General features: G+C 40.3%; 4 protein-coding genes and 1 long non-coding RNA gene across 7 annotated transcripts; 3 read left to right on the top strand and 2 right to left on the bottom strand.

The window, feature by feature from the left end:
- The first annotated feature begins 39,904 nt into the window (after nt 1–39,904).
- On the top strand, nt 39,905–44,609 carry avpr1aa (arginine vasopressin receptor 1Aa). The gene is made up of 2 exons (XM_047353529.1): nt 39,905–40,973; nt 42,530–44,609. Exons 1-2 carry the CDS (start codon nt 40,103–40,105, stop codon nt 42,811–42,813), a joined length of 1,155 nt encoding a protein of 384 aa, XP_047209485.1. The 5' UTR covers nt 39,905–40,102; the 3' UTR covers nt 42,814–44,609.
- A 22,881-nt stretch (nt 44,610–67,490) lies between these two features.
- On the top strand, nt 67,491–113,980 carry ppm1h (protein phosphatase, Mg2+/Mn2+ dependent, 1H). 2 transcript variants are annotated; one of them, XM_047392466.1, is made up of 10 exons: nt 67,491–67,904; nt 77,716–77,881; nt 83,098–83,454; nt 88,496–88,608; nt 88,731–88,815; nt 93,050–93,168; nt 101,194–101,257; nt 104,831–104,938; nt 111,086–111,345; nt 111,597–111,716. In XM_047392466.1, exons 1-9 carry the CDS (start codon nt 67,672–67,674, stop codon nt 111,296–111,298), a joined length of 1,458 nt encoding a protein of 485 aa, XP_047248422.1. In that variant the 5' UTR covers nt 67,491–67,671; the 3' UTR covers nt 111,299–111,345; nt 111,597–111,716. The 2 variants fall into 2 exon arrangements, with proteins under 2 accessions (XP_047248422.1, XP_047248415.1); XM_047392459.1 differs by having other exon boundaries at nt 67,497–67,904; nt 111,086–111,237; nt 111,597–113,980.
- A 9,081-nt stretch (nt 113,981–123,061) lies between these two features.
- mon2 (MON2 homolog, regulator of endosome-to-Golgi trafficking) lies at nt 123,062–176,389 on the bottom strand. Of its 2 annotated transcripts, XM_047386151.1 has the most exons (35): nt 175,891–176,389; nt 157,289–157,352; nt 154,992–155,119; nt 148,863–148,994; nt 146,301–146,430; nt 145,942–146,039; nt 145,513–145,638; nt 145,215–145,409; nt 144,684–144,808; nt 144,304–144,443; nt 143,929–144,082; nt 143,430–143,615; nt 143,007–143,123; nt 141,301–141,482; nt 140,820–140,932; nt 139,623–139,727; nt 139,332–139,412; nt 138,146–138,219; nt 137,760–137,850; nt 137,535–137,636; nt 135,646–135,756; nt 134,674–134,849; nt 134,428–134,590; nt 133,930–134,223; nt 130,499–130,697; nt 129,740–130,383; nt 129,054–129,197; nt 127,346–127,363; nt 126,711–126,839; nt 125,067–125,257; nt 124,924–124,984; nt 124,706–124,829; nt 124,323–124,530; nt 123,880–123,962; nt 123,062–123,786 (listed from the first exon to the last, which is right to left on the bottom strand). In XM_047386151.1, exons 1-35 carry the CDS (start codon nt 175,996–175,998, stop codon nt 123,623–123,625), a joined length of 5,160 nt encoding a protein of 1,719 aa, XP_047242107.1. In that variant the 5' UTR covers nt 175,999–176,389; the 3' UTR covers nt 123,062–123,622. The 2 variants fall into 2 exon arrangements, with proteins under 2 accessions (XP_047242107.1, XP_047242116.1); XM_047386160.1 differs by lacking the exon at nt 127,346–127,363.
- Nucleotides 176,390–178,926: 2,537 nt separating this feature from the next.
- On the bottom strand, nt 178,927–214,440 carry slc6a13 (solute carrier family 6 member 13). The gene is made up of 15 exons (XM_047346818.1): nt 214,274–214,440; nt 206,006–206,215; nt 201,566–201,700; nt 200,969–201,109; nt 199,240–199,321; nt 198,938–199,070; nt 198,705–198,839; nt 193,207–193,310; nt 192,841–192,965; nt 191,187–191,299; nt 190,953–191,090; nt 190,538–190,640; nt 190,349–190,449; nt 189,929–190,099; nt 178,927–181,669 (listed from the first exon to the last, which is right to left on the bottom strand). The coding sequence occupies exons 1-15, from the start codon at nt 214,278–214,280 to the stop codon at nt 181,505–181,507; spliced, it is 1,863 nt and encodes a 620-aa protein (XP_047202774.1). The 5' UTR covers nt 214,281–214,440; the 3' UTR covers nt 178,927–181,504.
- A 30,790-nt stretch (nt 214,441–245,230) lies between these two features.
- On the top strand, nt 245,231–253,740 carry LOC124858040. The gene is made up of 2 exons (XR_007035737.1): nt 245,231–245,634; nt 251,972–253,740. It is a non-coding gene; the product is annotated as an uncharacterized LOC124858040 (long non-coding RNA).
- Nucleotides 253,741–266,209: the final 12,469 nt, after the last annotated feature.

Consider the following 266,209-nt stretch of genomic DNA (forward strand, 5'->3'; position numbering starts at 1 on the left):
AGCAAAACAGCTAAACCCCAGACAGGCTAGGTGGGCTTTGTTTTTTGGTCGTTTTAATTTCTCCCTATCTTACAGGCCAGGGAGTAAAAATGGCAAACCTGATGCCCTATTCCGGATTCAAGAGCCTGAAGAATCTCAGTCTGCAGGTGAAGAGGAGTTTATCCTTCCTGAAACCGTCAGGTTGTCTGTGTCCCGAGTGGAGGTGGAAAGGGAGGTCCAGGAAGCCTTTAGAGATCTGCCTATCCCATCATCATGTCCACCTGACCGCTGTTTTGTCCCTGAATGTCTTGTGCCTAAGGTACTGGAGTCTTGTCATTGCTCTCGTTTAGTTTGTCATCCAGGAATCAGCAGAACCATTCAGACAGTTCGAACTGTCAAAGACTTTGTTGCTGAATGCACTCAATGTTGTGGAGCTAAGCCTTCTCATCGGCCCCCTGCGGGGTTGTTGCACCCTTTGCCAATTCCCCCTCGCCCATGGTCACATATTGCGATGGATTTTGTGACAGGTCTACCAGTTTCTAATGGTCACTCTGTACTACTAACCATAATTGTCAGATTTTCAAAGATGGTTCATCTGGTGCCGTTGGAGAAGCTTCCATCTGCTAAGGAGATGGGTGAGATATTGACCCGAGAAGTTTTCAGGCTCCATGGAATTCCAAATGACATTGTTTCCGATAGAGGACCCCAATTTGTGTCACGTTTCTGGAAGGAGTTTTGTTCTTTGTTGGGAATTTCTGTTAGTCTTTCCTCAGGGTTTCCTCCTCAGTCTGATGACCAAACCGAGAGAGCCAACCAAGAAGCTGAAACCAAACTTCGTATCTTATGTGAGTCTGACCCGACTAAGTGGTCACAAAATTTGCCCTGAGTTGAATACGCCATGAACTCTATGCAATCAAGTGCCACTGATTTGTCCCCTTTTCATGTTGTGTTCGGTTTCCAGCCACCCATGTTTTCAGTTCAGGAGAGAGAAGCTAATGTTCCGTCCGCCCAAGCGGCTGCCCTAAGGTGCCAAAGAATATGGAGAAAGGCCAGGAGATCAATGATCAGAATGTCACTGGTTCAGTCAAGAACGGCCAACCGGAGACGGATCCCTGCTCCTAAGTACCAGGTGGGGCAGAAAGTTTGGCTCTCCGCCAAGGACCTCCCATTAAGGGTAGAATCCCAGAAATTGGCACCCCGATTTGTTGGACCTTTCCCAATCTCCAAGATCATCAACCCTGTCGCTGTACGACTGAGATTACCCAACTCCATGAGGATTCACCCCACGTTTCACGTTTCTCAGATCAAGCCCTTCATGGAGCCCCAACTTGGTTCAATTAGCAGGGTAAGAGCACAGTTTTGCTCAAAATATTGAAATGCACACAACATTATGCGTGACATACCAGAGTTCAATGCTGGCGCATCTGTGACCAAGACAACATGTCTTTGTGATGTATCAAGAGCCACGGTATCCAGGGTAAGGTCAGCATACCACCAAGAAGGACGAACCACATCCAACAAGATTAACTGTGGACGCAAGAGAAAGCTGTCTGAAAGGGATGTTTGGGTGCTAACCCGGATTGTATCCAAAAAATATAAAACCACGGCTGCCCAAATCACGGCAGAATTAAATGTGCACCTCAACTCTCCTGTTTCCACCAGAACTGTCCGTCGGGAGCTCCACAGGGTCAATATACACGGCCGGGCTGCTATAGCCAAACCTTTGGTCACTCATGCCAATGCCAAACGTCGGTTTCAATGGTGCAAGGAATGCAAATCTTGGGCTTTGGACAATGTGAAATGTGTATTGTTCTCTGATGAGTCCACCTTTACTGTTTTCCCCACATCCGAGAGAGTTACGGTGTGGAGAAGCCCCAAAGAAGCGTACCACCCAGACTGTTGCATGCCAGAGTGAAGCATGGAAGTGGATCAATGATGGTTTGGGCTGCCATATCATGGCATTCCCTTGGCCCAATACTTGTGCTTGATGGGCGCGTCACTGCCAAGGACTACCGAACCATTCTTGAGGACCATGTGCATCCAATGTTTAAAACATTGTATCCTGAAGGCGGTGCCATGTATCAGGATGACAATGCACCAATTCACACAGCAAGACTGGTGAAAGATTGGTTTGATAAACATGAAAGTGAAGTTGAACATCTCCCATGGCCTGCTCAGTCACCAGATCTAAATATTATTGAGCCACTTTGGGGTGTTTTGGAGGAGCGAGTCAGGAAACGTTTTCCTCTACCAGTATCACGTATTGACCTGGCCACTATCCTGCAAGAAGAATGACTTAAAATCCCTCTGACCACTGTGCAGGACTTGTATATGTCATTCCCAAGACGAATTGATGCTCTATTGGCCGCAAAAGGAGGCCCTACACCATACTAATAAATTATTGTGGGCTAAAATCAGGTGTTTCAGTTTCATTGTCCAACCCCTGTAGATCATTAAGGGTTTAATTTTACAAATATGATATGATTTGTAGTGAATACTTTTTGCTCAAGCCATGCCAAGCCTGTCCATGTCTCGCTTCTGCCACGTCAAGCCTGGCTGTAAGTTTTCACTTTTTGTTTATTAAAACCCTTCTACTCACCTTCCTGCTTCCTGCCTGTCTGCATTCTGGGATCCGATCCAAATACCACATCTTGACCGTTTCTCAACCTTCATTATAAACAGATCCTGACAGTTTTTGTTACATAAATGAATGTAATTATTACAAATTTTAAGCAGAAAAATTGATTATGTTTAAAACCCAAACAGAGTGGAATTAAAACAATCACAGCCTTAGAGTTAGGCAGCTCATTGAGAAATGACAGGGCAATTTTTCACTAGAGATTGCTATTCATAATACCTGGAAGTGTTACCTCAGTTGCTTTAATATTATAGCGTCTTATTGAACTTGTTCAGATTAAATGTATTGCCTTTATGCCTGTTTGTAAAGAAAAGTGCTTTATGTGTTCAGACATAACATAAGGTTTAAGTAAAAATTGTATATAAAATTAGAGGGCTCCTTACACTTTACCATGAAGATTAGAGCATTTTGGGATTGCAGGCAAATTGTCATTTCATCTATTTGTAAAGCAAACTTAATTAAAGGGATTTGCTCATCAAAATCTGTTAAACACCTTTGAAAATTTCTAGAAATCAGATTTGCACCTTTGAACATGACATTTCCTAATCCCTGCAATAAGCTTTCAAGGTTCTTATTAATTTAATGTTTTCAGAACTATAGGAAAATGTTTCTAACTAGGACAGCCTGGGGATTATGACCATCTGAGGTATAAGACTGTAAGCTATTGGTCTTTTTTAAAATAATTTGTTAGTTGTTCCTTATCAGGAGCAAAGACCAGTTTGAGATGTGCGTGCTGCCATGGGCCATGAGAAAGATCAATATTTGCTGTACTTTATAGGACTCCTGTAACAGGATTCGGGATATGAAATGGAGACACTATTGTCCCGAGGAGGTCCGCTGTGACAAATCCTGACAAACAGCAGAGCAGCGCTGCTGTCACCCTCGCAGAGGTTGCATATTAGCAGGTTGATGCCTGGGTCACAGAGTACATATTAAATTGTCGGTATCCTTGATGAGAGATGGAGCAGCAGCTCCATTAGATCTCAAAATGGATTGATAAGCCACACATGGATAGGTACAAAAAGAAGCTGCCATAAACGTAAGTGTAATTTGGAAAGATAATTTCTCAGAAAAGATAATCTTAGGGAAATCAATATGCCTAACAATGAGTGGTATGTAGCATTGGTTCAGGTAACTCTGCTCCTGTCAAATCCAATATTGCAGTTTTTGCATTTAAACGACATGCATTAAGCACAGTGTGCATGTGAACTGGTACGTAAACAGGTCAGCTGCAATGAGCATATCACTTTCGAATAAATGTGAAGCAGAAATGTTTGCAGTCGTTCTCTTTTGTGCAAAATTACAAGTGAAATTATATTTTTAGGTTTGTTTTTTTTTTCTCCCCAAATTATACCTGTTATTGAAATTGGCTGCTCAGAATTTCCATCTTCCTCTTTCACAGAGAACAGAAGCAGTACTCACCTGGAAGTCAATTGGTCCACTTCGCCTCGGAGCTACAGATGAGTCACCGGTGTGCCCTTTCATGGGGGCTTTTAAATCCATTTCCTACAGCGCTGTGCTGGAACTTCTGTTCAGGAGCATGGTTGCCACAGTTGCAGACCAATTCAGCAAAGTCTGGGGACACAGTACTATCTTACACAAGTGTTTTTATTTTTTTTATTTAGCCATTTCCCTCATAAATCCTAAAAGGTTAGGGTCTGAGCAGCTTTTGCAGAGTTTATTTATTACTCTAAACTAAAGCCGATTTGAAAAACCTGTGACAGCCTACAGCAATAGAGTCACAGATTAGTTACCATGTTTATCATAACATAAAGTAGTGAGATGACAAGTTAACTGAACTGCAGAGGAGTGGATTTTTACTTGGATTTCAGCCAACCCACACAGCCCTTGACACATTCATAAATGAAACCATCTCATGCTGGAATGAAAATTGGGCACTTCTCATTAAAGTGCATAAAAAATAGATGACTTTACTGAGAAAAATGTTTGAGAAATGACTGCAACTAAACTGCTAAATAGACTGATATTTAATCAAGCATCTGTCTCACTGAATAAAGTTGGTCTGTTTATATAATGGATGCCATAAATCACTACTGAGAAAATTGTTTTTATGATTTGACAGTGCTGTGGGTTTTCTTTGACTTGCATCCCCTGGCCTCCACCCTGGCTGGGTTCATTGACTGCACTTGCAAAGGTATAAAAGTCATGCTCATTGTGTTTTGCAGAGAAAGACCACAACTCCTTCTGATGCTCAGCATGGGCCTGATATCCTCCTTTGTTCCCTCACTCGCCCATTTTCTGTACCCGCTTAGCCCTATTCCAGCTTGCTGCGGGGGCTGGAACCTATCCCAATAGTCAAGTACAATGTTACAAGTCCATCATCGGTTGTTTTGTTCAGCCTGTTATCATTCAGTGGGAGGTTTTATAATAAGGTTTTCATTAAGAGTTCAGTAACAACTTCAGAAAGTTTCTTGAACTTATTCTATGTTTTGTCCTAAGAAAATAAGTCTATCAAAAACCAAAGAATAACAGTGGTCAGAAAAACACTAGGAGGGAACACTAAAAGATTTACCAGCCTCCATTGTTAAGTGTGCTGTGTCATGTGCATGCATTTAGTCAAAAAATAATAATTTAAAAGAAGAATATGTCTCCCAGTGGTTGAGAGCAGATTCTCAGTGATTCAGCACATCCATCCATCCATTGTCTCTACCCACTTGTCACTGTAGGGTTGTGGGAGGTCTGGTGCTTAAACTTTAGCGGTAATTGGGCCAGAGGCTCGGTACACCATGTCCCATCTTGCACATGATAATCCCAATTACTTAAACAGAAAGCAGGGGAACTTGTTCCTTGAAGATGTTTAATCTCTCATCCAGGCTAAATTGCAGGCTAAGTCAGCAGCTTTATTGTTTGTTTTCCAGTCTCCACACAAGAAGCGAAAAAAGATAACCAGAACGCACCAACTGGCCAGAATTCACTGTCCAATTTCCACATTAAAACACAGCCCACCATGTGTCTGTGTAAGGGACCAGACTTAAACAAGGACAAAAGGTGTTCAAAAAATTGAAAAAACTTCAATTTAATACTATCAAAAATAATTAAAGGATCAAACGTCAACACAAAATAACTCAAATAATAAATAATATGGATTTGGGCCCAACTCAACTGAGTTCAACTGAAGAATAACTAAACTCAAACAAAACTGACCTGCAGACAAAGAACAAAGACTGCTTAAATAGGGGTGGAATAACCTAAACTCTCCAAATGAGGGAGGCACAACATATCAGAGGAATGAGAGGAACAAATAAATAAAAAATACATACAAAATTAACTAAAACATAAATGAAGCAAAATCATTTTTATCTTAGCACAAATAAGTGAATATTAAAGAGACAAAATAACTAACAACTTTAACAAGTTAAGTCCCCCCCCCCCTCAGTCTTTTGTAATAATGGTATGTTCCTGGCTTCCACTTCCAGCTGGTCTGCGTTTGCAGAACCTCAAAGAAAGGAGTTAGTGTAAGTTAACCATTCAGAGTATTAACTAAAGTGTGCACTCTTTAGAAAATATATGTCTTAATAAAATAACTTAAACTTATGTATAGTGTCATCTGGAACTAATAAATGTAAACTATGAAAAACAATACTAACACTTTGTAGTGGTGGTAGAAGCATCCACCACATTCTGCTTGGATCAGTGAAAACACAGACTTAGCAGAGGGTACCACATGGCCAGCAGCACTATTGTCCAGCCTTTGTCTTGAATAAGGAATACAAATCTGATCCAAAGTATATTTGAACTCGATTAGCATCCATATTCACATCCTGTTTGTGTGGTTGAGTTACTTTCTAAAAGATAATTTCTCTAAGTGGAATAGATACTACATTAAAGAGCATGCTTTGCTTTTTTCCATAAAATTAATAACTCAGGAGGAAAAACGACTTCAAATATTATAGCAAAAGATCAAAGAGCTGGTTAGATCAGAACATTGTGGTACAACACCAAAAACAGAAAAAATAAATCAGACAAGAGCATATCAGATTCACCTAAAACCTTCATAATCACCATAAGCCTGAAAGCAAGGTAGGTAAAATTACAATAAAAGCAGCTGGAGAAACTTTGTTCTTTCTGTTGGCTTAATGTCAAAGAACACAAGACCTGGCAGCTGCTTAAGAGGCCAATGGTGACCGAAGACATGGCAACATAATGTGATGCACAAGATTACGGTGCAACACACATGTAAGATTTGTAGTGATTCGCCAGAATCCTTCTGGTCAAAGTTAATTTAATTTTTAAATTATCATGTGCTACCTTACTACCATATGGAACGTAATTATTGGTATGACTAATCTGGCTCTAAAGCTAATTAGAATTTAAGCCATTGTTGAGCATTTAAAAAACAACAAACTGTTGGCCTTTATACCATCTTCCCATAGAAATGCAGATAGACTTAGCATGTTTTGCCTTTCTATTTCACATTGTTTGATACTGGAATGTCAAGACAAACATGATAAGGGCCCCCTAAGGAAACATGGGCCATGAGCTTAGACAAAAATAGGAGCCTTTTCAATCTGGCATTGTCTTGTTGAGTTGTTGGTGATGACATGACAAGCAGAGAGTGAGATTAGTGTCAGGAGTGATCATTTTCAAACTACTTGACTTTGGCATGCTGACACTGAACCCCTCAGCTATAAACCGTTTCTATATTTTAAAAGTTGTATTCCAAACCTGATGGGAAATAGCCTAGAGAAGGTAATAAATTAACTAAGTACATGCAGCTTCTAGGCTTCGCTTTAATTTATCCATGCCATGCCTATCAGGCTAGCATAACTCTTAAGTGACATACTATGCACACTGAGACACTTGAGTCAACAATGTGAGGTAAAGACATCACCATACATCAACCACTGTTTATCGGGTAAAGGTTTGGCCTCATACTGGCTCCCTGGGTACATGCAGACACTTTAAAGTACAAATAGCTTATCAGCAGACAGCCCTGCTGTGACATGGCTTACAAATAAAACCAAGGCTGAAAAGAGAAAGTGACATACACCAGTTCTAGATTCCACTCCAGACCCTTCGGTCAACATTGCAGAGCTGGTCTGTGCACTGATGAATGTATGCCACTGCAATGGCGTCACACTACAGTCCTCCTTGCAGTCGGTACCCCAGAAATATCTAAATTTAGTTGGAAAGATTAGACCCCATTCAGCACAAACCAGGCGCTCCAGCAAAAAAAGCTATAAAACTAGGATAGTGGGATGAACAATACCATTATAATGCAAAACAGACAAAACCCTGTCAGATTTAGGTTAAAATTAAACTTTTAATTTGACCAACAAGTTTTGGACTAGCCCAGCAAGAGTCCCAACTTGAATTTAATTGAGAATCTGTGGAGAGAGCTAAAGATTAGGGTGATGACAAGGAGGCACTTTCTCCTCACAGACTTGATTCTTACACTAAAGATAAATCATCAAAATATCAACATGCAAAAATCTGGTCAGCAATTATTAGAAAGGTTTGATGACTTTAATTCCAATAAAGAGTTTCAGAAGGCTGTAAATAATTTCCAATATGTCCCTTTTCTATTAATTGTATGTTTTTCAAAATTCATATTCATTTGAAATGCATTTATCTTTAAGAGATCTCGTTTCCTATCAGAAACAAACCTCTTGGTTCAATGAAAGCGATTTGGAATCTAAATCTCCGAAAGGTCTGAATACATTTGGGTTTAAAAGCAGAGGTCATGGCCAACATGTGGAAGAATTTGCTCTGGTCAAATGAGACAAAATTGCAAGTTTAATCCTACATGAAAAATGCTGCGTGTGGAGGCAAACAAACTAATCTCCACAATGAAACATGGTTGTGACAGAATCCTCTCCAGTGGGAAGCTTTCCTTCAGCAAGAACAGGAAAGCTGATTAGAGTTTAGGGGAACATGGAAAGAGCTAAATCTCATCACTCATTACTGAAATTCTAGATTAAAACCTGTTTAGAGGTTGCAAATTACCTTAGACTGGGATAGATGTGTATCTTCCAGCAAAAGCCCAAAACAGACAATTAGAGCTACAATAAAATGGTGTCAATCAAAGCATATTTACGTGTTAAAATGACCCAGTTAAACCCTTATCTAAATGGGGAAATACTTTATTCTCTAGGTGTAAAAAGCTGGTAAAGACATACCCCATCATGTTTTGAGGTTGCAGTGAACCCCAACACAGAAACGACAGGGGAAGGCACATGGTGGGGAAAATGATCTCATAATAAAAAATGAGAACCCAGCAGAATGTTCAATTCTTGTTCTAGAATTGCGCCGCTCAAGGTGGCAGCAAGTTGGAGTAGCTCTGTTACTTTTGATTCTGATTTATTCTTTTTTGGGAACTATTCCTCTTGTGGTGGATACAGTTGATTTTTTTTTGGATGACCGTCCACTCCAGTGTCGGATGCTCTGCAGCTTGGAGGATTTTTCTTAATACTTTCTATTTTTGGACATTTGTTATGATGCATTGCCATGGCAACGGGGTTGTTTCTTACAACCGGTAGCAGCTGATTAATATCTCAAAAGCTCAAATAATACTTCAGCTACAACCCCAAATCCCTGATGAGTTGAAAAGGAGACGCCGTGGATGCAGAGCAGGAGCTAAGAGAAGAGAGAGAAGGAGGAAGTTCAAACCATCTCTTCCGTCGATTTTGATGGGCAATGTGAGATCATTGGGAAACAAGTTGGATGAACTCCAAGCCCTACAAAGGACCCAGCCAGAGTACCGGGCATGCAGTATTATGTGTTTTACTGAGACATGGCAGCAGGATCATATCCCCGACTCCAGCGTCTCTCTGCCGGGCTTTTTAACCATACGAGCAGACAGAGATTTAAAGAGGAGCAGCAAATGTAAAGGAGGTGGACTGGCAGGACTTGTGAACAACAGATGGTGTAATCCAGGACATGTAACTGTGAAGTGTCATCTCTGCAGTCCAGATATTGAACTGTTGGCAGTAAGTTTTCGTCCATATTATTTACCCAGAGAGTTCACCAGTGTTATTTTGGCAACAGTTTACGTTCCACCTTCCGCTGTTGCTGACACTGCATGTGATGGCATCAGCTCAGTTGTTGCTAAGCTACAGACACAAAACCCCAATGCTTTTGTGGCAATTTCTGGTGATTTTAACCATGCTTCACTCTCTGCTACACTTCCAACGTTTCAACAATTTGTCAACTGCTCTACCAGAGAAAACAAAACATTGGATTTGTTTTATGCAAATGTCAAGGACTCATACATCTCTACAGCAAGACCTCCTCTAGGCAAATCAGATCACAATCTTGTTTTTCTCTGCTCGAAATATAAGCCCCTTGTTCAGAGGCAACCTGTAATAAAGAGGACTGTGAGAAAATGGCCACAGGAAGCTGAAGAAGCTCTGCAAGGTTGCTTTGAGGCTACAGACTGGGACGCACTGTGCCAGCCACATGGAGAGGACATCAATGCCATGACTGAGTGTGTAACCGACTATATAAACTTCTGTGTGGATAACATCATCCCCACCAGAACCGTGAGATGCTTCCCCAATAACAAACCTTGGATCACCAATGACCTGAAGGACCTGCTTAACAAGAAAAAAAGAGCCTTCAGAAAGGGAGACAGAGAATTATTGAGGATTATACAGAAGCAATTTAAAGTCAAGATAAGAGACAGCAAGGAGGTGTACAAGAAGAAGCTGGAGAGCAAGCTCCAGCAAAACAATATCAGAGATGTGTGGACAGGGATGAAGAAGATCACAGGCTTCAAGTAGAAGGATGATCAGACCGATGGAGGTCTGGACAGGCCAATGAACTGAACACATTCTTCAATAGGTTCAGTTCAGAAACAAGCTTCGCATCCTCCTCTCCTGCTCACAGCCAAACAGACATTCCATCTTCCTTTGACCCAGATAACCCACAGCTGTCCAGTAACACCTCACATTTTTTATCTTCCACCTCAGCCCTAGACCCTTCTGCTTCTACATGTTTGCCTTTAACCATATCAGAAGATGCTGATGCTTCCTTTGCTTCCCCCTTCCACCTGTGTGTCTCAAGAAGTCAGGTGAAGAGACAACTGGAGAGACTGAATAGGAATAAGGCTGCAGGTCCAGATCATGTTAGCCCTAGAGTCCTGAAGGCCCGTGCAGAGCAGCTCTGTGGGATTCTGCAGCACCTCTTCAACCTTAGCCTGGCCCAGAAGAAGGTTCCGGTGTTGTGGAAGACCTCCTGTCTTGTTCCGGTACCAAAGAAAACTCACCCATCAGTCCTCAATGACTATAGACCTGTTGCCCTGACATCTCACATCATGAAGGTCCTAGGGAGACTCCTGTTGGCCCACCTGAGTAAGCAAACAGTAAACCGTCAGGACCCCCTTCAGTTTGCTTATCGCTGTGGAGTTGGAGTTGAAGATACCATCATACATCTGCTTCAACAAACCCGCTGTCATCTGGACAAAGCCAGTAGCACTGTGAGGATCATGTTCTTTGATTTCTCCAGTGCATTTAATACAATCCAACCTGATTTGATTTGTCAGAAACTCCAGAAGACTCAGGTGGAGGCCTCAACAATCTCCTGGATCAAAGACTACCTGACAAACAGACCACAGTTTGTCAAACTGAAGAGTTGTGTGTCTAACCAGGTAGTCAGCAGCAAAGGAGCACCACAGGGGACTGTACTTTCACCATTCCTTTTCACTCTGTACACCTCAGACTTCTAGTGCAAGACAGACTCCTGTCATCTGCAGAAATACTCAGATGATTCTGCAGTCGTGGGGTGGATCAGAGATGGACAAGAAGCTGAGTACAGGAAGGTAGTGGACCGCTTTGTGGCATGGTGTGGAAACAATCATCTCATTTTGAACGTGACTAAAACAAAGGAGATGACTGTAGATTTTAAGAGAAACAGGAATAAGTCAAAAACTATTTCTATCATGGGAGAAGATGTGGAGGTGGTGGAGGAGTATAAATACCTTATTGTTCACCTGGACAACAGACTAGAGTGGAGATGCAACTGTGAAGCCATCTACAAGATGGGACAGAGCAGAATGTACCTCTTGAGGAAGCTTAGGTCCTTTGGTGTTTGCAGCAAGATGCTGCATATCTTCTATAAGTCTGTTGTGGAAAGTGTGATCTCTTCTGCAATCATCTGCTGGGGAAGCAGCATCAGAGCCAGGGACTTAAAAAAGCTCAACAAGCTGATAAAAAAGGCTGGCTCTGTTCTGGGAACTCCTCTGGAACCTCTGGAGATCATTGTGGAAAGACGGATTCTTCATAAAATGAAGAACATTATGGAGAACTCTGAGCATCCTCTTCATGAGACTGTCCTACAACAACAGAGTGTCTTCAGTCAGAGGCTTCTTCAGATCTGCTGTAAGATGGAGCGCTACAGGAGATCCTTCCTGCCCACAGCCATCAGCATCTACAACGGCTCTTTGAGAAAAACTTCATAATATGAGCTATAACAACATTTAATTTCCCTTTGGGATTAATAAAGTATTTTTGAATTGAATTGAATTGAATTGAATAGGCATGAGGCAAACAGCACGTGGAACCGGGGTGAAAGTGATGGAAGAATCCAGTAAGAAACAATGAAATCAGGGAGGTTATTGCTGTGGAGGTGTGATGGTGAGCCAGACAAGACTAAACAGGTGGATGCAGAAGAGCTGGGGGAGAATCAAAGCATGCAACTGAGAAAAGGTAACTAGCAAATAGAATGAAGAGGCTGAATAAAAACCCAAAAGAATCTACAAACCAAAGGAGGGAAAAGACGAACATTAAAATAACTGCCTATACAAATAATGTACAGAGATAAGAACACAAGAACCAAAAAAAAAACTCAACACAAAGGAATATGGAAAATCTTTAATAGTAATAATAAACAACCCAAAATACCAAATGAGAATCAAAACACATAAGGAATACCTTCCCACATTTCATATTTTCATTTTTAATAGATTTGCAAAAAAGTGCATAATTTTCATCTGGTTTAATGACATTAACCAAAATAAAAATCCAACCACATGCACACCTTTATACGACCATAATGCTGATAATGTAATGCTATCACAGATTAAGTATGTTTAGTCACATTTCATACAATTTCTTAATGAAAACTTAAAAAATGGAAAATATGCTTTCGATACATTTTTGTGTTAACTTACCAGCTCCTATTAAGAATCTATGGAAAGTCAAGATGAGCAGAGTAAATCCTAATGTGTCCCAGGGTTCGTGTAAAAGTTATTCTTTCAGTGGTTATCGGGCTTTTTGAAGTGCTATTTGAGAAAGTCTGAGAAGCTAACTCACATAAGTGGCACTTTCCTGGCAATGAGAAAGAAAAGCCACATAGGGAGATAAGGTCCTCTGGTAATTACGTATGATTTTCAAAATATTTATACAGTAATCAAAATTTCATTAGAGAATGTTTTCCCACTCATATCTTTTTGCTTCACGTCCTCTCCACCAAGATGTCTGTGCAGGGTCCCACTAAGCAGATGTGGCGTTACGTGCGTCTCTTTGACTTTTTACTAGCGTTTTATTAAGAGACCCAATCTCCACGAGAACTCTCAGACTTCATTTTACAGGAAACTTTGGCCAGTATTAAGAGTCTGACTTTAAACAAAGGTGTACAGCTACTCCAGCTCCACTCACAGTGAAAAATCAACCAGTATGAGACAAGCTGGTGCGTACCGACATGGCGGGCACAACAAATAAAGAACAAAATCGGTAATCCCTCATGAAACAGTGAGATTGCCCAGAGCGTGACACAGAAGAATTACAGCAAAGCCACCGAGCTGATGCGTGACAGCTCTCAAGACCTTTGTTAACTGGCAAACAGATTTTCCCTGAGTCAGAGAGCTAAAATCTGTTTTGTATTTCGCTGTTTCATTCCTTTGTTCACTCACACACTATTAATAACTCAAATAAGGTCACCTATGTGTGATATGGGGCCCTCCTTTTCCTCTGACTCTAGCTCTTATACATAGAGGAAATTAAAAACGTAAAACTAACATTATAGTTACTGATCTTCTTACACGATCTGATTTCCTTAAAATGTTAAAATATTAATGTTTTGTGATTCATATTCAGTTTCGTTTGACTAATAATGGACAGCATGCTCCACAATAATTCCCCCTGAACTTTTAGGCACATTCAAGTTTTTCATATAGTAGCATGATATTTTATTAACTGATTAAAGTTGAATACCCAGGAATTTACTTATCTTGGGCCTCCTAGTTCACTGGGTTATATATTTATTATATGACAAAGAGGGCATTTTCTTTTACACTCTTCAAAATGAGAAAGACAAGCAAAGTAGATGTGTAAATGGGCTAAAGCCTGCAAGTTGGTTCAGGCAGTCAGCTCGAGCAGTGCTTCTACTTCATACCTTATCTTCCTCACACTCTGCAGAATAAATCAAGCATACCCTAATGATTTTAAAGATCCATTTAAGTTGCCAAACCTCATGCTGCTCTCTACATCTCACCCACTGCCACTAACTGCCTGCCTGCTGCCAGGTCTGCTTGGTTCTCCTCAGTCCCTCCACCTCCCCATCCCCCCCTTGGGCTCTGAGGTCAGAGACCCTCTTTGTACTTCCTGCCATGTGGAGGGGATGTTCACGGGGTCAGAGATGCACTCCAAGTGTTTCTGCATAAAACAAAGGATGCATACAAAAAAATCTACTTTTATCCACTGTTGAGTATGGTGGATGATGTCATGCTGTGGGTCCTGTATCTCTTCCAAAATCCCTGGGAATGTTAGAGTCGTTAAGGTTGCGTTGCATTATGAACTCTTTAAAACACCAGGACATTTCAAATAGAAAACTTGACCTATAAACCCACAACAGGTCATCATTGGGTTTAGCAGCTTGGCCAAGTCAACAAAGAATGATTAGCCAGACTTAAATCCCATAGAAAGACTGTGAGATGTGCCAAAGACAAGAGAACATATAAAAGGATTCCGTCCTCTGGACAATCTAGAGAGATTTATCATTGATAAAAACTGAAAATAAGAATCTGAAAACAAGTTCAAAAAGCTGGAGAGTTTTATTATGGAAATAAGCTCATTTAATTTGCATATTAGTACATTATGTACTGTTAAACTCTGTACAGTGAATATATTACAGACAATAGATAGAACAGGGTATAATCTGACACAAAACTGATGAATGTATGAAAGACCAGGAAAATGTGCAGATTAATGAGCTGACTGGACTCAGTGTGGAAGACAAACAGCCAGGAGCCAGAAGTTATGGGTGAATACAGGAGCAATACACAATGTTAGAAAGAGAATTTTAATTAAAAACAGGCATAGAGCTGAACCCTCCTGGATTTGTCTTAGAATATGCAAAGATAAAATGTTATCAAACTCATTTGGAATGACTGCCTGGAATGACTCATCTGAAGGAAAGGGCTTTGGACGAAAAATGTATTGGAAATCAAAAGAATAAAAGATCAAAGACAAGATCCAACTCCTTTATGTCAAATGGTCCTGTTCCAACGTGGCTTTTACCCAATATTAAAGTTGGCCTTTTTGGAGAAGCAAAAAACTATGGAAAGAATAAGCTAAGTAAACACTTAAATAAGACTAATTTTTACAACTACCTGTTGGTCAACAGACCCCAGTTTGTATACTAATTAACCACTCTGTGTATACAGCCAAGTAAACACAAACTGACTGAGGTGCAGTCCTTGTAAGTTTAGCATTTACAAACTCAGAGTGAGAAGATTAAATGTTTGCAGGGTATTATTGTTTATTTACATTCAAAGAAACTAGAATTAATTCGCACGTTGGCCTGATACAAGATAGAGTACTGTACTGTACAGCCACATGTTTATTGAATTAATAACAGTAATTATTTTGGTTGATTTAGGGAAAAAACCCTGTTTAAAAATAGGTAAAGTTCAATTTGCTGGAACTTTAAATTTGTGCCAATGCCATGACTGAGTGTGTAACCGACTATATAAACTGCTGTGTTGATACCACCATCCCCACCAGAGATGCTTCCACAATAACAACCCCTGGATCACCAGTGACCTGGAGGACCTGCTTAACAAGAAAAAAAAAAAAAAGCCTTCAGAGAGGGAGACAGAGAATTATTGAGGAGTTTACAGAAGCAACTTAAAGTCAAGATAAGAGACAGCAAGGAGGTGTACAAGAAGAAGCTGGAGAGCAAGCTCCAGCAAAACAATTTCAGAGATGTGTGGTCAGGGATGAAGAAGATCACAGGCTTCAAGCAGAAGGATGATCAGACCCATGGATGTCTGGACAGAGCCAATGAAGTAAGCACATTCCTTAATAGGTTCAGTTCAGAAACAAGCTAAGCATCAACCTCTCCTGCTCACAGCCAAACAGACATCCCACCCTCCTTTGATCCACAGCTTTTCTGTCACACCTCAAATGTTTTATTTTCCACCTCAGCCATGGACCCTTCTGCTTCTACATGTTTGTCTTCAACCAAATCAGAAGACGCTGATGCTTCCTTTGCTTCCCCCTTCCACCTGTGTGTCTCAAGAAGTCAGGTGAAGATGCAACTGGAAAAACCGAACCGGAAAAAGGCTCCAGATCCAGATGGTGTCATCCCCAGAGTCCTGAAGGTCTGTGCAGAGCAGCTTTGTGGTATTCTGCAGCACCTCTTCAAATTTAGCCTGGCCCAGAAGAAGGTTCTAGTGTTGTGGAAGACCTCCTGTTTTGTTCCGGTACCAAAGAAAACTCACCCATCAGTCCTCAGTGACTATAGACCTGTTGCCCTGACATAACACATCATGAAGGTCCTGAGTAAACAAACAATAAACTATCAGGACTCCCTTCAGTTTGCTTATCGCGGTGGAGTTGGAGTTGAAGGTGCCATCATACACCTGCTTCAACACTGTCATCTGGACAAGGCCAGCAGCACTGTGAGGATCATGTACTTTGATTTCTCCAGTACATTTAATACAATCCAACCTGATTTGCTTTGTCAGATTTGCTTTTGTCCAGAAGACCCAGGTGGAGGCCTCAACAAGCTCTTAGATTGTTGCTATCTTGAAGACTACCTGACAAACAAACCACAGTTTGTGAGACTGAAGGGTTGTGTGTCTAACCAGTTAGTCAGCAGCACAGGAGCACCACAGGGGACGGTACTCTCACAATTCCTTTTTACTCTGTACACCTCAGACTTCCAGTACAAGACAGAGTCTGACAGAAATACTCGGATGATTCTGCAGACGTGGAAGCTGGTGGACCGCTTTGTGGCATGGTGTGGAAACAACCATCTCATTTTGAATGTGACTAAAACAAAGGAGATGATTGTAGATTTTAAGAGAAACAGGAATAAGTCACAAACTATTTCCATCATGGGAGAAGAAGTGGAGGTGGTGGAGGAGTATAAATCCCTCGGTGTTCACCTGGACAACAGACTAGAGTGGAGATGCAACTTTGAAGCCTACAAGAAGGAACAGAGCAGACTGTACTTCTTGAGGAACCTTAGGTCCTTCAGTGTTTGCAGCCAGATGCTGCATATCTTATATAAGTCTGTTGTGGAGAGTGTGATCTCTTCTGCCATCATCTGCTGGGGAAGCAGCATCAGAGCCAGGGACTTAAAAAAGCTCAACAAGCTGATAAAAAAGGCTGGTTCTGTTCTGGGGACTCCTCTAGAACCTCTGGAGATCATAATGCAAAGAAGGATTCTTCATAAAACTGAGCATCGTCTTCATGAGACTGTCCTACAACAACAGAGTGTCTTCAGTCAGAGGCTTCTTCAGATCTGCTGTAAGACAGGAGATCCTTCCTGCCCACAGCCATCACCATCTACAACCGCTCTTTGAAGAAACCTGCATAATATGAGCAACAACAACATTAAATTTCCCTTTGGGATTGACAAAGTATTTTTGAATTTGAATTGTAAAGATTTTAATGAAATATTCAATTCGCTTTTTTTGTATACCACCAACAACTGTCATTTTAAGGCACATTACAAGACACAGCATTCCAATTTATGTACAAAAATCAATAAATTCAGCCATATGCACAAATTCACATTCAATTACATACATGCAATTCAACCTCATTGTAAAACAATGAAGTTAAATTAAATTTACAATGCCAGTTAGGAAGACCTCATATAGGGAAGCCCAACTGATTGCGTAAAGTCACTTAAGGGTAGAACATAGTCGGGGTACTTGGCTCCGCAAGTACGTCCACAGAGTCACGTACGCCCGAATATGTTCTGCCCCTTACTCCTCCTCAGCAACCATTTGGCAACAGAAACAATTTATGATAGATCATTGTATGGACCTTACAGGGAAAGATTGTTTATTTTTGAAATGAGTTTTTATTCAGAGGTTATAAGCAGTTAATTCTTGTGTAATAGTACATAACTCCCATAGCACATTTATTTAGTATAAATCCAGATTAGCCGGTCATGGTGGTTGAAGCTAACGGCTAATCCCAGGGGGCCAATGCCAAAGTGGACTTCTACCATCTTATAGCAACTCTGATGTCAAAAACATCATAGCAGTTTATACAAACTCCCTTAAACATCATCACATTTGATTTGGGTGGTTATTTACACAGAATCTGATTATTATTTACACAGGAATCAGAGGTTGGAGGCTGTGGGTCAGCAATGAGCTTCCTGAATGAAACGTGTGCTAGAAACAGAACATGTAAAGTGTTCAAAGTCAGAGTAACCATCTAATTTAAGAGTGATGTAAAAAGTATAGTATAGCAGCTTGAGTGAACATTATTTTTATTGGTTTTCACACTGCCTTACTTTTTTATTTTGTAGTTACTCCAACCAAAAATACTTTACATGTTTTGTTACTCTTAGTGCATGTTTCATACAGGAACATCATTATTGATGCACCACCCCCAACCCTGAGTACCCATGTCGATAATCACTTATCACTTATCAGTGTACTGATATGACAATATTGAGTTTGCAGCTGTTTAAAGGCAGAATATGTTCCTTCACCATCCTGTATGTGAGTGTTGTGAACACTCAGTGGTGTCTGCTGTGAACTGTATCTTGGGCTCATCCTTGATGGAAGGCAGACCGCTAGGGCACATTTACTTTGACTAGCCAGACACCCTGCAATGAACATGTTTCCCACTGATACAATCCCTGTTAATTGGAAAGGATCTGTATGCAGATCATAAGAGTAATAAGACAACCGGTGGTGTGATTCTAAAAGTTTCTTCTCTCTAAATTGATCTTTGCTGTCATAGTTGTTATCAGAGAAGAAAATATTCAAAACACAACATGGTCAGCTTACGGTTACTGGGTGTACCTCTCACTTACGCTTCATATGCTCAACAGCTGTGTAAAGACAGAACATGGCCAACTCCCAGCATGTTGGGTCAATGTTGCTTGTTGAAGTTCCTTGTCTTCTTCTGTTGCATTAAAGAAAAAGAAAGAAGCAACATTTTTGATGCAGAAAAATCCAAATTCTGGCATGAAGGCAGGTATTTTTGCTAAGTTGGCCTCTCAACAGTAAAACTCACAAAAGACAAATCCACATACCAAAAACAAAAGCTTCAACACAATATTTGTAGGCAAAATAAAGTGCCTTGCAAATATATTCACAAACATGAAACGTCAATGAAAAAAAAGGCTAAATGGTTCATGTTTTTTCCCCAAATCAAAATCTTTAAAGCCATTTGTGAGTAATTTAATCTCAGTATAAATACAGCTGTTTCCTGAAGGCCCTGAAGGTTTATTAAACATTAGTAAACAAACAGAATAATCAAGACCATTTGGGGACCAAGTACTGCATAAGTTAAAGGCAGGGTTAGTTCATAAAACGATATTTTAAACTTTGGCAATCTCACTGAGCACTGCTCAATCAATTATCTGAAAACAAAAAGAGTATGGCACAAGGACACACCTGCCAGGACATGCAGGGAAGATGCCCATGGTAGCTCAGGAGTAATAGACTAGTAGTATTCTTCACAAATCTGGCCTTGAGTGTCATGATGAAGGTCACCGTTGAAAGAAAGCCAAATTAAATCCTGTTTGGAGGTTGCTGAAAGCTATAGAGGATACAGTAGCACAGGTGCTCCGGGTCAGTAAACACCAAACCAGACCTTTTTGGACAAAAACTAAAACTGTACACCTTAAACTCACCATCCTCTCAGTAAAACATGGTGGTGGTCATGCTTTTCTTCAGCAGGGTCAGGGAGACTGGGAAGATGGACGGAGCTAAATACAGAGCAATCTTGGAAATAGAACGTGTTAGACAGTAGAAAAGACTTGGGGATTGAGATGGGTTGGAGGTTCAGCTTCCAGCATAACACTGACCCTGAAAATAGAATGCTTTAGATCAAAACCAATTCCTCGGCCAGAATGGTCTAGTCAAAGTTCAGATCTAAATTTAATTCAGAATCTGTGGCAAGACTGGAATATTCACAGATGTTCCCTTTTCAGTCTGACTGAGCGTGAGCAATTTTGGAAAGAATTGGACAAAACAAAATCAGTTTTTAGACATGCAAAGCTTGGTAAAACCCTAAAGATATGTAGGTATAATTGCCGCAAAAGGTGGTTCCACTTGGGATCGACTCAAACAGAGTCAAAACAAATGCACATCACTCTTTTTAGATTTTTATTTTTCACAAACCTTTCTTTAGACCTGCTTGGTAAACTGAAGGAAGATGTGTAAATCATCAGCATTCTTCTGTGTGTGAATCAATCTATTTAGTTTTTAATGCGCTAGTAGTCCTCTTAAAAGCTTAGATTACAATTAGTCACATTGTTTAATGGCCTCCTAGATATAGAATCACAGAGTCGTATAATTAGAACACGCAGGTTTGCAGAACAAAAATGAAGCTGATAAATACATTTCTACGACATTGCTGACTGGCTTATGTCCCATGGATCGCAAACATACTGGACTCCAAGAAGCCCTTACAGAAATCTGACCCGAGGGGAACAGGCCATGGAACCAGCATGAGAGTAATGGAAGAATCCAGCAGTGAACAATGAAAATCAGGGAGGAAGTGTCATTGATGACATGGAATCCAGGTGAGAACAGTCAGGGGACTGCAGAGCATCTGAAGGGAGATGACTAGTACACAGAAATAAACACAGAGGAGACTAAACAGGACACAGAAGTTTCTTATTAACCAGAAGCTAAATAACAAAATGGACAGAGAACAAAACACAAGAAAGCACTAACAAAACTCAACATAAGTGAATGAACTAATATGAAAAAAAATCTTGGTGACAATAATAGGGCACTCTGAAACAATCTAAATACAAACACAAGTGAAAACCCATAAACATCTGCAGATCATGACAAAACATGGTAACTTACATACTGCACCTCTACTACCTACACCAAGCTTTTATTATAATATTGAGTATAACAGTGGTTAAAGCTAATTTTACATCAAAATGCATTCGCACTGCTCACACTCAGGAGGGAATCCAGTAAACAGTGCAGCAGCCATGTAACACAAAAGATTTCACATCCCTCTGCTTTCACAGCAGCAGACCAGAGCCGTGACACGCCTCGAAGCAATGTTTACATTTTTTATTAACTTTAAATAACATCTCCCCCAGTCTCAGCCATTTTACTGCTGACATGCACACAGAATGAAAAGGATTCAAGGACACATGCCAATCTGGAAAAAATACTCTCAGATAAAATCAGTTTTTTTTTGTGTGTGTATTTTCGCTCTCAGCCTCATGCAGTCCTGCATGTTTCTAAAGTTTCCAGCTATGTGTCTGTACTGTATATAGTTAAATAAAAAAGTATTTCCCCCTTACAAATTTATTCTGCTACATTTAAACATTACAGATAATCAAGCCACTTTTAACAGCTGATGAAGATAACCTGAGTTCACAAATGATGACTTCCTTCATTAAAGGAAAAAAAGTTTTCCAAACCAATTTGGCCCTGTATGAAAAAGTAAATGTCATTTTGTAATAACTGGTAATGAGCCTTTAACATCTCCACTGAGAGCATTTGACCCTCTCTGCTTGGCAGTCTTAGAGTCTTAGGAACCGTTGCAATCTTTTTCAGACTAATAGATGTCAAGGACTTTGTTTTTCTACTGTTTTTAGATGATGTGTTTCTTCTGCTGTCAGATAGGTTCTGGTAAAATTATTTATTACATCTGCAGTCAGGTAAATATCAGACCTGGGTTTTGCTCAGATTAAAATGTAGTTTTAACCACACTTAATTTATGATTCGACTATGGGGCCATTTATTTTTTTCCAGGGGGCCAGGTTAGTTGGATTTTCATTTTATAAATGAAAATCATCATTTGAAAACTGCTTTTTATATTTACTCAGGTTATTTTTGTCTTATATTAAAATTTGATGATCTGAAGCAAGCGTGACAAAAAAACAATAAATGAAGCAATCTGTAACAGGGCAAACACTTTTTAACAGTACTGTACGTGATGACTACATTGTTATAGTGAAGCAGCTTTGTTGTCTCAATCATCTTGCCCATATTGCAAAATGTTCTCAATGCCATTAATTGTTTATTAGAACAAGAGAACATGAGAGAGGGGGAGGATTATAATCAGGTAAAAGATCAAAACTAGAGTACATTAACAGCAAGGAGCCTCCAACTTGAGATTATTCTATTTGTGGTTGCCCTTCAGCTCACCCAAAAGGACATTACAGCATGTAGCATGCATGCTTGTGTACAATGTTCAGGCTTAATGTAAAGAAGTTTTTGCTCTTAGAAAAATCTCTCCTGTATATTAACAACAGTGATGCGATAGTGCTTGCTGAATGTAATCAATCCCACCTACTTGATGTATATAAATGTATATATAGATACAACATAATCCTTGTAAAAAGTACATCTGCTTTCCTTAATTATTAACAATCTATCATGACTATGTGGCGCATGTTCTGTGCTGCAATTCGGTTAGAGAATGGTGCAACCCTGATACCAACCCACAGTGGCACGTCTTACCCCGATGGTGGCTTTTTGAAAGGTCCATTGATGGTACACATTAGAATATTCTGTCAGCGCCATAAACAGTTACTCTTATAAAAAAAAAAAAAATACATCAAAAGACCTTATCTTAGGTAGTTACTAATCCAGTCCTCCAAATGCTACAATTAGCAGATCCTTTCTCTGTGGATTGGGTCCTTCATTTCAAGCAAAGCTTAACCATATAGTTGCTTCATTTGCTTTTTGCTGCTCTTGTTTATGGTCACCTCCATATATTGTGAGAGCATTTCATATATGTCAGTAACACTAAAAGGTTTTCCTGATGCAATGGGAAGAGTACATCTTGAACAGGTCACTAGTCTTTCACAACCATGCACTTGCACTCAGAACTATGACCAATTTACAGTAGCCCATCAGATAAGTGCATATTTCTGGACTATGGGATACATGTGGAGTTACCAAGAGAATGTGGAGTTACCGAGAGAACCCACACTGCAACGGAAAAACATACAAACTTCACGCTGAAACACCCCTACTAGGATTGAACCCAGAATCGTCTTGCTTCGAGGCATCAGTGCAAAACACATGCAAAAATAATAAAAAAATCGTAGTGACTTGACACATATGCAGTGTGAATAATCGCATAAGGGTAAAGAAGAAGATGGTCATTTTTAATTAAACCTTTCCTACAAATACAGGAGACAGAGATGTCTAGGACAAACAATGATCCAAACAAACAAACAAGATGGCAAATTACACAGAAACTGAAGAGGCACAGGTGGCAGCAATTTGAGCATAGCTGCCGAGATGGTGGGAGTGTGGGTGGATGTAAGGGAACTAGACAACCACATAGAAAGTGGGAAACAGAAATGTTGGAAATCAAACGTTTACTCCATATGAAATGTTTGGTGATTAACATGCAAAAATATTTATAAAGTCTTTCTAGGTTTATTTTGAAAGTAAAAGAAATACAAGCTATAAATATGGGCATATATGGCAATTATTTTATGGAATTACAAACTTTACTTTTTTCTGACTAAGCCAAATTTTCATTGATCTTTTTTGAGATGCTTGAGAAGTGTTGGCTTACCCCAAATGGAGTCAGAAGTTTATACATTTTAAATAATGGTTGGATGCGCAGGTTTGGCTGAAATGTGAATTTTCTGTTGTATTTGGTACTATTTGCACAACAAACACATCGGCAAGTTTTAGTATTTCTCTGACCACTCTAATGAGAAACAATAACCATCATTAAAATTTGTTGGTATTCTAGCATGGACCTAGGTTTTAAGCATTGCTGATACACTTTCAGCAGGGTAGATGACATGACCAACGCAGACAATAATTGTTCTGCTGAAACATGCCGTCTGGGAAAGGCACCCTTCAAACCTGAGACAACTGGAGCAGTTTGCTCATGAGGACTGGGCCAAAATACCTGCTGAGAGGTGCAGAAGACTCATTGACAGTTATAGGAATTGTTTGATTGCAGTGATTGCCTCAAAAGGTTGTGCAATAAAATATTAAGTTAAGGGCACCATCATTTTGGTCCAGGCCTGTTTCATGAGTTTATTTTTTTAAATAATTTTGTTGAAGCACGTTTGAAAAGCAATGTCTGACTTTCATTTGTTCATTTTGATAGAATATTTATTCATTATTACCTTTGCCAGATTCAAGTTATTTCTGTGACCATGGTGGTTTTCATTAACCAAGGGGGTACCAAAAATGTTTTCCCCATGTGTGTAAAGGCCTCTATCATTTCTTATAGGAGTGGTCAAATATCCAGCCATAATTATGATGTAGGCTTTTTTGATGGCTTTAAAAAGCAACTTAACCATTTAACCAAGTATTAGTAGAGGTGTATGTATATATTTGAGCCTGTAAATATTATTGTTTAGCAGATTTGTATGTGACGTCTGGTGAATTCCACTTACATGATATGGATACAGGATATGCATCAAAACCAGGACTAGTTTCTGCAGGAGCACATAATATACACAACCACCGCTGCTGGGTCCCTGCGTGTATCATAATTATGTGGGATGCATGGAGTCATGTGCATCCTGGAGATAGTGAATGTGAGAACACAAACCAGGCTTAAAAGTGGCATGATATAACATTAACTTAAAAGCAAACATCTCTCATTCTTTGCAAGATTTTCCAAAAATGTTGGCTTGGTCAGAGAAACTTAGAAAAGAAAAATAAAGAGGGAGGAGTGGGAGAGACATGAATCTTTAAATAGTTTTAATCAAACAAAGACTTTTTTTTAAGAACTGCTTGCATCTGTGCCAATTGAAAAGGAGGCCTCCCCCAGAGGGTCGGTGTTATTGCGTCATAGAGTATGGATAAAAAGGAATAGCGGTGAGAACATTGCTGTCTACTCTCCTGATAGATGATGAGTTGTGCCACAGACTGAATTTCCCATAAGCTGTAAGTACAGGATGCTTGGTTAAGCAGGAACAGCCAGATGCGCGTATGTCACACACGGACGCCTTTCCACTTAGCTCATCTGTCTTCGCATAAATAACTCAGCTGTGTCTCGTTGTTTATGTTAGAAGTTACTTTCTCAGCCGTCGTAAATGCATTTCCTTTTTAAGTACCTCACAAATGACTGCTCAGGGAAGAATTTCAATCAGCTAAAATAACAATAAGTGCAAAATAAATGAAAGCACAAAACAGCAATGAGAGAGCAGGCTTTGGTAAAAATAAATGACTCATTTTTACTTAGTGGTAAAGATCAAGATTCTATTTCTCTGTTTTTGGATGATCCAAGTGTTTCGTCCTTCCACAAAGGGGTTAGAGGGTTCCAACAGTGTGTTCTTTGTGTCAGTGCTTTCAAAACATCTCTCAAAAAGATGTTGAAGAAAAAGAGAACAATTTGATTAGAGCTCAGAAAAGATGTTCGCAAGGAAAACAAAAGTGTGCTAATAACTGTTCAGAGAAAGCTGTTGGCTGTATCAGCGGTGGCACAGAGGTCAAGTGAGATTTATCAGACAATCAATTTAAAATACAAAATATAGATTACTGATGTGTCTTTCTTATAACTGGAAATTAGTTTATGTACTTAATAGGTTTCCCATGTGGGTGGTATCCTTTTGAACTCTATTTGACATAAGCGGTACCTGCCAGTGATGAAACCCTTATAATTATTCATTCCTCATCTAATCAGTATCGTTTGTCATAATATTATTAATATCCAAACAAAACTATGCGGGAATCTGCAAATGCCAAATCTAGTTTTATTTATCAAACAGATAATTTCATTTCAGTTTTGTATTTAATTTAACAGAGTCTTACATAACGTATGTTCAGAGTTAATGACCTCCTTATTGTTATATAGTGTTACTGAGTTGGAAAGAAATAAAGGCAAACCAGTGGAAGAAACTGCTGAAACATGAAAATTGCAACAGCTGGATCTGTCAATAACTGAAATCAGGTCAGATGTGTAAAAGCAGAGGATGATGATCACGGGCACAAGTAACAGTCAGTCATTTCTTACCGCTTCTTCCATAATGTGTCGCGGAGAAGCTGGTGCCTATCTCCAGCAGTCTATGGGCGAGAGGCGGGGTACACCCTGGACAGGTCGCCAGTCCATCGCAGGGCAACACAGACAGGACAAACAACCAGGCACACACCCGTTCATACCTAAGGGTAATGTAGAGAGACCAATTAACCAAACAGTCAAATTTTTGGACTGCGGGAGGAAGCCAGAGTACCCGGAGAGAACCCACACATGCACGAGGAGAACGTGCAAACTTCATGCAGAAAGAGTCGAACCCAAGGCAACATTTCTACCAACTGCGCCACCGTGCAGTTTTGAGAGGTACTGAGAGCTTAAGGCAGCTCAGAAAAATAACAGAGCACAATCGACACAAAGAAACACCAAAATACATGGAACAATACCTAAACACACGTAAGCACAAGAGAAAAGAGAGCAAAGAACAGAATACATGAACAACTCAAAATAACAGGACAAAGCACCACATTTAACTTTTTTGTGTTTGTACAAAATAATATGTAGATGTTGGTAGTAAATATCAATTGTAAAGACATCATATTACCAGTTGGGAAAATTGTATTTCTTTATTCATTTATTTATCATTAAGTTGTTTTTAGGGGTGTCGGTGTAAAAAATACTTCATCCCCATGCATTATCAAGTGGGATGTAATGAATTTTCTTGTGAAGCAATACATTGCAGAAACATGCAAAGAAATGTGAAAGAGAAGTCTAAAAATATGAATCTATTGGCCAAGGGATGTTGCATAAGAGGGGCTCAGAATCCCAGGTTTGTGTGAGAGCAGAACCACAGGTCATTACACAGGACAACTCAGCATGGAGTCTCCACTGAGCCGGGGAAATGGTCTCAAACATCTCGATGACTAACTGAGAATGTAAAGAACGTTATGTACATTCTGATTGTTTGTGTTTGAACAAATAACCTGTGGCACAGTTGGGTATATTGCAAGGAGGAAAAGTGGCTGTTTGGCTTTTTCTCTGGGTAAAGGAGTGCTTTCATATCAAAACATCAAAACAACATTGCTATTCATGTGATAAGAATGGATGAAATGTTCCCCTTCCTTTGGTTGTTTTTTATGACAACTTAAGTTTGATGCCCAGGGCACTCTGACCAAATATGAAAACTTTTGTTTTCTCACTGTCCTGATAACACATAAAGATTTAGCAGATTTTACAGATTTACAACAAATTTTAAGAAGCGGTGTGAAAAATTATATGTGCCATCAGGTACTTCTATTGGGTTCACTATTACCATCCAGGATAGTACTTGGTAAGTTCTAACAATACTTCAGTAGAGGTGTGAAGAGTAGCTAAAAATGACACTCAAGTAAGAAATTGTATTTTGTTTTATAAACATAAGTCTCATAATAATATCTTATCTAGTTTTTCAAATTATGTAATCAAACAGGCCTAAATATAAAATAATCTCAAAATGTCAGGTATTTTCAAAAACCAACATAAAAAATTAGTAAAAATAATAACAAGAACCTTTAGAAAATGAATTAAGGCCCCTAAAACATAATTATTTAATCACACAAAGTTAAACCTTTTAATGCTAGTAGGTAACACGTTCTTACAGTGCAAACTACTTTCAGTGACAAAATACTGTCACTTGCCCTCCAAATGGCATTGTGGGCTCAGCAGAAAGAAATAACTTTAGAATAAGCAAACTCTTGCACACAAATGAAGTTTTACTTTACAGTAACCTGTGTTGGTGTGTGTCTGTGTCTGTGCAAGTTTGGTTTCTTGTTTTTCACTCCCTGAAGTGACAAGAGGTGAGTAAAGTAGCCAACAACTAAACTCAACTAAGAGTAGCACTACTTCAAAAGTAAAAGTAGAAAGCATGGTACAGTCAAAGTACTCTCTGAAGTAAATTTTTTAAAGTTACTCAAGTAAATGTAGCAGAGTAAATGATACTTGACTCTACCCACTCTTGCATTTCAGCTGATAAAAATATGTATCATGTGATGTTTAAAAGAAGGCTCCTTTTAAGGAAATGTGTGCTTCTTCATTATGTTTAAAAGACATGAAATACTTATGGGCATTGACACATTAAACATAATCACTTTGCTGAGCTTCATGTAATATTGCACTTTTATCTTTCTCATACTCATTAAATGTTTTCCAGTTGTTCATGACATCATGATTATGAGGCCTTTCATGCAGCAGGTTTGGCTAACAGGTCTTGCACAGAATAAGGCTTTACTGCAAGACATTTTTTAAAGGTTTCACGGGTTTCAAGTGCTACATTATCTATTTATTAATTTGGAATAAATAGGTTCCTGTTTGGATTGCTTCAGTCTCACATATCTTAGGAACAAGAGCACACCTTTTCATATTGCATAACTGACTTTGCACAGGACAGATTTTTATGACTGTGAACCTGAATGTCCTGTTTACTGAAGCTCTGATTTAGCTACAGTTCCGAGGCCAGGGGAGAACATGTTACTAAAAGCACACATGCAGTAAACCGGCAATATAACAGCCTCTGTTGAGATGCTGTTCATTGTCATATTTCAATGTTTTGTTTGACATGAAGCCTTTTGTTGCAGTAGCCTATGGGGAAAGCTGATTAGAGCTTTTACAAAGTTAACTGTGTAATTCAGAACTTTAGACTTTTGACCTTTAAAGTGTCCATTTTGTCTTGTTTGTTCTATCTTTGCACCTACGTCAGAGTCAGGCTGCAAATCTCGAAGGTTCAGTAGCACCTGATGGTGTTCTGTAATCCACGCATTGCTGAAGACATAAGCCAGACAATGCAGCAATCCAAGACTTTCGAGAGTAAAGATTCTTCAAATGAAATAACAGTTGTTAGTATAAACGTGTAGAGAAGAATAGAGTGTTGTTCTGCTAAGCATAGAAAGGTTTTCTGTTTTGGCAGGACGGAAAATATAGTCATGGACAGATTTATTGTTACCCTGAAAGCACATTGAAAAGTGATTAATTTAAGTTAGATTTTGTAATGTTTTTGGAATTTGATATAGAAAACAAATAAAATTGTGAAAACAAATCATTTGTTGTTTGTTTTACAGAGATATGCTAATCGAGTATGAAAATATTTATTAGTACCCCTAAAATGACAATTAATTACTGCATTGCAGTCATATTTCCAACTAAATTATCGACTATTTAGTTTATTAGGATCCGAGGTGTCTTCGACCATTCTGTCAGCCATTCAGCATATTTAAAGTGAATAAATATTTGCTGTATAGCTTGTTAAAGTGGTGTGTTCCACACTGAATATAGACCAGAAAAGACAAAAGTGAGCGCTTTGAGCAGTTCAGAACAAAGATTACAGATATCCATGTTAAAGATAAAAACTACAAGACAGTTTCGAAGCTGCATTATGTTCCTTTTGACCACAGCTGCTAAAAGTATTAGAAATATAAAAGGTCAGTGTGGTTACAGCCATCCTTTCAGGAAGCACACAAGACAAAATGCACGTGTATATTGGTGATGGTAGAAAAAGAGCCAAAGAAAACCATCCAAAACATGAGCTGCAAGGTCACTTCCTGTTTTGTGATCACACCGTTGGTCACTTGCACAGCCTCATGAAGGAAGACCAAAGAGGGTCCCAGGTTTCAAAGAAAATAACACCATACCTGTTGTAAAATATGGAAGGGGCTTGGATTTGTTTTTGTGGCTGCTTTGCTGCTTTTGCTGCTTGCCCTCAGAACTTTGAATGTGCAGAGTCCAATAAAGTTTCAAGACATCTTGGAGTGAAACATGTTGCTCATTATCAGGAAGATCAGCCTCGTTGGGGGACATGGATCCTTCAACAGGATAGTGACACAAAACACACAGCTTAAAGCACTGAAGAAATGCTGAGAATAAAAGCAGTAGACCACTCTGAAATGGCGCTCCACGAGCCCTGATATTAGTTGAACATCTATAGTAAGATAGGAAGATATTCTTTTTAATGCAATACAGTTTTTTATACTATCTGAACATTGAAGAAATCTAAGAAATGCAAGAACAAATTTCAAACTTCCTTCCAGATTAGCAGTTACATATTTAAAATTAAGCAGCAGCTACATATTTTAAATTAACATGGGTGTTGTATATATACATGCCAGTTTCTTTGTAGCGCTTGATGGTTTTTGTGACTGCACTTGGGGACACTTTCAAAGTTTTCCCAATTGTTCGCACTGACTGACCTTCATTTCTTAAAGTAATGATGGCCACTCGTTTTTCTTTACTTAGCTGCTTTTTTCTTGCCATAATACAAATTCTAACAGTCAGTAGGACTATCAGCTGTGTACTGTATCCACCTCCTGCACAACACAACTGATGGTCCCAACCCCATTTATAAGGCTTGAAATCCCACTTATTAAACCTGACAGGGCACACCTGTGAAGTGAAAACCATTTCAGATGACTACCTCTTGAAGCTCATCAACAGAATGCCAAGAGTGTGTGGAGCAGTAATCAAAGCAAAAAGTGGCTAATTTGAAGAACCTAGAATATAAGACATATTTTCAGTTGTTTCACACGTTTTTCTTCAGTATATAATTCCACATGTGTTAATTCATAGTTTTGATGCCTTCAGTGTGAAGCTACAATATTCATAGTCATGAAAATAAAGAAAACTCTTTGAATGAGAAGGTGTGTCCAAACGTTTGGGCTGTACTGTATATATATATATATATATATATATATATATATATATGCCCTGAATATATATGTATGTATCTATGATGCTGCCAACACCATGTTCCATGGTTGGGATGGTGTATTTGGGGGCCTTGGACCTTAATAGAACAGCTGTATTTATACTGAGTTTAACTTACACACTGGTGGACTGTGCTACAGTCCATCTCATAAAATCCAAATAAAATGTATTAGTGTTTAAGAAAGGCCCTTTTGTATAGCGCTGCATATTTAAAATTTCCCAATATACAGAAGACCTACCTACAACATTAACATGCATTGAAATGGTTTGAGTTTGTATATTGCTTTTTAGTCATATGAATCATTTAAAGAACTTTAAACTAGAGTCACATCTGCACAATCACCCACATTCATACAATAAACTGATCGGTAGGCAACTTGGGGTTAAACGCCTTGCCCTGGGGCAAATTGACACATGATGGGAGGAAACTGGAATCAAAACCACAACTTTCCAACTATACTGAACTCACAAACATTTTTTAAAGCAAAGTAAATTCCTTATTTTCTTAAATTCAATGAAACACATCAGCTCTCCATATGATTATGACTGACTCCCACAGTACCCTAAATGTGTGAGTGAAAATAAAGATAATTGCTGACTGCTCTGGCTGCTGCAGATCCAACCTAAATTCTTGTGATTCCTGTGTCCCCCAGATCACAACTAACTGTGGAGAATGGAGAGCTGAATCCTCATGTTCTAAAAAAAAGCCTGGAGCTGTAATAATAGCACAGAACATCTCCAGTGGACATGTAGAAAACAGGAGATAAGGGTAAATGTGGATCCTTCCAGTGTGACGGAAGACATCTGTTGTGTTGTCCTTGAACCCCCAGGATAAGACATGACTGTTCTGGAGTGCAACACGAGAAAGCTGGGTAACAGAAATCCGAGGAGGGCAGAAAATGTCTCTTGCTTCCACTCATTTTAGCAGTTAGAAGAGATTCACTAAGTTGATTACGAAAACGTTACCCTAAGCTAGATAAACTTAAGAGCAGGAAATTTTAGGTTGAGCGCTCGCTCACTGTGAGGGCCCTTTGGAAATAAAAGATTGCAGATATTAATGATGGATATAAGGCACACACGATAAAGATACCTGTCCTTGCTAACAGCACTCAGATCAGTTGAACAGAATTGCAGCCAGACACCCACAGCTGGTTGGCAATCATTTGCTTTAGAAATGGAAACTGTAATATGCAATTTATGTGATGCGTCACTTAGAAACTTAGGCAGTGTGGTTAAACATGCTAAAGCAAAGGACAGAAACAAGAAAAAGACACTGGACAGATTCTCATACAGTCACTGAACTATGGACATACTTGTAGGCAGTGTAACAGGCTATGCTGATAATGCTTTGTAAACATGTCCAATTACACTTTTTGCATCACCTTTTGCAACTGTTTTTCTGCTTTTATACCAGATACATTATGGAACATGCAGATCATAGATACCAATATTTTCTGACCAAGAGTGCTTTTAACTGAACATTTCGCATTATTTTTCTGCTGGTGTTGTATAGGCATACATATACCTCATAAGCACTGTTAGCTATTCTGCATTTTGTGCCCATACTTTCAATTGTTTTTTATTTTATTTATAAAGCTGATCATAACCTGATAAGCCTCAGAATTATCCTTTTTTGTCTGTTTTCACATTCTTGTCATCTGCAGTGCTGCTAAATCTGACTATAGACTGCTGAGAATAAAAAGGACTAGTGGGGTGCACAATGGACATTAAAATTTACCTAGTTTTAAAAATGCTGTTGCTGTTAACTTAGTAAAATGGTCTAAAAGCCACCATTGAAAGCAACAGGATCACTTTATGACTGTGCAAATTAACAAGCCTTTTTGGGATGAATTTATTCTTCCTGAGTAGAGTGGGGCCTGTGAGTCCTAGCAAACCACTCAATAAAACACAACTTTCATATTTTTGTGAAAAAAACCCAAAAACATATGATAATTAAATGTTTAATTTATTAACAATTAGTTTTCACACCAGTTGCTTGCAACAACCAAAGTAGCCCACACATTTGTAGAAATCGAGGCAAATTATCCCATAAATATAGTTATGTGTAATAAAGTGAAATTGTGCAGGGAAGGTATTGAGAGGTATCAAACACATGAAGAAAAGGATAAGAAAAAGGGCATAGAAAGCCAAAAAAAGCTGAAAACTACCAGTATTCTGCCACCATCCCTGCTGCTATGTGCAAATCAATGTCAATTGGTTCAATTTCTGCTGATAGCCAATAAAAAGGTTTCTCATTACCAAAATATTGTGGTACAAATGGTAAAAGCGAAGAGACCTTCACAAAAAGTCTTACTTTTGGAAAACATTCTAGTGGAAATGGTTCCAGCTGCATTTCTAAACTTCTTAATAATTCAGTGAAACTGGAAGGATTCATAATCTGAAAGTGGAAAGAATATAATTTCACCACAATCCAGCCATGGCCAGGTACTCCTCAGCAGATTTCTGACAGAGCTAAGAGTCAAGGCGCGTGCATAGAGAGCATCAGAAAGACCTGGAAAATAGCAGGTAAAGGTTTTCCCATGAAAGCAAAGAGTAATGCACTTAGTCACAATGGTCTATGCACACACACTGTGCAAGACTCCACAGCTGAAGAAAAGGAATGTTGAAACTTGTTTGAAGATTTGAAAAAGCTAGTAAAATACTAAGAAACAGTCTGGTTAGATGAGGCAAAGCTGAACTATTTGAAGGCCATATACAGAAGATGTATGGAGACAGAATTGTTCTCTTTTAAAGCCAGCAGATCCAACATCTATAAGGTACAAATGAGAAAGTAAATAATATGTTTTCCGCAAGGAAGAACCGCTCTTTAAGCTTAGGTGAGTAACGCACCGCTTTATTGGTGTCACTTGGTTGTGAAGTCCTGTTAAAGGCTTTTGCTGCTGCCTGTCAGCTGTCAAAGCAAAACACTGTTCTCCTGAATTGTTACTTGTTAATCTGCCCAGTAGTTTTGTGTATAACCTCAAGGTTAATCTGCATTGCAAATATTGTGTCCTGTAGATTTCTTTGATGTTGGGAGAAGTTAAATCTGGACGATCATTTGTCACTAGTAGAAAATCTTTCTTCACCAAAAATGTGACTTTTTAACAGCTTATGTCTGTTTGTGATAGAATATAATAAGGTTGTATTGTTGACCTAGAATGGCCATAGAACGCAATAAGTGCTTTTGAGCACAGAAACTCTGAGCTATGGGCAGTTTTTCTCTAAGAGTTCTTAACAGTACAGAAGGTGTATGTGGATGCTCAGGTTTAAAATCCATTTAATGCTTTTGTTTCTCATTAAATTATCTCAGGTGGTTGTTATATACAGTTAAATCCAAAGTCATTAATGTATTTGGCAAATTTAGAGTTAAAGCTACTTTCTTTTAACCAAAAAGGTTATTATCAGTAGACTATGTGTCACCATTGTGGTGTCTGTTTTTAATTTACATTATATAGGATAATCAGGTTTTTATAGTAACAATTCTGTTAGAAATAATGCACCAGAGGTCAAATATTTCCTAACTAATCTCTGCTACATTTAGAGTTTCTCCAATTTATTATTTGTGAATGTTTCAGAAAAATAATGCCCTTCATTTTGTGTATAATAACAATAGCTTTAGCTCTACATAATTTATTGATAAACCTATTTGTGACACAGCTCTGCTGTGATGTCTGTGGTTCATCAATAAAAACAGGGTAATTTATGCAGATGTCACGAACACCATAAACCAAATTCTGTTCATCTCCTCCTTTATGGACCAAATAAGAAGATAATACAGTCATGGGTGGAATTTTAGTTTCATTGTTAGGCGAGTACAATAAACAGAAACCCTTCTCCGGAACTAAAATGGAACGGAGGCTTTAAATGGGTTATCATCGTTTTTTTGCCCTTGTTGCTTCAAGTCCCCATATTTTCTCTGAAGTCTGTCTTTTAGCTTTTGCAGTACACAGTCTCTCTCTCTCTTAGCCTAGCTATGTTTTATGTGTTGATTTCTGACAATGACATCATCATGAAATCTTGTTATTGCAACATCACTGCTGTCTGAAGTCTTTCAAATTGTTTTTACTTTATAATTAAATGTTACACTTCATAAATTTATGAAATTATAAACAACAGTTTGCTATTTTTCTGCTAGACTATATGTAAAATCTGCAGTATTTTCAACCAAAACAAAAACTGGTCGCTGACAACCCAAAACTGAAGCTGAACCTAATAAGGAGAGAACTAAATGTGATGCAGTGTTGAACAGATTTACAAACAAACAAACAATTTAGCTCATTTGAACATCATTAAAACTAAGTACTGGCAGGCTGACGGGTCTGTTCTGTTTGAGGTTTAAGATACAATGCTGTTTTTGCTCCTTTGTAAAAACCCACTTAGGATAAACAGTTTTGAATTTGCACCAAGCGTACTTCTGCGGAGATGATCACAACAATAAACTTTTTCCATTGATAGTAGAGCACCCGGTATAACTGGGTTGATTAGAAAGCTACGGCACACTTAGATTAAGGATGGACACCCGCTACTGCACAATCTAACAGATAGACACCACAATGGTGACACATAGTCTACTGATAATCATCATGCATCTCCAATGCAAATATTCAAGAACATGGTTCGGACCAGGCTCTTTACCTGGAGAGCCAGATATTCAAAAGAGTCAAATTTGCCCAGAAATACTTTTTTACACTTTAGTAAATCTTTAAACAAAGTGACCACCCCTCCACCTTTTCTTTGCTGTCTGCTCTCACAAAGAAAATTGTAGTTCGGAGGCATTGCCTCTATCAGAATGGGAGCTTCATTAAATTCATGTAACCATGTTTCTGTTAAAAACATAACATCAAGATCGTGGTCAGTAATGAAGTCATTAATTAAAAATAATTTTCCTGACAGAGATCTAATGTTCAGTAAAGCCAGTTTATATGACTTAGTTGCTGATATTAAGTCTGTGTGTGGTTGTACCTGACAGTTTATGGCTTTTTTAAATTGTTTATTACTGTCTATTATCCTTTTGGCTTTGTTCTCTCTGTCACGTATAAGCACAGAGATTTTACAACTATCTCCTATTAGGGGCCCAGGTTTTTCCTGGACATGCTCATTTTTGATAGAGTTACCACTGGAGCCCAGACTGTATCACAGAGAAGTGATTTGAAGGTCCTGATCAGGAGGAGATAGATTAGGAGGTGGTGGAGGTCTGCGGCATTTGGAAGATGTTGGTTTAGTAGCAGGGCCTCAACCACGGGGGGTGTTGAATGGAGAAGATGCCAGAGCCATTTGGGTCCCGATTTTAAGAGCTCCTTTCATGTCATCAGAATCCAGTAAAGCAAAAAGCGGGCTCAGTGGGGAGATGGGAGAGTTCTGTGCGGTCTGGGTCGGGGTCTGGGGTGAGGGGGGTTTACCGGGGGTGTCGGTCTGGGTCCGGGTTTGGGGGGATGCAGGTATAATGGGGAGGTCCACTTCTCCTGTGGATTTCGACGGGAAGACCTTTTGTGATGACCTCTCTTTCTCAGCCAACTGGCTGATTGTTTCTGCTGGAGTTGTTGGAGGCAGCGTTATCATTGTTGTTGATACTCCATGTTCTCTGCTGGAGGTTGAAGCTGCTGGCGAATTATTTACTGAATAAAAGAGATTAAATGTGAGACGTCTGGCTCCTGGCTTGTTCAAACAGAAATCATCTTGCTTGAAGAGTTGTCTTTTTTCCCAAAAAATATTAAAGTTGTCAATGAAGTTCACAGGTGTGGTGGCACATGTTTTTTTCAACCACTTATTAATCATCAGAAGTCTGGAAAAAATCTCATCTCCACAGAAAATCGGTGCAAAGGGTCCGCTGAGAAACACCTTGATATTGAGACCTCCAACAATATTCAGAAGACAAGTGAAATCCTCCTTCAATCCTTCTGATTTTTTCTTAGCCACGTCATCCATGGCTCCACAGTGTATAATAAGGTTTTCTAGAGACTGTCGCTTTTCTGTGATTGCAAGAATATTCTCTGAGATATCAGAGACCACGTTACTGGTACCAATCATACCTTCTGTGTTTTTCTTGTTGCAGAAGTTTTTAATCCCATCCACAGCTGTGTTGCCCACTATTAGGGTTCTTGGTCTGGTGGGGTGCTTTTTCTCTGGCAATTTAGGAGAAGACTGTTTAGAATGAAAGTTGTTCTCAAACCTTTTATTGTTCTCAGAAGATGGATCATTTTCCTGGTTTTCATTCTGTAGTGGGGCAAATCTGTTCTGGAGGGGAACTCCATTATTTCCAGCTGTCTCACTCCTATCAGTTGTTGTGACAGCAGCTCGCTGTTGAAGTCTCCTTTACCCAGGGGAAACGGGGGCATTTCTCTGTAGTTCTGGCCATTCTAATTTATTTAATTGCTGAGATCTTCCAGTGAGTCGTCCACCTTGATTTTTTGGGCATGCCCCTAAAACATGCCAGGGGGGTCTGCCGGTAGGTTTATTCTCAGTGTTCTGATTGCCAGGTGAGTTGTTGAGCTGGCTGTCACTGTTTGGGATCACAGGCAGAGTTGAATCATCGTTGTACCCCATTATTCACATTCACTTCTAGTCGATGGATTTTCTTCTCCAAGACAGCCAATTTTTGTAAAGGTTTGTCAAAGTCCTCTGTGGTGAAGGGAGGCATTTTGTGCAGATTAGCTGGCATCAACTTGTCCTGCTTTCAAGTTTGATTATAAAAGCATTAAAGTCCTTTAAAAAAAATTATAAATAAAATAATAATAATAATCCTTGGGAGTAGCTGGTAAGAAGTTGTTTTAGTCCAATATTTCTATAATTATGGCTAAGAGATAAAAAGTTAGGAGTAAAAGAATGCAAGCAAGCAGGGAGCTTAGGAGAAAAGCATCTGAGCAGGCAGAGAGGGGGAAGTAAAGTGCCATTGGGTCCTTCTCAGTGAAGAGAAGCTACAGTGAGAAGCTAAAGAAAAGCTTCTCACGTGGAGATGCTTCTGCTCTTTCAAATGGTTTGAAAAACCTGACTGCCTACAGGGGACCTTCCCCCAACCCTGAGCAGAATCCTCGCCTGGCAAATCAGTTGAATGGGTTTTACTGCAGGTATGAAAAGCAACAATTCACACCTCAACCCAACTCGTCCACATTCCATTCAACACAAATTCCTGCCATACACCAAGCACCCATTACCTTCAGACCCCCAGCCTGCACTAAGGATTTTAGAGGAAGATGTAAATAAGTTCTATCAGCACCTGAAAAAAGATGGTTTCAGGACCTGATAGCTAGCACCCATCTTCACTGAGATCTTCAACAAGTCACTGGAGCTGTGTGAGGTTCCCTCCTGCTTCAAACGCTCCACCATCATCCCAGTATCCAAGAAACACACCATCACAGGATTAAATGACCACAGCCATGGCGCCCTGACATCTGTGGTCATAAAATCCTTTGAGTGACTGGTGATGAAGCACCTGAAGGATATCACCAGTCTCCTGCTGGACCGTCTGCAGTTTGCTTACAGGGTAAACAGGTCGGCAGATGATGCTGTCAACTTGGGACTACATTTCATCCTGCAACGCCTCGACCACCCAGGGATGTACGCCAGGATCCTGTTTGTGGACTTTAGCTTGTCCTTCAACACCATCAACCCAGATCCTCCAACAGAAGCTTACACAGCTAAAATTCCCTGCCTTCATCTGTCAGGTGATCACCAGATTCAGAGAACACCACCCCCACACACCCTCCTCACCATCCTCAACAACACTGTCTGTGGACCACTCCTGGTTCCTAGGAACCACCGTTTCTCGAGTCCAAAGATGGTCCTCACACATAGACAATGTTAGGAAGAAGGCCCAGCAGAGACTATACTTCCTGAGCCAACTCAAGATGTACAACCTTCCACAGGAGCTGCTGGTCATCTTCTACACTGCCATAATTTGGTCTGTCCTGTTTTTGTCCATCTCAGTGGGGTTTGGCTCATCCACAAAACAGCACAGGTCCAGACTGCAATGAACAATCAGGTCTACAGAGAGAATTATCACGGCAGACCTTCCATCAATCCAGGACTTATACAGGTCTAGGGTCAGGAAAAGGGCAGCTAAAATCTCTGCAGACCCAACACACCCTGCATATAAACTGTTTAGAGTTTTACCTTTAGATTGGCGCTACAGAGCACTGTTTACTAAAACCAGCCGCCACAGAGACAGTTTCTTCCCAGATGGTCCAGAACAACACCATGTATACTTGGACTGATCTCACATTATATTGTATTGTCATGTCACTTTTATATATATGTACATTTATTTAATATATTACAGATATTTTTTATTTCCATTGTTACATGAAAATAAAAATATTTACAGAGAGCAAAGTGTAATCAGTGCAGCTGATTCTGATTCTGGAGTGATGCATAACTGTGAAGTGGAAGAAAAATTATACATAGTACCAATTGCCAATTACCTTCAGAGCAAAGAGAGCATTGATCAGAGAAGCAGGTAAAAGGTACATGGTAACTCTGGAGCTGCAAATTTAATGTGGGACAATCTGTTGGCGTGACAACTATTAGCAGTGCACTCCACAAATATGGCCTTTATGGAAGAGTTGCAAGAAGAAAGTTGTTGTTGAAAGAAAGCCATAAGAATTCCTGGTAGAAACTTACCAATAGCCGTGTAGGGGACACAGCAAATATGTGGGAGTAGGTGCTGGTGTCAGATGAGATTAGAACTGAAATTTTGGGGCAATAGGCAGAACGCTAGTTGCTGGAGAATTAAAGCGCAGAATATCACCTCAGTGAAGCATGACGATGGCAGCGTCATGCTGTGGGGCTATTCTTCAGCAAGGACAGGGGGGTGTTGAAAACAAACACACACCCCATTTTCAGAGTTTTGGACTCAAAAAAACGTTTTAAATGGTCTCATTTTATTTTTATGTACTATTGCTGACTAAATCAGTGATTTCACAACTGTTTTGGGAACGTGTCGACATGATTGGAAAGAACTGCCGTTGTGCAGACTGCATAGAGCCAATGGGAGGATCCTACTCAGCACTACATTTCCACCAAATCGCATAAGTAATTTCATATGTATATGGAGAACTTTCAGTCATTTCAAATAAACCTCATTTTGCTTAGTCCAATATGCAATTATTGCAGTTGAAATAATAACTGTTTTGAGGACAGTTGGTATTTAACAGCTGCAACACCAAGTAGCGGATGCAGTGTTTTGCAGCGCATGCGTTTTTTTACGCAATGTAATTTGATTCGACTTTAAAAAGCCATCGCAGCAGCCAGCATTCACACAGCCCCGTGTTCCCGTGTGTGAGCAACAGGTAGCTCCATATACGGATTAGAGAGGCACTGCACAGCCCCTCTGGCACTGGATCTGCTGGGGCGCACAGAGGGGCAGTGCCATGCACACTCCATCCGGCGCGCCTCTCCTTAGTGGAGAGAACAGTCTCTGCTTTTCAGATTGACTGGTGTCCTGACGATGGAAGCCCCCTCAAACAGCTCCGTCCACCCGAACGGATCCGATCCGTTTGCCAGAAACGAGGACGTGGCCCAGATCGAGATCATGGTCCTAAGCATCACCTTTGTGGTGGCTGTGATCGGAAACGTGAGCGTCCTGCTGGCCATGTACAACACCAAGAAGAAGATGTCTCGGATGCATCTTTTTATTAAGCACCTCAGTCTGGCTGATCTGGTGGTCGCCTTCTTCCAGGTGCTGCCTCAGCTCTGCTGGGAGATCACCTTCCGCTTCTACGGGACGGACTTTCTCTGCAGGATAGTGAAGCACCTCCAGGTGATGGGCATGTACGCCTCCACCTACATGATGGTGATGATGACCCTGGACCGCTACATCGCCATCTGCCACCCGCTGAAGACCCTCCAGCAGCCCACCAAGCGCTCCTACATGATGATCATCTCCACGTGGATGTGCAGCCTTGTGCTGAGCACCCCGCAGTACTTCATCTTCTCCCTGAGCGAGATCAAGAACGGCTCCGAGGTCTACGACTGCTGGGCGCACTTCATCGAGCCGTGGGGCTCCAAGGCGTACATCACCTGGATGACGGTGGGCATCTTCCTGGTGCCGGTGGTCATCCTCATCCTGTGCTATGGGTTCATTTGCCATAGCATATGGAAAAATATTAAGTACAAGAAAAAGAAGACAGTGCCTGGAGCTGCGGGCAAGAACGGACTGATCGGCAAGTCTTCGGTCAGCAGCATTACCACGATTTCTAGAGCCAAACTCAGGACGGTCAAAATGACTTTTGTGATCGTTTTGGCGTACATCATCTGCTGGGCGCCGTTTTTCACAGTGCAGATGTGGTCCGTGTGGGACAAAAAATTTCAGTGGGATGGTGAGTAATGCATGAAAATGTAATGATTTACACATTTCTATTATAAAAAAGCCGAGTAAGGAATAAACATTTCTCAGTAAATGTAGTTATTAATCGGCAAATAAAAATCCGTTTGCGCACAGTTTTTACGCGCGGAAATACTTGGCAAACAAAGCAGCAATGTGCAAAAATAAACCCATGTGTATTTTTTATAAATTCTGACACGGCCATTGTGAACAAGCCACTTCATATTCAATATAAAAAATGTACATCGCTAAATCTTTCACAACAAAAACGTTCCTCAGTCTCAACCTTTATCTGTTGACTAACTCTATCATGGCCCTAATGTACCACAATTTATTTGAATACATGTATTAAATACATATGTTTAAATAAAAAAAATGTATATATAAATAATTAGTTAAATGTTTAAACAAATAAAAAAATGCCCAGGTAAATAATTACATGTGAAAACTCTTTGCTGCTATAGTATTTATTTATTTATATTATTTATTTATTTATAGTATTTATTATATGTCAAAGTCATACTTTATATAATTATTTTTCAAATAATTTTGTGGCACGCTATTACGGCCAGTGGCGCACCTATATATTTTTCACAATGGGGGCCAAATGGAGCCATTGATTTTGAAAAAGATTATCATAAACAATTTGTCTTTGTTTTGTTTTAACAAATATGTATTTCAGAATGACTAGAAATGAGCATTTACATTTTCACAGTTTTATTCTTTCAAATAACAGGATTCCGTTTCATTTTACAAAATAAAAAACATGACAAAATGATTGAAAATGTATGCACTAAAAATAACAATCTTTGTGTGCCATTTACGAAACACTGGAAATTTTCAGTTATATATTGAATTTTATTGCAGACTTTACTTGCAATAGTAAAAGTACTGCTACATAAACAAAAGTGCAACAGTTGGTTAAAGGGAAAGGCAGGTCCGTTCACTGACGCGTGGACAACTCAGCTTCAGTCACGACACCAACAAGTTAAATATTTGTAATAGTTTTTTTAACAGAAATATGTCAATTAGAAATTTAACATACATTTTTTTTTTTTTATACAGAAATATGTTTTTTCAAATTCTCATCAGGGATCACCTAGGGCTGGATGTAAGAAGTTGTGGGGCTCTGGGTTGAAGCCAGTTGTGGTGCCCTACCAAACATACGTGTATTTTACACACCAACTTCATGAATTTTGTCTTTGTATTTGTGATTTTTGAAGAAGTTCCTTCTAAACGTTGCATTGTTTATAGAAATGCACATAAAAAGGATCCAAAAGTAAGTATGCCAGGCCTGTAAGAGTCAGATTACCAATAAGGCTATCATCACTTTGAATAGATGAATATGGGTTATTTGCACACAAATACAACAAATGTAAACACTCTACAACCCCATGAGCCTTTAAGTTTACATTAGAAACTTTTAAAAGTTTTTAAAGTTTCTCATTGACCACTGAATCACATTCTTCTGCAACCTTGCGTATATCAGATGTTTTTTGGATTAATCATTCCTTCCTCCTTCCTCTCTCCCTCTCTTTATCTGTTCCACAGATTCTGAGAACACAGCAGTGACTCTGTCTGCGCTCCTTGCCAGTCTCAACAGCTGCTGCAACCCGTGGATATACATGATCTTCAGTGGCCACCTCCTCCAGGATTTCGTGCATTGCTTCTCCTGCTGGCACAAACTGAACGTCGACTATAAGAAGGAGGACTCGGACAGCAGCATCCGCAGGACCACGCTACTGACCAGAATCACCAATCGGAGCCCGACGGGCAGCACCGGCAACTGGAGGGAGCTGGACAACTCCCCAAAAACATCACCTCAGAGAGAGTAAACAGACAGTGGCACCAAGAAACACATTTAGAGATAAACTCATCTGTGGGTAGGCATGATTTTGACAAAATGTTTCACAAGCTAAAAAATTCTAAGGACAAGAAAGCGTTTTGCATGGAAGAAATTTGATAAATGCAAATAGAAAGAGATATAATTTGTAGCTCTTTGCTCAATCCCATGTTCGTACTAAATCTTGGTCATGCGAGCTCAAATATGAATACATCAGAAACAAATTGTTTTAAGGGACGGAAGGCAGTTCCCCCTTGACTTGAGTCAAAATTCTTAAAGAAAATCATGAAAGTCACAGCTTCAAACTACCAGTTAGCATTCTTAGACCCCCTCAAAAACATTCAGCTATCTTGATGTTGTCACTGGTGTCCGGGTCTCCCTGTCAAGCTGCCTAACTCAGTTTCCTTTCTGAGTGTTTACAGAGATAAAAGTTACTGCAGCCTGGAGGTGTGCGGGGGTAAAAAAACAGCCCTCCCAGACCTCTCATCTCTAAGTAACCCGAGGCAACCCCCTCATCCTTTGTGTGTGAATTTCCATTTTGTTTTTGTTTTTTTTTATGTTAAAATGTGATTGAAACCAATCCTTTGACCCAACATAAAAGCGTTAACAAGAAGAAAAGGAAAGAAAAAATAAAAATGCATGCAGATTTTAACATTCACTCATTTATCATTTGTCCAATGGGTTGTTTCATGTTCCAGCGGGCTTTTCTTCTCTTTGTGCGGATCTTGAAATAATGGCTTTCATTTCTGCTAAGAAGATGCAGCAGGCACATTGACAGTAGGTGAGCCTGACCCACCCTTTGCACGCCATTCCCATGCTTTTACAGAATGTTGAAGAGAAGCTCACACATTCCTCACAAAACACGTCAGTGCACTTCCCGAGTTTTTTCTGACATCCTGCACCATTGGGGGCTCTGTGTTTTTGGCTTTGTTTGCACTCGAGACAAAAACAATTTCCTGCACTTTAATATGATTTATGACATTATGACTGTCAGAACACAAAGAGAGAGACAAAAAACATGTCCATTCAATCCAAAATGTATATACAATACTTTATGTATGCACATCAATGTGTTCTGTGTATGTTGTTTTTTACAAAAGTGTAGCCTAATGTATATTTGTACATAAAAAGGCACTTGGATATCTGTAAATAGAATAATATATGTAAATCTGTCCGTAATTGCTTTTGCATATAACCTAAAATAACCTAAATATAATAGAGATTTATGTTGAAATACACACATCGATGTAATGAACACTAATGACTTTGTTGCCTGTTTTCATTGTCATAACACTGGAGATTTCACTGTTTGTTTTATGCAGTTGCTGCACAACCACAAAAAACTATGTCTGTTATTTGTGCTGGGAATAAGGCGCTTTTTGAATTTATATCTCAAGCCAATCTGAGGACTCAAATTGTGCCAAGATCTGGGATTATGCAACCTTTCCATTGAAAATAGTGTGAATAGGAAGTCCAGTTAAAACAGACCTCAGACTGGTGACAATAAAACCCTGCAAATACTCCATAATGATACATATGGAGTAGCTTTTTCGAATTATAAATCTCTCAATTAAGTTGCTGGTGGACTTTTTTTTGGTAGAAATGTAATTTATCATTATAGTACATAAAATGTTCAGATTTGGGTGTTAACATAGAAAATATGTTTTGCTTTTGGTTGCATGTTCTTGATTTAACTTACTAAAGCATCCCAGATCAGTGGAAGTGAACAAATTTGGCTCACTGAGTTTTTGACCAATAAATAAATAAATAATGTTACTGACAAATTCATTTTGAATTACTTTCTATTGCACAGAGAATTAAATACACATCTAAACCCTATGGCTCATGTTGGCCATGTTTAGAGAATATGCTTTTAATGCATCTGTCAGATGACTGGACTATTCACTATTTGACCTTTAACCTCACAAATCTTTATATTTTACTACATTATGCTTTTAAAACTAATTGTTAAGATGTCAAGTTGTACTTTACCAGTATTTTATGTGCTAAGCTGTGTTAACATTGAGCTAGCACTCTCTAGAGCAAGGGTGTCCAAAGTGCAGTTTGGTGGCCATTTACAGCCCTCCGAATGATTTTGTGCAGCGCTTGACCACATTTCTAGAATGGAGCAAATCTGGTCTGCAAGCACAGGTGGCTGATGCAGATGGACACCAGCAACTCTTACCCCACACTGATTAATACAGCAAGCGCTTCAGAAGGAAGATAGACCCATGTCCCATTCTCCCGAATGTAGACTAGAAAAAATTTCTAGCCCAAAACAGAAAGCAACCCAAACAATTAGGAAGCTGTATACCTGTCTTTCAATAACACAGTTATGTCAGACCGTTTTTATATTCTGGATCTACAATGATATAGAGATCCCTCTTCCACAAAACTCTTTTTTGCACGTTCTAGTTTAGGGCCACAAAAATGCAGATTAATGCAAGACAATTGGCCTAATCAAAGCCAGAGAAGTGAGACAAAAGGATGCTAGGCTTTTAATTTCCAGATTTGATGTTAATGTGCTTTGTTGAGACAAATGTGCAAAATAGCACCCAAAATAAAACACAGTTTACAGTAAAAACTTTTGCTAATGTTTAAATCTTCAAAAGGTCTTAAAAGATCATTTCTCCAAGATGACCTTTTCCTATTTTGAGTCAGAAATCACCAACTAGGTTAAGCACATTCTTGCTATATTCCTGAGATTTTCATAAAATAATGTTCTTTAAATTTAAGGAGCATTTTTCAGATTATGAAGAAAAAAATGCTTTACCACCCACATATTACACTGATACTATTCAAAACAATTTGCTGATATTAACTGTCTTCCCAACTTCTCTCAGAATAACTCAAACCTCATTTCACTCTTTATCTGTGGTGGTTCTCTTTATCTATCAACATCTGACCCTATAACACAAAGCTCTGAGAGTCATCTCTAATTTTTCTTACAGGAACATTCTCACATGGAGGTTTTATAAGTCCTTCAAATTCAGCACATTAAGACCAGACCTTCTTATATACCTTGTTGATTGCCTGCAATAAAATGGAGAATAAAACAAACATCAGGCAATACTACAGGAATCATCTGCGATCTGCTCTATTTACAGCAATACAGAAACCGAGAATTGCTTGAAAGTATGATAGACATCTCTCAAATTCCCAGTTTAGCATCACCACATGAAGAAGCATGTCTTTGAAATACAAATACTTGAGTAGCAGCTCAGATTCCAGAGCTGCAAGTTAGAAAACATATGGATCGTATCTTAAAATCATAAACCAGTAAGATGAACATTAAAGTTTGTCTTTTATCAAAAAATCCCTTTTTTTTTTAACTTAGTTACAACACTAACATTTCTATATGATTAAAAGAACACTAGCTCTTTTTTGGCAAACGGCTATCCCGTAGTTGCATCACTGTTCCGTTTGCGCTTAGTTATCTTAGAGCATAAAGGATAAGAAAATTAATTTCAACAGAAAGTCTCTTGATCCTTCAGTGTGCTCTGGTAAGTCCAGGAAGATTAATCTCTCAGCCTGAATTGGATCCAACAAGGCTCTGTGAAGCATAGCAGCAACAAAGAGCCTCCCATCATCTCTGTGGTGGTTTGCACATCAACACCTCAGGCAAAAGCAGGCGCAGAGGGATGTCAATGAAGGGTTCAGCATATGGGGGTGTTGAACCAATCTGCACAGAAATCTGAATGATACTTCATCACATTTTCCCATGTTAAAGTCAACGTTTTTTATTGGCACAGTATGTGACATACCAACACAAAGTTGAAGACAATTGTGATGTGGAAGTAAAATCCTACATGGCTTTCTTTTTTTATATATAAATAAAGCTCTGAAAAGTGTCATGCATATGTATTCAGCCCTTGATACCCCTAAGTAAAATCAAATGCATCTAGTTGTTTTGAGAAGTCGCCACATTAGTGAATAGATTCCATCATCTTGTAAAGTACTTTAAATCAGTGTTCGTTAAGGCCTCAGTAGTTTATTAGAGAATATTTGTCAGAGAGAAAGTTGTGGAGACCTTTAAAGCAGGGATACATTTTAAAACCATAACACTGGTTAATACACCATTGACTGCAATCCTACCAAGACATTACATTAATTAGAGAAGCAGCAAAGAAGACTGGTGACTCTAGAGGGGCTGCGCAGATCCAAAGCTCATGTGGGATAATGGGTTGCCAGGACAGGACACCTATTAGTCCTGCACTCACAGTGCTGGCCTTAATGGAATAATGGCAACAGTTTGCCACAAGCCATGTAACAAACACTGCAAACGTGCTTAGATGAGACCAAAATGTCATTTTTTGGTCCACATGCAACAAACTAACACTGCACATCTCCTTGAACAAACATAAGGGAAACATGGTAGTGGCAGGATCATGCTGTGGGAATGTTTGTCTTCAGCAAGGACAGGGAATCTGGTCAGGGTTGATGGGAAGATAGGTGGAACTAAATCCTGTGATAAATAAAACCTGCTAAAGAAGAAAGACTTAGGAGAGGTTCACCTTTTTGTTGGACAAGGACTCTAAATATAAAGCCAGACTGCAATAGATGTATTACTCTCCTGTGTATTTTTGGGCTTAAACACCATGATTTTGCATTAATTAGGACAGACACCAAGGAGCTCCACACTTCCTTTCTTTAATGAGTAAACAACCCCCTCCGTGTTTTCTCAAAGGAAACAAATCCGTTTTTTCTGTTGCCATCCGAACAAGTTGTAACCACAGCTGGCTTCCCTCTGCCTGGCATGCCAGCATGTCCTCACACATAAATGAAACTGAAGCTGACAGGTAGGTTGATATAAGCATTTGGAAAGGCAGGCAAGTGTTTACAAAGTTGGTATTCTAATAAAAATATTTATATTACAATACTTGAGATGCCCATGTCTTGTCTTTGTTCAGCTATGGTTGGTCGGTAGGTGACATGCGGCTCTCTTAGCGCGATCTTTACATGCAACCTCCATCTTCCTGCTCTATTGTTCTCCCCCCATCGCCTTTGAAAGTAACACATACTTTTATTTCCTATCGTGATGGCTAATCTGTCCCATGAGGTCACTCAGCTCATGCAAACAAGCCGATCTAAAAATACTATTATACAAAATCAGGAAGAAGATTGAAACAGAATGATGGTTGAAAGAAACACAGACTAACAAGCTTTTAACTGTATTTAGATGAAATCCAGCTGTAATAACTGTTTGACACAGACTCCAGAAAGATTTATCTTACAATAATACGTTACATTTTTTTGTTCTTAAAAAGAGTACAGCATCCTTATGGTAATTTCTTTCTAGTTTGCATCATAGCTGCCAGTGGCTTTCAGCAAAATTTCTACAGGTTTCTAAAGGGTTTTTCAAAGTTTTTCTTTGCACCTTGCACATTTTTCCTTAACATTTAAAAATAATGCTAGTTAATGCTGACCAAGGAATCTGGCATTAAAGGCTCTTAAACTCACACTATGAACTCGTTTTGCATTGAAACACAAACATCTCAGCAGCAATTCAGTTTTAAACTGTATCTTTGGACAAGCAACCTGCCACAAAGGCATACAGTTGAAGCTAGATAGACAGAACGTTTATTCTCTCAGGTTCTGTCTTGACTGTTTTAGTAATGATTAACAAAATTATTTCCATTTGATAAGTACCAGAATATATATTGTTTAACCTTTCTCAAAATTCAGAATCTAACATACATTTCCATAGGATTTGGTAGAATTACCTCTCAACTTTAAGCTTCTCATGATAGTTTACTGGAATTTTGGCCCATTCCTCCTGACAGAACTATCGTAACTGAGTCAGCTTTGTAGGCTTTCTTGCTTACACAAACCTTTTAAGATCTGCCAATACATTTTCAATGAAACTGAGATCAGGACTTTGTGACGGCCACACTTTAAACACTGACCTATCGTACTTAAGCAACTAATTTATAAGGATGCTTCGGGTCATTTTGTGCCGCAGGTTCAACCGTCTGGCAGATGTCGTGGGATGCTGCTTTACGGTTGTGTCTGCCTCACGGTTTTGGTCCATGAGGCAGACACACTGTCTACTTTTAAGGCTAGGCTTAAAACTTTCCTTTTTGATAAAGCTTATAGTTAGAGTGGCTTAGGTTATCAGGGATGGAGCCTTCCTCCCTCCCTGTTGGTTGGAGTAAGGGGGAGTCAGGTTTAGCCTAAACCGGCTCAGTTATGGTTGAGGTGCAACACACCCTCCATTTCTGCTACCTGTATGACCCCCTCTCTTTTCCAATGGTTATAATCAGTCTGACAGAGAGAGGTATCCCAATCCTTGTGGTTACAATGACCATCAGTGGGACCCTTTGTGGGGTGCCTTGAGACGACATTGTTGTAAATAAGCGCTGTTTAACTACATAATCTGAACTGAAACTATCTGTGTAGTTATGCTGCTATAGGCTTAGGCTGCTGGAGGACATAATCAGAATCAGAATCAGAATCAGAAAAGCTTTATTGCCAAGTACTTTTTTGGACATACAAGGAATTTGTTTTGGCATAGTCAGTGCAATACAATACAAATTAAAAAGTATAAACATATCTACAATATAATATAAATATATGTGCACAGTTTTAAGTGAGTGAGAGTAAATATAGAGCAGTATAAGATGCAAGAGCAATACAACAGTGCAGATGATCATTGTGCAAGTAAAGCAGGAGTCCAAGCTGAGCATTAATGTAACGCATAGAGTTACAGTTTACAAGTGTCCTGTCAGCAAAAAAAAAGGGGGGGGGGGGGGGTGTCAGTGTGGTTTCCGGGCTTTGTTAACAAGGCTGGTGGCAGATGGGAAAAAACTGTTCTTGTGGCGTGAGGTTTTGGTCCGGATGGACCGCAGCCTCCTGCCAGAGGGGAGAGTCTCAAAGAGTATGTGACCGGGGTGGGAGGGATCAGCCAGAATCTTCCCTGCCCGCTTCAGGGTCCTGGAGATGTACAGTTCCTGGAGCGACAGTAGACTGCAGCCATTCACCTTCTCAGCAGACCGAATGACACGCTGCAGCCTGCCCTTATCCTTGGCTGTAGCAGCGGCGTACCAGATGGTGATGGAGGAGGTGAGGATGGACTCAATGATGGCTGTGTAGAAGTGCACCATCATAGTCTTTGGCAGGTTGAATTTCTTCAGCTGCCGCAGGAAGAACATCCTCTGCTGGGCTTTCTTGATGAGGGAGCTGATGTTTGGCTCCCACTTGAGATCCTGGGAGATGATGGTTCCCAGGAAACGGAAAGATTCCACAGTGTCAATTGTGGAGTCATAGAGGGTGATGGGGGCAGGTGGGGCTGGGTTCTGCCTGAAGTCCACATCCATCTCCACTGTCTTTAGAGCGTTGAGCTCAAGGTTGTTCTGGCTGCACCAGTCCAACAGATGGTCCACCTCCCACCTGTACGCGGACTCGTCACCATCAGAGATGAGTCCGATCAGGGTGGTGTCGTCCGCAAACTTCAGAAGCTTGACAGACTGGTGACTGGAGGTGCAGCTGTTGGTGTACAGGGAGAAGAGCAGAGGAGAGAGAACACAGCCTTGGGGGGAACCAGTGCTGATGGTCAGGGAGTCAGAGACGTGCTTCCCCAGCCTCACGCGCTGCTTCCTGTCAGACAGGAAGTCAGTGATCCACCTGCAGGTGGAGTCGGGCACACTCAGCTGGGAGAGCTTCTCCTGTAGCAGAACTGGGACGATGGTGTTGAAGGCAGAGCTGAAATCCACAAACAGGATCCTGGCATAGGTTCCTGTGGAGTCCAGGTGCCGGAGGATGAAGTGAAGGGCTAGGTTGACTGCATCATCTACAGACCTGTTGGCTCTGTAGGCAAACTGCAGGGGGTCAAGGAGGGGGTCGGTGATGTCTTTTAGGTGTGAGAGCACAAGGCGCTCAAAGGACTTCATCACCACAGAGGTCAGGGCGACGGGTCTGAAGTCATTAAGCCCTGTGGTCCTTGGCTTCTTGGGAACAGGGACGATGGTGGAGGACTTGAAGCAGGCTGGCACATGACATGTCTCCAGTGAGGTGTTAAAAATGTCTGTGAAGACTGGAGACAGCTGATCAGTGCAGTGCTTCAGGCTGGCTGGTGAGACAGAATCCGGACCAGCAGCTTTCCGGGGGTTCTGTCTCCTGAAGAGTTTGTTTACGTCCCTCTCCTGGATGGAAAGAGCTGTCCTCGGCGTGGGTGGGAACTTCAGGGTGGGGGTTGGAGGTGCCCAGGCCCCTCTTGAGGTTGGAGAGATGGGGGTGGTGGATTGTGGCTGCAGCTGTTGGGGGGCGTCGTGGGGGATGGTTGCAGGACTGTCCCTTTGTCTTTCAAAGCGGCAGTAGAACTCGTTCAGGTTGTTGGCGAGGCGTCGGTCGTTGATGGAGTGGGGGACTTTCGGCTTGTAGTTGGTGATTTGCTTGAGCCCTTTCCAGACAGACGCAGAGTCGTTGGCTGAGAACTGGTTTTGGAGCTTCTCAGAGTACAGTCGTTTGGCCTCTTTCACTGCCTTGCCAAACTTGTACTTTGCCTCTCTGTATATGTCTTTGTCCCCACTCCTGAAGGCCTCTTCCTTATCCAGTCTTAACCTTCTGAGTTTAGCTGTGAACCAGGGTTTGTCGTTGTTGTAACTCACCCTGGTGCATGATGGTACACAGCTGTCCTCACAGAAGCTGATGTAGGAAGTCACAGCCTCTGTGTACTCGTCCAGACTGTTGGTAGTAGTCCTGAACACATCCCAGTCTGTACAGCCTAAACACGCCTGCAGATTTTCCACAGCTTCACTGCTCCACTTCCTTGTCGTCTATAGTTTATTCTAATGTAAAAACTGACAAAAATGATGAAATTATGAGAAAATACACCTTGACATTTATCTTGTTTAAAAAAATGAATCATAATATGTTTTGATATTTCGATTCTTCTCAGAGATTAATCAATTAAAAAACAATTTTTACAAAGTCTTTACGGTCTGAATTCATTCATTTAACATTCTTAATGTCAAGGATCAGTATTTTTGTTTGCCATGATTACCGCTGATGTACAAAAAATATTAACATTTGTAATATGCTCTTGGAGCCCCACCTGTTGGTTTGAGGGCCCTAAACAGCTGTTTAGTTTGCTTATGCTTCGGGCCACCTCAGTTTTATAGAACCCGCTGCAGAATATGCTGTCATAGAACAAGAAATGGACAATAAAAGAGCAAAAAAAGCTGTAAAATTCAATACCTAAAACCTGGTGGACCACTGATTCATGACCCCCTTAAATATTACAAGACTGTCAGACTTCTTGGAAGCAAATTATAAACTAATACCAGATAGTTAAAAACTTTTGCACAGTAACATATTCTATTACAATACTTGTTTGCATCCTGTTGTCAGCTTCAACTGTCAGAATATTTCCTATGTCAGCTCCAGGTCTGAGAGTTATTGTTTCCCTGCAGCAGGGGGTCTTATTCTGGAATTTGTTGCTAAGGTCATCAAAAGGCAGAGCAGTGGATTTTAAAACCTAATCTAGCTCATGACCCGGCCCAGAAAGCATAGTACACCTATACTTTACTGTTTCCCTTTGCTACTAGATCAGAGGAAAAACTGAATTACCTATGCGGTGAAGAAAGATTAAAAAGGGATGCAATGAAACATGAAGCTGTCCTTTGATGTGAGACACAAACAGGTCCGTGTAGCAGAAGGGCCTGAAATGAATGGTAATACCTCACCACATGTAATAATAGATGATGAATACTAAAAACAAAAAAATGACACACATCAGTTCAAAATTATTTGATCAGAACATTTATGTTTAAGCCCATTACTCTAATACCTATCAAAGATTTCCAGTGCAGCCGATCACTGAATTAGTAAATATAGAGTCCATCCGTGTGTAATCTATAAAAAAAAACGCTTCTCTGGGAAAGCCACAGAGGTTTGTCAATGTATAAATAAAAGAGCCATAAGAACTTTGTTTGAGTTCGGTTATGATTCAGGAAGGGGACATGACAAAAATGATAAATGGAATGAACTTATACAGCGCCCTTCCAGTCATACCAACCTCTCAAAGCACTTCACAGCAGAGCACACATTCACCCAACCCATCGCACTCAGAAACGCACACATATTCATACACTGACACATGGATCGGTAGGCATCTTGAGATTAAGTGTCTTGCCCAGAGGCACATCAACATTTAGCAGGAGGAAGTAAGAATCAAACCCACAACATTCAGATTGCAAGACTAGCTGAAAAGCTGAAAAGAAACACTGGCACATGACCGTGAACAAATTATCCCCAACATGAAAAAGGGTTGTGGCAGCATCATGCTGTGGGGATGCTTTTCTTCAGCAGAGACTGAAAAGTCGCTCATGGAAAGATGGATGGAGCTAAACTCTGGATAATCTTGAGAAAAAAAATCTTTTAGAGGCTGCAAAGACCAGAGCTGCAATGGATTGGTTTTAATTAAAGCATTTTCCTCTGCTAGAATGGTCCAGTCAAAGTCCACATCAAAATACAATTGAAATTCAATGGCAAGACTCAAAAACTGATGTTCACTGACCTTTTGCATTCAAGCTAAATTAGCTTGAGACAAATGAGACAAGATTTTATTCTGTCTGCTGCATAGAGGTGAGCTTGGCAAACTGAGTACAACCCTGTCAAGAGGTTCTACAGTCAACAAAGAGCTCAGGTGTTGTCAGAAAGGGATTTGGATGTGATGAAAATAAATGGATGCTTGTTGGTTTCAGGGACAAAAGCACTTCAGGAATGTGCATCATTTGGTTAAAGCTGTTTTTATTTAGAAAACATTTTGTCTACAAATGAGTGCAGAAGTAAACAGGAAGTACTTTGTTAAATATACCCCCATCCAAAGTCTAATACTCTTAATAGAAGTGGAGAAATGACAAGGCCCAGAAACCACATATATTATATAGAACTTTGCTTTTTAGCTTTTCTGACTTCAGCTTTTCATAAAATAAGCACCAAGTCTGTTTTAATTGCATACACATCCTTATACTCTCATCTTCCAAGGAAAAGGCAAGGTCACATCCTTATACAGTCCCAATCAAACATGTGCTTTGATCTGCTGCTGGATCACAGCATGACGTCACCTAAAGTCAGCATACAGATGAGAATCCTGTAACAGCACAAAACAGGTTTGAATCAAAAACAGAAACACGGAGGTGGGCTGAGAAGCTGCCAGACAGACTGACCTTTTCCTCCGTAAGTCATTATATGTATGCGTGTGCGCTTGGAACATTCAAAACAGGTGTGGAGGGAAACGTAGGTCATGTTTTTGGGCCTCACCGAGTCATTAAACAATGTACTTGAAAGAAATTTCAGCGAAAACATATGCTGGGTTGTTGACGAGAAAACAGACAGAACGTGCAGCTTAGAGTGACACATCGATGGCATTAGTTGTTGCCTAGAAACCAATACCAGGTCAAATTGTGTCTGTGATCAATGAAATGTCAGAGCAGTACATTTTGCTGCTCTCAAGCAATCAGGTAAAAGTAGTAGCTTTGTAAACAGTTGTTTAACAAGACAGGAATTTTAAGCAAACCAGCTTTCACAGAGGGATGGTACTATTTCAGACAAGGATTTTTTATAGGTCAAGAAAGAACTTTCTTTCTTAAAAACAGTCTCATGTTTACATTCTCTGTTGAATAATGTTGAGGAGATCCTGAACAGCATCCTCATGCAAAACTTAGAAAATGTCTTCCTCTTTAAAGGATGGGCAAAGCCTTTTCTTCTTTTTATCCTTTTTTACTTGTTTTTGTGACATGTCGCTCTCCTACCCTGTCAGTCAAACAAATCACATCGAAGTGAGAAGAAATGTGTTGCTGCCACGAGTTACTAATACACAGTGCCTGGCCAAAGTATTCATACCTCTTGAACCATTTTATGTTCAGTCCTAAGGTAAGATCTAGTAAACACCAACTGCTAAAAAGGTGACTTATTCAAACATTTTTTTAGCTTTATCAGTAACTTCTCATAGTACAAACCAATGTGGACAAAATGGAATACGAACCAGGTCTGAAAAGCTGTCAAATCTGCTAGCTAATGTTCTCATTGAGCTGGCTAACTACTATTAGCATTAAAAGTTAATGACAGTGTATTTCTCTGCTTTTTGTACTATCACACACTCTTGCAACATATTCGCTAAAAAGTGTTGTAAAGTAATGAGTGTGAAGGGTATTTGTGAGATACAAATCTTTAAAAGTTCAAATAAACTATTTCTGACTGCAGCTATCGCTGTCTTTTGGCAGCCATATTGGATTTTGAGGTCACCTCTGACTCCTGTTGAAATTCCAACATCACTGGAGCTTTCTGGTAATTCTTCCAAACTAAAAGCTGGAAATTTCTACCTTTGAGTGAAAATGTAAAGCTTAATTGGTTGTATCCCTCAATCAGTCATACAGTACCAATAAATCATAATGCTCTTTGTCTGTGATGTAACATAGCAAATTGTCCAAGTCCTGTTGTGCTACCCCTTTAAACCATCTGTCAGTGCCAAAAAAGATTTATCTATCACATAAAATCCAAATACGATATGTTGAAATTTGATGTTTTGTAACATGACATGATCTGAGAGTATGAATAAAGCCACTTCCTTTTTTTTGCTTGCTCTTGTTGGCAGGGAAGTGATGCACTCATTCATATAATGTGTTTGGTTTGCCTTTGTGTTACGAGGCCAAAATCACCCAATTTCTATTGTATTTTCAAAATGTTCTTCACAGACAAAAAGGCAGAAGCAAAAACAAAAACAGAGCTTTGTCTTACAAACACTGTCACAAAATGTCCAAAAATGAATTGTATTATGATCACAGAGTACTCCAGCACTCTGCAAAAACATGGTTACAACCTGAACAATAAGCCCTTTTTTTTTTTTTTTCTCCTTCCAGCAGACTCTGACCTCAGCTATGCTTAGGAAAACAATTGTTTACCACAAAGCAAGGAAAGAAGTAACAGAGACAAATGACCAGGGCAGGGGCTCCCTGTGGAGCATCTGACCACCATCTTAACCCTCTGATAGCACAAATGACTCCATAAGTTACACATAAATGACTTTGTTGCAGCAAATTTTCTTCTGACTATTTGGAGAACAGGTTTTCTTGTGGTTTTCTTTTTGCTTGTGGAAGTTTGGGCAATCTCTCAGGAAACCAGACTAACATTATGTTCAACAACAAAATGCACAACACAAGAACACAAGCAGATTATTGGGTTTCACAGATTCAGGCTAAAGGTCCTCCAAAATATTAATCAGATTAAGCATGACATCTGCTGGTCAAGGATCCAAACAACAGGGTTCGAATAAAAACGTTCATAGCCCCTTGCTAATTGTAGTTCCAATTTGATAAATTATGGACGTGAAAACTCAAAAAAAAAAATCTAAATCTCAAAAATACTTTAAGTATTGTGCATTGTTTGTATTGTATTACATACCATTTCCATTGATTGTGTTTCTGATCCCTGCTTGTTACAATAGAGTAAGTTATGACCCCTGATTAAATCTAAATATGTATTGACAACTTACTTTAACTTTGTTAAAGTGAAAAAGGCTGTAAAAAGAAGAAATCCGTAAAAGGAAAAAATGTCTCAGGGGTGAAATGGCTAACACACAGCATGCACTGATGTACCACTGTACCTGATGGTGGGCATTAAGTACTTTTCCTCATTTTAATCCATTAATGCCAAGAACTGTTTGTGTTTGTTTCAATTTTTATCTGCCGAACGAACACCGTTCCAGTTAAAGGTCAAGAAGAGTTTAACAATCTCCAAATGTTTATTTTTGTGATGTTAGGACAGAAAACATTTTTTTGGAACTATGTCATCCTGCTCTGTTTCGCCAAGTCCAAAGTCAGTGTAGCCATCTAAACAAAAACCTAGAGCACTTCATTAAGCCCACTGCTGACAAGTTTTATGTGGAGATGTTGATTTCATTTTCCAGCAGGACTCGCCACCTGCTCACACTGCCAAAGTTAAAATACCTGCTTTTTGACCACTTGATTGGCCAGCACACTGAATTCACCTAAACCCCTTAGGTTCTCTATGTGTTATTGTTAAGTATTAGATGAGAGACACCAGAGCCAACACTACAAATGAGCTGAAAGCTGCTATTAAAGCAACTTAATATTCCTTAACACACTAGCAGAGCTGCAGGCCTCTACGCAATGCTACATAGATGCAGTAATTCATGCAAAAAAGGCCAACCAAGTATTGAGCGCATATATTGTTCAGTACATGGACAACATTTTCAGTGTGCAACATTTCTTTAAAAATCCTTTTTTGACCACTAGGTATATAGAAGTATAGGAGTATAGGAGTTATCTTTTTGAACTGATGTGCTGAAATTAATACATTTTTGATGATACTCTACTTTATTCCTCATTTCTGTCAATACAATATAAAGACAATGGCATTGTTTTTTCTAAATCTGCTTGAAACATTAGATTTGATCTGCTGTAATGTTTGGTGCAGCAGGAGTTGTTTTTGTTGCCCAACTTATGAAAACATAGACTTTAGCTCCTCTAGTGGTAAAAGATCATACAAGATTTCACTCCAAATGATGCCCTGAAAATAAACACTGCAGTGACTCATAATCCCTGTTCATATTCAGCATCATAAACACACGAGACATGCATTTTACTTGCTGACATTAAGTCTGAATCACCTCACTGTCTCATACATTTATTGACGGACAGACTCAAACCTCTGTATTTACACCAGCTTGCCACCTCTAGGTTATCCTCCTCTGTAAGCGTGGGTGGGACCCATCCGTGTCTGCGTGAAGCAGTCATCGCTCAGACAGGCCGGCTTATTAAACCCACACACAGGCTGTACATGGCAAACAGATTTCTCAAGCCAGCTTGACCCTGTCATCACTGTCGTAATCTGGTGAAGAAAAAGACAGAGGCAGAGGTGAAGGGAGACGAAGCGCATGAAGTGGAGCAAAAATAGAAAATGACTGGATCCAGTGGAGTTAAATTAAATACAGTCATCGCTGACTAACACTGCAGCATTATGCAATGTGGCAGGGGCACAGAAATAGCTGTTGAATGTGATTTATACTTTATCTCATGTTTTCGTGTGCTTTGTTTTAAACAACAAGCAAAGACTTTTACTTTTTACCAAAATAAAAGATATGAAGAACATAAAATGAACCTTTTGACTGCAAAATTGTGTAGAATTGGTACATGTGGAAACTTCTATTTTTCACTTTAACATAAATTGAAGGAATTTTGCATTTAGTCGATCAGACAGCTGCAGTTGATCCAGAACGCTGCTGCCCACGTCCTCACTAGAACTAAGAAAGTGGTGCAAATCACCCCGGTTCTAATGTCCTTACACTGGCTCCCTGTAGCTCAGAGAATAGACTTTAAAATACTTCTGTTAGTCTATAAATCACTGAATGGCTTAGCACCAAAATACATTACAGACTTGTTGTCAGTGTATCAACCAGCCAGACCTCTCAGGTCATCTCGCTCAAATCTACTTTGCATACCCAAAACCAGAACCAAACATGGAGAAGCAGCTTTTAGTTCTTATGCTCCACTAATCTGGAATAAACTCCCAGAAAACTGTAAAAGTGCCGAAACCCTAAGTTGCTTTAAATCAAGATTAAAAACTTATTTGTTTAGAGTGGCCTTTGATTGTGCCATCTAGGCATGATTAGTTGCGTTTTCAGTCCAATTTTCCTTTCATTTTCTTGTCCATCATTCTATTCTCTTTATTTTATTTTACTTTTTTAAATTACCTCTGTTGTTTGATTTTATCATTTGATTTGTTTTTCTATGTCTGTGTTTATTTGCTTTGTGATTGTATTGTAATTGTATGTACAGCGCTTTGAGTGTCTCGTTGCTGAAAAGCGCTTTATAAATAAACTTACCTTACCTTACCTTTAGTCCTTTAGCAAAGGAGAATTGATTCTTAGATTTTTGCATTTATTTACAGATATTTTCAGGTATTTATAGTAGCATTTAAGCTTTTCACATTACACCAACAAATGTTACTCCTTATTTTATTAAGACTTTATGTGATGAACTAACAAAAATGTGTGCATAATTATGAAGTGAAATGAAAATCTTGTATGGTTTTTAAATTTTCTTAAATAGACTTAAATATACAGGTCCTTCTCAAAATATTAGCATATTGTGATAAAGTTCATTATTTTCCATAATGTCATGATGAAAATTTAACATTCATATATTTTAGATTCATTGCACACTAACTGAAATATTTCAGGTCTTTTATTGTCTTAATACGGATGATTTTGGCATACAGCTCATGAAAACCCAAAATTCCTATCTCACAAAATTAGCATATCATTAAAAGGGTCTCTAAACGAGCTATGAACCTAATCATCTGAATCAACGAGTTAACTCTAAACACCTGCAAAAGATTCCTGAGGCCTTTAAAACTCCCAGCCTGGTTCATCACTCAAAACCCCAATCATGGGTAAGACTGCCGACCTGACTGCTGTCCAGAAGGCCACTATTGACACCCTCAAGCAAGAGGGTAAGACACAGAAAGAAATTTCTGAACGAATAGGCTGTTCCCAGAGTGCTGTATCAAGGCACCTCAGTGGGAAGTCTGTGGGAAGGAAAAAGTGTGGCAGAAAACGCTACACAACGAGAAGAGGTGACCGGACCCTGAGGAAGATTGTGGAGAAGGGCCGATTCCAGACCTTGGGGGACCTGCGGAAGCAGTGGACTGAGTCTGGAGTAGAAACATCCAGAGCCACTGTGCACAGGCGTGTGCAGGAAATGGGCTACAGGTGCCGCATTCCCCAGGTCAAGCCACTTTTGAACCAGAAACAGCGGCAGAAGCGCCTGACCTGGGCTACAGAGAAGCAGCACTGGACTGCTGCTCAGTGGTCCAAAGTACTTTTTTTGGATGAAAGCAAATTCTGCATGTCATTCGGAAATCAAGGTGCCAGAGTCTGGAGGAAGACTGGGGAGAAGGAAATGCCAAAATGCCAGAAGTCCAGTGTCAAGTACCCACAGTCAGTGATGGTCTGGGGTGCCGTGTCAGCTGCTGGTGTTGGTCCACTGTGTTTTATCAAGGGCAGGGTCAATGCAGCTAGCTATCAGGAGATTTTGGAGCACTTCATGCTTCCATCTGCTGAAAAGCTTTATGGAGATGAAGATTTCATTTTTCAGCATGACCTGGCACCTGCTCACAGTGCCAAAACCACTGGTAAATGGTTTACTGACCATGGTATCACTGTGCTCAATTGGCCTGCCAACTCTCCTGACCTGAACCCCATAGAGAATCTGTGGGATATTGTGAAGAGAACGTTGAGAGACTCAAGACCCAACACTCTGGATGAGCTAAAGGCCGCTATCGAAGCATCCTGGGCCTCCATAAGACCTCAGCAGTGCCACAGGCTGATTGCCTCCATGCCACGCCGCATTGAAGCAGTCATTTCTGCAAAAGGATTCCCGTCCAAGTATTGAGTGCATAACTGTACATGATTATTTGACGGTTGACATTTTTTGTATTAAAAACACTTTTCTTTTATTGGTCGGATGAAATATGCTAATTTTGTGAGATAGGAATTTTGGGTTTTCATGAGCTGTATGCCACAATCATCCGTATTAAGACAATAAAAGACCTGAAATATTTCAGTTAGTGTGCAATGAATCTAAAATATATGAATGTTAAATTTTCATCATGACATTATGGAAAATAATTAACTTTATCACAATATGCTAATATTTTGAGAAGGACCTGTAAATGTGAAAAGTGGGGTCTGCATATGAAATTACCCTTTGATATAATACCCCTAAATAAAAGCCTGTTGCCATAATTAGGGTCCAGCTGTGTGTGATCTAATATCAGTATAAATCCATGCATTCTGTGAAGGCCTCAGACATTTTAGAACATTAGCGAATAAACGGCGTCATGAAAACCAGGGAACAGAGCAGACACGTCAGGCAGAAGGTATGGAGCAGTCTAAAGCAGAGTCAGGTTTAAAAAACAACGTTAAAAGCTTTGAAGATCTAACTGTGTCACGATCTACTGGTGTTTATGTTTTGCTGTCATTTCTGTTTTCATTTTGGTCATATCTTGCTAGGCCTTGCCTTATTTTGTTCACTTTTGTGTTATTGGTTAGAAGTTACTTTCTCATTTCTTGTACTTTATGCCTTGGTTTGTTCCATGTGTATTCTAGTTTATTTTCCCTTTAGTTGCATTTGTCCCTCCCTTCGCCCTCTCTCTGCCTTACCTGTTCCACATATCCTCTGATTGCTGCCTTCTCTCTGCCTCAGCTGCTACTCATTCTTCTGATTAGCTCCTCTGGTTTGCCTGTTTTTTCTCCACCCCTGCCTCAGAAGTTAAACCCTTCTCTTTCCATTGTCTCTATTCCCTGCCATGATCATGGTTTCTCTATTCCATTTCAGTCCTGTTCCTATGTTCTTTCTCTTATCTCTTTGAGCATGACCATTTTTGTTAGTTTTATTATTTTTTTCCTTTTTCATTAAAACACTGTTTTATCCATGTTTGCTCTGCAATTAAGTCCTTCAACTGAACCATGACACACTTATCACTGTTCAATCCATAATCTGACAACTAGTGATGGGAGACGAAGCCTTCTGAAGCTCTGAGGCTTTCCATCAAATTGCTCGACGCATCCACATGCTTCATTTGCTCTACTGTGCCATCAAGTGGACAATAAAAGTAAAACAGGGAGAGTCATTGTTATGACATGAATTTCTTGTGTAAAGCTTTAAATTGAATAAATAAATGAATGGTGTTTGTGATGCCAATAAATTCTAAACATGGTCTCAATATCAACTTTATTGTCTTTATGATACAATACCTGGATCAAAAGGAAAAGTGAAAACAAATATGGGAGAGTGTTGTGATGTGATGTGCTTATTAATTATGCTTATAATGCTTATAAGTTTTTTAAAGCCTCCTTGAGGTTAAAACTTTCTTTTCCAAGATAGACGTATAAAACTATAATCCCTAACTGGAATCTAACCCGCGCCGAATCTTAACCTCTAGATCACCAAGAAGTGATTTCGTTTGATTTAGAAAATACCCAGGGACATTCACGGGACACAGATGAAGCTGGTGAGATAGAGCAATTTTATACAAGTTGTGATGAACATTTTTCTGTGCGTTCCAATCCTCCCTCTTTCTTGCTGATTCAAAAGCAAAAAAAAGACCCTCTCAAGGATTGCTAACGCACACGCAATCCGATGCCAAGACAACTAAATGTGACTGGGAATCAGAAGCGTTGTGCTGTCCCTTAAAATTCAAATAACACGCAAACCTGGCAAACAAGTTACTTAATCAGTCATGTAGTACAGCCAGCTCTCGAGGCCTTGAACGTCACCACACATGTCATCAACACAAGCCTCGATATGCGCTTTACAAAAGAATCTGTCTGGATTACTTGACACACACTTCGAAGCATCGGCACACTGAACACATCACCACTGAAAACAGAAAAAGTATTGCACAACTACAAAACTACCAAGACATGGCCAACCATATAAACTGAGAGTACTACCAAAGAGAACAATAGAAAAGCAGCCAGGAGGCCAATGGTTACTCTGGAGAAGCTGCAGAGATCCACTGCTCAGGTGGGAGAATCCCTTTAAAGGAGAACTTTTAGCCATACCCTCCACAAATCTCCTTTTATAAAGAAATAACAAGAGACCAAAATTAGATTTTTTGGAAGACCTGAAAAACAAACACTGCACATCACCCTGGACACACCTTCGTCACCACAAAAAATGGTGGTGGTGGAATCATGCTGTAGGGATGCATTTCCTGAGCAAGAACAAGGAAGCTGGTTGGAGCTTATGACAAATTTGATGAAGCTAAATACATAGCAAACAAAGAGCCTGAGATTTGTCAGACATTAATCTTAAAGCAGAACAATGCCCCTGAACATTTGCTATGAGATAAAACTGACTATTTTACATCAAAGCATTTTCATGTGTTAAAATGGCCCAGTCAAAGTCATGAAAAAAATGCCCCCTTTCACATATATGTCGCTGGTTTATTGGCTATTTGTTTACTAGTCTGCAATCCTTTAGCTCTTAATGTTCATCCACCCTCAAGTACACTGCCATTTCATCATGCACCAGTTCTTAGAGCTTCCAAATGAGCTAGGCTGAATTCTGGGTGGGTTGAAGGCATGGATCGACTCCAGTTTCATAACAGCTATACATCTTAACTTCCACAATCTTTAAGTGAAAGGCTTTGTTTGGACAGTCACACATCTATTGAGTGAATCGGATGCAAATTAAACTCTCTTTCTTAAGGACAGTTCAAGATGTGAAGGGTAGGAGACTGAACCATTGATATTCTGACATGAATATGAATACCGTATAAATAGACCTAAGTAGAAATCTCCTCGTTTTCACCCTTTCTGCCCTGCTTTGTGTGATAACCTGTTATTGAAGTATCCCCAGATTTCTCTGTTCTTAATAAACAGACCACCATAACTAGAGACCAAGTGCATTGGTGACCAGCAAGTTAATATTTATTTATAACAAAAGGTTTCATTTTGTTGAAATACCAAGCTCTCTTGACCATTCACGTCTCATGAGTTTGAAGTATTTTTCATTGGTTATTTCCACCATGGACAGCACTGTTAAGCAGAGTTACTGTGCAACTCTTCATGGGGTCAATAATACCGATGTCCCTGCTTGTGCTGATCATGAAGCGGCAGGTTCATAGAATCAGGCCAAACTTCAGTAGTCAGACTAGACATCACAGGTCAAATACTCAAAGTCCATCAAACAGTTTAGGCTGAATCCTGTTAAAGACTGAATTGAGCAAATCAGGATCCAATGAGCTGAAAACCATTGCAGTTGCTCTGGCAGCTGAAACATTTAAGTGATCACCATTAGTGTCTGGCTCAGTTTTAAGCTCAGATAGATTTATTTATTATAAAGTAGCCTTCAGTGTTCTGCAACATGTTTATGAACTATGGTTCTGTGTTCTGTATTGCTGGCAGATATTCTAGTGTGTGTAATTAGGTCAGCAGAACTCTTTGCAGACAAACTCGTGAATTATTGATTAGCTATAGTCTGAAAGTAGTCCATCATCAGACCATTCACTGTCACTATAGAGACCCTGAGGCTGCTCTTAGATTTATTGGTTGTGCTAAAGACTGAAGATAATAGTTATTGAACGCTGAATCCAAAGAATGAGCTTGTCTTGCAATAGCTGCTAAGAGAACCATGGTGACTCTAGAGGAGCTGCAGAAATTTAAACCTCAGGTGGGAAAATCTATTGAAGGGATAATTACTAGTCATCCACATGACAAACCTGGCCTTTATGGAAGAGTGGCAGGAAGTAAGTCATTGTTCAAAAGAAAACTATAAGAAGTCAGTTTTAGTTGCTCTCAAGCAAAAATATTTTATCTCTATTTTTACTTGTTTTTGTTTCCTTGAGAAGATCAACTCTATTGATCCTCCTGCACATCTATCTGTGGTTTCATTAATAAATATCCATTTAAAAAGTGTCAAAAACAACATATTACTTTGACCAAACAATATGAATTTTACACTTGGAAGAAAGACCTTTTGTCATTTCCTAACACGTAACATTTTTTGAGATACAAGGTCCAACAGTGACGATTTGCCACAAGCCGATGTTGCCAATACACCAAATCTGGAAGAAATGTGCTCTGGTTAGATGAGACTAAAACTGAAATTTTTTTTGCCAAGATGCAAATTTCTATGTGGGGCCAAAAGTAATGCTGCACATCACCATGAAAACATTATCCCAAAAATACAACGCAGTGGTGGCAGCATATTGTTGTGGAATGCCTTGTTTCAAGGACAGGGAAGCTGGTCAGAGTCGATGGGAAGATGGATGTAGCTAAACACGGGTGAATCCTGGAAGAAAATCTGATAGAGGCTGCAGAAAACTTGAGATTGGGGCAGAGAATCCCCTTTCAGCTGGAGAAGGACCCCAAACATGCAGCTAGAGCAACATACTTTGATTAAAAAATATTCATATGTTTCTTATGGCTAATGAAAATGGCCACAGACAGTGAATTTAAAGCCCTTTCTGGTGTAGTGACCCCTCTATTATAGCTTCACTTTACTGTTGAGGTTTGTATCACACTTACAGATTCCGTTGTCCCAGTTAATAAAATCACTCTTGTGGTATTACTGGATTGTGGTGGTGAGTTTGTGCTCAACTAATGTCAGCATCAAAATGCTGTGAGGTAGCGCCAAACGGGTTAATCTGACCATGCCAAAAACCTAATTTCAGGCACACTAAATATTTTGAAGTAGCAAACCTATGAGGTGAATTTAAATCAACATGTTTCCAAGCCTGTAAGAAGGAGATTATCCACTATAACAAATCTTTTTTTTAAGTCATTCTGAAACAGGATCTTGCACTTCAACTCTCAACACTGCTAAATAAATAGAAAGATGCCTTTGGGCATGCTCTGTGGTTTGGTTCGTCTGCTGACTGTGCATTGTCAAGTCAAGTCAAGTTTATTTATATAGTGCTTTTCAGCAACAAGGCACTCAAAGCATTGTATAACAAATCAAGAGGCAATTCTCCAAAATCCAGCTCGAACTGGAAAAATGTGTTGCAAATATGAAACAATTGGAATACCAACAGCCATGTGGTTTGATTTGACTAAAATGTTGCCATAGTTCTGAAAATCACTGTGGCCAACATGCGTTGCATATTTGACCCTTGGAACTGCAATTTGTCAGCTTGCTTTCAGGAAGACATTGTGAGCCCGACACACTCATAAATAATTTGTAGGAAAATTCTGGGCTTTGCTTCTGTTGCTGTCATTGTTTTCTGGTTTATTACAAAGGATTCCTTTTTTATCAGGTCCAAAAAGAACGCAGATCAATCTAGCCCTGGAATTTAAAGGCGAATATTTGTTTTAGCTGGGTAAAAGGAATTCCATTTCTTTAAATCAGCCTTATAAATAACAGTAGATGAAGAGCAACTTTAGAGTTTTACAGTTGATTAATTCCTTCCATTATTCCTTAAGTTGCATTGGATCCATAAATGGGAAAAGTTTAAATCATTATTTTACAATTTTACATAAAATTTTTTACCAATCATCCAGCCATAGCTGTTGCTTTATAACTACAATAACTATTAAACACTGATTACACACTTATGTTTCTTTTGTTATCACCAGGCAAACTCATATCATTTATCTACAGCACAAACTGAAAGTGTATTTTAGTAAACATTTTATTTATTACAATAAAAAAATCAAATCAGCCCAGAAGTACAGGGAACTGATACCTTGACTGTCTAATCATAAGCATATATATATATTAAAGTAGAAGATGTGTAGACAGTGGAGAAGGCAATGGAAGGACACAAGGGTGAAGAGGATCGCTTGGAGCTTTTGGGACACTGCATCCAAACCTTAAACTGTGGTCTCTGGTCTTTGAGGTCAACTTTCTCTCTTAAAAACATATTAAAACGGACTTTATTGCAGCTGGTGGTGCAATGCCTCCATGCACACAACCCTGCCTCTTTAAATATCCTGAAGAAATATGGAAAGACCTACTCTAGACCAGGACGTTTTACCCATGACAGTAAAGCCCCGGGAGAGTGAATTTACCCTGGTAAATTTGAATTGAAACGCGCCCTGGGCTTTTCAAAAGCCTGGGCTTTCTACAAGCAAAAAAAGGGCTATAGAGTAAAATATTTCAATAATTTATTTCCTGTGATATTGATGACTATGGCTTACAGAAAACAAAACCCCCAAATTTAGTATCTTAGATTATTAGTATATTAGCTAAGATCAATAAAACAGGATATTTAAAACCGAAATGTCAGGCTTCAGACAGTATGTTCATTTCTATGCATTCAATACTTGGTCAGGGCTCCTTTTGCATGAATTAATGCATCCATGGTGTGGCATGGATGCAATCAACCTGTGGCACAGTTAAGCTGTAATGGAAGCCCAAGATTGCTTAGAAAGTGGCCTTCAGGTCATCTGCATTGTTGGATCCGGTTGGATAAACCATCATATGCAGAAAACAACAATAGGAGGTAAAGGGTAACGTGATCATGGCTTCGAGACTTTGAAGCTGATGTGAAGCATTTCCAAGAGGTGATGTCAGAGTGAGTTTTAAAAAATGATGAGCTGTACTGACAGAAATCTGTGGGTTTTTAGACTAAAGACTGGAACAGCCTGTGGTTTATTATCAATATGTTTCCAATGAAACACTTATTGCAAAACAGAATGTGCTAAGCACACTCAGCCTGAGCAACTGTCTGATGTAAAACTAATATTTTATAATGGCCAGGCATGCTTATCCAACACTGAGGAGAGGTTCACTTTTCAGCAGGACGATGACCCTGAACATGCAGCCAGAGCTATGATGGAATGGCTCAGATCCTTAAAAAGCATGAAAGTTGATATTGACAGACACTGACATGTGTCAGAAAAGACATACCCAAAGGAAAGTTTGTTCTACAAAGTATTGACTCAGGGGGGTGAATTGCATGGCACTGTAAATAAACACTACATCATATTTGTGGATCTTTCATGCACAACGAAGTCAAAATGTAGGAACCAGTATTTGCTGTGTGTTTTTGCTCTGTGCGTGCTTGTCAGATTTCTGGAGAAGCTACAGTGAACATTGCCCTGAGATGATCGTGACTACCGGATTAAACACCTTTGACCTCCAGAACTTCCAGCAGTAAGCGGCTCAGTTGGTACACAATCAGTGACCGGCTTGTCACATGACCACCAGTGAGAAGCCCAGTCTGCCTGTGTGTATATTGGAGGTTTATTTCCGCGTTCACTGACGGAGCTGAATGAGTCTCCAGCACTAGCGCCGCCGCAGCTCTGTGTCTGCCTGACTCAGAGAAACCGCGTCCCCGTGCGGGCATCATCACGCACCCGCATCGCCCCGCAGCAACCATGCTCACCCGGATGAAGACGGCGGTGGCCAGCCTAATGGGAGGCGTGATGCCCGGAGGCTCCAGCGGTGACCATCCCGGCGGCCCGGATCTGCCGCTCAAATTCCCGTACAGCAGACCGGAGTTCCTGGGACTGTCTACGGACGAGATCGAGTGCTCGGCGGATCACATTGCGAGACCGATCCTGATCCTGAAGGAGACCAAGCGACTGCCGTGGTCCACTGGCTATGCGGAGTGAGTAACCTGCAGGGCTGCGCGTCCATCTTTTCTTGCATCCTTTGGAAGTGAGATCACTCAGGCAGGCGTAAACAGAAACACCAGCAAGCTTTTACCACCGCTGCTATGGCCTGCTTTATGTTTGTGTTTGGTTCTGCAGACTAAGAACTGCAGCTCTTTCATAAGGGACCAAGATACAACGCAGAAATTAGTATGGTGAATAACAAGTGCAAGGTCATTGCAATAAAATTGCCTTCTTTTACATGCAGATTTAACATTTATTTCCATGTTTTAGTCTGTTCTTTGTCCTTTATTGTTTATAAGAACTTGACCTAATAACCTACTTATGTAATGCAATTCACTTGTTTCTGTAAGCAAAATTTGCATCCAGGCTTCATCATCCTTTTCTGTTACTTATATTTGATAAATTGGATCTTGGTGCCCTGCAGGGTAATTTATTATATGGTTACTTTTCATGTAGACAGCACAAAGTAAAGAAGAAATGTATTAAAAGACAGAGGAGCGAGGTGTTTATTTGCATGCTGCTGTGCCTCTCATCATTGTCAAAAATATGCAGTAAGCAAACTAACCAGTTTGTTCTTCACTGATGGAGTTGTACATTTTTAAATGAACATCCATCCATCTATCTTGGACTTTATTTATACTTGGAACTAAGATCTCATATTATTTGAATCTGGAGCAGAACTTTACCAGGAAAACTGTGCAAAATTCTTGTATTGTTGTCTGTTGCATCTATTGAGTCGCAGCTTCTTTGACTTTGGCCATTTTGTATCACGTAGCAGGGTCCTCATGTAGTTCACCTCATAACGGTAAATCAGTTCAGTGCTACAAGGTCAACAATGCTGCAATGTTCACCACAGAGGTGGAGTTTTAGGCTTCAGTGGCTCATGAAGAGGAGTGGAGCATTTGATCAACACTTTTCCCTTTCCCTGTGTTGTAATGTCAATGGACAACATCCTACATTACACCCAAGCATCTAACTTGTGAAATGAATACGATATAAGAACCAGCTCAGTACAACACTTGACCTATATTTTTCCCACCAGGTTCCTTTCGGAGCCCCGACCAGTGGCTAATTGGAAACTCAGAAATCATATTGATTTCCAGTTGGGAAAGTTGCCATACCTAAGCACTAACAGGCTGCACTAACAAGACTATTCAGTGTAAAAAGGGTTTTTAGTGAAGAAAACTCAAAGCGTATTTAAAATGAAGTCAAACGAAGCACAGGTGTAAGAAGCAATATTAAAGGAAACTGTGTTTTCATGTCATCACGTTCATTCAGGCTGCCACTTAAAGAGAGAGGTCGACTTTCAGCAGATAACAGGACGTTCAGCCGAGCTGCTTCGTTTTATCCTTTTGAGCTTTTGCCTTCTGGGTGTTAGAATACGGAACATGCCATTTTGAAAATGTTGGCAGCATTTTTGAAATGTACAAATTTAGGTAACTGTCTATGGGAAGACATCAGAAACTGAATTTGAATTTCTCAGACTGAATCTGTATTTGTGTAATTTGAATTTCTCAGACTGAATCTGTATTTGTGTAATTTGAAATTAAATGCATTGGCTTGAAAATGAATTTCACCTAATTGAAACTGAATTTATTGGTTTGAAACTGAATTAATTTGCTTTGAAAATTTATTTTGTTGAATTGAAAATTCAGTGTCACTACTTTTACTTTCAGTTCTAAAATTCAATTTCAGTCCTAAAATTAAGTTTTTTGTGTCACACATCCGGGTCCTTGAAGCCACAGATTAATCAAACAGATTCACCGATTCACGGATGTCATTCTCTATTGCTGTGTCCAAATTGAGGGACTGCATTCTTTGAAGGACGCATTTGTTGGCCGATTACGTCATTGTGAGGCAATGAAGTCTACAGCTTCGCAGGGTCCTCCAAATGGGGCTGATAAATGCGTCCTTCTTTTCCCCAGATATGAAGGATGGGTCCGGTGTATCCTTCGTGGGACACCCTATCCCATGATTCATTGCAGGTCAAAGTAGATTGTGCTAACAGAAGTAGCAAAGCCTGGAGGAGAGGGAAAAGCTGTGAACAAAGTTGGATATATTGCGCTTTCTGTGAAACAAAATGAACTTGTTTTTAGACTAGAATGTAGCTGTGTAAACCTGACATATCTGCTCGGTTTATCAAGATTTAGCTTAATTCCACACGTGCTCCGACGTGTTCGGAGACGACCCCTTCTGCTGCCCTGACACTGGGCAGCGCACAGCTGACCCGGGGGGTTGAGGTGCGATGAACCCTGAGAGAACAGCTGACTCCCGGCACGTTGTTTTCAAGTTCCTGCTGGGTTTCCCCAATGGATGGAAGTTAAACACAGATATAATTCAGTCAGATGATATCTAATGTTGATGTTTGGTTCTTTTATTTTTATGCTCTACAAATACACTGATTTAAACGTTGTTCCTAAAGTTAATATGTTAGTGTTTAAATTGTTAAATTTTTACAACTAGATTTACAACTAGATTTTTATATATATATTTTTATCTATGAACACAAAACTTACACAATTTAAATGGCTGAATAATGAACAAGATTATAAAACAAGAAAATAAGCCATTAGGGCTCCATTTGTTCGGCTTCACAGCTCTGTGCTTCACACTATCACTGTTGCTAGGCAACATAAGTTACGCTGAGGTAAAGGCAGGGGAAACGCAGACCGACATAACACATGACGCACCATGCTGATCTGGCATGTTTAGCTAATAACTACAGGTAGCATAAGTGTTGCTATTTGACCATCATTTGTTTACATGATTTCTTCTAGATGCTCATTTGACTTGGTGATGGACATCCGCTAAGCTCATGTATGGTGCACTGCTCCAGCTCAAAATGCCGTAAAGGAAGTTTAAGCTGATGTGAAACGTAAATCGATAAATCTGTGTTTGATTAATCTAAGGCCACCCTCAAGGACCCGGATGTGTGACACAAAAAACTGAATTTTAGAACTGAAAGTGAAAGTAGGCAAACTGAATTTTCAAAACAACGAAATACATTTTCAACGCAAATTAATTCAGTTTCAAACCATTAAATTCAGTTTCAAATCAATGCATTTAATTTCAAATTACACAAATACAGGTTCAGTCTGAGAAATTAAAATTACACAAATACAGATTCAGTCTGAGAAATTAAAATTACACAAATACAGATTCAGTGTGAGAAATTAAAATTACACAAATACAGATTCAGTGTGAGAAATTAAAATTACACAAATACAGATTCAGTGTGAGAAATTAAAATTACACAAATACAGATTCAGTGTGAGAAATTCAAATTCAGTTTCTGATGGCACAAGTCCACATTCTCCAGGAAATATACATAAACACAGATTTACAGTTCAACTGCTGACAGTGATAATTGCTAATGTGAGGTGCTAAAGATAGCGTCAGATGTCAACTCACTCAGTCTGTTTAAAAATGAAAATCTGGCACAGAAGCAGCTTTATTGGCCAAGTTTGTGCACAAAAACAAGGGATTGGACTTTGGTTCCACTTTCTTCTATTAGTGTACAGACATTTTAAACATAAATATGTAAATTAAGTAGGAAATACAAAAATGGTCTGTTAAAAGTAAATATCCATATATACATTGTTATTAAAAAAGCAGAAGATAAAGTTGAATTTGTGCAAGTATGCATAGTGTTGATTCCCAGCAGAGTAGCTGGGCACTCTGAGAGCCCTGTTTTAAGTGATTTCACACACAGCGTGGCATCGTCTCTGCTCCCTTTAAATAAAAATGATGCTTACGACAGTGGCTCTACTACAACACTACTTTAGAGCATATGAGATGTATTAGGGCCAGGAAGCAATGGATGACTGATGGGCCTGATGCAAGCTTGTGATAATGCAAATTGGTACAGATTACATCCAGTATTGTGGTGCTATGCAGGTATTAGGTTTAACATGTTTTAACATCGTGATTTAATAAGAAGGAAGAGAAGAATCTGACAAGAATCTTCCATACTTAAGTTATCATTGTTTGATATGAAACGTTTGCTTGGTGATCTGAAAAATTTAAGTCTGACAAAAACAAAGCAAGACATCTGTAATGGGACAAATAGTTTTTCATGGCACTATGCATAGAAACCAGTATTTGAAAGTACTTAACACAAATTTTCACAACCTTTACTACTGAATCAAAATTCTAGATCAAGTCAGCTATGTTTATGCCGGTCTTTATCCGTGAAAAGTAAAGTGATGGGCCCTACAGAGCGAGTTGATTTTGTTCTTCATGAGTCAGCCTGATCTATGAGGTCATTGTGCATTATTCCAACATCACTCCCAGGAGACACAGTTCTACTTTATGAGGAAGATTCTGATGCGCTGTTTCTGAGAGGGTGGATTGTCTGGACCAGTGAACAGGATCATTCAAATGGATCAGTGGTTATTGCTCACTCTTTTCTCAAGTGCACATATGAGCCCAACTTTTGCAGAGTTTATTTCTTCTGCATCTTCCCCCCCTGCAGTTTTTTACACAAGAAAAAAATTGACCACTGCTGGTTTTTGGTTCTTGTTTGCACAGCGGAGTGGGGAGTTGCGTTTATGCAAACAGAACAAGCAACACACCTGAAACATCATTATATTTGAACAGTAGAAGGCCCATTCTGGTTACACAAGTCAGCAGTACAACAGATCTATTAAACCAGTCAGTAAAGGCAACGAATAGATCAATATGGACAGTTGAAATCTCCACTTCAATGATTGCATCCCTGTTCTGAGCAGATGTACTGATGTGGCTCTGAGTAAACTCTTTGGTTGTGGACAAACAATGTTCAATTACAGAACCATTTAACACCTGGTTAACAGATTTACTAAAAATGTTGATCCTTCTGATAATTCTAACTGCATTTGTCTGTTTGACATTACACCTGGATCAAGGAAATACCTTTATTGCTCCCTGCAGAGATGATCATGAGTCATTTTTTCCAAGTCAAGTGTTTGTGGGTAAAGTCCAAGTCAAATCCCAAATGTCTTACAAGATAAACATGTTCTTATCAAATCCCTGACATCTAGGTCACCTCTAACTCTGCATCACATTGGTTAGGATTCCAAACCTGGATGTTTGTCCTTTGGCTTAAATTGTCACATGAACATTTCATATTTATCTTTCAGTCTTTTAATAGTAATCTTTTTATCATTTAACATTTATTTTACCATCCAGTCTGTGCCTCAAGCAGAGGAATTTAAGTTTCTAGGAATAGTTCATGGGTGACGGTAGGATGGAGCAGAGAATTGGGAGGGTGTGGAGTGTATTTTTTGTTTTAGGCCAAAAATTCATTCTTGATCTCACTTCCACATGTTTGCCGTGTCCCCTAGATTGTGGCAAAGTGCAAATGGGACTTCTAATGACGTTCTTTCAACAATTGCTTTCTTCTTGTCATCTTTAGATTTTTCCATCTGAGTTGTGGATCTCTGCAGCTCCTCCTGAGATATCATAGGCCTCTAGGCTATTTTTCTGACTGATGCTCTCCTTTCCACAGCCTGTCAGTCTAAGCGGATAGCCTTTTCTTGGCGGGTTCGCAGAATAAATAGTGCACCATGGATGTTTACATACCAAAACTTGTTGGTGTGACAAAATATGAAACTTCAGCCTCAAATGGGAATAGCAGTTTATTTTGACAGCTGAACGGGTCAATGGTTGTGATAACATTTGCAAGGCAATATTTAAAAATGAAGAACCTCAGACAGTTTGATAGTACTCCTTTCATCAATAGCTTGACCCCCACGTTCCTGTTATTGGCAGAGGAGAGAAGTATTATTGAAAGAACAAAGATCAGCTGTCACAAAGCTTTTCCCATAACTTGTATATTTGCTTCCTACAAAACCATTAATACACAACCTCAGCAGTTGTGTGATCAATACCTAATCAATAGGCTTATCTGTAGTATAAACACAAGGGCCATTGCTGCACAGTGCTCTGTCTGCAGGTCAGCATGCAACAGTTGAGCAAATAATCACACTCATCATTAAAACCTGGTAACAAAGGAGATTGTTTCAACATTTTTTAACATTTGCAGCACACCATCGTGACTTTGTCAGTTATTACTACATAATCCATCCACCTTGGCTGTTCACTCTCTGTCCTTGTACATTTTACTTGTACATTTTTTCATTCCCATCAAAAGAGGTAACAAAGTAGAAGGGCTAAGAGGAGGCACATGAACAGCCTCGGTCACAAGACTCAGCACATGCTCAGTGCCTACATGAGCATGGCACGTCGCTCTGAGGAGCCGGATTTTGTTTCAACCTGAACCAAAAATTTTAAAACATTGTAAAATGGTGGATGTTCAGCAAAGTTCAAGTAAAGGAGGGATGACTATTTAAAATCCATTAGAAGCAATTGGGCAACAGGGACATTGTAGAACTAACAAAAGGGTGTAATTATCTGTACTCGTAGCCTCCAGGCTATTTCCTCCCCCTTTATATCTTGGCATTACGTTTGTGTATGCTTTTTGTTGTGCAATACAGCAGTAGCAAAAAGTGATCCAGGATAGCCTGTAATTCATAACTTCAACCGCCGCTTGATCTGCCTGTGGTGTTTTTGAAGTTTATAGCTTGTCAAATTTCAAACAAAGCCCCCATATATCCCTGCAGGCTACGGGTTTTCTGAAGCAGCAGTGGAAAAGTTTAAGAAAATCAACCAGCCATGAAAACATAATGAACACAGCATTTAATACATTGTTTGAGAAATAGAATTAAATAAGTTACTGCATATCAAAGTTTTTATCTAGTTTCAGTTGCTCAACTCATTCCTTATTGTGTTCCATAGTTGGTGGTGTCCTTTTATATAGTGCTTTGCAAAAGTATTCACACCTCTTTTATGTATTCCCATTTTGTCACTTTACAACCACACACTTCAATGTATTTTACCGGGATTTTATGGGGTTCATCAGCACAAAGTAGTGCAAAACTGTGAAGTGGAACCAAAATGACAAAATTACAATTACAAATATTGTTTTACTACTTAACTCTGCTTTAAACTGTTCCACCACTTTATTTCTAACCTATTTAGTGTGTTGCTTGATCTTTATGATGCTTTTTAGATTTGATTTGATTTGTTAAAGAAAAATTGAAGTGATTAAAAGCTTTTATTTTCCCTTCAACTTGTGTGCTGCTTTCTTTCATGTTGTAGTTTTGCGAAATGTGAAAAACGTTTGAAAACTGCACTAAATAGACATGCCTGGAAGTAACTGCTTGTTGATGTTTGCACTTTGTATGAACCTGATCGAAGGACAAAACATTTGGAGATGAAATTTCCGCTGCAGGAGCACCAAAGATCAGAGCCCTGACAAAGTAATGAGGGTCACGCCAAAGCCTTAGACGTGAAGAAGTGGGGTAACCTAATACGACTGCCCGGCTCTCTCAGGCGCTGCATGTGCCTCGGGGCTGATGGTGAAATCGTCTTCTCATAGTGGAGATGAAAGGCCATTGCTGATCTTGTGATCTTCTGTGGTCAGATGAACATTGCTCCCCGCAGAGGTTCGCTCTTACACAACCACTAAATGTGTTGTAGACTCAGAGGGCCCTGGTGGGTTTATTGGTTATGACACAGATTTATGTTTTGTATTGTTTTAGAACTGCATGCTCCCAAGCAACTTAAAGAAACTGTTCAGAGTTTTTGCAGTGAGGTTCTTATAAAACGTTGAAAGGAATTAATCCTAATCTTTACCGTGCAGTTTTGAGGCTGCGGTAAAAATCCCAAATATTATTACAGAAAAGTGGGTCAGTATTAAAGAACCTAAAGTTGTGGAATATCAATACATTACGCCTCATGTTTTAAACATGAGCCACTTTGTAAACTGTTTTGGTTGTTATATTAGAGGAAAATGGTGCATAGGTGGTTATAACACTGACACTAGTAAAAATCAGTTTTACTGAGGTGGTGCAGTAATTATCCTGTCAAGTTTATGACCCCGAGTGTTTTCTCAGCTGCAGAGAGAGAATGTCTTATGACCACTAAGGATTGTAAATTAGATTTATACAAAGGAAAGTTGACATATCTGTGGCTCAGTAGGAAGAGTAGTCATCTTGCAATCAGAAGGTTGTGGGTTTGATTCCAGCTTCCTCCTGCCATATGTCGATGTGCCCCTGGGCAAGGCACTTAACCTGACTACCGATCTGCGTATCGGTGTATAAATGTGTGAGCGTTAGTGAGTGCAATTGGGTGAATGTGGCGCTAGTGTAAAGCGCTTTGAGCGGTCTGTATGACTGGAAAAGTGTTATATAAGTTCAGTCCATTTAACATATATTTTTCCACTACTTTTGAGGTTTTCTTTCTTTGACCAGATATCTACGGGGCTGCTATTTCACGTAATTATATGTACTGATACATATTTCGTCTTTCTAACAAAGACAGATTATCTGGAGGTAAACTAAATAAAAAAATAAGAACAGATATTGATTTGCAAAGTTTTGTTCTTTCACCTTTTAGTGCTCTAATTTTAAAAGGTGCTACAGCATATGAGCAGTTCTGACAGGGCCACAGAGTTAATGTGACCCAGTGCTTTTCCATGACTGCAGCACATCCCAGTTGAAATCAGCTGCAGCATCTGCCAGGTGTTGCAAACGGCTGCGTTTGAGTTTTCTGTTCCCTGCTCTACATGAGTGGGATTCGGGCTGTTTTGTAAGTAGAATTTCCTTTTTGCAGACTCATTGGTCTTAAGGATTGTGTCACTTCTTGTGTGCAAAGAACGATAATCAGGGGTCAGACTTGCTTTGAAAGAGTTTTGTGTTTTTAAGGACATGGGAAGGGCTCATCAGTTCTGCGTCTCTGTGTTAACATACACTGATTAATTATACAATAACATCCTGGGTTTATTTTTAATAATTAGAGAGCAGGAGATGCAAAATCACCTACAGTATGTTGTAAAACAAGGATTGGAACACAACTAGACATGGGCTGGTATGAGAATCTCATGATGTTATAAATTAGAGTTAAAATTCCAAGACAGTGAAGAAGTGTTTATATTGATAAAAGTGTAATATAAGCCAACTCCTTTCATTTACACCAACACTCCTACTGCTGCCTGTATAATGTAACATGGATGATTATAGCTGTATGTTATCTAAGACTGTATATATTATTTTCAGTTTCACACATGGCAAAATAAAAATAAACCACCAGTTACATTTTGTGGTGGTTTTCAAGTAAATCTGCTTGTTACAGAGAATATTATATGTTTATTTCTGTTCTGCTTTTTTAGCTGCCATTCTTCTGATTTTTATTTGTTTAAAGTGTCCTGCTCTGTTGGTGTGCCACATAAAATCCCCCAAAAATACATCGAAGCTTCCGTTTGTAATGGGAAATAATGTGGAAAAGCTTAAGGTTTATTTCTAAGTTTGTAAGACATAATTCAGCCAAATTAAGTCGCACTGTCAATGTAATTCTGAAGCAGCCTGAGATTATTTTCTATTTTTGTATTTGACGAAACTAGTATTTCAATCTAATCTTTGCCGAAATGGGCAAATAACATGGGCCTAATTATCTTGTTAAATTCTCAGATGTCATCTAAATTTATTCTATAAAATATAAAACAACACACATTTTTAGAATGAAATTTATAATTTTTTAATGTTTCGGCTTGTGGCATATATCTTTCTGGTAACACATGCAGTAAATGTCTTATGTGTGTAAGTGTGAGTTCCATTGCATACATTCTTATAAAGTTTTACATCCTCATTTCTGCTTTTTTGTTGATGTTTGTGTGTCACTTTCAATGTCATATTCTGCATTTTGTGTAATGATAATGTCCTAAAATGCTTTTTATGGTTGTTCCCCTCTTCTGTTTCTATCAAGGGTGATCAATGCCGGAAAGAGCACCTTAAATGAGGACCAGGCCTGCTGTGAGGTTCTGATGCTTAAGAGGAGACCTCCGGAGAGCTTCACAACAAACCGAACCCCCACGGCCCGCAGGAGGTCTTCCCTGCCCAACGGAGAAGGCCTCAGCCTTCAGGACAACAGTGTAAGGGAGACAGATAGAGATCTCTAATGTTCCCACCCTCATTCAGTATCATCAGATGGTTCTTAAAGCAGCTCTCACACAGTTTCAGACAGGATAATATTAGATTGAACTGAACAGAAGTCCCGCACGAACAGCAAGACACTTTATTTAAGAGCATTGGTATTCTCAGCATTAAAGTTGCATTAAACATACATTGTATTTATTGAATTATAAACTTAAAATAGAACTTGAAACATTATGAACATGGAAATTTTCAATGTAATAGTCTTTTTTTCTTTTAGAAATTCACTTATCTCTTCAAGACTACCAAAGTCTTTCATTCAGCCTCAGCAGAAGCAGGTTTCTTAGAATCAAGATGTGTCTTTTTGGGTTTGAAAATGAGTCCCGCAGTCCTACAAAGCCTCAAGCAGGCAGGGGTGTGTTGAGCTTCAGTGACAAATTGCACACTGCTAGGAAAGCTTTCAGGACATTCATGGGATCAGCAGGGCAGGTCAGGTAGGTGTGACATCCTTCAGTCTTCAGATGAGGAGGACTTCTTTTCCATCATCAAGCAGGGGAATCCTCAGGAAAACTCCAAGCACCTATACCACAGGTTGCTCCTTCAGATGGGTATCGATGAAGCCAAGTCCTATGGAAATGCATCACCTCAATGAAAGGTGACATTGCATCATTTCTCATTCAAAACAAGCTCACCTCTTCCTCGCTTTGCAAGAAGGACAGTGGTTTGGTGAGACACTCACTCATGCTCTTCAGAGAATGGGGGTTATATTCATAACCTTAGGTTCTCTTTCATTCGTTTTGTGTCTTACTATGGGGAGAAATAGTGACTCCCAGATTGCCAGACCTGCCTGTTTAAAGACAACTGTTCCCAGTGGCCAATAAGTAGGGGGCCTCACCATGAGAGCCTGCACTTAAGACCGAATGTGACAAAACAGGAGCAGTCACATCAAATTTGTAAAATCTAGCAATTGTATCTGAGGAAGCCCAGCTTGCAGCTGCACACACCTCCTGAATAGAGACCCCTTTAAAAAGGGCCCATGAGGATGTCAGCCCCCTGGTGGAATGTGCACAAAGATCAGGCAGGGGCTGGAGCCCCCTGCTAGGATATGCCAAAGTAAGTAGCTTCCACAGTCCAGTGCGAAAGATGCTGCTTCGACACAGGCTTTCCTAAATGTGGCTTAGCCTAGGACACAAATAACTGATAGGTTTTTCTAAAACCCTGCATTCTGATAAAACCACAGTGGACACAGATTATGTAGATAATATTGCTCCTCCAAAGCAAATGGGGGGCATAGAAGGCAGTCAGCTCCATCGGAGAGCATGAACCCGCCACTTTTGGAACAAAAGCTGGGTTAGGTTGCAGGATGACCTTTGAGTCACCAGGGAAAAAAATTATACAGGCTTGATGGACCGAAAGGGCATGTATTTCACCAACCTGAGCAAGCAGCAAAGATGTTCTGAGGCATAGAAACCTTAGCTCAGCTTCTTCCAAGGGTTCGAAAAGAGAACAAGAAAGGGCTTCTAAAACAGTGGGAAGGTCCCATGGTGGGGTCAAAGGCCTGGACGTTGGAAATTTGCAGCGTGCCCCTTTCATAAAGCAACACACCAATGAATCTGGCCCACTGTTTTTCCTGCAAATCCAACGTGACAGGCTGAAATAGCAGCCAAATATATCTTTATGGTTGAGAAGGCTTTGCCATTATCCATAAGGTTCTGTAAAAATGACAAGACCACTGCCACCTAGCACTGATAGGGGATGGTGTGAGAGTCTGAGCAAAGGCTTTCAAACAGTTTCCACTTCTGCTCATTCAGTGACCTGGTTGATGATGCTCTGGGACACTCACTGGTGTAAATAACACCAATAGGGAGTTCATCTGGATTTAAATTCAGCCACCTAGGCGCCAAGCCCAAAGGGCCAACCTTTCTGAATAAGGGTGACATATCTCCCTGTAAGCCTGGGATAGCAGATCCCCACAAAGTAGTAGTTGCCACAGTGAGCTGCACAAGAGTTGACAAATCTCTCCCAAGCAGTGCTTCCCTAGCCACTGTGGTGCTATCAAGATCATGGACAGACCCTCCTACCTCTTCCTGGCCAGAGTGGAAGAAATGAGAGCTACTGGCAGGAAAACAGAGCAGAGACCCTGGCAACCTGTGTGCCAGAGCATTCACTACCAGTGGAGCTCCATAGTCCTGCAGGTAGTAAAGTGGGCACTGAGCATTCTCTCGACGCAAACACATCTACCACTGCCTGACCGAACCTCATCCAGATCTGATTCACCAGCTCTGGGTGAAGTTTCCAATCTGCATAAAGCGGGTTGCTCCTGGATAAAAGGTCTGCACCATAATTCAAGGCTCCTGCTATATGAGTTGCTTTTAGAGACTGCAGGGCCAAACTGCTCCAGTTTGTGTGGCAGCATGTGCAAGCGGGGGGACCTCAGTCCCCCTTGTCTGTTGATGTTAGCCACTACTGTAGAATTGTCTGTTCTCACCAAAACATTCCTTACTCTGAGCCAGAGGAGAAAATGTTTTTGACCTATGTGAACAGCCTTCAGTTTATGTGAGTTGAGCGCATGCCAGATCCCCACTTTCCATTTGTTATTCTCCTGTCGTGAGTAGCTCCCAAGCCTCTCAGAGAGGCATCTGTGGTGACCACATTTCGGGCAGAGATGGTGCCCATACTGATGCTCTGAGTCAGGAAGCCTGGGCTCTTCCACTGAGATGAAACCCATGACTAGATCCCCCTTATATAGAGGCGACCGAGTGGTATTGCCACCAAAAAGGAGGCCATCAGGCTCATCAGCCTCTGACATTGTTTCAGGACACCCTGAAACCAAGCGTCACTCTCTGCTACACTTCCAACGTTTCAACAGTTTGTCTGCAGCTCTACTAGTGAAAACAAAAGAAGAAGCTGGAGAGCAAGCCCCTGCAAAACAATATCAGAAATGTGTGGTCAGAGATGAAGAAGATCACAGGCTTCAAGCAGAAGAAAGATCGGACCGATGGATGTCTGGACAGAGCCAATGAACTAAACACATTCTTCATTTCAATTCAAATTCAATTCAAAAATTCTTTATTAATCCCGAAGGGAAATTAAATGTTGTAGCTCATATTATGGAGGTTTCTTCAAAGAGCCGTTGTAGATGCATCTCCACTCCAGTCTGTTGTCCAGGTGAACACTGAAGCCTACAAGAAGGGACAGAGAAGACTGTACTTCTTGAGGAAGCTTAGGTCCTTCAGTGTTTGCAGCAAGATGCTGCATATCTTCTATAAGTCTGTTGCGGAGAGCGTGATCTCTTCTGTCATCATCTGCTGGGATAGCAGCATCAGAGCCAGGAACTTAAAAAAGCTCAACAAGCTGATAAAGAAGGCTGGTTCTGTTCTGGGACTCCTCTGGAACCTCTGGAGATCATTGTGCAACGAAGGATTCTTCATAGATTGAAGAACATTATGGAGAATCCTGAGCATCTTCCTCATAAGACTGTCATACAGCAACAGTGTTTGCAGTCAGTGGCTTTTTTAATTGAATTGAATGCAGACTGAGCATCCGCATAGTGTATCATGAGATTACGACATATTATTGGGTCATTACTTCAAAAAGTGGGTAGCAGTTACATACATACCATATGTGGGTTATCTGAGTTGTGACGCCAATGTCACAAAATCATTTGACATTCCCAAAAAAAATATGCAGCAATTTGACTTAGCTGGAGATTAAAGTACCAATCTAAAGTATCAGATGTGTAGCAAGTCGATTCTGGAGTGTTATCTACTTAAACCTACATATCCCTGAATGCTATTGCAATGTGAGTGTGATAGGGTTGAACTCTGCAGGAAAAAATGAATTGTAAATGCAAAAATGTTATAGTGAAAACCATCATTGGAAATGTATTTCATCTATTAAATGAGCTGAATGACATCTAGGTATCAGATTAAAACAAGTCCTCCTATGTCCACTGGACCCACTGTCCCCTCATTCTGTCCTATAGGCAGTTTATTGTAGAGTAGAGCAATCGTCCTTTCCACATCCCATGAACTGTCAGCAGCTCTCGCATGCAAATCTACCTTGAAGTCCTGTCTTTTTATTATCAGGGGTGCATTGTGAAAGGTGCACCAGGAAGGTGTTTGTCATTCTGAAATGGACAGTTGCCGCTGTTTTTTTCGTAGGGTAGTACTGACATGACTGGGTTGACTCTGTCTCTGTTTTTCTCTGGTTTGTGGTTACAAAAAAGTAACCCTGCATTAAATTTTCTCTTAGTCTGTCCGTACTTCACTTGAGCTCACTGGGAGCAAGCAGCAAATACATGCAAGTCCCTCTCATGACTTACATCTGCAGTGCCTCCAGGCCATTATGAGAACTGAAGAGCCTCTCTTCGCCTTATAGACTCATGCTGTAGAATCTGCCTGCACTTTATTTAGAAAACTACTTTTTAGTCTGTGCATCTATGTCTATCAGTAGACAACAATGCATTCATAGCAAGAGCACTCTGCAGTGCAATTTGGTAGTTTTTGTTTAACAAATGTGGTAGTTTTTATTTAACTATATGACCTGGCAGCTTATTTTTAGTGGCTGGTTTGTACCAGAACTGATGCAAAAACAGAACACTTCATGTCAGGAGAGCAACGGATCTTAGATTTACTGTTATCTGTGACGAAGGCAAGCTCAAAGGAGTAACATGAGTGAGCCAGATCACACAGGACACTCTGTTCATACCTTATGTGGGAGGTAGAGTCTTTGAAAATCAACAAAGAGGACAACATGCAGCTTTGGTACATGTCTTACATCATACTGGGCTTGTTAAATCCTGCAAACTGAAACACAAAAACTAAAGCCGAGAGCGACATGAGAGCATGCCAGGTTCATACAGTGATGGACAGACTGCATTGACTTTCTGTACAGAACATTGAACTAGCTGCTCCAGGCCTTCATGCACACTGATAAGCTGAGCTGTTACTCATTAAATCTAACCTAACTGGAACAGTATTTTCCAGCCGTCTTTCTGTTTTGTTGACATCTTCCGACACCAATGTTTTTGCCAGCTAGTCAGCAGTGCACACTGGCATGTGGGGGGGGGGTCAGTGTTGCATTATTCGACGCTCTATATTTTAAACATCCTAATGGCTTTTAAAAATGCAGAATTCAATTTTAATTAACATAGAAACATTTTAAAAACACTGATATGATGTCCTGGATGTATTTTGTTCTTCCTTACATCCAGGATGGCTCTGAGGACCTTACCTTTCACTACTGGGCGCTGTTTGATGGCCACGCCGGTTCCGGAGCTGCCGTCATGGCGTCCCGTCTTCTCCATCACCACATCGCATTGCACCTTCAAGAGGTGATGGAGATTCTGTGTACACCCAACCTGCTGCCGCCCACTTGCCTGGACGAGGAACCCGTCAATCACCTCCTCTCTGCGACATCCCACCGCGCCCTCTCCAGGGCCGCATCGCTACGAGGAGCCGCAGGTGCCCCAGGTTCCCCTAGCACCCCACCAACACGCTTCTTCACCGAGAAGAAAGTTTCACAAGAGAGCCTGGTTATCGGAGCCATAGAGAATGCCTTCAAAGACATGGTGAGTTCAGCGCTTGATTTAAAAAACCAATTGCGATACTGCTGGTGCAGTTTTTTTGCCTCATCATTAGTTGGATCTCAGGTATTTAATTTGTTAATTACTAAAAGAAACTAATGATTTACTAATCCGTGTGATCAAATTATTTTTCCCATCTGGTGATCCAGTTCTAATGTGCTTATAAAGTTAAGTGAGCACAAATGAAGTCAGATACAGTAAATGGCTTTTGAGATTAACTTCTGTGTAAAATCAAAAGCCTTTTGCCTGTTTCTAATCTTTTTTCATCTGATTTTACTATTGTAGTTATCTGTTACAGCTTAATATTGAGATTTCTTACTGTGGAAAAGATTCAGTGCAGCATTATTCATCTCTGTTGTCTGACTGCTTCCTGTATCCGCACTGGTTCTGTACTGTAAAAGAATCACTAAAAGGATGATGAGCAGCCACGGTGTTTGAGCTTAAAGAAATTTTATCATGTTACACCAAAGGTATTTATGAGGTGTAAGTCTAACATGTTGCTCTGCTGCATCCCAGAAAGATGACTGCAGGTTTTTAGCAGCTACTTGAAACCGTGACAATAAACTGTAAATGTCACGGAGATATTATTTTTCTAAAAGCTAAAAGGATTAATTAGAATGTCTTCCCATTTTTAAGTGCACCAATCCGAAATATAAATATTAAATTTCAATATTTTAGCTCAATCCACCCCCCCCCATCAGAAATGTGATGTTTCAGTGTCTTGACCACTAGGTGGCAATGCAGACCCAGTTTATACAAGCCTGATAGCTTATGATTGTTGTAGAAGATTAATTGCCACTCACTGTTTGCTCAAAAGTGAGAGCTAAGCAAAGGTAAATTAATTCATGCAAAACTGGATTGATAGTTTTGGGGGTTTTTTGTCATGTAATGACTTTGCTATAATTTGTTCCAGATATATTTATCTGTAGTATTGTTTTAATGGTCACAGTCATATTATAAACAAATAAAGTCACAGCAATAGACTGATATTAAAAACTTTAACTGGAATTGCATTACAGGACATTAAAAGTACTATTTGATTAGCATTTTACCATCTTTTGCAGTTTCGGTTGTTTTGTTTCTTGTCTTTTTGATGTCAGGGAATTTCACTGGACTTGTTGCCATTAGCCAACAGAGTTATTATCATTTAGATTGTGTTTGCGGTTAATTGTTCAGCTTTTTATTTATTTTTACAGATAGAGAAGACCTTCTGTCCTCGCCATTATCACCAATTACTCACTTTATCAACCTTACCTTTAAATTTCAGAAATAGTTCTTGTAGAAATCCACAAAGTGTCATTTAAACAGCACTCATTTTGTCTTGGAAAACACGTTCACTTCAGCTTTTGCTGAGCCTTGACCAAAGTGTCCGTTTTGACGTCGCCCCATAAATCTTACAAATTTTAATCAGGCAGATTTTTCTCTTTAAGGGAACCAGGTGTCAGGGAATCTCTCAAAAATGTTTGGCATTCTATGAGCTCTAGCAAAAAACCTTCTTGCAACAATTGTCAGAGTTGTAAATGTAGTTTGATTTGGTTCACGTAAGGCAAAAGAAAAATGACAGTCTTCGAACTTTTTTACAAATAAAAATGGGAAAATGTGGCATCCAGTTGTCAATACTTTTGTGGAGCAACATTTTGCTGCAGTTACAGCTGCTAGTTCTTTTGCTATGACTTTACCAGACTTGTGCCCCCTTCAGACTAAAATGTTTGCCTAGTTTTCTTAGCAGAATAGTTCAAGCTCAGTCATATTAAATGGAGAATGTATGTGAACAAGTCTTGCTACAGATTTTTAATCTGACGTTCCTATTACCTCTGACCAGAATCACACAGTTTCATGCTGCTACCACCATGTTTCACCATGGGGATGGGTGGTGTACAGTGTTCATGCACAACAAAAAAGTTCTCCTGATGTTGCTGTTTTTTTGTCCAGTTTCTTTATGTTAGAGGCTATGATTCTCAAATGAAAGAAGATGGATTGTTCCCTCTGGGGTCAGGGGGCAGTTTCAAGCGGAGGAATCTAGGTATCAAATACTTTTGTTCAAGGCTGATGGTATGATGGAGTGGAAGATAGACAGGTGGATTGGGTGTCTCTCCCGTCTGAGATTAAAAGCAGCCCTCTTGATTTACTGGTCTGTCATGGAATATGGGCTATGAGAAGAAGAACAAGATCCCAGGTACAAGCAGCTAAAATAAGCTTAATCTATAGGTTGGCTGGTCCTAGCCTTAGATATATAGTGTGGAGCTCAGTCTTCTTGGGGAAGCCAAAGTAGAGCTATTACGCCTCACTATCGAAAGATGTCACTTAAGGTGACTGGGTGATCAGATTAGTATGCTTTCTTGATGCCCCCATTTGGAGGTTTTCCAGGCACGCCCACTGGATGAAGACCTCAAGAAAAACTCTGAACATGCTGGAGAAAATTGTTTGTGCGGAGAAGAATGTCTTTTCCCTCCCCTTGCTATCCGACCCTGGCTAAGCGGAAGACAATGGATGGATGAATTTTATTTAGGGGTATTAAAGTTAAAGGGAAAGAATGTTTGGCACATTTTCCAGATTTTTATTTGTAAAAAAAAATTCCTGCACTGCTTTGTTTTTTCTATTACATACAATCCAAATCAAATAAATGTACATTTGTGTTTCTAACATGGCAAAATGTGAAAAGGTTCAATGTGTGTGAATACAAGTCAATGAATACTAGACAAAGTACAGCTCTTTATATGGAGTTTATATTGAGGTTGGATACGATCTGATCAGGGTGTTATTTTTGAAGTTTTCCACAAGACGTTGCTCAGGGCTGTCTCTCTTGCCTGTGTTATGTCTCAGCTTTGACTAATTAGTGAAAAATGATTAATTCACTTAATTACCTGCCACACTGTCTGTCGTCAGGGCTTTCCATCATTTAGCGAAAGCCTTCCCTGGCCTTGCTGTTCCATGACTTATTTATTTCCATTTCCTGCTTTTTTGGGCTCATAGCTTTTGGTTTTCCTGCAAAGTTACTGACAGAAAGTTTTGCAGACAGCAAAAGCTTTCAGGCTTGTGTAAACTGGTTTAAATAATGCTTGGTGGACACAAAATCCAACCTTCATGTTGAGTCAACTATGAAATATAAGATCAGCTCATGACTGAATTCTAATTTAAAATTTATTTTTAACATTAGAAACGCACCAATCAGGGTTCTGCTGGCTTATACCGATTTGAGGTATTATTTCAAGTCTGTCATGCAGATAAAACAACACAAATCATTTAATTAAATTTAACAGTTCAAACAGTCTAAAAACAAAATGCTACAAGATGTTTATATATCAAAGCATATGTCATTAACGCTTGTCCTATTTTTTACTAAGGTTAATCCAGAGAACTTGGTTTACCGCATTTAATGAACAAGAGAAAAAACTCATATTGTTCAGTATTTCAGTGGCTCAATGTGATGTGCAGTGTTAGTTTTTTCCGTCATTCACATCATTTTGCTTGATGGCCAGAAAGTAGAATTGTGGTCTCAGGAGCAGCTTCTTTCACATGTTTGCTGAGCCCACATGGCTTGTAGTAAACTGCAACATAAAGGGGTAAATATACTTTTTCCAGGTACTATATTTACTATTTCTGGTATAGTGCAGTTGAGAACAGCCTGTTTTGGGTCGTGTATTTTATCTTTATTGTATAGAATAAAAGTATAACTTTACTGTATAATAAATCATATTTTACCCAATTTATTTTCATAGTAACATACATTAGATTCCTTTGTCCTGGATAATTATTCTGTTTTCGGTAATTTACAGCAGTATTATGACTGATCTGTGACTCCTTTGTGGGATATGGCACATTTTTCCCTCAGAAATAATAAAGACACATAGCTATGTGTAAACAGTGGACTGGCAGCAGGGCATGTGCGTTTGAGATCTGCACATCTCTCTTTCGGTCATTGCCCTCTGGTTATTTATGGTCGTTGTCAGACTGGCTGAACCGGCGAGGACAAAAGTGTGGATGTTTGTGCAGGCATTTTCATTATTAAAGCCTCGCCTGCAGCAAGATCCACTGAGATACAGCAAAGATAAATATGTATGGCTCACTATGGATTCATAATTCATCCAGGCTGAAGGGCACATTTGTTCACCCCCTCCCTCCAATCCCCCACCACCTCCTTCCAACCTGTACCCCAAGCCGTAGTGTTTGTCAGGATGGAGAATGGACTGAAATACACTCAGGCACGCTCAGATTGCTTCCATACACACCGATCCGGAGAAACGTTCATGTACTGTAACACACATATTCACCTAGCTGTCTTTGGATGGAGGTTCAGAGGGCAAACTCTTTGGATGGGCTCAGCCTCTCTCATGGGAAAACACGTTAGAGACATCAGATGTGCTCCAGAGCATTGTTAGTCCCACTCAATCTGTTGATTGTGAAAGAGAGACGATACACAAACGCCTGGGCCCCAATTATATTCCTGAGACATCTTCCTGCCACTGTTCGGAAATTATTAAGGCGTCAGAGAAGACTGACATTGTATGAAAGGGTTAAAAAAACTAAAAAGGCTGGCTCCAGATTTATGTTGGGACTTTGATTAACTGTTATGCAATCATTCATCCAATTAATGGACTGATCGCTTGGTTTCTTTAAATTATTTTTGGGTTAATTAGCTCCATTTAATCTAGGGTAATTTACTGCTGGAATAACCAGCGGCCCCTGTAAACTTTCCCTTCAGTCTCTTTGGTTTCCCTTTATTCTGTTGCTCCTTAACTGTCAGTGCTACTGATGAATGAGCTCACTCTGCCGCTATTAACAAAGACATCATGGCAGGTTTGAAGCAAAAGCTGGGTTCCTATGCAGTCTGGAGATGTCCATCCATCCATCTGTCCAACCGAACCAACCAACCAAACAGAATGTTTTGCTGCGTGATTCTGCAGCTGAAATTCTTATTTCTATCTGTTATTAGAAACAAAATGTGAAAACTGTGCAGACAGTAATCATGTTGAAATGATGGTTTTGGACTGTTGGCTTACATCATGTATGTTTAATTATGTCCCAGGATATGCAGATCGAAAAGGAAAAGGCATCCTTCAACATCTCGGGCGGCTGCACCGCTCTAATGGTTGCCTGTTTGCAAGGGAAGCTCTATGTCGGGAACGCAGGGGACAGCAGGTGTGACTCATACGCTTGTACAAAGCAAAATGTGTTTGCTGCATGTGTTAATTGTTGGTTGCACTTCAACCAACCGTATCTGTGCTTAATTAAACAAAACTTTGTCTGCCACTCTCCCTCAGAGCTATCATTATACGAGCTGGGGAAGTCTATCCCATGTCAGCAGAGTTCACGCCAGAGTCAGAAAGACAGCGGCTGCAGTTTCTGGTATGACCGAAACAAGCTACTTTCTAGCAAGCACAGCACTCAAATATGAAGAGAGCTGATGCTCACCTCCAGTGGAGAGGTTTCTTACACAATTTCAATTCAATTCAGTTTATTTATGTAGCACCAGTTCACAACACGTTGTCTCAAGGCACTTCACAAACGGTGGCGCAGTTGGTAGCACTGTTGCCTTGCAGCAAGAAGGTCCTGGGTTCGATTCCCGGCTGGGGGTCTGTCTGCATGGAGTTTGCATGTTCTCTCCGTGCATGTGTGGGTTCTCACCGGGTACTCCGGCTTCCTCCCACAGTCCAAAGACATGCCTGTTAGGTTAATTGGTCACTCTAAATTTCCCTTAGGTGTATGAATGAGTGTGTGTGTTAGAAAATGACAAACTGACTTACTGCATACAATCTAAATGTATAAGGAAGAAACCTCCAGCAGAACCTGGTTTAGTGTGAGCGGCTATTTGCCACGATCGATTGGGGGTTTGAGAGAACACAGCGTACTCATGAAAAGAACACTGAAACACTGATCTACGACTACTTTCTATGTGAAAGACGAATAAAAACTTAATGGCAGTAGTAGCTCCTTTAGTGGCATCATCTAGAAGAGAAACACAGCTAAGCAGTTAAGCTCTGAGCCAGTTTTCAAATCTATGGGATGAAAGAAAGCACATATAGTTAGTTGCAGTAAAAGCTCAGTCAGTAGCACTCTCTAGGAGAGAGACAGGGTTAAACACTGAAAGACAGGATTAAGTGTATCATCTATAGAATGAGAACATTAAGTTGATGGCAGCAGTTGCCCCCCTCCAGGAAGGTGTCACAGTTAAACAGAATGCTAGGCCAGATGTAGCTTCTGCGAAGAGAACAAACATAGAGAACATAAAGTTAAAAGTTGAACTAATAGGTAGTAGGAGAAATGTAGCAGAGTGAGGAAAAGTGGTCATTATGTCCTCCAGCAGCCTAAGCCAATAGCAGCATAACTACAGAGATAGCTCTGGATAGCCTTAACCACTCTAACTACAAGCTTTATCAAAAAGGAAAGTTTTAAGCCTAGCCTTAAAAGTAGACAGGGTGTCTGCCTCACGGACCAAAACTGGGAGCTGGTTCCACAGGAGAGGAGCCTGATAACTAAAGGATCTGCCTCCCATTCTACTTCTAGAGACTCTAGGAACCACCAGTAAACCTGCAGTCTGAGAACGAAGTTCTCTGTTAGGAACATATGGAACAATCAGATCTCTGATGTATGATGGAGCTAGATCATTAAGGGCTTTATATGTGAGGAGGAGAATTTTAAATTCTATATTTATTCTAATAAAATAAAAATAAAATAAATAAATAAAATAAAATAATGAAGGGAAGGGAAGCTAAATTGTGATAATTATGATCTCTCTTTTGAATATTTATCAGAACTCTTCCTGCAGCGTTTTGGATCAGCTGAAGGCTTTTAAATACAATTTTGTGGACATCCTAAAAGTAAAGAATTACAATAGTCCAGCTTTGAGGTAACAAATACTTGGACTAGTTTATCATCTTGACTCCTGGGTAGAATATTTCTAATTCTGGCAATGTTCCAGAGGTGCAAAAACTAATCAAAAAATAAGTTAAAATTTCCCAAAATAAGCGTATTTGCCCTTAATTTGAGCAGGAAAATAAGATGATCTGCCAATGGAATGAGTATTTTTCCCTTAAAATAAGATAATTAGTTGTTTTTTTTCCCCTTAAGGTACTTAGTTGTTTTTTCTTATTTTAAACATAAATCATCTTATTCCATTGGGGAATTGCTGCTCAAATCCAGGGAAAATACACTTATTTTAAGAAATTAAAATTGAAAGAAAGGAAATCCTAGAAAGCTGTTTAATATGGGATTTAAATGACATGTCTTGGTCAAAAATAACACCAAGGCTTTTTACTTTACTACCGGAGGTCATTCTAATGCCATCCACATTAATTGATTGACTAAGCTATTTATTTTTCAAAGATTCTGGTCCAAAGACAACAACTTCTTGTCTGAATTTAGAAGCAGAAAACTTAAAGTCATCCAGGTTTTTATGTCTTCAGGACATGTTTGTAGTCTATCTAACTGGTTAGGCTCATCAGGATTTATGGATGAGTAAGGCTGAGTATCATCAGCATAACAGTGAAATGTATCCAATGCTACCTGATAATTTGACCTATTGGAAGCTTATATATAGTAAAGAGAATTGGCCCACGTACTGAACCCTGTGGTACTCCACAATTAATTCAATTCAATTCAGTTTATTTATATAGCCCCAATTCACAACACAATTCGTCTCAAGGCACTTCACAAAAGTCAGGTACATACATTCCAATTAATCCTAACCATTGAACAGTGCAGTCAGATTCAGTTATTTATTCAAATTGGATAAAAAGTTTTTCTGTCTAAGGAAACCCAGCAGATTGCATCCAGTCAGTGATTTGCAGCATTCCCTCCTCCCAGATGAGCATCTAGAGACAGTGGACAGTCACTGGCATTGACTTTGCAGCAATCCCTCATACTGAGCATGCATGTAGCGACAGTGGAGAGGAAAAACTCCCTTTTAACAGGAAGAAACCTCCAGCAGAACCAGGCTCAGTGTGAACGGCCATCTGCCACGACCGACTGGGGGTTTGAGAGAACAGAGCAGAGACACAAAAAGAATACAGGAGCACTGATCCAGGAGTACTTTCTATGGGAAGGAAAAGTAAATGTTAGTGGATGTAGCTCCTTTAGTCGTTTCATCTAGAAAGAAAGAACAGATAAACTTTGAGCCAGTTTTCAAGGTTAGAGCCTGAAAGACAGTACATAGAGTTTGTTACAGTAAAAGCTCAGTCAGTAGCTATGCCTAGGAGAGAGAAAGGGTTAAACACTGAAAGACAGGGCTATGTGGATCATCTGTAGAAGGTGAGCATTAAGTTGTTGCAAGCAGAAGCTTGCACGATGCCCCTCTCCAGAAAGATGTCACAGGTAGACACAGAGTCAGGCCAGGTGTAGCTTCTAGGAAGAGAAAAGAGAGAGAACATAAAGTTAAAAGCTGAAATAACAGCAAATAATGCAGAATTGGAGAGTAGTGTGAGAATGTAGCAAAGAGGGTGAAAGTGGTCATTATGTCCTCCAACAGCCTAAGCCTATAGCAGCATAACTACAGAGATAACTCAGGATAACCTAAGCCACTCTTAACTATAAGTTTTATCAAAAAGAAAAGTTTTAAACTTAGCCTTAAAAGTAGACAGTTTGTCCATCTAGAGCCCACTGATGGTCATTGTTATACTAAAAACCACAATGATTGGGATACCTCTCACTGTCAGATTGACCATAACCATTGGAAAAGAGATGGGGTCATACAGGTAGCAGAAATGGAGGGTGTGTTTGCACCTCAACCATAACTGAGACGGTTTAGGCTAAACCTGACTCCCCCTTACTCCAACCAACAGGGAGGGAAGAAGACGGAGGTAAAAAATAAGGAAGATAGCTCAGATAACCTAAGCCACTCTAACTATAAGCTTTATCAAAAAGGAAAGTTTTAAGCCTGGAGTTTAAAGATGATTTATCATTTACATGAACAAAATGGAATCTGTCAGACAGATAAGATTTAAACCAGCCTAGCGCTGTTCCCCTGATCCCTACAGAATATTCCAGCCTTTCTAAGAGAATATTGTGATCGACTGTATCAAATGCAGCACTGACATCTAAGAGGACAAGTACAGACACAAGTCCATTATCTGAGGCCATAAGAATATCATTAGTGACTTTCAGCAGAGCTGTTTCAGTGCTATGATGAGCTCTGAAACCTGACTGAAACTCTTCAAACAGGTCATTGCTGTGTAAATGCTCACACATTTGATTAGCAACTATTTTCTCAAGAATTTTAGATAAGAATGGAAGATTGGATATAGGTCTGTAATTTTTCAAGTCATCTCGATCCAGCAAAGATGCCTGAAGTAAAGGTTTGATTACAGCTACCTTAAAAGCCTGTGGTACATATCCATTTACTAAAGATAGATTAATCATATCTAAAATGGGGCTGGTAATCAGAGGGAACACTTCCTTAAATAATTTGGTTGGGATTGGACCTTCAATGCTGCTTCACTTACTAAAGGCCTAGTAATCATGTCCAGGAGGATGCCAGTGATTTTATGTTTAATAGAGTCAATTTAATAAACCATGGAATTGTTTTTTTCCTATCCCTGGGTCAAGTCTTCTACTCTTTAAACCTTTTTTTCCTCTCATTCTTAAGGCGTACATGCAGCCGCAGTTATTGGGGAACGAGTTTACACATCTGGAGTTCCCGAGGAGAGTGCAGAGGAAGGAGGTGGGGAAGAGGATGCTTTACCGTGACTTCACCATGTCAGGCTGGTGGGTTTGCTTGAAGACTTGTCAATTATTGATTGTTTCTTAGAAATCCTGCCAGTTCCAGTTCATATGTAGAGCATCCTCCACACTTATTCACACTTTGATGAGGATGTGTAAAAAGCCTTAAAATAATTTTTCAGCGCATTAACACAACCTCACACAGAGAAACATAGAAAAAGCCTCTACTTAATTTGAGTCCAGTTATTCAGTTCGAGAAAAAAAATCTCACATGAAGAAATAAATGTTTTTTTATAAAATAAATCTAACTGAATTATTTTTCATTCGTTTTTTTTTTTCTAGAGTGAGTTCCTTGTCTAGGAACCTTAAAGTTAGTAATCCACAACTTCCTGTTTCATTAGGATATCAATTTGAAGCGAGACAGGGGCCAAGTTTTCTAAGCCGAAGGACAAGAAAACATTCCCTTCAAACAAGATATATGGGAAAGAAAAAGTAAATGTTCTCATTTAATCTTGCACACATCTACAGACAGAGCAATAATTAAAAAGCTTAAAACGACAGGGCTGGACATGGACCCACGTTTATCTCGCCACCTTACAGTCAGGTAGATGGTAAGGGAGGTGGAAAAATCCCAGTTAGAGAACTGCAGCCATAGTAGCATCCTGCGGTCACTAAGTTTACATAATAGATATTAGATGCTATCTATATGCCATCAGTTTTTTTGGGAGAAAAAGTTGCTTTGATAACTGTGTGAACTCTACTTAATGCAGTCAGAAAAAGCATATTAATATGACTAGAATCCTTTTCCAGGTCTGGATAAGAATAAACAAATGTTTGTATTTCCAGACTTCATTGTCTGTTACATTGTCTATAATGTTTTATCCATCCACACTTTCTTCCTTCATTTCTACTCCACGTCCTTCCATCCATCCTTTTCCATTTGTACTTCTTCCATCATTTCATTTCTTTCTTCCTCCTTCCTTTCTTCTTGTCTTTCTTCCCTCTTTGTCTTTCCTTTCTTTTTCTCCTTCCTGTATTGACTTATCTTTCTCCTTTTCCTCATTTCTTTCTTTTGTCATTCCTTTGTTCTTTTCTGTTTTTCTTTTGACCCTATTTGTCCTTATGTCCTTCCATACTTCCTTTACTTCATTCTCTTTGGTCGTCCTTGCTTATTTTAATCTTTTTTTTTCCTCTGTTCTTTCCATTTTGTATTCCTTCTTTTCTGTCTTCCTTTCTTACGTTGAAGTCCCATTCATTCTCACCTTCTCTACTTTTTTCTTTCTTTTTCTTTGCTTTTTTTGTTCCTTCATTCTTTCTGTCTTTTGTCATTCCTTCTTCTTGTCCTTACTTCGTTATTTCTTTAAATTGTTCTTTTCTTCTTTGATTATTTCTTTTTGCCCTTCCTTCTCTTCCAGCTTGATGTCAATAGAAATATCTGCAGCTCATTCATATTGAACGTTTACCTTTTAAAAACAAGGGCCTAAAACTGAACCAGGTTCTTTGCTCATTGGTCTCTGGAAAAGGCAGGAATTTGGATATTAGAATGTGTTGATCTGTCTGTTTAGAACTTTAACTAGAAAACATTTGCTTTGTCAGATAAACCAATGATTGAACTTTTTAGCAGCAAACACTCAAGGTGAGTCTTGTGCAAAACTAAGGATGAATGTGTGGATAAGCACCTCATGCACACTGGTAGGTACAGTGGAGGACTTGTGATGCTGGGGGCCTGTTTCTTTTCCAATTGTAATTATTGCAAAACAGTTTCTCCAAAATAAGACTTTTTTCTACATGGGAATGGTTTGGTAAAAGGCAACTACAGTAAAAATAGCCTCATATCTGTCACAGTGGTTTACATCTTACATAATATACAGGTCCTTCTCAAAATATTAGCATATTGTGATAAAGTTCATTATTTTCCATAATGTAATGATGAAAATTTAACATTCATATATTTTAGATTCATTGCACACTAACTGAAATATTTCAGGTCTTTTATTGTCTTAATACGGATGATTTTGGCATACAGCTCATGAAAACCCAAAATTCCTATCTCACAAAATTAGCATATTTCATCCGACCAATAAAAGAAAAGTGATTTTAATACAAAAAACGTCAACCTTCAAATAATCATGTACAGTTATGCACTCAATATTTGGTCGGGAATCCTTTTGCAGAAATGACTGCTTCAATGCGGCGTGGCATGGAGGCAATCAGCCTGTGGCACTGCTGAGGTCTTATGGAGGCCCAGGATGCTTCGATAGCGGCCTTTAGCTCATCCAGAGTGTTGGGTCTTGAGTCTCTCAACGTTCTCTTCACAATATCCCACAGATTCTCTATGGGGTTCAGGTCAGGAGAGTTGGCAGGCCAATTGAGCACAGTGATACCATGGTCAGTAAACCATTTACCAGTGGTTTTGGCACTGTGAGCAGGTGCCAGGTCATGCTGAAAAATGAAATCTTCATCTCCATAAAGCTTTTCAGCAGATGGAAGCATGAAGTGCTCCAAAATCTCCTGATAGCTAGCTGCATTGACCCTGTCCTTGATAAAACACAGTGGACCAACACCAGCAGCTGACATGGCACCCCAGACCATCACTGACTGTGGGTACTTGACACTGGACTTCTGGACTTCTGGCATTTTGGCATTTCCTTCTCCCCAGTCTTCCTCCAGACTCTGGCACCTTGATTTCCGAATGACATGCAGAATTTGCTTTCATCCGAAAAAAGTACTTTGGACCACTGAGCAACAGTCCAGTGCTGCTTCTCTGTAGCCCAGGTCTGGGGAATGCGGCACCTGTAGCCCATTTCCTGCACACGCCTGTGCACGGTGGCTCTGGATGTTTCTACTCCAGACTCAGTCCACTGCTTCCGCAGGTCCCCCAAGGTCTGGAATCAGCCCTTCTCCACAATCTTCCTCAGGGTCCGGTCACCTCTTCTCGTTGTGCAGCGTTTTCTGCCACACTTTTTCCTTCCCACAGACTTCCCACTGAGGTGCCTTGATACAGCACTCTGGGAACAGCCTATTCGTTCAGAAATTTCTTTCTGTGTCTTACCCTCTTGCTTGAGGGTGTCAATAGTGGCCTTCTGGACAGCAGTCAGGTCGGCAGTCTTACCCATGATTGGGGTTTTGAGTGATGAACCAGGCTGGGAGTTTTAAAGGCCTCAGGAATCTTTTGCAGGTGTTTAGAGTTAACTCATTGATTCAGATGATTAGGTTCATAGCTCGTTTAGAGACCCTTTTAATGATATGCTAATTTTGTGAGATAGGAATTTTGGGTTTTCATGAGCTGTATGCCAAAATCATCTGTATTAAGAGAATAAAAGACCTGAAATATTTCAGTTAGTGTGCAATGAATCTAAAATATATGAATGTTAAATTTTTATCATTACATTATGGAAAATAATGAACTTTATCACAATATGCTAATATTTTGAGAAGGACCTGTACTTTATATCCAAGGCCTTCTCCTCGAGGTGAAAAGACCAGGAAGAATCCCTTTAATCTGTGAAAGAGTTTGTGAAGAAAACAGAGACCTTCAGTAGATTTTCTAGAGTGATTAAGGAACAGATGTAGGAAGATGGAGTGAAGATACTGTCTGTAAAAAGTGAGAAACAAATGTGAGAATGCAAAGAAAAAGATGGGAGGGAGTGCAGTGTGCTCCTGCAGAGGGTTATGTAGTGGGTGAGAGACAGTACTACTCTAAGGACAGAAGAGTGTGACAAGATGATGGGAGACGAACAGTATTATTTCTGACACCTTCTCTTATCACTTTTGTTTGGTGGCTCCACTTGCTTCAAGACATTTAGGTCAGTGTTGTTGGGCCCAGAACTCTCTGCCTGTTTGCTGTCTCTGTAGTGCAGACTGCTTGTGATGTATTTTTAATCAGGTTCTTCCCATAACCCAGTTCTGCTGCAGCTTCACCCAGACTCAGCCTGGGTTTTAACTTTAAATACGGTAAGCTAGCGCGGCTGATTGCTTTGATGTGCAACTGGTTTCACTTTTTATGCCCTGTATGCTCAGTTATTTTTAATGACTCTGAACTCTTTTGTCTTTGTATGCATATTTAAATGGGCAGCATGTGAGTGTGGGTGCACGCTGCTGTCCTTGTATCCTCTAACACCTCCGTGGACTAGTCTCCACTTTAATGAAACCTCACTGACCTGCAGACCATCACTCTGCCCTTCTCCTCCTCACTTTCTATACCTCCCCTAAACCCAGGTAGTTGAACCAGAGAAAATCTTGTGTTGGAGACTTTAATGGTTGCTGTTAGCAGGGAAGCCAGGCAGTTTGTTTGCACTGAGTGATGGACGTTGAACAGTTGGCGGTATTCAGGGGGGATCTGGGCGTCAGGTGGAACAAAATGTAAAGAGGGTAAGTAGGTTGAATTAGTCTGTAAAGATAGATAGACAGGAAGCAGTAGGCAAAATAATAATAATAATAATAATAACATAAATATATATATATATATATATATATATATATATATATATATATATATATATATGAATGGGCAGGCCAGGAAAAAAAAAACTAAAATGTTCTTTATTAATCTTCTACTGTATTTATACATAGTCTGTATATAATAATCTCTTTTTTCTGCATATTCTTTCTCTGTCTCCATCATTTTGTCTCTCTTTATCACATCTTTTATCTGTTTCTTTCTCTTTCCATCTTTCAATCTTCATCTATTGTCTTTCTTTATCTATCTATCTATCTGTCTGTCTGTCTGTCTGTCTGTCTGTCTGTCTGTCTATTTAGCTGCATTTCAAGGACAGGGCATGAAACACTTGGACTATTTTGTGTACCTATTCCGTCGCCATATGTACCAGGCGTAGGAGAGTTAGCCTTGCTGCTACTCGCAGGAGAGGAAGTCCTGCCATCAAAACGAAATTTGGTGCTTTTAAAAACTGCACATATCCTTACCTGTAGCAGCATGTTTTTCTGTGCGCTATCTGTCCACTGTCGGGAGCGTGTGTCCACCTGCGTGCGAGTGAATGTAACTCAGCATGTCAGCGTCGTTGACACAGAGTGTTTTTTTTCCAGCTTTTGTCAAGTTCGGCCATAGAAAGTAGATTAGTGACGACGTAGGGTCAGAAATCGCTCACGATGTGATCTAATAAAACGAGTGACATCAACTGTGAAAACGTAGTATTACTACTTTATTAACAGAGCGGGCCGCCCCCCTTGGATAATGGTGGGGAAACACTGGCCTCGGTCAAACTGAGCAAAAATAGAATGTACAACAAATAATTACTGCATGAAAATCATTTTATTTAATCGGTTTAACTTGAACATTTAGTTCTTAGGCATTTTCTTCTGTCCAAAAACAATTTAAACATAAGGATAACTGTTGGCGTGAAAGTGAATAAATAATCTAAATAAATACAAAATCAGCTTAAATAATAAACCTGCTTTTGTTATAAATAAACTGGAGCTATTCTGAATAAGTTTCAATAAACAGACATTTAAACCTAAAAAATCAGCAACAGAACACTTGACAAAAATAATGTTCGGGCTCATTATTTCAGTTTACTTTGTTGTGATCATTTAACTGAGCTTTAATGAGACACCTGAGTTTGCTTGTCCTGTAGTTGTTTTGTTTTTTGTTCTTTTGGTTGATAAAAGCTTGGTGTATTTTGCACCTGGGTCTAACAAAGCATCACACATCTGAGAATTATCCTTACTAACTGATTATATTTGTCTTGGAAGTAAAATATTAAATGTTTCCATGTACCCCTGCAATGTGCTCACATACCACTAGGGGTGGGAATCACTGCTACAGGACTGCTTGCTGCAAGAATTTTGTGACTCTGGGACTGATCTCTCTAGTAATATTATATACTGAATACACATAATAATGTGAAGACGTTTAACAAGTGTGTGAAGTAATTATAATAGAGCACAAACATTGCTTGTGTTCTTCACTTTAATAGTTCCTCTCTCTCGCTGGCCTAAAGTCACCCACTAAGGAGATGGTCAGACATCCTTCTGCCGCCATGTTTCAGCATCCCTGTATTCCTCTCCCTTTCCCCACCCATCCCACCACTGCGTTAGTCACGTACTGCCATGAATCAGACTTCCAAACAGCCGTTGAGTCTGAAAACGCTCAGTGTTGTGGTCATACACCACACCCCCTGAGTAACTTGTACTGCTGGTTTTGTACTCAGAGAAGAAAGAAAATGGCTTTCTTCTCATTCTGTCAGGTTTATCTAATAGGACCTGTGTGTCAAACAGGACACCTTCCTCAAAACTGACTCAAGGGAAGCAAGTGTCTCCTTGTTGTAGGAGTTTGTATCAAAGTGACACTTTGTGAAGGTGAAAAACGAGTCCTTTTAAATTTCTTGTCATTAAGTTTCAGTTTTAGTCTTTTTTTTTCACACTATAAACATTTAACTTTGCACTCCTCATTTCTCAGAGCAGTCTCAGTCTGCAGTTCTAGTCTGCTTTTGTGGGTTGTGTTTGCTGTGATAGCCTGTGCCCTGCACAGTTACAAAACTGCTGAGTACAGCATTTTTAGCGATCGCCTGAGGTGGAAACATATGGTCTCTCTGAGTGAAACCAGCAGTAATGTGAAAACCATCCTGGTCTTGTGCTTCAGAGCAGATAAAATGCATTCGGCATGGGGAAAGAGGGCAGGCTATGGCACAGTATATTTGACAAGAAATTACTCGGCAATTATAAATCTTTTTTATGATTTTGTCATGTTAAAAATTCTACTTGATCCAGGTTTAAACTCAAGATTATTATTAAATGCATCTGTAGGGAGGTGTGAATGCAGTGCTTTGCACTGGCAGTCCCGCCTAATTTTACTGTTATTTGGTCTCTTATTTCTGGTGTAAAATTGCACATCTGCTCCTCTGATCTTTAAATGTTGACTGGTGGCAAAAAAAAGGATTGGCGATTACAAACAATAGCACAAAATTGGCCTTGCAGTAATTTTCTGCAAAAAAAATGTTGGCTGAGTTTTGGAACTGCAGTTTTCACAACTTTTGGCTTCCTCCTGCTGTTCTGTGTTGTCCGAGTCTGATAATAATAAATTATTTATGAAGTGAGCAAGTTGCTCAGGGAAAATGTGGAAATGAATGTCAATTCTGCTGCACCCAGGTACAGATGTACTCAAAGACAACTGCTTAGAGAAACCCAGACACCCTCTTTACTTCTGGAGACCAGTGCAACCACTGCTGGGGTTGAATTTAAGCTAATTCAAGCATATTATGCTTTTACCTGACTTTAGCATAGCAGATGATGTTGGTTATTGACAGCAAACACACTGACATAAGCCAACATGCTAATGTTAGCATTTGATCTCATTTTAACTTTAGTGTTTCATGACTTGCTAGCATTAGGCAATATGTTGCTATTGGTGTGTTAGCTAAAATTAGTATTTTAGTTAATCATAGCTAATTATAACATTCAAGCTGCTGTTAACAAGGTTAGATGGAGGACACAAATGTTACTGTAGGCCAGTGTTAGCTTACAGTAACATTTGCATGTTAGTTAATATTTGTATTTTGGCTAATTTTAGCAAGAGATATGTTGTTATTAGCTTGTGTTGCTAATTATGTTTATGTTATTTGTGCATTTGGCATATGATTGTTATCCAAAGTGATTTACAAATTAGATTGTAACAATGCAGTTAAGGAAGACCACTCTCTAAAATCGGACGTTAGGTCATTCCCAGTCTCAAGCTCTGATTTCCGAAACAACCCGAATGCAGCATTGTGTAACATAGCTAACCTATTAGAGTTAGCCAACATACTTATCAGAGGTTTTGTACATTGTTAGAATAAGCAGATGGAGTGAGTTAATGCTAGCTAGTTGGTGTTACCTCACAATCCGGCGTTGGCATGTTAGCTAACATTATCATTTATTATAAGGAAGAAAAGATGGTTATGCAGCTACAGTTTATTTCCACCAAATCCTCCTTCCAGCCGTATTCTTCCCCACTGTGTTGTTCACCTTGGCAGAGGCAGGGCCTACATCCGGAATCAATGCATCTTCAGCTTATAAGCACAATGCCTGCCATAAACCAAAAGATACCCATTAACATGTCATATTTCCCTTGCTCAGGGCGTATAAAACCATAGAGGACGATGACCTGAAGTTTCCTCTGATCTACGGCGAGGGGAAGAAGGTAAGGGTTGCTTGGCAGCCACTCACTGACAGAGTTACTACTGCGGCCATGAAAGCCTCGTCTGTAATCAAACCTCTCAAAGCACCATAAGTCAGCCCCCTCCTGCCACTGGGGCAGCAGGACTTATTTTGTGGGCTTGTTTTTCAACAGGAATCGCCATACGACAGGACAGTGTTTATTTACCTGGAGAAAATGTAGCTCTGCAAGAACCAGAGTTGAATTAAAGGACTCCCATCTGTGCTATCTGTTACAGAGAAGAACAAATTAAATTTGAGAAATGTTACTCTCAGCCAGTGGCGTGCACAGACATTTTGAGCAGGTGCTCAAGGGGGAAAAAAGGGCACCTTGTGCGGCACATGGAGCTGTCGGTTGCCTTTGTAGTGTGAAATTTATTACAGGCACAGCATGAACATAATTTATATGTAATACTAAGCGCCCACAAAACAAACTATCCTGTGGGATGTAGGGAAATGACCACCCAGGAAAAAAAAAACTCAAAACAAGAATGCATTTGACAAAATTCTTAAGATTAATAAGGCAACAAAATTATCATAGACTGATTTAAAGTTAGATTACTAATTCACAACCTGAACTTCCTGAGTCAAATTTGAAACTTACATTATACTTCTTTTTTTTTTCTTTTTACACACTGAGCACAACGTGTTTGTCTTGACTATATCATTCTGTACTTTTATCACAAAATGTCTTCTGCACCAAATAACCTTATGTTGTAGCAAAGCAGGTTACACTGCCAAATTTACCAGGTAGGTCACACTAAATGAGTTATCTTCAGTAACAAGTGACTATTCTACAGTGTAAATCAACTATACCCATAAAATGAGTTATAAAATCTTTATAGTCAAAATGAAACCAACAGCAGAGAACATGATCATAAGAAGAATCATCTATACTTCTGCATGTGTGATATATGACAGAAATTATTTTTAGAGAATAAAAATTAATGAGATTACAAGTCCTGAGAACTGATAAGATGTCTGCTATTTAGAAAATAAAATATTCTGATTACATCATCATTTTTACACACACAGAAGTAGAAACATTTTTACACACACAGAAGTAGAAAATACAACTTAGCCTACATACCCCCCATTTACTGAACTTTATTAAAGGTATTTTAGTAGTGTATGAATTGTAATGTTAACCAGCTCATTTGGCCGTATTTGCAATAAAAAAAAAAAACATGAGTCAAACAGAAGTCATCATGGACCATAATAGCAAATGTAATACCGACCTCTATGAGATAGATTTGAATTGATTTTTTTCTTCTAATTTAATCTAAGAGTTAAATCGTAGACATTCTCCTGGCGCCTGGAGGCGGCCATAGAAGACATAGCATACCTATGCCATTCATAGGCGTGTTCTGTTTAGATAAAATGGTGGCAGGTGAAGTTTTAACTTTTTCATCTGAAGTTTAGGAAGCAAGTATATTCGTTTTGTTTGTTTCCTGGATGGTTATCCGGCCTATCGGCAGGGCTCTATCTGACGGCGGAGGGGAGGAGAGAAGAGGTAAGCTGGACCAGCGCAGGTCCAACTCTGCTCTGCACGCAGCTCGTCTCCGCTGAGAGACACACGAGGCGGGACACGTATGTGTGTTGGCGAAGGGGGGGGGGGGGATTTCAAAACGTGGAGCACTGGTATTATAGGCCTTTAAATTCAGAAAATTTACCTTGGGCCGCGCACTATACACTGTAAAAAAAAAAAAAAAAGAAAAAAGATTTCAGGAGGGCACTTTTTTTGTCCGTAGGATAAAAGGACAGGTGCTATAGCACCACCTAGCGTCTATCTGTGCACGTCCCTGCTCTCAGCTACTCATGTGCCTTCCATGTGCCTCTATGCATACCTCTTGAGCTTTTATTCATTTTAACGTTTCGTCAAATCCCAACCTTCAATAATGTTTTTAGGGATTTTAAATGATAGACCAACACTGATTAGCACACAATTTTAAAGTTTGAGGACATTTATTTTAACAAATAAAAATCTGAAATCTTGTATTCAGCCCTGCTGTGTTGATTATTTGAAAAAAAACCTGCTTTCACTGCAGTTGCAGCTGTTAGTCTTTCAGGTATGTCTGTAAGGCAATGTTAGTTTTACACCGCATCCAGGTAAAAGAGAAAATTTCATGGCTTTTTTGTGCATATGTGTTTCACTCTCTATACTTTGATACACCTAAATAAAATCCAGTACAACCACTTCCTAATGGGCCTAATTAGTTAATGGAGTCTGCCTGTGTGTAATTTCATCTTGGTATAAATGGAGCTGTTTTGTGAAGGCCTGAGAGATTTGTTAGGGAACATTAGTCAACAAACCTAAGCACACAGCCAGGGGTGTGATGGAATAGTTTAAGTGAAAGCATAATCATGTTACATGGGCCCAGTCAAAGTCCTGATCTAAGTTCAGTTGAGAAACTTTTAGGTTTGTGGTTGTAATATGACAAAAAGTTGGCAAAGAGATTAGAAGCAAAGGTCATGTGATCAGCACATTGTTCATTCATCGTAAATTTTCTCTTCCAGTTGTGATGTTATGAATACAGTGCAGCTTTATATTCATGATGCATTGAAAAGGTGAAAGACAGACATGACAGATGTGAATATGTTCCCAGCGTGGCCTTCTTATGTTTGACTGTTCCTGGGAGCAGATGTCGCCCTGCAGCGCCCTCGGCCTGCAACCGCATCCAGGTTTTCCACCCCTTGACAGCTCCCCCGTGCCCACGTCCTTGTCCTCCCCCCTTTGAAGTGGAACGTGGAGATGGATGGCCAGATAGAGTGAGGGGAGCTTTGTGTGAGGGAGAGAAACGCCAGAGCACTTCAAAGTCCCGGCGTGCTGCCTGCTGGGCCCCAGCGCTCGGCAAATAATCCCAGGATGTTTCCCCCTTCTCCGCTAGAAGAGTTTAGCCGCTGCTTTGAAAGGCTGCAACGTGTGCTGCATACTGATCCGAGCTCTTTGCAACCAGGCGTCGCTTACCCTCGGGTGCCCTTTCCCTGTACAGTATAGTCAATTAACTACACACCCCCAGTGGTGTGCATGCCACCTTTTTTTATAGGGAGGTGTTTGCAGACCATAGGATTCCAGTTTGATGCAGCTCACACTTGAGTTTGATTAAACTTAAGGCAAAGAAATGCAGAAAAAAGTAGACTTTTTGTATAGAATTTTTTATATAATTGATATTCTCGTAAGATTTATTTAATTGATCATGTTTTAAATGGTACATTCATAAGTAATAAATGAAGAATCATAACTTGTTTCCTAACTGTGTGGTCTGCCGGCTTCTCATGTTCTTTGGCTGAGAGAAATGCCATCATAATCCCAGATCTCTGTAATTTATCCTGTCCAACAAAAACTGGGGCCAAAGCTTTGAAAATCGGAGCCAAGTTATATAATAATTTCCCGGAAGGCTGTACCTTCTCCCTTGTGTCTTTCTGCACAGTAGAGATGGATGTCAGATATTTATTTCAAAAATGGGCCACAAAACGAGGAGATTCAGGAAAGTCTGAGTTCTGAAACAGCACTGAGTTTGATGTGGATCTGCTGAACGGACATCTGATCTTTTTGCAGGCTCGAGTGTTGGCCACCATCGGGGTAACGAGAGGTTTTGGGGACCACAGTCTAAGAGTGCACGATTCCAACATTTACATCAAGCCCTTCCTGTCCTGCTGCCCAGAGGTATGCCTTGGATGATTAGTTTCACATCACAAAGCTGTCTAATGTTACAAGATGCATTGCAGGTTCTTGCAGGTTTGTGTTTTAGCGACGTATCAACTTTAGTCAGTAAGTTTGCCTGTATACTTACGAACACTCAGTTTGCAACTGAGGTGTTTCAATAGTACTTTGACTTTGTATTATTAAAAAAAGACTAAAGTCTGCTGACTGCCTTATCTCTGAGGCAACCCAGCAATTAAAAATTATGACATTCCCACTGCTGTGCTTTGAAGGTGGTGTAAAGTTAGTCTTCGGAAGTCTCTTTTCTATGTCAAACATTAGAAAGTGTGTGAAAAAAGTTTCCGCCCACTCAGATTTAATCTGTTTGCTTTTTGCTTTTGCTTTTTTTGTCACACTTAAATGTTTCAGATCATCAACCAAATTTTATTATCAAATAAGAGATGTAGTTTTAAATTACAAAAATAATTTTTTGAGGAAAAAAGCTATCCAAACCAACCTGTTCAAGGTGAAAAAGTAATTGCACTCTAGACCTTATAACTGGTTCTGCCTCCCTTTTAGCAATACCTGCAATCAAATATTTGTCAGAGCTGGCAGTCTTTTACTCGCTGTGGAGGATCTGTGGTTTAAATTAAGCCACACCAGAGGGTCTTTTTTCTTTTGGCTTTTCACTATTTTCTGCATCTTCCTCTCTCACACCCACTTCCTTTAAGTCTGTCACTCCATCCATAAATCCCCTCTTTGGTCTTCCTCTAGGCCTCCTGCCTGGCAGCTCCAGCTTCAGCATCCTTCTACCAATGGACTCACTCTCTCGTTTCTGACTTTATCTCCAGCACACCTAACATGAGCTGTCCCTCTGATGTACTCATTCCCAAAGAGAACCTCAGCATCTTCATCTCTGTTACCTCCAGCTCTGCCTCCTGTCTCTTCCTCAGTGCCACAGTCTCTAAACCATACAACATCGCTGGTCTCATCACTGTCTTGTACGCCTTTCCTTTTCAGTCTCGCTGATACTCTGATACCTGCACCTTCTGTATGTCTGTTCCCAGTAATCCAACAGCTCCACTTGGGTCCCTCTTATTCTCACATATTTTGTCTTGCTCCGACTAACTTTCATTCCTCTCCTTTCCAAGACAAACTTCACTCTAGATTTTCCTCCACCTGTCCCCTGCTGTCCCCACAAATCACAGTGCCATCTGCAAACATCATAGTCCATTACTCTATAATACCAAAACTCCTCTTTTGGCACCCTGTCATGCTTTCTCTAGAACTACAAAAACACAATGCAGCTGCCCCTGACCTCTGTACTTCTCTATAAACATCTCATCAGCAAATATTGCATCTGTACATTTTCTTGGCATGAAACCAAACGGCTGCTCACAGATGCTCACTTCTGACCTCATTATAGCTTCCACTACTCTTTGGAGGATATTTGTGCATAAAGGTCACACTACAGCACCCTAATCGGATTTAAGTTCAAAACCTGACTAGAACACACAAAAACCTTCATTTAGATATTATTTAGCTATTGAGATTCGCTGGTGTTCTTTGGATCATTGTCCAGCTGCATAACTTTGGTGTGTGAAGCAGTAAAGCAGCCTCAGACCATCACACCATGTTTAACTTTTGGTGTGATGTTCTTTTTCTGAAATGCTGTGAATTTAATGCCAGGTGTAACAGAAGCACGCCTTCCAAAACGTTCCACTTTTGTCTCATCAGTCCATAGAATAATTTCCCAAAAGTGGTGTAGATCATCTAGATGTTAGGTGTTTATGTTCTTTTTGGTCAGCAGTGGTTTTGGTCCTTTTGATTTAGGTTTTGTGGTTAGTAAATTGAATTATAATTTTTTTATGCATGTTATTTTTTCATATTTTAAATATTGTTTAAGATTTGTGTGGGAAACAAGGTAAAGCAGAAAAAATCTGTAAGGGGAGAAATACTTTTCCACAGCAGCGTACACTGCTCATTTGTGAATAAAACCTCTGATTTCTCCCTTTGAAGCTAATTATTTACAAGAGGCTGGTGTTGATTTCTAGAGCATGCTCCCTTGGTCACTGCAGCATTATGTAAATGCTACCTGTGGACGCCCAAGGCTTAATTTGCTGGGTTTTTGGAAGAAATTGAAAATTCTTTCTTCATTTTATTCCTGAAATATGTTTTTTTTTTTTTTTTGAGATCTTTTCAAAACCCCTTAAAATCATGGGCTGGTACCACTTTCATTTCAAAATGCATCTATTGACAGTAACAGAAAATAAGAAGGAAAAAACACTGAACTTAAATGTGCCAAAAACAATCTTTGCTTTTGCAAATATGTTTAGAATCTCATATAATATAATGAAACTGCCATTTTATTTAGCTGTAGGTCATTCCTTGATCATTTTCTGATTTGAGTTGCACTGATCATAGCTTTGTGGTTTATTTCTGATCCCTGGTTTCTGAAGAACATGATGGGCATGAGCAGTCATGTGCTTTTATGGTACAAAAATGTGTGTGATACAACACTTGCCATAAAAGTGTTTTTAGTGTCAAATTGTTGTATTACTGATTAGCGCAGTCGCCGTTAGTAGCTGTGAACATCAGTCTACATTTGTATTCCCTAGAGTTTGCAGACCTCTACCCTAACTAAAGGGGTGCCTACATTTTTAAATCCAACATGTTCCATAACTGGCAGAGGTCGAAAGCTCAAAAGAATAAAACAGAAGAACTTTGGTGTAATAAATTGAGCCTTTCCGTTGTCTGCGAAGGACTTGCTCTCTCTTTAGGTGACAACATGAATGAGCAGCCAACATGTTCACTGATCTCAATAGCTAATTTTGTGTCTTCGCTTAGTGACAGCATCCGCACCAATGGGTGTTGTCATGTTAACTTGGTAGCGCTCAGGCAGAGTGTGTTCACTGACTGGAAGAAAATCAGTAAATGTGCAGTGCTGTTAGCAAGCTAGCACTGCAAAATCAGCTGAATGACGACTAGCTGGTTAGCATGCTGAGCTACACTACATCTCCCTCCACTTAACACACAGCAGCTCAGGTCGATGACTGCCTTCCTTGTCATTTACAAACACAAGTCACCCACACAGACCCCACTTTGACCATGTGACATTGAAAGGACTCAGAAATGTAAACTGCCCATTCAACGAGGCAACTCAACAACAACAACGTACCTCATGGCTGGTATAAAGTTTATCTCCTGCACAAACGTTAATTGTCCCCGCAAAAGTCTTTCTTTGGTTAACAATGAAATAAACTTTTTTTTGATTCGTCTCCCTGCAGCAAATTGTTTAGAAATCAGAAGACTGCTGTAATATTTGAATGTTGCCTGTTTGCATTTTTTTGCCTAAATTCACGGGGCATCTATCACAGAAATTTTCTGAGGGCCTATAAATAATGACAACACAAACACATTAAGAAATGATCAGAAAAACTATGTTCCAACTGTATTTGTTCAGGAGGTTTTCATCATAAACGTTAACTCTTTGACCACAGATTTAGAAAGTTTAGAATATTATGTGTAAAGTTGTTGGAGAAAGCATTAACTACGTAGGTGAATTATTTAAGACAATTACCTTTTTATATGTTTATGGTTAAAAGTAAAATGTTTGACTAAAAATCTAGCAAATGTCTTTAAACTGTTCTCAAGGGTAGAACTAAACGATAGGTTACATTCTGAGTCCTGCTGTGCACACATAAGCCACATTAACAATTAATAATATTAATACTGGTTGTCATCCTTGTTGCTTTAGCTGCTCTCTCAGAGTGTCTGCTACTATCAAGTTAAACACATTTCTCATAGGTTTTCGGTACACAAATGATTCTTCTTGCATAATGGATATAACTTGGAAAACTAAACTTCAAGCTTCACACAGACTGTTTTTCAGTACTACACTGTTTATCCAAAGGAGGTTTATGCATTCGGTAAAACAAAATATTGACGTGAACAATTACAAATGGCCTTTGCCCCTAAGAGTGCACTCTGTGAACTGTGTTCTTTCCCTCTTAGTAACATCCCCACATGATTGCATTAGTCATGAAAGCCGTGAACTCTCTTGATCCTTGATTCGCCGCCTCGGAGTTAGTCACAGTTCAACCTCCTTTTCAGAGCTTCCTCTGAGATGAGTCGAGTTGACTTTGATGTTGCTGGAGTCGTAGATGTCGTTCGGAAGAATTAGAGGTCTTGTTGGATTAGTAAGCTCTGAAATAAAGTCAGCATATACAGAGGGTGCTCTGTACATATGTGAAACCCTCCTGCAACCGGTAAAATTTGCTATACAGGTTACTCTGAAATGATTTTTTTTTTTAAATATGACTGTAAAATCTAGTCCGAGTTGTGTGTTTAGACCATCCTCCTCCTCCAGAGACATTTTGCTGCTGTATTAAGAAATCCAGTAATTTTTGGGTCACCCTTGTTCTTTTTGGTGAAACTTAAGTCACGGGGTTTACTGCTTAACCCAGATAGAGGTCCTTTAGCTTTTTTTATTTACCTTTGCCTTGGCCGTGTGCTGAGCCATTTCCACTGCAGCCTCAGCTGTAACATTGTCTCACCACTCTGGACAGCTGAATTTCCCACTGTAGCAGGAGAATAAAGGTGGGGGCATGTTACCTTGTACATTTAACCTCAACTTTTTCTTTTGTGGCTGAGCCCCAGATGGTAATGAATCAGCTAGCAAATTACCATTCAATCCTCAAAGAAAATGTCAGTAAGTGTTATCATAAATGACACTTTGAAATTCAAGGTAAGTGGACTTGTGTGTGTGTTTTTGTACCTTGTGTGCCAGTTTTCTGCAGTGCAGTGTATGACAGACTTGTTGTTAGGATGCCAACATTTTAGAAACATGAACTCTTTGACTGCTTCCATCAGTTTACCAGCTGCGCTGCATGCTAAACAGAGTGTTTACATGCGATGGGAACCCTAAAACTCTTTGTTTTAGCATTTTGAAATTGTAAAATATTAACATTATAAACCTCACACCAGGGTTGTCCAAAGTGTGGCCCAGGGGCCATTTGCGGCCCTTGGAATGATTTTGTGCGGCCTTCAGATGGAGATCTTTTCATTTTTTAGGAAGACAAATTAAAATCTTGAGATGGAAAATTATGAAATTAGTCTTTTAACTAGTTTTTTTTTGGTCTGGTGACTTTTTTACTCTGAAGCAGACATGGGCAAAATTTATCTTGGCTAAATCCGGCATGAGTTTTCAGTGACAGTCTGACCTATACCCCGTTACTGTTGTTGAGAATAGACTAGAACATTTTTCAAGAGCAAAATAGAAAACATTTGACCCAAAACAATAATGAAATAGTGTACTTCTTTAAATAAGGCAAATATGTGAGACCCTGTTTATGTCTCTAAGATGATTTACAGATCTATCTCCTACAATAAATCTCGCTAATTTTTTGTTTCATTCAAATATTGCATGTTTAGTTTGTTGTCTAGCAGGTAAAAATAAACAACCAGATACCTTCTTCAACAAAAGAGTCAAAGAAGACTTGTGCACCAAGTGCATTCTTTATAAAATGCTTTTTTTACCTCTTCACCTGAAATGATTGCGAGTGTGATTTATTCTTGACGGATAAACTGTAGATTTTTTCCAATCTTTATTGAGCAATCTCATACAAACATTTTAGAGTGAAAAATTAAGCCACAATAAAAAGAGGAATGTCTTTAAAATAGAATGAATATTCCAACTTTATGGGCAACAGTTAAAAAGAAAAAGATAACTCCTTTGTCTCAGATGAATGGATACAAATTTATACATTTCAAATGCTAATTAGCTAAATTAGACATAAATGGGCCATAACTCCAACCACTAGGTGGCATCAAAGTGTTCCCATTACCTTCCTTTGTATGTCTTAAATATGCATTAATAGGCATTAGAAGTATAACTGCCTTGGCTGTGTGGGGGTTTGAGCTAAATTGATCTGTTCCATGGGATCTGCCTCTTTCAGTAGCAACTTTCCACTACCAGACACAATATGGAAAGGAAATATGCTGTAACCATTTACAGCATGTCATTACTATGAGAAGAAACAACATAATGTTGAGCCTATTTACTGTATTTTAACAAACTGAAAGAAAAATGATCAGTTTATTTTGAAGCACTCCCATCCTACCTAGAAAATGCTTAGTCTCCACTCTTGCCTTTTCCCTGTCCACCTCCAGGTCAAAGTTTACCCCTTATCGCAATATGAGCACGGAGCAGATGACGTTCTGATTCTGGGAACTGACGGTCTGTGGGACGTCCTTTCTAACCAGGAAGTGGCTGAAGCGGTCACCGGTTTCCTGGCAAACTGCGACCCAGACGACCGACACAGGCATGTTCTCCCGTCCCGGCACGAGCACAGCTGCAGCCGGTCAGAGCTGAACTTCCGCTAACCCTTGTCTTGCTTGGAGCGGATGAACTAAGTTACTGGTTTGAACTGGTAGTTGAGATTATGCAAATGTTTCAAACTTTTAGATTCTGTGTTTCTCTGATGACAGCGAAAAAGCTTCCCAGACATTTGTCTGGCATCTTTCAGACAACTCCTCCAAGCAAAGTTTCGCCTTCCATCTGATTTAAATGGTCTTTAGATAAATAATGTGATTGTTTTTTTGTAAAACCTTAGCATTTATTTTGTTGAGTATCACCTTACGGTAAGCACACAGTACTCATTAATCACTTCTGCTTTGACAGGTACACAATGGCAGCTCAAGACCTTGTCATGAGAGCACGCGGGGAGCTGAAGGATCGCGGCTGGAGGATATCCAACGACAGATTAGGCTCTGGAGATGACATCTCCGTCTACATCATCCCCCTCATGTATGGAAACAAGCAGAACTAGGAGAGTTACAGATCTACAACCAGCAACCCTGGCTTGACCTCCTCAGTTTCCCTCATCCCTTTTCGGCTTTTTTTTTGTAAAGAAGTGCTTTTGTGCAGATTTCCTGAAGGATCCAAGCTGTTTCTGTTCCGAACTGGGATTTCTGTCCAGGTTTCCTGTGCATCGCCCTCATCAGGGTGGTCTATTTTGGTCTGTTCCTTTTATTCTAAAAAAGAAACCAAGAAACAAAACAATGAAAGGAACTTCTGATGACTTGAACTATTGTTTCTTTTTGTTTTATTCTTAAGGAAGCCATCTTTAACTTTGAACAGCGTGAGAACCTGGATTCTCGCGGACAGTGCGGTGACGTGCATCTCAGGATTGCTGTTACTCAATAATGCACAATATTTATTATTAATGTGAAACATGTAAATACCTGCACAGCATTTGATAAAAGTGGGATTCATGTATGATGTAAGAGGAAAAAGGTCTTAACACCTGATCTGGAGGCATATGTCTGAATACTCCAACTCTGTTCTACGTAGGTGTTCTGGTACCCAGGCCTCCATTAGTATTTTGGTTAACTAAATTTATCAGATGAACAGAAGAACTAGAATATCCAGGCAAGGTTTGACTTTAATTCACAATCATAATGAAAGAACAAAGGTTTCTTTCTGTTGCATTTTGCCAACGTTTCATCTTCCTCTTTCCTTTGACTAATAGGTGCCTCCAACATAAACTGACCAATTGTTTTTTTTTCTCCATTTGTCACAAAGTACTTCTAATTAACACCCATAAATGGTGACAATTAAGTGGACAATCACCTTAAATGTCTCTACAATCAATATTATTGTCGGATCCAGTGATTTTCCATGTTTTTGTTGAGGTTGATTCTTGTGATCACTGCTGTATTGGTCCCCATTGTGAGTGCCAAAGTATTCACACCCCTTGAAATTACAGTCACAAACTTCATTGTGTTTTTATTGGGATTTTATGTGCTACATCAACACAGAGTAGAGTATAACTGTGAAGCGTAATTGGAGAGGATCTGTGAACATTATTTTCCAATTCTTGCTATATATCCCCAATAAGATTTAGGTCTGGATTTTGATTGGGCCATTCTAGCGTGTAAATATGTAAACCATTCTACTGTAGCTCTGGCTATATGTTTAGTGTCGTCCTGGCGAAGTGAACCTCTGCCCCAGTCTAACAGCATTTCATCCAGGATTCCCTGTGGGAATTGTGTGATTAGGGTGATGCGTAGTGTTAGTTTTCTGCTACCTATAGTAGCAGAAAACTGTGGTTCAGTTTTGGACCAGAGCTCCTTCTTCTACATGCTTTGTTGTGTCCCCGACATGGCTTGTGGCCAACTGCAGGACTTCTTTAGGTTTTCTTACAATTGCTTTCTTCTTGCCATTATTGAGCACAATTTTGATAGGTTCTCCCTAGGCTGTGGATCTCTGGAGCTCCTCCAGAGTTACTATGGGCCTCTTGGCTGCTTCTCTGTTTAATGCTTTCCTTGCCTTGTTTACACATGGCAAGGCTGGTCTCTCGTTTTCCCCTGATGGATTGTCAACGATGTTCAAAGCTTGGCATATTGTTTTTAACCGAACTCTGCTTTAAACCTCTCCACAACTACCTCCCTGACCTGCCTGCTGTGTTCTTTGGTCTTCATGATGTCGTTTGTTCACTGATGTTCCCTTACAAACCACTGAGGCCTTCACAGAACAGCTGGATTTATCCTGAGAGTAAATTACACTCAGGGGGACTATTGAAGCTAGTTGGTGGCTGGTTGATTTTATTTTGGGGTATCAGAGTAGGGGGCCCCTAAACAATGTGAAAAACCGTGTATCATGTTCCTTCTGCTTCACATTTATGTGCTACATGGGTCTATCTCATGAAATACACAGAAGTTTGTGTTTGTAATGTGACAAAATGGGAAAAAGTTCAAGGGGTGTGAATAATACTGCATAGCACCTTGTTTCTCTACAATCATTATGATCGTCCGATCCAGTGGTTTTCCATATTTACATTTATTTAGATGTTATCTCGGTGGTGACTGCCTTATACATTGATGTAAAACACGCGATGTAGTCAGTTCATTTAAAAGTAAATAAACATTTCTGTGGACACTCCCCTAAGAGACAAAACATGCAATTTGTAACCTTTTTAAAATCAGAGAATAGTTACAAAAAAAAGGGTTCAATGCAGTTAGAAAACATACAACAATCAAAATAAAAAGAGAATGTCCTGGTTATTTGCTGTTTTTCATGGTAAAACCATTTTAACCTCATGGAAAATTATTACTCAACATTCAGAGTGCTTCCTGACTAACTGAGTCAGTCATAATTCTTGGTAAAAAGGGTATTTCACAGCTTAACTGCAACTTTGATGCGATTAAACAGAAATTTGATAGGAAAAACCAAGGAGTGCTGGGGCTCCAGGCTTGAGCCTTCCTTTGCTGCAGCAGATTTGAAATAAAGGAAACAAAAGACTGTAATTACTGACTGCCTGTTTCAGAGGCTGAATGAAAGGGATCAGTTCACAGAAGGCCCTAAAAAGGACGGTTAAAGGTTTCATGGCGAGGGGTGGAATCTGACACTTAATTACCTTGAAAAAACTAAAAAGGATGTGATACGGATAACAATGAGCCAAACAAAAAAGGTATTCCAGAAAGAGCAGAATTAGAAACCATTTTGTGAGTATAAACCAAAATGTAATAGAAAGTGCGCAATAATCTCTTCTGGTGGTTAGATTGTGAAGAGAAACAACTATATTTTATTTGACACAAGTATTCATACCACTTAAACTTTTCCAGATTTTGTGACTTTACAACCACAAACTATAATGTATTTTATTTGGATTTGAAGTGATAGACCAACACAGAGTGGTGCATATTTGTGAAGGGAAAGGAAAATTATTCTTGGTTTTCTGGAGGTTTTACAAAGGAAAAACCAAAAATAAATCCAGTTGCAACCGATGCTCCTCATCCCCAGACGCCACCTGTATGTCACTTATTCTCAGTATGACTACAGCCGTTCTGTAAAGGGCTTGCGAGATCTGTTTAATGGGGACCAGCTTTGCATCAATCTTCCCATTAACTATGACCAGCTTCACTGCCCCTGCTGAAGAAAAACATTCCCTCAGAATGAAGCTGCCACCACCATTTTCTTCCTGGGGTTGGTGCATTCAGTGCCATACATGGCACGGCTTGATCTCATCTGACCAGAGCTCCTTCTTCCACATTTGCTGTTTCCCCACATGGTTTGTGACAAACTGCAAATGAGACTTCTTATAGCCAGTCTTCCATTAAAGCCAGGTCTGTGGAGTGCATAACTAATAGTTGTCGTCAATCTTTATTTATGGAGCACTTATCAGACAAAATGAGAGCAACACAGATATTTACCGAACATAAAAACACAAGGCAATATGAAATCAACTACAAGCCAGCAGCATCTCTGACTAATGCCTTCCCTGCTGCCCTGTCAGCTTAGGTGGACGTCCACGTCTTGGTAGGTTTGCTGTATTTATCCTGTGATTCAGTTTCACACAAGTCGACTGTACTTAGTACTTTTGTGACTTCTGAAGGCAATTGGTTGCACTGCATTCTATTTAAAGGGGATGGAGAGAGGGGGTGTGGCGAAGCGGTAGTGAGCGACCTTTATATGGAGGCCTCAGTCCTCGACGCAGCCGTTCCGGATTCGAGTCCCAACCCCGGCGACCTGTGCTGCATGTCTTCCCCTCTCAAGCCCACTTCCTGTCTGTCTACTTAAAAAAAAAAAAGGCCACTAGTGCTAGTAGAGCTATCACTTTGTGATTGTTACTTGAGAAAATATAAAAAAGGGTGTGAATATTTCTACAGACCGCCACAACACTACGATGAAAATAGGAAAAGGACCTCTCCAAAATAAAGCGTGTCCTCTCTGTAGGTGGCAGGACTGAGGAGATGGCTGAGACAGTCCGAGCATGCCCAGATGGACAGGAGGAGGAGAGCAGCCTGGGAGGCTCTGGTGGATGTAACAACAATATTTAAAGAATAAGATCTAGCTGACTGGCTCAGGGGAATCTAGCACAATCATTGCAAGGGAGGAGTGTTGTGCACATGAATGACATCAGAAAGTGAGAATACCCCTTTAACAAATACAGCTCATTTCATGTAGGAGTTTCTTTTAGAAATGCAAGTGCAGTATGTTTTCATGTCCCTTCAACATTAATATCACCAAGTTCTTTGCTTTGATTTTTTGATTGAATTTACTCATTTATTTTACACACATGAATAGAGATTAAGAGCCTCCCTCACAGATATCTCCACAAATGCCTTAACTCACACATTCCTGGGTTCTCTGCAGGAGCTTGCCGGACCATCTGGTCTCTCAGAACCAGCGCCACATCCGCCTCCAGTCAGACCAGCACTGATCTGGCACTCTACTCCTACTCGCAACGCGCGTGTGTGTGTGTGTGTTTGTGTGTGTGGTCCAGATTGGATGACGGCAGTGATGACAGAGTCATGGCTGTGGGTGGCTTGTTTTTCCAAGGTCACAGCACTCCCACCCAACCCATGGACAGATCCGAAGGAGATGCTGAGTGGAAGCCTGGAGCAAGATGCTTATCAGTTTACACAGAAAAGTAAAGCATTACCTCACTGCGGCGCAGCCCAGGACGCCTCTGGCCATGACCTCAAAGCCGTTATATTAGAGAGGGAATGGCTGGAAGAGATTATTTTAAATGATATTGTCAGCAGTTTGGATCATGCCTTTTACACGGCGCTGCAACTAATCACTTGGTTTTTTTTTCTTCTTAAAAACAAAGAATAAAAATGATTTCCTGCCAATTTCCTAAAAACTAGAGCTGGTTTAGAGAAATTCAAAATAGCTCCACCGATCACTTCCAACTTATTTGTAGGACAAAATCAGAATATACTGAACTGATTCTATAGTTGGTGGAGTTTCTTTTTCCAGTCAGGAATTGCTCCTCCGTGTTTTCCCCCCTTTGAACATTCCATGGATTCAGATTTTCACACGTGGCTCCTCTTTCCTTCATGCATCGCCCACTCAAACAAAAGGGAACCTGCGGCCGCCTGTGCGAGGGTACCTGATGATAGAGAGGGCGTGGAAATATTAGGAGGGTGATGGTGGTCCTATCTGGTGAAAAGGTGCAACTCCTTCAGCAGGCAAACTTTCCACAAAGGGCTCTAATTTACGGTGCCTTGCAAAAAGTATTTACAACGCTTGGTTGTTCACACTGTCAGGGCACAACCACAAGCATCAATTTATTGTGATTTTATGTGCAGCAGGAAGAGCCTGCATTTGTATTCGAGTTGAGAGGAAGATGGATGTAAATACAGGGGATAAATACCTGTTAGAGGCTACTAAACTATTAGGACTAGAGCAGAACGACCCTCATCACCCGGTCAGAACTCCAATGGAACCGTTTAGATCAAGGCACGCAAATGTGTTAGAATGACCTATTCAAAGTCTAGATCTAAATCCAATTGAAAATCTGTAGCAATTCTAATGTATTGAGCGGTCTTCAGCCTACTACTGCACAGGCTTAATGTGAAACAGCATAAAATGTTATCATAGGCAAAAAGTAAGGATTACTAAAAAACAAATATTGACCCTAAAATATCCCCCTCTCGGTATCGGCCATGGAAAACCATGCATCGGCCAACCTTTACTCTAACAATTAGGTGACTTCTGAAGGGAAATGTTTGCACTAGATTTTATTTAGGAGAACCACAATAAAGGAGGCCTACTATAAAATGTACACCCATTATTTTTCTGAGTTTTATTTGGAAAAAATGCGAAATGAGAAATCTTTTATTTTCACTCGAGAACTACGTGCCACCTTGTGTTGGTCTACAGCATAAAATCTAAGAAAAACACATTAAAGTGTCTAGTATTAATGTGCCAAAACTTTAAAGGGATGTGTGTACTCTACAGCATGGCTCAGGTGCTGCTCACTGATCCAAGGGCTGGATCTCTTTGCAGCTGGAATATGATAAATGATGTTTGGTTTCATCCCCACATTCAGAGCGCCTGCATTGGAAGACTGATAACATCAAGACTTCCTTAAACTAAGCACCTTTAGCTAGAACCAGCATGGGCTCTTAACAGCGAGTAGCTGGACTAGGATATATTGTGCAATAGCGGCACAGATGCTGGTGGGCACAGAGCGAGCTGTGACCCCAAGATGAACAGAACCATCATATCAAATGCAAAATCATAAATGTTTCACCGTTACTCCGAGTGTAAGGACAAAGCAGGAATCAGCCTCCCTCTGAATGGGTGAATGTGAGGGTCTCTATTCAAGAAATCAGCCCCCTTACAGGATTCATCGACCCAGGCTTCCAGCCAATGAAAGCTCCTCACACGTTCTGCTCCCCAACCGTTGGCAAACCAATGAGCGCCTGGATGCTGCTGGGCAGCAAAGGGAGGGTCTCAGAGGTTAACTCAGAGCTGCTCCCTGCTGAACTGGGGGAATAGGTGGGGTCAGGTCACATAGGGGGGCACCATCGAGGCAAGAAGCATTCAGATTGGCCATGATGAGCAGCTTATTAGGGGATTGAAGTGAATTTAATGAATGAGTCCTGCGTAGCAGAGGCGTTGGAGGAGCACACCCTGCTCTGATGGTATGCAGCAGCACTGACAACAAAGGACACCCGTGGAGAGCAGCAGCGGGCAGATGTATTGTGGGACACCTCTGTGGGAAGGGCAGCCACGTCACTGCTCTCCACATAGCAACAGCACCGCTGACCTACATGCTTCATTCCCACACGGTCCAGCAGCCGGCGTGGGGCTGGAAACCAGAACAAATACCTCCAGGCTACAGATAAAGCTACGTCTAATACAAGACAAACTATTGCTTAGTGTTCTATCCTTGAATTTCAAACGTGGAAAAATAAAAACTACATACGAGCTTTTTTTTTCTTTTTTTTTTTTATTAAAACACGTGATGACAGACAGAAACACGACACAGTTCTGCAAATGTTTCATCATTAAATAAAAAAAACCCAAACTGTTAAATTCCCCATTCCAACAAAAGCCCTGTGAATTTCAGCGGTGTGTGTTACCTGGGACCGCCGCTAAACCGCGTTAAAAGAAGCGGGGACTTTCTCTCCGTGCGTCCGTCGGCTGAAGCGGAGGCACCAGCACTAGCAAGGCAGTAGCTTGCGCAGTCATCTCCATAGCGGGCAGTGTCTCAACCCAACCAACAGCACAAACTACTACCTCAGCCAGTAACGTGGCCTAAAGGCGGACAAAAAGCAGGGCGGCATAAGAAAGCAATGCGTAAAATAAATAGAAAGAAAAAAGCAAAGCCCTCTTTAATAGTTTTTAAAGGGGGAAAAAAAATCCCTTGCAGATGAAAATGTCCGTCCAGTCCTGCTTCTGTGCTCTTCTGAGCTGCATACTTGAACTAGGAGGGAAACCCCGCCCAAGAAGCCCTGCCCCCATCCTCCTCCTCCTCCTCCTCCTCCTCCCTTCTTCCTCCTGGTCCCCTCATGTGACCTATCAATAGAGGCTATGGCTCCCAGAGTCCAGGGGGAGCAGAGGAGCCCGTGAACGTGGTTTCATACAGAGAATGGGATATTTCTCCATGTTAGAACCATCACCAGCCCTATTGTACTGTACAGCATGTTAGACATTGAGCATTTCTGCATACTTTAGCTTTAGATTTAAACAAAAAAATCTAAAAAGATGAGTCCAATTTTATTTCTATGTGGCACACAAAACCTGAACCCTAAATGTTGTTAGGAATAATCTTGGTTACTTTTACTTAAAGATGAGCTGCTACACACAGACCAGAATCATAATGTAGAAATGCTAATGATTTCACTTTTGTTAGGGTAAGAATCCTCGTGACACACATTATAAGGAGAAATGACCTACAGTTTGTCATAAAGTTTGGTGCGTTGGGTTGATTATGTAACGCTCTGTAACCGGGTTGATTAGAATGCTTCAGCCTTACTTAGATTCAGGGTTGGACACCTGCTATTACACTCTATCAGATACACACCAGAATGGTGACACACAGTCTACTGATAAACACAGAGGGAGTGTACATCCTTTGAAGGGAGCACCAGACATAAAAACCATGTGTGACCTTCTTTCAGGGCTGTTTCGTTAAGGACGGGAGTCATCAGCGCTGATCTCTGCAAACATTCCTCTGCCTTATTTAGAAAAAAAGTGTCAGTTTGAGAGTCATTCCTTTTAAGAGAAAGTGACTGTAAGCAGAGATGACCCTTCTGGGATGATCCGGAGGAGCTACGAGGCGTCTAACCGCGAACAGGTATGTTCCCATAACCACACGCCTCGTTGATCACATGTACCATACTGAATGTAGCATTAATTTAAAAAAACGATAGTTGGCTCATTACAGATATCTTTATCTGATTAATATCAGACAAAGATAACCTGAGTAAATACAGAATGCATGATTCAAATGATGTTTTCTTTTGGGGGGAAAAAAAGCAATCAAACACATTCTGGCCCCATTTAAAAAAAGTATTTTGCCCAGAAAACCTACCTGGTTGGCCAACAGATATTTGCAATTCCTGGCAATGAGACTTTTACATTGCTTGAAAGAATTTTGACCCGCTCTTCTTTGCAGAACTGCTTTAACTCAGCCACATTGCAGGGTTTTCTAGCATGAACGGCTTGTTTAAAGTAATGCCACAGAATCTCAATGAGGTTTAAGCCCATTCTTTGACTAGAACCTTGCTGGTGCGCTTTAGATAATTGTCCTGCTGCGTGACCTTAGGGTCAGATGGCTAGACATTTGCTGGCCATCTGATCTTCTGGTAGAGCATAAAACATTGCTCCGTTAAATACTGCAAGTTACGCAGGGCCTGATGCAGCCCCAGATCATCACACTGCCACCACCATGCTTGTTGGTATGATGTTCGTTTTCTGAACGGCTGTGTTAATTTTATGCTAAATCTAACAGGATGGCTGTTCTTTGGTAAATGTGATGCAGGACGTTTAATTTTCGGTAGTTTTCGACATGCTATTTTGCGCAGTCTTTTTTTTATCTTGCTGGATCACTGACCTTAACTGAGGCCAGAAATTTGCAGTGCTCCAGATGTTATTCTGGGTTCTTAAATGACCTCCTGGAGGAGTCGGCCGCTGTGCTTTTGGATTCATGTTGGTAGGCTGGGCTCTCATGGCAATGTTCACCACTGTTCCAAGTTTTCTCCATTTGTAGATAATGACTCTCACTGCAGTGTCCCTTTGTAATGCTTTTCAGACCGGCAGTTTTTAGGTAATGTTTCTCATCTGTTCTTGAATACCTTTAGATTACAGCAAATGTTAGATTTTTTTTAAAAACATCTTTCAGTCTACTTCATGTTGTCATACAGGTCCTATTTAAGTGATTTCTTGATTCCGCAAATCTGTCAGTCAGGCTTGGGTATGGTAAGGGAAATTGATCACAAAAGACGTGATTAAATCAAGGCTAATTTAACAAGAAGACACTTATATTTTCACATAGAGCCAGATTGGATGCCTTTATTTCTTTAATAATGTAAATCACGATAAAATGCACCTTTCATGTGAACCTGCCTCTGGTGACATCAAATTAGGCACAAGGACAAAGATTAGGTTAATTTTGAGTATGTCTTTGCTTAGTTTTTTCTTCCTTTCCATGTTCTTTATCATTTACCTCAAGGTGTTTATTTGCATTCTATACAGCGGCAGCTAAATATTTGAGTCGTATTTGAACACTGCATGGATTTAAGGAAAATATGGCCACAGCAATACGCATGGAGGACGGTTGCAAAGAGGACCAGAGCAGTAGAGAAACAAAACTTGATGCTTCAGAATCTGCTGAAATCTATGAAAAGTCGATCGTCTGGCATACTAACGGCTGCCGATGAGCATAATTCTCACACTCATTGCAGCATCTTTGACCCAAATGAACACGTCGTAGAATAAGTGATTTGTTTATTTTTAGTTCTGTGAACTTTTTTTTTTTTAAATGCGGTATTTTGCAAACCTCATTAACCTTCTGGGTTATATTTTCTCAGTGAAAGAAATACAGCATCAGATCATACCTTACGAGTGTTAAATGACTGTAAATAACAATCTTAAATAAGGTGATTAACTTAACTGCTCAAATATGTAAAATGTTTCCTTAAATGAGGGATTCCGCCAAAGATTCAGGGTAATGGTATTATTTATTTAGTATTAACAGTTCGAATGTTTATTAAATGTTTGTCAGTAGCACCACATGCTTCCTACTCATTCTTTCTAGTTAATAGTCCATAGTTTTGGAGGAATAAATGGAACATCTTACTTTGGATTTATCTTTCCACAATGGCCAGGCTTTAATTTTGTAACCTGTCAAAACCACAGACTGTAGGCTGTATGCTCCTTATAGTGAAAGATCACTGACTGTGATAAAGATGTGACGGGAAATCGTGACTTTGTAAAACCTTGGTTGACCCTCACACTGCTAACAGGCCAAGACTTAGCCACAATAAGGTCTGGTCTTTTCTTCTGACATTTCTTTAATGAAAAGCAGAGATGGCACCAAGAAGGAAGCCACTAAAGGTGTGGGCGGGCAACTTCACTGAAACTACAATGCTCTGAAAAGGTATTTACCCCCTTACAGTCTTTTTTTATGTTTTTGTTTTTTTCTCCACACATAAATGCCCCAAATGAGGCTATTACTTGAGATCAGACAAAAACAAGAGTTGTAAATATGGAAATGCAGGTTTTAAATGTGAATTTCATATATTTTAGGAAAGCAGTTATTAAAACATACCTTGCCTGATGTGAAAAAAGTAATCTTCCCTTTAAATCATAAATTAACTCATTATCCGCTTTCTGGGAGGACCTGAATTCAATTTCACAAAACACACTTAAGCTGATTACTGACACATCTGTAGAATCCAGATCTCACTTCAACAGAACTTGTCTGTTAACATGAAGTAGGCAGAAATATCTGGAAAAAGCAGCACACACTGATTCTAGAATAAATGACAAACAAAGCTACCTGACTCAGGAGGCTATACTAAACCGCATGGTGGTGGAAGTATGATGGTCTGAGGTTGCTTTGTGGATTCAGAAACCATCAATTCTGCTCTCTACTCAATGCCATTTATTGAAAATACTGGATGCTTTTGCCATCAAGGGAGGCACAACTTATTAGTTTAAGGGGAAACAACCTTTTCACTTAAGGCCAGGTCGGCTTACATAGGGGGCAAATACTTTATCACGACACTGTGTAACCATCCTTTCAATGCACTCCAATGTAAAAAATAGGAGAAACAAATGTGCAACAAGCAAATGAAAAATGGTTTCCATTGAGCATGCCTTATAATCAAGCAGAGAGCTGATTGGAGAAATGTCCCATTTATTCTATACAGTCATGTACATCCTCTTTCAGATGACTGGCTCAAGATGACATGGAATGTTAAAAGATTTGTTCTTTTCTTGTTTTTGCATAAAATCTTGAAAGAACGTCACAGCTGGATATGGTGAAAAAGTCGAGGGCTATCTTTCTAAGATCAGTTTTTGCCTTTTTTTCCTTAATGGCATAATCAAAGCTACCTCCACACTCTGTGTATCAATATAGCCTCTTCAGAAGAATAAAACGACCAAAACCCAAGGGCAACACTGCTAGTTCTCTTTTATTTTTGTAGCTAACAGGCAACTGCAGCCAGTCTGTATGAGAATGGAGGCGGGGGTTAAGTGTCATCAGCTCATATGAAAAGCCCACAATGATGCATATTTAAGTCTGGGGGTCATCCATGTGGTATGAGCCGGCCGTCCTCTGGGCCACTTCGTGTCGTCGCTAATGGAGTTCATGTCCAAGCACTTGTGAAGTGTCCGGGATAAGAATCCAGATTTAAGATTTCTTCTTTATTATAAAAACAGGGAGTGTAGAGGAAGTCCGGTCAGGACTCTCCGTTCTGGACTTTGGAGACTGGTGGCTGCATAAAGTCTTTAAAGGGCCCCAGGGCCTCCTTCAGGGCGGTGCTTACCTCGGACGAAGAACAGGTAATGCACTCTACCAACGTGGGGTACAGAGCAATCACCTGAGCCCACGTGTTGCCATCCACTGAGGGCAGGAAGAAAAGCAGAGCAGGAGGAGAGAATATTAACAAGCAGAAAAAGGAGGGATTTCTTCAGGTATTGGTAGTTTGGTGCTTACCGTTTTCTGGCAGCGTCTTTTTAAGCGAGTCCATCAAAGTGCTTATAGCTTTTAAGACGAAGATAATCTCCGTCACTTGTTGCCTTAAATGGAAAATACATAAGAAATAGAAAACAATGAGCGAGACAACAAAATATTTTATGATTGTGCAAAACTGGTAGAGACAAACCCCAAAAGACTTAAAGTTATAACTAATTAGTAGATCTCTGAAGGCAACTGGTTGCATTAGATTTTACTGGAACCCAATAGGAGGCCACATTTTTCAGACTTTAGACATTTAAGATCAATGTATCCTTTTCCTTCTACTTCACCACTATGCACTACTTTGTGGGTATAGCAGATAAATCCCAATAAAATGCACAGATGTCTGTGGGTTCACTGCGACACAGTGTGAAACCGTTTAATGCGTATGCCAACTTTTGCACGCCACTGCACGTACGTACCTTGGTAACGGACAGCGCCCGCTCAGCCTCTCATCCTCCACGTATCGCCGGAGAACATCCTGGGCCCTCTTGAGGAGCACAGAGAGCGCCATTCGAGAGATGTAGCCCTCCTGAGGAGTGGACACCTTGTTGCTGAAGGAAAACTGGAGCAACGTCTCAAAGCACACCTTGGAAAAATCTTCCCGCATTCGCACATCTATCTCAGCCTCTGTGGAAAGAAAACCATATTAGTGTGTAGAGAGTTAAGCTGACTCTGCTATTCTAAAGTGAGTTACACACAGACTGGACCTTTACTACTTTCTAAACACATGACAACATAGTGGACAGCACTGATGAGCTGCAGGAAAGGCTTTTGCATCCCTTCATTGGTCACCACTTATTACCTGTGAACGAGGGAGCTTGGGAATGAATGGAGCCCTTATTGAGCATAGTCATAATCTGACCAACAAAGTCTTTGGGGATGAAATTGGCAAACGGTAAAATCTCAGTGCTGATCAACTGGACCACCTATGAGGAAGGAGACAAATCCAATGTAAGGTGGAAATAAAATAACAAAACCCTCTCCTCTACACATGACTGAATGCTTGAAACAGATATTTACCTCCACATCAACAGATTCATTCTGCTGAAACTCCTGAATAGACAGATTATCAGGGGGGGTGCTGTAGAACAGAAACAATTAGTACACCACAAGAACATCCTGAATCCTGCCCCCCTTGTCGAAGAGGTTTCAGGAAAACGTACCTTTTGGTGAAAAGAAAGTCTTCCAAGGCGTTGGCCAACTCGGGCCACATAGTGTCAAACTTCCCAGACGAGGCATGCTGGCGTGCAACAGGCAACCCGATAGACAGCACCTTCAGCAGAGACGAAACGGCGAGCTTCCAGGTGCTCTCTGATGGACAGGCGTACTTCAAACCCAAGGGCATTCTTAAAGTCTTGAAGAGGAAAAGATCCATAGCAGACCACGACTTAATGTTATAAAAAAAGATATTTAAAGGTTGATCAGAAGAAAATGAATAAATGGGGGTAGCTCCGAACACTTTCCTATGATGTATTCTACACAAAAATGGTATGTAAAGAGTTTTTGGTACCAGTTTCTGATTAGATGATAAAAAAAAAAAGAGATCATTTGGGCAGAGAAGAGAAGAGATGCCTAATAATGTTGCTTTCCCACTTTGGAGCTAAAACACAGGGTTAGGATGCTGTTTGGGTCCATCTAAAGTAAACTTCACAAAAAACTCCTTGATAAATTTAAACAACCTCCGTTTAAAGCTGTAAAACATGAGCGTCTGAAGGTCCTCAAATAACGAGAGTTTTCCCAGAGAATGTTTTAGGAAAGCAAAGTTGCATTTTCTCTTTGAAACATGTAGGGATTTGGGAGCTTGAAGTCAGAGAGAAGGCATGTAAAATATGTCCCAAAGCTGTTGAATAAACAAACCCTTAACAGTGTTGCAGCATGAGATCCTTCATTTATTCTTCGTTTATTTTGCATGTGGAACTAATGTATAGTGTTAAAATGTTGCACAATCAACAAAGAGGACGGTCTGAAGAGCAAGTAAAAGATAATGGAGGCAACGACTTTTTATCCTCTTAGCAAAGTGCTGCTACACTGCTTTCTTACATAAAACATCTGGTACAACAAGAAATTTGAGAAATTTTAAACAAATTTCAGACATTTTAAGGAAATGTGTAATTTTGCTTTTCTTTCTTTTATCTCTTTTACTAAAATCAACCTTTAGTGAAGGCAGAGGGTGCTGGGAAATGATGTTCTTCTCCTTTAGCCAGGCTGAAAAGCTGGTCTAAATAAACATTTGACTCATTCTCTGCTTTGCTGCAACAGAGCAGCCATTTCTGAAGTTAAAAATAGATTTTAGCCACTGCAGAACAAAACAGAGAAAACTGTTAACAGTTTTTCCAAATGTTAGATTCTAAAGTTCGATGTGTATTTCTATGTTAAAGTCCAGATTCGGCCAACAGACGTGTGGTACGTGTTTCATTAAATGTCTGCACAAACTGCTGAATTACTGTGATCCCAGAAAAAATACAAACACAAAGAAGAAGAAGGCTCAAATAAAGAGGGTTTGAGAGCATCAGGTTTGGTACAAAACTAAATATTCGTCTTTTTTGCAAATATTTTGCTCACTATAAAGCTGAACAGTAGCCTCTGGCATGGCTAAACATGAAGAAAATAGCTCTGCCATCATACTCTGTATAGAAGTCAAAACTTCTAAAACCCGTTAAATACTTTATGAATGCAACAACAAGGTGCAGTTTCCAGAAAGTCATAAATTCCTTTAATATTCTCCCTCATTTTTCAGCTCAGATCAGTTTCATTTATTTCCTTTTACGAGCATGAAAAACTGCAAAGCTCTGCCACAGCATAACTACCTTGATGATATTCTGCAGAACCTTCTCATTGATGACAGCTTTGTGGCATGCTGTTTTATGGTAAAGGTCCCCCACCACCTCCAAGGAGCGCTCAGCAAAGGGCACATAGTTTAAGGCAACCCATTCTGCCTGTGGAGACAAAAATATTTGACATTAATCTAAATGAATTAATAATAATCTAATCAGAAAAGAAAACATTTCCTCCTAAAATATGGCAAAGCAACACTGAAAGCATGACTTAAAGGCACACTTTAAGCAGGAAAGAACACACTTTAAAGCTGCTTAGACTATTATTAGTGTTCCCAAGATGTTAGAGTCAAACAGTTTGTCAAAGTGTGCCTTTAAGAAATAAAGAGAACCACACGAAAAATAAAAGAAGACCACCAAAAATCACAAAGTCAACTGAAAAATGAACTCCACAGAGGCGTGACCACCAGTTAGTGGCAGGCAGAGAGAGGGGGCAGTATGGGGTGAGTGTGAGATGCAGATGAGACACGAGAGCCCGCCATGCGGACTGATCTCTCATCTGCCGCAGAAGGGAGCTCATCACCAGTCAGCACAGCTTAGGACTCATGTAGATGAGAAGGTGGGGGTGGAGGGTGGGGGGTGGGGCTTACGGAGATAATGAAACTCACCGGTGCAAACAGCTGGATCTAAAATGGTTATCCGGTGAGTGGTTCCGAGAAACAGAATGAGAAGAGATTGAAATTAACCTGTTGCTTTAAAGCAGTGTGGACTTCCTAGCCAATCTGGCAATAGTGAAAGATCCAGAACTATTTCTCCTCACTTTGCACCATAACAGATAAAACCTTCAATGACAATCCAAGGTTATCGCCTTCTTTTGCACAAGTACATAGAGTAGGATTCTAAGTTACATTTAGGTCTGAACTTTGACTAGGCCATTCTACCACATGAATATGCTTTGATTGAAACCAGGGGTGTCAAACTCAAACACACACTGGGCCAAAAATATTAAACTCTTACAAAGTCACAGGCCACAGCCTGTATTTTCATTGAAAACCTTTTATCGAATGTCAACAAATGAAAAAGTTTTTCCTCCTCTTCAGAGAAAAGGACACAATTTCATATGGAAACAAACGTCTGCATTGATTCTGGAAAAAGCACAGCTTATAACTATGCACATGTAAAATCAGATATCAAATAAAAGACCCATCTGTGGCACCAGCTGAGCATTCTGGGATTTGTAGTATTAGCAGTGCTTCTACTGTCCAACGGCTGGTTCTGCATGTTTGTTTCCTGGGATGTCGAACTCCAGTCGTCTTTTAGACGTGTCCCTGCTTCAACAAACCTGAATCAAATGGCTGAATTACTTCCTCAGCATGCAGACAAGTTCTCCAGAGTCCAATTAATGACCTAATTTGATTCAGCTGTGTTGAAGCAGGGACACATCTAACAGCTGCAGGACACCGGCCCTTGAGGACTGGAGTTTGACACCTCTAGTTTGCAGCCATTGTCCTGCTGGAAGGTAAACCTCAGCACTAGTGTGAAGTCTTCAGCAGCCTCCTAACAGGCTTTCCTACATCCATCTGGGATCCATGTTCCCATCAACCACCTGACTAGCTTCCCTGAATCTGCTGAACAAAAGCTTCCCCGCAGCATGTTGCTGCCACCACCATGCTTCACAGTTGGGATGGCGTGTAGAGGGTGTTAGTTCTGCATGTTGGCCTAAAGGTTCAATTTTGACCTCATCAGACCAGAGCACCTTCTTCCATATGTTTACAGTGCTGACCACAAGACAAGTTCACACCACAGGTTTCACAGTTTTTTTTTTCTATGTAAAAAATGTTGAAAACCACTTTATGCACTATTTTGCTTTTTGTTACTTGATCCCATAAAATATTTGAAACACATTCAGTAGACAAAAACATTCGGTGTATGGCTGAGTCAGTGGATCACTTTCTGCAATGATTTGCAAAACATTTCGCAGCATAACCTGAGTGTTTCAGATCACAACGTCTTTTCTTCTGTCTGTGCAGAAAACGTCTGTAACTTCGCCCAGGTCAAACTTGTTGACTGAGGAAATCAGTCAACAAGTTGTCAGCGTGCGCAGGCGAGACGCAGAAGGACGTTGTAATTAGACATGATGTTTCAGAAATACTGTCACCTCTCTCACGAGAATTTGAAAAGTGGTGAATTTAGCTTGCATGTTGCAAGGGGGGGTTCGGTGAATGGCTTAAGGCTTCTAATAATACTCCATAAGCATCTGAGAACAGGTTTGATTGGATGGGAGGTTGTATTACATTTAGTCCTTTGATATAACAAAAAAAAAAAAACAACTGCACAGGGAAATAAGGCGGTCCCATGGTCAGTGCGAGGTCGTACCTGGTTGTATTTTGCATTGGCCACGTGTTTGGTTTCCACCCTGCCGTACTGAGGAGGCTTGCAGGAAAACTCCACGAAGAGTAGCAGCTGTTCAAAGATGGCCGGGTACATGATCTGCAGGTTCTCAGGGCCCACACAGATGGCCTACAGCGGGGAGGGAAGAGAGGAACAAACACCGCTGACATTCACCACAGGACTGCGTATTATATGATGCAAGCAAATGATCTGTCCTGTTACAATTTGAAAATCTTTACTGGCTTTTAGACTTTTATATTTTTTTGTTTTTATTATTAAGTTGACATATGAGGCCAAATGATGTAATCTGCATATTAGAGCTGCGCAATATAAAGAATAAATTGTTTCAATATCACTGTTTGCAAAATGGCAACCACAACGGCCTGCTTGGATGCAATATTTGGTAGGATACAGTATTTTAAAAGCCGTGTAAGAAAAATTCTGCATGCTAGTAAGATTTTTGGCCTGTTTGGAAACACTTTGACTGCCCTAGATCCCCAAACTGGATTTATATTTGTAGTGGCCGAGATGTTAAAGCTTAAAAAGAGTGGTGGGGACATTGTGAAGACGGAAAACAGTGAAGAAAGGTGGGCTAATAATTATTAATGCCATCATCTTAATACTCCACAGTGTCTCAATTACATGTTTTTTCTGATATGGTGCCGCCCTACCTTCTGCAACACATCCAGAGCAGTAAGTACAGCTTCCTGCAAGCTAGTGAGCGTGGCCTCTGTGTAGGAAGGCAGGATGAAAGGCGAGGCGTCGCTGCTGATTGGCACGGACACGGCCCCGTGGAGAATGACTCCAAGCTTTTTCAGATCGTCCATGCTGAAGTTAGCTTTGATGTGCTGGTAGAGTGCTGGGAAAATCTGGATTAATGCTGTGAGGAACGGCTGGCTTGGGATGAAGGCGAGCTTTTCCGCCGGGCCACAGGGGGGCCTCGTGCTTTCCGTTCCTGTTCGATACCATGTGTTCCATGCAGACCACCACAATGCCGAGTCCTCCAACGCCGACTCCTCCCCGGGTGGCGGCGCCTGCAACTCGGCCCCGTTGTACCTCGTCAGCCTTTCGACTAGTGAATCTGAGCGCACCAGGGGTCTGCCTGGACCGGAGGCAGAGAGCGGATCAATGAGGACGGGGGGGACGCCCATGGCGGCGAGCGCGTCCCCTGCTTTGTCTGAGTCTTTGACAGGTGTGACGATCTGCAGGATTTCTTGAAAGCTCTTTAGAGCAGCCAGAGAGACCTCATTGTTTTTGCTGAGAGCAGCTGACTGGATGTGGTTCAGCAGCACCTCCCAGGCCTCGAAGAAATCCCCTGCAGAAACAAAATGATCAGCACCAACCGGAAGTGGTTATGATTACTAGCGCTTTAATATGTAACCTTTATAGCCTGCTGGCTGAGTATCACATTACATCTGTCGCAGGCTCACCTAACTGCTGGAGGAGATACCGCCTCGTGTTGAAAATGCGAGCCACCCCAGCTAGCGTCAGCACCCACGTCTCCGCCCACTGCTTCTCAGCGGTGTCGCGAGAGTGGTGGATGAGAATGTTTCCTCCACCAGACTCAATCTTCTCCTTGTCTGCTGTCGTGGACGATGTCCTCACGCAGTCCAACAGCTGGAACAAAACCTGCAATACCCAGAAAAGTTAACAAGAGGGATGTAATAAAAGATCACTGGTTGAGAAAGACAATACACACACACACTGTCTTCCAAAATATCCAAACACAAACTTCAATTTGTTTTACTGAGATTGTACATAGTAGATCAACATAGAGTTGCGCATGATGGAGTAGAGCAAGAAAAGACACGTGGCTTTCAAAATATTTAAAAGTGTGGCCTGCATTTGTGTTTAACGGTCTTTACTCTGATACTCCCAAATAAAACCATTGCAACCAACTGCATTCAGAAGTTAGCCAAATAGTAAGTCGGGTGCACCTGTGTGTAGTTTAATTGAAGTATAAAAATAAATGTTCTTTCAAGGTTTGTTAGAAAGCAGCCTGATGAGGGTCTTGTACACAGAAGGCAGATAAAAGAAAAATCTGTATAGACAAAATCTCACAAATCATGTCCTACATGCGAAACATGAAGGCCTTGATCTTCAAAGATCCCAAAAAGGGGGCGCTACATTGGTTGTTCCAAAAAATAATTGCACGTGCAATAAGTGGACGTGTTGCGTGCGATTTTCAAAGATTGCGTGTGCAACAGATAACAGGTGCAAAAGAGGTGCAGACTGCCCTATTTAAATGATTAAATTAAGTGGCTGGCTGCTACTGCCCCCATTGGAACAAGAGCGAACAAAAGCTGGGTTACTTGATGACATGTAGAGGTTGTTGCGCTGCATCATTATAAATGATCCAGTTGTTGATTTTCTGTTCTGTTCTGTTCCGTTCTGCTTCTGCTTTCCTGGACTGTTACAGTTAATTAACTTTTCTCGTCGCTATTCACAGCAGCAGGTTTGTCATCTCAGCCTCTGCCCGGACGAGATCATTTCCCTCATCTGTTCATTTGCGCAGAGCACTTCTGAGTGCGTGATGGCGCATGCAGAAGGTTGACTTTGAAGTTGTTCTGTGAGCAGATGCTTTATGTTTGGGGTCCGGAGGGACCCACTGAGGCAAAGACTATATTCAGCTTTAACTTTAATAAAAATGTTGGATTACAGGCTACTGCGCAGGAGGGCAGAGCTGTGTCCAGAGTATCGCGCCCTCTCCCATTGGTGTGCACACAGGGAAGCTGGTCTAAGCAGACAGCACCATCGGAGCAGGCACACCTTTTTAACTGTGTTGCTGGATGTAACTCGCAACAAATCGGCCAATCAATATTAATATAAAAGACAAACATGTCTGTCAGTTAATTTATTAGAAGTTTGTCTCCCATGAACTTTTAATAATTTTTGGAGACTCGCCGTGTTCGTTATGTTTTCAGAGTATATGTTTGAAGAGTTTGGAGTTTATCATAAACAGCCACAATATTTAAGCCTAAAAGTTAATTTTAGCAACATAAATATAGTTTGTTGTAGGAGTTGGCTATCTGTATATTATAGCTTTGTTAATTTTAAAACATAACATCACTGTCCTGCAAAGACTTTAATTTGAACATTTATGTACATGAAAATAAATTATTGTCCAATGATTTTACTGAATTAGTTTGTTTTGCCAATATTTTAACAATATACATGTTTGATTGTTTAAATTGTTTTTGGTGACACAAAAATATTTTTCAATGTATAAACCAACCACTGGCATATGCAGACATTTAGAAAACAAACTGATCCAGCTCCAGCTGCTCTGCCATGACACAATGTTACTGTCAATAATTTGTTTTGTTTAGTGGTTATCTTTTTCACCACATGGAATAGGCCGCCTTCAAATGGTGATTTTTCACCTGCTAAAAAGTGATTTTAGCTTCCAGTTTGCAATGAAGGATTTAATCTGCCTTACAATGACTTTATTTAATTCCTGTTTATTATATTATCAACATCACAGCAGTGGGTCCTTTAGATGATGTGCAATTACAGTTATACTGGCTGTGCGCTTCGTCAGTTATGTGCGCGCTTCGCCATGATCAGGTTTGTGTTTCAGCAGCAGCAGATCTCACTGATAGCAAGGAGCGCCGAAATGATCCAAACACAAGAAGAAAGGGTTGCAAGGAGTTTTATCGTAGAAGATATATCATGGCTTCTGTTTGTGATTGGCTCCAAATCAAACCTTAGATAATGCTACATAGAATCCTCTATTCTCATCTATTTTTATTTTTGACAACTCAAATCTGTTGACACGTGTACAGAAGATTCTCTCTCTGTCGGTCCTTCAAACTATGCCTACAGCTGTCTAAAGTGACAGCAGACATCTTTGCATCCCAGTTAATATCGGCATTTCAAACATGCTAAATCTAGATGCAAAAACAGCACCACAATCCGTCTCCGGTTTGATAAATCACGTTGCGGGTGGTAAAGGATTATATTTGCATATACCCCTTCCCATATATTTGCACATTTCTGTCATTATCATATGTTCTGCATATTCAAGAAGGCAAATACGCTACAAACTTTGCACCTACTGTTCTGCTAATTTTACACACAATCGAATCAGCACCTGGGTTGTAAACAGGTTGCCGTGTGGTTTCTGTACACGTTATGAAGTTGTGGAAAACTAACATCCCAACCCCAAGGTGAAACATTGTGGTGACGTCATCATTCTGTGGGCATGCTTTACTACAGCAAGGACAGGAAAACTGGTCAGTTAGGAGGATGACGGAGGTGTCGAACTCCAGTCCTCGACGGCTGGTGTCCTGTAACCTTTACTTGCATCTTCAATTCCAACACACCTGAATCAAATGATAAGGTGATCAGCAGGTGTGCTGGAGCAGCGACACATCGATAAGATGCAGGACACTGGTCCTTAGGCACTGCAGTTTAAGACTGTGAAAGACTTGACACTGGGGCATGTGGTAAATATACAGGTGATGGTTTAAGTCAAAGTATATCCATGAGTTATCCATGAGAGGTCCAGTCAAAGTCCTGACCTAAATCCAGTCAAGAATTTGTGGCAAGACTGGAAATATGTCTTCCCAGATAATTTCTGCCCAATCTCACTGAGCTTGAACTATTATGAAAGGAAGGATGGGCGAGTCTTTTACTTAACTTCAAAATGATCCATGCCTGTGGGTCGGTCTATCATGTAAAATCCAATTAAAGTACAATAAAGCTTGTTGTTGTGACGTGACTACATGTAAACAAGTTCAATGAATACTTTTGCAGGGCACCATGTTCTGGATTTTACAGCAATACTTTTCAAAGCAGCAAATGTGGATGGCCTGAAGCGGTGAAATTCAAACGATCAAAACAAAACCTAGCATGCTACCTTCCAGACCACGATATGCCACGTTGGCTGCTGCAGCAGGGTCCCGTGTGCAGCGATGGTGGAGAACAGCGTCTGCCCTGCACTTTTGCGCACAGCAGGCCGCGGGTCGACGCACAGCTCGCCCAGCTTGGCGTACAGGCACAGCCAGAGGCAGTCGAAGGGAGGGGCGGGGTGGAATGGTCTGTTCAGGGTTTCTCCTTTCTCCTGAGCCTGCTTCTGTAGAGCTTCCTCCTCTCTCTCCAGCTCCTGGGTGATGGCCTCGCCTCTTTGGAAGAAGTAGTCGGAAATGTTCCACTGTGGGTGAAAATGAAGTAGGAAAAAAGCTAGTAGGGGTAAAAACTGGAAAGGAATGCATGTAAGGAACTTCAGGTGGTTGATCTCCTTTTTCATGTTCTCTTGACAGCTCATGACCCCCTCTGATACAAAATCTATAATCCATGATAAGCTGAAGTGGATCATTCACTGCCTGTGAGTGCAGGAAATGATGAGGAAGCTCACCAGCAGGCCGATGGAGGTAAGGCTAATGTTGAGCTCCTGGTTCTGAAGGCCAAAGCTGCCAGCTACATCCACCACAATCTGAAGGCAGGTGCAAGGCATCGTGGGGAGGAAGTCAGTCACCACCAACTGTAGGCACTGGAAGGCTGTTCGGATCAATGATTCCCTGAAAAAGAACAGGAATCAAAAGTTTGTTTGTGTACAACATCAGCAAACAATATCAAAAATGATTCTAATATGACCTCTTACCCTTGATCATTGCGAATGGCTCCAATAACGCCCAGCACGAGGGGCCAGCTGGGCCCCAGGCCGTCGCCCTGGCTCTGCAGGATCTGCAGGACACACTCCAGCTGTTTCTGCCGAATGTCGGCATGCAACACGTTGGACAACTCCTTCAGGGGGTTCAGCAGCAGCAGCTGCAGCCGCTTGGGGATGAGGAGGGGAAGCACATGACTGGTTTATTCTGAGAAATACTCCAAAACTGCTTTAGTTTTGTATATTCTGCAATTTAAGTCACAGAATTCAAGTTACTGCAAATTCATATGAAAAACTCATCTTCACAATATTTGTTACATGCAGAGGGGCAGGAGGGCATTAGACCAGGGCAAGAAAAGGGGATAACATGGGCACATACAAGTAACATACAGGATGGCCTTGTCAGACAGATTCATTTTATATACAACACTTCATAATTATTGGATTCACTGGTAAAGACGTGTAAAAGGGTTTTTGTGATCTACACGTCTTCTTTATGCCTCGCAATTATCTGGATGCTCCCGGCTCAGAACGGAGGCTTCCACCAACACTACCTTTGGTTTTTCAAAGGGGCGTGGCTTACAAATAGATAAGTTTCCGTTTTACAGATCTAATTTTTATTTTTGCAGCTCTGTTAACCTGCCCTGCTTCAGATGTGCTCTGTGGTATCACCTGTATCTGTCTCAGTAAGGGAGAGGTCACAAAGTGTGACTGCGGAGAACGACGGTGACATTTCTTATCTCATGTGCAGCAACTGGCAGACACATACCTGTCATGGTTACTATGTGACGGGAGATTTTCTAAATGTCAGCATCACAAACAGCCATTTTGAGGGACAAAAGCAGAAAATACAACTTGTTTTCCATTAAAAATGTGCAGTTGTGCAGCTTTGGAAATGGGGTGGTTTTGTTTCTCCACATTTTTTAGTATAAAAAGAGCGGCTTTTGAGTGTCTGAACAGACCTACCTGATTTTGTGCCAGTGGAGGGTCATGTTTATAGGTAAGCCCAGCTTTGATTAGTGCCGTCAGTGCCTCGGCTCCCCACTCTCTCATCCTGGAGTTTGGGTGCTGGCAGACCTACAAAAGACATGAAAACACCAGGCGCATGAGTAAAAAGACAACCTGTGACTGCAGATTATCTTGTTACAGACAGGCCAACATTGGGAGTATGGATACACATGGAGAGGCCTGGATAAGCAGAAGAGAAACATACATTGGTGATTTTAACCTTTGTAATTGGAAAAATGAACACAATGCTTTTAATGAGTTTAAATTCAGAATCCAGATGATCCATGTGTATCATTTTGTGTCCACATAAAGCATAAAACAGTTGGTTTGATAAATAAAACATAAAACATCTGAATCACATTCTGCATTTGGAAAACAACACGGTAACATGGTCAAAGTAGGAACTTTAACATAGTTTCTTAAAACTATGAAAGCACTGAATTTGAATAAGCGCGCAGGGAAAGATTTCACGGAGGAAGACTTTGAAGGTGCAGCTTTAGATTCGTGTTGTGTGATAAATCAGAGGTTAACAGAGCAAACACACTGTGGACACATTCTGCCATTCAGCGCTGACTCAGATCTAACATGTTTATGTCAGACAGACAGAGAGAGAGACATTGGCATGAGGAGAAAACAGATGAGAAAAAGAGGGTTTTTAGATTCTGAGCTTACCTTCTGCAAAACAAACACGTGTGCAAAAGAGAGGGGAGATAAGGAAAATGTAAAGAAACCCTTCAAACACTGATACAGATGTCCAAATGTAGAAATTTCTCATAAAAATGTTCAATATGGATACGTCTCATACAGTACCTGCCACAGCGTCAGACTAATTATTCACACCTCCTGAACTTTTGTATCTTTTGTCATCGTACTACCATAAACTTTAATGCAGTTTATTGGGACTTTATGTGACAGATCAACACACATTGTACTCATCCAGCCCGAGTCAATGCAATACTCCCTGAGAACAACCTACTCCCTCAGCTAAAGTTACCAGTCTTCTCGGGTGGGTCTATCGGCTGCATTTGCATTCAGCCTCCTGAGTCATACTTTAAAAAATCTGCTTTCGCTGCAGCTCCAAATCTTATGTGATCTACAAAACAGCTCAGACTCAGTCAGAATGGATGCAGACTGTTTTTTTAAGTCTTACCAAAGATTTTCATCTGGATTTAGGTCTGGACTTTGACTGGGCCATTTTGACACATAAATGAGCTTTGATCTAAACCTTTTCGTTGTATTTCCGACTCTACCAGCTGCTTTCTTGCTGGATGGTGAACCTTCCTGCCTTGTCTCAAGTGAAAAAAAAAAGTGAAAAAAAAAAGGTTTAAATTGAATGATTACCGATATGAAAATGTGGGCCGATATTGTATTCGATATTAATTAGTTCACATTGCTCTTATGGCCAATAACAAATATTTGCAGATATTATATATACTGTATACCCCTACCATTTCAACAGTGTGAAAAAAAAAAAGATGGAAATAAATATTATTTTTTTAATATCGGCCCAGTTTTACTTATCGGACCGATACGGATACATTAAGAAATGACCAACATCAGCCGATACCGATGTTGATGCTGATATATCGTGCGGACACTACACCTCATTTAAAATAAACAGTAACTCAGCTTTCTGCTCCTGCTGAAGCATCAGGTTTTTCTATCCATTTGTACAATTATTCCATAAAATAATTGCATTTTATCTGGCACATTTATTGGGCAAAAAAACATTTCAGCACAATACATCTATCGGATTTATTTTTTTTATATTTGTAAGAACTGCTTCCTACCATATCTCGACTTATATTGACTCTCAGCAGCAAGTGGGTTGTATCTGTAAAGGTTACCTCTAACAGGTGTCCTGTCAGGGGTCTCCACAGGATCTCAATGCGGTCCATGTTGACGAGGCCAGTTTCCAACAACTTTGCAACAGCGAACAGAGATGGTTCCTGAACAATGACCAGAAAACAAGATGTCATAAATCATAGACATAACCTGTACTTAGATGCAAGTTACTGCATTTTTAACCAATGCAAATCCAAGAAGAGAGAATACTGGTGAACATTTGTTACCTTGTTATTTCCATAAGCCATTTCCATGGCCTCCAAGGAGAGGGAACAAAGTGCATTGATCAAGTGATGCAAAGACACGTCATCCAGGTACCTAAAATCACACAAATGATAGAAATATTAGCATTACTTTACATTATGACATCGGCCACAGTTCCTAATAGAAAAAAACCTGCAATGAAGAGAAAATTAAGGGGACACCCCATATCTGATACAGGATGAGTGTGATCTTCTGAGCCTCTAGAGGCAATGAGGATTAAGAATAAAAGGAAAACTGTAACTAATGAAGAACAGGCTAAACAGCTAAAAAAAAAACACAATCAACACATCATAATATTAAGTTTGATTAAGTTAGCCTTGAACTTTCTATAAAAAAAAAAAATTCTTACTGGGAGCTTTCGAACAGTCTGGACAGGATGTTGGAGATGACGGGCAGATCTGTCATGACTGCTGTGGTCAGCACCTGTTTAGATTCATTCAGTTAGCACCTCATCGTTCACCAAAAAACTAGCAGAAAAGGTTACAACACATGCAAAGACGACCTCCATGGCCGGAACCAGAATAGTTTTCTAGGATCTATAGAGGCGTGTGTCCAGTATAAATGTTTTTCCACCAAAAGAACTCTCATTCTTGAACCGGTTCGTTCACGTGCCTTCGAATTTTGGTGCTAAACAAAGCACCATTTCCATCACTTCTGCAAAGCAAGCATAAGTCATCAACAGAGCAGCTGCAGCACGTCTGCTTAATTCAAACTTAAAATCAATGAATGACCAACAATCACATACATGAATAAAATGAGCTAATTTAGTGGAAAAAAAATCATAATTAAATACATAAAGTTTAAGGACTTTGGAGGATAGTAACATTGTCATCAAAGCAATTTTGGGGGATTTGTTGTGGATTCCATAACAGATTTTACTTCTTCTGACCCTAAAATGATTTTAACCCTGTTTCTGAGTGTAGCCTCTGTGAAATAATCGCAAGTAATGGCTGTAGAACATCAGATAGTAATCTCAACCGTAGTTTGCTCTCCACTGTGCTCACCTAACAAGAGTGAAAGAGATTTCTACATCAACATCTTTAAAACTGGTTACAGTTACATTTACAGTATAATCACTGTGACACAATCATAAATTCAAGCTTATTTGTTGGAAATCCAGCCTTTACCTCCCGTTCTTGTCTTTTCTCTTGAACACTCTGTCACTGAACAGGATGTCCTGATTGGCCCAATTCCTTTAAAACCATGACAGCAACATATTTCCGCAGTTTCAGATGACGCACCGAGACTTTAAACTGTAACTGCTATGAATCAATCTGAGACTAATGCTGTATTGGTCTGATTACCAAATTTAAACGCATTGCAAACAAGAGCAAATATTCCCGCCATGCAGTAGGAGGATGCTGTCAGAATCAATGAACAAAATGTACATAACAGCAAAGTTTTGTACACCACAGTGGAAGCACAACCATCTGTCGCCCAGGAAAAAGTAGGAGGAAACTAGAAAATAATTTCCTTGGAAAAATGTTTCAGACCACAGAACCGCAATGCTCCTCTAGGGGGGAAAAAACCCTCACCGTACTAGGTCCCTCCACTGCTCGTCCAGGTTTCAGGGCACCACCCACCGCTGGTTTTAGTCCCAGGATCCAAACTAAATGCTGGAAGAGAAAAAAAAAGACTGGACTTTGACCTGACAACATTGATCTGACACAAAGTATAACAAAACAGATTCATAGACTAAAACAGAGTGGTATGTAAGCTGTACAAACGTACAGACAAAAGTACTTAAAGCCCTAATCGAATTACACAGCGTGCTTATTTTTGTTTGTACTTCAAAATAAATGAGTGGTACAAGGCATCTGTAATACCTGGAGTGTAACCAGTACCAGCTGCCAGGACATCCCCAGGACAGCCCCGTGGCAGTGGGCTAGGTTCAGCAGTGTTCTCATGCACTGGATATTTTTGGCAGTCAGCTAAAAAAAAAGAAAGAAAACAAAGATAATTACATTATTTTGAGCTTTGTGTGGAGAGAGCTCCCTCTCTGCAGCGTCATGTATGTGTGTGTCTGTACCTTTAAATAAGCCAAGATTGGCTTCAGACAATGGCTGGCTGGCTCTGTCTGGACAAGAGACCAACCAGGGTCTGCCAGAAAATAAAAAAACTAAGATAATTTTTTTCCTTAAGCTGATCTATTCTATTTTGATGTTTTCTGTGAGGCACTAGTAGCCTTTATTTTCTCATTTTTTGACAGTGAGCCGACAAGAAAGGCGGAGGGTGGAAGACATGTAGCAAAAACGTGCCGATACTTGAACTCGTGACGACCTGTGTTGAGGACTAAGGCCTCCGAACATGGGTTTCGTGTTTTGTGTAGTTTTACTTTATCCCAATTTAATCATTTTACCAGTGAAGAGATTTCAAGTGATTAAAAGAATCAAATTCATCAAGAAAAAAAAAAAATCCTACACAAAACAGTTAAATACTATTTATCTTAAAAAGTTGCAGTCTCTATTATTACATTTTATGTGAAATAGAAATAACAGTTTAGTAAAAAAAAAAAAACACACATAACATAAAATTGCTTGATCAGAAGAAAAAGAATAATTGTTTAATCGCTAAATCAGTCGACTGATTAATGATAGAAACATTATCAGCAGTGGCAGCCGTATGTATGTCTGAACAGAAATGGTTCAACTATGTCAACAAATTGCAGGTATTTCCTTTTTCTTTTTGGGATGTCTTACATGGGGTTTGTAAACTCTGCTTCAAGTTACTTTGTGTTAGACATTGTAGACAAATGATTCTACCCTTTTTGAACCTTTCTTGAATTAGATCAGACTGCAGAATCCAGGACTTGAGCTGCTTGCTCATTAGTTTTGGAGAGATGCTATCCATTCTTGGAAACAGTAACAGCTGGTCTTTTTCTTTTGGGAAATTTGGTGCCCTTTCTGTTTGAGCACAGGTGGCAAACCTTTTCATTGATTAAGAAATGTTAACAAGCTTTGCCTGTGGAGAGCTTCGGCATATATTTGAAATATGAAATGTCAAACTTAAGAGCACGTCCTTACCACCACAGTGCCCTGTGGTTGAGCGGTGAGTGGCTGCCCAACAGCCACCACCTGCTGATGAGACTCACTCGAGGGGCTGATGATCTGCACGCTCTGGCCCTGGATAGAGTAAGCTGTGGAGAATACAAGCACATAGACAGCAGTTAAGTCTTTGTTGGTGCTGCGTAAAATAGACAAGCAGGCTTTGCAAGAAGCTGATGACATGCAAACAGAGAAAAGCTTCCTAAAGAAACTCCAATGTTCATTTGGAAAGCACTGGAAATCCAAGCTTAATTCACAAAATTGTATACAAATAGCAAAACTGTGAATAGCTGGCTTGAGATCATCTTTTCTATGTCACTCTGCGTCAAGGTTTGCAATTTTTACAGCAATAATTTCTCATTTTTAGCTGCTATTTCCACTTGTACAAATAATGATGTACAACAGAAAAGATCTGGCATCCCTCCCGACATGTACTTAATAGAAAACCACAAAGCCGTACCTTTACTAGAGAGGTTGGAGCTGTTGCTACTCAGAACAGTTAGAGCATAATGTGGCGGCAGAGAGGCCTTGCAGATGGCCGTGATGAAAGCGTCACGAGGCGTCACCAGGCCGACACGACCGCACAGTGACGCCATGGTCATTTCTGCTTTCAGGATGTTTTCTGTCGCGGCCTCGTCCGTGCTGGAAGTTTAGCACAGGGGAGCAGAGGAAAAAATAAAAACAAGTGTGAAGAATGGACATTTGCTATACTTGTTATTTATGGAAGAGTAATTAGAGCAAAGCAGTTTAGCTGCTTTGTTGAGAATTCATTAAATAACACTGATGTCAGATTTGCAATGTAATACTAAGGTAATAACAAGGTAATAAAGTCGAACTTTTCCACATTTTGTATTACAACCACTAACTTCAGTTCCTTTTATTGTTAATGTTTTGTGAAAGTAGTGCATAATTGTGAAGTATATAAGGATTTCAACATTATTTACAAAGCAAATCTGCTTGGCCTGCATTTCTTTTCAGCCCCCTGGAGTGAAAACTTTGTACAACCTTTTGAAGGTTGAAGGCTTTTTATCTCTACTGGTTTTCACCTATGCAGACAAAACCTTCTGCCCACTCTTTTTGCGGAGTAGATTCAGCTCAATTAGACTGGATAGAGCATGTTTGTCGCAGCTTTAGCTGGACACATTACACATGAATATAGTTTGGTCTAAAACGTTCTAGTGCAACTTTGGGTCTACATTTCTGTCCATCTTCCCACCAACTCTGACCAGTTTCCCCGTCCCTGCTGTAGAAAGGCCACCCTCATGATGCTGCTGCCACCATGTTTTACAGCAGGCATGATGTGTTCAGGGTCATGTGGAGTGTTATTTAGCTAAACATGGAACATTGTGTATAGGTCAAAAGGTTCCATTTTGGTTGAATCTGACCAGGGAACCTTCTTCCACATATTTGCCGTTTCCCCGTCTTGGCTTGTAACTAACAGCAAACAGGACTTCTTGTAGCTTTTCCTTGCTACTCTTTCATAGAGGTCAACACTGTGCAGTGCATGACTAATAGTTGTCCTGTTCAACAGATTCTCCCACTTGGGATCTGCACCACTGCAGCTCCTCCAGAGTTAACATGGTGGGCGGCCCTTTCATGGTAGGTTTGCAGCTAGGCCACAATTAATTTTCAGACGACGGATTGAAGGGTCCTCTGTGAGAGGTTCCACTTCAGACATTGTTCTGTAATCCAGCCCTGCTTTAAACTTCTCCAGAACTTTCTCCCTGACCTGTCTGCTGTGTTCCTTGGTCTTCCTGACGCTGCTGGATCATTTATTCTCACTGAGATCTCAGGCCTTCGCAGAACAGCTGGGTTTTATGGGTATCACAGTAAAGAATGTGGAAAACAAATGTAGGCCACACTTTTTAGATTTTTATTTGTAATATGTTTTTATAACGACGCCTCCGTTACTTTTCTCTTTAAAATTGTGGGCGACTTTGTGTCGATCAATTACATAAAATGCATTGATGTTTGTGGTCGTAATGTGACAAAACGTTTGCAAGGCAGCATGAAACATGCCCATTATAGCAAAAATGTCACTTACTATTTAGACCTGTTGCACACAGTCATGTAATATAAAGACATTTTCTGGGTACTTAGTGTGTGGGGATTATTTCCTGCTTAAATAACTAACAATACAAATGTTTTTTGGTTTTTTTTTTTTACCTGGCATCTAGCAGCAGAGAGAGGGCAGCCAGGAGACCACACCAGCAGGCGTTGACCATCTCCTCCCAAACCAAGTGGGACCCTGAGAAGCAAAGCTGCTTTTTAGACTTTTTATTGCTTTGGAAAATTTAAATATATCTATATTTTTGTATCAAATAATAACTGTCAAAGTCATACAAGTATATTACTGAACATCTTAAGGCATAGAAAAAAACAAAAAAAAAGAAAACCCAGAGAGCAAAGTGTACCAGTCAAATTCCTTGTTTGTATGTGCGAACTTGGCAATAAAGTTGATTCTGATTGTAGAAGTGCTGCCGACTTCAATCTTTAGTAATACCAGCCTTCCCCAGGCACATCCAAAGAAATTCGTTTGTTAAATGTTTTCAGACTAAAACTCTAGTCTGAAAACCACTCCCACCTGGCTCTGGTTTCCATTCTTGGTCAGGGTGAGTCTCTCTGAATTCTGCAGCTGCCTCCTCCTCCATGGTCAGCTCTCTTTCAATCATGGAGGTGATGCCCCTCACCAGGTCCAGTAAGGCGCTGAAGGCCACCGACATGGCGTAGCCCTCTGGGATGGACGGAGGTTCAACCTTGTCCAGCATCTCTAAGCTGGGAAAAAAAAATATCGAGACCAAATCAAATGTGAACATTCAGTTTTACTCCAAAATAAAGCAGATATTTCATCATTTTGATTTCTCAATAGCAAAGCAAAAGATATCTTGTAAAAAGATTGGTACAAAATCTTCAAATAAAAAATCCTTTACTGCTTTCTGATCCGTTGTGATTTATTAGCAACTAGAAGAGTAGTGGAGCTTACTACTATTATTCCTGATAATAATAACATTTTAATATCTGTGCCGCACAGTGCTATAGTTTTAAAACAGAATGAACATTTGGGGACACGTAAAAGAAAGCCACTTACTAGGTAGCCTTGGCGCTGCCCTGGACGCTAACAGTCATGAGGGGGATCCAGGTACCCCGGTATTCAAATGCAGCCTGTGTGGTCAAGGTGCCGCTGCCCCCTCCTGTGCCCGGACCGCCCTGAGCTGTGCCCTGAGCCCCTGAACCTGAGGCCCCTAGAGAGGAAGCGAGGAGAACATAAACAAACATAAGAAAATCAATTTTATTTAAAGCAGTTTACGGTTTCAGAAAGACGATGAACCTACATTTATTTTATAAGCTCAACTTTCAGAGGCCTTTGAACACATCAACCTTTACATGTATTTTCTACAGATTTACAGAGACTGATTTTCCTTTACTATTCAGTACCAACTGAACCATGAAGATGATGACTAACCAGCAGGTGCACTGACAGCAGCAGTGCTGCCGCCGTTCGGGACAATAAAGAGTGACTGAATGAAGGATCCCAGAGCGTTAACAATGTCTCTGAACACCTTTGTGGAGTGCTGCTTCATATCGTAAGACTGACAGAAAGAACTGGAAAAGGAAAAAAAACAACAACATTTTGTTAAAAACATAGAAAACAAGAAACCAGCCAAATGGATACTGGTCTCAAGTCTCAAGAAACTGAGCTCAAACTGGCAGCCTGGTTCAGTTGCATTGCTACTGCCAGTTAAAGAAAATATAATTGCAATAGTGTCAGAAAAACATTGTCCTCCGATAGGAAACGCAAGGAACAGGTTGCACCTAAATGACAAAAGTTCTGTGAACGTTTACCATAATAAATGTGGCTGCACACACAGCCTATGGACCGACTCTACAGCAACTGCTCTGAGCCACTGAGGTTTTTCCCCATCCAGAAACTTCACCAGCAGAGACAAGAAGATCTCACATTCAGTCACCTGTTAAACAAAAAGCAACATTTTACATGTCACCGGTGGCTTTATAGGAACTAAAACCGCAAAATAAAAACTTGAATTCATCTAAGATCATCAAGGTTCACTTTGAGCAACAAGGACATATGCTTCTGGTCAGAAGTTTACATTGAATCATCTGTATGAACGGGGAACTGTTCTTTTTGGAGTTGGACAGAAAATACAACCTACAAACTGAATGAACAAAGTGTTTGGATCAATGTGGATTCATGAAAACATGGAGACCCTATTAATCTGGTCCAAATTTAGACCTTTATAACAACTCAGATGAGATTCATTAAGTGCATAAGTACTGGGTTTACAAAAATCCTTTTTACATAAATAATCCATCAGGCAGCAGTTTTGGTAAACTAACTGGAGACTGAGCCCTTACCAGTAAGCTGTAGAAGTGTTTAATGAGGACTGAAACCACTCGCAGTAACCTCATGCAAATTGGGAAGTAGGGTTTCTCCACAGGTGCTGGTGGTGCGGTGGTGCTGGTGCCTTGCCTGAACTTTATGTTGGGTGAGAAGAGCTTGATGACGAGGGGACAAACCCGTTCTTTCAGCAGGAAGCTGAACTCCTGGTGCTGGGAGACAAACAAAGAGAAGATATTGAACAAAATGAAGCAGCACCAGGACAAACAAGCACAAAAATTACCATCTGTTTCACAAACTCAGGAGTGTGTGTACCTGTAAGAATACGCCTGGGAAATCATTTAGAACCGACTCCAGCAGCTCCAGGCCAAAGGTGCGGGTCATTTCTGTCATGCCCACTAGCCAGTAGGGGGCATCAGCATTCACCAGCTGGCACAGGTCCTGTGGGCAGAAGCATCCAGTACAATGGAGAGTTGTATCCAGTTTGGAGAAACAGTGCACTGACTAAGCTCCGCTGGGAGAATAAAGATCCTCACACAGAAGGGCAGAGTGGGTGAACAACAAGAGACAGGGGGGCTAAAAGACAAGGGGCTATTGAAGAACTTCTTTCAACAGTTAGAGTTTTAAAAGCCACATAACTAGGATGATAAAACTACACATTCTGACTTCTTGCTTCAGATTAGAAATAACCTCAGAAACTAATCAAGAAATGTGTAGTGGGCTACTGCCCCCTGGTGGACTAACCTGAAAGAGCATGTATGCATCCTTGGCGCTGGGTCTCAGGGTACTAACAGATCGCCGGTTAGTGTTTCCTTGGACAGGAGGAGGCTGCTCTACAATGCCTTTAAGTCCAGATACAAGTTTATATTGTTCAAGCAACAAAATGACAAAACAGCAACAAATAAAAGGCAGGTTTCTAGCAACATATTTTGCACTAGTATGTCCTACTATAGTCTATTAGACCAGACACTAGTTCAACTTTAAAATTCCCTGCACATCTCTTTAAACAGCAATAATATTGGCATATACCAACAATAAATCTGAAACTCCATCTTTGTATAGACTCCTTCTCTGTTCCGAACTGCATGTTTTATTATCCAGACCTTTAAATCGCTCATCTTCAGCAACCATCCTCTCAAAGACGACAGTGACGACTTGTCTGACGGTGGCGGCTGCTGTGTTGTTGGTGATGTTGTCCTTGGTGAAGTGGAGGCGAAAGCACAACACAATGGCCTGTGCAACAAGAATACAGAAAACTCCTAAAACACATGTGTCTGCTATGCATTAATCCACACATATGCTGGCGGCAACATTTATTGGTACTCCTGATAAATGAAAAAGTGTCAAAAGCCTAAAATATATGAATTTTTTATTGCAGCAGCATAATCACACGCTGACAAATTTACAGGGTATCTGCTGGTTTCAGCAAGACAGATTTCAGACTCTTTAGACTTTTTTAATGATCCTTTGAATAAAATATAAGACCCAAAACAAAACTGTAAATACGTGGAAAGGGATGGGAGATCCTCCTGTATTACAATGAAGTTTAGTTTTTATCTGTTTATTGAACATAAAGTGAAAAAAGTGCTCTCTGGTCACCATTTGTGAGTCAGGGAACATCAAATGAAACATCTCCTGTCCCCTCATTGGAGTTGTAAGACTGGTGCTTGACGACGGTGTTTAAAATCCACAAAACCTCCGACTTTGAGTCGAAACACATGCTGGTCTTAGATCAATGCTATTAGTAGCTGCGGCGACCGTTTTCTGAGGAGCTTTAGCCACGCCAGGGGAGCAAAACAGTGACATTTCTGGGGTCTCTTTTGCCCCTTTTCCACCGGCTTGATTTGGCCTGGCTCGACTCCACAGACGGCTGTTCACTGATTGGCCATGGGACCAGGAGAAATAAGAAGGTTTTCGCTGAGGTACTGCAGGGAAAACTTAATAAACCTCAAAGGCGTCTACAATAATATTAAGGACCACATTTGCCAGAGCGGGTCAAACCGAAATATAATTTTACAGTTTACAAATCATAAACCATGCCTGAAGCTTTCTGAATTACATGCAGGTGGAGCGCAGTACACCCTCAAACCAGCTGATCGCACATAAAATCAGCTGCTCAGACGCACAAACATATCCCCCCAAAACACACAGAACAATACCAGCCCGAAACAGCGTGTTTGGTTTGGAAACTTATTGACGGTCCTTTAGCAAACCACCGTCTGCAGGAGCAGAGAGCAGCTGCCCGTAATCAGACTGCCTGCATCAAGTCCTTGTCTTCGTTATTGCCAAGGCTCAGAGAAAAAGCTCAAAACTGTAACTTTTTTAGGCAAACCTTGGAGCTTCATCAGTCCAGACAGAGCTGGAGGTGAAGCTTTAGCCCGCCATAGCTCCAGCTGTCAGTGGGTCAGTGGAAACAACTAGTACCGTACAGAGTAGAGTGAAACCGAGTGGAGCAGAGCCGCACCGCCTAAAACGAGCCAGTGGAAAGTGGTAATAGTGGCCCTTCGAAACAGCTCTCTACAGCCTTAACCCCCATAATGCAAAGCTAACAAGGTTTTTGCACAAAATGCACCTAGCCCCGTATGGGTCGGCAACAGAAGTGAGCCAGTGGCTGGTGATAAATTTGCACCCATAATAGATGCAAAAAAAGCTTGCTAGCAAGGGTATATTAGCAGCTAGTAGCCTCAACCGCCTTGAGTCTCAGAACACATGATGTCTGCACGCAGTTTAAATTTCGTTTGACAGAAAAAAAACTACTTAAATAAACTATAAGAATACACCAGATTTAAATAGTCCGGCCACGACAAAAATTTAAGACCTGTGATTAACGTATTTAAGGCCAACTTAGATTTTTTTCCCTGAATTTAATTTGGATCGTTATACCATGTACTCTAACAAGACCTTTGGAAAAGAAACAGTCCCACATCATCACAGTTCCTCCACTATACCCAGCAGTGGGCATGAGATGCTTTTCCTGACATTCGTTTCTTGTTTCAGACCAAACCCACCAGGACTGCTTGTTGCTGAAAAGCCAAATTTGAGCCAAACCTGACCAACGGCCATTTGCTTTAACACTTCCAGTCAAAGTGGCCGTAGCATTTGTAAAACTGCATATGGATATGTTTGTAATGGTGGGACAGAAACGTGTTTCTTTTCTGGCATCACGGCCAAACAACTGGTTGGCGTGTCTAACGGATGTTGCTTGATAACCCCAACACGCTGCTTTTTGTCGTCGTTCTATGGAATGGAACGTATATTTGTGTGTCCAGGTATAACCCAGGGTTTAAAGTAAGACTAAAAATCTCAGTGTGGTATTAAGTTATTACAATAAGAGAAATTTATTTCAAAGATTTTTAGACATCTTTAGCAGGGTTTCTGATAAGTTTGGCCAGCTCTGTACATACATAAATAGATTTAAACGTTTTGCATACATCAGATTTAGAATCTAAATGAGATCAAGTTCTAACAGAAGGCGAAGACACCAAAAATTCAAAACGCAAAATATATTAAATTATTCATCACCATAATTATGACAACTGATAAGTTGGAAGGAAAAAGTGAGACGTCTTTGAGTCAGAAAAGTTTTAAAAGGTAAGAGTAGTGTTAAAGTAGGACATATTAAAAAGCTTGCAGCGTTAAGTTATGGATTGGGTTGGCCTTTTCACCTTTGAAAGTACTTCATCGTGAACAACCGTGTTGGTGGTTAGCAGGACCAGGACCGTCTGTAAGAGTTTCAGCTCCTCCAAACCGTTTTCCATCAGCTGCCACAACATGTTGATAATGTTCCCTGCTGCAGCCTGTTACATGCAAACAAGAAAAACAAGAAAACAGAGCGGACATTAAAGTCTGCTACAAACAGGTACGTGCATCCGGATTGAATTGTACGGTTTATGCCTTAGGGGCTCTGCCATGTCATCGGTCAGAAATCTGAGCAGAGACAATAGTGGGAGCAGCTGTTAGCAGCCTCCTAGGGGTAGCAACAAAACATCAAACACCAGATTTAGCCATCTGTAAAGGCTGATGCTGAGATGAAGTGACAGAAAATGTCCTGAGTTTCAATTAATCCTTCGACATCAAAACCCAAATGCCGAAACCAGTAATTAACAACTTGAAGCTAGATCTGCACCTTACATCATTTTATAAACACCTGTCTCTGTATTTGTAGTGAAAAGCTGCACGTTGTGAAATTTTGCAGCAGACTTGACCTTTTTTCCCAGGCTCAGCTTGCTTTGCCAAATCTGCAGCAAGCACAGAGCTCTCCAGGGGTTTGGATGGCGTGTTGTCGTTCAAACGGTGAAAGCCTTCTTTTCTGAAACATTTTACTCCCTGGATAAAACACGTCTGTAATCTGGAGGCTGATGTTTAGGTCTGACTATGATGGCAGTGCAGTGATGGTGCTGCTTCAGTCTTGTGCCAACAGATGCCTTATTATGTGCTGCCATTAGAAGTTTATTCGGAGCATTTGCTGCCCAATTATAGTTTGTTTTTGTTAAAATATGATATCTGACTGTGGTTCTTCTCCTAAGAATGTCACCATGTTGCCTCTAAAGGTCAGAGTAACAATACATCCTCCCTAGAGTGGCACCTTCAGATGTAGCTTGGCTTCATCCCATGTGGTCCTGAGCACTGAAACGCTCAAACTGAATGTATAAAGTTGGGAGCTTTGGAAAAACAGAAAACAGATGTTTTTGGAGACTATGTGGCATCTATTAGATGTTTCAGTTTGCTCACTGCTACGTTGTTAAAACACCCTCTTCAAGGTAACAGTCCAGAAGTCAAGTAGATGGTAGCTGGAGAGAGAAAGTAGGCAAAGTGCAGGCTTGAAGGACAACAGAGAAAACCCTTGACTTCTGTATGTCACAGCAAAAGGGATACGGTGGGTGTTGTTTCAGGGGGAGACATTACTGTGTGGAACAGATTACTCTACACTATTACTTGACAGTTAACTAATAAATAAACCATTTTAATCAATGGGTTAATTCCCAGAATACAACTTGAAACAGCAGCTTTCAGTTTAACAAATGCTGTGTTTTAACTCGTTTGTTTTGGTATATTTCCCTACTACAATACTATACTACTGTAATACTATATATATATTTCCCTACTACAATACTATACTACTGTAATACTATATATATATTTCCCTACTACAATACTATACTACTGTAATACTATATATATATTTCCCTACTACAATACTATACTACTGTAATACTATATATATATTTCCCTACTACAATACTATACTACTGTAATACTATATATATATTTCCCTACTACAATACTATACTACTGTAATACTATATATATATTTCCCTACTACAATACTATACTACTGTAATACTATATATATATTTCCCTACTACAATACTATACTACTGTAATACTATATATATATTTCCCTACTACAATACTATACTACTGTAATACTATATATATATTTCCCTACTACAATACTATACTACTGTAATACTATATATATATTTCCCTACTACAATACTATACTACTGTAATACTATATATATATTTCCCTACTACAATACTATACTACTGTAATACTATATATATTTCCCTACTACAATACTATACTACTGTAATACTATATATATATTTCCCTACTACAATACTATACTACTGTAATACTATATATATATTTCCCTACTACAATACTATACTACTGTAATACTATATATATATTTCCCTACTACAATACTATACTACTGTAATACTATATATATATTTCCCTACTACAATACTATACTACTGTAATACTATATATATATTTCCCTACTACAATACTATACTACTGTAATACTATATATATATTTCCCTACTACAATACTATACTACTGTAATACTATATATATATTTCCCTACTACAATACTATACTACTGTAATACTATATATATATTTCCCTACTACAATACTATACTACTGTAATACTATATATATATTTCCCTACTACAATACTATACTACTGTAATACTATATATATTTCCCTACTACAATACTATACTACTGTAATACTATATATATATTTCCCTACTACAATACTATACTACTGTAATACTATATATATATTTCCCTACTACAATACTATACTACTGTAATACTATATTACAAATGAAGATATTATACTCTCCACTGCCCTTCAACCATTCACATTTTGTCATGTTACAAATACCAGTTCTTTCATAGGGATCTCTGTGACAGACCAACAAAAAGTCGTGCATAATCATGAAGTGGAAGGAAAAGCACAGCAACATGTGACTCTTTAGGGCTCTCCAAAATAGTTCTGATCATTTTGAGCAGGACTGATATAGAACTGAGAAGCGTTAAATAAAGATAACATGAAGGATAATTAAAAGAAGCATTTTCATGCAATATGTAATTGACAACAGAATGACACTAATGGTACGGGGAGTTTTTATTGTATATATTTTGTTTTAATAGGTCAAAAACTACATGCTTTTTTCTCCCGATAACAACATATACTCATTCTCCCTTCTTAAAGTTGGATTTCTCTGTTCTAGTAGAGATGCTCTCCAAAACAACTGGCTGAGTTTGAGCAATTCTGCAAAGAACAGTGGGCCAAACATTCAGTCTGTAGCTGTGCTAAAGTAATCTTTTATTACCATTTTACAGCCCAGCCAGAGTCCCTACTTGAATCTGATAGAGAATGTATGAAAGAGCTAAAGATTAGGGTGATGGCAATGATGCGATTTGAACAGTGGAAACATCCAAAAAGCTGGCCAGCATATAAAAGCAGTATTTGACTGTCAATAAAGATGTTTCCTTTTTTTTTAATAAAATGTGAATAAAAGTTGATTGTCCTTTTACATTGATTTATTATATTTTGAGGGGTCGCTGGTTTTCCTTCAGTGAAATTTTTGAATGTAAATCTGTTGAGCAATGAAACATTTTGGGTTTAATTGGACCCCAACAGAACTGCAGTAAAACCTGCTTCCCCAAGATACTCAGGGCGGTTGAGAACAAACGCAAAACAAAGTTTGTGGCAGTAAAATGACAAAACCAGAAAAAAAGATCATGGGGCTTGAATGCGTTTACAGGGCACTGTATAACTTCACAAACTGTTTATGAATAAATATACAATTAAACTGTATTAGAAGATCTGTTTTTTGTGGGTTTTTTTGGAGTTAACATTCGTCTGTCTTAAACAGAGCCGTTGCAGACTACCGTATTTTCTGCACTATAAGGCGCACCTTCAATGAATGGCCTATTTTAGAACTTTTTTCATATATAAGGCGCACCGGATTATAAGGCGCATAGAATAGAAGCTACTGCAGTCAAACGTTTGACTGGAGTTGCGTTATGCATCCACTAGATGGAGCTGTGCTAAAGAGAATGTCAACAAAACAGTCAGATAAGTCAGTCAGTCAAACTTTATTGATACACTACAAACCAGCGTTCTGATAACTCCATTCACTCTCATGGTAAGGTCTCCTCTACATAGAAATCTATTGAATAGAGCCAACCGCACGTTAGGAATGCATTGGAGTCTATTAAGTTGAAGTTGAAATCAAACGTTAGTTAAAACGTGAAAGGGAACTTTTCCCCGATTCAGTAAACACGTAAAAGAAACAGTTTGATGCACTAAATCAAACGTGAGTACATTCACAATATAGTAGCGTTAACTGTTGAATTCTCTCGCTGCTGCTCTATTCCCATGTTCGACTGCGTAGCTGACAGCCTTGAGTTTGAACTCAGCATCGTAAGCGTGTCTCTTGAAAGGTGTAATTTTGGGGTCGTTATACACACACAAGTGGTGTTGGACTAGGAGTAAGCACAGTACAGGTGTTTACCGCTATTACTTCAGCGACGCCCCTGACTACGGTAGCCGTAATGCTGCAAGCGGTGCGGCTTTGTAGTTTACCAGTCGTACTGAAACATTTTGACAGAGCGCCGTGTACAACCAGTATGGATCAACCAATTAACCAATTGATCCATATATAAGGCGCTCCAGATTACAAAGCGCACTGTCATTTTTTGAGAAAATTAATGGTTTTTAAGTGCGCCTTATAGTGCGGAAAATACGGTAATTAAATCACTCAGTTCAGTTTAATTTAAAAAGTCATTAAAGCTAGACGTGGATCCTCAGGGTTTTTATCTGCGCCTGCACAGCCACACGGTGTAAAGCTGCTCATACAATCACACAGAGAATAAACCAGTGGTAAATTAAGAGCCGGCGTGCTGGTTACATGTAAGAAAACATGTTACATTGCTACTGATGAGATGCATCCATTTTAGCACTTGGCTCCTCCCTTCCTGTCCTGACAGCGTTGGTGCTAAAACCTCTTTGGGGATTAGTTTGAAGACAATTCAAACAGAGCAAAAAATGTAAAAACGTAAAAACAAATCTTACCCAGCTGTTTTGGTTTACAAATATCCATTCATTCACACAAAACCATTTTACTCCTTTTAGTATGGGTACTTATAACTTGTATTTACATGACAAATCAAAGCTAAATGGACAGAAAAGTTCAACAAAATGCAGGCTCAGAGATGCGGGGTAACTTGTAAGTCAACTGTAAAGCCAGATAGTTTGAAATTGTCAGCCTTTAAGACTTTTTTTTATTACTTTACTTTTGTCAAATAAAGTCCACGCACAGACTTTGAACATGTCGTTTCCTGTTTCACAAACGCATTTCGTTGACATTTTTAAGATCTATCGTTTCGTGTGGAATCTGGCGAAGCGATGAAAATAAAATTAAGAACTTTTTTTAAAACAAAGGAAGGAAAAGTTCCAACTTTGAAAAGGAGTTTTCAAATAATAAAATGATGGGAATCAAGTCATGGTAGGTTTGAAAATTCTGATAATGACTGAGATATGAACCTCCACTACCAGTCAAATGATCTAGATACCCTTTATCACTTCATGGGTCTCTTTATTTTCATGACTATTTACATTGTAGATTCTCACCAAAGGGAACAAAACTGAATGAACACACATGGAATTATATAGTAAACAAAAAGTGTGAAATAACTAAACATTTTTATATTTTAGATTCTTCAAAATAGCCACCCTTTGCTTTGATCTCTTAGCATTCTCTTTATCAGGTGGTCACCTGAAATTGTTTTCCAAAGAGTCTTGAAGGAACTTCCCAGAAGTTCATTGAAAGACGGTCAAAGGTTATCACAGCAAACGGTTGCTAAGGAATCTAAAATATAAAACAAAGTTCATCCACAATTGTTTGTTTGCTACATAATTCCATGTGTTCATTCACAGTTTTGATGCCTTCAGTGACGATCTACGCACAATATAACTAGTCAAGAACATAAAGAAACTGTGTCTATATGTCTTCCTATTTTTATTCTTTTCTATAACATAATAGTTGATATGAAGCCAAAGAGAGAGCACTTTGTGAGAAATGTTTTTTTGCATGCCACACCCACTGAACCATGACAACACAAAGCTCCTCTTCCACATAGCAAATCCAGCTTTAACCCCTAAGATACTGAGTGGAGAGAGTGGCAGACAGACTGAAATGTATCAATGTGTCCACTCGATGTTAATATAAAATACATAAAAAATATATTAAATACTGAAACTGAAATTAAACTTTGGTACATTGTGAAAACAGCGATGTAAAACACAGTCTTGATGATTTGTCTAGTGGAATTCACTGACTGAAAAATAACGAGATGCTCATGAACCAGGAGAAGACTTCATGAGATGCAATAAGAGGAATAAATAGTGTATTTATTTATGCCCTTAAACATTTAGTTGTTTACAACAGCAACTCAAATCCTTGTGAAAGCTCTCTGTCCTTACCTCAGACACTACCTCATGACACATGAGTCTCTGAATGGCAGCCAGACACAGCTGGGTGATCTTTGGCTCCTTGGTGCCGCAGCCCATCAGAAAAGGTTGCACAACCTCTGAGCTGTTCTCCTTCAGCGCTGCAGGAAGACACCAGAAACAGGCACACGGTGTGGAAATCAGAAATGTCAGGCTCAAACAGCAAGGTGCGGTTGTGTGATCTATTCTAATAAAATGTCTCAAAATCAATTAAAATACAAACATGAATTCATAGAAAAATTGATGATGAAACTTGAAATGTACAAAGAAACTGGAGATTTTCAACTTGATAGGTGGTTAAGCGGTCAGGAAGTCAGAAATCCCCTCCTTTTCCGATCAGTGAATACGCCCTCCCTAATCGCTATCAGGTCATCATTACAGCAACACTGTTCGGTGTGGAAGTGGCTAGTGAGTGAAGAAAACTCAGTTATCTATTTTCAGTATCTGTGAAGCACAGAGAAAGAGAAGCTAAAAAACAATATTTATGAGACTTGTCTGTGGTTCCTTCAGGCTGCGGGAGAGCGAGAGGGAACAAGACTTTAAGCAGATAACAGTAAGGCAGAAAAGAGAACATAAAATTAGCTTTTTTTAGCTAGTTTTGTGTTTTTAACGCTTGTATTAGGGTTGCACAATCTATTGGGAATATATGGTAATTCCAATATCATTGATACAATAATTATATCGCAAAGAACTGTTTAGAGTGCAATAATTGCTGGCTAATATATTCTAAGTGTTTTAAACTTACATTTTACATGCTAGTGTAATATGCAACCATTTGGAAAGCGTCTCACGACAGCAGATGTTCGCACCAGACACAAATGACATTCCCAAAATGCTAAAGGTCACAGAGTGATGGAAGCGCAGATGAAAGGGAGAGAGAACCCGGAAATTGGTAATTTTTTACCTGATTTCATCATCCCAATATTTTTCAATATTATCGCCGTTGCCAGATTTTCAAATATTGCATAGCCCTTGCATTAGCTAAAAACGAATACATGTCATATTTTGAATTACAAACAGCCATCTACTGAATTGTAATTCTGGGGTTGAAGGCATCCTTCTTCAAACAGATACCATTTCCAGAAACACAGACAATGAGACCGATTGCTCTATAATGTTGACTGCTTGTCATTTCAACTGGGCATAGGCACCAGGGGGCAGTGACTATCCACCTAAATGACTAAACATACATTTTGAGTGCAATAACCTATTAAAGCCCCAGCAATCCTTATGATACTAATAGTTTGTATATAAAGACCGTGATGTCCGTAAATTTCGCATCTCGTGCAGCTCCAAGAGTTAGAAATTCCATATAGTCTGCTGATTATAAATGATGGCTAATGCAGATCATGAAACTACTGGTTTGTTCAGTGGGCACAATGCATGGGGTCTGTTGGTTTCCCTATTATACTAAATAGCATAACATTTTTTTAGCCTAATAGATGCCTATTATGCTAAAACATTTCAAGTCTCTAAAACCAAAACCAGAAACAAAGTCTCTTCGCTTGTTTTATGTGAGCCAGTAAACAAGACCGAGTTAACTCTTATCAGTCTGTGATGCGTCACAAAAAATGTTTGTGGAAGTACAAAGAAGTTTCCAGAAAGTAAACCGTTTTTTCAACATTGGCATGTTGCCTGTTCATTCGGCTGCTAACTTTAAACAAGCAGCAAGACTTCAGCAGGTAACCGGAAGCTGAACGTGCAACAGCAATGTTGATTGTTTTAATCCTTTTGATGGGTCCAATTCTATCTGCCAGGGGAACTTGCTGGATTAGAAAATGTTGGCAATATTTTAGAAATCTCACAGTTGAAGTAATGGTCTACTACAAGCAATGTACACAGAGATTGATGATGACAAGTAGTATTGCCAACCTCACCAGTCATGCTAAAAAACTAAGGAGAGCTAAACTCTAATGATTTTGCCTTTGTTTTAAAACAAAAGTGAGTTTTGTTTAGGTGCAGAGCTGTGTAACACTGACTGCTCTCTCAAAAAGATGGTCTGATGTCGCCTCTGGCACAAATACAGTATAAATAATTAATGACAGATTACAGATAGGCAGCTACGGACTCCTTTATAGTTAACCATAAATGCATGAATGAAAGAAAGATGTAGCACGACAATAAATAAAAAGTTTTTATTTCAGTAACATCTATTTAATATATGTGTAGTACTGTTAACATAGTGATGACTTCTTAGCCCACAATAAAATGATTTTTCACATTAGAAAAGCAAGGTATCCCCTCCTCCCCTTTCATATAATACCACCTACCTGCCAGTATTTCTGTATTCCTGGCTGCAATTGTTTTAATCCTCACGATGCCAGACTCTGCAGCCTAGAAGAAAATAGAACGGACAGATAAATAAATATGCCTCAACTTCAGTGGGATGTGCTGCTGGGTACTGATTTCCCAAGTGAGATGTCTGTGAGATAGGAACAAAAAACAGGGGACATGAAAGCAGACGGACACAAGGAAAAGGTGAAATGGAGAGTAAAACTGGAGCTTCTGCAAGTAAACCAGATTGACAGCTTTAGTATAAAGATGTCCTTATCTTTCATCGGGGAGCCATGGAATCTACATTGGTATGGGTTTGTCCTGTAATCGGTGGGTTGCCGGTTCGAACCCAGGGTCTGTCAGTCTCAGTCGTTGTGTCCTTGGGCAAGTCACTTCAACCACCTTGCCTGCTGATGGTGATCAGAGGGCTCGGTGGCAGCTGTGTATGGCAGCCTTACTTCTGTCAGTGTTCCCCCAGGGCAGCTGTGGCTACATTGTAGCTCACCACTGTCATTGTGTGAATGTGTGGATGACTGATTGTAGTGTAAAGTGCTTTGGGGTCTCTGGGGACTTGATAAAGCACTATACAAGTGAACATCATTTACCGTCTACCTGTGTATCTTTTTTTTTTTTTGGAGCAGCTTAAACATTACTACTACCATCATTTTAAGGGAATTCATCTTTCACCAGTACATCCTAAAGTATTCATACCCTTGGACCGTTTTTCGCCTTTTGTCAGGTTACAAGCACAAACTGCATTGTATTTAATTAGGATTGTATGTGACAGACCAAAAGTAGTTCATAATGAAAAATAGGAAAATGCTACATTAATTTCAAAATTTTTTCAAATACAAAAAAGGTGTGTAATGCATTTTATTCAGTCCCCCTACGTAGGAACATCCTTAGAACCACCTTTAGCAGCAATCACAGCTGCAAGTCTTTTTATAAAACAGCTCAAGCGCCCTCTGTTTTGCCACTCTTACACACATAAATGCTTTGATCTAAACCAGGACTCCCCAACTAAAATAGCAGGAGGTCCACTACGTCCATCATCCAAACACTTTGGGGTCTGAACAAATCAACTGACAAAAATATTTTCTTTCATTTTTATTTAACATTTAATTAACACTAGAGTTTTTTTTTTTTTTTAACTACTAATCAATTCTTCATAGGCCCAAGAAATCATCTGCTTAACAAAAAAGTGCAATCCAATATTAAATGCACTTTGAATGGCACAGTTGAGCTGGGTCAGTACATCTTGGTAGAACAGTTCTGCTCTCCTTGTGCTTGTGGCAGGCATGGCTCTTTGCTTAACCTTTTCCTTAAGTTCTTGTCCTTCTTTTCCGTCTTTAAGTGTTTCTGCCACATCTTCCATGCACTCTTTGATCATTTCCCAGTCAGCGAAAGGCTTTTTGTGTTTTCCTAAAATCCACTGTACTGACAGTGACCACTTGTACGCTTGCTGTTGTGTTGTAAGAGATTGTGTTTGCCGTGTAGCTCACTCATACTGTCCCTTTAGTTCATTTATTCTCCTGGTCCTACTGTTAGACCCAGGCGGACAGCTGTGGTTGAAGTTCTTAAGTTTGGTTTCATAATGTCTCTTTAGATTTCCACTCTTTATTAGTCCAACTGATTCAGAACATAGAAGGCAGACTGGCCATACACCCAACAGATGTTAAAAGAAAAGCGTATGCATCTGTCCATTCATCTTTAAAAGTATGATTTTCATAGTCAGCTTTACGTATTTTTGACAAAGTCATCTTCTTTTATTCCCTCATCTGTGCACCACCAAGTCATGGTACAGTGAGCAAGCGTGAGCTCCCAAGCTAGTAACCTAGCAGCTATTAAGAGTAATGTTAATAGTGCCACAACACACTACACTGACGGCTGGAGTTGGAGCTTCAGCCGCCATAGCTCCAGCCGTCAGTGGGTCAGTGGAAACACAACTGGTACTGTTCAGAGTAGAGCGAAACCAAGTGGAGAGGAGCCTGTTCAAAAGTCAGACGTGGCAGCCGGCAGGAATAAAATGTCTATATCTATCTACATAGTAAATGAGAAAATGCTTTGTGGTCCAGACTAAACGCTTTCTGGTTCCAGATTTGGACCGGAGTCCAGGCTTTGGGGACCCCTGATCTAAACCGTTCATTAGTGGCTCTGGCTGTATGTTAGGATTTCTGTCCTACTAGAAGGTGTCTCTTTGCCTCAGTCTCAAACACTTTGTGTTCGTCTATCACGTTATATAGAAAGGTTTAAGGGGTATGAATACTTTTGCGAGGCAATCCAAATAACAACTTCCTAAGTTACATGCAGTTATGGAGATTTAAGAATAATGGTAAAAGAAAAACACACAAAGTGAACGAGGGCACTTTAAAGCTGCCCAGCTTCTATATTTTATCTCATATCTACGTTATCCTACATTTGACACAATGGCAGCAACATATCTGTATTATCTGACCATTACTATGCCATTCCCATGCCATGTAAACAACCAGAAGATCAAGTCACTGTGGAGAGCTGCGACTCATAATCTGCCAAACTGTATTTGTCACCAAGCAACACCAGTTTAGCAGCTTTGGGCTTTTTATTCAAACCGAGGCAGGCCTTACGCCCTACAGCTCCTTGAAAAATTAAACTCTGAAAAAATGCTGCACTCCTTCCTCTCCTTCCTTAACCAACTGAAACCTCCTCAGTACAGTGGTGTGGTGTTAAGGCAAGGGCTACAAGAGTGCAGGCCAGTATTGAACACAGGTTACAGCAGGCGGGTTTCAAAGAGGAATAAAAGCTGCTGCACTGATTACCCAACCGAGACGAAGAAATCCAGACAATTTGTCTTTGGTTGTGGGGGACCACTGGATGTTTTACAAATCTTACGCTATCTCATCGGTCTGAGAAAATAATGCTATATGTTCAGTTGTAGAGCATAGACTCCAAAGCTAAAGGCCAGGGAGTTGTGCCTATTTTTTTCATGAAGGTGCAAGTAGATTGGAATATCACTGAAAAGTTATATTCTTTAAGTAATTAAATTTAACAAAATCAAACTAATATACACACCCTTCTATTGATACATTGGAAGTGTTTATTTCCGTTTATTTGGATGACTATGGCTTATAGCCGAGGACAAAACAGTCTTTGTGTTCTCAGAAAACTAAAATATGACAACAGATCAATAAAAGAATAACTTTTTAATTTAGAAAGGCAGACCTACTGAAAACCATGTCCTTGCACTGTACAGTATGAGCACCCAATACTTGGTCTGGGCTCCTTTAGCATGTATTACTGCACCAATGTGGTGTAGCAAGGAGATGATCAGCCTCTGGGTCCTTCTGGTCTTCAGGTCATTTGTATTGTTGGTTATAGTGTCTCATCTTCCTCTTGATGATATTCCATAGATTCTTTATGGGGTTCAGTGTCAGGTGAGTTGGCTGCTAATGGTACCTTTGTCAAAGTGAGCAGACCTGCTAGAAAATGACATCAGCATGTCCTGAAAGCTATTCAGCAGAGACAGCCATGAAGAGCTCTAAAACGTCTCTGTAGACAGTTATCCTGACTTTGGACTTAATAAAATACAGTGTGACCAAGCACAGCAGATTCCATGGCTCCCCAACTTATCACGGTCTGTAGGAGCTTCTCACTGGACCTCAAGCAGCTCAGATTCTGTTCCTCTCCCTACTCTGGAACCTTGATTTGCAAATGAAATGCAAAACTTACCTTTATCTGAAAGCAGGAGTTTTCAGGACTAGTTTAACAGAGGGAATGTGACAGCTGCAGCCCATTTCCTCAATACATCTGTGTGTTTTGGCTCTTGAAGCACCAACACCAAGCAGAACCAATGCCTTATGAAACTCCCCCAAACTCTTGAATGGGTTTTGCGTTACAATCCTTCCAATGCTTAGTCAGCCCTGCTGCTTGTGCACCTTTTTTCACCGCACGTTTTCCTTTCACGTAACTTTCCAAAAACATGCCTCGATACAGCACTTTGACCAGTCAGCTTCTTTGTGACTCTTTGTTGTTTACTCTCATTGTGAAGGGTGTCAATGACTGACTTCTGGACATCTGCCATGGTTGTGGTCCTTAATTGGAAATGAAATCACATTTCTGAATTAAGAATCATTTTACTTATGACGGATGCTATTATGTAAAACTTTCATTTTCTGAGAAACTGCAGCTTGGGTTTTTTGGGGGAAATGCATCACTCTGTATTATAATAATCTGTATACGAGATTCCTTTGTCGTACTAAATAACTGAAAGAAACAAACTTTTCAATCATAGTCTAACTTTTAGAGACGTCCCTGTACTAAAAAGCTGTGGTAAATTATGTCTTCAGACATCTGAGTGCAATTTTGGAGTTAGGTTGTAAGGGCACACTGTGTGGGTGTGCCTCGTTTCTCGGGTTTTTGCAATTTAACATGTAAACAAGAAAATAAATAAATTTTCCTAACTGGAACCTCATGCTACGAGCACATTTTAAAGATTTTCTCATCTAGAATGAGGTTGATTATTGGCGGCTGTTAAAACGAACCAGCATCACAAAATGAAAGATGACATTTTTGTGTCCAATGAACTGATATTAATCAATATAATTATTCCTTCACATTTTGCCCGTCAAGTTGGGGATAGGTGAAGAGGTTGACAGGCATACACAACACAAAGTGAATTCTGGCTCTCAGTAGAAAAGAAACCAGGAAGCATCACTACTTTCACTTCTTCTAAGAAGCCTTTTTAGAGTGGAGAGCCTTAAAGCGGAACTGACCCACATCTGCAAACCAGATGTATTACAAAAGCAACAGAGGGACTCATCAGGGCATCCTCTGTAGAAATGTGTCCGCAGTGTCTGCAGAGCTCAGCGGTTTTCACGAGCTGACTTAGCTGGCTGTGATAAATGTGCTCGTTCGGTCAGACCTTCAGCGTCGCACTGTTAAATCCCAAAACTCTTATTTTGTCCTAAGTCATTTTATTCATTTATTCTTTAATACTGAAGCAAAAGCAATGGTTGCTTCACTTTGTGGTCCCAGATAGAATGCTATAATTTAAACAAAGAGAGAAAAAAATAATCTAAATGGTCTTTTTAGGGAACTCCAAACCACTGCCTGTGATGCAGTGTTATTGTAGGAGACAGATTGTGAAACCTGGAATAAATTAATAAAGACGGGTTGGAAATAAAATGATAGGAGAGCCAGAAGATTCTGTATTACACCGCCTTGCAAAAGTATTTCTACCCCTTGAACTTTTTCCCCACCAACTTTACAGGCACCATCTTTCTAACGTCTTGCCAAGGCTTTAGGGGATGGTTACAGAACATTAGTGAACAAACCTCATCATAGCGATCAAGGAACACACCGGGGACAGGTCAGGGGTAAAATTGTGGAGATATTTGGGTCAACGGGATACCTACTAAAACATGGCTGTCCACATCCACAAACCAGCTGGCTGGCCAAGAAGAGCATTGATCAGAAAGCAGCCAACAGTTCCAAAGTGACTCTGGTTAAGATGCAGAGTTCTGCCACTTATTTGGGAGAATCTGTAACTATGAGTCATGCACTCTATACATCTGGCATTATTAAAAGAAAGAGGTAATTGAAGAAAAAAGCCATCAGAAGTCTTGTTTGCCACAAGCACATGTAGGTGGTGCAGCAAAGAAAGCAAAATCATCTGGTTGGATGAGAAAAACGTAACTTCTTGGCCCACATGGAAAATTTCATATGTGGAGTAAAACTAACAATGCACATCACTCTGAATACCACATTCCCACCTAGAGACGGGTACAGAATTTGGTACTTTTAGAGGTACCGACCAAATTCATTCGGTCGGTACCTCCGAGTACTACCGAGTACCAACTCACGTAACATCAAACGGTACCATGTTTGGGTACCTAAACGCATCATAGTGACACTGAGGAAGAGGAAGAGTGGGTGATTTTCCATGCCAGACATGAACACAGCATTCAATGCACAAGACGTCAGCAGCCGCTGGTACAGTCAAAAAGCAAGCATGGCTGAGAAAAAGCAATCAAAAGTTTGGCTCCATTTTTCAAAGTGCGTGGCAAATTACACTCGCTGCAATATTTGCGACATGAAGTACAAGGCCATCACAGGGAATACGTCTAACTTGAGGAAGCACCTGGTTTAACATATGTATTTTATCAAAGCTAAAGAATGCACAATTTTCAAGAGCCTCAGATCTACGGCTGCAGCTTCTACATTCAGCTCTGTTAGCGCGCCTGCATCCACGAGCAACTCGTCTGCAGGCAACAGCGATGATGCAAGTGAGGCAGCAATATCAGCATCTTCATCTTCTCCTGGTAAGTAATCCTAGTGACATGACATTAGCAATAGCATGACATTTTAATTTGCATTAGTTATTATTATGAGCTTGGTACCTCGTATTTTGTAATGTTAGTTTCATTTGAAATTTATTACCACAAAAACACACACAAAATTACCAAAATTTGGTACTGTTCAGTACCGGTATCAATTTCCAGGTACCGAGTATCGGTAAAGTATCGGTTCAAAAGGTGAAAGGTACCCATCCCTATCCCCACCATGAAACATGGTAGTGGCACCATCACACTGTTGGGTTGTTTTTCTTTAGCAGGCACAGGAAAGCTGGTCAGATGGAAGGGAAGCCTGACGGAGCTAATAAAGGGCAAGCCTGGAAGAAAACATGCTACGAGCTGCATAGACTTGAGAGTAGGGGTGGAGGTTTCCTTTTCCAGCAAGAACACGACCCGAAACACACCACTCAAGCCACAATGAAACAGTTTAAGTTTTCAGAAATTGCACAGACAAAATTGGTGCCATTTTCTAAAAATCCTAATTTATTTGGTAAATAACATCCTGGTACATATGGAGGAGAAAAAGACAACCATAGGGGGCCAACACAGCATCACTGAAGAGCAACAGCCAATATTCTGCTTGTTGGTGTGTTGCACAGCAGGACCCAAGTAAATGAAAGAATGCTGTTCCAAACTGAGAAGTTTCAGTGATAATGTAAGCAAGCGCAGGTTTAGGGGAAAACCTGAGATGATCTCTGGAGGGCTGGCTTTCACACCTGGGGAAAGGATGATTGTATCGACCAGGAAACTTTCAGGGTGAGAAATCAATATTTGAGGCAGAAGCTTCATAATGACCCGACGCAAGGCTACGGAGCCAACAATAGATGTAAAATCAGCTGTTTGTTTATGATCCAGCTTGACTGCAGAAGCAGTCTTCATAATATATCAATCTAATGTTCAGGGTCTAGATATGCGAGAGGAACACAGGAGAACAGAAATGAATGTCTATCCTATCTCTTTTCCTCATTTGAATGCTATCTTCATCCAAGGTTAAGCAACCAGAAAAAAAAGCACACACACAGCTGAACTGAGCTGATACACAAACATTTCCATTTCAAGCTACTGCTTCTTTGGCCCTTCACAGAGTAACCTGTCTGGCCACAGACCCACACACATTAAACTGTGACCCAGTTGGACCTGGGAATTGCATGCATGGAAGAATCATCTGATTTTGATTCAATTAGCAAACCACTGTCTGACTGTACTCCAGTCAAAAGTAAAAACAACAGAATAGCGGATCTTGTCCGCAGAGTCGGAAAATATTCCTCCCTTTCCCAACAGTACATGTTTTGTGTATTATTAAACCTGTATTTATTGCTTAGAACAAAAGAAGGCCCAAAGTAGGGTCTGAACTCTGACCCAACAATATACACAGACGTAAGCAGATGGGGCGATTTAGATGTTTATTTTTCTGCTGTCGAATTCAGTCAAACTGCAACACAGGAACAAGTCTCAGCAGTCGCTGCCAGAGCAGAGAGTCCTTCCAAGGAATGGAGAAAAAACAACAAACCACTGGAATAAAATTACATTTAGACAAGTCTGGAAAACTAACTTGTGACATTTAATCCCAGACAGATTTAAACCGTCCACAACTAGGTATGGACTGATGTAGTCTCTCAGTATGCTAGGAGGCTATAGTCCTCGATGCGGCTGTCCCGGGTTCGAGTCCCAGACCCAGCGACCTTTGCCGAATATCTCCCCACTCTCTTTGCCCACTTTCCTGTCTACCCACTGTTGAAAAATAAAAGGCGTCTAGTGCCGAAAAACAAATAAAACAAATCATATTTTTTTTATTTAAAACATATAGTCCTAATACTTCCAAAACAAACTCATTATAATAGTTAAAAATAACATCACAGTAAACAAAAATATACAAAAAACACTTCAAAATTTAACAAGTTTGCATTACGTGGTTAAAATGTTGGGCTATCTGCAGGTGTAGCTGTGCAGATACTGTAAAATAATTGGAAAACATCCCTTTACCTGTAGCAGAAACCATTTATACTGCAGTGAGTTTGTAGAGAAGTTAATAAATCTGGCCCCCTGTTTTAGTTGCTTTTAGTAACTTAAAACAACTCAAACGGTAACTTTCTACACCCATGGGATCCGTTGCTATATTAGTGGATAATAACCACCAACACTTTCAAGAGAGATAATTAAGTTTGACAGCCCGATGCGAGCTGACAGCTTCAGGAAACATAATTTTGCATCGTAACGTAGATGTGGTCCGGCTGAAAAAAACAGCAGCAAACCTGACAACCATCTCTTGTGAAACTGTATATGATTATGATTCACTAATATGGTGATTTTCATAATGGATATGAGGCTGTTGGACCTTTTTACATTTTTCCACAAACTCATGGGAATCATTCTAAGTTAAGGGACAACTGATAATTTCACAAAAAAATATCCCTTTAGATTTAAAAGGAATAAATCTTACAAACGTAAGAACATCAAACATTCATCTCAACGTTACAACATACACAGGCATGACATTTCCACTGTAGTTTTAAGAACAACCTTCAGCATCTTCGTATGGATGAAGACATTTTCAGAAACTACACTCAACAGCAGCTTTTTATGAATAACAAACAACAATTTTGTCTGGACATGGCCTAAAATGAGGGTAAATGCTTGCAGAAGTGGAGAGGAGTCACTTTGAATTATGGAGGAACTATTAGAGCAAAATGGCAAAGACATGCATACTTTGCTCTCCCTGTTGAATCTGAGCTGTTTATTAAACCTGCTCAATATCTTGAACCACAGTCGTGCAATGTTGTTGTGTGCAATATTGCTATTGCAAAAAAGAATGCATGGATACTTAGGATGGGAACCGACTTCGGTACTGTTATAGGTACCAACCGAAGTCCATCTGCACTACCCAGTACTTATTCACGTAAAATAAACGATACCATGTTTCGGTACCTAAACACATCATCGTGACACTAAAGGAGAGGAAGAGTGGGTTTTTATGTCGGACAAGAACACAGCATTGCACGCACAAGTGCATAAGGACGTCAGTAGCCACTGGTACCATCAACAAGTCATGGCTGATAGAAAGCTCTCAAAAGTTTGGCTCCACTTTTCAAAATGGGGTGCTGATTATGCTCGCTGCAATATTTGTGACGCAAAGTACAAGGCTAGCTGCGGGAATGCTTCCAATCTGAGGAAACACCTGATTAAACACAAGATTTTTCTCAAGGCTGAAGAGTGCACAACTTTTGTCAGCCTCAGATCTACAGCTACAACTCCTGCATTCAGCACTGTTAACATGCCTGCCTCCGTTAGCGACTTGCCATCTGCAGCCAGAAACATGGAAGAGAAAACGTTTGAACCAACTGTGATGTTACAATACAAACAGTTGCATGTTGTTCTGATACATTCGATAGATTTGATACATAAACACACACAAGGTTACGAAAACTGGTACCGTTGAGTATCGATACCGTTTCCCAGGTACCAGGCATCGGTACCTTATCGGTTCAAATGTGAAAGGTACCCATTCCTAATGGATACAATATCTTGTAAGCTATAAGAGCGTGATGCATTCACGCTCTGCATATCTAGAACATATTTGGCAAGTTAAACGGACGCTATTTTTCTTTAACACCTGCACCAGGTCCTTAGTGGCTCATTAGGGAATGGTGGGGGACATCAGTATCTCACAGAAGTGAGTACACCCTTCACATTTTTGTAAATATTCTATTGTATCATTCCATGGGTCAACAATGAAGATATGATGCATTGATACAATGTAAAGTAGTCAGTGTACAGCCGCTGGCAACAAGAGTGAGTACAGCCCTAAGGAAAAATGTCAAAGTCATAGCCAAGGTGTCAATATTTTGTGTGGCCAACCTTATTTTCCAGGGCTGCTTTAACTCTCTTTGTCATAGAGTTCACTAGAGCTTCACAGGTTGCTATTTCCACTTCTCATATACCTGGTGGAAGTTGAGGACCTTGTGCTCTTCCATCTTACATTTGAGGGTGACCCACAGTTGCTCAATTGGGTTTAGATCTGGAGACTTGCTTTGCCAGTCCAGCACCTTTACCCTCAGTGTCTTAGCAGCCCAGCACTCATGCAGCCCCAAACAATGACACGCCCACCACCTTTCTTGTCTGTAGACAAGGCATGCCTGTCTTGGTCAACACCCTGAGACTGCAGCTCAGTTTCAGGTTGCTGGCAATCTTCCTATTGCCTCGGCCATCTTCACGTAGAACAACTATTCCTTTTTTTCAGACTCAGAGAGTTATTTGCCATGAGGTGCCATGTTGAACTTCCAGTGACCAGTATGAGGGAGTGTGAGTGATAACACCAAATTTAACACACCTGCTCCCCATTCACCTTGCAGACCTTGTAACACTAACAAGTCACATGACACTGGGGAGGGAATATGGCTAATTGGGCACAATCTGGAGATTTACACTTAAGGGGTGTACTCACTTTTGTTACCATAGACATTAATGGCTGTGTATGGAGTTATTTTAAGAGGACAGCAAATTTACACTGTTATACAAGCTGTATGCTGACTACTTTACATTGTATCAAAGTATCACATCTACAGTGTTGTCCCATAAGAAGATATAATAAAACATTACAAAAATATTAGGGGTGTATGTTTGAGAACTTCATCGACATCGTTATGTTCGCTGTTGTTAAAATGAACCTATTCTGCACTTCATCCAGAATGTACCAATAAGAAAGGATTGATGAGGCCAACTCTGAACTTGTTGCAAAAATGTTCCACTTATGCACACAAGCAAAACTTTCTAACCATTGTTGTTCAGACCGTTTTCCTGTGTCAGGACTGAGACACCATGAGGTCACTGAGGAAATTATTACTACTATGAAGTCTTCCTGAGCCATAGGAGAGGCTGGGTGAGGTAACAGCAATCCAGGCCCTAATTAACAGTGTTTGTACAAATACTTCACCAGTTTAAATAATGTTTAAGAGGTACACAATGTTTTCTGTGAAAACTCTTGAGGAGACTACTGAGATGGAGCCAATTATACCCAATTAACAAAGCACGGAGCTCATCGTCTGAAGCTATGTTTCTCAAACCACCAATGGTATTTTGGCTATAGTGGTACTAGAATTTTGACACAAACTGAAAGATAAACATAAAGCAAATTAATCCTTTTAAACTGAACTGAACTCAGCTGAAACGGTTTGCTACTGCTGAAACATTTATGTTTTACACATGTGTCAGCCATACAGGATTTTGAGGTCAGGAATGGTGTAAAATGACCAACTTTGCTACTTCAAAAATCAGACTTTAGAATCAGAATCAACTTTACTGGCCAAGTTTTTGCACACAACAAGGAATTTGATTTTGGTTTCCCTCACTCACAATGTAGATCAACATCTGTCCAAACAACAACCACAGTGTGCAATAACAAATAAATATGGACAAAGAACGGTATTACAAGTGTTTGTGTGTCTTGAAGGGGTCCTTCCTGTTTACTTTTCCAACTTGGAACTCAGAAAAGCAGACTCTGGAGTACAATTTGGACACAAATAAACCACATTCCCTTTTTTATGAGAAAACGCCACAAACTGGAATACCTAAACTCCTGTAGTACTGCTCTTTTAAAAATGTTTGCCAGTACGGTGGTACTCAGAAAGCTTAATGTTTGCTGAGGTGGTACTCTTCAGTACCACATTTTTGGGCCAATTTCCTTCAGGGATTGCCACAGCTTGTGGTTGGATGAAAAGAACATGTTAGATCGTGGAGAATCAGAACATGTTGACACCAAAGCAGAGAAATTGGATATAATCTATATGGCTATTCTACCTATAGCTGTTCTACACTCCTATTTGATTCTCTTATCCTTTTTACTCAAAATACATGTAATTTGGATAAAAGCTCAAAACATTTTTCAAACTTCTCACTGAAAACAGAGATGTTTCCTTTGTTCTCTTTAATTCAGTTCCTTTCTGCTCTGTCCCAGTAGACCCCTCAGACTTTCCTTGTGTGAATCAGGAAACCAGACCTTACAAAAATACAAAATCTACTTAAAAATGGTTAAAAAGACATCTTGAAATAATAACCCCAAACTATTCAGATGCTGTGACGTGATCTAGAAGAGGAGCAAGAGTTAGCTGAGTCAGGTTAATGAGTCGCTCAATGAATGAAATCCAGTTTGAAAAATGGAAAAGTGTGAACAGCTCCACATCATTTAGTGTTAGCTAACGGGATCACCTTGTACAGTATTAACCAAAACCGGTCTAAAACAAACGAGGCAATAAAGTTGTCCTCATGCACATCAGAAAATAGATGTGGTCATCATCTCTTTGTTGTATAGCTAATGAAAGCATTAGTGGTTTTGTTATTTGCAATTGGACAAAAAAACGTAAAAAAGACGTTTCTCATTTGTGCCAAAAGAGTTTTCTTTTGCTTACTTGCATGTTGAGTCAATGGGGAGTGGGTGAACAATGGTATGGAGTTAAATTTGTCTCAATATTATTCAATCAAACAAAAAGCTAATCTCAATCAAAAAATATTAAGTTGTGATCAAAACTTTCAGAGTTGTAACAATTTTTTTTTTTTTTAAATGGAATATTTTATTTTGGGCAGAAAAAAAATCTTTTGATAAAACTTTTTTTGATTAAAATGACTCATTTTTTCTCACGAAGAGAAAAAAGTTATTTGCAAAACATAAATTTTTATTTGCGCATGTCAAAAATCTTTGGTTACGAGTCTCGCTTTTTTGGTTTTGACGCTCTCTGTTTTTGGTTGAACTCAACGAATTTTGAGTTTTGGGAACATGAACATCCTGGGCGGGGCCTAAAGACGAACGATGTAAGACGTTTCCCTATTGGTTAGCGCTGACTAAAGCAGCAGACTCTGATCCCCCGCATCTCTGAACTTCTGCTCGAACTGCTGGGCTTGCAGCTTCGCTTCAGTGAGGAGACATCAACTGTACAGAAGAAAACTGCGGTCAAGTGAGCCGACACCAGCTTTCTCTTAAAGATTAGCGTCGGGCATACAAGGCGCATTACGGTAATGGAGCAGAAAGGACTCCGATCCTGGCAACGGTTGAGAAAATAAGAGGAAAACAGAAAAGTAACCTACAGAACATTTATATTAATTAAATTTTTACAACTTTCACATTCATGTTTTATGTAAAAGAATAAATATTTTATATTTTACTGTACAGTTTTGGAGAAATATCTTGTCAAAATACCTCAAAATGCTCAACCATTATATGCATTTGTCCCAGCTTCAGGAATTTATTTCTCCAAAACCATGAGAGGTGACAACACAATCTCTTCAGATTATATTAGAGGGTCATCTATATTATAACCAGAATTAGTATTTCATAATTACACTGTAAAGGTTTGGAGAAATACACAACTACCCCAAGTGTAGTATAAAACAGAGTCCATGTCGGGCAGATGACATCCCATAATCCTGTGTGTTGTCCTCACAACCTGTGATACTTCCTCTCCTGTGCAGTTCCCTCACCACACTGTCATGCTGAGACACAGAGTGCTTTCCACCGTGGCCCTGTAGATATCTGTCAGCAGTTGAGGAGATGAAGAAGAGCTGTTGTTGTACCTTCTTCAACAGGCGAGGGGCGTTTCCAGTCCAGGAGAGGTCAAAGTAAATCTGGATGCTCTTGCACTTTAAGCTGTCCAGACCACTTCCCACAGGATCTCATCGACCTCACCAAAAAGAAGCGTTTGTGGTACTTTGTTGGGGTAGTTGTGTATTTCTCCAGAAACCTACAGTGTAATTATGAAATATTAATTCTGGTTATAATATAGATGACCCTCTAATATAATCTGAAGAGATTGTGTTGTCACCTCTCATGGTTTTGGAGAAATAAATTCCTGAAAGTAGGACAAATGCATATAATGGTTGAGCATTTTGAGGTATTTTGACAAGATATTTCTCCAAAACTGTACAGTAAAATATAAAATATTTATTCTTTTACATAAAACATGAATGTGAAAGTTGTAAAAATTTAATTAATATAAATGTTCTGTAGGTTACTTTTCTGTTTTCCTCTTATTTTCTCAACCTTTGCCAGGATCGGCGTCCTTTCTGCTCCATTACTATAATGAACCTTGTACAGGTCCTTCTCAAAATATTAGCATATTGTGATAAAGTTCATTATTTTCCATAATGTCATGATGGAAATTTAACATTCATATATTTTAGATTCATTGCACACTAACTGAAATATTTCAGGTCTTTTATTATCTTACTACGGATGATTTTGGCATACAGCTCATGAAAACCCAAAATTCCTATCTCACAAAATTAGTATATCATTAAAAGGGTCTCTAAACGAGCTATGAACCTAATCATCTGAATCAACGAGTTAACTCTAAACACCTGCAAAAGATTCCTGAGGCCTTTAAAACTCCCAGCCTGGTTCATCACTCAAAACCCCAATCATGGGTAAGACTGCCGACCTGACTGCTGTCCAGAAGGCCACTATTGACACCCTCAAGCAAGAGGGTAAGACACAGAAAGAAATTTCTGAACGAATAGGCTGTTCCCAGAGTGCTGTATCAAGGCACCTCAGTGGGAAGTCTGTGGGAAGGAAAAAGTGTGGCAGAAAACGCTGCACAACGAGAAGAGGTGACCGGACCCTGAGGAAGATTGTGGAGAAGGGCCGATTCCAGACCTTGGGGGACCTGCGGAAGCAGTGGACTGAGTCTGGAGTAGAAACATCCAGAGCCACCGTGCACAGGCGTGTGCAGGAAATGGGCTACAGGTGCCGCATTCCCCAGGTCAAGCCACTTTTGAACCAGAAACAGCGGCAGAAGCGCCTGACCTGGGCTACAGAGAAGCAGCACTGGACTGTTGCTCAGTGGTCCAAAGTACTTTTTTCGGATGAAAGCAAATTCTGCATGTCATTCGGAAATCAAGGTGCCAGAGTCTGGAGGAAGACTGGGGAGAAGGAAATGCCAAAATGCCAGAAGTCCAGTGTCAAGTACCCACAGTCAGTGATGGTCTGGGGTGCCGTGTCAGCTGCTGGTGTTGGTCCACTGTGTTTTATCAAGGGCAGGGTCAATGCAGCTAGCTATCAGGAGATTTTGGAGCACTTCGTGCTTCCATCTGCTGAAAAGCTTTATGGAGATGGAGATTTCCTTTTTCAGCACGACCTGGCACCTGCTCACAGTGCCAAAACCACTGGTAAATGGTTTACTGACCATGGTATCAATGTGCTCAATTGGCCTGCCAACTCTCCTGACCTGAACCCCATAGAGAATCTGTGGGATATTGTGAAGAGAACGTTGAGAGACTCAAGACCCAACACTCTGGATGAGCTAAAGGCCGCTATTGAAGCATCCTGGGCCTCCATAAGACCTCAGCAGTGCCACAGGCTGATTGCCTCCATGCCACGCCGCATTGAAGCAGTCATTTCTGCCAAAGGATTCCCGACCAAGTATTGAGTGCATAACTGTACATGATTATTTGAAGGTTGACGTTTTTTGTATTATAAACACTTTTCTTTTATTGGTCGGATGAAATATGCTAATTTTGTGAGATAGGAATTTTGGGTTTTCATGAGCTGTATGCCAAAATCATCCGTATTAAGACAATAAAAGACCTGAAATATTTCAGTTAGTGTGCAATGAATCTAAAATATATGAATGTTAAATTTTCATCATGACATTATGGAAAATAATGAATTTTATCACAATATGCTAATATTTTGAGAAGGACTTGTATGCCCGACGCTAATCTTTAAGAGAGAGCTGGTGTCGGCTGACGTCACCGCGTATTTCTGACTGTCGGCTCACTTAACCGCAGTTTTCTTCTGTAGAGTTGATGTCTCCTCACTGAAGCGACGCTGCAAGCCCTGCAGTTCGAGCATAAATTTAGAGATGCGGGGGATCTGAGTCTGCTGCTTTAGTCAGCGCTAACCAATAGGGAAACGTCTTACATCGTTCATCTTTAGGCCCCGCCCAGGATGTTCATGTTTCCAGAACTCAAAACTCGTTGAGTTCAACCAAAAACAGAGAGCGTCAAAACCAAAAAAGCGAGACTCGTAACCAAAGATTTTTGACATGCGCAAATAAGTTTGTTTTGCAAATAACTTTTTTCTCTTTGTGAGAAAAATGAGTCATTTTAATCAAAAAAAGTTTTATCAAACAATTTTTTTCCCCCCAAAATAAAATATTCCATTTAAAAAAAAAATTGTTACAACTCTGAAAGTTTTGATCACAACTTAATATTTTTTGATTGAGATTAGCTTTTTTTTTGATTGAATATTATTTTTTGATTGAGATTAGTTTTTTTTTGATTGAATATTATTTTTTTTATTAAGATTAGGTTTTTTGTTTGATTGAGATTAGTTTTTTGTTTGATTGAATAATATTGAGACAAATTTAACTCCATACAATGGTTGGGTAAAGTTTTGGAGAAAATCTTACAGTAAAGCACAGGTGACTAATGATGATGAAGTCGGTGTCTGATTTGAACCTTTGGATGCGAGCTAAATTAAAGAGCTATATCATCTTTTTTTAAAAGGATTGGACGGCAATTTGATGATCTTAAGTTCAAACATTTAAACAGGCCAGACATTATTTGGATAATACGAAACTGAACAGAGATTGTTCATGAGGGTTGGAAAAGGTTTTGTTTTCTATTAGATTTCTTGGCATTTGACTGATGCATTAGATTGAGAAAAGAACTGTAAAGAGTAGTCAAACCTTTACTGGATTATTCTACACTGATTGTAGATATTTGAAATGTTAATGATGAATAAAAACTTTATATATAAAATGTTGAGTCTTAGTTTGCGTAAAACTACTGTTGAAAACTATGCATTACCCTATCTGCAAGTGTGCTGTTTCAAGATGTTTTTGTTTTACTCTAGAACTTGTCGCTGAAAAATATTATTTTGGGGCTCCTAGAATGCCGTTTTCACACAGAGTCATTTTCGACAAATTGTAAAGCCAGGTAACAGTGGTGGTCGTTCCCAGGAATGGCCAGCCTACCAGAAGCACTCGAAGACTGCATCAGCGGCTCTTGCAAGAGGTTACAAAGGAACCAGGAACTACATCTAAAGCATTGCAGACCTCACCTGCCTCAGGTAAGATTCAAAAATAAGACGGAGTCTGGGTAAAAACGGCCTCCATGTGAGACTTCCAAATCTAAAACCATGAATGACCCAAATGAACACTTTTCACATTTGCCCAACAAATATCTTGATGATCAAGACTTTTGGAAACATATACTGAGGACAAGAAAAAAAAGTGGAAGATTTTTGAAGGTGTGTGTCCCGTTACATCTGGCCTAAAACTCAGACAGCATTTCAGAAAAAGAACATCAGAAGGACAGTCAAAAATGATGGTTGCAGCAGAATGGTTCACCTCTTAAGAACCAGGACGGCATGCTACGAATGACTGAGACATGAATTCTGCTCCTGACCAGAACATCCTAAAGGAAAATATCGGGCCGTCAGTTTGTGACCTTTATCCCAAGTCAAGTCAAGTTTATTTATATAGCGCTTTTCAGCAACAAGGCACTCAAAGCACATTTGGGTTATGCAGCAGGACAGAGCCAAAGCACAGCTCAAGGTCCAGTCAGAAATTAAGGTTTTGGAGTGGCCCAGTCAAAGTCAAGACTTTAATTTAATTGAGATGCTGTAGCATGGGCTTAAACGGATCATTCAAGCTCCAAACCCCTCCAAAATGTCAATTCTGGAAAGGAGAGTGGACCAAAGGTTAAATTAAATTCATCTTTAAAGATTTTACAGAAAGGACTTTTCCTTTCTTCTCTTAGAAAAAGCATGTGCAGCGTTTTCTTTAGCAAAAATAACTGGAAACTCTGACAGGAAGTGTTTAAGGGCATTTATAAATTCATTAATTTAATCAGATTAACTGAATCCCAGCATATTTGAACTTTGTTCTCATTGAATTCTCGAAATAGCTTCAATTAATCTTGTGGATATATCATTTTAACGGGCTTAGTAAATGTTTACATCCTAAACAGGGATTTCAGAAAAATAAAGGAGGAAGAAATACAACCAGGGGAAAACAATAAAACTAATTTCAACGTGTTTTACTTGTGTGTGTGTGTGTGTGTGTGTGTGAGAGCGACTGGAACTATTAAATACATTATTGATAGTTTAATAGGAACAGAGAGTCAGTGCCCACAGCAGACACAAGGCCCAGCGGTCGGTGGAGAGACGAGCTCCGACAAACATTCAGGAGCAATAACCAAAAGCTTCAGCATTTCCACATAAAACAAAGTTCCAAACATTTAGTTTGGTGTACAACTCAGCTTTCAAGCCGACTAACCTCTTTGACAGGAGGGAATTTCTTCTTACACTCCATGGAGAGAGACCGCAAATCCGTCTGCATGTTCTCCAGCAATTTCTTCACCGCTTCGGGGCTGCTGGTCGACATCTTTGACGGCGTCTTTGATACAATCCGAAAGGAACCGTTAATGTTTACGAGCGGCGTCGGAGCGCAGTCGCCCCCCACCGATTAACCGCGGGGATATAATCCGTAGCTGCTTTATTCGCCTGCCTTGTTGTAGGAACTAAAAACGCCGCGGTCCATTGACACAGGATCCCACTCCTATGCTTCGAGCGCCCTGTGCGCAGGACACCAGCGATGACAACCGCATACGTTCCCGCTCTGCACAGCCCGCTGACATTAGCTACGGGGAAAAGCCGTCCTTACTACGTCTTTTTCTCTTCTCAGATGCAGAGGCAAGTCTAAATATGTTAACTAAATTTATCTGTCTGCCGTCAGCGGCCGTGCCAGCTCCGCTTTTCTTTCCCACAATGCTTTGGTGAACACTGACACGTCACTCGTACTTCCGTAAACAGTAATAATGAAAGAAACATTACTGCAGCGACCCCTGCTGGACGCGTTATCGAAGGAAAAAATAAATTTTGTTTATACTGGTCCTTCTCAAAATATTAGCATATTGTGATAAAGTTCATTATTTTCCATAATGTCATGAAGAAAATTTAACATTCATATATTTTAGATTCATTGCACACTAACTGAAATATTTCAGGTCTTTTATTGTCTTAATACGGATGATTTTGGCATACAGCTCATGAAAACCCAAAATTCTTATCTCACAAAATTAGCATATTTCATCCGACCAATAAAAGAAAAGTGTTTTTAATACAAAAAACGTCAACCTTCAAATAATCATGTACAGTTATGCACTCAATACTTGGTCGGGAATCCTTTTGCAGAAATGACTGCTTCAATGCGGCGTGGCATGGAGGCAATCAGCCTGTGGCACTGCTGAGGTCTTATGGAGGCCCAGGATGCTTCGATAGCAGCCTTTAGCTCATCCAGAGTGTTGGGTCTTGAGTCTCTCAACGTTCTCTTCACAATATCCCACAGATTCTCTATGGGGTTCAGGTCAGGAGAGTTGGCAGGCCAATTGAGCACAGTGATACCAAGGTCAGTAAACCATTTACCAGTGGTTTTGGCACTGTGAGCAGGTGCCAGGTCGTGCTGAAAAATGAAATCTTCATCTCCATAAAGCTTTTCAGCAGATGGAAGCATGAAGTGCTCCAAAATCTCCTGATAGCTAGCTGCATTGACCCTGCCCTTGATAAAACACAGTGGACCAACACCAGCAGCTGACACGGCACCCCAGACCATCACTGACTGTGGGTACTTGACACTGGACTTCTGGCATTTTGGCATTTCCTTCTCCCCAGTCTTCCTCCAGACTCTGGCACCTTGATTTCCGAATGACATGCAGAATTTGCTTTCATCCAAAAAAAGTACTTTGGACCACTGAGCAACAGTCCAGTGCTGCTTCTCTGTAGCCCAAATCAGGCGCTTCTGCCGCTGTTTCTGGTTCAAAAGTGGCTTGACCTGGGGAATGCGGCACCTGTAGCCCATTTCCTGCACACGCCTGTGGACGGTGGCTCTGGATGTTTCTACTCCAGACTCAGTCCACTGCTTCCGCAAGTCCCCCAAGGTCTGGAATCGGCCCTTCTCCACAATCTTCCTCAGGGTCCGGTCACCTCTTCTCATTGTGCAGCGTTTTCTGCCACACTTTTTCCTTCCCACAGACTTCCCACTGAGGTGCCTTGATACAGCACTCTGGGAACAGCCTATTCGTTCAGAAATTTCTTTCTGTGTCTTACCCTCTTGCTTGAGGGTGTCAACAGTGGCCTTCTGGACAGCAGTCAGGTCGGCAGTCTTACCCATGATTGGGGTTTTGAGTGATGAACCAGGCTGGGAGTTTTAAAGGCCTCAGGAATCTTTTGCAGGTGTTTAGAGTTAACTCGTTGATTCAGATGATTAGGTTCATAGCTCGTTTAGAGACCCTTTTAATGATATGCTAATTTTGTGAGGTAGGAATTTTGGGTTTTCATGAGCTGTATGCCAAAATCATCCGTATTAAGACAATAAAAGACCTGAAATATTTCAGTTAGTGTGCAATGAATCTAAAATATATGAATGTTAAATTTTCATCATTACATTATGGAAAATAATTAACTTTATCACAATATGCAAATATTTTGAGAAGGACCTGTATATAAGAATGAAGGACCAAAAGCAAAATTTCCAATAAATAAATAAATTACTAAATAAATAGCTCTGTCTCCAAAAAATGAAAAAAAAAGTTTTAGATAATTGTTACACAATGTAGCATAAATATTTTTTGTATTTTTCAACAGTATTAAATTAATTTATAATTCCATTTTCATTTACAAATATTTATAAATGTGATGATGTAAATAAAAAAAATTAAATCACATACATGAAACAGATGCATTTATTGACATTTTATTATTTATATTAAAAAAAGATATTTTAATAAACTGACTTTATTCAATCTATATTTCAGGAATATATAATTTTTAATTTATATATTGAATTTGTGTTTTACTTCATTAAAAGCTGGAAATAGTAAAATGTTGAACTAAAATAAGGAAATCCTCTTGATGATAAAATACTTTTTTTTTCAGTGTATTGATTGTCAGACATAAAAATTACTTGTGCAAAAACTGAACATATAAGCCCCTACATCTTTGAAAAAAAAAAAAAGAAACTCAATTAAGAAACCTCCTGGTGTCTTTTTTTGCACAGTTTTAAATTGTTTTTTTAATAATCTATAGTTATCTGAACTGTGGATCAAAAATAGTCAAGGACCTAACATATTACTTGACTAGTAAATCTTTTTGGACTCCTTTATGTCCGACTGTACAGAGAGATTTTTCCTCTTACTTTCCATACAGATATTTGTACACAGCCTCTGACTTAGCAATAACTAATTTACCCATTTGAAAATTTTGCAAAGTGGTTCTTTAAATGATACAGTTTTAAAATATGACACTTCACATGTGATATGTGTTGTCCGTATATTATAACAGGTCTGTAATTAACATGTTAAAAATACAAGTATGTTTCCAACAACAAATTTACAACTATAATATCAGATAATTTTAATATACCATAATATTTGATATACCAAGACAGTTATACAAAATCAGATAAGAAAAAACGAATTACATCCCACAAAATGAAAGCATGGTTTTCAAATTAAGGTGGTATTAATCAGTCATAAAAAGCATGTTTCAACATTAAAAAGTTGTATTTTTAATATTGTTCAGTATAGTAATCAGTTCTAATACATTCATCCCTGCATCTGAACAAACCATGGCTGATGTTTCTCATGTGCACCAGAAAGACAAGAAAAGCAAGAAATTGTTTTTGGAATGAAACATTTCAACCAGCTTCCCCAGTGCAACAGCGTCTTTCAGGACCTTTGCATTTTAATAGCATACAAAACTGAATATTAGAAATAAGGTACCCTCAGCTAAACTAAAACTGTGTCAATATCAAAAGTAAAAGAAAACTATATATAAAAAAAAAAGACAAACAAAACAACCATGCAACTCTGCAAAGTTCAGTACAGAAGGTGAAAAATTAAATCCTAATCCCATAGTATTAGTATGAGATCCTTTGAGCTAAACCCCACACCTCCAGTTCTCTCTAGCAGCACTTATTAGTATACTTCGGTAAAAAAAAAAGTGCGCATTATTCAGATAGAGGGTTCCTATGCTTTTTCCATTTACAATTCACACCCTTTTAGGCTGAAATGTTTAGATTTTCCCACCGTTTTTATAACATTCTGGACATTGGAGAGCAAGACATTCATTTTGAAAACACTTGTACAGTAATTAGGTTTTATTACCTATGTGTTCCACAAAGCATAAAACTACAACAATGATGCTGGCTCCTAATTTTCCAGAGTATTAAAGGGCAATTCCTTTTTTTTTTGTTTTTGCCACTGCACTTAGATCTGCTTTATTTCAAAATTTTTAACACATATTTTCCAATTAATATTTATTACACACTTCTTCTTTACTGTTTGACATCAAAACCAGATTTGAATAAGAACCACTTGCCCAAATAAAGTATGGAGGCTCAAATGTGCCAAAATCAATTACAACAATAATTCGTTTGAGAAATAGTTATACATGTATTAATTTAAATAAAACTGTAAAATACATTTAATGAATAAAAATATATGTCTTATAATCCAAATGTGTCAATAATGTTCCAGAATTATCTTTTAACATCACATTTCATTATGTGTTCAAATTCTATGCATTAATTATTGTACTTATTCAATTATTTTACCTTTCCTGTGCTAAAGTCCATCATGAAATAGTTTAAACTCTCACTATGGTTCATCAATTAGAGCCAAACATTTAATTGGTTAACCTCCACAGCAACTCAGCTGCCGCCCAATCGCCTTCTCCCAAGCATTGTAAGCCCCGCCCGCTTAACTTTGGTGGGTCAGGTGGACAAATAGCAAACAATCATGACTTTTAAATAAAGAAAAGAAACAAATACTTCATCACACGTGCTTTTGAAATATAGAAAATACACATTTTAATGAACTACTTTCAAATGTATTATTTATGTATTTAAAAATAGTTTAAATATTTAAATAATTATTGCCTAATTGTATATATTTATTTGTTGAATGTATGCATTGCTATGTATTGTATTCTAATGACCATATATGTAAATATTTATTTAACAAGGTATTTTTGCATTAAATGTGGCACTTTCAGCCTTTACTGAAGAAGCAGTAAAATGGCTGTTTTTTTATTGTTAAAAGACTGTATTTATAATGCAGGATCTGAGTTGGTGACTAGAAATCCAAAACAGAAGTTGCTAGTTTCTTAAACTGAACCTGCAAAGAGACATGAAGGATATTATTAAAATACAAAACAATGTGAAGTTCACTTTACTTGTGGAAATTCCCAATTGTTTAATAAAAAAGAAAAAGATATGGAATTAAGTCTGGAAACTTAATCATACTTTCATATACAACTGTCTTTTTCCCAAAGTCCAGACTTTTTTTATACTTTTTCAGACATTTCATGATATTGTAGGAACCCTGGAGCTGACAGCAGTCATCATTACAGAACTGTATCCAAAACATGTTGCATTGATTAAAAAACACAATTAAACAGTCAACAATATTATTCAAGTTAGCTTCATGGACTGTGTGACGGGACACTTCTTGTGCTCCATCTGCTGCAGATGATGCCATTAACTATTAAGAAAAGTTATTGAAACGTCACGTCAAGCTAAATGAACATTACAGATGTCCATAACAGATGAAAAGGCTTCCTTAGAAAGCAAATTTCTTTGCCACTGAGAACCTATAGTGGTCACATTTTAAAATGTACACATTACTCTGCCATGGGCATGGATGTTGACATGCTCTCCCAATGAAGATGGAGAATGCTTTGTTCAAGGCACTGGACAAAGGGGGAAGCTCCAGTAGCAAGAGGTGCAGTTAGAGGTGCGGTGGCTCTGAAAGTCTGCACCTGAGGTAAGGCAGAGAAGGAGAGAGGGAGAGAGAGAGAGAGAGAGAGAGAGAGAGACTTTGACTCTCAAGTCTCTAGCAATGAGACTCCTTTTCATCAACGGGGAAATAACCGTCCTTGGTGGGAGGAGCTTTCTGGTGGAGCTTGTCCCCTTCTCTAGCAACGATGCCCATCAGTCTCCCTTGTTCCTGCTTCGTCGTTGGTAGGTCAGTGGAGGGAGTGGTCAAGAGAATGAGGCGCTGTAATAGGTGTAATGAAAATCCATCAAAACACAATGGAAAAACAATAAATTGAGTGAAGCAAAAATATAAAACATAAATATAAAACATCCCTTTCAGTTATTCCATTGTTTTTAAAGCATATAAATAATCTTTAAACATGATTTTCTGAAACAAAAAGAGCCGTTTGAGCCAGGTCCACCTAAATGAGAAGGTACTTCTATATATTTATGGATGATAACAGCGCCAACCTCAGGCTTGTGACTATCGCTGTAGACATTTCATTCTTAAAAAAAAAAAAAAAAACTGTAAAATGGGAAGTCAAATGGATGTATAGTTATGTATTGGCAACACAGAAAAAAGATGGCAAGAGCAGTTATGATATACATATCTTCTACGCAGAAGGCATGTTGAGCTTTGGATGAAAACACAAGACTGGAGAATGGACTTCTTCTTACCTACATTGAAAGAGTGTCATCTTTTGTCCCAGAATTACGAAACTATAAAAATTTTGAATTTATGGGAAAGAACAAGTCAAAACGACGAGGATACTGCACAATTCATGCCACAATTACATGGTCTGTTAGCATAAAGTTTATGGACTAATTAGGGTAATTGGTGAACAGTCTAATTAGCTTCAGCAATGGCTCTTTTTATTCTCTGTGTCTGAGCCAAATTAACTAAAGAGTGTTTTACTGCAGTTGCAGTATTTTGACTTCCCTTCCATCCGCCACTTTAGGGTAATTAAAACGTCCTGAAGAAAACACAGAATCATAATGTGGATTATGGAAATACATTTTCAATTAATGCATGACTTTTTAATTAAACATATTTTGATGACACAGTTGTTGAAGCATGCAGCATATCAGAGTAACAATGTTGGTATGAATTGGAGCAGAAATTAAGTCATCTATATATTCTGCTGAATTAGCATTTTTTTTAATTACAGTTTTGTCACAAGCATTTGCCACTGTGGTGAATTACAGGCAGACTGAGTTCAACACAGGGTCGTTTTAAACCCCTAGGAAGGGTACTGGTATGTTAGGTCTTTAAGCTTCTCCTCTTAGGGAACATTTCTTTTGACTTCTTCCTCACTACACCAATCAACATATACATTTTCCCATCATCAACTCAAATTTGAGCTGGAGACACTGCCATACTGTTCTCTCTGAGGCCTATCGTGTTACAGACTGATGACCAAGTTTGACTGTTTTAACCTTTTTTAGACAATTTGTGTCTCTATGAAAGCCTTCCACAAATAAAGTTTGACTGATTTATAGGCTAATTGTGTAGTAATTCACTAGAAATATTGGTATTTTAAAAAAAAAGGTTAAAATAATAGCAATACTACGGTGGCCGGGAGGTGCAAACCAACATTACTAAATCTAAAACACTTACAAAACTTGAGACAAATTCTATATTTTAGAAAACAATTCAACAAGATGTAGGACACTTTTACTAATCCCAAAACAAATCTACATTTGCGAAAACAAATTAATATTTCAGGAAACAAATTAACATTTCAGAAAACACTTTAACAACACGCCAAACACTTTTACAAATGACAAAATCTAACGGAAAGGGAATGTACCAACTCCGAGGCTGATCTGAAAGTGATAACGGGAGCACTCATGGTGACCCAAGATGGACAGCAATCGAGTGGCGTTTTGCCCATTTTGTGGCACACATGAATAGATTACCTCGGTTTTGTTTTTTGTCAGGTCAGTCCTTAGAATCTGAAAGACAGCAAGCTCAATTTGTGGCAGTAGCAACTAGAAATGGTACCTCTGCCAGCGGAGGGTCCAACGGTGCCAGACCAGCTTTAAAAGATGCTGCCACGGCGGCTGCTGTTGTTTTTGTGGAGGCCATTGCTGATTATTGGCAAATGGGTTGTCATTATAGTTATTAGCTATTGACTGTTAGTCAGTAATTACTTTCAAATTATGTCATTATTGGTCATTATTTAATAAACAGTGTGAGACCCATAATATAGGGTGGTTGTATTTACTTGAGATGGAATCTATGTCCTAAATAGCATTATGTGTATATATAACGTGCAGAAAGGATGACGAAAAGACATTCCACAAACAGGTCTGTTTATTATAGATGATAAATGGTTACTGTGATTTTACTCACAGAAAATAAAATGAATTACTTAAAAACACACCGGCACTGTAGAAGTCCCTGGCCACAGGTTGCTAGAATGATGCCACGAGGGTGCCACAGGTTGCTAGAATGATGCCAGAGGGTGCCACAGTTTGCTAGAAGGATGCCAGAGGGTGCCACAGGTTGCTAGAAGGATGCCAGAGGGTGCCACAGGTTGCTAGAAGGATGCCAGAGGGTGCCACAGATTGCTACAAGGATGCCATAGGGTGCCACAGGTTGCTAGAATGATGCCAGAGGGTGCCACAGTTTGCTAGAAGGATGCCAGAGGGTGCCACAGGTTGCTAGAAGGATGCCAGAGGGTGCCACAGGTTGCTAGAAGGATGCCAGAGGGTGCCACAGATTGCTACAAGGATGCCATAGGGTGCCACAGGTTGCTAGAAGGATGCCAGAGGGTCCCACATGTTGCCAGAGGGTGCCACAGATTGCTACAAGGATGCCAGAGGGGGCCACATATTGCTAGAAGGATGCCTGAGGGTCCCACATGTTGCTAGAAGGATGCCAGAGGGTGCCACATGTTGCTAGAAGGATGCCAGAGGGTGCCACAGGTTGCTAGAAGGATCCCAGAGGGTGCCACATGTTGCTAGAAGGATCCCAGAGGGTGACACATGTTGCTAGAAGGATGCCATAGGGTGCCACATGTTGCTAGAAGGATTCCAGAGGCTGCCACAGGTAGCTAGAAGGATGCCAGAGGGTCCCACAGATTGCTACAAGGATGCCATAGGGTGCCACAGGTTGCTAGAAGGATGCCAGAGGGTCCCACATGTTGCCAGAGGGTGCCACAGATTGCTACAAGGATGCCAGAGGTTGCCACATATTGCTAGAAGGATGCCTGAGGGTCCCACAGGTTGCTACAAGAATGCCAGAGGGTGTCACATGTTGCTAGAAGGATGCCAGAGGGTGCCACAGGTTGCTAGAAGGATCCCAGAGGGTGCCACATGTTGCTAGAAGGATGCCATAGGGTGCCACATGTTGCTAGAAGGATTCCAGAGGCTGCCACAAGGTAGCTAGAAGGATGCCAAAGGGTCCCACAGGTTGCTAGAATGATGCCAGAGGGTGCCACACATTGCTAGAAGGATGCCAGAGGGTGCCACAGGTTGCTAGAAGAATCCCAGAGGGTGCCACAGGTTGCCAGAGGGTGCCACATGTTGCTAGAAGGATGCCAGAGGGTGCCACAGGTTGCCTGAGGGTGCCACAGGTTGCTACAAGGATTCCAGAGGGTGCCACAGGTTGCCAGAGGGTGCCACATGTTGCTAGAAGGATGCCAGAGGGTGCCACATGTTGCTAGAAGGATGCCAGAGGGTGCCACATGTTGCTAGAAGGATGCCAGAGGGTGCCACATGTTGCTAGAAGGATGCCAGAGGGTGTCACAGGTTGCTAGAAGGATGCCAGAGGGTCCCACAGGTTGCCAGAGGGTGCCACTGATGGCTACAAGGATTCCAGAGGGTGCCACATGTTGCTACAAGGATTCCAGAGGGTCCCACAGGATGCCAGAGGGTGCCACAGATTGCTACAAGGATTCCAGAGGTTGCCACATGTTGCTACAAGGATTCCAGAGGGTGCCACAGGTTGCCAGAGGGTGCCACATGTTGCTAGAAGGATGCCAGAGGGTGCCACAGGTTGCGACAAGGATGTCAGAGGGTGCCACAGGTTGCCAGAGGTTGTCACATGTTGCTAGAAGGATGCCAGAGGGTGCCACAGGTTGCAACAAGGATGTCAGAGGGTGCCACATGTTGCTACAAGGATTCCAGAGGGTGCCACAGGTTGCTAGAAGGATGCCAGAGGGTGCCACATGTTGCTAGAAGGATGCCAGAGGGTGCCACATGTTGCTAGAAGGATGCCAGAGGGTGTCACAGGTTGCTAGAAGGATGCCAGAGGGTGCCACATGTTGCTAGAAGGATACCAGAGGGTCCCGCAGGTTGCCAGAGGGTGCCACATGTTGCTACAAGGATGCCAGAGGGTGCCACATGTTGCTAGAAGGATGCCAGAGGGTGCCACATGTTGCTAGAAGGATTCCAGAGGGTGCCACAGGTTGCCAGAGGGTGCCACAGGTTGCCAGAGGGTGCCACATGTTGCTAGAAGGATGCAAGAGGGTGTCACAGGTTGCTACAAGGATGCCAGAGGGTGCCACAGGTTGCCAGAGGTTGCCACATGTTGCTAGAAGGATGCCAGAGGGTGCCACAGGTTGCAACAAGGATGTCAGAGGGTGCCACATGTTGCTACAAGGATTCCAGAGGGTGCCACAGGTTGCCAGAGGGTGTCACATGTTGCTAGAAGGATGCCAGAGGGTGCCACAGGTTGCGACAAGGATGTCAGAGGGTGCCACAGGTTGCTAGAAGGATGCCAGAGGGTCCCACAGGTTGCCAGAGGGTGCCACATGTTGCTAGAAGGATGCCAGAGGGTGCCACAGGTTGCTAGAAGGATGCCAGAGGGTGCCACATGTTGCTAGAAGGATGCCAGAGGGTGCCACATGTTGCTAGAAGGATGCCAGAGGGTGCCACAGGTTGCTAGAAGGATGCCAGAGGGTGCCACATGTTGCTAGAAGGATGCCAGAGGGTCCCGCAGGTTGCCAGAGGGTGCCACATGTTGCTACAAGGATGCCAGAGGGTGCCACATGTTGCTAGAAGGATGCCAGAGGGTGCCACATGTTGCTAGAAGGATGCCAGAGGGTGCCTCAGGTTGCTAGAAGGATGCCAGAGGGTCCCGCAGGTTGCCAGAGGGTGCCACATGTTGCTACATGGATGCCAGAGGGTGCCACAGGTTGCGAGAAGGATGCCAGAGGGTGCCACATGTTGCTACAAAGATGCCAGAGGGTGCCACATGTTGCTAGACGGATGCCAGAGGGTGCCACATGTTGCTAGAAGGATGCCAGAGGGTGCCACAGGTAGCTAGAAGGATGCCAGAGGGTGCCACAGGTTGCTAGAAGGATGCCAGAGGGTCCCGCAGGTTGCCAGAGGGTGCCACATGTTGCTACATGGATGCCAGAGGGTGCCACAGGTTGCTAGAAGGATGCCAGATGGTGCCACATGTTGCTAGAAGGATGCCAGAGGGTGCCACAGGTTGCTAGAAGGATGCCAGAGGGTGCCACAGGTTGCTAGAAGGATGCCAGAGGGTCCCGCAGGTTGCCAGAGGGTGCCACATGTTGCTACATGGATGCCAGAGGGTGCCACAGGTTGCTAGAAGGATGCCAGAGGGTGCCACATGTTGCTACAAGGATGCCAGAGGGTGCCACATGTTGCTAGAAGCATGCCAGAGGGTGCCACAGGTTGCTAGAAGGATGCCAGACGGTGCCACATGTTGCTAGAAGGATGCCAGAGGGTGCCACAGGTTGCTAGAAGGATGCCAGAGGGTGCCACAGGTTGCTAGAAGGATGCCAGAGGGTCCCGCAGGTTGCCAGTGGGTGCCACATGTTGCTACAAGGATGCCAGAGGGTGCCACAGGTTGCTACAAGGATGCCAGAGGGTGCCACATGTTTCTACAAGGATGCCAGTGGGTGCCACAGGTTGCTAAAAGGATGCCAGAGGGTGCCACATGTTGCTAGAAGGATGCCAGAGGGTCCCGCAGGTTGCCAGAGGGTGCCACATGTTGCTACATGGATGTCAGAGGGTGCCACAGGTTGCTAGAAGGATGCCAGAGGGTGCCACAGGTTGCTAGAAGGATGCCTGAGGGTCCCGCAGGTTGCCAGAGGGTGCCACATGTTCCTACAAGGATGCCAGAGGGTGCCACAGGTTGCTAGAAGGATGCCAGAGGGTGCCACAGGTTACTAGAAGGATGCCTGAGGGTCCCGCAGGTTGCCAGAGGGTGCCACATGTTGCTACAAGGATGCCAGAGGGTGCCACAGGTTGCTAGAAGGATGCCAAAGGGTGCCACATGTTGCTACAAGGATGCCAGTGGGTGCCACAGGTTGATAGAAGGATGCCAGAGGGTGCCACATGTTGCTAGAAGGATGCCAGAGGTCCCGCAAGTTGCCAGAGGGTGCCACAGGTTGCTAGAAGGATGCCAGAGGGTGCCACATGTTGCTACAAGGATGACAGAGGGTGCCACAGGTTGCTAGAAGGATGCCAGAGGGTGCCACATGTTGCTACAAGGATGCCAGAGGGTGCCACAGGTTGCTAGAAGGATGCCAGAGGGTGCCACAGGTTGCTACAAGGATGCCAGAGGGTGCCACAGGTTGCTAGAAGGATGCCAGAGGGTGCCACAGGTTGCTGCAAGGATGCCAGAGGGTGCCACAGGTTGCTACAAGGATGCCAGAGGGTGCCACAGCAATCATTTTCCATGTAAACATATGCTGAGGAAAACTTTGAAAAGTGCCTTGGCTTCTGACATGATACTCTGCATGACCTGATAAAAGTATTCAAACCCCCTTATTTCTTCCCCTGCAGCAGGCTTGATCTATGGCATGGTTCAGGGCAGATGGCTCTGTTTAGTCTAGGTATAAGATAAGATTTTTGCCACCCTGTGCAGGGTTCAAATTTGGTGGTCAACATGTCTAGGAAGGAATTACAACAGGTTTCACCTCGATCCCTCCTCTGTGTGTCTGGGTCTCATGGAAATTATCTTGAATAAGACAGTTTTTTTACTTTGTCTAGTGAGAACCGTTTTGACAAAGCTCCCGAATGCATGTCTGACAGTGTTCTCCCTTGTTAAGGTTAAAATAAACCTGGCTGAGTGACATTTAGCGATCTCTTTCTTTGGTAAATACTAATTTTTCCATAGCAGTATGGTAGCAGCGTTGGGATTCCTTGAGTGATTTCTTCCGAGGACATCGAAAAAAGAATGGTTTTCAAACCTGATTATTGTTAAAGAGAAGGAGGACTTTTTTTCAGACGGTGAGATACCTTCAGCAATTTTATACAGATTTATAAAATACCATAAAAATGGAAATGCAAAATAAAGAGTAGAAAATAGAAAATACTATCTTAAAATGATATAAGGGAAATATAAAAAGGTTTTCTATTGGAGACAAAGGTAATTTAGCAATTTTCAGCTTTAGAACAGGGAGTGAGGCGGACCTCGCTGTGTACCATGAGCAGCACTGTGGAAGACCCCAATTAGGGTGCCAGAAAGCTCTAAACAGAGAGACGTCCGCAGGTTTTAAAGGAATCTTCCCCCCATTACCCAGACGTGCAAGGGGACAGTGGTAAAGCTCTGTCAGTAAGGTTCTGTCAGGAAACAGAAGCAAAGTATTTTTATGGGACAGGAGCAGAGTTCTAAGCGATTACCTCCTCCCTGCGGAGAAACATTTGATTTTATGGTGAGAAAATATGGACCAAAAGCACTCAGTGCATCAATGAATGGGTTAAATTATTTGATTTTTCCGACAAGGGGCTCATTTAGCTCTACAATATGAAAAAGGGTTGGAGAAGCGACAAAAGAAAATTAGATAAAAAAGCAGATTGGAGCAAATGGGTGACAGGTATGTGGACAACTGACTGACTTCTGTTAATAAAGCTAGTTGGGTAACAGTCATCAATCTCTTTTTTTGGTAAATACAATTGTTTCCATAACACATAATATCTATTCATGAATACAAGACATTAGTCCATCCATGCATCCATTTTATATGCCCAGTTTTTCTTGTAGGGTCATCTTTGCCCATCTCTGGTGCTCAGAGGCGAGAGGCAAGGTACACCCTCCGTAGTACGCAAGTCCATCACAAGGAAACACAGAGACACACAGGACAAAAAGACATGCATGCTCATTCTCATGTGTAACAGCAATGCATATCTTTGTACTGTGGGAAGAAGACAGAGAACCTGGCGAAAACCCACATATGCAACTGAAGAACATTCAACTCCATGCAGAAGGAACCCAGGCTGGGATTCGTGTCTAGGACGTTCTTACTGAAAGGAAACAGTTCTCAAAACGCTAATATTCAAGTTACAAATCAAATCCTTTAATTTTTTTTATTTTGTTCACCGCTGATTGATGTCTACAGACGTGTTATCCTCAGGAAAGTATGTTACATGTATTTACAACTTTTGTCCTTACTTATTTTAAAGGAAATAACATAAAGCAAAGAAGAAAACAGAAAATAAAACTGAACTATTCATTCAATTACTCCACTCAATTCCCTAAATTAAAGTTTCTGACTGCTAAAAATGACACAAGACTTACTTCTCTAAGCGTTCCTGGAGTGTAATAGAGTTTCCCTGCCATCCAAAGTGGGATGCAAAGCATGGAGGACAGAGCCAGAATCCAGCCAATCCCATCCCCCCATACTGGGTACACGTATACATTGTTGTACTTCAGAGGTGAGTACTTGATCAATGCGAAGGCAAAGGTTCCCTGTGAAGTAAAAACAAATGTTATGTTTGTTACTCTACTTGCATGATTTTACTGTATGAATCCCTGTTACCCAATAGCTGATAGTTATATTTAACCTTAAACTTCTATTAAAACATAGATAAAGAACGCTGTAAGCTATTTCATTATTTTTTAAGTATGTATACTGCAATTTTAATGTTGTCCTGAAGGGGCTGCTGCTGTTTCAGCAGAATGGGATGAAAAATTATCGAATATAAACATAAAACATACGAAGCATGTGGCAGGGGTGAAGAAGAGCCAGCAGAATTTAATGACAGGGCCGGGACGGTATCCGATCATATCCTCTATGTTGTCATAGAAACGATCAGCACCTGAAGGAAGACACATGCCTAAGTGCTTTGCAATTACCTTTTACGGATTTAAAACAAAGACGCACTGAACCTACATATGTTGACTTACCATAAACCCAGGCAATGCAAACAGTCTCGAAAACAGCCACGAAAAGAAGGCACATCCCACTGGCTGCGTAGTAGTCGAAGAGCTGGAAGATGTACATGCCTCCCTGCAGACACAAACGGGTATGATTTCAACCAAAAAAGGCACCTCCGTGGAGTCAAACTGCCACCTAACTAAGTTCATCCACATTTGCCTTTGTATGATTTGAAGTTATTAGCTAGAATGGATGCTCTACAGCTTGCAGAGGCTAAATGCAAAATAAATGTTGATCAAAATTAAAAGCAACAATTTGACCTTTTTACCATGTTCTCTGGCTTTTTTATTTGCTTTTCCAGCATTTCCTTAAAGTTAGGCTAAAACATAATGACGTGCTTGCTGGCATACATGTACATTCTGAAGTGTGTTTGGAGAGACGAACCTCTGTCAGCATAATAAGTCCCATGAGGAAGGACGCCACAGCTACAGCAAGGATAAAGAGTTCCCTGCGGTTTTTGCGGCGGAAGACGGAGGGATACATATCCACCATGGCTGTCACCAAGCTCTCCACACAAACAAACTAACATAGAAAAGAAGTTGAAAAAATGACTTATTAAAACATAACATGACTCAGCATCAAATGGCTTTGCTTATGTGTTTGTGTTGTTGATTGTACCTGACTGTCCAGTCCCAGGAACACAATCATAATAAAGAAACAGCAGGCCCAGAGAGGGGAAACCGGCATCATGGTCACAGCGCGAGGATATGCTATGAAAGCCAAACCTGGACCTGGGATACACAAAGACACCATTCAGACTTCTAACTTGTAGTCTTCTTTGTTGTATTTAAAAAATAATATATAATCACAGAGCCAAAGATTTAAAAAACAGATAAGACTGTTAGAAATTTACTAACCAGTACATACAACACCGTTTTTCAGGTTCTATCCACAAACTTCAATATATTTGTTTAGGACTTTATGTGATAGACCGACACAAAGTGTTGCATAATTGTAAAGTGGAAGGAAAAGACCAAGTGTTTTTCAAACTAGATTTGCATACAAAAATCTGAAAAGCATGGTGTGTGTTTGTATTTAGCCCAACAGAGCCACAAATGAAATTAAATTGAATGAAAACTGCAAGTTTTTTGGGGTATGTCTCTACAAGCTTTGCACATCAAGAGACAGATTTATTTTTCTTATTTACTTTGCATATTAATTTGAGCTCAGAGAGACTGGATGTGCAGTGTCTAAACAGCAATTTTCAAGTCTTGCCTCAGATTCTCAACTGGATTTAGGTCGTGACTTTGATTAGGCCATTCTAACACATGAGCATGCTGAATTGTAAACCATTCCACTGTAGCTCTTCCTGTATGTTTAGGGGTTTTGACTCAGTCTCGAGGCTTTTTTAGCTTTTTACAGGTTTTCTTTCAGTATTTGCCTGGGTTCAGCCCCATCCATCTTCCCATCAACTCTCACCACATTCCCTGTCCTTGATAAAGAATAGCATCTCCACAAAATGATGCTGCAACCCTATATTGTACTGTGGGGATGGTGTTTTCAGAGTGATGTGCACTGCTGGATTTCCATACATGGTGCTTTGATTGTGGTCTCATCAGAACAGAGTACCTTCTTCCAAAATGTCTGCTGTCTTCTTCATCATGGTTTTTGGCAAACTGCTAACAAGATTATTGTGGTTTCTTTCTTCGTACCACTCTTACATAAAGGTCAGATTTGTTGAGTGCATCCACCAACCTGTCTGCTGTGTTCCATGTTTTTCATGATCCCATCTCTTTGCTAATGTGTTTCTAACAAACCTCTGAGGCCTTTGCAGAACAGCTGGAGCTATACTGAGATTAAATTAGACACAGAGGGACTCCATTTAATTAGGTGACTTCTGAAGGTAAATGGTTTCACTGGATTTGATGTGAAAGATGAAAGTTAAGCGAGCTGAGTACAAATGTACGCCACCCTTTTCAGAATTCTGTTTGTAAAAAATATTAAAAATAATTTCCTTCATTGGTTGTAAAAAACTAAATGTTGGGGAATGAATAATTTTGCAAGTCAATATATGTTATTTGGCAACCCCTCCTTTAATAATAAAAATTAAAAAGGTTTAGCCACAAGCACTCTTTTCATTTGTAAGTCTATTTTGACTATGTAGTCATAATATACTTTCTGTAAAGTTTTTTTCGAGAAGGTTTAACAGTATATATCCATGTTCCAAAATAGCTGAAAAAACACCCACATATTCCAAAACTTTCTGGACATACTCTGCAGTACTTTGAATTCTGTCACTGCTTTTATTAAAGTGAATGAAAGAAATACAAACCGGATTCAGCCACTTCTGAGATAGGAATGTTTTGCTCAAAGGACATGAAACCCAAAATGGAGAAGATGGCAAAGCCAGCTAGAAAACTTGTGCCGCTGTTCAGGAAACAGAGACACAGACAATCCCTGGAAACAGCACAGACAAGGGATATCATGCCCTAATTAGGAAATGCATTTGCTAATGGGTGTAGAATAAGACCTTCATCTAGACTACAGACTTGACAAAGTTCTTGTAAAAATAAAATGGCAACTGCTATTTTGGGTAATGTTGCAAAATAAGTAAATTAGAGATTATGTAAATTGGAAAACAGATGAAGCAGCATTGGACAATCAATCTTAATACCAGTGAGATATTCTGAAGCCTTACTTGTAGCAGTTGTTGTTGTATTTGTTGTAGCTTCCTAAGGCAGTAAGACAGCCCAGGCAGATGGCATATGAGAAAAAGATCTGAGTTCCAGCATCCATCCAGACCTTTGTAAAAAAAAACATTATATATATATATGCATGTTTATATATGTGTCCTTTAAGGCTGTACAGTCAACAGCTGTCATAAGATATAGATTTTCCCAGCGGGACTTGAAGACACCTCTTTGAAAGCCTTTAGGTGGATGACCTGTAAAGACATGTTTGAGACCCCACCTGTCATCTCACTCTTCAGAGAGCTGTTGCGAGTTGAAACTCATTCCTCTTCTTAAGGTGATAGAAGATAAAACATTTTGTTCCGACCACTGTTTGAGCAGCAGCGATGTTATCCTGATGCTACGCAACCAGGGGTCACTCTCCCACGCCTCACCTTTCCCACCAGTGCTTGATGACTAAATGGCCACAAGTGTAATTTTTAAAACAAACTGTTTTTCTGTTACTTTCCTACATAACTGAACTGTCTGGGCTTTCTCAACTACTTACTAGATATTTTAATAAACCAAATCATGAGCTGGGCACCCTACCCAGAAAAAGGAAAGGAGTGGATAGATGTTTAGATCCAAATAATTTTTTATGACCCACAACGAGTGTGAAGCTAAAAAGGAGATTTCTCTGAACATTTCTCAAGACATGTAAAAGACATTTAGAAAGCCTTAAAAAATTCATTGTTAGCCCTAACTTTAAATTAGAGCTGGATGATATCAGGAAAATATTTAATTGCTATTATTTTGGTAAAAATTGATTATGATGAAACCATATACACTGCTCAAAAAAATAAAGGGAACACTCAAATAACACATCCTAGATCTGAATGAATGAAATATTCTCATTGAATACTTTGTTCTGTACAAAGTTAAATGTGCTGACAACAAAATCACACAAAAATCATCAATGGAAATCAAATTTATTAACCAATGGAGGCCTGGATTTGGAGTCACACACAAAATTAAAGTGGAAAAACCCACTACAGGCTGATTCAACTTTGATGTTATGTCCTTAAAACAAGTCAAAATGAGGCTCAGTATTGTGTGTGGCCTCCACGTGCCTGTATGACCTCCCTACAACGCCTGGGCATGCTCCTGATGAGACGGCGGATGGTCTCCTGAGGGATCTCCTCCCAGACCTGGACTAAAGCATCCACCAACTCCTGGACAGTCTGTGGTGCAACGTCGCGTTGGTGGATGGAGCGAGACATGATGTCCCAGATGTGCTCAATCGGATTCAGGTCTGGGGAACGGGCGGGCCAGTCCATAGCTTCAATGTCTTCATCTTGCAGGAACTGCTGACACACTCCAGCCACATGAGGTCTAGCATTGTTTTGCATCAGGAGGAACCCAGGGCCAACGGCACCAGCATATGGTCTCACAAGGGGTCTGAGGATCTCATCTCGGTACCTAATGGCAGTCAGGCTACCTCTGGTTAGCACATGGAGGACCATGCGGCCCTCCAAAAAATGCCACCCCACACCATTACTGACCCACTGCCAAACCAGTCATGCTGAAGGATGTGGCAGGCAGCAGATCACTCTCCACATTGTCTCCAGACTCTGTCACGTCTGTCACATGTGCTCAGTGTGAAGCTGCTTTCATCTGTGAAGAGCACAGGGCGCCAATGGCGAATGTGCCAATCCTGCTGTTCTCTGGCAAATGCCAAGCGTCCTGCACGGTGTTGGGCTGTGAGCACAACCCCCATTTGTGGACGTCGGGCCCTCATACCATCCTCATGGAGTCTGTTTCTAACCGTTTGTTCAGACACATGCAAATTTGTGGCCTGCTGGAGGTCATTTTGCAGGGCTCTGGCAGTGCTCCTCCTCTTCCTCCTTGTACAAAGGCAGAGGTAGTGGTCCTGCTGCTGGGTTGTTGCCCTCCTACGGCCTCCTCCATGTCTCCTGGTGTACTAGCCTGTCTCCTGGTAGCGCCTCCAGGCTCTGGACTCTACGCTGACAGACACAGCAAACCTTCTTGCCACAGCTCGCATTGATGTGCAATCCTGGATGAGCTGCACTACCTGAGCCACTTGTGTGGGTTGTAGAGTCCGTCTCATGCTACCACGAGTGTGAAAGCACCACCAACATTCAAAAGTGACCAAAACATCAGCCAGAAAGCATAGGTACTGAGAAGTGGTCTGTGGTTCCCACCTGCAGAACCACTCCTTTATTGAGTGTGTCTTGTTAATCGCCAAAGATGTCCCCCTGTTGTCTATTTCATTTGCACAACATCATGTGAAATTGATTGTCACTCAGTGTTGCTTCCTAAGAGGACTTGGAATTATATTGTGTTGTTTAAGTGTTCCCTTTATTTTTTTGAGCAGCATATTTCTGACTCTCTTCTTTCTTAACCATTAAACAATGTCCTTACCATTGTCCGTCCACTTTATTATCTTGGCCATTAAAATATACGCTAGGTGTGGGCATTAAGGGCAGTGAGAGTCCTTCCAACTGACCAAATATGTTATTGATAAGTACAGCATGATTGCACCTCACTTGAAATATGGTATCCTTCCAAATATTGCACCCAGCCAGTCTCTTCCGATTACAATATTACACACACTGATATTGCGATGGTGATTGTGATTCAATATATTGCGTAACTTTTCTCTGAATGTTAACTAATGTGCTAAATCTTGAATGTGAGCCAGAGAATTACATCATGTTTGCACCTTTCAGCGTGAAAACATCCCAATGATTAGATAGACATTATGACAACAGTAAATTGTTATTTTTTTGAAAAGCAATGAGTCATTGTTTACTATTAGGTGTCTTAATGAATGTATTTCTCGTATTATCCAAACTCGACTTCTGAGTGGTTGGTGACGACTCCTCCCCAAGATAGCTCCAGTTGCCAAGGAGCTGAGATTCAATGTAGATATAGAAAGAAACCAGCAAACCCATTAAGAAGCTTTTAAGAATGTGTCAGAGCCAGGGCTGATCACTGTGGTCACATTTGATTCCAATATATATTTTTGTTTGCTTGTACACTTTGCTAGGTTGGTCTAAATTTGTGTTCTTGCAAATTCTTCACCTTTCCCCATGCCTTTGACTTGCATTTGGTAACTTTCTTAAAGTGTGTCATCCAATTCCAAAATCAAAGTAAGAAACCATCAAGACATCCTACGACCTGGGTCAGAAAAGACAACTGATAATCTGTGAGTGAACTCCTGGCAATCAGAACCGCTGTTGGACCCAAAACCGAATATCCCCTTGGCTGAGAGAGATAGACGGAAAAAGGGAGCTGAATGACTACATAAGTCCAGTAGGTCCCATGACAATTAACAGTTCATCTAACCAAAGTAAGGCCTTCTTTCCAGTTCTATCCCTGGTGATTCTGATGCTTAAAGCTGTGGGGGCCAAGGTAGTCCTGAGACATTGAACTCATCCTCTCTTTTCTCTCATTTCTCAGATTTAAGAAAAACCAAGTCAAAATTAGATGGAAAATCCATTTCCTCATTGAAAGCCGATAAACCCTTGATAAATCTGTTTAGTATTTGAACATTAAATCCCTAGTCCTAAACCTATTGTTTTACTCTGTAGCAGTACTAATAGTAGTAGTTGTAGAGTAGATTTGTGTCACGATCCTGAGATGTTTGCGTTTTGTTTTCCTTTGCTGTATGTATTTTCACTATTTTCTTGCTGTTAATAATGTTCTTAAGGTCTTGCTTCCTTTAGGTTGTTTTTCTGTGGTCATGTTGTTAGTTGTTTTCCTTATAAGGTCATTCTTTTGTGTTTCACCCCTCGTTTACTTTGTTCTTTTAGTTATTTTCTGGTAGTTCTCTGCCAGGTTCTTCCCTGGGTTTCCTTATGTTTCTGCTCAGCTATAGGTTGGTTAATTAGTCTCCATCCATTAGCTGCTCTGCCTTTCTCTCTGCCTCAGCTGAAACTCATTTCCTCTGATTAGCTCAACTGGTTTGGTTGTCATTCCTTCACCCTGCCTCAGTATATAAGATCTCTGATTCTAATTGCTCTCTACAGGATCCTTCTGTTACCATGCCCTTCTTCCTTACTATTCAGCCAAATATTTTGTCCGTACTTCACGCTTTGCTCACACCGTGCTTGCCTGTAAGTCATATTTTTTTATCATTAAATCATAATACTCGCTCCTGTCTGCAATTTGCTCCAGCTAGCTCCAACCTCACAAAACATGACAGTTTGCCTATGTGCTCCATTGTGCCCAATTAAATCATTAGTAATTAGATCTTAGTTGAATTATTTTGTTTGAATATCTTTAATTAAAAAGATCTTTATTTAAGGTGTCGCTGTCCTTAATTGTTTCTCAACAAATCTGAATTTCAAGAAATATATAAAACACCTGTGACCCTCTTTCAAATCTGTGACAGAGATTGCTCAGCGCAACGGAAAGTGATTTATCCTTCAGATTAATTTTGGGATCATGAGACTAACCCCTCATTCATACAGACTCTGTCATCCATGCGTTTTGCTCTCTGTCCCAAATAGAAGCCACGCTAGTCAATGCGATAATTCACACTGGCTCCGTGGCACTGCAGCATGACGGAGAGACCTTCTCTGTCCGTGAGAGATAGGGTTCAAGTCTATTTTTGACTGATCACGGAGCACACACACCTGAATTTCAGTGGGGGTAAAATTCACGGATGATGGAGCTATTGTAGAATGCATGAACAGATCCTAAACACAAAAACACAGCCAGTGTGAATTGCCGCATGGCACAATTTGCGATCGATGATGGAGACAAGGAACGTAGTCAGTGTGAAAGAGGGGTGATTTTCCTAGATTGTGACACCGACTGGTTCCTAACTGTAGCATGGTTTAATGCAACTTACTCAGGCTACACTAATTTGGTTTGCCTTTCTTCCTGTAGCCTACTGGTTGACAGGACTGGAGTTTCAACCAACAGCAAAAATGCTGGACACAACATTGCACAAAGATACTTCCAAGATAGCAATTCTGCCAGCCAGCCTTGACTTGGCCGGCACTCATGGGATGCCTATTCATCCCCCAAGACATGAGAGGAATGGAAAAGGAGGGAGGGCCATTTCTTGGATTTTCATGCTGGAATTGTTGGTCTTTAGAGCTTAGCATTTATACTGTAGAAGTTAGTAAAATAATAGGGCTACACATTAGAAAACAATTTTTGTGAAATTTTACAGCAGGACATAAAAATTGGTTCAAATTAACTTCTATTATTTTGTCAATGGTCAGCACATTAAATTCTACCTGTCACTACTGCTGGGAGTGTCTTCAGTAACAAGAGTTAAGGTTTTTATTGCTACTGAGTGAGATAATTTTATTATTGCAGTCATTGTAAAGAACATTTTCACCAATTTTTGGATTTTTAGGAAGAATCAAAAGGCTAATTGACATAAATGCTTAAATTATTTTATAGATATCTCAAGATGTCTGACACTTTCAGTTTGTCTTTAATACTAAATATTTAAACTTAAGATCGAGGGCTTTTTTCCGTAACCTACCTGGGGGTCAGACAGTCGTCCCAAATCAGGGTAAAGGTAGTAGTGGATTCCCCTGGAGGCTCCTGGCAAAGTGACCCCTCTTACCAGTAGGATCAACAGCATAATATAGGGGAAGGTAGCTGTGAAGTACACCACCTACAAGGAAATAAAAAAAAACTCTGTCAAGCCCAGAAATTTCAATGTAATTTGCATTATTTTCACTTAAATGGCTCGATCTATAGGGATGATATCACCTTCCCAGTGGATTTGACTCCCTTCCAGATGCAGAAGTAGCAGATGACCCATGCAATGGCTAAACAAGCAACTAGATCCCAGTTTAGTGAGCCAATGTGATCAATGCCAGAGGAAATTCTCAGGACTCTACGCCTGCAGAACACAAGCATCCTAGATTACTGCAGCATTTTTAAAAATGTAATTTACAAACCAGCAACACAATCTGAAGTTATTGATTCTGAATGAGGTTCAAATAACTTGTCACGACAGATACTTCCTTGACAAGATGGCAAAACAAAAGGAAAAGAAAAACAGAACTTACTCCCAAAACTCAATGACAGGAGAGGTGGCGTTCTCATGGTGATTGATGGAGCTATTTCCCCTCTGAAATGCCACACAGGAATCTTGAATGAAGAATAGACAAAAGGACATTCACTCCTGCGAAGAAATCCAAGCTTTCTCAGAGGTTTCTAAGTTACACTCAGACGAGAGAAGCAATGCCACCATGAGAAGGAACAGTGAAGTGGAGCAGGAACACTCAGTCCCTCAAAATAAAACAAGTATATGACTGAATCAAATGATGAAGGAAACCACTGAAAAACATCACACAGTCTAGGTCTTGACATTCAATTTTGATTCTTTAAAAATGTAAAACATTTTGAGGATGTAGGTTACACTAATATCCATGAGCAGCGTACAGGCTACATGCTAGCAAGCTAGTGTCAAAGCTAACATGCTAAAGAGGTTAAACTTCATTAGGCTAATAAATAATGACAGGCACTAGATAGATTTAAATTGTAAATATTATTCTGCATATGAATGTTACAAATAAGCTGCAGTCAGTTAATCTTTTAGATAGTTTCATGTTTCTAGAATGAGGCAAAAAAATAAGACTTTTTATTCAGCTTACTAATTACTAAGTTGGAACCCATGTTCCAAAATGTTGCATCATATTCCTTTATTCATGATTACACAAATATCAGTCATCATATAGCTTTCTTTTAGGTCTGGCACTTTAAGGTATGACATCTGCAAAGCTACAATCTCCACATCACTGAGTATGTCTGGGATCAAATAAAAATCATAGGGCACAGGGATGGCGTTTTACTGGGTTGAATTTGCCCTAGAGGTTAAAAGTCACATCTAGCAATTACGCCACAGCTAGGTTGAGTGCGTTATAGTTGCAAGTCATAAAATACTTGAGACTGGATCATTCCTGGAGTGCAAACAATGCACTTGAATTGTCTCCAAGGTGGGAGGTACAATTTGATGCAAGTTGTTAAAAAGAGGGATTTGCTAATTGTTGTGTGAATGGTGCATTTAATTTGTCTTGGAAATCAGAGCTCAGATCTGGAACTGAGTCACAGACAAGCTAATGCAGTACAGCAAACTACCATTAGTGATATGAGATAAAGACAATGCATTCCTCTGTTCTTTTTACACTAAATAACTGATTTTGTACAGCAATGTGTTTTGCAACTTATTTAATGAAAACCCAGATATCAGCAGTGATGATAAATAGCTAATAAATATCTCTATGTTTTGCATGTCGTATACCGAACTAATGGTTGTTCAGAAACATTCGACCGTCCAATCCAGATTTGGGTCTTTGGGGGGATTTTTGTTGTATTTCACGCTGGGAACTTGAAAGATTAAACTTTTAAGTACAAAGAAAATACAGCGTAATATAATATAATATAATAATTTCTTGCAGCATTAGAAAATGATTACAGTGTTTTTTTGTCCATTATATTCTAACATGTTTATAAGTAGAGGTTGTACAGCACTATGTGTAGGACTAGTTTGAAGAGATACAAACCGTCAGAGGTTCTAAGTGTAGCTTATACAACTTTCACTGTGTTTTATACGTGGCCATAATGGATGTTTAACTTGGTGGTTTTGTTGTTTTTCAAACTGGGACCTCGGATAATCCAACTTCTAAGTACAAATAGAATGCACCATAAATCCACAGAAAAAACTGTCCAAATTGAGAAACCACTGATTCTGCAGTAATAAAAAAAATTGTGTTATTGTCCCTGTGGACACCTCACCTGTGTTCCACGTGTTGTTGCAAGATGCCCAGGGCAGATCCCAGGTGAAGGAATTGAAGAGAAAGAATATAGCCCAGGCTAACACAACAATATAGTAGATGTTCAAGAGAGCGACAATCACCTGGGTGGCATAACCCACTCCTGATATGTAAAAACAAGGAAAGTGATAATTTTATAAACAAATGCAAATGAGAACAGCTAAAGCTCTTGGTTTTTGAATAACATTAATAATGAATCCCATGCATGAGAGTTTTAGATTAAACCTTTGCTTCAGTACATATATAGCTCCTTTCAAAAACTAAAAATGGCTCACCTTATGCCCACATCGATTTGATAGATTTAGATTTTCAGGGCTGCATGTGTGGCTATGCAAATTCAAAACCACAAACTTATTGCACTATCATGTCTGAAATACCTCTCTCAAGCCACAATGTTGCACAGCCATGTGTGATTGTTTTTTTTCCCACAGTTTCCTGAGTTTCACACGGATCCAGTATTATACCAAAGCAACATATATTTCGGCACTAATCTAATGATTAAATATTTACCTTTAACACATAAAGAGGAATCACCTCAAAGTTTTACAAGGCATATTACCTTCAAACAATGGGCAAATTCTTCGCCAGCAGGTGATGCCTCCCTCACTGGTGTACTGACCCAAAGCAGTCTCCAGAAAGAAGACGGGGATCCCACAGGCAAAAAAGAAGATGAGGTATGGGATAAAAAAGGCCCCTGCACACATTTAGGCAACAGTTCACAGACACGTTAAGACTTTTTTATACTTAAGTTGGGTATGGAAAAGCACAGCATCTTGAATAAATATTCATGCACCTTAAACGTATGGATTATAATTTTGTCTAAAAGATATGCTATTTACGTGACTTCACCTCATATTATCCACTAAATTATGTTGGTCTTCCATGTACAATCATCATGAAGTTTGTGGTTGTAACGTGTCAAAATGTGGAATAGCTCACTTTTGAAAAGCATTGTACTTCCTGGCGTGGGCACATGTTCACTTTGTTTTTGTTTATTTATTTTTATTTTCTTTAATTTTTGCTGTTGTTTCTCTCTCATGGACGGATGGGCTGGGGCTGCTGTCGTTGACCGGGTGGTTGGACGGGCTTGGTGGTGTGCTGCTCCACTCAGGGGACGGGGTGTCGGGGCGGCAAGTTGGGGGGTGCCACGGAGGGGTTGCACGATATGTGGTGGGATGGTTGCGTCCCTTTTCAGATGTGTAGTCGCTGGCATTTGGATCGTCTGAGTGGTGACAGTGGAGCTGAGCTGGTAAGTGGTTCTCCCTGGGCTGATGTTGCAGTGGTGGTAATGTTGTGTGCTTGCGGGGGCATGGAGGGGGCTATCGGCCTCGGGTGCGTGCCATCAGCCGGGGACAGATTGACGGGTGAGTTGATCCAGTCTTTGTGTGGGGTTGGGTGTCCGGTGTGGGTACAGGACTCGGTGATGTCTGCTCTGTTGTGCTTGAGGGCGGTGGCTGGGGTGGTGTTGCGCAGGGCTGTTGCTTTGATGTCGCAGTGCACTGTGTGACGGTGGGTGGGGGCGGCGGTGCTTGGAGCAGGGGCTGTGTGCGGAACTTGTGCTATATGGATGTGTCTTCATTGGCTTTTTGGTGAAGGAGCTCTCTGGTGGGGGTGTGCCCCTGTGGGGAGGGGATTCATTGCATTTGTGTTCAGGGTCATGTGTTTGATATCCGTGTTCTGGTTGGGGTTGGCCCTGTGGAGAAAATTCATGTTGAGGTTCATGGGGTTGAGATCGGAATTCATTGGGGGGTTGGGACGGTTTTGTCCTGGAACAGCTCTGGTTGACGAGCTCGTTTGGACTCCTCTTTTGTTATTTGTGGCCCCCTCTTTGGATGGAGACGGGGTTGTTGGGGCTGGAGGTCGTGGTCTGTGCCGGGGTCGCTTGGGTTTGGGCGGTGTCATGCCTAGTCTTGACTGGTGGTTTGAGGGGTCTGGAGACAGGCAAAGGGGAAACCAGCCCCAAAGTATTGGTACCTGGACACCCGGAGTACTGGCACCTGGACCTGGGAGTATAGAGTGTGAATGGGGAGTGCGAGTGAGTGTACAGCATCCATTGTTGTGTGTCTTTATGTTATGTGTGTAGGTGTGAGTGTTTTTCTGCGTACGCGTGAGGGAGGGAATATGTGATTGTGTCTGTGTGTGCCTGTTTTTGTGCCAGGTTGGTTCTTGGGCTGCTCCCTTTCCTGGATCAACGTAGGCCCCCCATCAAATGCGGGGCCTACTTCCTCCCCGTCACACTCCACGCTGGTGCCTGGTGCGTTGGTGGTTCTTTGTGTCGGGGCTGGGTGCTTGGGTGTGTGCCGGCTCACCCCCAGTGGCTACTTGGTCCAGCCTGGGCCCCCTAGCTCTGTTAGACCTCTGCTGGGTGGTGTGCCCTTGGGTTTCTGGGTCCATGGCTGGATCCATGGAGGGCCTTTGGATGTCTGTGGCTTCGATCTCCTTCGTATCTGTCTCAGGTCCTAGGGGGTAGGTCTGTGGCTCCTCACGCCCACTATTGAGTATTCTTATGGAGAAACCTTATACACATGCATGCTCACACATACACCCACAGGTATGGATTCAGATGTTTGCAGATACACAGATATACATACAGGGGCTGGACAATGAAACTGAAACACCTGTCATTTTAGTGTGGGAGGTTTCATGGCTAAATTGGACCAGCCTGGTAGCCAGTCTTCATTGATTGCACATTGCACCAGTAAGAGCAGAGTGTGAAGGTTCAATTAGCAGGGTAAGAGCACAGTTTTGCTCAAAATATTGAAATGCACACAACATTATGGGTGACATACCAGAGTTCAAAAGAGGACAAATTGTTGGTGCACGTCTTGCTGGCGCATCTGTGACCAAGACAGCAAGTCTTTGTGATGTATCAAGAGCCACGGTATCCAGGGTAATGTCAGCATACCACCAAGACGGACGAACCACATCCAACAGGATTAACTGTGGACGCAAGAGGAAGCTGTCTGAAAGGGATGTTCGGGTGTTGTATCCAAAAAACATAAAACCACGGCTGCCCAAATCACGGCAGAATTAAATGTACATCTCAACTCTCCTGTTTCCACCAGAACTGTCCGTCGGGAGCTCCACAGGGTCAATATACACGGCCGGGCTGCTATAGCCAAACCTTTGGTCACTCATGCCAATGCCAAACGTCGGTTTCAATGGCGCAAGGAGCGCAAATCTTGGGCAGTGGACAATGTGAAACATGTATTGTTCTCTGATGAGTCCACCTTTACTGTTTTCCCCACATCCGGGAGAGTTACGGTAAGCCCCAAACTCAAAGAAGCGTACCACCCAGACTGTTGCATGCCCAGAGTGAAGCATGGGGGTGGATGGTTTGGCCTGCCATATCATGGCATTCCCTTGGCCCAATACTTGTGCTAGATGGGCGCATCACTGCCAAGGACTACCGAACCATTCTTGAGGACCATGTGCATCCAATGGTTCAAACATTGTATCCTGAAGGCGGCGCCGTGTATCAGGATGACAATGCACCAATACACACAGCAAGACTGGTGAAAGATTGGTTTGATGAACATGAATGTGAAGTTGAACATCTCCCATGGCCTGCACAGTCACCAGATCTAAATATTATTGAGCCACTTTTGGGTGTTTTGGAGGAGCGAGTCAGGAAACGTTTTCCTCCACCAGTATCACGTAGTGACCTGGCCACTATCCTGCAAGAAGAATGGCTTAAAATCCCTCTGACCACTGTGCAGGACTTGTATATGTCATTCCCAAGACGAATTGACGCTGTATTGGCCGCAAAAGGAGGCCCTACACCATACTAATAAATTATTGTGGTCTAAAACCAGGTGTTTCAGTTTCATTGTCCAACCACTGTATATGTATACCCTATATTGGGGAGTGGTGGCCTAGTGGTTAGAGAGCATGGCATTTGTGTCCTGGAGAGGCCACAAGTACCCTGGTTCAAATCCCACAGCCTTCCACGCAATGGAAGGCTCACATATACACCCACAGGTTTGGATTCAGGTGTTTACAGAAAGTAAACACAGGTGTTTACAGGTGTTATGAATGGAAGCCCACTGCTCCCTAAGTGTTAAATGGATAATTTCTCCATTGTGAGATCAATAAAGTCTAAAATATTATTATTGAGCTGCGATTGCCACAAAATACATCTTGCATTAATTAGGTCACTTTTCAGTAACGTTGTTGTTATATATGTTATACATGCATTTCTACAGGTGTAGAAGCAGAATTCTAGGGTATTTTGTATACTATTTATTCTTCTTTCTCTCCTCTATTCTTATCTCCTCTCCTTTTTACCTTTTTGCCCTACTTCTCTCCCTTGCTTCTTTTTTTCTCTTTCGTTTGTGTCTCCATGTCCATTGTATTGAAATTATCCCAAAGCAATTTTTAATAAAGTTTCTTATATAATATAGAACAAAGCATTATAACGATAGCCACTTCGGTTGGGCTTCTTCTTGGCTCTGAGATAACAATTCTGAAGGCCACTCTGCCAGAAAGGACACATTATTTTAAAAAAAATCATTGTACTTCCTAACAAAATGTGCTATGCTGAGCCGAAATCCAAACATTACTTTCTTTTAATAAATAACATCTAAACATAATCGTACATATTCAAAACACAGTCCAACATTTCTGTGTTTGCCGGATTTCCTTTTGTCAAGACCTTACCTTTGCAATTGCTATAGACTACCTTTTCCCATCAGTAACTCAACTTGGCTTCTGTACAATGTCTTTGAAACATGCGAAAAATTGAGCAGAGGAGCTGAACAGTGTTAGGGACCAGAATTTGTGGGGTGTGACAGTGCAATAGTACCTAGTACAAAAGAAAAAGAAAGTCCACCAGATTCAGTTAGACAACAAATTAAAACATGTCACAACAAGGTCCCAGTTTTTTTCACATTCCATCTACCACACCCTTATCCTGCATTAACTTAAGGTTCTGCAGCTTATGCTTTAGATGTCATAAAGTTAACAACAATTAATTAAAGAGAAAATTCTCAGAACTTACCTCCTCCGTTCTTGTAACAAAGGTAGGGGAAACGCCAAACATTTCCCAGGCCAATAATTTCCCCAGCTACAGATAGAACAAACTCGATCTTGTTGCCCCACTGACCCCTGTCGGTCATCTTCTCCTCCATGCTGGGCACTATATCCAGTGGCCTGCCGTGACCATTGGAGGACTCCACCTTCGACACGTTTTCCGCATATTGTTTTTCACCTGTGTGAAAAAAAGCACCAAAAGCAAAGAAACTTTACTGACATAGAAGGATGAATCAGACATACAGCGCATTTTAAAGGGCTATTACCTCCAACTATTTTGCAATTATCCCGTCATAATCACACAGTGAAATATATTTTATTGCAGTTTTATGTTACAGTTTAAAACAGAGTTCTGAACTATTGTGAAGTGAATGAAGCAGATGAATGTCAAATTATTAATTTGATTTAGGTCTGGACTTTGACTGGACCATTCCAACAGATGGTTATGCTTTGATTTGAACTAGTCCATTGTAACTTGGGCTGTATATTTAGGCTCATTGTCCTGTTGGTAGGTGAACCTCCAGCTTAGTTCCATGTCCTGTTGCAACCTTAAACAGATTTTCTTCTAGGATTGCCCCAAATGTAGCTCCAACCATCTTGCCGTCAACTCTGCTGCCAATATTATGTTTCAGCATCATGAAACCTATAATTGGCATAAACTTGTTGGCGTGTTGAGGTTGATCTACAGTATTAGTTTTCCATCACACAGCTTTTTGCATGTAAGCCAAAAAGCTAAATGTTGGTCTCATCTGAACAGAGCACCTTCTACCCCATGTCTGCTGTGCCCCATTCATGTATCGTACCAGAAAGTGCAAAACAATTCAGTGTCTTCAGTGTCTGTGCCAAGCTGGTACAGAACCAAATGACTGGCAGCTTTACCTGCAGCCTAAGGTGTACAGAGTACTGACTCCAGAGATCTGAACACAAAAGGTATGCCACAATTTTCAGATTTTTACATGTAAAAACTTTTAAAAACCATGTCTCATTTTCCTTCCACTTTACCAGTATGCTTTAATTTGTGTTAAAATCTCAATGAAATGCATTTAAGTTTGTGGTTGCGATGTGGCTAAATGTTCATGACTAAAGGTTCAGAGGGTACATAAACATTTGCCAAGCAATGTAGATGCATTCTGTAGTTTAGCTAAAGCCTGGAACTAAAATTAATAATTTCTATAAAATAATAGCATCTTATAGCAAACCTCTGAATTTGCTCCTGCTAATTCTTAATTGCCAATTTGGCCGAACATATGCAGTGGCCATTTTTAAAATGGACTACATAGACAGTTGCCAAAGGCGGCATTATAAAGGGGAGATACACACAGAAACAATTGTATGAGAGTTTACTTGAATGCATTTTATTGTTTTTATGCACGGTGGAGCAGTTAGTAGCACTGTTGCTTTGCACCAAGAAGGTCCTGGGTTTGACTCCTGGCCGGGGGTCTGTCTGCATGGAGTTTGCATGTTCTCCCCATGCATGCGTGGGTTCTCACCGGGTACTACGGCTTTCTCCCACAGTCCACAGACATGACTGTTAGGTAAATTGGTCTCTCTAAAATTTGCCTTAGGTGTGAATGAGTGTGTGCGTGGTTGTTTGTCCAGTATGTCTCCGTGTTGCCTTGCAATGGACTGGTGACCTGTCCAGGCTGTACCCCGCTTCTTGCCCGTAGACTGCTGGAGATAGGCACCAGCTCCTCCATGACCCACTACGGAATAAGCGGTATGTAAGATGAATGAATCAATGTTTTTATGCATGCGCAATGAACAGGGGAGTTGATGTCCTCTGCTTGCATCTGTGAATGGAAAGACGTTTTAATGTGCTCTGCAATGTATTGCACTGCCTTTTATTGTGGCCCAGAATTTATAGAGTTTTGATTGATTGATGGGAGGCAGAAGGACAAGCTAAATAAGATCACAAAACAATCCTGATCTCTAAAACAGGAAAAATGTTTTCAGGACCATGGCTAGTTCTTAAAAGGTATATGATCCTGTAGAAGATCACACAAATATGTTAGTCAATATCCGCATGGGCCTTTAGGATGAGGTCAGTACTGAGTTAAAGTCACGTGACGTGTTCGGAGTTGGTCTCGCCCTCAGCCAGGCCCAGTTTTGGGGCCATTGCTGCTAAAAGAAATGTCCCACAGTGGAGGAAACAGACAGCTCACTGAATGTGCTCACTCCTGTCAGGTTGTATTAACAGACTTCTCACCAGCCCCTCTGTTCCCCCTTCTCCTCTTCCCAAAGCACCATGTGGTCACAGCTGCAGACTAAATTCAAACAAAGTGCTAATCAGTCTACAAGAAACATGCTGACACAAACTCAGTTACAAGAATACCAAGAATACTTTTTCCTTTCCTCGTAATTTCACCCTTCCAATAAATACAAATTATACCCTGTGTGGCCAATCTAGCTGGAGCTTTTCTATGCCGCAGAAAGCAACACATGGGATGGGAATTCCATTTATTTTTCTGTTTTGTGCGAATCTACCTTTAGGAATGTGCTCCTGCTGTCAGAGCGCAGAGGTCGAGCACAAGCATGACTTTGTGTGGGGTGTGTGCATAGGGTAGGAAACGAGACCCGCTTTAAGGGCCAAGGTCTGCAGCACAGCAGCCAAATTGTGACCAAGGTAAAAATAGAGCTCCTTGTTTTTAGAGGGCAGTTTGTGGGAATGGAGGCTTAAGGCAACAAAAGCAGAGTAGCCCTTTTTTATTGTGCTGGCAAACGGCAGTCCTTATTGGCCTCACAGCCTGATCTCACTTTCTCTACATTTTTCCCCAGTTTCTCTCTGGAGCAAGCACCGAAACTCAAAAGATATATTTGTAATTTATAGGAGCATATTCTGCAATGGCACAATTTAAAGATCCCTTTGGACATATGGAGGAGAAGCACACTGTACAAATGATCATCACAGAGACACCATCTAGAAACAGCAATTTCATCCCACTAAATGGTGCCTCCCTTTGAAACGACATCGAGTGACTGAGCAATTAAGGCAGAGAGATAGAGAGAGTGGGTGACTGACAGACTGACCTACTGAATAATGGGACAACCTTCCTTTTCAACAGATTGAGGAAGTGAGAATACAGAACACCTGGAAAACTAAACATAAAGCTTCTGTGATTTCAGCATTTTACTTTTGCAGCGTTTTTCTGTTGCATTTTTTGTGTTTGTGTGTTTTGTTTTATTTCTAAAAAATAAAAATTATGTATCATTTTCCTACTTCACAATTATCCACTAGGCTACTTTGTGTTGGTCTATCACATAAAATTCTAATAAAACAAATTGAGGTTTGTGGTCGCTATGAGGCAAAATGTAAAAACCTACATGAGGTGTCAATACCTTTTTTTCCTAAGGACCTGTAAGTTTAAAACTTTATGCTCATGATAGACACAAATTGCTTTTTTCTTTGGCTCAGCTAGCAATACTTCCCCAGTACTATACTGTCACAGGAGGTTCGATTTGTAACTCAGCGTTTAAGTGATTCTGCCAGGGAATCGTTTCCAAGTACTAAGTTACTGTATGCTACTCCATTATGTTTAAACAAAAAGTATGATTCCATGTAAATAGCTAACCAGTAGCACATCTTTAAGGCAAAATGACATGCATGTTCGTTGTGAAGGACCCACGTGCATATAAAAGAGTTTGATTTGAAGACTTTTTCACGCCGAGCAGTTTATTGTGTGATACCGCGAACGTGGCTATAAAACTCAAGCTTTTCATGGACGTGTCCAGTGGACATCCAAGTCTTTAGGTGCCTTGAGACACAAAGAAACTACTAACCAACAAAGACAAATATTGAATTGAGAGAAATATATCCAAATGCACAAAGAAGAGAACACGACAATAAAATAAGGGACTAAACACCAAGGAATGAACTAGAATGGACACACCTTATAATGAATACAGAGAAATGAACACAGAGGATGAATGCCAAGACCTGTAGAAAATAAACAAGTACATAATAAAACACAAACACAAATGAAAACCAAACCACAAACATCTTGGCTTGTAAGACAGACATCCTAAGAACAGTGACTCACACCAACAATGGGGGATTATTTTGTTGCCTGAATATGTATTTAGCAGTGTAGAAACTTAATTGGAATTATGTTATACAACAATGAATTATTGATTTTATGTTTTTTTCATGTAAGACTGTGTCAAAGGAGAAGTGGTGGACAGATGTTTTTACCTTAAAGGGATGAGAGGGGGTTGTTTGAAGTTGGGGCTGTGGAGTTATCAGCAGCCAGGATCTTCCCATCAATAAACAGAGGTCTGAACAACCTCAGGTCTGAAATTCAAAGAATTCTGACAACAATCTGGAAAACCCTAAATAGCAAGTATAGTTGAGCCGCTCTGAGTAGGGACCAGTGCAAAAGAGCCATTAGTGGCTAGTCAGAGTGGGACCAAAACCAAAGCATGTTTCTGCCACATTAAAACTGCTCCCATCACAAAAATATCAAATTTTAGGGTTACTTCTACAGAAATGTAACATTTCATCCCCAACAATAAAAACCTACGGTGTGTCTTATCTAAGTGAAGTGTGTCTTACAAAACACTGTCTAGTGGATGTCAGCTTGTGACTTTATCTGAAGTAGTAAGTTTACGTTATTATTTTAAACCCCACATATTAGGGTGAATGACGCCGGGTATCTTTGTTTGACACTGTTTTCTTAAGGGAAAAAGGAACTAGCTCCTGTGTTGCTGGGGCAAACCCTTTTTTTTCTGCCCATCTGTGACCTATATCTGATTTTTAGACAATCTGAACAGCACAAATCCAATTTTTAAAAATCAGACCCATGGCACTTTCATATGTGGTCCTCAATCTGATATGCATAAGATATTTTTCAAGGCAACATCTGTCTTAATGGTCATATTGCATTTTATCCCATTTTTACCTCAGCGCATGTGAAGTGCTTCAGCAGGCGGAAAGCGACAAGATCAAAGGTAAACTATGGACAAAACAAACATGGCAGATGTTGTGACTGCTACAGGTTTCAAGTGCACTCCTTTAGTCACAGTTTGTTCAAGGTTACTTACCTGTGCGTCAAGAAAATCACACCAACATGCTACTTCCTGTTAAAGTAGGTTTCCTCCAAAATAAAATTATTGCGTCAACAGTGCGTACAAACGTTACAGCAGACCCCATTGATGGATCTTGTTATTTTGTCGGGTCCAATTTATAAAGAACCTCAGAGTTGATGCATGCATGCTAATGTGTAGCATCCACATTTACGTCTGTAAAAATAGTGTGTTGCATGACATCACGCAATCAGACTGTTCACACTGGAGTCGTAAGACAGACGCAGCTGAACAATCAAGCAATGATAAACGGTTCTCAGGAAAAAAATTATAATCGTATGTAGCCCCAGTTACATTACCATTGATAAGCCTGCACCACTTTTAAATGGTTTGTGTGGTAACATTTTGAGCACCGCTTAGAAATAAAAATAAATTCTAACAGAGTGAAAGAAAAAAAGTACTAATGGTTTGTGATCACTGCAGAAATACTGTGACTGAAAAGTGGTTAGGAGCCTATGATGGTGAAGTTAGCATCTGCTTCACAGCTTCCTACCAAGTTAAATTTAAGGTTTATTTTATAGTGCTTAAGTCTGGTATGTGATCATCTCAAGGTTAAACCTGTAGCGGATCATTTTGCACTGAACAGAGACTAGTTCAAGGTTTATGAAACCTTTACTGTCTTAGTGAAAACACAATGAGCTTTTATATTTTTCCTTTGACATTAAGAATCCCTTAAAATATTTTTCCCAAAGCTCTTGTTAAAATCTCATCTGGTTCTCATGAACGCAATCTGATGTATCGTCTCAGCTCGTGGGCTGGGTATTTCGTTACGCCCAAAGTAATTTACACTGAAGACCACATTGTTCATACGACGTTACAATAATCTTCCATGTTAAGCCTATGTTGCAAAATGGAGCATTTTATGTGTGACTTACAAGAGAAACTAGCTGTGTAAAAATATATATAATAGCATTAATTCAAACCACTACAAATGTTTTGTTTGTAACCTTAGTATTTTTTCTCTTTGCTCCTTACTGTGACTGGGGTTATTTAACACATTTCAGTTAGCTGTTAGCTTGACTCCCCAATGAGACCTTCACTCTGATTCTTCAAACTTAAGTTCTTCATAATTGTTCTAACATTGAAAAAAAAAAAAAGTCTTCAAGACGCTCACCCTCAGATTCGTCCGCTTTGGGATCCAGTGTAGGTGGGTCACTCTACATGTGACGGCATGCCTGTCTGCATGCAGACTGAATGGAGGGTGGGAACCCACAGAGCAACCTCTTGTCAAAAAGTGATCGACAACAGAATAAGCAAAACTCTCTGCAGACCTCAGAGCTGAGGGTGAACTGAAGGCAATCTTCATCTGAGCTCCACAAAATAAGCCTCTCTCTCCCTCTCTTTAGTTTTGTTTGTTTTAAGCTTGGGTTTAAAAGTTATTGACAACTAATATCTAAAGGAAAAAGCTATAGAGGGAGTGACCTGAAAACTGATCACAGTGCATACTTTGACAGTGAGCTGAAGGAAGAAAGAAAACAATGAAAACATGAATTGAGTAGTCCGAAACCTTTGGGTTGCTAAGGTAAGAACAACATGCTTAAAGCAGGTAGTTTTATGAAGATTTGTGACATTTCAAGGCAGTTATGGGGGCTCCTTTTACTCACGATAGAGAATTACACATTCATAATTGCTTGTACCCAGAGGCTCTCAGCTTGATAGAACATAACTCCATCAGTTACACAATAGTCATGAACAGGAGCGTAGATATTCTGAACCCTGTTTAAACCATCTTAGTGGGCCTCCCTGCTCACTTTATCAATCTGTCAAGCTATTTTTTTCTATTGTCTGAGACAAATATAATAAATGTGATTTAGTTACTTGGTAATATTGGGAAATGCCTAATTACCAGCATGATCAAAGTCAAATACTCAGACTCTACCCATTGTTTTTTGTATTTGCAGAAAAATAAACAGCATAAATAGCTGCCTTCATCAGCTCAGCCTGTCTCATATCCTCAGTGCCATCATCTGGACATGATGAGGGACCTGCTGCAGCTGTGCCTGAAACTGAGGGCCATGTGGCTAATGATGTCAAGCTTTAATACGGATATTTTACAATGTCACAGTGGTACTGAAAAGGTTGATGTGCCACTTTCACTGAAACAACTGCTGCTGATATTAGCTCCAACTGTGTATGATAGTGCAGTGCTAGCAGTGCTCCCTTCTTTTTTCCAAGAAATGAGTAAGCAGCTGCTTCCCTTCACTTAATTTTCTCTCCCTATCCTTTCTTTCTTTTCTTTTTTGGTAGCCTGATTTCTCCTTTCTGCCTTTCTAGATACTCTAAGCATAACTCATTCAATTTGACCAGTCAATCTTTCTAAAGGGGCGATAGGGGCCTTAAAGAACAGCCATCATTTTTGTTAATGTAAAAAATTATTTCAGTTAACTTATATAGCAGATTCATTTGATGTTTTTGTAAGCAATGTTTTCTATCTCTTTAGACACTTAGTAGAAAAATACATCATTTTTGTTTTTTTTAGTTTGATTTCTGAAAAATCTTAAGATCTTAAGACCCTCACACTTGTTTAGTTTTTGAACCACTGTTCAAACATATCAAATCAGTTGATTTTTGGGTTACAGGTGAATAGAAAATATAAACTCACAAAACAAAAACATTCTAAGGAGGATTAAGAGATTATTTTATTTATTTACATCTTTTATGGGACCAAATTTCAAAGTCCATCTTAGCAACATGTCTATATAAAACTAGACCTTAGTGTGCCACACCAGGGTTGCTAGTGGCCCCATCTGGCGACCTCTAACGAAATGTTCTGGAGGCACCCCTGTTGAAGACTAATACTTGTTTTACAAATATCTAAATAAATCACACTCAGAATCATCTTGTTTAATAACTGATTACTAATTAGGTCAGCACAGAAGTAATAGTAGGATAACAACTGGTTAACCAGCTCAGTTTAAAACCCCAGCTTTAATTTACAGCTCTACAGTCTTTTGATGAATATAAGGCATTAAACAGAAAAACAAAACACATGACCTGTCCATGTGTTTCACTGAGTTCTGCTGCTCATAAAAATGTGAAGATGACAAAATATTTGTTTTGTCAAAACCAGCTAATAATGAGTTAATAATGAGCTAATAATAAGATTGTTTATCTAAGACTGCATGTTTCTTAATCAATAAATAATTATGTCACTCACCTTTCATAGTGTTAGAAAACGGCAGCTTTCCGAGGACAGTGGGGCTTCATATGCAGGCCAGCTACCGTTTCAGGTTTCACTATATAACATGCATTGAGGGGTGGAGATGGAAGAAACTCAAAACTCTGGTGCGGCCTACATTGAGATTTTCCCTCTGCTTTGCCCCTCTCTGAAGAAACGCCCCCTTTATCCATTCAGACTCACACACACTCATCCCCTACAACACACTGGAGGTCTGTGCTGCCTCAGTGTGGTGGGCTGATTGCGTAACCTTTTGACACGCTCGTTCTCCCAGGACTTCTGCACAAAACTGAGAGAAATTAGAAAGTCACGTTGGAGAGGAGGAGCCATCTGATCTGTGTGTCATATATATGCCCATGTGTGCACTGATGCAAATTATTTGTCATTGAAGCTTGCTTGCACAGATTGTATGATGCAAACATGCTTAATCTACAAACAGCATGCTTTTGATTTACTCCTGGAAAAAAATTAATACCAATATTGCAGTCGCTGTGTCTTGTGGATGGTAATTAAAATGTCGCTCCATCTCTGCGAAGCTGCTGCTCTAAACACATCCTTAATTCAGCCCCCGGAAAGCCGTTTTTATTCTCTACAGCCAGATTTGCTCCTCACAAGCCCAGCTGCCCATTCAGAACATTTTCCCACCACAGGAGTCCAGAGAGTGTGCTGGTTTTAAGGATTTGTTTTAAGGTCACAATCCAGAGGGTTTTTTAATAGAGATTGTGGGGCAGAGGAGAGAGAAAGGGGTGTACTCCTACTCCTCCTTTCTAAAATGCTTTGAGGTGACTTTTTTCCATCTTCTTCTTCATGCAATATCCCAAGTTCCATTCAGCTTCCATTTAAAGTATAAAATCTTGTGAAGAAAACGATGATTGCAATCAACAACAGACAGAAGCTATAAGTCAAGGACAATTTTGTTAAAAATAATATTGGGGCACAAAATAATCAACTGGTACTTGAAACTGGATGATTTACACTTTAAAACACAAATAAATTAATGTACTTCATTTTTCGATTTAGCGACATACCAAAATAAAGTAGCGCATAGTTTCAAAACCAAGTTTTCCATTGTTTTCAACATTTTTTAGAAATAAGAAAAACAATCCTGAAAATGTGCCGTGCAATTCAATTTATCTTATATCGCTAAAAAGATCCTGTGCAACCAATTGCTTTCAACAGAGACATAATTAGCCCACTTGTGCACAATTTACTCTCAATGTAAATCCAGCTGTTCTGTGAAAGCTTCAGAGATTTGTTAGAGAACATTAGTGAACAAACATCATCATAAAGACAAAGGAACATAGCAGACAGGTCAGGCAAAAAATTAAAACAGAGTTAGGTTATAAAAAAAAACATAATTCAATCTATTATCATTTATGGAAAGATTATTGCAGAACTGCAAAGCTTCCAAGAACTGGCAGTCCACCTTAGCTGATGTGGCAAGGAGAGTGTTATTCAGAGAAGCAGCAAAGAGGCCAATGGTAAATCTGGAGAAGCTGTAGAGATCCACACCTTTGGTAGGCAAATCTGTCGACAGCACAACCGTTAGCCGTACATTACCCAAACTTTGTTTTTATGAAGGAGTGTCAAGTTTTTCACTTTCTCAAGTTCAGTTTGTAGGGTTCGAAAAGCCATGTAGTGGACATAGCAAACATGTGGAAGACGGTGCATCTTATATTTTAATGTTCCGTGTTAAGTTCAAGATTGTCTAAGTTTTGTTTTTTGTTTCTTCAAGTATTCTTGCATTTCCCTCGTCAGATCCATACTTTGCTTAAGTTCCTCTTGTGTTTTTTTCTCTCCCCTTCACACATGGTTCTGATTTTTTAACCATCATGCCTCCCCTCACTATATATAATTCCAGATTTTTCTTCTCGCTCTCTTTATTTTTAATTATTGGTTTTTACTTTATCCAGTCGTGCGATTGTCTGCTACCAACGCATCAGCACACTGCTTACCAAATAGTAGATCTCTCTCTGCAGGTTTCAGCATGAATGCAACCAAGCATATTGTGCAACTTGCATGGTTGATATTTAATTCAACGCATGCCAGAAACATTTTCCAGGAACCCACAGAGCCTATGTGTATAAAAAACATGTTTTTTTGGCAAGGTGTCCTGATTTTGTAATGAGAGCAGAGTTAATCCATTCACTTTTATCCCAGCATATACTAAGCAATTCTATTGTGCCAACATGACATTCTAGTTGTTAAGCAATCATGATATAACAAATATCCAGGGATGAAAAGCCTTGAATACATTCAACTGCACAGCAAATGTATGGAGCTGGAAAATTTGTGTAATTTAAAAAAACACATTATGAATGATCACCTAGAGAGCACAGAACTGGTAAAACCAGTCTGCAAAGGAGTGCGCTTTAAAAGGTCGACTGTTATGTTGTCTGTTGGCAGACAAACGGGATTTTTGATACTGTACAGGACAGAAGAAAGAGGACAGCTACTTAATAAACTGCATATCTTATTTCCTCCTGCATGTTTTAACTATACTCTAAATGTATTGCCACAGGCCTCTGCTCCGACACTATAGTCTGTGTGCTTTAAAATGTCCATTTTGTCATTTTCATGTTAAACTTAGCTGTGTTTGTCAACTTTACACTTCTAGGTATGAAGTTTCCTAAAATGCCGAGGTAAACTGTAGTTTAAACTTCAAATTTACAAGCTGCTTAGTTACCAATATCATGCAAGTTGGTTCTAAAACCTTGTAGTTGAATTAGCATTGTGAATTTTAGCAATAGTAAACAACAAATATGTAACGGGACTGCAAACACTATGAATCACATCTTTCATTTAGAAGCATTTGCATGTGTGTACATGACTTTTTAGCCAGAGTAATATATCATTCCAGTATTTTTTCACCCCTGGCAAGTTTCTCCAAAATGTAAATCAGTTAAGATGGAAAACAATTTTTGTTTAAGGCTGCTGACTGCTGACTTCCCCTCTCTGTTTCTTTTGGTGGATTTATTTTTATTTGATCTACTGACAATAATAAAGATCTAAGTAGGTAATAGTTGAAAAGTTTGCATATACCGTACTTACCATGGGTGTTAATGTATAAATGTTGCTTGTTGTCAAGGTGAAATGATTCTGGATTGTTTCAATGTGGGTTTTTTCTAATCCTCACACTTTTTAAATATACATTATAAAGCCCCAAATATATACTTACGATTCCACTAATACCTGGTGATACGCTCCTTAGGTAGGTGCAGAAAAACCACACATTTCCTGAAGCCTTTAACACGCTTCTGGGAGAATTCTAGCTGGTATTTGACCACACTTCTTAGAAGAATTGGTAAAGTTTATTGAAACGGGCCATGTGATGGACCCAACTTTAAAGCATAGTCCACACATTTTCAAAAGGGTTGAGGTTTGGGATTTAGGTTGCCTATAACAGAAACGAAATACTCACTTTACCCACAACAAAAATATTTTTTATCTGTGTTTAAGATATTTTTACTGTTGGAATACCCAGTCCAAGTTTCAATTGTCTGGTCCACACTGTCACCCTCAGTTGAAAGAAAGTTGTTTTTGGTATTTCCGAACAACCCAGACCTACCTTTGTTCAACTTAAAGCAAGTTTTGCAACGTCTAGTGAAATTTACAGGGAAAATGATTTCTGGAAAAACAAAATATTGATCAAAAGACGTAGTTTGAGATATCTGGACAGGAAGAATGTGTTGAGAAGTCAGGCCGAAGCTTTCAAATCTACATATAGTTACTGTTGGCCCACCTGAGTAAGCAAACAGTAAACCATCAGGCCCCCATTCAGTTTGCTTATCGCTGTGGAGTTGGAGTTGAAGATGCCATCATACACCTGCTTCAACAAACCCACTGTCATCTGGACAAAGCCAGTAGCACTGTGAGGATCATGTTCTTTGATTTCTCCAGTGCATTTAATACAATCCAACCTGATTTGCTTTGTCAGAAACTCTGGAAGACTTAGGTGGAGGCCTCAACAATCTCCTGGATCAAAGACTACCTGACAAACAGACCACAGTTTGCGAGACTGAAGGGTTGTGTGTCTAACCAGGTAGTCAGCAGCACAGGAGCACCACAAGGGACTGTACTCTCACAATTCCTTTTCACTCTGTACACCTCAGACTTCCAGTACAAGACAGACTCTTGTCATCTGCAGAAATACTCGGATGATTCTGTAGTCGTGGGGTGGATCAGAGATGGACAAGAAGCAGAGTACAGGAAGGTGGTGGACTGCTTTGTAGCATGGTGTGGAAACAATAATCTCATCTTGAACATGACTAAAACAAAGGAGATGAATGTAGATTTTAAGAGAAACAGGAATAAGTCACAAACTAGAAAATTTCGGAAGAAATTTAGACGGGGCCTGCCTCTTGATGTGTGCTTCTCGGACCGCAGCTTGCTATTTAAAATTCATTGTCTATGCTATTATCAGTTTAAAAAAATTACTAGTAACTCTGGAAGACTGAGGCTTTTATTTTGAAATTTTCAGTAAGCCTTATTTTAAAAAGCCAACACTGGGTGAGTTTCAACAATAGTGTGAAGCCCAGTCCTGAAATGATCTATGGTTTAAAATGCCAAGGCTTTTATTTTGTAGAGCATGTTTTGTCTTATTTTGAAAGTCCAGCATGGTTGTCCCTTCAGGTCTGGGTTAGTTCCATTAGTTAAATAGAACCCGTTTGCTGTTTAAAAATCATTTTCTATGCTCTTGTCAGCTCACGAAATCCATAGTAACTCTGGAAGACTGAGGCTTTTATTTTGAAAGTTTCAGTAAGCCTTATTTTAAAAGGGCCAACATAGTCCCATTTCCAATACTTGATGAGCTTCAAAAATAGTGTAAAGGCCAGTCCTTCAATGAATCTATAGTTTAAAATGTAAGGGCTTTTATTTTGTAGAGCATGTTTTGTCTTATTTTGAAAATCAAGCATGGTTGTCCTTTCAGGTCTGGGTTATTTCTATTAGTTATATAGAACATGCTTGCTATTCTAAAACCATTTTGTATGTTATTATAAGCTTTAAATAATCATTAGTAAGCATGGAGGGTTGATGAAAGAAATTGACCTTTAGGTTCAATCACTGTTGTCTGGGTGTTGGAACAGCAGTACATGCTGTTTAAGTATCCCACAGAACATGGCTGCCATGTAGTTGCCTCCTACGAAGATGGTCAAAGGGTTAGGGGTCAGATCATGTTTAAGCCATAGAAATGAATGAATATCAATGAAAGTCAATGCAAAGTCCTCAGAAAGATAGTAATCCATGCATGCGTGTGTGGGTGTGTGTCTGTGTGTGGGTGTATGTGTGTGTGTGTGGGTGTGTGTCTGTGGGTGTGTGTGGGTGTGTGTGTGGGTGTGTGTGTGTGTGTGTGTCTGTGTGTGAGACACAGAGAGGCAGAAAGAAAGACAGAATCACATCCAGACATATACCGTAGGAGATACACAGAGCTATAAATAGAACAGTGAGGAATGAATCAGCCAATCAGCAAAGAGCGTCAGTGTAACTTGACACCTGCTGTTTCTCACTCACGCAGCACCTCACTCTGTGTCTCCCCTGGTCTAGGCTTTATAACATGGAGGCGCATGCTCCCGAACAACTGGCCATAACTCTGAAACCGTATTCTTGCTCACTATTCATTCTTGGACCGTTTTTATCAGAACGGACAGGGGAACATTAATATTCATCCTTTATTTTTGAAAATATAATAATAAAGGCACAACACTGGATGAAAAGAGAGGGAAAATGGAGAAAAAGACAAAAATGCCTGAACATGCTCCCGAACAAAGTCTAATATCTCGGAAACCGTACATGGTATTTGAAATGTTTTTAAACTGTGGGCGACAGCTATCCCTCGTCCCCAATCATAGAGATTTTCATAGCTCTATGTCATTCACAGTATAAAATATGATTATGGAAATAAATGGTGTCACTCATGGATTACAGGTCAAACTCTCATTGAAAATACATGGGAGGCCTACAGAATTCCTGTGAGTCTTGGTGATCGAGGGGGTTTTGACAGAAATCTATGAAACCTAGAACAATTTTAAAGTTATTGTGTAAAAGCAGAGACCCGGCCCTACAAACTGACCGAAAATTGTGACTTTAGAGCAAAATTTGTGGCCGTGAGTGCCAGTTAAAAATCATTTGTCCTGAAAAAATCCCCTCTTTCTACACTCTAGTAACTGCCATCTCCACTGTTAGAGTGTGATTTTGTTGCAAACTTTGTGTCGCTTGAAGTCTAATTTTAGAGAAACCGTAGCAGTTATCAACAAACCGTTTTCATTTCTGAAGAGCCGGCGGATTTTTCTACAAACTGAAAGTCAAACTGTGTTTCTAGGTGAAAGTATGGCGATACAGTAGAGCCTCAAAAACAGTGAATTTTGAGGATTCCTCCGCCCCTGACTCCATTCATTCCTATGGGGATTTTGGGGGGCGGTTTTTCGTTAATTACGTCGCCATGGTAACTCGAAACGCCAATAAAAGTAATAGCATACCTCCCGGGACCGAGCCGGACGTTTTGATATATATATTGTGGGGGTGCACGCTGCGGTTCGGGCCGCATTAATCTGGACGGAAGAAAAATAATAAAGAGTCCAGTTTAGAGGTGAATAGTAATAGTTGCCTCCATGCAATGCATAGGAGGCACTGCATTGCTGCACTGCATTGCTATGGCAGGCCCCAACTAATTCTATCATGGGAGAAGAGGTGGAGGTGGTGGAGGAGTATAAATACCTCGGTGTTCACCTGGACAACAGACTAGAGTGGAGATGCAACTGTGAAGCCATCTACAAGAAGGGACAGAGCAGACTGTACTTCTTGAGGAAGCTTAGGTCCTTTGGTGTTTGCAGCAAGATGCTGCATATCTTCTATAAGTCTGTTGTGGAAAGTGTGATCTCTTCTGCCATCATCTGCTGGGGAAGCAGCATCAGAGCCAGGGACTTAAAAAAGCTCAACAAGCTGATAAAAAAGGCTGCCTCTGTTCTGGGGACCTCTCTGAACCCCTGGAGATCATTGTAGAAAGACGGATTCTTCATAAAATGAAGAACATTGTGGAGAACCCTGAGCATCCTCTTCATGAGACTGTCCTACAACAACAGAGTGTCTTCAGTGAGAGGCTTCTTCAGATCTGCTGTAAGACAGAGCGCTACAGGAGATCCTTCCTGCCCACAGCCATCAGCATCTACAACGGCTCTTTGAGGAAACCTTCATAATATGAGCTACAACAACATTTAATTTCCTTTTGGGATTAATAAAGTATTTTTGAATTGAATTGAATATAGCCTCCTTCACAAAATACTACAAGGTGGGATTAAGGCCCCTTGTGCTGTCTCCATGTACTTTGTGAAAGGATAATGCAGTGGGGAGTTGAGGTTATCCAACCTATATAATGCCCCAGATTCACCAAATGAGGTAGTCAGAGGCCCACATCAGCTAACTTGTATAGGGGCAAGCCAGGCCTCACGAGCCCAGGGAGTGATGTAGAGATGACATATGGTTTGTCAGATCAGCTAGACATTAGTAAGAAGGTTAGAAATATCATTTAAATTTGAAACATTTGCTTGGCCCACAAAGGATTGTTACACTAAGCTTTTATACCATTATTGTTTTAAATAGAATGGGGAGACTTAAGACGGAGATCTTGTGTGTAGGGTTGATACCGATGCCACTCAACATCTCCTGTCGTCCTGCACTGCCCACTCAGCGATATCCCTTTTGGGCCCAGCCATTGATGGAGAACAAGGGCTAAGCTGCACACAGAGAACAAAGGGACTGGCAAAATCTTCCAGAATCCCAGAATGCCAATTCTCATGCACAGCTAGGAGTTCAAAACAGCTGTTTTCTCTGTGATGTCACAGAGCTACAAAACTGTCCTCAGCAGCTTTTCTTCCTCTGTGCCTGAAGGTCTCCACAGGCAGCACTGGGGAGGACTTGTACATGAATGTCTTGATCTTGCTGGGAGAATAAAAGACTGCATCTTCAAAAGCCTCCAAATTAAAGTACGGTCTGGTCTCTGTATCCAATGACTCCACCAATAATAAGACTAGCATCCTGAAACTAGCTGTCTCAGCTCCTTTAGAAATAAATTGAGAGAATCATATATTGATTCCCCAAGAAGAGACCCTCTTCCTGGCTATGTCAACGAAACATTTGTTTCCCACTGGCTGAGGAAGATGGCACTGAAACCTCAGCTCTACACGCCTGGCGCATGCACCCATCAGATGCAAACCACTAGACCAAGAGTGGCTGCCACATCTTCTCAATTCATTGGACCTGCTGAACGTAAAGTGGAAGAAAACCCGATGTTAAAGCATAACCCCGTCCCCAGACAAACTTTGAAAAATGCCATGAAAGCAGGCAGTGTTGTTTTTGTTAGCTTTCAGAGCTAATATGCCCCACTCCAAATTCCTCACAACAAACCTTAGTTCTTAAATATACACATTTACACTGAACTGTTACATCACTGCATTGTTATATTGCTTACTGGCGTTTCAGTTTTATTCTTATTTGTTCCTTTAATTTTTTTCTATACTCTTCTTTCTCTTTTCATTTTCACTTAGTATAGTTGCATGTTACTAGCCTAGTTAAGGAGTTTCTTGACTGAAGTATTTTAACAGGAAGTTGAATTGTTTTGTTAATAAATTCTTGTATTTTGTAGAGAGGTTGTTCGTGTTTATTCTGTATATGTGTGTAGTGCTTGCTGTTTGAGAACGAAAGTACACAAATTCACTCCATTTATTTTTCTATAATCTCACACCTTCCCCTCTGCCAGTTATTCATAAAATAACTGACAGAAACTGAGAGCTGTTTGGCTATTAATTACTGATAATCAGGTGGTGGCCTAACTTGGTAATTTTGAATAAAATTACTAACTTTATCAATAGTTGCCCTTGGCACTTATTTATAGTTATTCATTGCCAAACCAAACCTACAACATCCCAGTCACAGCTGGGATGTTGTGTCTGAGATATTGCAGACTCCACTTGTGATTTATGAATGGCAAAATGCAGATCAGAGGTGGCCAGTCTTTGCAGGTTCATGATGGAAATGTATTGTGAAAGAGGGTAATGAATACTGTACCATCTGTCAAGTATGTCGACTGAAGCATCATCCTGAGGGTTTGTTTGACTGTCAGTAGTCATGAGGCATTGCATATTGGGAATAATGAACGTTTTGATAACCTTTAGATTTTTTTATAACTTTTTGACACAACTGTATTTTCCAACAGGATAATGATTCCAAACACTCACCAAAACTGGTTTTAGAATGGATAAAGCAACCTAACATTAAGCTTCTGCGACGGGTGTAACCTCCAACCAATTAAAATTTTGTGAACTATCATCAAAAGCCTTGTGTGTTCCAGGAACCCAAGAAACACCTTGCTAGAATTTGTTAATGGCTAGGTTTGTTAATGGCTGGGAAAGAATGTGTGGTTTACCTGCAACTTGCTAAAGGAAATTTTAACAAATCTGGTGGGGATACTTGTTTATATTGATCCTGTGTGGATTAGAGGAAATGTACAATAAACTCAAACTTGTACACCCCATTTCTTGTTTTTTAAACTTCTTGATGCGGTTTGATGCTTAAAGATGCCACCCTTAAAAGCAGAACCTGTGGTGTTCAGTGGGACTTTGGCTTGGTAGCAATTTGTCATTTTAGTTCACTTCTAGGTTTTGCTATTTTTGCTATTCTTGCGTGGTAGATTCCTATATTTGCCACGGGTCCTGTTTTTACCTCTGTTTGAGAGAGCTTCTCCTTTTACCTTAAAAGATCACAGTTTAATCATGATCCTGCCTAACTCCTGCTTGTGCCTGGGTCCTCCACAACCAGAATACTAGGTACATTGAAAGAAATGAGAACAGAATAAATATAAACAGGCATAACCTCGGCTGTGGGGGGATTGTCAGCGCAAAATCCATTCAAGAATTTGGGTGAGCTGCACAAGGACTGGACTGTGGCTGAAGCCAGCGCATCAAGAATCACTACGCACAGGCAAATCCTACACATCAGCTACAAATGTTCCATTTCTCATGTCAAGCCACGCCTAAACCAGAGACAAGTGTCTACACACAGACGAATCCTACACAAGTTTCGACAGTCAGTAATGATTTGGGGTGCCATGTCATCTACTGGTGTTGGGTCCACTATGTTTTCTGAAGACCGCAGTCAATGCAGCCATCAACCAGAATATCCAAGAGCAGTTCATGTTTCCTTCTGCTGACAAGCTTTATGGAGTTGCTGATTTAATTTTCCAGCAGGACCTGCCCAACGGTACCAAAAGCTGCTTCAATGACCATGGGGAATCTATGGAAGATGACACACACCATACCTAACAATGCAGATGACCTTAAGGTCACTGTCAACGCCACATGGATTTCCATCAGACCCCAGCAGAACCACAGGCTGATCCCCTCCATGCCATGCCACATTGATGCAGTAATTCAAGCAAAAGGAGCAACAATCAAGTATTGAGTGCATAGAAATGAACTTACTTTTCAGAAGCCCGACATTTCTGTTTTATGGGTGCAAAATCTAATAATTCGATCCTGACATGCGTTTTCTTGCACCACACTTCATTCAATAGAATAGAAGAAAATTAACATAGGAAAGTTGTCAAATTTCTCCCCAGAACAACCGCAGAAGAAAAAGTTGCACTTCCCCCTGTGCTCCAGAATGGACTCGCACCAGTTTCTGAGAGCGGTTGAGGCACTGTTGCTCAGCAACACATACTGCTGCTGTTCCGATTGGCACGCTTATATGACTGATTTTATTACGATCTGCCCATTATTTCAAATACCTATATCAATGTAAACATGACATATGAGTAATGAATCTATATGAGTTTTAATTACTAAAATGACTGACAAGAAATATTGAACTTATTGAACATAGGTTTTTTAGATGAACCTGTACATGCCAGACAGTCTCAAAAAAAAATGATTAAAGTAAAACCTTTATCATTTCAATTCCGTAACCTGATACTTACCATTTCTGATACGTTCTGGAAATAAACACTAACGGAGCACCATCTTGCCAGACACAATGATGCCTTGCTGTCTGTCAGTTGATAAGTGTAACACTTGTTCATGACAATGTATCTTCAGATTATTCCAACCAAAAGCTGTAAGAGCCAGCCCTTTGTTCCCCTTTTGCTATTTTCAGGCTTTTTTTTACATTAAATACTGGAAAAACAAAATTAACCAAGCTCGGTTTTCCTCTTTGTGTTAGGGCTTGCGAGATAGAACCCCAGAATGCAGACAAGCAGGCAGCGTGATGGTAAGTGAAAAACAATTTAATAAAAAACAAAAACTCACTCTCAGAAGAGGCAGGAACAAAACAATAAACTGACAGGCAGGACAGGCTTGGCATAATCCACAAAACAAGACATGATTTGGCAACAAGACATGATTTGAGAAATGTTTCCGCGCTGAATAACTGAACAGGAGTGTATATATGGAGAGTAAACCAGGTGGAGCAAGGAGACAGATTAGCTTGGAGCAGGTGAACCGGATAAAGATAATTAAAGACAGAACACATAATGACAGGGGCAAAACAGAACTTCAAGGATACAAACAAACAGAAATCTAACTAGAAAAACATTAAACCAAAGCATAACCAGAAGCCCAATCCAAATACACAACTAAGCAAAACATGAATACAAAAACTAAAGCATGACCAGGAAAACCAGCAGAAGAACGATTCAAAACTTTAACTGTGAATAAAACCAACAAAAACCCCAAAACACCCACAAATAATAACACTTTGCTTATGAGACATTTTTTATATTAATTGAGTGACAGAGCATCTATTGATCAGGATGAAATGCAACTGAACCGACTGGTGGATTTAAACTAATAATTTATTAGCATAACGACTCAGGCCTCCCTCCCTGTATTTAGTATTTTATTTTTGAACATTTTTACATATGAGAAAAATACAGTGACGGAATATTCAAAAAGCTCAATATTCTTTATGGAAGGGATTGCTCCACTTGTCTCAGAATTAAGAGAAAGATGGCCTGTATATAAATATTCAATGCACACATACATCAGCAGATAAATGAAGCAGATGTTTTTGTTCAAAGCTTCAATGGCCTTCATCTCCTCCATGAGGAAAAACTCTGATATCTGTAAATAATACTAAGATTGCTAAGATGGAGACTAAAGTCTGTGATTTTGACTCAAGTTGAACTTAAGTCACATAGTACATAGCACTCGACTCAGACTCGAGCCTCATGAATAGTTTTTATCTCATTTAATCAGGGGTGAAAATGAGCAAATAAGTGTAGATTATTTGAGTAAATGCTTAAGTTACAATAGTGTATTGACTGGTTCCTATGAAAACTCGACACACTACAAATGGCTTGTTGTAATGCCTTTTTTGTAACAGTACCAATTAGTAGTAGTCAACATCAGCTTCGAAGTTCCTATGCCATTGAGCACCCAACATTAAGTCAGCTAAAGATTGCAGCCCTGGCAGAGATGCACATGTTCTCCGCTTAAATAGAGTGTTTGATTAATTAACCAGGCCCATTCTTATACCATGGCTATAAATGGTTCAATATGACCGTTTCATGTTAGCTGTAGCTTCACTCATTTACTCACTACTTTGCGCAATGCTCTGTAATTTATTGCATACCTTTAAAGTGGTAGAAAATGACTGACTGACCTTTAAAGCATGAAAGTGATGTTTGATGGTCTCAGGACTGTAGCTCTAGGAGCAATGACCACTCCTCGCTGTATGTTGAAGCATGGAGCCACCTCAGCACTACTGCTTGTACTTTTTTTTCATTGGACACCAGAACCTCCAGCGCAGGAGAAGATTTTAAATTCACCCTAAATGAGATGTGACAACAAACAAAGTCAGTGACTTTTATCAAAGTCACATTATTATATGCTGCAAATATTGCTGTGCTGAACAAACACTTTCAGATTTATTTTCCTAAACGTTGGTCACTGTGTAAGCTTTTATCAATATAAATAACTCTAAAATGTGCTGATATACCAAAAGCAATGAACGAGGAAGCATCCTTGGAGGAACCAAAAGGGCAATTGCCAACAATCACAATGTCCTTATGACAGCAGAACTCCAGAAGCTTAGGCTGTGTGAAATATGGATGGCATTCAACCTAACGGGCCAGTGAGAAGAAAGTACATATTTTTCTGCTAACAAACGCAACCCAATAAATATATTGAAGATATATATTTACACACCATCACCACAGTGGGCATATAAGGGGAAGTCAATGTAGTACAGAGGAGACTTATAGAAGCCAGCTTTTTTTCAGCAGTGGTTGAAGTTGGAGACTCCCAGAGACTTCACCAGCATGGCATCTTTGCAAGCCTCTAAGCCCCTGCCAAGAAAATAAAACCCACAATTTTTCACACATTAATACCAACCACAGTCAAAGACCTACTTGCTCTCCCAAAACTTCAGGAGTTACTGACTCCAGTCCTGACTACGCATGAGCCAGGTAACCATGCGAAGGTAATCTTGCTAAAATCCTTTTGATAAGATTTTAGAGAAAGTGATGACAGTTTTTTTCTAATAAAGGGTGAAACTGTTTGAAAAACCATAAGTGGCGAGCTAAAAGCAGCATGTCTGTTAGCAGCTAACTGCAGGCTTGCTACTGAAGTAGATAGCCAGATTAATTTGCCAGGTCAGAGACCTGTACAAAAAGGTGAGTTGTTCTGCAAAGTTGGCACATTTTCTTGTAAACTACTTGCAAAGTTAAAAGTTATTATATTTTTATTTAAGTCCTTGTATCAAAGTTAATATAACATAAATAGACGCTAATAATGACATTCTCAGAACTGTAATTTACATTATTTTAGTAGCAGTGTATGTTGCTTTTGTTATTTCAACAAAAACAATTATATCATGTAATGTGATTTTTAATTTTAAATTCTTGTGTAAATACCATGATACCTCCCATGTTGCACAGAGATCTCAAAATCAAAGAGATGAGTTATAGAAATATTTCGAGCAATAATCATATGTCTTCCAACACCACTTGGCAACTGATGAACGCTTTTAAAGGTTCCACCTGGCGTTAACTAAGCATTACCTAAGACTTAATAAACAGCAATAGACGCTTAATAGGCGCCATCTGGCGTTCAGAAAGTGTAGCGCCACCAGGTACACCTTGTGGTGTCTTACAGAGGTACTCAATGACACAACTAGCTGAGCTGAGTAATGGGAATGCTTTGGTCGTTAATCGCATTCTTTCCTGCACCACCTGGCGTCTATTTAGACACCTTAAGGTTAGGTCGGTAACCATTTCGTAATTAAAATAACTACTAAGGATGTAACAATCCATACGGAGACAATTGTGTTGTTTCAAAGCACAGTCAAGATCATCTAATAGAGAGACAAAAGGTTTATCTTGTACAAACGTAGACTGGCAATGATATACTGTAGAAGATGGATGATTTCTCTGAAACATGACGGGTGTCGGAGCTTGGGGCTGGAGTCACTGTTGAAGTTGGTTGGTTGGTCACACAGCTTTACTCACCTGAACCTCCATAGCCGAGAACCGAACCTGCTGGCTTGTCCAGCAAAAACGGTCTTCTATGGACCCTAAAACATTCTAGCTAGAACAAAGCGGCCAAACCTAAACAGCGTGACACTTTGTTTATAATTTTTCTCTGACCAGGAATATAAAACCTGGCTGTCATTCATTCCAAACACACGTGGGATGTCCCACGTTTTTCCGATTAATTGTACAGTTATCATATATCGTTGCTTACACTTAACATTTGTGTCTTGCCTTCTTTTCTGTTGATATCAGTTTACGTGATTAGGTGCCCAGTGTCCAAGCAGGAGTGTACACAGATGGAAAATGTGGTAAAGTCTCCACCTGCGACCAGGACGAAACGCGCAAGGTTTGTAATAAAGTTTTGGTCCCTATTACCGCAAGGGGGCGCCCTTGGGCGAAGGATTTATATTGACAAAATCTGTATGTCCTTGGGGTGACCTACATAATACCAAATTGATTTTTAGGGACTTCAAATATTTCAATCTCTTCAGATGTAATATGATTAATTTCTCTTAGAGTCTCTGATACTGGTCTCTACCACTTGTAGGCAGAGATGGGTAGAGTAGCCAAAAATATTTACTCAAGTAAGAGTAGTATTACTTCAATATATCTTTCAAATATATCTATCAAAATCGTATGCTTTGGGTGATGTGCAGTGTTAGTTTTCCTCCACACATAGTGTTTTTCATGTGGGCCAGAAGGTTCTCTTTTGATGTCATCAGACCAAAACACCTTCTTCCACATGTTTGCTGTGTCCCCTACATGCTAGTGGCAAAAGCCAAATGGGACTTCTTATGGTTTTAAAAAAAAAAAACCATGGCTTTCAATTCAATTCAATTCAATTCAGTTTTATATATATAGCACCAATTCACAACACATGTTGTCTCAAGGCACTTCACAAAAGTCAGGTACATACATTCCAATTAATCCTAACCATTGAACAGTGCAGTCAGAGTTAGTTATTTATTCAAATTGGATAAAACGTTTTTCTGTCTAAGGAAACCCAGCAGATTGCATCCAGTCAGTGACTTGCAGCATTCACTCCTCCCAGATGAGCATGTAGAGACAGTGGACAGTCACTGGCGTTGACTTTGCAGCAATCCCTCATACTGAGCATGCATGTAGCGACAGTGGAGAAGAAAAACTCCCTTTAAACAGGAAGAAACCTCCAGCAGAACCAGGCTCAGTGTGAGCGGACATCTGCCACGACCAACTGGGGGTTTGAGAGAACAGAGCAGAGACACAAAGAGAACAAAGAAGCACTGATCCAGGAATACTTTCTATGGGAAGGAAAAGTAAATGTTGATGGATGTAGCTCCTTTAGTCGTTTCACCTAGAAAGACAGAACAGATAAACTCTGAGCCAGTTTTTAAGGTTAGAGTCTGAAAGAGAGCACATAGAGTTTGTTACAGTTAAGCTCAGTCAATCGCCATGTCTAGGAGAGAGAAAGGGTTAAACACTAAAAGACAGGGCTATGTGGATCATCAGTAGAGGGGGAGCATTAAGTTGTTGCCAGCAGAAACTCGGACGATTCCCCTCTCCAGAAAGGAATCACAGGCAGACACAGAGCCGGGCCAGGTGTAGCTTCTAGGAAGAGAAAAGAGAGAACAAGGTTAAAAGCTGAAATAACAGCAAATAATGCAGAATTGGAGAGTAGTGTGAGAATGTAGCGAAGAGGGTGAAAGTGGTCGTTATGTCCTCCAGCAGCCTAAGCCTATAGCAGCATAACTACACAGATAGTTTCAGTTCAGATTATTTAGTTAAACGGCGCTTATTTACAACAATGTCGTCTCAAGGCACCCCACAAAGGGTCCCACTGATGGTCATTGTTATACTAAAAACCACAAGGATTGGGATACCTCCCTCTGTCAGACTGATTATAACCATTGGAAAAGAGAAGGGGTTATACGGGTAGCAGAAATGGAGGGTGTGTTGCTCCTCAACCATAACTGAGCCGGTTTAGGCTAAACCTGACTCCCCCTTACTCCAACCAACAGGGAGGGAGGAAGGCTTCCTCCCTGATAACCTTAGCCACTCTAACTATAAGCTTTATCAAAAAGGAAAGTTTTAAGCCTAGCCTTAAAAGTAGACAGGGTGTCTGCCTCATGGACCAAAACCGGGAGCTGGTTCCACAGGAGAGGAGCCTGATAATTAAAGGATCTGCCTCCCATTTTACTTCTAGAAACTCTAGGAACCACCAGTAAACCTGCAGTCTGAGAACGAAGTTCTCTGTTAGGAACATATGGAACAATCAGATCTCTGATGTATGATGGAGCTAGATCATTAAAGGCTTTATATGTGAGGAGGAGAATTTTAAATTCTGTTCTGGATTTAACAGGAGCCAATGAAGGGAAGCTAAAATTGGAGAAATATGATCTCTCTTTTTAATTTTCATCAGAACTCTTGCTGCAGCATTCTGAATCAGCTGACAGTTTTTAACTGCATTTTGTGGACATCCTGATAGTAATGAATTACAATAGTCCAGCCTTGAAGTAACAAATGCATGGACTAGTTTTTCAGCGTCACTCCTGTTCCGGAGGTGAAAGAAGGAAATCCTAGAAACCTGTCTAATATGGGATTTAAATGACATGTCCTGGTCAAAAATAACACTAAGGTTTTTACTTTATTACCAGAGGTCAATTTAATGCCATCCAGGTTAAATGATTGACTAAGCAGTTTCTTTTTTAAAGACAACATCTGTCTTGTCTGAATTTAGAAGCAAAAAATTTAAAGTCATCCAAGTTTTTATGTCTTCAAGACATGCTTGTAGTCTAACTGGTTGGGTTCATCAGGAATTATGGATAAGTAAAGCTGAGTATCATCAGTGTAACAGTGATAATTTATCCTATGCTGCCTGATAATTTAACCTATTGGAAGCATATATATAGTAAAGAGAATTGGCCCAAGTACTGAACCCTGTGGTACTCCACAATTAACCCTGGAGTTTAAAGATGATTTATCATTTACTTGAGCAAACTGGAATCTGTCAGACAGATAAGATTTAATCCAGCCTAGCGCTGTTCCCCTAATCCCCACAGCATATTCCAGCCTTTCTAAGAGAGTATTATGGCCGACTGTATCAAATGCAGCACTGAGATCTAACAGAACCAGAACAGACGCAAGTCAATTTCTTCTTTCCTCTCTTCCATAAAGGCCAGATTTGTATAGTGCACAACAAATAGTTGACCTGTTGACAGATTCTTCCTCCTGAGTTGTGGATACAGCTTCTCCAGAGTTGGAGAAGTTTTTTCCATGTTCGATCTGTCCCTTTAGATGGACGGACATGTCTTAGAAGGTGATTGTTTGAACAGAGCTCTGTGAAATGTTCAAAGCTTGAAATATTGTTTAATAATCCAACCCTTCTTTAAACTACTCCGCAACTTTATCCTTGACATGTCTGCTGTGTTCTTCGGTCTTCTTGATGCTGTTTGTTCACTAATGTTCTCTAAGAAACCTCTGAGGCCAAAGGTTTCTTAGAGAACTGTTGAGATTAAATTACACACAGACTGTTTTCACTCAACAGGTAGCTTATGAAGATAGCTGGTTGTCTTGACAGTTGGATTAAATGAATCTAAATACAAATGGATGGCATACTTTTCAGATGTTTGTATTTTTAGAGGTAAGAATATTGACATTTTAGAATATTTTTTAAAACATTACAAGCTGATCAGTAACGACAAAACCCAATTTATGACCTTTTGATTGCTTTCCAGAGGTCCGCATCATGTCCATTTAGAGGTCATTGCTCTGTGATGTTCACATACAGGAGCCACTGGGATTTTTCTGTGACCTACCTGCTTATTTAAGATGTTTATAGAAGCCACACATAGCACATGGAGAGTTTGACATTGCATAAATGTATTGAAAACAAAAATACTCACTATTTAAAGATTTTGATAGAATAAGCAATAAAGAATAAAACAATACATCCCCTTTTTCATTCGTCCAACATTCGACAATAAAGAATCACTTATTGAGTTCCGTATAGCAAGAGTTTCAGACTTCTTGTTGTGAAAAAACATTCCATCTGTTCATAATGCAATGAAGAAATCCATCTGCAGTTCGATTGCTGAGATGAACAAAAAGGACATATTGCTGCTTATTCAGCTTGATGTATGGCTGCAGAAATACATGAAAAAAATACTGGAACCTTGTTCTACATTCCTGTAGCTTGTATTTGTGCTTTTCCATCAGAAATGCAATGCACTACTCTTTTCTGACTGTTTTCCAGGCTGTAATTCACAAACATGTGAGAGTTCTGCTAAAACAACAGGAGGACAATAGCTCTCTGTCCCAACACCTGGATCATGTCCCAACCTTCACCAAATGGGCCACAGCCAAGGATGTTGGCCCGCCCTCTTCTGCTGTAAACTTTGGTGAGCCCAGACTGGTCCGTTATTTCCTCAGCACTATCTCCCTGCAGTCTTTTTTCCTCAACATAAAGTTCTGCATTATGATTTAGTAGAATTGCGTTTTATGTATAATTAAAAAAAAAACATTTCTATAGAGCAAGTAACAGAGGTTAAACTTTTGGGTATCTATCTGAACAACAAATTGTCTTGGTCAAGACATTGAATTTATTATCAAAAATATAGGAAAAATCTTCAGCTGCAGTAAGAAGATTGCATTAATATCTTCCAGTCTGTTTTGTAGGCCGCCTTGCTCAAACACCTCTGCTCACCAATTATCTATAGGACTTGGGATCAGATGTTTGTGATGGCCACTCCAAAATATTAACTTTGTTGTCCTTGTATCTAATTTTGTAGCATGGTTAGGGTCATTGTCCGTCAATAAGACCAATTTGTGACCAAGCTTTGACCTCCTAGGTGATGTCTTTAAATGTTGCGTTAGTATTTCCACACAACCTTCTTTCTCATCATGTCCTTTACTGCATTTAGTGAAATGCTTCAGTCCCTTTTGCAGAAACAGCAACATGATGCTCCCACCCCTGTAGCTCACAGTTCCCACTATTTCGTCCAAATGTAACTATGGACATTACGGCCAAACAGTTTAGTTTTATTGGGCCATGGAACATGTCTCCAGAAATTATTCTTTCGTCCCTGGGTGTGTCTTAAAAATGTTATATGTTTTTATGTTGCTTTTGGAGTAACAGCATCTTTGTATTTAAGATTTTTCAGATCTTAAATTTCAGATTTAAGCTGCTTCGTATTTAAGTATCTTTGTATTCAAGTTGCTGCAGGACTTGTATTACTGTAGATAATGAGCCATGCCATCACCATCTGGGCTTTCCCAAACTGTTCATAAGCATCCTGGTGTATGTAAACGTCTGATTTGAAGAAAGTAAAATAGAAACCTAATTTTGGCATTTAGGAAATGGAAACAATGTTGTTAATCTAGACTGACCTAAAACAGGAAGTCTAATTTAACATCAGACTGATGAAAAAGGTTTTATATTGTGGACATTAATATCTGGTCTCCACCACTTATCATTTTAATCCTGATGATTAGAGAAATTCACAATAAATACAAACGTGCACCTAAATCCTGTATTTGAAAACAGTTGGTTATATATTTAATGTGCCCTCCACTGCATAAAAAGAGCAGTTCAAAGAAATTATTACAGCCTCAAAATTAAAATAACATTCATGGCTTTGATTGTATGAAAACCCCTGAACAGAAATGAACAGGTCCTTCTCAAAATATTAGCATATTGTGATAAAGTTCATTATTTTCCATAATGTCATGATGAAAATGTAACATTCATATATTTTAGATTCATTGCACACTAACTGAAATATTTCAGGTCTTTTATTGTCTTAATACGGATGATTTTGGCATACAGCTCATGAAAACCCAAAATTCCTATCTCACAAAATTGGCATATTTCATCCGACCAATAAAAGAAAAGTGTTTTTAATACAAAAAACGTCAACCTTCAAATAATCATGTACAGTTATGCACTCAATACTTGGTCGGGAATCCTTTTGCAGAAATGACTGCTTCAATGCGGCGTGGCATGGAGGCAATCAGCCTGTGGCACTGCTGAGGTCTTATGGAGGCCCAGGATGCTTCGATAGCGGCCTTTAGCTCATCCAGAGTGTTGGGTCTTGAGTCTCTCAACGTTCTCTTCACAATATCCCACAGATTCTCTATGGGGTTCAGGTCAGGAGAGTTGGCAGGCCAATTGAGCACAGTGATACCATGGTCAGTAAACCATTTACCAGTGGTTTTGGCACTGTGAGCAGGTGCCAGGTCGTGCTGAAAAATGAATTCTTCATCTCCATAAAGCTTTTCAGCAGATGGAAGCATGAAGTGCTCCAAAATCTCCTGATAGCTAGCTGCATTGACCCTGCCCTTGATAAAACACAGTGGACCAACACCAGCAGCTGACACGGCACCCCAGACCATCACTGACTGTGGGTACTTGACACTGGACTTCTGGCATTTTGGCATTTCCTTCTCCCCAGTCTTCCTCCAGACTCTGGCACCTTGATTTCCGAATGACATGCAGAATTTGCTTTCATCTGAAAAAAGTACTTTGGACCACTGAGCAACAGTCCAGTGCTGCTTCTCTGTAGCCCAGGTCAGGCGCTTCTGCCGCTGTTTCTGGTTCAAAAGTGGCTTGACCTGGGGAATGCGGCACCTGTAGCCTATTTCCTGCACACGCCTGTGCACGGTGGCTCTGGATGTTTCTACTCCAGACTCAGTCCACTGCTTCCGCAGGTCCCCCAAGGTCTGGAATCGGCCCTTCTCCACAATCTTCCTCAGGGTCCAGTCACCTCTTCTCGTTGTGCAGCGTTTTCTGCCACACTTTTTCCTTCCCACAGACTTCCCACTGAGGTGCCTTGATACAGCACTCTGGGAACAGCCTATTCGTTCAGAAATGTCTTTCTGTGTCTTACCCTCTTACTTGAGGGTGTCAATAGTGGCCTTCTGGACAGCAGTCAGGTCGGCAGTCTTACCCATGATTGGGGTTTTGAGTGATGAACCAGGCTGGGAGTTTTAAAGGCCTCAGGAATCTTTTGCAGGTGTTTAGAGTTAACTCGTTGATTCAGATGATTAGGTTCATAGCTCGTTTAGAGACCCTTTTAATGATATGCTAATTTTGTGAGACAGGAATTTTGGGTTTTCATGAGCTGTATGCCAAAATCATCCGTATTAAGACAATAAAAGACCTGAAATATTTCAGTTAGTGTGCAATGAATCTAAAATATATGAATGTTAAATTTTCATCATTACATTATAGAAAATAATGAACTTTATCACAATATGCTAATATTTTGAGAAGGACCTGTATATATGGGATATGTATATACGGGTATTTAGGATAAAGGATCCTGAAGGGTTCTGGTAATTCTTTAAATTATTTGTAAATACTGCAGATATGGTCCTTTGATGGTGGTACATTTCATACCAATTACTTTAAAATATGAAAGCAGTGTGATACTATCAGGTTTGACTTTCTAAACTTTTGAATGTATTCTCACCAAGATCTTTTATGTAGGTTTTTGTTCTTTAAATGAACCAAAACTTTTTACTCCACTGTTCTGAAAAGATTTATTTGTACATCATACTCTTCATCTAATCATCTAATGCTCTTTGTCTTTGACTATACTATATCAGACTCTTTGTGAAACACCAGGGTTTAGTGGATTTACCTCAACAGTTCATTCATCATGGACCAGGCCCCTCAGAAACACCCCTCAGCTCTGCCCTTGGGGTTGTCTGAATTACTCTGGCTCAGCTCCAGGTGCAGGTGGACAATCTTAGCCCACTGTTGCACTCCCAGAGTCAACCAGCCCCTGCAACATGGATGTCTGTCTTACCAAAGTATTCCCTTAAAGCAAACTGTCCCAGGACCCAGGCAGGGTGCTACTTTTTTTTCCAGAAATAACTCCAAAACCTAGTCTTTGATAGAATCATGATTTACACTTAAATCACACGTAAAATGAACACAGCTTGCGGAGCAGCAGCAAACATACATGTGACTGAGGATACGAAAGGTGTCATAATATCTTACTTGTGATTTAAACTGTTTAGTCTAGTTCAAGTTGTGTTTTGGTTCCCACATTGAAGACAATGATCTATTTCTAAACAATACTGGTCTGTGAAGTCCACACAGAAGTTTTGTAAGGATATGAACAAGCTGTTGGCAGCTGCAAAAGGAACTCAGTGAAGAAATATGCCAAATTTCTTGTGTTTTGGGGTAAAGCACATGTGTTTGTTTGCTTTGTTTTTTGGTATTTTGAGTGTTGTTAAATCATGTCAAGCTGATGTAGGTCTTACATTGTGTTTCTGGACACAGGTGTTTGAAATAATAACAGTAATAATAATAGTTTAACACCGATAACCACATCACTGTTTTTGGTAGAAATTATTTTTCTACATGGTAAATTATTGACAAGTAGGCATAGTAGAGAAAGATCCAGCAGTCATGGCATGCATGCATGCTGCCTATTATTTGTAACTGATTCATTAAATGATTCATTAATTGAAACAGGCAGCGTTGAGGTCATTCATATGAAAAATAGGTAAACCTTTTAAGGACGAAGGCATCAAATGTACCTACTGGTTATAGCGAATTCCACTGAAAATCTGAGTAAAATAGGGTGCTCTAGACATTTTTCAGAAGAACAGCGTACTTTTTGAAAAAAAAAAAAGCTGATTGAAGAGGAGAACACATATGCAGAATAGGCTGCTCAGTTAACATGATCTCAGATGCTTTATAATGGTGCCACATTTTGAAGGCAAGATGTATTTTTTTTTGGTCGGTGGACTACAGAAAGGTTGGTGGAAAACGCATCATGATTTGGAAATGTGTCCCATATTATGGTGTTTGACCCATGAATGGCATACTGGGAATCATGGATTATTAAATGAATTCATCAAAACACTTAAAGAGGCTGTGTTGCCCTCATACCAGGGGTCAGCAAACAATTCAATGCAAAGAGCTATATTTGCCCTCATTTCAAGTTAATACATTTCTCTAGAGCCGTAAAACCTTTCGGAAAATGATCGAGCTTAATTTTGTAATTGCTATGTAAACTTTATGTGTTTTACAGTGGAATTAAAGAACCAGAGTTGTATTTTTAGTTTGGGAGTTTAGAACAATGAAAATTAAACTTTTACAAGAAGCAGATCCACCTGATCTGTACAAAGCACCTGCCATAAGCTGTTAAAATGCCAAATTGCCGTTAAGACCTTCCTCTTATTATATAAAACTTGTTTTAATAATCTCTTTTGTTTGTGTTTACTTAAATTAATGATCCAAGTAAAACAGTGTTATTTTTGTGTATTAGTTTTACATCAAAATCAAAAGAATTTATTTGATTCAAACAAAACAAACATGCATATTACTGAATGAAAAATTCCACTAGTTGGAAAATAAAGAAAAAAATGTAGCTTGCAGCCTGTTGCAGCATGTTTTTTTTCCACTAGTCTCATTCTACTGTGGAGCTTCTTTGCAGACATTAAACCAAACCACATAGAAAAACATCAAGTCCGCAATTATTATTAGCATGACTGTATAAGTAGTTTTATTGTTATATGAAGGGAAATGTTTCCCAAATGCAAGTTTTCTTTGAAAACCTTTCTGAATTAAATATTTTGAAAAACATTTATAAATGATTGTTAAACAGCTATGAATTGTGTCAGACTGATCTTTGCACTCAAAATATGGTAAAATTGTCCAGAAGACAGGTTTAAATTAAGACTTTTCAATATTTCTTCATAAAATAAAATAAAAATTACAATTAAAAATGCAACAAATAAAGCTTAAAGAGCCCGCTATCAGCCATCTATGCCCGTGCAGATCCAGCCATGGACCCAGAGACCTGAGACCCCGGGACATATCACTCCTCAAGCAGAGGCCCGACAGAGCCCAGGGAACCAGGCCCCGGCAAGCAGCCACCAGGAGTGAACCAGCACGCACCAAAGCACCTAGTCCCGGACACCGAGAACCACAAGTACATCAGCGGGCAGAGACACCGACCACTGGCAGGTAGTGTGGCAGGGAGGAAATAGGCCCCACATTTGATGGGGGGCCTAAACTGATCCAGGAGAGAGAGCAGTCCAAGACCCAACCTGACACAAAAAACAGGCACACACAGTCACAATCACACTTTCCCACCCTCATGCGTACACATAAAAACACTCACACCCAACGTAAAGACAAACAATAATGGACATCGTACACTCACTCACACTCCCCATACATACTCTATACTCCCAGGTCCAAGTGCCGATACCCCATAGGGGCAACCAGCCCCCAGACCCAGGAGGTGGTCCCCTACCCTCCGGGGTCCAGAGGGAAGGGGACACCCCAAAATGCCCCAGGGACACCCCAAATGCCCCAAACCCAGACACCCCTTTGCATCTGCCACAACGCCCCACCCCCTCTATGTGATGGAGCCAATTAAAGGAGCCCAGAGATTTTGATCTGATATGGAGACAGAGGTTGTCTCAAGACTTCCAACAGAAGGTTTCTATACTGGTAAATATTAAGGTTTGTATTTTTCCAATTCATGAGGATAGTTTTCTTAGCGATACATAAGGCAGTGAAAACCATGTGAACTGAATTTGTCTCTAGTGACATCATCTAAGTTGCTCAACAAGCAAACGGAGGGGGAAGGTGAAATATTACACCTCAGACACTTTAATAGGTTTTTACATATCAGGCACTAGAACCTCTGAACAGCTGTACATAACCATAGTGCGTGGATGTAATTGTCAGGTATATTGCCTGTGCACTGTAAGCAAGTATTAGATGGTGCAAAAGCCATCCTGAACATCCGTTGAGCTGTATAGTATACTCTATGAAGGATTTTATATTGTATTAATTGTAAACTGGTGTTAGTAGTCATTTTAAAAGTTCTGAAACATATCTGAGACCAGAATGTTTGGTTAAAGTTAACTGATAAGTCCACCTCCCATTTCATAATAGGAAGGGAAAATGATTCATCTATATAAGAGTGTGTTTTTTTATTTTATTTTAGACATTAATATTGGGGGGTGGAGTTTTAGGAGTTGAGTTGAGTTTCTAGTACACTTGATAGCATTTGATGGCATTTGTAACCCAATGGTTTTAAGCATAAATTTATTTTTTATGATAGATTTAATGTGTTGATATTCTAGAAATGTATTCTTATCCATCCCGTATTGTATAATTAATCTGTTAAATGGGATGAACTGAACTCCTTTAAATATATGTTCCAGGTATTCCATTCCTTTACTCCTCCAGTATGGAATGCCAGAGTGTTCAAATTAAACAAATAAATGAAACATTATGAAATAAGTATATACATCAATAAATAATAGATAATATATAGGTAACCAGAGCTGAATGAAGTTAAAGAAACTCCACCATCCTTCCTAAACCTTGAGCTGGCGCAGTAGCTCCTCAGGGAGCACATACCCAGGAAACTAATCTCTATTTAAGGCTCAGCCAATAAGGATGCAGGTACAGCCCGTTAACGCTGATTGGCTCCACAGTCATTCAGTTGTAAAGTGGTATTATGAAATAAATAGGCCATGGGGAAAAATCACCCTTATAAAATAAAAGCTGGCCTTTGGAAATAAAAGCCGACTTTTAAAAAATGACATTTTGAAATAAGAAAAATGTTGGAATTACATAAAAATAACCTCAACAATAATTTCAGTTATTAGGTAAAAAAATAATGAGCTGAGAATTTAATATGCATTCAATTATTTCACAATTTTATTTTCACATTAAATCTCTATTATTTTTATTATATTTGTAAATATCTATTATTTATTCATGTAGATATTTATTTCATAATGTTTACATTTATTTAATTTTGAACACTTTGGCGTTCCATACTCCAGTCTGAAAAGGACATCATATTATTTTTTTGTAGGATGTCAGGGTTTTCCAGATGGGTGTACGTCTGCATGGGATTAGTGAAGACCCTATAATTTTTAGTTATTCCCACCTTGCTGTCAGAGGGGTCCGGATATATATGTTTTTATTTTTAATAAATATTTTTAACAGCACCAGAGGCCTTTATTTTTCGAAGGCCATGAGGTCTGGGACTTGAACCTGGGACAGCTGCATCGAGGACTATAGCCTCTGCACATCCTCATGTGCTTAACCCTACACCACCAGCACAGTGCCCATGAGAGGTACTGATATTGAGGCTTTTAAAGCATACATGTCGTTTTATATTTGAGCTGATAAATGGTAGATCTGAAATCTTAATATTATTGCATAATGTCTGTTCCACGTCTAGCCAACGTTCATTTAGAGGACTGTGTTTAAACCATTTTGAGATGTATTGTAGCCTGTTGGCTAAGAAGTAATGATGAAAGTTAGATCTAGTCCTCTTTTATCTTTGGTCTTTTGTAGTGCTTTTAAGGTAACATGCGGGGGTTTATCTTTCCAAAGAAATTTAGTGACGTAGGAGTCCACAGATCTAAACCAGTCAGATAATGGTTTATCATTGAGAATAAGTCATTTGATTTTTGGCAAGACCATCATTTTTATTAAAGCAACCCTGTCAATGAGTGATATGGGTACAGATTTCCATCTAGCGAGATCATCTTCCACTTTTTTTAGAAGTTTGATGTGGTTTAGTTTTGTTAAGTCTGCTAATCTAGGAGAAACATTAATACCCAAATATGTAATATTCCCTGACAGTAGTTATGTATTAAGGGAATTGTGGAAGAACAGGTCAATTAATTAATTGGAAGAACTGTCGATTTCAACCAATTTATAGAATAATCCGAAATTCTTGAGAAACAATTTATCAATCCAATTACCTGAGAGACAGAGGTTTGCAAATGCTGGAGAAAAAGTAATACATCATCTGCATAAAGACCAATTTTATGTTCAATATTCATGCACTTTATGCCTTTAATATGTTTAGTTTGCATGATTGCTGCTGCTAGTGGTTCAATAAAAATAGCAAATCATGAGGGGAGAAGGGGGGAAGCATCCCTGCCTAGTGCCCCTCTGAAGATAGAAGATGAAAGATGTTTGGTTATTTGTCCTGGTACATGACGCTGGGGAACTGTATAATATTTTTAACCAGTTTATGAAAGAGTTTTCAAAACCAAATTTGGTCAAGGTTGCAAACAAGAATTTCCAGTTAATGCTATCAAATGCTTTTTCTGGATCTAGAGATAATATATTGGTCTCAATATTTTTATTGTAGGAATAGTCCATTAAATTAAGTAATCTGCGTAAATTCGTGGATGAGAGAGCCCGCTATTTTCACACTGGGCTTCGAAGAGAAATGAGTTGCACCTATCATATGCTTATTACCTCCCATGCAAGAGAGGCTTAGGTTCAGCAACATACTAAGGCCTTGTATAAGTACCTCAGTGCCGCAACCAATGAGAAAGCAGAAAAAATATCTATTAAAAGTAAAACATCAATAGCAAACTCAACAAAATGATTCCCTGTTCAACGTCAAAGCTAACTTCTGGCACCAACGTCTAAAATTCCAGTGTCACAATTTTTGAGCCACTTTATCGCTTCTAGAATCATGAACCTGGAATATCCACAAATCATCACCAAGCTGTGCCTGTTTTGCTGGAAGAAGTTGCTATAGGAGGACATTTTGATCCCACATTTTTTATTCCTGGCAGTGTTCGTGGGCAGAATTGTTAGTAAGCTCACTCCCTTCATAAATTGTATTAGAATGCGTCACTGTTGGAGCAACACAAGACTCATGGTTTCTCAAATGGAAGAAAGATTCTCCAGAGAAGATTTGCACCAGTCCTTGTGCTGCCCCTCGTGCAGAAGTTCAGTTTGTCTTTGAGTTTTTTCTCTGGAAGAACTAGCTTCTTTGTTTCCCTTCTTGTCCTAACATCCTATTTATTTTATAGGTTATATAACAAAGGGATTCCCAAATATGTAGTAAGAATCAAATTTGTTTGGGGTGTTCATCAGCAGAAATATTTTCGCTGTGGGCAACTGCAATGACAGTAAACCTCTCCTCTCCTCTCCTCCCCTCAGATGATTTACTGATCTTCTGTCCATATAGTGCCGGTCTGCTCAGTCACAGTTTGACATTCATTATAATGACAAGAAGAGTAAAATTTAATTGCCAGAAGTAGGAAAAAAATAGAATGTAGTATTTTCTGACTTCTCCTTGTTTGGAATTGTTCTTAAAGTTAATACTGTGGTTTAATACTTGGGACATCATATATCTGATGACCTGTCTGATCATTCTGACATTTAAGGACAATGCTACATAATGTATTGCCAAATTGCCAATGTCAAAACACTAAACCCTATTGTCTGAACCAAATGCTCAGTTGCCTGAACCCACTGACAGAATCAATCACTCTTTTCACAAAACCATAAGCCCTTTCATTTGTTTAGACACAACTTGCCAACACATTTTATTGTGATGCACCTGTGTTGCATAATGGTGAGCACATGTGGCAAAGGTCAAAGGCAGTTAAAGCACAGGTGTCACTGGTTGAATACAACAACTCAAAATGTATCACACCTATGGCCAATGATGTGAGGGAACATATGTAAGCCAGTTTAGAGAGCACTGGTTTGTGAGCCACTACAATGGATAGAAATCTGAGAGGAGGAGTTTGTGTGAGAGGTGGTCAGCGAAGACAAAAAACAGTAACATCCAATGAAATCAGACCTAATGTGATTGTCCATGGTATGAGCATGAGGGAGGCCAGACAAAGGGTACAACCAAACATCAGGAGATTCACTGTGTATTCCATAATCTGAAGACTTAGAGAAGAAAACAGGTAATTACTTTTTTGACATTATAGTATATAAATGTTGACACCAATTACTGTATGTATATACTACATACTGTGCCACAGTATACTGTAAGTAAATATGTGTTTCAATACATCACTGTGCCATTGTACTGTAGCATTGTAATGAGGGTTAGTCTAACTGTTTGTAGGCCTACTATTTCATGTATATTTTTGTAACTGCATGTTCTCTTTTTGTAGAATTTAAAGACTGCCACGTGGGGGTGGGAGGACAGGTATGTTCTCCCCACACCCAGAGACTTTAATTGTCAATATGCCAATAAGAGAGAGAGAACATTTCATGTGTACATGGTGATTGTAAGACATCTCCAATGACAGTTGTTTATCTCGAATTTTCTGGACAGATGTACCTTATTTCAGCTGGGGTAGTGGCTAGCTTGTCATATCCAGTAATCCAAGGCAAGATGTTCCTGTTCTGCAGGAGCTGATAAAACCTGTAAACCTGTAAATTTAAGGCCAGGTTTCAAGGTTTTAAGGTCGTGGCTGCAAAACCAAAGATTGGGGGTGAATAAGGACAGTGAACATGTATCACAAGCTGAGTGGTCAAAGTGAAGTTCCAAACCTAAATGTTGAGTGGAGTCTTCAGTCTTCAGTGAGGGAAAATGCCAATAAGGAGCATTTTGATGTTTTCTCTAAACTACCATTTCATGATGAAGTTAGTAGAAAAAGTAGCAGGCAGAGAAAACAACAGAAAATGGCAGGTACAGTTAGAAACACTGGTGAGCTTCCAGCGCTAGAAATCTGTAAAACTAACCATGACGACCTTTCACAGCTCCAGAAACAGGACATGACACTGAAAGATTGTTTTAAACAGGCAGCTGAAATGCTTCCAGGTCAGGATACAGGGGAAGGTTGTTTTCTCAAAGAACAAGTGCTGTACCACAAAATGAGTTTGGATGACGTGGAAATGTTGATGGTCCCACAGCATCTCAGTGAACAAGTGTTAAGACTGGGTTATAGTATGCCCTGAGCAGGTCATCTGGAAATAAAGAAGACTAGACACAGAATTTGAAGCAGATTTTACTGGCCATGTATGAACAAGGGTGTTGATGAGTTTTGCTTGTCTTGCCCGAACTGTAAGTTAGCTGAAGATAGAAAATGTTCCAAAGTTTCCTTTGCAGTCGTTACCTGTTCTCTTCCATTGCATTGTAATGGATATTGTTAACAGATCAGGGAATGAAGTTTCTGTCAAACACACTGAGGAAATTGCACAAGCTTCTAGGTATTAGAAATATTTGGACCACCTCTTATCACCCACAAACAGATGGCTTAGTGGATAGATACAACCAAACTCTGAAAGCAATGTTGAAGAAGTTAATCTCTGCTAATGCTAATGACTGGGACAAGTGGGTCCCATATCTGTTTCTCTCCAATAATGCCTCCAAGGTGCCTCAAGCTTCAACAGGCTTTTCACCTTTTGAGCTTTGTTGGGACCCCAGCCATGGATTACAACATTAAAGGCCAGTAAGAACTTTTCTAGAACTTTCAAAATAAATTGCATTAACCTACCTCCAGCACAGCCAGGAACAAGAACAAGAGGGGTAACAGCGGACTTCCTGTGACGTCACTGCTTGGATAAAAACCCCACATTCCAACAAACAGACCTCTTCCACACAGGTCCCCAGCAGAGCTGGAAGGAGAGACAAGGAAGCTAAGGTCTCTTGCTGGCAAGCAGACATAACTCTTCAAACTGTATCCAGAGTGACTATGATCACATGCAACAAAGTTAAGTAATGATTTGCTGTTCAAGTATCCAACATTCATTCATATAAAGGGTGTAATAAGACAAGCTTGACCTTGCTTTTCTTCTAAAAGCCTCCAGAAGCAGCCCTAATCGAAGCAGATTTTCCCGAGGGCCTGGGAAAGGAAGCCGGGACCGCATCCAGGTAGCGATAGCTACCCAGCCGCATTGCGGCTACTCAAGGAGCCGAACATGCCTTTGTCATACGGTTCAGCTGGGCCGGCAGAATGAGCCGCCCCACCCCACAGCTACGGCGGTTAGCTGCAAGTTAACCCTTTGTTAACCCGCAAGTGGATGTTTTTCCTCAACGCCCAGGACAACTTCTCCTCAGCATGGTTCACGTAAGAGGTAGTGTTTGGGCAGAGAAGATTAGTTTAGAGTTTTATTTAAAGGGTGGTTTTTAAACACATAAGATTGGCCATAACATGCCATCCACGCTTATGCATTTTAACCCTTTTATTAGAGGTATTTTAAAAGTATGTGTTTGATTGTGGTAACCAGCTATGAGCTTCTATTGTTAGCTCCAACCACTAACGACTAAGAATACATGCTCTTCCACTTTATGAGTTAGCTGAAGATTTCATTTCATTTCATTTATCCAGAAAGTTAGTTACTTCCTACTCCAATGTAGGAAGTAATATTTCCTTAATTATTATTTTACTAAACGTGATAACTAACTAAACACCACTAAGACCCATTTATTTAAAAGGTTTGGTTCTTATTCAAAATATTATTTCCATAAATATCATTTTAATATTTCCTTAATAATAAATTCCTTATAATTTGCTTCATAAACAATTCAAGAAATTGTAAGGTTTTTCCTAAAATGATGTTACTAGGAGCTACTTTTAGTCTTAAGATTCTGAAAACTGAAAACAAACCTTATATAGCATGATAACTACCTGAAAAAATGCACACCAATAAGGGATGTCAGAGGATGTACAGGATTCCACAGAAATTGCTGCCGGTTTTGGAGGAGGAGATCACTCTAATGTTAGAGTTGGGGTTATCGAGCACTTGAACAGTGAATGGAGCAACCCTATTGCACTGGTGGTGAAAAAAGATGGAAGCATCAGATTCTTATTGCTTATCCACTACTAAGGCTTGATGATCTCATTGAAAAGGATGAGCCAAGCCAAGTTCCTAACTACTTTAGACCTTTGCAAATGCTGTAAAGCCATTAGCTGATTTTAGGACACCGCAGGGACTCTGGCAATTTAAAAAGATGCACTTTGACCTACACAGAGTGCCTGCCACCTTCCAAAGGTTGATGAATAAAGTGTTGGTAGGTATCAACAAATTTGCTGCTGCCTATATAATCGCAGATCTTCTTGGCAGGAACATCTGACCCACCTATAAGCTGTGCTTGGGGAAAATCAAGGAGGAGCTTGCAACGTTTGCCAGGCTCGCATCCCTGTTGGTGAGCCTGGCGAAGTAGGGGAGAAATCTGAGGGTGTTGGAAAGCATCTCTCTCATACACATTACATTGACTAACAGGAAGTTTTTTTTTAAATGCTATTATTTGGTAGACCGATAACCTCTCTTTTTGAGGTCATTGTCCTGAAGGCGAAATTCAAGAAGTGCATGCAAGACAGCCTAATCACTTCACCTGTCGGAATTTCCCTATTATCCACCTCATTGGGGCAGACCAGTGGGCTCAAAATGAGGGTGGAAGTGGAGTCAAAGGTTAGTTAGATTTTATTTTTGTTCGTTTGTTTTGTAGATTATTTAATCTGTATTAGTCAGTGGCCAGGTATGTGCGTATGTGTGTGTGTAAAAATCTTTAACAGAAATCGGTATAGATTTGTGTAAATGCACTGTTCAGATGAAACCCTCAAAGGTGGACCAGTGGTAGTATCTGTGGCTATTTAAGCAGGATTGTAGTGTAATTGAGAGGATTATTCCTGTTGGGTTTTAACACTAGAACTCCCAGGGCCGTCAATTTGACAGTTTTGAAAGTTTGACAAGTCTTAACTCTGGTTTATTAAAACTCTTATCTTCCTGGCATCCTGACTTTTTCTAAACCTGTCTTTTGTATTTCTGTCTCTTTAAAACAAAACAAACAAACAAAGTAAATAAAAGATCTAAGCATTTCTACCTCTAACTACCACAGCTGCCCTATTAATTACATATAAAAAATTTTTTCCCTGCGGCTGAGTATACAGGTCCTTCTCAAAATATTAGCATATTGTGATAAAGTTCATTATTTTCCATAATGTCATGATGAAAATTTAACATTCATATATTTTAGATTCATTGCACACTAACTGAAATATTTCAGGTCTTTTATTGTCTTAATACGGATGATTTTGGCATACAGCTCATGAAAACCCAAAATTCCTATCTCACAAAATTAGCATATCATTAAAAGGGTCTCTAAACGAGCTATGAACCTAATCATCTGAATTAACGAGTTAACTCTAAACACCTGCAAAAGATTCCTGAGGCCTTTAAAACTCCCAGCCTGGTTCATCACTCAAAACCCCAATCATGGGTAAGACTGCCGACCTGACTGCTGTCCAGAAGGCCACTATTGACACCCTCAAGCAAGAGGGTAAGACACAGAAAGAAATTTCTGAACGAATAGGCTGTTCCCAGAGTGCTGTATCAAGGCACCTCAGTGGGAAGTCTGTGGGAAGGAAAAAGTGTGGCAGAAAACGCTGCACAACGAGAAGAGGTGACCGGACCCTGAGGAAGATTGTGGACTGAGTCTGGAGTAGAAACATCCAGAGCCGCCGTGCACAGGCGTGTGCAGGAAATGGGCTACAGGTGCCGCATTCCCCAGGTCAAGCCACTTTTGAACCAGAAACAGCGGCAGAAGCGCCTGACCTGGGCTACAGAGAAGCAGCACTGGACTGTTGCTCAGTGGTCCAAAGTACTTTTTTCGGATGAAAGCAAATTCTGCATGTCATTCGGAAATCAAGGTGCCAGAGTCTGGAGGAAGACTGGGGAGAAGGAAATGCCAAAATGCCAGAAGTCCAGTGTCAAGTACCCACAGTCAGTGATGGTCTGGGTGCCGTGTCAGCTGCTGGTGTTGGTCCACTGTGTTTTATCAAGGGCAGGGTCAATGCAGCTAGCTATCAGGAGATTTTGGAGCACTTCATGCTTCCATCTGCTGAAAAGCTTTATGGAGATGAAGATTTCATTTTTCAGCACGACCTGGCACCTGCTCACAGTGCCAAAACCACTGGTAAATGGTTTACTGACCATGGTATCACTGTGCTCAATTGGCCTGCCAACTCTCCTGACCTGAACCCCATAGAGAATCTGTGAGATATTGTGAAGAGAACGTTGAGAGACTCAAGACCCAACACTCTGGATGAGCTAAAGGCCGCTATCGAAGCATCCTGAGCCTCCATAAGACCTCAGCTGTGCCACAGGCTGATTGCCTCCATGCCACGCCGCACTGAAGCAGTCATTTCTGCTAAAGGTTTCCCGACCAAGTATTGAGTGCATAACTGTACATGATTATTTGAAAGTTGACATTTTTTGTATTAAAAACACTTTTCTTTTATTGGTCGGATGAAATATGGTAATTTTGTGAGATAGGAATTTTGGGTTTTCATGAGCTGTATGCCAAAATCATCTGTATTAAGACAATAAAAGACCTGAAATATTTCAGTTAGTGTGCAATGAATCTAAAATATATGAATGTTAAATTTTCATCATGACATTATGGAAAATAATGAACTTTATCATAATATGCTAATATTTTGAGAAGGACCTGTACACGCGAGCATTGCCTAGCAACCGCCACTCTAGAACGCAGTCTGAGAAGGAGATTGTTGGCATCCTACAAATGGCTTCTAGAAGGATATTTTCTGCTCAAGAGGCATTGGAAATGCTTCAAAAATTAGATGATTGTGATTCTGGGGTCGAGAGGGATTCTGACGGCTCTTGGTCAGTATTCAGTTCCAGTGACAGCGGGTCAGAGAGTGAGCCTCCCCCGGCATTAGCAGGAGGTTGTGGCGCATTATTTCAAGGTAGTAAAACACTAGCCTATGTAACAATTTTATCATTTTAGGCTATAGTTTACAGATTAGTAAACTAATAATATATAAACTATAGCAACAGTGCCACAATCAGCACAGGTTCAGAGACAGGGTGATGAGCCAGGTGCCCAGTGCCCAGCTATAAACCCAGCACTCCAGCTCCCTGGCAGGAGAGAAACTACAAATCAGGGTACTGATAATAGACAAAGAAATAAACAATAAGTTAGGTCATAGATATAGTAGCCCAGTAACAACAATCTATTCTGCGCTTTCATCGTAAGACGACGCACACCTGGGAAGGAGGAGGAGATAGAAAAGGATGGCACTGTGTGAACAGTGGTAGGGGAGGAAGAAAGTAGAGGGAGGCATCAGAGCCAGAACACAGAGGCAGAGGGAGCCTCCACTTATGCAAAGTGCAAGATCCAAGATGCCCAGCAGAGCATTCCTCTGCTTGGTGAATGCCGAAATGCTTATCCATGTTCAGGGCTGCAGTGTGGCTGAGGCCCGCAGAGTTTTAAGAGATGATTCCTCCTCGGACATGAGTGTGGATAAGCTGAAGGCCTTTTTAGCACTAGTTTATGTCCGCGAAGTGAAAGGAAAACATTTAGAGCTCTGGAAAACTGCTGAAGGCTGTTGTTGCCTTTTTTCATCTTCAGTCCTCTATATCCTCTACACCTCTACACTACACTTACACCCTAAATGAACTGACCAACATATATTGCAAGGAACATAAACTCCATTGTGTATTATGGACCAAATTCACAAATATGTCAGGAAAAACACAAAGATACTAAAATTGAAATGTTCATACAAAGCTGTAAAAACATCAAGCAAGTTCACAGACACATTGCTTGTGTATAGACCTTGGTTGAAATGGTTAGCTCTGATAACCTAATGCCAGCCATAAAATCGAGACTTTAACTAATTTGCAATTACTAAACTCATTCTTAGATCTTCTGAGGGAAATGGAAATCAATTTAAGGAACAAAAACAAGATTGTAGATTAATGTTTTCTTTGTACATGCATGAAAAACTGCTGCCTATCAGCGGTTGTGTGAATTTGTCTCAGCCACATCAGAGGGACAGCAACATACCTTTATATATTACACCTGAAGGTTGTAATAATAACTGCTACTACTTTAGACTAGGCACATATATGAACAGGAAGAAACCTTTAGTTAATCCATTGTCCATAAAACTTTGGATATTAAAAATTAGGTGTACTGTTTTATGGTACTCTTTGTTTGATACTTTCCTACCTGCATGTACTAACTTTTTTATAAAGCAGTACAAAGAGTAGAGTGAAATTCACCACGGTACACTGTTGTGACTAACACAAATATAGTATGGGAACAGCTCTGCAGATCCACACACATCAGAAGGTTCCCTTTCTCCAGTAAGATATATTATAATTGACTTTAGCTTTATTACCAAAGACAGTTTCCTGGAAGTCTGTAGAAATACATCGACTTTGTGGAGAAGTGGGCTTAGTTGTCAAGATGAAATAAACCTCTTTCTACGTCATTGCCATCAAAGACGAGCAAATGATGGCAGTAGTTACGTAGAAAGACAATAAATTAAGTCCAATGAGTATTCCATAGCAACCGTTATTCCTAGAACCGGTAATGACCATGCTAAATTCTGACATGGAGTCATTTTTTATGTGACTGAAAGTGTTTTGGCTGGGTATAGCCTTACCAAAAAAACCTGGGACAGTGCGTAATAGGAAGACTTCTTTACTTCTTAGGCTAAAAGGGAGACCCAAATTGCATGGCTGATTTTATTAAATGAAGACTGCATCTGGTATCAAAGTAGACAGGCTACATTATAGAAAGAGGAACTTGTCTTTGAATGACCTTCAGCCATTTGGATGGGTGAGTGGTTGTGTGTGTGTGCAAATTTTTCACCTGGCGATTAAAAGTTGTTAGAACGGTGACAACAGTAGAAACTCTCACCGAACAGCCATATGCCAGACACATAATTAGGTCTCAAGCAAAGCCCCCAGGCCAAAGAAGCACCGCAAAAGATGCACAGTATCACATCTCTGACCCAGCACCATGGCTATCCCCCAGGGAGCCTGGCCTGAGGGACAGAGGGGCACAGTACCATCACATCAAGTAAAATAGCCCCAGGGAGGCCAAGAGGAATGGATCACCACCAGAACCCATTCCAGACCCTGCATCCCACAGTCAGCCCAACACCTCCCTGAGAACCCGCAAAGCTGCGGTGTGACCCAAGCCCCAACATAACACCACACCAAGAGGGATGGCCAATGAATGGCATGCTTTAATTAATCTCTGTTGTGAAAGAATTAAACCATTGTTTACTCAGAGGTGAGTTTACCAAATTCACTATCTATATCCAACCAACACTTTAACAAATTCTTGGCATTCACACTTTTGCCTCTAGAACAGAGGTGTCTTAAGTCCAGTCCTCGAGAGTTATTCTGTCACTTTTAGATGCATCCCTGCTACAACACACCTGAATGAAATGGCTGAATTTCCTCATCATTGTCATTCAGCTCTGCAGAGGTCTGCTATCAAACCTTTCATTTGATTGAGGTGTGTTGGAGAAGGGTAACTCTTGAGGAGCGTACTTGGGCACTACTGCTCTAGACTTTACACATAAACATTTGTCTACGTTTTAGCAATCAGTGGACCCTATTTGCTCCAACAACTACTTTGTCTTCACAGGTGGCTACCAAATGTCTTAATGAGGAGCAGCTGTGCAGGGCCTGAACCTCAGCTTGAAGAGCGAGGAAGTCCGTGAGTGAAGATCTTTAAAGCGGAGCCTTGGACAGTGATTGGCTGAAGAGGAAATTCGGACTTGATGCTGATTGGCTGGAGCAGAGACGCATGGTGGAGTCATTGGACGGAGCAGAAGAGGTCTTCCAGATTGAATTTTTGTCAAAACTCCATTACCTTGTTCCATTGATTCTTCCATTTTATTTTGGTGTTTATCCCCATTTTGGTCAGTCCTTTTCTGAAGTATAATTACGATGAACCCTGATCAAACCAAAATAAAGTCTTGCTGGGAGGTTTTATTTATGACCCATTTCTTTACTGTTGACTATGAATGTAATATACAAAATTACTTTAAATCATTGGTCGTCAAAGCATCCTCTTGGCTCGTATGGACTGATGCAGGGTTGGTACTAAATGTCATGTAACAGACAGCGTCTCCTACAGAACAAAATCATACATATTGGTACGAAATGACCAAAGTTATGAAATGCCAGAGGTAAGAAATTATCAGCAGCTTGAAGAGACAGCCTTGGCAGACATGTAAACTGACAGGTTTGAGATGAGATTGTAAACATTGGCAAAAAAAAAAAACTGGTGTAATCTAAATTCTTTCTGCATCCAGTTTCCATGTTCTCCCTGTGCATGCATGGATTCTCTCCGGGTACTCTGGCTTCCAGAGCAAAGCTCCAAAGCACATCCTTTCATGCCAAAGACAATACTGATTACCATTAAGTAAGCTCTGTTTCAAAAGGCCTTGTAAGCTGTGTTTCACTCTGGTGGAAAGCTTTTGTGCTCTCATGAGAGCTCAAAGGTTTTTCCTCGTATGTGCCAGGTCCCAACTCTCCTCCGATCTCCTAGACGAGCTCTGTCAGGATATATTTATTGCTTGACTCTGATGAAAATGCTTGTGTCTTTTGATTGTAATGGTGATATTGGAATCAATGACTTATTGTTCAATGTACAAAGATGTTTATATGTTCTGCATTTTGAATGCATTGGCTTTTCATCTGTCAGTAACTTGCTGATGTTTGTTGACTGCATTGTTTCTTTCTTTTGTATCGAGCCTCTGAACTTGGTTTTTCAGCGTGGAAGTGTTTGCTCTTATTGCTAGGAGCTGTTTGTGTGTGTGATGGTGTACCACTTAAATTCAAATCCAGATAAGTAAAGATGTTGACAGGTTGATGAGTCCTGTTGAAAGCTTGTAAACCAGTAGGGTTTGCACATTGTTGCTCTCATCGACCAGGCTAACAAATATTAGTAAAACAGTGTGATGTTGTTTTTCTTTGCAGAAAGCACTAGAAACATTAGCGTTTAACTTTAGACACTTTTTACAATCTTATTAACAGTTGTTCAGAGGAAAAAGGAAAAATACCTCATTAAAAACATCCATACCTACTTTGCTACTTAGTTTGTGCTGCTAGCTTACTGAGGAGAGAATTAAATGTACATTTAATTAAAGAACAATGGCAGTAATAGTTAAAATGATCAATTTAAGGGTTGTTCTGGTAGAAGAGTCTTTTAGACTGAAAGATTGTAAAGTAAAATATGATTACAGGTAACATGAAACAAATGTTTTATATTCACCAAACCTGTTGTTTTCACTTTGAACTATGAATAGTATGTTACCACACTTAACATCATGCATTATTTTATGCTGCTATGTCTTATATCTTAATTAAGAAAATGTTTATGGTAATAAAATGCATTTCTTTATTTAATCGGTTTTCTTTAAAATAATGTTGTGGTCTTTATTTGATTTGCCTCTTTTGCCACTTCAGTCCGACACTCAGATATTAGCTTAACACAGGCAGCAGATGGCCTGATGCTCACTTTCCATTATTTGGTCTTAAATCTAACTCCACAGAAAAAACAAGAAACCTCTTTTCTTAGCTGAGATCATGAGGTAATATGTACAGATGATTATACAAATCAATATCTCTTGTGATATCTGTTAATTGAGTGTCAATGTGGGATATACATAAATAAATTTAAGTGTAGTTTGTTTCCCTTTACTTAACGACTGTTATTAAAGAGTTAGCTAACAGTATGGCTTTATTTAGTATAACAACATTAAGTGACAAGAGTATGGAAAATTAAAAAATATCTAAATTTCAACAGCAGGTCAGTTTACAGTCAAAACATCCAATAACATAAGTCACTGGCCAGAAACTACAGAAGATCTATATTTGCTCTTAGTTACCAGATAAAATTAAACGATATATTTTTTCACAAGTGTGAGAATTTGTACTGCACTTGTTTAGCAGTGAGCTGTGTTTAGTCTTTCAAAAGTACGTCTCCCTCAGGAAGTCACGTTGAAAATTTGACAGGATTAGTGTCACGTCATGTTACTGTTACTGGAATTTAATGATGTCTAATTTGTAGCATTTTTGCCTAAAGAGTAATTATGAATCAGAAACATTTCTCTCTTGTTAGAACAAATAGTACATCCTTTTAAACTGACTTTTTTGCACTTTGAGTTTTATGCATGTTTTAGCTTATTTTGTGCACCTGCATTCTTGTTATGTTAACTAAAATAAGCTTTTGTGATATAAAACTTGTTTTGTACATTTGTTTTGTGTTAAATGCCATTTTTGGGGAAAAATCATTTAAATGAAAAACCTAGATTATAAATACAATATATCATCCTAAACATAAAACAGTTTTGTGTGTAGTGTTACTGCACATTATGATTTACCATTTCTTTTATTTACAAGATATTCCAAATATAATAAAACAAAAATCATATGAACTTGTCGACAATGATGAACTGTGATAGTTCATAAACAGAAAATTATAGTTATGAGTGAGATGTGGCAAACAGTGCTAACTCTGGGCACACACAAACATGGATGGTTTTCAATTACCATGGGCCAATAGAACAAAGCAGAACAGTAAGAAGAGAATAGGCTGTGTTGGTTAATGATAGATGGTGCAACTCCAGCCATTTACCTTCTAAAAAAAGATGCTCTGCAGTACGGACATTGAGTTGCTAGCTGTTAGCATGAGACTGTATTATCCACTCTGGGAGTTTACACATGTTATCTCAATAATGGTGAATGTTGCCACCTCTGTTATGTTTCAGCACCTTGCAATGTCATCCACACTGTTACTAGCAGACTCCAAACACAGCATCCCCAAGCCCTTTTCTTTGTATCCGGGGATTTAATTATGTCTCCCAGTCCTCCACTCTCAGCTCTGAGGGACAGTTTCATCTTCACAGAATGCATCATGGACTACCTGGACCCTTGCATAGGTACAGTGATTCTCCAATAACAAGCCCTGTATCAAGAATGAAACATATACTCTCCTCACTGAATAAATGAGAGCCTTTGGATCAGGAAACAAGGAGTTGAGAGCTGTGCAGAAGTAACTGAGAAGGAAGATCGGAGATGGAAAAAACACATCTACAGGAAGAAGATGAAGGCCTTGCTGCAGCAAAACAATAGTGAGGTTTGAAAGAGCCTAAAAAACAATCTTAGGTAACAAATCAAACTCCCAGACTGTAGGGGTTTAATGGTGGTTGAATGATCTGAACCAGTATCTTCAACAGGTTTGATCAAACACTCACACCTTCCCCAGTCAAGTCTCCCCTGCTGCAACCCCCCTCGTCTTTGACGACTGCCTGCTTTCTTACCAAAGGTCACACCTCTAAGCTCTTAACTGTCACCTGACTCCTCTGCTTCAGAGGACTTCATTCCACATCCACTCTCCCCCACCTTTACCCTATCCCTTACAACACTTCAGGTGAGTAACAAGAATAGAAAGATCAAGGTGTGAAAGGCTGCAGGTCTGGATGGCACTGGCTCCAGGCTTCAGGCTGCCCGAGGCACAGAATAACTGTGTGGCCTTATGGGCTACATGGTCAACATGAGCCTGACACTGGAGAAGACCTCTCATGTGGTACCAGCGCCAAAGAACACTCATCCGAAGAACCTCAGCAGCTACAGGCCAGTAGCACTGACCTCGCATCTGATGAATACCCTCGAGAGGTTGGCCCTCAGCCATGTTCACCCCTTGGTGAAGTCTTTATTGGATCTGCTGCAGTTCGCCTATCAGCCTGGCATTTGGGTGGATGATACCATCAACTACCTCCTGCACTCAGCTCTGACCCACCTGGAGAACCCTGGAAGCACTGTGAAGATCATGTTTGTTGATTTCTCCTGTGTTTTTATTACCATCAAGCCGGCACTTCTGAGGGACAAACTGGAGCGGTCAGGTGTGGGCCACCACCTGTCCCAGTGGATTCTGGACTACCTCACTGGCCGCCCACAGTATGTGAGGAAATGGGCCTGTGTCTCGGGCAGGCTGTTTAGCAGTAAAGGGGCCCAGCAGGGGAAATGTGCTGGCACCATTCCTCTTCACCCTTCTACACTGCAGACTTCTCCATCAACTCCCCAGCCTATAAAAGTTCTCTGATGACTTTGCCATAGGTGGGCGCTCTACAGATGAGGATGACTCAGTACGGAAAGTGGAGAGAGGACTTTGATGACTGGTGCAAGTGAAACCATCTCTTGATCAATGTAGGGAAAACCAGGGAGCTGGTGGTAGATTTCCCCCAAAACACACCACCTCTGAGTGACTCTACAAGCCCTGAATAAATTAAGACATATAGACTCCGACTAGAGCAGGGGTCTGCAACCTGTGGCTCTGGAGTCACAGTGGCTCTTCATAACTTGGCAAAAAATGGTAGTACAGAGAAATATTCTTAAATGTATAAAAAGAACATTTGGAACATTTTCAAGACAATGATTTTTATTGTCTTCTCATAAAAGTCTGAGATTTGTTCTGAAACTTAAAATTAGATAAAGATTTTCAGTTCTTTAACTATAAAATATAAACAGTTATAAAGTAGGTGTTTATAAAACTTGATAAGCTTGCTTTTTTTTAAAGTTCACATAGGTTTTACAGACAAATTGTATTTATTAAGAATGAAGGCAAAAATTGCTCTTTGGATTGTAAAGTTTGCTGACCCCTGGACTTGAGGATACGTTGGTAGACCGATGTACTTGCGAGATGGAGTATTTATGCAAGAGATAAACTGTATGAAAAGTAGTTTCATGATATTCAAATCAATAAACCATTACATATTTAATACATACATAATGATAAATAAAACATTTTAAATGCAACGTTTCATATTCACCTCTGATTCCCCAAACGTCTGCTATCTCCATCCATGCTTTTTCCTTCTGGCTGTTGTCTTTGTAAGATGGGTGTGTTGTGTCATATAAAACAGTCATGTTCTCCACTTCGACAATAAATTGCTTCTCGTCCATCTTGAAATTAACCAGGCGAAACTATTTGCCAGCTAACACAACTGGAAATTGCATGATGCTTACGTCGCAATTTGACCATTTTAGTATTTTCTCCAAACTGAATGTGTTTTACTTTGCCATGGTTTTCGATAGCAATGTCTCTTAGAATTAAGGACTGTATAGGTGCTACTTCTTATGTTGATATCCACCCAGGGTACCGGTACGGAGCACAGACAGGATGCTTGAATAACTTTAGGGTCCTTTAAATTCAAATAGTATCAAAACCGAACTATAAATTACACATATATGTAGTGGAAGCGCATGATAATTGTCCATGCAGCTCTTAAGATGTTAAACTTACGTTTCGTCAGCTACATACACATTTTGAGCTGCTGATGCTAATTACATGCCCTGGCTTCGTATTGGACTGATTGAAGTGTTTCGCAGGTCAAAGCTAAAGAGCGCATTTACCAGTGTTCACCACTAGACGTCTCAGTACACCTTACTATAAATTAAACATTTCTCAGAGCTACAAATGCACTGCCTTTCAAACATGGCCACCCCCGAATTTGTAGAACAAATTGGTACAATGGAAAGGCAGACACTTTAAGACAAGCCCGGTGTTCCATCTTCGTCCTTCAGCTCCTTAAGGACTATCACCTTTACAATAGGCTGAACGCAGGTCTTTCCTTCAATCTTCACCTCAGCAGTCCTGATGAGGCCATCTGGTCCAGGCATAACTTGACAACTTGTCCTAGTTTCCACCGTCCAAGAGGAATATGAGGATCTGCCAGCAGAACTACAGCTCCTTTCTGGATGTTGTCTGATGATTTCCTCCATTTGCTCCTGGTTTGGAGATTAGGAAGGTAGTTCCTAACAAATGAAGATCAGAATGATCTGCTAGGATTTGAGAATGTCTTCACTGAGCTATCAGGCCACCCCATAAGTAGATAGTTAGGTGTGACAGGCTCCACGTCAGATATGTCAGAGGAAACATACCCTAATATTTTGGCATTCAGTATGCTCTCAACCTCCACTAGCACAGTTCGGTGAACTTCTTCTTTGATACTTTGAGATGCGATGGTGATGTATAAGGCAGTCTTAATGGAGCGCATTAATCTCTCCCATGAACCTCCAAAACGTGGTGCTGCAGGGGGGTTGAATTTGAAACTGACCTGCTGCATTGCAAGTTTCTGCTGGAGATCCAGACATAAATGGTTAAAAGCCTCCCTGAGTTCCCTTTCTCCTCCTTTAAATTTTACACCCTGATCTGAATAGACTTCTGCTTGTTTACCACACCTGCCAATGAATCTCCTATAGGCTATTAAAAAAGGAATCTTTGTCCACACTGACAGCAGGCCGTTTCTCTTGGCGGCGTCCCAATTTTGACAAGGAAAGGCCCGAAACAATCCATTCTGGTACAATAGAAGATGGATTTAAACAGCTGGAATCTGGCTACAGGTAGATCAGCCATTTGTTGGGAAGAAGTTGTAGCCCTCTATCTCCTACATTCAATGCAGTTGCACTGATGGAGTTTTACGACTTCTTATCCACGCAGGATCCAAACAGAGCGGTGGAGTTCTGCAAACACCCGTTTGGGTTGGGGATGGCAGAGACGTGCATCATAGTCCATGATGAGTAACTTAGTGTAGGGATGGCTAGAGTCTAGGACAATAGGATGTGGAACAGTTGGGTTAATATTGTCTACTTGATACAACCTGCTTCTGACACGGATGAGATTCAAGTCTCTGTCATATTGAGGAGAGAGGCAGGAGAGGTGGCTGTTTTTTTTACCGGGTTTAAGCAGGCAGAAGTCCTCTGCAAAGCTGTCCATTTGTATTAAGCCTCGCTATACATCTCAACCAATGGTAGGTCAGGTGCTGAGGGGTCATGTTGTTCTGCCGCACCGTGAAGCTCCTCAACTGTGACTCCTAGTAGCGTCTGCCAGGTCTTGGCTTTAGAACGCTCTGAGGTTGAGTCTAGGCTTGTAATTGCAATACCACAAACAGCTGACCGCTTCAGCTCTGTTAACACTTGAGGTGAGTCTGAAGAAGTAAGAGGAGGATCTAAAGGCAAATCTGTTGTTGTTTGGAGGAGGAACTCAGGGTTATGGCTCCATCGATTAGGCTGTGCTAGTTGAGCTTGAGTCTGTCCTTTTGTGAGGTCATCGGCAGGATTCTTAGATATTCTCACATATCTCCAGGTACTCTGCTCTGTGAGGTCCTGGATCTCTGCTATCCTGGTGCCAACTAAAGCTTTGAGATGGCAAGAGGTAGAGTGAAGCCATCTGAGAACTGTGGTAGAGTCAGACCACAGGGTGAAACTCTTCTTCTTTAGAGTTAGTTTGTTTTTAATAAGCTTGAGCAGCTGAGCTCCTGTAAGGGCTGCACACAGCTCCAACCTTGGAATCGAAAGCTGCTTCTTGGGAGCAACCCGAGATCTGCCAATGAGGAAGGACAAGTGCACATTAGCACAGTGATCCACCGAGCCTAGGTAGGCCACAGATCTGTAGGCATGCTCTGAGGCATCACAGAAGATGTGCACTTCTCTTGTTACCTCAGATTTGTCCATGTTTGTTGCTGTGTAACATCTTGGTAGAGTGATCTCTGTTAGCTGTTCTAACTCCTTCTTCCTTGTTCACCACTCCTATAGGAGCTCATCCCAATCTCTGTCCTTAGCCAACAGTGGCTGAACTATGATCTTGGCTCCTGTAGTGAATGGTAGGACATAGCCTAATGGGTCATACCGACTTGCTAAAATGCGATATATGTTTCGCATAGTTGGTTGGCCACAGGCAATGTGGCGATGCTTAAATCCGAGAGTGTCGCTGTAACAGTGCCAACTCAATCCCAGTGTATATTCCTATGCTTTGTCATGTGACAGCCACAGCTCTAGTTTGTCTGAACATGCCTCAGGTAGTAAGTGGCTGATGACCTCTGGCCTGTTACCAGCCCACTGACGGAGATCAAATCCCCCCAGTGACAGAAGATGTCGGAGTTTGTCGATCAGCTGCCGACCAGCTGCCACGTTACAAAGAACTAGGTTTAGATCTTTGTAGCGGAATGAGCAGTTGAAAACGATTCTGTTTTTTCCATTGTGCTGGACCATGTGATGGGGTACAAACCAGCTCTCTCTGATCTCCTGCTGAACATCAAGTCCGAGTTTGGCCACAGCTCCAGAGGTCTCAAGTTTCTCCATTTCAGTACGGTATGCAGCGGCTTTATCAAGATCTTTGGCCAGCCGTCTCTCTTGGCATAACAGCTTCTTTAGTGGTCTGGAAATGTGATGAATCTTTCTTTCTCAGAAGTGGTGTTGCATTTTTGAGTATGCCGTTCACTTCCACCCTCTTAGTCTTTGACTTTAGAAGATTCAGTGCCTCAATGTCCTATCTTGATCTGGTGACCTCTTTCTCCTTTCTGAAGGAGAGACTGTCAACTTGCCACAGCTTTTCCACATTTCTCTTTAACTCCATGGCTTCTGGGCTGAGAGATGTGAATAGGCACTGTTGAGGCAGTAACTATGACTCGACTATTTTTGCTGGCCCTTGTAATGTCCATCCTAGTTGTGTATGAATGGCAGTTGGGCCCCCTGGTGGGCCAAGGTGTTCTCTCTCTATGGCATAGAAGGTGGGGGTGGTCAGCACCAATTAACAGCAATGGTGAGACATTGCTAAAGGCTTGGAGAGGAAGGTTAGAGAGGTGTTTATACCTCTTCTTCAGGGTAGAGATGGGATAGGAATGTTGAGCTAGGCTTAGATGTTGAGGTGTGAAGGCATTTGAAATCCAGTAGGACTCCTGTGGCTGAAGAATGGGAGAGATTTTGAATGATACAGATGTCCCATGCAGTACTTGGATGTCTTGTCAAATAGTTCTGAAGGACAGGTCTTCTGGGGTCCCAGTAACCCCAAGTTGCTGGGCTGCACCTTACAGTAGCATGGTTCGATCTGATCCATTATCAAGTACTGCATACAAAACCAGGATCTTATCACCATGTCTCAGGAGAACTCTGATGGTCTTAAGGAGGACACAAGTTGGATCAGAAGGCTTGTTTAAGTAATGCTTTTCAGTAGCAGAGCTTACTAGGCAGCGCCAGCAGCGTTTGTTAGTTTTGATCCAGTCAATCATCTGTGCCTTCTCAAAGCACTTCAAAGTGGCACACTGGCTTAGTTAATGATCCTCTGTTTCACAGTAGGGACAATGAGCTTTAGGTGGATATCCCTTCTTCTTATTGGCAAGTGAATAACTGGTTATAATATCAGTTTTAGGGCTAGATGAGGCTTCATCTGAACCATGTAATATAGTGGCAGAGCGTGGAGCTTGCTTTGACTTGCGACCGCGCTCTGGCTTTGAACTGGGTTTCTCTCGCTGTCCACAATTCACCTTTTGTCCATCACTGAATTGCCACCAAGTTTCCAACTGTAGCCAGTTTAAGAACTCAATGAGGTTATAAACTGCCTCTGAGTGGTGGCACATGTGTCTTCTGAACTCAGACCTCATCTCAGCGGGTAGCTTGCTGTGAAGACATGACTCATGAGATCCGCTTTCATGCAGCAAAAGACTTTTGATAACTTTTGATCCCCAGTGCCCTAAGAGTATACTGAGTGATTTTGAAGTCTCTAAGTCAAAAGCTGTAGGAGGTTTCTAGCCCGCTCAGATATGCGACCTTTGCCAGTAAAAAAAGCGACTTCCTTTGGGATGTGGTGGAACTGGAGATTCTCATTATGGATGTGCAGCCGACGAATCTGCAGCATCTGTGTAATGCTATCATGTCAATATGGACCAAACTCTCTGAGGAATGTTTCCATTACCTTGTTGAATTTATGCCATGAAGGATTAAGGCAGTTCTGAAGGCAAAAGGGGGTCCAACCCAGTACTAGCAAGGTGTACCTAATAAAGTGGCTGGTGAGTGTAGTGTCTCTATAAGGCGTTGGAGAGTTGAGGTAGGCATCAGCTATGAGACGTGCGTCTTCCAGTTTTAGATGGTCCATTAAAACTGGAACAGCTCTGTACTAACTTTAGGAAGTAGATTATCCAGATCAATTTTAAGACGGACAAATTTACCTGGATCTTGGTAAGATCAGGAATTGAAAGTGTTGGATCCCTGTAGGTTCTTTCTTGTGTGAAGGCAGGTGATAGCTGAGGTTGAACTTGTGGGACTTGACTGGGGTATATGAGAGGTTCATTAAACCTTGGTGGAATAAATGACCTTGCCACAGGTGCATAACTGGATGGTTGGCTTGGTTGGAAATATGTCAGGTTATTGTAGTCACAGGATGGGAGTGGTCTTGAAGGAAGACCTCTCTGATTCTCTGCTGCTCATTACTCTTGGTGGAGGTGGATGTGATGCTGCTATTGCTTGTTCCTTTATTAAGGTTAGTTCAGCCCTTAAACTATCCAGCTTATCAATTGTACTGGCTTCCCTGCTGTAGGTGTCAAATGTCAATACAGTATCACATTGGAGGGTTGGAGTCTAGAGGTTACTGGAGGACGGTAATTCCCATAATACTCACCTCCAGTTGTATAGGGAGGTTGACATGGATCCAAATGTGGTGACTGAGGAATAGAGGTGACTTCCCATGGTCGAAAGTGTTTTGCAGGTTGCTGCACTGGTTGAGGAGTAGGCTCTGGGTTCATCTCCTCAAGCATGGAGGCGGTCCAGTCATCTATAGTATAATCCCACCTATACTGGCTCATAGGACTGGTACCACAGGATGATATAAATGAGTAGTAGCCTTTCTGAGTGGATATGGGAGACTTTACAGGCTCTTTGATAATTGGCTGGGCAGCAGGAACATTCGGCTGAGCTCTGGTGTAGCTCACATCATTGTCATCAAGGTAGATAGGACCCCGGACAGTACGTTTGGGGTGTGTTGAGTAATGACTGAGGTGTCGGGCTGCATCCTTAGGTCCGAGGAAGATACCAACTCCAGCTCGAAGGACCAAAATGTTTGATAGCAATGTCTTTTAGAATTAAGGACTGTATAGGTGCTACTTCTGATGTTGATATCCACCCAGGGTGTCGGTACGGAGCACAGACAGGATGCTTGAATAACTTTAGGGTCCTTTAATCACTGAACAGATGACATACAGCAGCCCTCATATTTACATATATCGGGATATGTATGTGTGGTCTATAAAGGAAATAAAACAAATCAGAAATAGACTCAATGCAATAATAACAAACTACTTGGCATATACAAATGCAACATTTACATTCTACAAAGGATGACTAACTTAACATAACCTATGCTTAAAGGATCATGACTCCTATGCATAACCTAGCCGACAAGGCAAACACCGCACCGGAGGTTATTAGCTTTAGCATGTAGCTTCTACTGCTAAACCATCTCAAATTTAACAGAAATAACATCAATTAAAGCTGCAAGCAGCAATGTAGACCCTCGCAGCTCAGCGCGGCTTGGCCTGTGCAGCAACTGCGGGAGCCTGGCATCGCCACCTACACGCCACAGACGAGGCTGCCATTCGATTCCACACGTGGCCACTAGGTGGCAAAGTGAGCGACATGTCATATGATCTTCGGTCATGCAGAGTAGAGCATTCTATAATAGAAGCATTCAAAATTTAGGGGAAATCTGACCTTCCAGATGGAAGCTGCACTTACATGTCTGTTAGTGGGTGGGGCTGAAACGATGTCGTGAATTGACTGTGCAAACATGTTCAGCATTGATCCATGATGATGTATACTACATTTGAAGTGGATCCGATGATGTATGAGGGAGATAGAGCACTTGAAATGTCCTAGGGGGCACTGTTGGTCCAAATTCCAATGTAATCCAATAGAGCTGTTTGGGGGCTAACAAAGATCAACCATATTTATTTTGGAATGAATTCGCCACGCCGCCACAGCCACATCCTCCAGCCAAGCCAGTCAGTACTGGAGACTATCTTAGACCATCATGATATCTGTCACTTGCAACAGTTTCACATTGATTAGGTGAAGAACACCAAATATTGGCCATCAAAAGGATAACATGACACTTCCTGTTGTCAGGGGGCAGGGCTTTGACGATGTCAACTTCTGATCAGTGTATATCGTTTGGGGCAGGTAGCAGATCAATCTCAGAAGGTTTCATGTCTCTGTGACTTTCCTTGTTAGGAGCCATATCAATTTTGTCTTTTATGGCGAGAAGTCATATTTTGAGGCTTGGCCACGGCCACTCGCTTTCATGCAGCAAAAAGCTTTTGATACCTTTTGATCCCCAGTGCCCTAAGAGTATACTGAGTGATTTTGAAGTCTCTAAGTCAAAAGCTGTAGGAGGTTTCTAGCCCACTCACATATGCAGGCTAGAAACGGCAAATTGTAACTTCAATCCAAAAGGGCCGACTTCCTGTGGGGTTTGGACCAATGCTCCAGGACTTTTTTGTAGGTCCAGAGAAGTTACATATGTATACCAAATTTCACAATCCTCGGTCAAAGCATGGCTTGGGGATGTGGAAGAATTAGGTTACACCAAATATCTCATCAGATCTATTTGGGGACCGGACTAGGATCAATCATATTGAATTTGGTGCAGATCAGATGATCTATGTGGAAATTAGTGCCAAACGTATGGCCATGGCGTGACATCAAACTTTGTCACACCACCATGGCCACGCCCTTTTATGCAAAGTCACTGTGCTTCAAACGAAGTTAGACCCACTAGTTATCAGTCATCTGACACTGTTTGAAGCAGATTGAGTGTAGACAGGCAGATAGTGACCTTTGCCAGTAAAAACATTACTTCCTGGTCTGAGGGGGCGAGGCTTAGATGATGTCAGCTTATGACCCCATTGGATCGTCAGGAACCCAAAGGTCCTCCTTCATGCTAACTTTGGTGTGATTTGCCATTTTTTTGGGAAAGTTATTGCATTTTTTTCACTTTAGGCGTGAATGATAAGTTCATGCCCCAGCCACGCCCCCTAAACAAGGCCGAAAACTCACGATTTTCATAACTTTTAATTCCCCAGGTCTTAACTACATATTGACCAAATATGAAGCCGATAGCTCAAAATCCCTAAGAGGAGTTCGTTAAAGTCCAAGGTGAGTAAAAGTGAAAAACGGCCAAAAATTTGCCTTTGATCCAAAATGGCCAACTTCCTGTGTGTTTTAGGGCATACCCCCAAGAGACTTATTTTCTTGGTTTGAGGAGCTCTACCAGTGTGCCAAATTTCAGATCTCTATGACTTACTGTTTGGCCTATCTCACGTTTGGGGGCGTGGCTAAGAGGTTTGGCTACGCCAATTGACAACGACATTAAAGATCAAAAATTTCACGCTGTAGACAATTCAATTTTGGGTAAAATCGTGTGCATCTAGGGCTATGGCAAAACCCCTAAATTGCCCCGCAAAGACGCAACAGAATAAGAAAGAAAGAAACAAACAGTACCATTACAATAGGCCCAGCAGGCTTCCTGCTCAGGCCTAAATAGTATCAAAACCGAACTATACATTACACATATATGTAGTGGAAAATGCATGATAATTGTCCATACAGCTCTCATGATGTTACACTTACGTTTTGTCAGCGACACACACATCTTGAGCTGCTGATGCTAATTACATGCCCTGGCTTTGTATCAGACAGAAGTGTTGCACAGTTCAAAGCTAAAGAGTGCACTTACCAATGTTCACCACTAGAGGTCTCACAGCATCTTACTATAAACTAAACATTTCTCAGAGCTACAAACTCACTGCCTTTCCAACGCAGTGTATGACTTCCTGTTTGTCTCGTGACATTCTTGTCAGTGTAGGTCTGACCAAAATAGACCCCTGGCCTTTCTTGGTTGGACAGTCGGAGGTGCAGTTGTAAGGAATCGGGGGCGGTTTGCACAGCCTCATTTACTTCAGTGTTTTCTAATTGCTACAGATATACGACTCGATTTTTTGCCGGCTCCTACACCAAATGGGATCAAGCATATTTTGGGTTTTACTGT

The sequence above is a fragment of the Girardinichthys multiradiatus genome, chromosome 2 (assembly GCF_021462225.1).
Source record: "Girardinichthys multiradiatus isolate DD_20200921_A chromosome 2, DD_fGirMul_XY1, whole genome shotgun sequence".
NCBI lineage: Eukaryota > Metazoa > Chordata > Actinopteri > Cyprinodontiformes > Goodeidae > Girardinichthys > Girardinichthys multiradiatus.

Coding starts and splice junctions, on each gene's coding strand:
- avpr1aa (XM_047353529.1), top strand. CDS start 40,103: ATGGAAGCCCCCTCAAACAGCTCCGTCCACCCGAACGGATCCGATCCG. Junction 40,974..42,529: donor CAAAAAATTTCAGTGGGATG/GTGAGTAATGCA, acceptor TCTGTTCCACAG/ATTCTGAGAACACAGCAGTG.
- ppm1h (XM_047392459.1), top strand. CDS start 67,672: ATGCTCACCCGGATGAAGACGGCGGTGGCCAGCCTAATGGGAGGCGTG. Junction 67,905..77,715: donor TGGTCCACTGGCTATGCGGA/GTGAGTAACCTG, acceptor GTTTCTATCAAG/GGTGATCAATGCCGGAAAGA. Junction 83,455..88,495: donor AGAATGCCTTCAAAGACATG/GTGAGTTCAGCG, acceptor ATTATGTCCCAG/GATATGCAGATCGAAAAGGA.
- mon2 (XM_047386151.1), bottom strand. CDS start 175,998: ATGTCGACCAGCAGCCCCGAAGCGGTGAAGAAATTGCTGGAGAACATG. Junction 146,431..148,862: donor ACGATGAAGTACTTTCAAAG/GTGAAAAGGCCA, acceptor CTTGTTGCACAG/GCCATTGTGTTGTGCTTTCG. Junction 130,384..130,498: donor GTATCTCCTCCAGCAGTTAG/GTGAGCCTGCGA, acceptor TTGTTTCTGCAG/GGGATTTCTTCGAGGCCTGG.
- slc6a13 (XM_047346818.1), bottom strand. Junction 193,311..198,704: donor GACGACTGTCTGACCCCCAG/GTAGGTTACGGA, acceptor TTTTTTACAAAG/GTCTGGATGGATGCTGGAAC. Junction 190,450..190,537: donor TTGCATTGCCTGGGTTTATG/GTAAGTCAACAT, acceptor GTCTTCCTTCAG/GTGCTGATCGTTTCTATGAC.